This window comes from Apis florea, unplaced genomic scaffold (assembly GCF_048593485.1).
Source record: "Apis florea isolate Af1SG1 unplaced genomic scaffold, ASM4859348v1 contig_2492_pilon, whole genome shotgun sequence".
In the NCBI taxonomy this organism is placed as follows: Eukaryota; Metazoa; Arthropoda; class Insecta; order Hymenoptera; family Apidae; genus Apis; species Apis florea.
In genome coordinates this window covers 3,235,096-3,482,724 of record NW_028256593.1, presented here as the reverse complement: position 1 = coordinate 3,482,724, position 247,629 = coordinate 3,235,096, and the positions used below count along the sequence as shown (strand labels likewise).

Here is a 247,629-nt window from a genome sequence, read left to right as displayed (position 1 = left end):
AAGAAATACCTAGGCAAATACGTTCAACCTTCTACCATCTTCTAACATCCCTATAAGGTTGTTTATTCGTTCTCTGTCCTCGGTGTTCGACTTTCGGATTTGTCTTCAAATGAAGCCTTTCTCCATCGTTCTCAACTTCAACACACATAGATGTATTAGATAAAATGGCTAATGAACATCAGGAATATTAACATAACTAACGCATACTTATTTCCTGTTACTCGCATCATGAAATATTACACGAACTCCTAGCTTCATATTTTCCTGATCATGTGAGGCCGAATGTTTCGAAGTTCGTGAATAGATGAGAGTCGGTTTGCGAAACATCGGTTTCTATGTTGTTATATATGTCCACATATTCTTTTAGAAGTATTTTCTATTAGAGATTCATAACTTTACAATAGATCGTTTATACACATTTCTAATTCCATTAACATTGAAATTAGTAAAAAAAAGATTATTATTGATTAGAAAATTTAAATTATGAATTAAAAAAAAGAATTTGAATATCATTATTAGAATGAAAGTAAAGAAACAAATAGACAAACCAACAGCTCAGATATATTGCAACAACACGTACTTTAACCTACAATGTGGAACTTACATTATTAAGAATTAACAAGAAATACTTAATAATCAATAATTAAAATTTGCATATCAACAATATTAGCAATGTCTTTAACAATGTTTCAATTGCATCGCAAAGAATCTTTATCCGTTGATCTTTTCATCTTTTGATGTCTTATCATGACTTTATTATTACTTGATATTAAATGGTCTTCAATTATTTTATCACGACAATATGCAACAAAAAAATTTTTATAGAATTATTAATTTTCTTATGATAAAGTTTAACTATCATCATTTAACAATCTTCATGTTTCAAATTGAAAAAAGCTGGTAATCTAAAATTGTGTTTAATGAATATTTACTTTAATCATTAATCTGTCGTATTGGCGAATAGTGGCGGGAATTTTAAAAATGTTTCAGGTATGCTGGTGTCCGCGAGCACCTCGTTTTCGACCCTACAGCTTCCAGGACTGTAGAAGTAAAAAGATGTAAGTACTTGAGGAACATCTATCATGCTCCTTCTTCCTTTGCGTCCCTATTACGTTGGTCGTTTCTGTTTCTTTCAAAGCCACTGGAGCGGCAAATCCTTCCACCCTCCAGGAACTTAAGGGCGGACCCTTGAGTGAACCTCGCGACAGATCCGCGTATATGATGCATTCCTGATCCTTCTGGAATCGTCTTCAGAGACAAACTCGACTTCCGTTTCAGAGGAACATTTATTAACCATACATATACTTAAACATTCCAACCAAAAATTTATTCTTATTTATATATTTAAATTATTGGAACTTTCTGTTCAACGATCGTCCTTTTTACTTTAAATAAATTCTTTTAAAGATTTAGAATTAAAAAATTGTAAATTGAAATTAAGGCTAAATAAAATAAAAAATTTTATTATACAATATTAAAATAAATTTCATATCTCTTATTAATTTCTTTATTATTATAATCATCATAAAATCAGAACAATTACAGAATCATAACTACGAAATCTCTTTGAAAGGTAAAATGAAAAAAGCGGTTAATTAAGAATTACAATTATAAAATAAAAAAAAAAAAACAATGAAAATCAATATCTTCGAAGAGAAGAATGCTTGGACGAAATACATAAGATTTCACAAGGGATGAGATAACTCTACGCGCTTCCATGCTACCCTGGTCGAAGGTGTTTCGTATTACACGTGCCTGTAAGCTTGAAACACCCTGGACAACATCTAAAGCGTTCCATCAAGTTGTTTCGGGGAAATGCTCGTGAATGGAGTGGCTCGTTCATAATTTGATGGTATGCTCATGTAAAATTAGCATATTAATAAGAAAGACGGCGACAGCGGTCAGGATAGCAGGATGAAATCGCAGGAGGATCATCATCGAGACTCTTCTCCTTCCACTTCCGAGGATCCTTCGTTGCTCCTTTGTTACTCTGTGTCCCTGATGATCGAGTCTCCACATTTAGAACTCAATGAAGCGGATCTAATTGCGGTTATTACGATGACACTGCAATTTCATTGTCCGCAAAGCTTTCTAAGATTTATACGATTATTTTATTATATTCAAATACTTTAATCCAAATCGTTTCTTAAACTGTGGAGCTTTTACATTCAAACTTAAAATCTTTTTTTTGTGCGTTTTTTTTTTCTACAATTTTTACAAAAGATATCTTACTTTATTTTATAGTTTTATAAAAATCATACATCAGGATTTAAAATATATCGTTTAACGAATGTACCAAATAATTTGATTTAAATAACTATGCTATTATTAAATACATCTACTTTTAAATTTAAAGTTTATTCTTATATGATGTGATATAATATATTTTGACAGAGAATAAACTTTTTTATAGTAATGGAGTAATAAAATTTGTCGGTATGATTAATTATAACTGTGAAGAGGACAAGTTTGGACGTGTTTTAAAGAAAGTCAAATATCAACCTGTTTCCGGGGCAAAGCTCTAAAGCTACCATGGTCTCCTGTTAACAGAGATATCACTTTTCATTTTTTTCATATCTCATCACCGAGTTTTTGGTGGTTTGGGGTCAAAGAGCCAATTGAGCATCTCATTTCCTTTCATTCCGCATAAAAGCGTCAAATTGTCCGTTATAAATACGTTAAATATGAATTTATATAAATACATACACGTTGCTTACAAAACAATCGCATAACTTTAAAAAAAATTAATTGAGCTAATAATTAATTCGTTAAATTAATGTTAACTTCAATTTGTCTTTGAGACGATAAACAAATTACGAAGAAAATTGTATAAAGGAAATGATAAATGCTTTACAAGCAGAGACACTTCTCTCGCATCGAATGGTCTTCAAAAATGAGAAAATAAATAAGGTTAAAGGTCAGGTCAATCACCTGATTATCTGTATTTATATATACGTTCGATGGAAACGATTTCCTCCATTATATCTTACAATCCTGATACCAAACGTATCGTGATTTGCTCTTGATGCTGCCTTTTCTCCCTTTCTTTTCTCCGTTCATGTGACTTCAACAATGAAAACAGCCAATCACAATACTCGACACAATAACTGTGAAACATGGACTCCTGATTGTGGATGTATCGAGAACGATTCGACTTTCTCCTCAATTCTGATATCTCTAAATACGAGAATAGGCCAATAAAGATGTAACAAATCTCTTAACTTAATTTTCTACATCATAATATTATTTTTACAAAATTTATTTGTCATTTATATTTCTAAAAATTAATTAATAATTGAACTAATAATAACGATAATACTTGATAAGAATTTTTTAGAAATCTTTTAATAATATAAAAATTATATCGTGATACTGATTTGTAAATTACATCGTACGGTTACTGTATGTGCTACACGTTGTAACTAATTATTGTAACGAGTAAATCGATGGAAATTTCTGTTTCTGAGAGAGGACGGATAGTGCAGAAGCCATACGACGTGAACAGAAGCGTATTTGGTGCCATATTACATGCGCAGTGTAAACAACTCCGTTACATCGATGTAGCAGGGAAATAAAGGGATCGAGGAGGTTCCCTGGCGGGAAACTGACAAACCAGAGGCACATATTATTGCGAAGCAAAAACAGAAGAATCATAGATAGTTATATAAATCAAAATTAAAAAATATTAAATGTTAAATATAAAATTTTTCGTGTGAGTTCTATTTCATAATTTAATTTTACTTCAAACTAGATTATATAGAATATTTAGAGATAATTTTGATATCTCTGCCTTTATGAATATATGTGTATATATATATATTTATATATATATATACATATATATATTTATATATATACCTTTTCCTTATACATATTATAATCCATGATAATAAAGGAAAATTATATAAAAATATGAAGTAAAAATTGAAAGAAAGGTACTTATGATTATTATGAATGGAAGTTTATGAGTTTAAAGTGAAATCCAAAGAATTTGCATGAAATATAAGGAATATTGTGTTGTAGTTTGTGCATGAGGAATATTTAACGCAGATAGCAGAATTCATATCTTTCATATATTGCTAAATAGGAAAGTAGAATGTTCAAGAGGTTTGAGTTATGGCGTAGTCGTCATATTTTCATGGACTTCTCACCATGGCAACACCCTAGCAGCCATTGCGAGCCGCCAATTACAAGTATGTGGTATTGAAGTACCGTTATATGGAAAGCATTATTGGGCGTATCTGAAAAGAAAACATGTTAATAGATATCTGAGTAACACATACATTGCTTTCTTAGGACTGCTTCATTAATTTATTGATATTTAACTTGTCTGATGTTTATCCTTGTTTTATTTTGCAATTACTTACTTCATTTTACGATATTTTTACATCAATAGAAGGAATGAAATTATAAATGCATAAAATTTTGTATCAATGCTTTTAATAATTTTTAAAAATAATTTTTAAAATGAAATGAACATGTTAAAAAATTTGAGCAGATTGAAGAAATAACAGTCAATTTTAGCATTTATGTTGTAAATTTTACAACATTTACATAATTTAAAAAAAGAAAATTTATATAATTTAATAATATTTCTCTATTATCTTTTTCTTTTTTCTTTTAACATCTTTCAACAATCTTCTATTTATCTAAAAATCAAAATCATGTCTTAATACTTGTCATGCTTGCATAACTTTTAATTTAAAATGAGTCACAAATTCTAACATTTTATTTTTATATCATGCTTATATATTACCAGGGTGAAAATCCTTCAAAACATATATGATTCAAGAATCTTATATTCACCTTGCAACATCTGATGAGATCCTGTTCAAAATGCGTAGATGTGTCTCGTTGAAGAAAAAGCGTAAGAGAATGATGAAATATATGATGAAACACCGTTTCAGTTTTCCTACTAAAACAAATGAAAAATAAAGGAAGAGAATTTCAATTTTGATACTTCGTTTAAATTAAATTCTTTAAAAATTTTACTCAATTATGAAAGAAACAACGACTTATAAATCATTACAAAATCATTACAAAATCATTAAATCATACTTTATTTAAAAAAATAAATAGATACAAAAGAAATAAAAGATACAATGTACTTGTACCAACTATAATTGGAATCTTTCACTTCTTTTACTATCTTTACGCATTAGATGCACAATTACTAAAATTATTAAAAAAAAAAACAACACGAGTACAAATAAGAAAATCCAATACCAAACATCTTAATGCAAATATTAAAAATTGTCAAAATTTATTTTCGCTTTTAGAACGATTATTCCCAATTATAATTACAATCGATCAACTATCGTTAATCCCGATACCTCACCATACCTAAAACGTAAACCAGTCCATACCATTTACCCCATCTTACTCCTCCCTTCATCAATCTCTCCGCCCACCCCACCAGAACCCCTCGAACATGCGATTCATCCGCAGCCCAATACACGGCCAACGTTCATCGTACGAGAAACGTTCATTGTACGCTTGTAAAAACTCGTTTTCCCCACCACACACGTGACGCGCGAAGAAGAAGGACGGGTTGGTGGGGCGGGTTCCTTCGACCCTTGACGGCCCTTCCAGGACGTGTACAGGCTGGAGATGGAGAGGTTCCAAGGCCAAAACAGCTCCATCCACGTGCTGCGATCCTGCTGAAAATGCGTGGGCGCGGTCTCCCCGAGGGCTGGCCGAGGCCAGCGAAGGTCGCACCCTTTTTCGACTGGTGTATGCCTGGCCCTTTCGTCCAACCTCGTGCGGCCATCTGTCCCCTACCAGCACCGCGCGACCGTTGTCCTCCGACCTCTCCACCTTTCTTCCGAGCGATCCTGAAGGAACGGCTTGTCCCACTTGTAGGGGGCCCAGGGCGCAGGCGTCACCAGGCCACGTGGCGGCTGCTCACTTCCCATTTATATTCCGCTTCTTCTCTTGTTACCGGATAAATGGGGAGGTGGAGAGTATCAACCCCTTCCCATTGTACTCCATCCATCGTGGAAGTCGGCCTGCATCGATTCCTCGATCGAATGTGACGCAAAAAGTGACGCGCCTTTATTGCGATCGAGGCGTGTTTACGTGCTCTTTGCACGTGCGTATTGAGAAATGATTTGTATTCGTGTTTGTTCCTCAAATGAGATTATTAATCGAGATGTTTATAAAATTTTTGCACGAGTTCGATTGATAAATGAAATAAAAATAAAAATTCGTATTGTTATATTCGATGAATGTTTATTTTTAGATTATATTATTTTAAGGATTAATTGCATTTTTGAAAGGAAAATTGTTGGCGCATTTCGCTAAATAGAGCATGGTATCGGGTTACTGCTTTCATTCAATCGCAACGGTGTATCGATACACCCTCGCACGCTTCACGCATGCCCCTATCCTCTGCCTCATCGACGCACAGTGAGCTGAAAAGGCGAATGCCTCTGTTGCGCAATGCGGCATGCGCGATTCATTAGAACGTTCTCCACCTCTTTAGGCTTCGGAGCCTGTGTTTACGCATGCCACAGTGTCGATTTGCCGGCCTACCAGACCCGCCTGAAGGGTTGATTTAGATACAGTCTCAAAGCCAATCGCGAGACAATTGACAGGCTTTGTAGATTCACGCGACCACATTTTTCAATTAACTATATTTGTTTCTGCAAATTTAAAAAAAAAATGGAAAAGAAAATTTGAACGTAGAATTAGAATAAAAATCGAAGGATAGATAATATTTTTAAAAAACATTATGGAATGCGATTCTTAATTCAAAGGAATTTTTGAAACTTCACTTTGAAGATATTAAGAAAATAATTCACAATCGATAGAAATGTGTTGACTTTTTGTACTTAAATACAATAAATCATAGACTACAAAAAAAACTCTCAAACTTCCGCAACACACTGTGTAAAAATATATAAATAAAAGTTACTTTTATAATCTCCATAAGAAAATTTTTCTCCGTAAAGAAAAAAAGAAATTAAACACTATTATTCGAGCCCAAACTCAACTTTTTCCAAACCAAAGATAGCCAAACAAACGTTCCATCGCCCGCTAAATTACACAATTGATCGTGGTCTTTGATCCATCAACAACGTTTCACTCTCAAGTCGCAACTCGCCTACGAACACGTATACCCAACTCACCAACACGCATTAACCCGCTAAATGGCCGAAACACGACACCCAACAGCCACACAACACTCGACTAAAATCTCACATGTACACGTCCCCCCATCCACGGCCGTGGCCGGCGCCAAGGCCAAGTTCATCGGGTTCGAGCCGGCAGAAACGCGGGGTCGGTTCCTCGGCGTTTCTGTGTTCCTGTTCAAAGAGCGGGGGCGGCTCCCGCGGAGGGCAGGCCGTCAAACTCGCGGGGCGGAACCATGACATGAAGAGGCGGTGCGGAATCGCGACCTCGTGGCGACCAGCACTCGATACAAATTGTGCCGATCATCCACGGCGAGAGATCAGATTCCAGGTGGGCACGCTCACGGGCTGGGAAGGTTGCACAGAAGCTGGTTGCAGAGATGGATCGAGGCGTCGTGGCACGTGGAGACGCCGGTTACTCCTGGATGGGAAGGCAGCTCCAAGACGGAAACGCCCAGGCGTTAGGTGTATCTGCGTGGCGTCGCTGATGTACGCCCAGAAGACGGTGTGTAGGTGCACCTTCTTAACCCTAAACTCGGCCGGTTGCGGACGGGGTCTGGTGGGCTGTCTGAAACCGTGTTGCGAATGGATCGTGTTTTTACCACTTTCAAATTCCTTTCTCCCTCGTTTGTTGTTGTTGCGAATCGATTTTTTCCTTGATATTTCCATTGGTAATCCGTTGTGCTGCGATAGCCAATGTCCAATGAAATGCCAATATACGGAGCTCGTATATTTTTAGTAGTTTTTAATTGGATTTGACGTAATCATTGATCACAAGTGTTTTGTCATATTTTTACTTTCGTTCGTTCTATCTGTTTGTTTCGTATTTGCGTATCAATTTGTGTCAGTTTTGTCATTATATACTCGTAAATATTGGATTTAATTAGAGAAAGCGTAAAATGATTTCGTAACTGATTGCGGAAAGTCGGTTATTCGAGAGAATCACTTTCTCTGCTATACTGAAACGATTATTAACAGATCTATCGGTTATAAAATATATATTTTACGAATTAATTTATATTATTCAATTTATATCGTTTCCAAGTATCTTGATCTTGTTTTTTATTATTTTCGAATGAGTAGTTGTAATCAATCAGATAAATTATATGAAAAGATTTAATAAAAATTCTATTTACGTTATACTTTAGACTGTACATAATTTGTACATCGTTAAATATACAAATATACAAATATGATACGAACGAAGAGATTAGATGCTATATATGCATAAAATACACTGAATAAACATATTTATTAATCCAGAATGAAAACGTATTTTATCATATAGTGAAATTTAATTTGTTTACACATCCATTGATTTTATGAATTTATTATTATTATGTAAGTATTTGGTTACAAGTACTAAAAAATAATGCAGAAGAAATGAATAAAAGAAGAATTAAATTTTATTATACTACGTATTACAGATTATTAATAATGTTATAAACATAATGTGTTATCATAATTAGAATTTTCAGATAAGATAATAACATTCAATACTCTTGAAGTTTAAAAAATTCTATTCTTTTCCAAAAACAATTTTTAAAAGGCATTTTTCCCAATATTATTTTCATTTTTCCATAAAATAATTCTTCTTCGTAAATAGTTTGTACAAAACTATTGATAAAACAATTCACATACGTACATATATACCAAAGGAATTCAAAAAGATCACCATTTATCCATTCCAGATTCAATCCCACCCCTAACTCCAGATACAGAACGACACGATCCATTAATCCTCTGAACCGCCCCTTGATGGAGAGTGAACTGGCCTCGACCAGCCCCAGGGGTGTCGCACCCCAATTCGCCATCCCAACGATCTCCTCACCTTTCATCTTTCCCTGTTCCTCTTGTTTACTCTTGTATTGTCCAGAACCATCGTCGACCGCCACTTTACTCACTCATTAATCTTCATAAACATTCACCAACAAACCGTGAAAAATCCGCGTGACATGAATTTATGTTCCCCTAACACTTTTGTGTGTCATCCAATAATCAGCTGGCTCTTTCGTGGTATCCTGATAGCACTGGTTTACTGAAGCGATTTGTCTGGGGGAGGGGGGGAGACAAACCAACCACCTAAATCCCTTCACCATGTATTATTCGATTCTGGTTGTAGAACGTTTCAACCGAGAAACGGGAGATGGCGTGTAATAATGATGCAACGACATCGGCCGGTGTTACTTTGTAATGAGATGCGGTTATGGGATGTCATATTCATGAGAGGTATGTATGAATATTAATTACACCGCAGGTGACATTGCTCAGGCAGGCATCAGGATATAGGAGGTGTCCTGGATTGTAAGGAGGTTAAAAACCCTTTGAATCCAGGGTGGATCTACGAGGGTGGATGGAAGACTAGTTATTGGTCCTGAGGAATTCGTTTGAATAACGAGTATTATACTATTATATAGTTTTTAGAAGAATTCTTGAAATGTTCCAAATGGAATTGAAAGAACGAATTTTAAAGGCACGAATTTATTTTGAAAATAACATTTGTCAAGTTTTATAATATCTATTAAATTCTTACATTCTTTGAATCAATATTGAAAGAATAACGAATTTGTATTTTATAATGCGTTCATATTAATAAAAGTACAAAATGACATTTGTGATTTTCGTGTAGAATAAGAAAAATGATATGATATACTAGGATACATTTGTAAGAAAATATAAAGATTATATAACAATGTACTATTAAAAACAGACACCTAAAACGTAAAAATAACTTGGATGAAATTATCTTGTGATAAGCGATAAAAATTGCATTTTCTACATTTTCCAAAATAACTTTCCATACGATACAAATGTAGATTAAATAAACAAACCTATATCCCGATAAATCTCATCGCTAACCTAGCCTAGGCCTTCGATCCGCCAGTTTCCCGTGGGGTTCCTCGCGAGGATGTTATCCTGTGAAAAAAGCGTGGGTGGAATCCCGACGAGGTGAAACCCTTTCTCTCCAACGTCGGCAACCCGAATCCCTTCAAGCGTTCGTCACTTGATCACCCGCCATTAATTTTCCTCTCCCGTCCAATCCCCCGTTTTCCTAACCTCTCTATCCGTCGTTCTCCGTTCCGAATCGGCCGCGAAACCGACAGTTTCCGAACAACGTGACGAGCCACCAGAGCAACATAAATCCCTAAGGGCAATGTGTCACGTCCGATCTTTCCACGCGAGCACAACGGAAACACACCTTCTTTCACATCATACTCGCCTACTTCGAAAATGTGAATATATTTTATTCAACCCTTTCCCTCGGGCACTGGATTAAATTATTCCTATTCGCGGAGTTGTCCGTTCCATTCCAAGCAAACCGAGCGTGGAAACGAGGAAACGCGAACCACTCTGCATTTCCACTGCGTCGGCTAATCGACGAATCGCGTGCCACGCTTCCCAAAACGAGGCATCACGACGTGTCGTGACTAACTCGTGGCCGTTGCGTGGCCAGATCCCACGTTATACCACGGTAGAAAGCCACAAGGAATTTCGCACGACCACCAGCCTCCTTCTGCTAGCCTGGGATCAAGGGATCAAACCAATAGACTGCCGATAGCCCTTCAGATTATTAGAACGATCGGAACTCGACCCTTCCTCCATCTGGCTTGGCCTCCTACCGTTTTCGATTCTTACGACGATTTGGACGGTGGAGACCCCTGTGTGGAAATTGCTCGAACTCCTCGGTCCGGATTATTCCCTGTTCCTTAGTCGAGTTATGATGCCATCGATCTGATGCGTTAATGGACAGTTTTGACAAGCGATGATTACGGCTTGGCACGCCTGGTATAAGGGCAAGGAGCATTTCCATGAAGGAGAGAGGATTGGTACAGGTATACCACTCCTGTTTGGAAGTGGTTGGTGAATACGTGTATAGGAGAGTCGTAGTTACTCCCACTTTCAGACTCGAAGAGAGGGAACGCATAACGGATAATAATCCGGTATGACTGGATAAAGTGGAAATAACGGTGCGAGGCAAATATTCGAGATCTAAAATTTTATAAGAGTTCTTAAAAAGTTTCTTCACTTCGTTGAAGTCCAATGTACACATTAAAAAAGTTTTTAAGATGATCAAATAAATATTAGAACGCTTCTTGGTATGTTATGTCAGCCTTGCTACGATGTGTGATTCGAAGCACTTGAACAATTAATCTTTCCGTTTAGAATAGCATTTTTACATGAAGGCATTTACAATTAGAAATTAGATTGGAATCAAAGAAATTGACATTTTTCTTTGATGTCATTGAAACGCTGTAATATCCAATTTGGATTATGATTAAAACGTTTATTATTCTTTTAAAAAATTATAAATATATTGGTTTGATATAAATAAAGCAAAAATAAATCACTTGGTATACAGAAGTATTTTTATTTATTATTTTTAATTAAATTTAAACATATATATTATATTATACAATATTTATATGATTAATATAAAGTAATTCTTTATACATAATATCTATCAGAAATTAATTACGCTTCTTTATTTAGTTGTTTCTTATAATAATTTGCAATAATTTGCCACGCTTTTGGCGCCATGAATCCTTCTGGCGGATTTTCACCAGATTTTGCTAGATCTGAAATTATCAAATAATTTATTAACAAGTTCAAATACAATACTATAAAATATGATAATAATAGATATAGATAAAAATCTCACTTCGCATTTTAGTTCCTGATATAAAACTAAAATCTTGAGATCTTTCAGGCTGATAGAACGCCATTTTTCTTATTCTATTGTCATAAGCTGCTACTCTGAATGGAATTATTTCGAGATTCTGAAGACCTGGTGCGATCGACAGTACTCTGGAGCCGTGCGTTCCGTCGTATAGATTTCCTACATTTTGAATAAATTTATATAACGTCTCTGATTTAAAATACTTCTTTTAAAATATTACCATCCGGAGTTTTAGATTTGTCTGGATGTGGCAAACCCGCAGGATCACGGCCAACTATGTAAAAATTTGCGCCCGCCATCATTCTTGCTTTTGCGTGCCATTGCACCTATGCAATAATTAAACTATTGAAATATTAATAATTATAATTCGTTTATCGATTCTTTCTCCATTATCATATTTAATTACTGCACAAAGAAAAAATACTTTATAATATAAAAAGTAATGAATGTTGAAAACTGATTCTTTAAAATATCGTTATCCAAGTTATTTTAAATGTTTCAATTCTCTACAACAAATATTGATAATACCTCTGTGGGTCCAGCATAAAGCATTGGACTTGGAAAAATGGCGAGAACGGTGTCTTCGTGTAACACGCCTTCTTCGAGAACACTTTGGTGTTGATTTATTCTTACTGGTAGTGGTACGTCGTCCTCTTTTGTCCATCCTCCCAGAGGATGTAATAAAAGAACTGGTTTTTTGAAACCGCGCTCTTCAACGAGATATCTCCTTGTATCCTGTTGATGTTCATTTTAAATTATAATTACGCTTTCTAAATTTCACTTTAGTATTAATTTATAATAGCGACTCACTCACGAACCTGCATTAAAAGTGCATGGCCATTGTGTATCGGATTTCTCAACTGAAATGCGAAAACAGCGTCTGCGCCCAGCTCTCTGCACTTTTCCCTAATCTCGTTAGGGGTGAGTCTGAACTCGTCAAGGCCGTCGTTCCATCTAATCCTTTCCAAAACCTCCAATTCCCCTCCAACCAGCCAATCTCCTGATTCGTGGATCATTTTTACGTAAGGATGGCCTGGATCGTTTGTTCCGAATTCTCTGCAGCATCTGTGAATTTGTCAAAATTTTAAATTGTTACAAAAAAGAAAATGGAAAGAAACGCGTGTATCCATTTCCAAACCTTTCCTCCTTTCGATGCGCAAAGAATTCTGGTCTCCTCAAAATCGCTACAGCTCGGCCTTGGTATTTCAAAGCGAGTGCCGGTGCGTTGATGTATCTCTCTTTTTCACTCGTGTTAACAGGAAGTACAATGGGTACAGATTGATTAATACTGTCCCCATTTTCTTCGATGATCTTGAAATGTTGACACTGTTAAAAAAGAAGGGAATTTTACGTGCTATTTTCTATAACAATTTTAAACTTCTATCTCCGCGAAACTTTATTCTTTTGGATTCAATTAAAAACCGAGATAAACAAATCACCTGCAAATATTGATCCTCTCTCATAAAACCTCTAAGCGGGGTTGCCCATCCCTCGGCTAACACTTGGATCCATTGCAAATCGACATTAGTGATTTCAATGCCTTAAATCAGTCACAAATTTGTTGAAAGATTACGTGTGAAAAGGACTAGTTAAAATAAATTTCATGAAAATTCACGAGAGGAGAGAAAATTATTGGTAACATCCTATTTAATCCCCTCTGATTGAAAATTAAAAAAAAGAACGCACTAGGAAGACTCTCCGCCTCCCTCCTCGCCTCTCCTATCCTCTTCTCCTCCACAAATAATTCCTCGACTTTCTCTCGAGTCGGCGGAAGTACACCCTTCTTCCTCAGGAACTCGATCACCAGCCTCGTGGACGTTTCCAAATCGTGAATCTCCGTGTTCAGGACGAGATCCGCATGCTTGGGTACCTCGTAATCCTGCCCAATACCCGTGAAGCTTTTGATCATCCCTTTCCTCGCTTTCTCGTAAAGACCTTTCACGTCCCTCGCCTCGCAAGTCTGCATCGATGCTTGCACGAAGATCTCGAAGAATCTCAAGTTGAAGTCCTCGTGGATCCTCCTTGCCGATCTTCTGTCCGCCTCGAATGGCGAGACGAAGCTGCAGATAGTGATTATGCCGCAATCGGAAAATAATTTTGCCACTTCCGCCGCCCTTCGCACGTTTTCCTCCCGATCTTCCTTGGTGAAGCCGAGGTTCCGGTTTAACCCATGGCGGACGTTGTCGCCGTCGATGCTGTAGGCCGGTATACCCTGGCAGAATAAAATTTGTAAAAAGAAGGGATCAATGTGAGAACAATCTCGTTCGATTGTGTAACTTGTTTGAAAGTTGTCGGAAAATTTACTTGAGAGACGAGGTAATTTTCGAGTCGAAACGATATGGAAGTCTTTCCAGCACCGGACAATCCTGTCAGCCAAATGGTACACCCGCGAAATTCTTTGAATTTCCCGTACGTCTCACCTCGTCTCTCCCTCGACACGTGATGCATCTGTTGGATTACATTCGTCGCGAGTATCTGGAAATATTTGAACAAAATACGATACGAAATGAATCGTGAACCACGTTTAGAACAGTTGTTGGACACAATAGAAAATTGGAATTAAAAATTAATTGTGAACGATTTCTGAATAAATTTAAATAATTAAATATAAGACGACGAACCAGATGAAAATAAATTTTTTTACCTGATTACTTTTCCTCTGCGTATTTTGATTCTCCAACAAGGGCTTTGTGTATATCCCCATTATGCAATACTCAATTACCGATTGTCCAAGACTTTCGCGAATTTTTAATAACAAAATAAAATTATCTTTTAATTGTTCATTTTGTTCGACGACTTTTTTTTTTTCAATTCTCAATATCAAACGAGGGAGAAAGTAATCACTGTAACGATTTAAAATGCAGGCAACAGCATTGTTTGGAATTTTTTTCTTCGAGGGAGACACCGAGAAAGGAAGTGTTTAGACGCATAGGAAGTTCGGGATGGACTGTGCGAGGTTTAAGTTCCGTCAACAGAGAAAGTAAAAAGGAAAGTAAGCTCGGTTCAATAGTGGGAGGCGAAGAATTTCTCACGACACGATGCTTCGAATATCTGAAGAAACTGAGAATCGTTAAACGAAACGTCGTTAAAGTGAAACCTTATCATATCATATCTTTCTCGTATATATCTTTTTTGATGTATCTTTGCACAACACATTCGTGCGCTCGTGTTTTGAATAATAACTAAAACAAAGTTAAATATTTATTGTTAAACACTTTTCTGGTTCCCAATTCTTTTTCTCCTTCAATTTTCTGTATCATCAAATAATTTTATATTTTAATTTTAATGTTCAATATAAGAAAAAATATTGAATAATATATATATATTTAATCACAATTGTTATAGTAATTTAGAATGAATAATTGAAAATATTGTATGTCCTAACTACAGTCTCAATATTTAATTACAATGAATTTATTTTCTTAAACAAATATTATCGATTTATTCGCGATTTATGGTTATCATGATAAAGTTCAATCAACACTGATGTAGATACAATATCTAAATAACCATTGATAATAGTTTATTAGTTTAGTTTGGTGAGAAATAAAAAATATTTAGTAAATAATGAACATGCAATACGTGATTTTTCATTTATCTCAAATTAAAGATATCTATACAGAGGAATGACAAAAATAGATTACAATAATATTTTAGTTTAATTATCTTAACATTGATATATTATGGATGGAAAACCGTAAATAAATGTAATATAACAGTATATCTCGTGTTTCAAAAGTTATATATTACATATTTCATAATTTCAAGTTTCATAATGTACAGAAATAGATAGTTTAATTAATATAATTAATATGACTGTTTAATCCTTGTTCATTCTAATCTCACTCAATATAATTTACTTCAATCAATATAATTTAAATTTTGTAATATTAAATACGAGATTTATATTTCATCTATATTATTTTCTTAATTCATAACAAAGAGTAATTATATAAGAGGAGGTAATAATACGGAACCAAACATAATAATGTGATGAAATTATCATTAAATAACCATTAACTGATAATTTTTTTCCAATTTTTTATATCATCAACTAACAATTATGTAATATCATTAAAGATTTGTTAAAGAATCATTAACATATTGCAATTTTAAATTTAAATAAATTAACTTAAACATTAGATATTTAAATTAAATTACATTAAATTATTTAATTTATGTTAATCAACTAATTTGTTAGCCCAGCCATTACCTACATATATGCCAGTGTAAATTAAAAACTGAATTTACTATCATTCAAATTTCTTAACTTTTAATTCTTTACTTATAAAAAAATATGGGATATGCATATGTGTAAATTTTACAATGCAAATAAAATTTATCATCTCGTTCACGCGAAGAATATTGAAAAACGTTTAAGATGTAAAATACAACTATATTACTTTGCACAGGATTTCGTGACTTCTATTTCGATTTCTTTGCAGGTGAAAAAAGAAAAAGAGAATGCATAATGAAAGATAATCTGCGATCTAGTTTCACAATGGTGCAATGAATAGATTTTTGCAAAGTAGTATCAGAAAAAACTTGTCGAAAGTTGGCCATTGGTTGACCAGTTAAAACTAGAGAATATGTTACGATAATATCTTTTCGTAAAAATATTTTATTGAAAATAAAATTTTGCCTTCTTCGATATAATATATAATAATATTAAAAATTAATATTTGTAGTTTTAAAGAAATAATTTTACTATTAATAATTTTAATTTTCTATGATAAGTAAAAATTTTGTAAAAATTCCACATTGTTTTTGATTATTAAAATCGATAATTAAAAATCGAACTTAAATATATTCGTATATATTCAATTTTAAATCAAATTGAAAAATCAAATTATCTCACAACTGCCAATTAATTTAATGAAAAAAATGAAAATACTCACGTAATTAATGCCTGTATTGAAGTTCTCAACCTTATTCTCATGATTCATTCTTCTTCAACCACTATCAATTCTTTCTTCAAAGGATATTTATTATTATCTAAATATATCTAAACTCGATACAAAGTCAAATATCATTCAAAGTTAATGTTAAACAAAACACTGAAATTCTTTTATAAAAATCTCTTTAGAGATATCACGATTAAATGATAATGATCCACGTGGATGGATCTCTTCGAGGTACCACTGAGAGAATCTGGTGACACGTGTTCTTTCATATATGATCGGCAAGCGCCAAGGAGGCGTAGATCGTTTGCAGGAGGGGAGGAATCGCATACTCTCCCTCCCTCATTCTCTGTCCTTCTTGTTTTTTTCTTCTCTACTTCCTCTGCAAATACGACCTTGAACATAGGAAAAACTCAGAACATTGGAAAAACTCGAGGACAGCTAAATTTCTCGTTTCGTGATTCAGTTCAACCTTTCGAATTGTTTGTAACAAGTAGCAGAATGATCTTATGTATTTTCTTAGAGCTATGCTATAAGTTTGATTTTTTTTTTTTCTATTCAGAATACCGAGAAATATTGATATTTCATGATTTGTTATTGTAATTTGTATTGTAATTCAAGGCAAATTATAACAATTATAATTTTCTTTTGTGATTGTTTTTATAAATTGGTTTGTATATAGTTATTTATAATGTATGTCTTATATTTTATATTAGGGCGATTTTAAAGATTTTCTTTCTTCTTTTTTTATGAAAATGTACAATAGATGCATGGATACTATAGCAATATTAATATTCAACAAATTGTGTAATTATAATATATATAATTTTATAATATATTACGAATTGATATGTATTAGTAAATAAATATCTTAGTGTAGATAGTAGTATAGTATTTTTAGAAAAAATGGAAAAAAAGTAAGTTTTTTTTTTATATATTATATATTTCATAAAATTTTATAACATTTTAACATATTAATAGAAAAGAAATGATTGAATAAAAAAGAATTTATATTTATGGTTGTTGTCTTATTTTGTCTCTAATTAATTATTAAATTTTTAAAAGAATTTTGTTAGAAAAATTGTATTTGATTCATCGTATTTAAATGTACCCGCTTTTATATCATTAATATTTTGAATCTGTATTCAGATTGCGATAACTTCAAGTTAGTCGAGACAGTTTTCATCAAAAAAATAGAGTTGTTATGTATTTGTTGAATATAGAAAGACGTATTTTAAGCAAAAGAGTTCGAACTATTGTTGTTGTATCAATAAATTTAAATGCATAATGTCGACGAAATCCTCTGTCGATTTGCGAGCTGAACTTGCTGAATTAGTGAAACGAAAAGCAGAAATAGCTGTAAGTATCAAAAGAATTGTCAAATACACACTATACTTTTTCTTTTAAATTTATTTCTATCTTTTTACAAAATGTATTTATTTAAAACAAACGATATCATTGGATTTATTATGAAAAAGAATTTTATTTATCATTCAATATTCATCTTAAAAAATTTTCTGAAAACTACATTAGGTTATTTTAGGCGTTTAGAGGTTATGTGTGGTCCAATCTTTTGATTGTTCATTATTTTATAATTTTACAGGATACTCTTGCCAATTTAGAACGTCAAATCTATGCATTTGAAGGTAGTTATTTGGAAGATACACAACTATATGGTAATATAATACGTGGTTGGGACAGATATTTAGCCAGCAATAAAAATGCTAACAGTAAAGCAGATAAACGAAATAGGAAATTCAAAGAAGCTGAAAGGCTATTCTCAAAATCTTCTATCACCTCTATGGCTGTTAGTAATCAATATTTCATTTTATAAAATAAACAGAATTAAATTTATATTAAATTTCTAAGAATATTAATTTAAAATTATAACGTTTCAATAAAAATATACATTTGTATATATAAATTATTATAATTACTAGAATATAAATGTTATCTTTTATATATATAATTATTTTTTACTATTTTACATTTTTATAGATTATAGAGAGAAAAAATATAAATTGAATATTCAAAAATATTTTTAAAATGATATAATTTCAATAAATTAGAAATATTAAATTTTTACAGGCAGTTAGTGGACTTGTGGAAAACACCCAGGAAAAAAGTAAGGACCTCAATGGATATTCCTGAGATAGCTAATTCTTTAAAGAAAAAAAGAAAACAATTTATTTTTCATCCTATTATCCCTTCCAACTTTTCTTTTTATCCTTTCCTCGACAATAATTCTTTTTAATTTTTAAGTTATCCTTTAATGTATTTCTTTTTCTTTTTAATGTATCAATTAGATTGTTTTTAAAAAGAAAGTAAAAAAAGAGCATAATAAATGTGGATTGTTATGAAACACAATTGATTGAATTAAAAAAAAAAACTCGAAGGATATCTATTATTATTTCGAATTTTAATATAATTTCTTTTCTGTATTTAATTGTTATAAATAAATTTTAATTTATTTTTCAATCTATTTTGAAAATAGATAACTTTTCGCATAACATTCTTATATTTTTCATTGATTTTTTTCTTTCTGTTTTCTTCTGCATTCATCTTTTTTCTGTATTTAATGATAAATAAATTCAACATTTTATTCTCTTTTGAAATTCTATAAAAAGCTATTCTTTGATTTAACGATTCTATCTGCTATATTACTTTTCTCTACATATTTGTTATTAGAAAACTTGTGATTTGCTTTTAATGAACATACTGAAAGTGTACTACAATATTAGCTTACCATCTGTATCTAAATTTTAATAATAAATTTTAATTGTGTTTTTTATATTAATGTAGGTATAAAAAATATTTTATTTTATACTTTCAATCTAAAATAATTGTATTTAAAAACAAATACTTTCGGTAATATTTATTAAATCAATCAAAGTGTGGTAAAGTAACAATTATTCATATTTAAAATTACATTGCATTGTTCTATTTTAATTTCAAAAGAAAATTGCCTCGATAATACACTTTCATATATATGTATATTTGCTATATTTGCTTCTAGGTGATAGTTTCTTTCTATACGTCATAGAAAAATGTTGAAGAATACAAAAAAAAAAAAAATTTTGATCGATTAAACAGTTCGAAATTTTAATTTTTATTATTTGACACATCTGAATCGAATTATTTATCGGAAAATGAATACTTTTTCTATTATTGCTTTGATAATCGAGACTTTTTAATCGATCAAAGAAGGCCACATTTTTATTAAACGATAAGCGGTTAAGTAATTCTTGACCGATTAATCTCTCAACGAGTAATCGGTCAATTGATCGCATTGTAACCGTACAAATTGTCGATCGAGTAATCGACTGATCAATTCTTCGATCGATCGGTCAAGCTATTTCATATATTCACGTACCGATCGTAGGATCGCGGTTTTCCCATTCTAAAACTTGATTCCAGTTGACCGGTACAGTGAATCGGAGTCGCAGATCGGCAACAGCGGTAGCGAAGACAATTGCAGCCTTGTTAATTCTCACGGAACGACAGCCAATAGCGGTAGCAGCAACGGTAATAAGGAGCCAACAGGAAAAAATCACTCTGTAATTGGCCAGTACAGCCAGAACGGATCTATCGTCTCTTCCTCCGAAATCGCTGGACAATTTGCGAACGGGCATGCGAGCAACGGCAGTCTCGAGCATGTCTCTTTAAAGGAGAACACGGGGAAAGATTCGTCGAAAAATAAATCTGGGAATAGTGCGAAAAAGAACAGCAACAAGAGATCCAGAAATAGGTAGAATAGATCTGAAGTGGTATGATTGAAATAGTCCGTTCGAAGGACTATTGGAAATTTTTTTTTTTTTTTTTTTTCTTTTTTTCTTTCCTTCTTTTAACTCTTATTCGATTCTATAAAACATTGAATTTCTTCTTAGAAAAGTGAATGCTATAATCTTCATCATTAGCGATAAAAATGTTAGTTGTAGAATAAAATTTTAAGTGATAAAAGATTATTTTGCCATCCAAATAGTATTTCTATTTATGTTTAATCGATTTAAAACTGGTAAATATAGTATTGTACAAATATAAATTTCAGGTCTAGGAATAAGATGATAGAAGGATTGCGTTAGTTGAACAGTATATATATATATATATATATATATATATATATATATATATATATATATATATTAGATTTAAGAGATAAAAGTATCGGAATCTTTTTTATTTTTTGTAATTTTTTTCTTATGCGTAAAAAACATGAAATATGTTACCATTAGTTGAGATTAGTCAAATTTTATAATTGTTCTGTTTATTCGCTCTATTATTATTATTATTATTATTATTATAAGAGATAAAGCTATTTTTAATTTCAATTTAAATAGTACAATAGTTTAGATTTTTAAAAGATTTATGTTAAAAGTAGTTAGCATTCCATTATTTTTATTACATAAGAGATGTTTTATTTTATATTTAATGTATATAGAGAGACAGTACAGAGGTTGTAGTTGTAGAAAACATTAATTATTACGTAAGGAAATAGAATTAGGCAATTCTAAACTACTTTTTGTAATTACATTATTCTTAATTTCAAACTTCATATTGATTAGTTTATTTTTCTAATTAAATTCTTTTTATTAATACTTTTCTAATATAAGTTTATGTGTATTCTTCGTAAAAATGTTATTATTTACATTTGTAAAAATATTAAGAAAAAAATACTAAAAAAAAATTGAAAAATATTTTTTGTAACTATTGTATTTAAATAAAACATTGTTAGTAAAGAATTTAGAATTAATTGAATTATATAATAACATATAGTTAAGGAAAAGACGTAAAAAATATTTCAATTAAATAAATTAATTCTGAGAAAGAAACAAAGATTTGACATATTTTTAGAAAACAAAATTCTACACATGAAAAATAATAGTATGATGTATTTTTTTTTCACAATAAAATTGAAAAATTCTATACATTTGTAGTCGTTGTTTTAAAAATACAATCTTTATAGAATAGTTATATAAATTTTTTATCTCTAACGAGGATTGGGAATAATAGTCAGTGGTAAAAATGCTTTCAAATTACCATCTTGTTTCACCATATTTTTCGGAGGCTCGTTCCTGGTTACAACTGCGTTGAAACCGTTATGATCGTCAGCCGTGTACGTGACTGTCCGAATTGATCCATCCGCCTCGACCACGGAATATTCGCCCTTCACCGTGTCACCATCCCTTTCTTCCCATGCCGATTTTGAATCACCGGTGTATCCATCAAGAACACCATAGTTAAACGAGTATCTTGGATAGGCCTCCAGAAAAATTATTAAATTTTATTATTTTCACATTTTAATAAAAATTTATTATCATTAGATATGAATCAATGTAAGAAAAATTAAAAAGATAAAATATAAGATTTAAAAAGATAATGAATAAGAAATAGAAGAATATGGAGAAATCTATGATAGAGATCTTAATACGAAATAGACAATTGTATGTAAAATCAAAATATCTGATTTTGAGAGCGAATATTTAATATTTATATAAGATTTAATTTAATTATTTATATAAGATTTTAAGTAAAATCTTTAATGGAACGCGGGTAAAACTTTTTAAAAAGTTTCTTTTTTCAAAGTTACCATGTATTCTGCTTCTTTTTCGTTTTTCGTATCAGTCGCGACAACAGCGGAGGCCGTTTTAATAATTGGTGGAGCAATATACACCAACGACGACGTCTTCGGTAATAATCTGTACGAAATAGGAGAGGAAACTTTCACATAAGTCGGAAATACCGGCTCTACCTTGCCTCCAATTGATTTAAGAGCACAAGTCACAGGTACTGCAGCACCATTGGCAGCGATTGCATCGATTGGCGCACAAGGAAATCTTCTAAAGAAAAAATATTTGATTTGATAATCGTAGAAACTAGAGATAATGTAGATTTTTAATTAAGAATCTTCTTTCTTAAGTACAAATTGAATGAAAGAAGAATAAAATTTTGATGATTTATATAATCTTACTGTTGAAGAACACCAGCAATTATTAGCTTTAAGAAACAGCATAAAATCACGATCTGCAAAAAAGAAAAATATATTTATTTTCATCAGGTAAAAATCTCAAGAGATTTATTAATTGATATTCTTAAAAATATTAAGAAAAAAAAAAGTATTCCAATTCTGTTATAATTTGTATTACAATAATTTTTGATAATTATTTTACCAATTATTCTAGTAAATAAAAATCATAATGACCAAATTATATTTTAAAATGATATATTTTGACGACATATACTGTTTTATACGTACAATGTATTAAATTGAAAAGACATAAGATAACTTTATCATAAACTCTTTTTTTATACTTGAACTCGATTATTCCTAGAAATATACGTAAAGTTATAATGGAAATAATAAAAATTGAAAGACAAGTGCATATGTGTGAATCAACTTGTCGTTGCACAACCTGCAATGGCTACTGCACTCTTAAGGAGTGCCACTATATAAGTAAACTCTGAAACCAATATATGTGCGTAGGTAAGTACTTTATTCAGCGGTTCTCGAGCATTGTGCTTAAATAAAAAAAGAGAATCTAAATGTCCAACCTTCGCCACGATTAACACGCTCGATACTTGATAAATCTAAAGAAAGGTCTAAATGTTTTTTCCTTCGAAAGAAAAGATTATTATACTTCGAAAGAAATCGAGTGAACGTGGGAATCGATATTGTATATGTATACGTTTCTTGCTAATTGTGAACCGCTAGATTAAGCAATTGCACTTTCAACTAACAACCGGGGAAAAATACGAAATAAAAATTGTTGGATATATTTATAAAATTAATATTTTGGAAATGATTGCGAAAATAAAAATATTAGTTTGAATATAATTTATAATTGATTATTGAATATAATAATTGATATTACATAAAAATTATATTAATACTTTATAATTAAATTTTATAAGTTTTCATTATATTCTATATTTTTAACAAAATTTGATAATTTGTTGAATTTAGAAAATTTAATTTCAATTATAATGTTATAATATTATTTTATAACATAGATAATATAAATAATAAAGAAACATAAAAAATTCTAGAAATATATTTTCTTTTTTTATTTTGAATACATAATTTAATTGAATTTTTCAATAATATTTAAATTCCTTTTTTATATTTTTTCGTCTTACAAACCTTTTCAATAATTCTTTTAGAAAACTGTGACTGCATGTTTTAAAAACTATTGAAATCACAATTGATCAAAATTTGCACCAAAATATACACTATTTCAAAATCTTTTTTGAATTGCCATTTATTATTAAAAATTGTTTCCAATAAATTACATATTTTTTCAAAGAAAAAAATGTCTATTTCTTAGTTAATAAAATATTTAATTAATATATGCACAAAAATATTTACAAATATTTATGTATGTGATGCACTTATAAAGAAAACTTCAATAAAATTTGAGAAACATCTAACAAAACTTTCACGGCGGTCCTTCAGAGAATAGAACATCAGTATCCAGCTCATCTTTATATACAACTTATATAGGGTGATTATGAAAACTAAAACTAAAGTACTTAATGTAATTATTCGTAATATAAATATTTTATGTAAATGCATATAAATATATATAGATACGATATATAGTATACAAGTCAATATTCAATATATATTATACAATAATATTTATTTATTTTTTTAAATTTATTACTTCTTTTTAAATTTTATTTTTTACTCAATGATATAATAATAAAATTAATTTAATTACTTAATATACACAAGGCATATATATATATATATATATATATATATAAATTTATATTATTTTTATTTCTAATAAATAGAAAGAAAATTTGAATAATTCTAAGATAAAATAAATAAAGTAAAATTAAAAATTGATGTAATTTTTTCTTAAATATGATAATATTATTTTAACAAATCGAATATTATAGATATTATTATAAATATTATATCTATTAAAATTAATAGAAAATTATTCTTATCATATATATGATTAAATTTCAAGTATTTATTTCAAACACCCAATATATACGAGAACATTCACTTACAATTCTTGGATCTCTCTTAATACAACGAGGGATGCGCAATGTGCAACCGTGGGAACGTCATCACCTGTTGAAACTAATATACCGTAACTTTTAATCTCAAAACAATAAAATATTTATTCTTTATGATTAATTAAAATTTAATAAATTTAATTATTTTACATTGATTATTCAATGAGAACATTTTTAATATTTTTATTAAAATACTTACAGAAAAATAATATATAATGTATATAAAACATAATGTAATTTTTTAAGAAATATATATTTTTTTAAAAATAAATTTTTTATGATAAAGAAAATGTAAATGAAACTATAGATCAACTTAATTACATATTATCATTATATTCTTAATTACATATTATCATTATATTCTTTTGCCCCTTATTAAAAAAAATATTTAATAAAGATAAATTTATGAATCTAATTGTCTTTTCGCAATACATACTTGCTTTATTTTGTTTTGTTGGTATACCATTAATTTCGCGATTTAATATTTCCTAATTTACATTTCAAAATTGCTAGAAAATACAATGCTAATTATCATAATATCAGATGAGAAAATTAGATACCATAATATTCATTAATCACAGACTTCAAATTAATATATTTTTTATACTATTATTTTAAAATTCTTATTAATTTTACACAAATATGTAATAAAATTTAAAGAGAAAATATAAATATAATAATTTATATTATTTATTATAGCATTTAGTTTGATTAAAAAATATAATCTTTCTATTTTGAGTTCTAAATTTATATTAATAATATATTAATATATAGTACAACATATTATATTATAATTTGCTATAAAAAGGTGATAAGATTTAAGAGAATAAATTAAAAAAACAATGAAAGAATATAGAAAAAAATTTATTTATTATATATTTTATATTATATTATATTATATATTATATATTTTCTTTTGATAATTCTTCTACTTTTTTTAATGCAGCTTCAATATCTTCTTGTGTTACAGTACAGTTTAAACCATATTCTTTTTCATCTTTTAAAATACGTTCCAGTTTTTTAGCCTTCTCAGCATAAAATATTTTTTGTTGTTCTTTTAATTCTTTTTTAAATGCATCCAATTTTTCTTGAATAATAGCATCACAATAATTTTGTGTCAGCTTTCTTAATGCGTTTTTTCTTGACACTTTACCAGGAATTCTATAATCAATTAAAAACTAAATTATACATATAATATTATTATATACAAAATATAAAATATAAAAATATAATTTTTTAAATTTTATTAATTTTAAAAGTATTATAACATATGTTTACAAACATAATTATTATTAAGTCATATTTTTTTTCTTATATATTGCATTAATATTTTTAAAGATTTATAAAAAAATATATATATAAATACAATGAACTTTAACTAAAAGATTGTTATATAGTCTAGAAATAGTCTAGAAAAAAAAGATTTCATATAATAAAGATAGAAAAAAAACATACTCTGGTGGGGCACTATATGTGAGATTTAAACGTTCAAGAAGCCATTCAAAACGTTTATAATCCCATTTTCGCATCAACTTAAGATGTCTGTTTCTTTTATCAATTAATTCTTTTAGAAATACTTTTATCTTTTTATTTCTTGGATGGTCTTCCATATATTTTTGAAGATATTGGATTTCAGCAGTCATTGCAGCAACTAAAACAATTTATTTAAATTATATAATTATTATATAATAAAAATATATTACTAAATATAAATCTAATACTACTAAATATATATTAAATTTATTAAAAGAAAAAAATGTTATAATTTTTTATATAATAAAATATTTACAATAGTTATATCAAATTTTATCAAGTTTTTTATTTTTTTTTTTTTTATAAAATTAAAATGCATATAATCAAATTATATTTACTTTTGACTTCTGGAGAACCTCGATCACAAATATGTCTTTTTACAAGTTCTATTGTTTTCTCTCTTGATAAATTTCTGGTTTCTTTACGTGGTTGAAATTCCAAAGTAAATAATTTCTTTACAAGATCATTTACACTGCATATGATTAATTATATATAATTAAATATAATTAATTATTTAAAATTCTTTAAAGATTTATTTCATATAAAATATTTCAAAATTACTTTTTAATTTTCAGTAAGTTGTTGTATTGTATAACAATATTATTAATACGCGATAATTTATATTTATTACTTACTCTTCCAATTCTTTTGAATTTTCATAATAAAGTTTAATATCAGTTGGTTTTATAGATATATTTAATCCTAAATCACCACTTTTCCGAGGATCTGTAGATGGAATTTTAACTGGCCGTACCCATTTAATTTTATAATCATCAATAGTTGCCATTCCTCGGTTTAAATAACCTCCAAACTTATTCATTCTTATGCTTATTAATTTACAAGAATTTATTACTGAATTCATGTTAATTTATAAATTTAAATAGAATTATTAAAATTAAGTAAAAAAAGTTTTAATTAATACACAATTTCTTATTCTTATTGTTTAAATATTACAATTATAACATTTTGTACATCACCACATACATAGATTTAATATTTACATTTAAGAGACTTTGTATTTTATCGTTTACAGTACTGCTAAAAAGAACAGCGCCATCTCTTGATTGCTAAATAAAATAAATGTATATAAAGAGAGAAAATAATCAGAGAAGGATAGAGATAGAATAAAAATTATGGAATCAGCGCCATCTTCAGTGTGCCGCAAATGAAACTCAAGAAGAAAGGATAGAAGATAATAAAAGAAAGATAGAAAGCAAATAAGAATTGATTGATTACGCCATCTCTTAAGTATCATAGACACTTTTTTAAAGATAGAGTAAGAATTAATAAAGAGATATTTTTAATATTTAAGAGATGGCACTGTTAGTCAATTTTCATTCGCTTTCTATCCTTTTCCTATTATTTTCTATCCTTTCTTTTTAAGTTTTATTTGCGGCACACTGAAGATGGCGCTGATTCTATAATTTTTACTCTATCTCTATCCTTCTCTTACAATTTTCTCTTATCTATATTTGTTTTATCTAAAACTTTGTAAAGAGAGAGAGAGAGAAAGAGAAATAGATTCTATTCTTTACGACGATTCCATTCTTTTAATAAGAAATATAATTATTATTGATTTATAGTTACAATATATAGTTACAATATAGATTATAAATCCTTATTTTACATTATAATTTCTTAAAGTGACTTTAAAATAAAATAATTTATTATATAAATATGTCAAAATTTTATAAATTTTTTAAGAAAGGAAAATGCTCTGTGATTGGAATGGTACACGTTGGTGCTTTGCCTGGTATAAATCAGATTTAAAAATATATATTTAAAATATAAAAATGGAAAAAATGTATAGTGCATTTATATATATATATATATAAAATATATTATTATTAAATCATAATATATATTATATATAATATATATATAATTTAATATTATATATTTCAATGTAAAATTAATATTCTAAAAATTGAATGCAATAAACAGTAATAAATAAAATTGACATAGTAATTCTATCATTATTGCTTTTAAAGTGTCAATATAATGATTTATGCTATTTTTAATATAAAAAACAAAATATTATAACAAATAATATTTATTTTGATTAACTATATTTTTTTTAATGACCAATAATACATTTATGATTCAAAAAATATCTTTTTAATAATAAATTATTATTAATTTTATTTAATAATTTATTTAATAATTATTTTTTCATTTTATAAAATAGTGATATTAAAATAATATTTTTAGGCACCCCTGCATATAATGGTAATATTAATCAAATTATAAGTAATGCAATAAAGGAAACAATAATCTATAGAGATTGTAATATTGTAAGCTTATTTAAAAATTCATATTTTATTAATTTTATAAAACTTATAAATTTAATATTTAAATTTAAAGGATGGTATTTTAGTGGAAAATATGCATGATAATCCATATGTGAGATCTGAACATTTAACACCTGAAACGACAGCAATGATGACTAGAATCTGCACAGAAATTAAGCAAATATTACCTGAAAATATACCTTGTGGTATACAGGTATAAATTAAAAAATTTATTAAATTACGTAATGCATGAGAATTTGATATTTACAATTTACTAAGAAAAAAACAACAAAAAATAGATTTTAGCAGGATGTAATAAAGAAGCAATAGCTGTAGCAAAGGCAACTAATTTTCAATTTATCAGAGCGGAAGGATTTGTCTTTTCTCATATTGCAGATGAGGGATTTACAGATGCATGTGCTGGTTCTTTATTGAGATATAGAAAACAAATTGATGCTGATGATATTCTTATTTTTGCTGATATTAAAAAAAAACATAGGTGATTTGTTCAATATTTCAAGAAATAAATTTATTGAATGACATTTATTATTAGCTTAACATAAAAAATCATCAATATAATCAAAATATTTTAATTCTACAGTTCACATACAATCACTTCTGATGTAAGTTTATTAGAAACAGCAAAAGCAGCAAAATTTTTCTTGGCTGATGGTATAATCTTGACAGGAAATGCTACAGGTTATCCAGCAAATGTAACAGAACTTACAGGTATTTTTTATATTGATAAAATTATAATTTTTATATATTTTTGACAAAAAAAATTTACATTGTACATACAGAAATTAAACAAAATGTTGATATACCTGTTCTTATTGGTTCTGGTATTACAAAACAAAATATAAAAAATTATTTGTCCTCTAATGCAGTAATTGTTGGATCACATTTTAAAATTAATGGAACATGGGAAAATAAGGTAGATAAAGAAAAAGTAAATAATTTTATAAAAAAATTAACAGTTCTTCAAAATGAAAAATAATATTTATAATAGATATCTTATTTATTTTTTATTTTTATTATATTTTATTTTGATCTTATTTTTTATTGATATATTTATTATCAACTAATTATTATTTTTTATACTTATAAATAATTAATTTTTTTACTCCTTTTTAATAAATAAGTTTGTTATATGATAATTAATATAATTATGATAAATAATAATTAAAAATTCGAACGAAATAATAGAAAAAATTAATTATAAGTAAAGCGGATATACTCATAACAGGTTTGTAGAATTTATTTTACACGATATATAAATAAACCTTTAATGAAAAAATATAAGGCTTGAAATTAAATTTGTTATTATAAAATTATAATTTATATTACTCGAAACTTTTCATGTAAAAATTCAATTCGAATATAATAACTTCGTACAAATTGAAAACAAAAAGATTAAATAATAATTATAATGATTAATTGTTCAGAATAATAAATTTATTTAAAACAAAAACGAGAGTGAGATTCTATCTTCATCACACTACTATTAGGGTTTTATTTACATCACAGGTTTGTTCTGTCTATCTTTCTTTATCTAATACAAATTTAAATTATTTATAATTTAATAAATTAATTCCAACCAACATTTTTATATTATATATTTTATTAATTTTTGTTTTAATCTTTAATATCAATCTTTTAAATGTTTTATGAATATCCTTTATATATTTATTATCATATTATATAAATTGGTTCTGGTATGATTTTGCTTATGTTTTTATATCTTTCTATAGTGAGATTATTTTAACATTATGCAAATTCGTAGCAAATATTAAATAGTAATTTATGTATATAACTTGGTGCCAAATTCTTTGCATTAGTCATACTATAAAGAACATGGCAAAGGAAAATTCAATTCTCATGTTTCATATTTAATATTGATAAATATCCTATTTATATATAAACATGTACAAATATAAATAATTTATTTACATGAAATAATTTCTACATGTAATTTAAGATTTGGAATATTTTTAATGATTTCCATTATTTTTATTGCCAACGAAAGTTTCATAAGCTTCATAATTTGATTTCAAATTTTTTTTTACTTTATAAAAAATACTTTATATTTATTAAATTTTATGTATAAATGTTTGACTGTTAGTAATTTTTCCATGGAATTCAAATAAGTTCCCCTATTATATTTTTATCGTAATTTTATTTTCGTGCTTCCCTGCTTCTTAATTATCTCTCTTTATATATATATATATATATATTATATCTTATAACACCACATTAAAAATCCATTTTCTTTTCTTTCAAGATATCCTTATATTCAAATTACAAACACATTAATTAAAAATACATTTTGAAAATCAAATTATTTAAAATTTATATTTTTAAAATAAAAAATAAATTATTTAATTAGTAATTTTTGATTTATTTTTTGATTGCATAAAATTTTTCCAATTAAATTACTAATAATTTTTATTATCATTTCTCAAATTATTGAGAATTATTGAAATCAAATTATTGATAATTTATTTCAAATTTTGAAATTAAATTATATTTAAATAAAAATTAAGTTATATTTAAGTAAATAAATAAAAATATATTTCAAATTCCAAAAATCAAATTAACGATCAAAATTTTTTGAGAATTAAAAAATAAGTCACTCGATCACTAGATTTCGGTATTGACTTATTTTTCGAGAAGTATAAAGATTCCCGGAAATCAATGCCAAAAGTGGAGTATGCAATACTGGGTCGTAGAAAACAAAAAGTTTCTCATGTACGCTTGGTTACTGTCGTGCATTGACTCGTATCAATCCAACAGGGAAATGGAGGGATCCCCCAAATAGTATTGACAGGATTGACTCGCGCAGGCGTCCCAATGCTAGTTGGACCGCCACTATGCTACTGTTCAACAGTGGCATTCTAATCTCATCCATTCTATAATATTCATTTTTATTATTCGAATCTTCGAATATATTTTCGTTTAATTTTTTGTCTATTTCATTATACGTTTATCCATGTATCAGCATGTATAGTAAGTGATGCGCGCATTTTACTATAACCTCTTTTTAATCTCGTTTGTAAATAATGATAAGATTATATTTGAGCATTTACAAATACTGATCATCCAATAAATAAATGTTACAAAGTGCATTTAATTACCTCAAAATATTATAAATGTTATAAATATTATGTAAATAAAATATTTTATTTCTTCGATTATTTTTTTTTTAAATGAAATTATTTGAATAATTCATTTAATGATAAATTTTGTTTGATTATTTGATTGTTAATAAATTTGTTATTAACAAATATTAATTCCATATAATTTTTTAAATATTTTTGAAAATATCTATTATTTACAATGTTTAATTTGATTGTTTATATTAACGTTTAGATTTAGATATATTTTTTATATTCTTATAAAATTTTTATTGTTATTTTAATTATTATTTATCTTTTTTAGCTGTCATTTCTATTTTAAATAAACGCCCAACTTTGATACAATTATATTATCATATTTATATTTTAAATAAATGTTTTAATTAAGATTATATAAATATGTAAGCGACTTTTTTTTAAATTTATTACAATTTAAAAAAGCAAAATGCAAGAATTCATCTATTCAAAATGACGTTTCAACCATTGATTTTTTCTTCTACCAGGTTGGTTAACCTCACTTCATTTTGAGAAACACTGCTACATATGATGCCATCTTGCCACTATAGGCAGTGCGATGTCGCTACGGGCTAAGCGAAACTACTTTGTTCCGGTGGAACATAATGACGAGGGATGGAAAACGGATAGATTTTCAGGTAGAAATTCTTTGTCTGTTGTGCTGGAGATTTTCGATACCACGAAACGGAGGGTGGGTAGGAATTTTTGTGAAGAAATGGAAATTTTGTAGGCAGTGGGTAAAAAGGAAGTTTTCCAAGCATCCCAACGTTTACAACGACCAGCAGCTGTTCGCCCAGCTGAGCGTTCCCCCACCGATGATTTCTCCTCACCGCCGAATCAATGAGTTATAAGGCCCCTCGTCAAATTTTCAATCTCAACGAAGAGAACTCTTCTTATAAACGCGTTTATAAAAATACGTGCTACATATTAAATTACGAAACATAGTTGTTACGTCAATTGACGTTGCAAAAGCTATTCGCACGCGTCCGGGTGTGAATTCTGAAGTGACCAAAATGAAGGTCAGCGTAAAAATAAAAATTACTTAAAATACGTTTTGCGTTGTTTTTCGATTCCCGTAATTTAAAAACATTAACAGTATTTACTTATATTTCTGTGATTGAGTCTTATGACAATGTTTTTTGATATTTATTATTGCATAAGCATATTTCTCTATTAGGGACATAACAATGTCTATATTTTGTGTAATATAAATATAATAACAATTAAATCTAAATTATCACTATACTATGTATTTTATACGAATGCTTTGAACTACTAACACCAGTCACGGAGCTCTTCATTGATTTTCCACTTCCTGCATTTGAAGTGATTTCTTAGTTTCTTGTATTAATATTTTTTTCCTGATTAACTCATTTATATCTATTAAAAATTATTGCTCTTAATTTAGTGTGATAAATTAATCTACAAAGAAGAAAATTGACCAAGCATACAAACGATTATCTGTAAATAATAATAATTGTTTATAAACTTTATATAAATGATAAAAATGACAATAACTTTTTATCAAACATCAGATTATAGAATTTTTCAAGTCTGGATTTCTCAGATAACAGATTTGCAAGATAGTTGAGAGTGGGATCGATGCAGAAGAGGCACCAGAGATTCCGCACGATTCTACGGTCCTGATATCGCTTTAAAAGCCCTCCCCACTGCTAAAGCCGCCCCACCATTGGCCCGTACCTCGGCTCTCGCCCCTCAGCAACGGCTTGACTGCCCAGCCAGCCAGCCAGCCAGTCGAAATCAGCTGACGACTATTACTGCGGGCAGTTGCTACCACGGCTCCTCAAACGCAACACTGTTCAGGCGAGTGGATCCTTTTCTCTTCATACTACACTTCTTCTTCCTTCCTCTTTCTTTCTCTATACAACACAAACTTGTTTCTCTTTACGCGTATTACAACTGTATCTGTCCGGTGTCGTTGAGGGGTCAACGATACCCCATGGCATCTCGCGCAACCCGATATACGCGACAACAATCGTCATTTGTTATAGTCGAAGATAAAACATTGCTCGGACGCCGCTAAACTTCTCTTTACACGGCTTGTCTGTTCGTTCGTTTATTCGTTCCTTTTCGCTTGATCTCTACGTTTACGGTGTGTATACCGTGAGTGAGTGCAACGAAGGGGAGACGGTAACGAAGCAAGAAATAGAGTGAGAGAGATAGAGAGTGAGAGAGAGATAGAAAGAAATGAAGGAACATCGAGTGTGTAACGAAACGGGACGAAAAGAGGGATATTCGTTCGTAGGAGAAGGGACGATTCACTACTCTGCCAGAAGTACGAATGCGTGTGCGTGAGTGGTGCGACTAAGTGTCGTCTCGCTGTGTATATGTATGTGTGTAGGTTTTCCGTTTAATTACTTTATTATTATATCGAAAGGAAATTACTCGAATCTGCACTGTCCACTTATTTCTTATTACTCTCAAGGGAACGGGAAAAGCGAAAGAAAATGGAAATGAGAGAAAGAGAGAACAAGAGAGCCTGAATTCGAGATCAAGGTCGTTGTCACAGAGGTAGTTCGACGCGCGTCTCCTTTATGTATGTATGCACGTATATGTGCCTCTCAATGCAGGTATGCGTCTATGAGCGTGTATATACGGAAACTTCGCTTTTTCGGGGAATACTATACACGTAATCGGTCGGTGCCAAAGCGGTGGTGCGCGCTGTGACGTAGGGGATCAATTTTACCGACCGAGCAGCCACGAGCGCGTATAGAGGCGCGAGAGTTCGTGAAAGTGATTAGAAGAAGACAGAGAGCGGCCTTGTAACGCGGTCAGGATCGAAGTGCGAAGATGTAGAGCTGTGGTTTCGTGTGCGTCACGGCGATAGAGCACGAAAAGAGGAGGAAGGATGGGCGGCGAATGGGACTGAGAGACGCGGATATATTATGTACGTATAGTAGTCAGGAGAATTCGATCGAAACAATGCAGTGACAGCGAAATACACTTGGTAACCGACCGCTTGATCAACGCACGATTGTTAGGAAGTGCAAGGACAACCGAGACCAGTGGTTGTCACCGATGTCACATTCATCTCTTTTTTTCTTCCTCTTCTCTTCACTGTAAGAACTAATTCTCTAGATGACCAGTTCCTGAACTCAGATTGTGTAACGTTCGCGAACGCGTGATCCAAGTTAATGTCTCTATTTTCGTATCGATACGTCGTATCATCTCGCGAATTGAGACATGGACACGAAAAAACGACACCCAAACGGTTTCTTCCTTTCTGGCTTCTTCGATAGTTCTAGCGCGCGCAATACTTAATTCCTCGAACGAGTTTGTTTACTTGGATGGCTAGGAAGTTCTGACGAGTGAGACTGCTGGTTAGAGAGATATGAGGAGGAGGAACATCGCACTTATTCATTCTCTCGTTCTGCATTCAAGCTGTTTGTCACTTTCTGTTGGCTGTCTTTATTCTACGATCGTTGTTGTATTGGCGACATTATGACTAGCTCGGTAAGAATATCGCTTAATGGGAACGCCGTTTCGGTATCGAATTTTCGAGCTCTGATCTTGGTTATGAATGACGGATCAAGATAGATTCGCGGTTTACATTAATATTAGAGGTGGAAGATAGTTATGAGATTGATACTTAACGATAAATTATGCGTTTTCATAGATAAAATTTTATTTTTTTTATTTGATTTAAGTTTTAATTAAAATGAATCATATAATATTTTGGATCAGCAAGAAATTCAAAACTACTATCTTTGACATTCTAAGTTATAAGTTATGTAGTAGACATTATAAGTTATATAGTAGATGTTACAGCACTTGAATTACCAAACTATTTCCAAAATTAGAAACTTCGAGTAAACTGTGTATTTTACGTAATAGAAATCCTTGATATTGTTTAAATCGTTATTAAATTTCAACGATAGGTTATTTTAGTTCGCTGAAATGAAGTTCATGGTGAAGGCTTGGTCGAAAATTCTCAAAACGCTTCTATTTCAAGTTTCATGCCATTTTGAATTCCTTTCGACAATTCTTAATTTCTTTAATAAATTATAACAATATATATTCTTCTCTAATAAATACAGTTTTTCTGTTTTGATCAATCGGTCGCTCAGTATTATTAGAAAGCTCGCAAACTCTGTTAAAGATTTCATAATCGACATCGTCTCCATTGGTTTTACGCTTTAGAGGATTGTTTGTTGTTCAATCTCCTAATCCTCTTACTAAAGTCTTCTTATTGTCTTTATCCTGAACCTTTGTCGTGTGGAGATGATTCAGAATATGTACACTTCTTTTAAATCTCTTTTTCTAATTAAACAATTTACAGAATAATAATTTTCTCTCGGATAAAGTCTAATTTCTCAATCTGATCGAAAAACTGTTTGGTCTATCTCATATATTGGAATACAATATATACTTTTCTTCGTTCCAGCGTTATGTTATGTTGCTCGTTGGAACACATTGACCCTGTTTAATCGGCAATTTCATCGACAGATGCCAACAAGCTCGCTGGTTGTTATGCAAACTAAACGTGTTACATAATTTTTCGAGATAGAAACGGAAATGTGTTTTTTGGCGGACGCCGCCAGTATAATCGATCGAGTTCATTGAAAATTTCTTGGAAAGCGAGAGATGGATGGATTCGATGCAAGAGGCCATGATACAACGGTCTTCCGTTATTAGAGAAGGCCTTTGCGCGATGATGATCGAAAGGGGAAGCGGGAGAGGAAAGAGGAGTTTCCACGATGAGCCAGAATCGTAAATTATGACGATTGTCTGGGTACCGTTAGAGTTGAATCGGTGATTAGTAGGCTCCACTCCCTATCCAAGAGTTTAGGCGATAACCTGAAACGCTTATTAGCACGGTTAAACATACGTTTCGGCGAGTCATTGAATTATTATTGTTGGTTTCTTCAAGTGTTGCTCCTTAGGGCAAGTGTCACGAGTATTTTTTTTTATATGTTTTATACTTTTAAAAGTTGTGGAAAATCAAAGTATTTAAAAAGTGATAAAAACTTTAAACGAATCAAAAAATCGATAACTTGTATTATTTAAACTTGGATGGATTCAATTCATTGAAACTTTGCTCAAATTTTGATATTATTGATATTATCTTCTCATCAATTGCCATCGGAATTGAATTGGTAATTAGGTCAGTCTCAATAGAATTTAAGCTTTTGGTTCAATGAAAGACTTTAACCTATTATCTTCATTGACTTGTCTTTATTAAGGATTCATAGATCATCTCTAGATGAAGCTCTAAAACAGTTTTCTTTTTTTTCTAATTTAATTAGAGCTTGTTTATTTATCAATTAAAGAGCTCGAGGTAAAAATAGTTAAAGAAAGTGTAAAAAAAAAAAAAAAAAAAAAAGAAGTAATATAAATTTATTTGCTCAGAAATTAAAATTTAAACTGTGTAACTTTTTTAATCAATAAATTCTAAATGAAAAGAAAACAAAAACAATGTTCGAATTCATTGGCAAGAAGAGGCGCGAGTTTTTCGATTGCCTTAAAAATCGCATTTAATCGTTTCTTGAATCACCAGTTCCATAATGAGTCATTGCATTTTGCGCTGCAACTAAACTCTACGAGCAACGATAATACACGAGCCGCGTTTTTACTACGACTGTAACAATTTATAATTAGTGGAAATATTTATTGTCATGATCTAACAATGATTCGTATTATGTACTTATGAGAAAAAAAAAAAAACAATTATTTTAACGATAAGCGAGGAAGAAAAGAAAAATAATGTTATGCAATTCCTGACACGTTGTGCGTGACTTCATTTACATATAATTATATAATTATAAATAATATATAATTAATATAAAATTAATATATATTATATAATATATAATTGCATAATAAATATATAATTATAAAATAATATTTCTTTTTTTTTTTTTCTTTAACAGATAATATTTTTTTCTGCTAAATTCAAAATTTATCTTCAATGTCACTTTCCATCTTCGTATACACATATGCAAATCTATTTTTGCAAATTCATTTAATGCAAATTTCCTTTTCGCCAATTAACATACGCCACGTGTCCACGATTATATTAAATGGAGGAAAAAAGAAAAGAAGCTTTCGAGAAGCTTAATAAATAACGTTTCGTTTCTCCTCTTCTTTCGAGGCGATCTTCAATTTCGTTTGATTTTACCGATTTTTATCTCATCACGGTGATGTGGATTTATTGACACGATTCATCAAGCCAATTAGCAACTTCCTTACTGGTACCAAGATTTTCGTGCTTAAATTACACGCCATTCCAAGATCTTATCGTGTTACAAAACAAATCGTTCGCTGGTTCGATTCGACTCTGTTGAATTATTAACGAAAATGATTACGAACATTGTACAACATGTTGGACACGAGCACTTATATGCTCGTATGATGGCTCGTGGACGTGATATTCCTGGCACCAGGTTCCGACTCTGCTCAACGTGTGAGCAATCTTACGATATCAAGCCTGCGTGTCAGTTTATGATTCCAGACTGATTGCAAAAGCAGAATTTCTCGTTATGGAATGGAAGAATGATTTAATTTCGCTTGATTTCCCGTTGAAAAAAGAAAATTCTCGGTTATGCGGTTATTGGAAATTTGTTGTTGACGGGGCAGGATTAAGCTTAATTTTAAAGAAAGAAGTCTATTGTTGGAAATAAGATTAGGCGTGAAGAAAGAGTCTTTGTCGAAGAAGTATGTAAGAAAAGTTAACCGAGGAAAAGGGTTCTTTGTTCTACCAGCAAAAAGGTATTATTAATGTCAATAAATCCTTATTATCTTGGCTGAATATTCTGCTTGATCTAGAGTCGGAAAATGAGAAGAGAAAAACGAGAGGTAGATATTGACATTAAGAAAAAATGGAAAAGCAAAAGTTAAAATTTTGGATAGTTTGGGTGAAGTGAGTAACGCGAGTATCACAATTTTGGATATCTTGCTTCATCACGTAGAAACGAATGTATTGAACTTTGATTGAATGATAACAGCATGAGAAGGTTTGATCTTTGATCAAAATGTTAAAAGGCACGTTCACGATACACGTGACAATTAATCTTAAATGTAATTCCAGGAAAAAAAAATCTTTCTTCCCTGTTTCTACTTGGTATCTGCGATCTCGGTCTGTTTATAAAAGAGTTTCCTCTGTACAATACAATTCTATCAAATAAGGAAGTTTATTAAGTACGGGAAGAGAAATTCTTCTATTTTCTATTATTAGACTATTTTTCACTACTACGTCTCGTTAAAAAATCTTCAACTGTTACAGTAAGTTTAGATTATTATTTAAGATTATATATATATATATATAGTATATATAGTAGATTGACTTGTTTCGAATTAAATCTATTCATAGAAACTTGTTTGAAATGGGAAAAAGTAAAAAAAAAAAAAAAAAAAAAAGTAAACGGTTAATCAGGGATTAAAAATCAAAATTACAATAAATCTACGCGATGATAGATATTTTTGTTTTCTTTTTTTTTCAAAATAATTCATAATATTCAGTGTATATAGATAGTGCACAGTTGGATCGGTGTTGGTTGGAACGGTGTTTCGTCGCAATAATCACTGAGTTACAATTGTAGCGATGAAATCAGCGACTTTTCTGACGCAACGATAAGGCTCTACGGTAACCAGTGCGATTAGTCTGATTATGATTCACGAGAAACGCGAGCGGAGCGCTGGAGCTCGTTTGTTATTCGCACGATATCCAAGCAAAACAAGATAACGTGTATTTTACTCGAACGATTAATGAAAAAATAGCGGTAGGAAACAAAGAGGAAAATATAAATGAATAAGAATAACTAACGATGGAAATAATTATCGCGATACGTATCGTCATTCAGCTTCTCCCGATTAATTGTCAAGATACGTCCATTAAAATAGCTTTAGCTATATTTCCACCAACTATATTTATTAACCATCATTATGTAACTCAACTTTATACAAATTAACCGATCGCATGCGATCGAATTCGTAATTAATCAACTCGATTATCATTATGTACATACAATCTGTTCTGATTCCATATATATATATATATATTATTCTTATAATTAAGAATATTGCTGTTGTTAAATAATGTAACAGCAACAGCATCAATTTCACGATACAACAATAGTCATTGCACTAACTGTGTCAAACGTTTATAATACAACTCGACTAGACTGAAAATAACCACGAGCTCAAATCAATCGAAATTCCAAATTCGCCGAAAACGTACAATCGAGATCACCGTATCAATCGTATTTCCATACTTTTATCATATTTTTAAATCGATCGAGAACGATTCACGACAAGGTATGTTCCATTTTGCTGTTGTGCCATTATTATTAATTCAACACATTCGTATCGGCTTAATCGGCTTTAACGTTTCAATTACGAAACAACGGTTTCGTTAATTTGTTGCGATTTGTTAATAGCACAACGTTAAGAAAGAAGGGAGGAGGGGGGGGGGGAGGAGAGGAGGAGGGAAAAAAGGACGAGAAGCAACAAGGCGCTCGAGGCGACGTGATTCAAGGATCATTGCCGCGAATCGTTGCCCATTAACATAATTACGCGGGGAGACACTTAGCATAATGAAGACACAACGAGACTGACTAACAGCGGTTGTTATGTACACATAAAGTGCACGCGTGGAAGCGTGGCATAACCGATGATGCAGACACGTCGATGCACGCGTTTATATTTACTGCTCCGTGAAAAAAAGGAACTCGCCTCGTGTTGCTGTGCGATTCGCGTCCCCACGAGAACGAGAATTCGTCGCGAGTCACGGTCGAAATCGATCCGATTCCATCGGGTACGTGTGTGTGTGTGTGTTTGTGTGTGTATGTGCGTGTATCCGCATCGAGTATTTGGCGAGATTGGTATTGGAGAAGAGATCGAGTTTGATCCGTGTGCGAGCGGGGGAGAAGCATACGTTCAATAAATATTTCCTTTATGACAATCTTGTTGCAGCAGCGTATAATTTGAGAAAGCGCGGTTAGATGTTCGATGCACGAGGTGGCATCGAGATCGTTGATTGGGAAACGGAGGAATTATTTCGTTTCGCATGGTTGTTTAGGAATTTTAATGGGATTATTGACTGAAGAATCGAAGAATGAAAAGTGACGATTCGAAGGTTAATACTCCAAACGTAATTCTAACGTAATTCTAACGTAACAACTTGTTGGAAGTTGAATATTTTCTTCTTCTTCTTCTTCTTTCTTGGCTTACTGCTTTTTACGTAACACGGTGATTTTACAATTTCCAATGCGATACGTGTCTTCCTTGAACACTTTTCCCCTAGAATTACACAATTTTATCTTCTCTTAGAGTTAAAATAAAGTAGGTATATTTTATTTTTGTAGAAAAATAAGATGACTCTTAAACAAAATATTCGTGTCTTGGAAGTAAGCGTCCACTTCATTCTGACCAATTCCATCCTCTACTTATTCAACAGCAACTATTTAACAAAACTCTGCCCGATTTTATTTTCAATTTATTTTCTTCTCTTCCTATCTGTTCCTCTTTTCCTCCATCCCCTTCATACATTTCACATCGAAGTCCAGTCTATCGAACACGTTGCATCACAGTTCCGTTATCTGGTGAAATTAGCAAAACAGATGTTTAACCGCGATAATGAGCGAGCACAAGTTTACAGATCGCGTTTTCACTGGTCCATGAATCATTTGAGCGTGGCGAGTGGACACGAACGTAGTTTCCTCCACGGCTTTCGCGTGGAATGTTATCGAATCTTTTCGCGTTATCAGCGGATAAACATAATAATCGCGAGTATTTTAATTATTTCCTTCCGTTTCTTTTTTCTTTTTTCTTTTTTTTCGTTTCATTTAGTCAAAGTTACGTAGTTTGTACCGCAACCACGATCGGTCGGTCCAATCGTTTTCAAAGATCGTACACACGAGATCTGGACGCACAATAGAAAGAACAAAAGATATTTTTTTTTTTTTTTTTTTTTTTTCGTTACACGAGGTGACTAAACCGGATAGTAGCAAAGTTGTGTTCGGTTTTTGTGTACAGTCTTATCTGATGCTCTGTACACGTGGGTAATTATCGTTGGACTTTTGGTACGTTCAGTTGCACTTTGTCTAGTTGTCATTTGAGTGGACGAGCGGCAAATCGGTTTGCGCAATAAGACGATCTGCGTCGAGAGAAAAAGAGCCTAGCTGCACACCCTTTGCGAATGAAAAGGATTTTTTGTCGCGTTGTGTTGTGAGTAATAGATTTGCTAAATATTCAACATTTTATTTTTTTGAAAGATTTGGTATAAATTTCGTATAAATTTTTTTACAACTTTTTAACCACGCACGAAATTGGTTCTCCATTTCTCTTTGAACGTGTTTTTTTAAAAACTATCGGTTATTACAATTATCGGTTTATATGAAACGAAATTGTAAAAAAAAAAAATAATTAAGTTGTTTATAATTATTGTAATAGTTTTAGCTTACATTGTGCTTTACCTCAATTAATGTCACTTTAAATGCAAAAAAGCGAAGGCTACGAATAACACAAGCGTTTAACTTGTAATACCTAACGATTATGACAGAAAAAAATAGTTTGTTTGCGAACAGACGCTCTATTTATTCGATATTATGTGTCGATACTTTGTACCTTGGTAGTATATATAGAATACATTCAAATGCACAATACAGTGAGTGTTACATTTCCATTAAAAAAAGAAAAAAAACTATAGAGATATACTATTAGAGATAGTTGAGAATATAGGATAATAGGTCAAATGCAATTAAAATCGTATAATTTTAATCACTTTATGATATTTACTTTTGTGATATTTATTTTTTAAATCCGAGTCAAAAGAAAAAAAAAAAATTTGTCAATATACTTCATTTCCTATAAATTAAATCGCAAAATTGCCCTTCTAAAAATACTTCAAAAAATCGTTTCTCGTTAACGACACTTATAAAAATATTCAATCATATCGTCACAATCTAACGCTATCTTTTCACTTCTACTAAGCATCGTCTTACTAAAAAAAAATTACGAAAAAAACTTCCATTCGATCCAATATCAGTTGCTATCAGTTGCATCATATGCACCTCTAACAACTATTTCCATCAACATTTTTACCAAAAAAAAAAAAAAAAAAAAAAAAAACCCTCGTCAAAAATATTTTCTTCGTCGATTTTTTATTTATATAAAAAATATATATTCGATTAATCGATGCGACGTATCTTTCATCCTCTGTTCACATTTCCCATTAGAAGAAGTTAGAAAGTCGAATTTACGAAAAGTTTCTATCTAATCTATTCTGCGGAATCTATAGCGATTCTTTTGACGATTCTTTAGAAGGAGAAGGGAGTGGGGGAGGGAAGGGAGGGGGCGAACGACAATTCGCCAGCAGAGAGAACTACTGGCGAAACGAGTAAACAGTGTGCAACAGTGTTGACGCGAGCTACTCGATAAATAGCGAAACGCAGGCATCGGTGTCCCATTTGCGGGGAAGCGAACCGTTCTCACGCGCGTTTTTCCATTGCGCAACGGTCATAAAGGCAATTACAAGGCCTCTCGCGATACACGCTCAGGCACGATCGTCAGGAGGTATGCTATACGAAAAAAAGAAAAAAGAAAATACCTTTTAAACGCATAGCCACCGGAATCGACCGTGTTCAATTTACCGCGGTTGTCCACCACAGCCATTTTCTTACATAATACCACCGTTGATCATCCTTCGTGCCGTGCACGCGCAACGATAATTATAACATGGTGACCATGGGCCCGATAGCAGCGATTCATACTACTACGCACTTCGCACATCTATTGTAAAAAAACATATTTTTCTGCCGTATATTTTCTCTCGTACTTTGTTTTCCACGTTCACTTCGTCTCTCTCCCTCTCTCTCTTTCTCTCTAAGGATATGAATTTGACAGTTGTTTTTTATCAACGTGTATCGAATTGAGAATGAAAATTACAATACAGTTGGACAGTTCAATCAGCGTAGTGGAAAATTAGTGAGAAATAATTCTCGATGTAGGCGGTTCAAAGACAGTTTTTTTTCTTTCGGGTTTGTAACGTAAGGATGTCGGTTAAGCAGGTATACGGGAGTCTAAAAATATCTGGAATTTTTGGGTCGGTTTTTCCAAGATTTCCAGAACCCTAATCGTATTTCGGGATTAGTTTTGTTGACCGTGAAAGATCGAGCGGACGAAACTCGTCCCTTGAAAATCTTGGAAAAGATATTTATCTTCCCCCCCCCCCCTCGGAGGAAACGTTTTCGAAGGCCCGACCCGACCCAGAGGATGTATATATATAACCAAAATTTTCAGCTTCTCTAAAATATCGGCACGAGAGTGAAATTCTCTGAAAGATCGGTTGCGTTATTCGAGAATCGCGAAAAGTATACTCTCCTCTAGAAACCGTGTTAAACCGAAGCGACAACCTTGCAACGAATAAATGAATAATAAGTAAAATTTCATTCGTTATTCATAATTTCGAGTAAAGCCGTGAATAACACGGGTGGCACGCCATACGAGCCGCGTATAACATCCGCCTCATTTGCATCACTTAATGGCTTCTCGTCAATTTCTCGGAACGCATCTCCCATCCCCTCTAACACAGCTAACCGCTAAAACCACGAATTTCATCAAGCGTTATACGCCATTCAGATCTCCCCTTTATATAATCGTCCAAAAACGAAACAGGTTGGGAGCACGGACGCATGGAAAGACGTTTTCACCAAGAACGGCCGTATTCGTTCGGATTACAGGCGCTGAAGAGCAAGAAGGTCAGGATGCTGAGCAGCTTGGCAAACTACTTACTCGGAGGTAATATCTCCGGCGCGCAAGATTCACGGGAAAGGTCCAATAACGAAAGCCCGGAGTCCCTTCCAGTAATAGCGAGGCTCAGTCAGGTGGAGGTTGAGGGCGAAGACTGGATCCTCATTGACCGTGCTGGTACGTTTCAGACCTCGATGAATCGGCCTTTTTTTCCCCCCTAAAAGGACCATGTGTCCGGGAGAAATTCGAAAGGCCGAGGAATGTATATATATATATATATATATATAGTGTGTGTATATGCATAGAGGTACCCCATTTAGAGAACGACTGGCATCTCACGCCAGAGTGACGCCCGCTTTCTCTCCCCTTTGGGGTGTAAAACGAGACGCGTCTTTGGACCATGGGACGATGAATAACGCGATTACTCCTATGGCGAGGAATAACGAGAGCCTTTTTGCTCGATTGTTTTCTTTGGTGGGGTGGGAAATGTTTGGGGTGATGGATGTTTGCTAGGTACATTAGGTCTTGTATTTACGTTGGCGGGGGGGAGAGAATTGCATGGAAAACCGTTACGTATCGATACATCGTTATTTTCTCTTTTCAAATATTTCTATGACATTTCAAAGTACGCGATTGTTGCTTACGTCATATATATATATATATATATTATATATGACGTAAGCAACAATATATATATATATATGATATTTAGAGTGATGATACTTATTTCTTTTTTTGAGAATGATTAATAATACTGGTAACAAATCTTAAAAAAAAATTGTATTTTTGAAACGTGTTATTACGAAGCAATTTTCACCGATGTATTTCAAAAGTAATTGCGCGATAAGTTTCGTGTCGATAAGAAAGTTCCAATTCTTGTTTTTAAATAATGCTCGATCATCGATTACGTAAAGTAACGTAACAAAAGTGGTTATTATTATAAAAAAATTCTTATCACGTTTGATCGACTAAGATCGGGGTGGGGGGATACGTTCAATTTCACAGTTGAGGGCGCGACGGCGCTGGAGGAGTCGTGGTATGTAACGCCACCCGCATGTTTCACACGGGCGGGCCCCGTGAACGTAGAAACATCACCGCTAGAGGACCTGCTGATAGAGCATCCCAGTATGTCCGTGTACCGAGCCACAGCGTCTCCGGTCGCCCCCGAAACCCCACCGCCCACACCTGACGCGTCGGAAGACGTCGAGGAGGACGTTCTGCCCGACGTGGTCTCCAGCGCCCCGGACACGGCAGCACTAGCTTCGCCGGAACGTAGCCCGAGGAGAGGCGAGGACGAGCAACAAGCGACCCGTAGACCAGCCATCCACGATGGAAGACCCTCCGTTGACCGCGCCCGCACCGAGAAGAGGATAGCTCAGCTTCGGTCGGCTTCGCAGAAAGTGAGGAAACTTTTCACTTTGCTTCTTTCTTTATAGTATAGACTTTAATATAGACGATGATTTATTAACGAATTACAGTTAACTCTTTGGTCGAGAGACCAGAGACGCTATGATGAAATACGTGACTTTGTCTCCTCCTCTCAAGTCAGCTTGTTCTCTGAGTATCCGCGTGTAGTTAAAAATAGAACGGCGGTGATACTCAGAAACCAGGGGAAAAGTGTAGAAAATTGTGGAGCTAAAGAGTTTTAAGAGGCCGGGATGTGTATGTAGAGTATGATCAGAATGACTGTGCAGGTAAAAAAAAAAAAAGAATAGAGACGAGAGGAGAAGTTTTCAAAGGAATTATTGTGTATATATATATTTGTTATAGATCTATCGTCTAGGGAGGACGATCTTGATTGAATTGTAAATTGAAATTATGCGCAGGTTTTCGAGAAGAGGTCTACCCAAGCGTTGAAGAGAGGCCGTCTGGAGAGGAGTAACAAACTGAGGGAGGTGTTCAGTGTAAAAGGCAAGCGGCCACGCCGCCAGGACCGCTTGCGTATCCAGAACAGTGGCGCAAACAACAACCGGAAATGCTAGTCATTCGATCTCAGACCAAGGTGTACTCAGATACTTTCTTCCTAAAAAACGCGATTCTCTCGCGTTTAACTCATTTCAGGCGACGCGATTTAAGTGTTCATTAATTACTTTCAGCCTATATATTCGCATATACAATTATGCCTAATGTATAAACTGAACGACAAAAAAGACAAATTAGATAGCAAGAGGAAAGGTCAAGTCGATAAAAAAGAATAATGAATGAACGAAGCATACAAATATTAATTCAAAAAAAAAAAAAAAAAAAAAAAAAGAAGAAAGGAAAAGAAAAAAGAAAAGAACAAAAAATAAATCACGTGGAGAAACCATAGAGATCTGTTCTTACATGTGTCCTCTCTTATCGTGTTTTATATATGCTTTCTATATTGCTTCTTCGCATACAAAATTGCTCGAGAATTGTTTTTCTCAAGATATTATACGAAGAAAGCGAACAATAGAGTGAAACGAGAAGAAAAAAAAAACAATTGTTTCCTTACAACTTGATCATGTCGAACTTGATGTCTTGCTAATCGAGAACGAAACGTCGTCTGAGGAAAGAAAATGAGGGGCAAAAAAAAAAAAACATATATATGTATATATATATACATATATATATATATATATCTAAAAAGGAAGAAAGTATTTGAAACGTAGCCGATTGGTCCACGGTGAGAGTCTCGTTGTAGAATATCTCGTGTATAATGGCGCGTGTATGATACTCGGTTGGATCGTGTGTATACTTTTTAGCCTCTATTTAGTATGGGCAAATGTGTTTTTACTCGTATGTTTAACGTTTAGTTTCTATTTAAGTTGTTTACATACCCTGTCATTGATGCGCCTATGTAGCAGACAGGATTTATTAACGTATAATTTTTAGCGTAATAACCCATCCTTGATGATTCCCTTTCGTTTTCTCTTCCCTACGCGAACGAGCCGCCATTTTTTCTTTCACGGACCGGTCCACGTTCAATTTGCGGCGACAGTCGATTTTCGATGCTGATATGAAATGCCAGAAACACATACACTTTCGGGACCACGCTTTCTTTTTTTTTTTTTTTTTAGGTTATGATTAGTTCACGTTGGACACTTTCACGACCGTTAGACGATCCGTTTAAAAAAAAAAAGAAAGATAAAATTCCAACACGACGAGATGGACGAACCACTAGCGTTAATAGGTCACGTGCGAGCTCTCTGAGTGGCTCTGAAGACAGCTGATAGTCGTAGAACGTCCATTGGCAGCGTTACTGTACTCGTCTCACACGGTGTCCTTCCGTCTGAACTCGAATATCACCAAACCATTAAGCAATAAAACGCTACCAATCAGACACTGTTCGAAATGCCTATCGATGGACGTTCAACAATAACTGTATTTATTTAGCGGCACACATGGTATGGTACTATCAACTGAATAATATCGATTAAACTTATTAAACGTAACGTTTTAGATGACAAAACGATGACAAACGTGTCTTGTATGAACGAAGCGATTGAAAGCGAAAAAAACAACGGATAACAGTTCTTCTCCCCTCCTCGATCGTTTCGACGAAAATCGTTCAACTTATGTCGTGTAAGTGTATAAGATAAATCCACGAAGATGAACGAATCGATCGATCCGTGAAGAGAGAGAGAGAGAGAGAGATAGATAGAGGCAGAGCTGCAACTAAGATTCCAGCTGCAGAATCAATTTCCATATACATACATATATATACACACACACACACACACACACACACACACACACACACACACACACACATATATATATACATATATAGAGCTGATGCGCGTTATAGCGCATCAACGTTTCAAAGTATTCGCTTCTCGTGGATGAATGAAAAAGAAAAAAGAAAAATGAAAACAAAAAAAAAAAAAAAAGAAAAAAAAAGGAAAAAAAAAAAGAAAGAAAACATAGTGCAAGCTGCCCTGGCCAAATCGAGGCGGGGGAATTTTTCATTCACACACTCGATTGGTCGTCCACTCGAGCCTCAATTGTTGAAGATACTTGTACCTGGATGACTGATAATATAGAAAGAAATTTTTAATCGACAGTTTTCGAACTCCTCAGACTGCTCAGGGTAGACTGTTGACCTAGAAAAAAAGAAAAAAAGAAAAAAAAAAAAAAAAAAAAAAAAAAAAAGAAAGAAAAAAAAGAAGGAACAAAGAATATCCAATCTTTCCGTTTTCAACATGAAGCATGAAGCAGATTTAAAACGAGACAGAATAACAGTCTGCATCTTCGATGATCGGCTATATCACGAGTTGACGAGATTGAACCAGAGTTCACGTACAAGTGTCCTTAAGGCCGGATAGGTGGAGCAGCTCGAGAAGAGATTGGTGTCGCCCGAATTGGACACTATATATATATATATAAATTCAAAGCCGCGTCTTTGTGGACGTACAGTAAGCGTGTTCGTCAGGTATTGACGCGAAATTGTGCAATACCGATCCCTATCGTGATAATTAATTAACTCCACTCCCCTCAGATGATTTCTTCTATGAAGAAACCAAGGCGACACCAGCGTTCAACCCGCCAGCAATTCGTTTTGGATGAAGGAATAAATTCAGAAATCATTGCTAGCCACTCTAGGTCAGGATACCCACTGCCTGGAATAGGAATTTCTTTGAGAGCTGCTTCACCTAGGTCCCTGAAGCTGGATATCGTCCAACAAAACTAGTAGCAATAGAACTCGTCCAATCAAACTATTGGATGATAGTTGACAGACAGCTGTGATTCAAACTGAATTCGACTTCGGACGACCCTCTCCTCCGCAAGGAGAATAGCTAATCGTGTTTCAAGCAGGAAACTTTTCTCCTCTGTGGTCCTAAATTCGGGGAATTTTTTCTAAAAAAAGAAAAGACGAAAAAAAGAAGAAAAAAGAGAAAAGAAGACATTCAGAAAAAAGTTAAAAAAAGGAAAAAAAAAGAAAAAGAGAAAAAAAAATTTGGAAGGAATTTCGGTTATTCTTGATCCTTCCCTCCGAGATTCTCACCCTGTTAGCTAACTCTTGATAGTACTTAACGCATCCCAACGTGATCTGGAATAACCTAGGTTCCATCTTTCTCCAAGATCTTCGTTCAACCAACTTTTTGGCATTTCGAGGAAAACGAAATTGATCGCGAGGACCGCAAAGGAAGCAAACTCGTTGAAATCAGTCCGGTTTTAAATAATAGCGATTCTGTAAATAAAAATATAAAAGAAAAAAAACGAGTGTTGTAAATGATTAAAAGAAAGAAAAAAATGAAAAAAAAAAAAAAAAAGAGCTACGTTCCCGTCGGATTGCGTTGCGAAGCTGCATAAATAGTCCGAATACATTTATAGAGTTCGACAAAATGAGAGATTGTGAAGGCGTGTACTGGCTTAGAGACATTGTTTACAGATGTGTCCGTGTATAAAAATTTGTGAATCTTTTGTGAAAGCTATATATACATATATATAGCTCATAAGACATAGGATGAAAATGAATTTTTATTGGTGACCATGATGAGTGTAGAAAAAAATCACAATCGCGACCGATCACGTTAATCGTCGTATACATTATAACACTTTACAGATTTTTATGCGTATTCGTAACACATTTATATATACGGATAAACGTTCTGCGGACAATTTTTCTAAGTATGGATGTCTCTGCACACGTCTTGAGGGGTGTTCCTTGCTCTCGTAAAGCGCGGTTAATTCATATACACGTATTGTATAACGTCTACCTTTCTCTCGTAAGGAGCAGTGTTCATCCTGAACCTATTATTGCTGTGTAATAATTATATTAGAGAAGAAAAAAGAAAATGAAAAAAAAAAAAAAAAAAAAATAAAACAAAGAATATAAAGAAGGATAATACGAGGTAAATGATGATTAAATGATGTGACGAATCGAGTTGATACATTTGTGATCCGGACACCTTTTGTTGCGTATTTGTTTGAATCTTTCGTTAAGTAAAATGATTGACTTGTATTATTTGAATGTATGCTCGTACACCTTGACTCTATAACTGATGATTAATAAAATATTTTATGTCACTAATTTTGTTTAATCGGAATCATCATAATCTTCTTGTCTTATTATTATTTTTTAATCCTTATTTCATTTATTTATTACAATAATATAAGTTTTTCTGAAAAGAAAAAAATGCAAACAACATGTTATAATTTTTTTTCTTAAATGGATCAGACATATTTTATATACCAATGATAAGGACGCAAACAGGTATATTTGGCAGAAGTAAAAAGAAGTACCTATTTTTAGAAAAAAATTATCTCTTACTAACTATTCTTAGAATTTCATCGTAAGAGTACATATCTCTTTACAAAATAATAGCCTATTCTTCTCTCAAGATTACTCTAATTACTCTTTCTAATTCCCTAACATCTATCAACTTATCACTTCGTTTCTATTGTCGTAAAGAAAATTCATCCAGGATAAACTGAACAAAATTTCCAATAGAAGAGAAAATAATCTATCGTTTTATATTTGCAGAATTTTTCCAAAAAAAATTCATTAGCAAAGTCGAAAATTGGGATAAAAATGTTCTTCAATCGTCATCGATTCTTAATTGGTCAGGTAACCGCTTAGATCCTCGTCAGATCGTTTGAAATCGGCGATGTAACTGCAACTGTGCACGGAATGAGGTGTTTTATCTTTAGGGCTCAGAATCGAGCGCAGAGTCCCGTCGTAGTTCAGGTTCAAAGACATCTCTCTCCTGAGCTCTGTGCAACGACCGACCTCGTAATCCATGTCGATCTCTCTACCTTTTCGATTTTTCGTGAATAACAGTTCTAGGCTATAAATGACGCTGACCAGTTCCTCCTCCAACTGAGGATCGCAGGAAAAGGAGACCATACCTGGCTCGCAACCGGGAGCACCTATTGAATTCATGAATAAATTATATGTCGATGCCTCGTGTCTCGAATCGATAATATATACGTTTGAATTCGAATGAAATTTTATTCTTGATTTTTTTTTTCAATTAAAGGATAGCGAACAACGTGGAACTTTGTTTAAAACGGATTTGTCCAGATCTTTTTAATTTTTGCTGGTTTAAAAGCCTGGCTTTGCATAATTAATAATCGTAATAATTTTTGCTTTGAAAATAACCTTGAGTGTCCTGCACAGTCTCCCAGCGAACCAAAGCCTCTTGCAAAGGTTTATAAAGCTGTCTTCTGTTAGGACAACACCAGTTGGCCACTTTGGCGTCCAATTGTACTCTGTCTTCGGTGCCTAGCTGACTCCAACTTAGAAACAGCTGCTTCAGTCGCGGCACTATCATAGAATCCCATCATAAATACGTATCTATGGCCAGTTTACAGTCGTCAGTTATAGATATAAAATTAATACAATTAATAATCGATATTGGAATTATGAAAACCCATTTTGATGGAAACTCTTATTTACAGAACTCCATTTATGTTTTATATATATATATATCGATGGATATTCCAAAATATTTTAAATTTTTATGATTTATGAAATATCTAAAAATGGAAATTAAAATAAAAAAAGAAAAAGTTTTGTATTTGATTTTATGTATGTATAAATGGGGCATTGTAATTTTAAATTTGCCAATTTTTTCCTTTCTGGACGAAAGAACGAAAGAAAAAAAAAAAAAAGAATTTTGAAAGTTGAACAAACCTTCGGGTATCAGAACGAATATCGTGTCGCATATCTGCTCGAAGACAGACTCTTCCATCGATTCATCGGCGTCGTTCTCGTGGTTGATGGTGATCGTGGATTTAGATTGCATCGCGCATTTTCAACCCCGAGGGAATTCCTGTCATTTTGCCCACGATACGCGAGTGAAACGAGAAAAAACAAAATGTTGTCACATTCGTGAATAACTTCAAGGGAAAAAACTTGCTACGATTGTTACCTTTACGTATTATTAATACGTATGTACTTTTATTTGTTTAAGAAAGTAAATATAAAATAATTAAACTAATGTGATATTAATAACGATGTTAATATATATAGAAAAATTTAAACTTATACATATATTATTAGGATTATTTTATTATATATTATAATATCGTTTAAATATATGTTCGTAATCATATTTGATCGATTCTAGGAAAAATTAACACAAAAAAAAATTAATATACAAAAATATCGATCGAAGTTTTTATTTTATTTTATTAAATTTACGCTAACAAATTGAATTGGCGATGTGACAGAAATAAAAATATTTCACTCTATCTTCATCTCGCAATTTATTACTGAATTTTTTATAACACACAACAAATATTCAAACCTCGTGGTTCGTGTCCATGCTAAATTCAAAATATTTTCCATAAAATTTTAATTCAATTTAATTTAATTAATCCTATACTTTAAAAAACACTCTCTCATTGATAAAAAATTGTTAAACGAATATTAATTTCTAAATTAATGCTTCTTTTGTTGTTGGTACAAAATTTTTCAATACGAATAATTGTTTTGACTCGAATTAGTGAATTTGCAAAGTTTAAATAATTCTAAAATGGAGGAGAAGGAGTATCTTAATTCCGAGTTGCGTGGAATTCTGGAACAATTCGTGAGAATTCGTGACGTGCGTCTAATTTTTTCATCCTATTCTTTTTACTTTACCTTTAAATATTCATTATTTGAAACCTATATTTTTCTAACTTTCTTCCATCTTGCTAAAAATTAACAGGCATACGTCGCGATGGAAACTTACTGCGACGTGCAAGAAGAAGCATTGTCGACGGAGAAAGAACGTTGTGAGAAGTTGAAAGAGAATTTAGAGAAGCTTTCGAAAACTTATTTGCTCCTCGAAAAGAGATATAAGACCACTGTTGAGAAATTGCAGAACGAAGGGAACGATCTTCGTAAAATGATCGAGGAATTGAAAGAAGATTGTGACGATCTGCGTCTCATTAATGCAGAACGTACTGCAAACGATGAGCAAAGTATATAATAAATAAATCTTATAATCTTAAAACTTTGATTAATTGGATTATTATATAACGAATATATTTGTTTTCCGTGGTATTTAAAACGAATCGATAAGAAACATATCAAATTAATTTTGTTATTGAGTCAGAAATTTTTTATTCATATCGTTTTCTTTCTTATCGATCGATCAATTGAATGTTTAATTTTTATGATTTACAATCGTAAAAATACTTCGTTATTTTATCAATGTTTAAACAATATGTATATTTTTTTTTAAAAATTTATAATTAGGTGCGATACGAATAAAATTTTCTTTTTTAAAATTGTTTTTAGGAAATTCTTAAGTATATATTTTTTTAAATTAATTTTTTCTTAACATTGCATCGACATTATCGTTTATCGGTAATTATGTAATTGTGTATGAATTGATCACCAACTATTTATTAAGTGTCGTTAACCAATTATAATTTATTATTTCAACACATATATATTATTTTCAACACAGCGCGCGAATTGCAAGACGAAGTGGAATGTTTAAAAGTGCAGTTATTAATGCAAGAAGAGAAACATAATGAGGATATTGCATTACTCAAACAACAACACACGGATGAAATACAGAGATACAAAATGTTGCTGCAAAACGCGAAATTGGCCTCTACTTCCGTAAATAAATTTTTAAAATTATATAAAATGATTTAGAAAATTAGTAATTTTATTTAAAAAACAAATATATTTTCTTTTTTATTTTCGATTAGAATGAACCTAAAAAAAGAGGACGGCCCAAAAATTCGGGAAAAAATAAAAAAGATACCTCGTACTTTAGGTATACTATTTTAAATTTGTTATTTTCGATCAAATTTTTTGAAATTTTTATAATTTAAAAAATAATTATTATTTTAATTTTTCTATTAATTTCAAATATTTGATATTTAGTTGATTTTAAATAACAATATAAATTATAGATGGCCAGAATTGAACATAGAGAAAATTAATGATACGTGTACGGATTTCGAGAAGGCAACCGTAAATAAAAACATTGGAACAAAAAAAAGGAAATTGTTTCACGAAGACAAAGATGTCACGATGGATATTGTTCAAAGTATACACAATTTATCAGTTCAAAATACACAAGAAAACGGGATTAATACAAAATAATTATTGCGTACATTACAAATAATATAAAATATATTAATTTAATCTAAAGTTAAATTCATTTTCGTAATATTTCAGTAAATTAAACTAAGTATAATTTTTGGTTCGATTCTATGATTCTTAAACGATAGACATATTTATGTTACATAAATAAATCGAGATATATCTGATAAAAAAAAAAAAAAATGCTTATCTTTGACAACAAGAATAATCATTAATGATTATTTACTAATTTTTCGATTCAGCGAATTCCAGCTGTTCGTATAATCGATTTTTAAGTGTCCATACGTGTTCAGATCAAGATGAGGAGGTGGAATAATTTGTACCATGTATTTTTCTTGCTCCCTCAATGGATAAGGTTGTTGTAAACGATAATCTGGGATATCTGTGAAAATGACAATAAAATGTAGATATAATTGTTATTAAAAATTTAAATTAGGCCCAATTAAAAATTAGACCCACCTGATTCTATAGAATCCATTAGTGGAAAGCTAGAATCAACGCTCGCCGATCTTGAAAAATTGAAAAATCGCTCAACTTAAAAGAAACAAAAAAAAAAAAAAAAAAAAAAAAAAACTAATCAAATATTTTTTTGAAAATACCTATGGATCTCTCGTATAGGGGTCGATTTGCATCTGTGCCCGTATCGCCTGTGGTCTTCCATAAATTCGCCGTGTCTCACATCTAAAACAACACGGAAAAAATTATTGAGATCGAATATTTAGAAAAATTACATTAAGATATTCATCCTATGAATTATCAAGCTATCAATTATTTCGAAACAACGAACGATATCTCTTTCAATTATAATCGAAGAGAAAGTATTCAACAAAACTCCACACACCACGTTCTCTTAATAAAACTTTCTCGAAGCTTAAAAACATCGATCTTCCGGTTATAACTTATCTGGAGAAAGATCGATTACGATGGAAGAAAAATTCCATTTCGTTACGTGTTCGAACGAGAGAATTTATTTTCCACTTTAGATCCATCCATGGTCAAACATGTTTGACCAGGTTTCAATTCCCGACGTTCTATCGAGTAATCCATCTGATTAACAACCGATTATATGGAGGTCTTCGAGAACAAATCTTTTAATAGACTTAACTTTGATTCATTGACAAGAGAGGGATTCGACACCCACATACGCCTTTGTCTTTGCTTTTTTTTTTTTTTTAATGTGGTGGCAGGGTCGCGGGATTCGGAACAAGGACGTGGAAATCGTGATGACACATGGATTTTTATAAGAACACAATTTTTTTTAATTATTATTTTCTGAAACACGAAAAATTTCTCAAGAAAAGAGACCACGAAGTAATAAAGTAAATAAAAAAAAAAAAGAAAAAAAAATAATCCATAGTGAATATATTGTTCCATAAAATCGTAAATATATCAAAATATAATCTTTGAATTTTTTTTTCTTGATATTGCTGATAATTTTTCAAAGGATAACTCATTATCGTGTTTTTATTCAAATTTTTCATCCAAATTAAATTCGCGGCAATTAATTAAAAAAAGTAGAAAAAGATCAAGAAAATTAAGATCAAGGCAACAATTGTTTGATCATTTTCGCCTTACTTTAAATCAAGGATCAAAGATAATTTTTTCATCGACGATGATTATCATCATCATCATCTCGTTTCTTCAATCTCATTCATTTCCATCGTGAATGAAACTGTCATTTGTTGACGTTGTAAGAGAGAATCTATTCATTCGCAGGTGAAAGCAGAGGCGTTCGAAAGCCGCTAAAAAATGATAATCAAGCCAATGTTGCGCGAGGACGTTCGTGACTACTAGCGCCGCGTGTCACGATTTGCCATCGCGATAGGGATTTTCTAGGACATGATAGAAATCGTGGTCGAGTTATTGCGACGCATGATAAATGACGACGTTGTAATATTTGACCAAAAAGTTGATCAGAATTATTATTAAACGATTAAATATTTTTCTTTATTTCAATTTTGAGCCAAGTATCTAGAATTAAATATCTGTGTCGTCGCGTCTATTTTTCGTTAAGTAAGTAAGCTTTTATCGTTATTTCGAAATTTAATTACTCGATGAAAAATGATATTGTTGGATTTTATTCACTTTTTTTGATTATGTTTAGAGAAGAATCAAATCAATTATCGATTTATATAGAAATCTGAAACGTGATATAATTATGAATGTCATAATGAGTATATAGAGTTTCACGTGTAACGTAACATTGAAATAACACGAATAAAGTAATTAAAAAGCGATTACTATACGGATGATTAATTAGTTTTTAATTAATTTTCATATTTGCATTGATTGTATAATTCGTTAACGTAATTGTTGTTAGTACGGATCGATTATTTAATGTTTATGTTGCAAGATTTATTGGGAACAGATTGAGAAAGCGTAAGTTTTCTAGGTTATAGATGGAATCAAAGATTTTCTGTTCAAGGTCGTTTCTCTCTCCACTATTTAATCATGTGTAAAAGCATTGTAGTTGTATGTAAAGTGATTAGAAAAAAAGTGTAAGCAATTTAGGGATTATTTGTTTATTTTCAAATTTAATTGTTTTAATTGTTTTAAAAGAATTTAAAATATAAATATCGATATCTTTTCTATATTATAGAATCGAAAATAGAAAAATTCTAGCTTTTTTTTATATAGGCTAAAGAAACAAACATTGAAACAAACCTTGTTAAGGCACGAAAAATTATCTTTTATGTTTGTGTAAAAAATGATTTCTCGTTAAAAGATTGTTACATCTAAAGAACGATTGATAATATAATCTTCAAAATTGATAAGATAATTTCAAGCAATATTAATATTCAAATATGATATGAATTTTTTATTCGTAATCTTACGTATATTATTGGCAGATTAAAGTCTCAGTTTTTCAGTTTAATGCATTCAAAGAAAAATGTCGAACAAGTATGTAGATTTAATACGATAAAACATTTAATCGGAAAATTTACAATTCCCTTTTACCGCGTGTACACTTATAATCAATTCCCTTTCTACCAATCTCGTTTCAAGACACGCCCAACAAGTGTAACAACCAGTTATTCCAATAATAAATTACAAACGTTTCATTCAGAAAATGAGAATAAAAAAAAAAGATAATATAATAAATTAGTACGTAATAAGTTATAATAAAAGTTCTTTTTTTACTACACATATCATATGTTTTATTTAATTAATTAAACTTTTATGCCGATAACCAAATTATTCAATTTGTACGATATTCGATACATCATTTAATATCAATTAATTTTTTGTTAATAAAATTCTACACCTGAATTTGAAAATTTTATAAAGGAAACGAAACAAATTTCTAATTTTACTAGGGCTAAGAATTAAATAATCGAAAGAAAAAGAAACGGACGTGGATCGTTTAAAAGGAAAGAAACGGTTTTGCTCCGTGGCAACGATGTAACTTAACCATTAATGGAATTTCTGAACCGGACCCAAAACGGAAGTGCGTTCCTCGACTAAGCGCATCGCGGCACGTGCAGCGCACCGATGCAATGCATCAATTGCATAACCTTTTCGAATAACTCGTAACCGAGTCACTGCGTGGCGGAATATCAATTAACAGACAGAGATCGGCGAGAAGAAAACGCGTCCAACCACGACTTGTGGTTTCTGATCACGCGATACTTGGCTCGTAGCCAGATTATACCCCGAGTTACGTGTGTTCCTTACTTTTAATAATCGAGAAAGAAATTTACTACGCGCTACATACGAGTTCAAAATTACATTGAAGTTGCATTATCATAACTTACGATTATTATATCGAAGTTTCATATAGGAGATTTTAGTTTTAATTGTGTTGGTTTTATCGGATGATATTTATAGTGAACGTAGAATTTTAGGTTAGGACTAACTTGAATCAAGAGATTAATCAAGTGAAATTAATGGACTGATAAAGTTGTCAATTATAATTGCATTGAAATTCGATAGAAATTACAGTGTTTTAAGCTGACATGAATGTAGAATTTTAGGTTAGGAATTGTTGAATCGATAGATCAATCAAGCGAAATTAATGGACTGATAAAGTTTTCGATAATGATTGTAATTATAATCGTATAGAAATTACAATGTTTTAAGCTGGCATGAATGTAGAATTTTAGGTTAGGAGAAGTTGAATCGAGAGATTAATCAAGCGAAACTAATAGATTGATAAAATTATCGAAAATAATTGTAATTATAATCGTATCGAAGTTCGATAGGAATTTTAATTATATAGCAGTTTTAGGTTTGATATAATGTATAATGTGGAATTTTAGGTTAGGAGAACTTGAACTAATAGATTAATCAAGTGAAACTAATAGATTGATCGTCGATAATTTCCATTTTAATTGGAGAAGCGTAATAAGAGTGCAACAATTAAAATTGGGTCAGGAGAAATCTGAAGAAACGAACGATGAAATAGAAATCTTTTTCTTGGATTCGACTTGTGTTTGATATCAAATAAGCGAAAAAAGATTAAGTCTTAATGAATAAAAATATGAGATATCCTCACGAAGATCTTTTACTAGGAAAAATAAACACAATATCCGGAAAATGTTATGAACTGAATATTGACCGAGTGAAAGCAAGTGAAAACCAGCATCACGGTTTTCTGATCACGTATATCGGGTCAGTATAATTATAGACGTTATTATGGACCTAGAACTTCCGTTTTCAAGGTTCAGATCAAAGAATCTTGTGCACGGATTCGTTACATGAATAATTATTAATTTATATCCTGATTGAAAATATCAAAACGTTATGTGAATTAAAGAAGTAGAATGTAACAACACATTCTGAAATAAAACACAAAAGAATTTAAAATCAGTAGATCGTAGAAGTAATTTAATACGAAGTTTATCTTCGTGATACATCGATCTTTTAATTATATATATATTGTATAATTAGATCTTTGATATTCAACGATAGATAAATAATCACTACAGATAACTATCTAACGCAAAACCTATTACTGGAAGCAAACTATCTATCAGAGAAATTAAATTATCTATCAAACATTTTAAAATGAACTATTTATTGAAATAAATAACATTATAGAATCGCTTATCACAATGAATGTTACAAATAATATTATATATATAAATTATATAATAATAATGTATAATAATAATATTATATAATAATATATATTATATTATACATCTATTATACATAAAATTTAGTTATAATAGAATTAATCATTAAAAAAAACTTAACTAAAAATGATTGTAATAACGAAATGTTATTAAATAATTAAACACAGCTATTTAAGCACATAAAATTAATTTTATCCAAAAGAAATTATTTATCAAATAATTAATTATACAGCTGAATAAATAATCTATTAAAATGCCACGTCTATCGAACAACTAGCCAACAAAATAGGTAATTAATTTTTATTCTCAAAAAACAATTTCTGTTGTTTCTAATTTAGTGGAGAGACCTCGATTGGATGGGTGATGAGGACCGTCAGGGAAAAAGCAATTAATCTTACCGGAGAGAGGCGCGTAGACCGGATATGGGGCGACGTAATCCGGTACCTCGTCCTCGTAGATTGGCTGATGATAGTAGCAACTATTGTTCGTCGACCTAGCTGGTCCACAATACAACTCTTCCACGAAAGCAGGTGCGTCGTAGCCAGGTTCTCTCACCGACGGCGTATACCTGCAACGTTTGCCAGTTTTTCTTTCTTTTTCAAATTTATACCGAATTATCGTTTCTCAATCTTATGAATGCAGAGTTATACGCTTTTGATTAACAATGATAATCACATAAAAAAATCAAATAAATACAATTCGAAAAATAAATACAAGAAAAGATGCTCCACATTAACTCTCTTAACTTTCTTGATTTACATTACTTTCATTTTCAGAGAGTGATATACGTTCATCTAATTAACAACGATTGCTATATATTTTGATGAAAGAAAATAATCAAATGGAAAATCAAATTAAAAATACAAGAGCAAAAAAACTAAGAGGAAAAAATATATGGAAGAAAAAGTTATTATAAATTCATCGAGCGAACGAGTAAATAGCGCTACACTAGAAACTCTCTCGAGACACTTTGAGGTTATGTTTCGAGCATCGTACAAATTGTTCCATCTCTCTCTCTCTCTTTAGTGAAAAAGTCAACGATTCGTTTTCATTGGTCGTTGAAAATTCTATTACCAACGGACAAATTATTAAATTGAGAAATTTAAAACACGTTCGATATAGCAATTGGAATAGTTTCAAATATACGAAACGCTTTGTACAAACGCTCGTGTATCTCGTTACACGATATTTACCGAGTACTTGTACCAACTTAAACCAACAACATGATAATATTAAAAATGTCCATTTAAAGGCGAGTCACAGTGACCGTTTCCAGTAGCAATCTTCGTTCCAACCAGAAGAATTTTTCTTTTTTTTTTTTTTTTCACTAAATTAGCCGGTGATTCGAAACGAGTCGAGGGCCTTTCACCAGCTCAGATCCAAATGATCGATTTAAACGGCGTTACAGGGTTCAATGCACCACGTTGGATCGCTGATGCATGCCCATTACGATTAAAGGAAGTGTCTCTTTCCGGCAATTAAATTGCCTCGTAATTGTGTCTCGTGCTGTCTCCAACCTTTGGTTGTGCAATTTTTTTTTTTTTTCATTCTCTCCATACATGTCTTTTCTTCTTATTTCTCGAGAGAAAAAAAAAGCAAGTAATTCGATTTCGTCGAAATTTCAGTGAATGGTACGAAGCGATCGTTTATGGAAATTTTAACAAGATTTCTTTGTCTCTTTATATGGTTGTCGTTCTTGTAATACGCTAGAAATATTACCTAGATACCTAATACGGATGTTTTATCGATAAATTTTATTTTCTTCTCTTACGTTTCGATCTTTGCAAAGTTTGCAAAAATTATCATAAAGCAAGCAAGTAGTTTTACGTTGTTCAATGAAACGCTAAATTGTTATTTATCTTTAGTAGATTTAAAATTCGAGAAAGTTCAATCGTTTCTCCAATTCAGGTTATCATATTTTTTTACACATGTATATGTAATACACATATTAAAATATGTATCAGATTTGAGTTGGCAGGCATATTTAAGACACCGTATACAATACAAAAATTGTGAATCACGATTTGATAACAGATCGTATCGCTTATTTAATTATTTTATCTCTCTATTACGTTATTAATAATATCCATTTCCCCTCCTCCCATATTATTTGTTTCCACGTCAGTGTTTCACAAAATTGTTATTTCGAAAACCTTTTCGTTTCCTTTGCGAAGGTGTGCAAAGTTTAATAAGTTTTTACCGCGATGCTCAAGAACACGGTGCCCTACTTCGCACCCACAGATACGATCTTTCTCGAACTGATTGCAATGTATGAAAATTATATTGGGTTAAACAGACTGTGAATGAAAAAAAAGAAAAAGAAAAAAATATATTACGCCTATAAACGATGCAAGTTTATGTAATCGCAGAACGGAAAGAGGGACAGAGAGCGGATCGACGAGAACGTTTTAAAACTGGAAATTCGAGTATGCTTTGCGAAATCATTCGAGTATTTTTATTTCGTGGTAATTTAATAGTTCATCTAATTTGCATTGTTTTTTTTTTATTTTTAACGATAATCATGATCGTAAAAATAGAATTTTTATAGCTTCGTCAGAAATTAATCGTAGAGTTAAAAAAAATCTTTGAGAGAATGAAAAAATTGTTTATCTCAAACTACGATAGAAATTATTTATAAAGATTCCGTTCGAAATGAAAAATTCTTCATTTTTATGAATTTGTAAGATCGAAGGATTAATAGATTATGCAGATTTTAACATGTGAGTCACAGAAGTTTTGCGTTTGATTAATTCGAAGAACGAGAAATGCTCGTTATTTATGATCACAAGCGATCATAATCTTAAATACCAACAATTAATTTTACCACTTAATTAATGTGAATTTTATCCGATTCGATCTGCCAGTCTCGCCGCTTAATTAACATCTCTTAATTCCACGAAGTGAATTTGCAGTAATTTCTAGCAAACTAATAAATAATTCGAAGTAGAAAACTTGAAAATCAAAAATTACAATTACAACTCTTGTCTGCAAGTTTTTTTTTTTTCAATATCAATAGTTACAAAACTATTAAAAACTTTTAATCAAATTCTTCGCAATTATGAGGAAGTTAGCTATACGTCCTTAGGGGAGGTCCCTGTTATCACGTTACAGCCAATTTTATTACCAGAAACTCTCGTCCGATTATTACGAAGTTAAAACTATCAGGTTGGATCAAGCATTTTTGAAATCATTTACGAAGGCAGAACATCGATAATCCTCTTACAAAGAATTATCTAAATTCGCGTCGATTTATTTTCGAAAATTGTTCCAGAATTAGTTTCAACTTTGATCAATCGAAAGCCAACTTTCTTCTATTAATTCTTATCCAAATTAACCAAAGAGCTGGATAAAAAATTGCAATGCGAAGACAAGTTGAAAATTCGCTCACCAATATTCAGAGTGAGCACGTGCGTCTTGGGACAGCCGATAAGCTGATCGTCGATGACGGTGCCTAGGAGGAACCTGTTGCGCTATGCCAGCCACGCTGTGTCGACGCAGGTACGCGTAATTCTCGAGATCCCACGGATCCACGTAGTGTCTGCTCGCACTTCCGGAACTGCAACCGTCTCCCGAGCTGCCGATGGAAATGGAATGCTGGGAACCGACCGAGTCCCAGTATATCGACGATTCCGTTGGCATTTTCATTCCTTCGTCTTTCAAGGTAAAACTTTCTTCGCCGATTTTGAGAATCGTCGAAAACGAAAGATCTTGGTCTTGAATATTTCCCCTATGATTCGAATCACATTGAAATTATGCAAGAGTTTCCCTATCTCAAGACAAGTGTGTTATTAACAGTTGATAGTATTCTGGAGTAAGTAAAAAGATTTTTCCTCGATCGGAGGATTATTTTTAACGATATATCTTTCCACTTCCAGCAACGATGGTTCGATTAAAATCGAATAAAATGTTATAGCAAATGGTGTGCCAGGTCGTGCACTCGAAGAACTGAATCACAACGGGAATCACAATCTCGTTTCATCCGCAAGGCGAGACCGAGTTTATCCGTTTCCGGTCGATCGAGGAGGCGCATTGTGCGCGGCACGAGCACGATTTCGCTTCTGGATCCGCTCGAACGGCGAGGTTCACTGTTTTCTTCTCCTACTGCCCACCAGGTAGATCTCTTCGAAGACAAGTGAAACTGACGACTTTCACGCCTGCGCTACCCCACCTTCTTCTTAACCTGGTGCATCGTCTTATTACGCCTGTAATCGCCTGTATAATTGCGTCCCCGGATTATGAGTGATAGAGCAGAACTAAAATTTCTATCTTCGAAGGGATCGTTGACAAAGTTAAAAAGGGAAAAATCGAGGAGGGCCTCGATCCTCGAAGCGCGTTCAATCAGATGAAATAATTCTTTTTATCGAACGGAAGTAAAATAAAGCTTTTAGATGTATAACAGTTTCTCAAAGGATATTGTTAAGGTAAATCAAACTTGATCGATATGTTCGCTCCTAAAAAGTGTCTCCTAACGAAAGAACCATCGGGGCAACATTCTATCCTGCTGTTCTATTTCTTCAAACCTTCCATATACGCGACGAACAATTGCGCAATGAACTTTCATTGGAACGATTTTCAAGGAACGATCGTCGACCGGATTTCGGTTTAATTATATGAAACAGAGGTCTGCCAACCAAACCGGAGACCTGTTTGCTCGGCACCCGGGGCGAGTCAATTAAAATTGTGCGAGAAAAATGGCGTCGTTAGCGAACGAACCGACGTGACTGGCACGAAATTGCGTAATTATCGATCGTGGAATTGAGACGCGAGAGAACTTGCTCGAAGAAAATGACCGCGCTTTCGTCAAACTTGAGCTGAGAATCAAGCTATTCTATCTCTTAGCGGCTAATTATCCTTAAAAATGATTTAAAAAGTTGGATAACTTTGATCGAAACTTTATAATGGTAATACGATAAATTTGAATAATTTTTCTGCAATTCTCAGGCATTTAATGGAATTTTAATCGGGATATGACAACCGAACCAAACGCTTCGTTTTGAACATGTAAAAGGGCGATGAACGAAAAAGAAAGATGAAATTTGATCACTCGCTTAACCTCAATTAACTTGATTTGAGTTCGAGTTTTTCTCTTTGTCAAATGTAGAAAACGAGAGTGAGTGAAAAAAGAAGGAGAACTGAAAATCGAAACGAGTATATGAATAAAAGTTACGTACGTATAGAAGAAAAATCTCTTAATGAGGAAAAAAGTTATCGAACATTTATATTGTAAATCGTGTACATTGTGTGCACACCTTTTATTAAAATTTTAAATTAATTTGAAACGAGAAAAAACAATTGGGAAAATAAAGCAACTAACAGTAAAATCAGTATACAAAATATAATTAATTGGTACATTCAATACAATCAAAGGTTTAATTCAATCACAAGACAGCTGTAGAAATAATAACACTATGATCACAAATGAGCAGCAATGGATGCTGATTAAAAACTAATTAAAATTATGATGTCGGCAGCTAAAGGTTTTTCGATAATCACAAATAAACAGCCATTTTAGAAATACGCAGCTGATTTTTTTTTTTCGAGTTTTTCATTGATCAAATGATTTTCATTTATCGTTCATGAGAAAATTCCGATGTATTTACCTAGATTTATTTAATTTCTCCATCGAAATTACGGCTTGTCAAATTTCTAGGATTGTTTAAAATCTAACGATATTAACTGAGAATCAATATAAATAATAATAATTACAGTGATATATTAGAAATTAGCTTCTTCTTCTCTTGAAACATTCCTTTTTTCTACGAATAATTTATTAAGAAAAATAAAAAATTTTTCCTCGCTTTTGACAAATCCATTCGAGGATATTAAAATACTGGTCGTGATAACTTTTGCTTTCTATTGCTCGTGAATATTCACGATGTTCCGCGATCCGGTCTATCGAAAACTGAAACTGTTAGAAAGCCGGAATCATCCATCCTGTACTTTCTTCAATCTTGACGTCAAATGCATTCAATCGAATATGCCTGATTTTTCTATCTCTGTTTTCTCGATTGGCCATTATGTGTCTATTTCTACTATAAAAATCCACAAGTTAACAGGATCAAGACTGGCCAAAATACGTATTAGATATTTTGTTGTGAAGAGCGAGTCTTATATCTTAAATTCCACAAAAATAGTTCTATCATTTTGATGGATTAAATTCACTGGATAGGATGTTCAATTTGAGATCTGATGTTTATGAAAAATTTAAAAGATATAGATCACTCAAAATGATAGAATACATTATGGGATAATTAGTACATTATTATTCAAGATATTATTATATATTGCTAGAAATGAGATATATTAATAGTATTGAGTTGTTTAGAAAGTTCCTAGCATTTCTGATGATGATTGATACATAAAATTCCATTTTATATTTGACGAAATGAAAAAAAAAAAAAATAATTCGTAATAAAAAAAAGAAATCACAAATTTGCAACTATAATATTGAATGGAAACAAAATTCTCCCTAATTGAATTAAATTTCATTAATTAACTTCTTTTGTTCCTTCATTTTCTTCTACTAGTTATTATAAATATCAATTCTACAATACTATAAAAATGTATTAGAGTATATAATATCAAAATACTTTATATAATTTCATTTAATTATAATTAATTATTTCTAGTATGAAAAATTAAATAAAAGGTTAAAATCAGAGTTCAATATTACTACTTATAGGTTATAATTTCCCAGTCACGTCGGTTCGGTGGTTGGAAACTAATTTGGGAAACGACTGTGATATCCTTAGGGAATTGATCCTAAAAAAACCCATGATAAAATTCATATTTTTTTTTTTTTTTGTATTCAAATATATTAATACGCAATATTAATATCTTGGCCGTGCAAATGAAAAAAAAAATTCAAAATTTCGACATTTACGTTTTATTTGTGATGTATCGAACATTTTCTCCATCAACGATGATCGAGCCTTGGACACACAGGGCTTTTATTAGACACGTACACTGGGAAAATAGGATCAAAGGGTGTAGGGAATTGAGTTAAGTTTTAAGAAATAAATTAGAGAGCCTATCTCACTTGATACTGGAACATGAATTATCTCGTATTGACTTTCGGCAACGCAGTGGAGAGTTCTAACAGGGAATGGAAATTGGAAAACGCTTTCTCTTTTATTGTTCGATTCTGTCTCGCTCGAAGTAGTTAGCTTAAAAAAATATTGACTTTAGATTGGGTAGACATTAAGGATAGGGATTAAGTAGAAAATAGGGATTGGCTGGCTGTCGTCACGATAATCACAGTGTCTCCTGTTCCAATCGTACAACTATGCAGAAAGGAATAATATAATAGTATCGATTTTTTTTCTTACATAACTTGATAACCCTAATGTTATAATATTGTCTGTGAGAACAGTTGCATCTACTTTCGTCTCTCGATACTTATCTGGGCACGTACGTATCTCGAAAATTTGAACAATCGAAAAAGAAAAGAGATATTTCAATATTCGTTCTCAAATATCTTTCTCGGAAAATATTAATTTATAAATTGAAAGTAACGATGACGAACATTCTCGCAGATATCTACCACACCATTTTTATTCGGAAAAAAAAAAAAAAAAAATGTCTCTATACTTTCGATAGACTTACTTACTTCATCGAAAATTTTACACAGGGTTTAGGATCAAAGGGAGTTTTTTTTTTTTTTTATCAAAATCCTTTCTGCGAAGAACGCGACACTATGATCGTGAAAATTAGGCGAAAGCACACATTCCAATTACACTCGAACGCCTTTTGAACTAAATCCTGGCCACGCATTGGCCGGAATTAAAACGAAGAAAGGGAAATAGAATGAAGAAAGAAATTTTAAATTTAACTCAGTCGCTATGAAACGCCTATGTACACTCCTGATAATATATACGATTACGATCTAATCTCTATCTTTAAAAAGGAAAACGGAGAAAAGGAAAATTCTCTCTCTCACACTCTCTCTCTCTCTCTCTCTCTCTATTTCTATCTTTGAACAATACCGCCTAGAGCCTTTAGTAACGCATATCACAGTTACAAAAATTCAACGTTTCTCGCTACTTGGCAATCTTTCTCCCCGCCCGTCCCCCTCCCCCTCATGTGTCTGCAGTATCAAATCGTTTTTATACACATTTACACGTACATCTATCGGACCCCAATGCTTTCGTCAGCCACGATTGCATCGCTTTTACTCGACAGCCATGTGTAGCCTTCTTAGCCGTGGGACATTTAAGGCTAGAGCTATGCCAGATCTGAGACAGTTTTTTTTTTCTTTTTCTTTTTCTTTTTCTTGCTTCTACAGGCAGTTGAGCTGGCTTTTGAGTGCCGGCGATATCATTGGAATTGACAGAACGTTGCACATGCACGAAATCGTGCCTCTTGGAAATTCTCTAAGTGCTTCTCTTTTTAACCAGTTGGAACTCTTTACATCGACAATTGGCCCCTGTTAGGAAATAATTGCTTCTTTTTCTTTTATCGTTTCTATCTAATTGAAATTACTAGGAAAAATATGAATTGGCTTTGAATTTTTCTCAATTCGAATTTTTATGACGGATCTTTCTTTCGATTCTTGCTTACGTTAATGTATTTTATAGATAGAAGACTACGATTGGATGGCCCATAGTATGGTTAGTGCGGTTAAACCAATCCATCGATGACACATATTATATCGATTTCCATTCCTTTCTACTCTTCCCAAAGAATTTAATCATAAAAAAAAAAAAAAGATAGACGTTTACAACCACTTTCACGGGCTTACTGTCATAAATATGCATGAAAAAGTAACTCTGGAAGAGTTCTCGGTTTTGCGCGGAATTCAAATAGTTTAAACGGAACACGTACGGTTTTTCGACGAGTCGTTTCACTTCCGCTCACGTAGATCTAATTACAGATAACCGATTGTCGACAGCAAGAGTTTCAAAGATTTTTAATTGACATGGTCGAATATATCAATCGTTCGATTTTTATGGTCGCTTCATTCATATATGGCGAATATATGAAATAGAAAAAGATTAATTTCTTTTTGTTATATTACAACGATAGAAAGATTTTCTTTTTTTATAAATAAATATAATAAATAAATATGAATAAAAATCTTTTTATCAAACAATGATGATAATTTAAAATTAATAAATAATTTTAAGTAAAATAAAAATTTAAAATTTTTGGGAAAAAATTACTGTATCTGTATTGAAAAAAAAAAAAAAATGAAAGAATTTTTTGCATGATATAAGAATACACCATATATGATGAATATACACCAATATAAATCAAATATTCACTGAATCTTTAAACGAGCAATTTTTCTTAAAAAGGGCTGAATATTTATCAAGATGAAAAACTTAATAAAAGAATTGATTTTTTTCTTTTTCAAGGATGATTGCTCGTTTAAAGAGTTAGTCTTACATTTTCATATTAGTACAAATTAATTGATATGAATCCTTTTTTTTTTTTTTTTTTCTAATAAGAAGCACGTATTCGATATTTGTAATATATATAACAATGAATTATTATCTCAAAAATCTCTTTCCACCCCATCCTTTCATCCATTTGTATAAATCTTACCGCGACAATCTCACAATTATAGGCTGGCCCAAGAGGAATATTTATTTTCTACAAATTTGAGACTCGCTACGTTAGCTCGCGAAATATCTTTACTTTTACGTACTTTTTCCTCGTCAATTTCTGGAATGCAATCTCCTCTGTTATTATAAAATTACGAAAGAAATTAAAAAAAAAAAAAGAAAAAAAGAAAAAAAAGAAAAAAAAAGGATAAATTCTCCTTTCTTCTTTTTTGGAACTTTGTAACCTTTCATGAGGGCCTAAAAAAGTGTTTAAATATACGTAAGATATCTTTTGAAGAGACACTTATTTAATTATGCTCGCAGCTCGTAGCCTCGTTTACGCGTTGTATGGCGATCGTTCATAAATATACATATATCTAATACATACATCACTACGGTTATTTTACAATATCTTCAGCAACAGCGCGCTGCTTTTCACATCTGCCTTCATTTGACCTGGTCTAACAAAAGGGAAGCTGCTAAATCTACATTGTATTCAGTCTGCTTCAAAGCACCCTCGCACTGTTGTCGGTCTGCCAAGCCCAGCCTGAAATTACAACAGCCAATTGCATCATTGTTTAATCATTTATGCCTTCTTGCATAATGAAACTAGCAATATTTTTCGAAATATTTTTTTTTTTTTTTTTTTTCATTTAACCCGGCTTTAATACAATACAATACAATGAAAATATTTTCTAGCTTCGAGTTTCTATATTAGTCGTGAAATCTGTTATGAAATCTTTCGAATAAGATTTACTAATGTTTATGTTTTGTATTGTCTATAAAAATTCTGCTCGAAGCAATTTCTCGAATTCTACGATCAGAACAGAGAAATCGAAAGTATCATAAGTATATATACATACGCGAAGAATTTTTGCGGCAAGTCGATAATTAGTTAAAAAGTGAAAGGAATATTAAACAGTACTTTCGCGTCGACAAACAAAAATTGACAAATAAAAATTCGAGCCTTTCTTTCCCAAACGATTTGTCTCGATGATCATTTTGAATGTTCATTAATTTCTTTTCTTCGAAATTATTTACTACTATATAATTTTATAGACTTTGACTTATAATATATTCAATCAAAATACTTCAATTAATGATATAAAAATATAATTTGCCCGCGTTTCAAAATATTTAGTCTACATTTTACTTTCATCTTAAGCTATATAAATAGTTGGCCACAAATTGCGTATAATTCAATGTTTAGCTTCGGACGAATATAGCTAACCTAGGTCTACGAGAATAATAAAAAATTGAAAAAAATAAAAAAATTTGTAATTCCAAAGACAAAAGAATTCCGTTATCATTGTCAACTCATAAAAACTTATAAAAAATTTCACTATCATTTCGATTGTGCAAGAGGATCCTGATGAAAAAACCTTACCTGACCAAGGACTCGATCTTGGCCTGCCTGTCTTTCAAGATCTGCTTTGCAGCTTGATGAGTGTCCCAGCCAGTAGCCTGCAGTGCAATGAGTATTTCCTGATGTGATGCGTCACTCGTCTCTCTCTGCACCTTCATCACTTTGTTCGCTCGAAATTCGTCGTTAAGGGACATGACCAGTTGTTGAGAGGCTGTAGTTAATGGAGGGCTAACTCCAGAGGGATACGCAGATGTGGAGGGGGCTAATTGAGTATTAACAACCGTCTCGGTCATCTGAGGAGGCAGACCTCTCGTCGAGGATTGTTGCAGCGTCATGGCGCCCTCTTGAGGCGGATTTGTGTGCGTGATTTGCAGCAAATTGGGATTGTTCACCAGATTGCTGGCTAAATTGGACTTCATCGCAGCTTGGCCCTGTCCTAACTCATTCGAAACCGATTTCATAGGGCTCCATGTAGTTGGAGGAGGAGGAGGATTGTACATTGGCGGCTGCTTTAGGTGAGGACTAAAATCGCAGGGATGACCCTGGCTCGATATATTTCTCGCCGGTTGTCCAGATCGAATCTGAAGATTAGCTGCAGCCCCGTCCAAAAAGTGGGTATGACTTAGATTGCTGGCCGAATCAGAGACAGTCGAGGTACCGGCCGCGTAGTAATTCCTTAAAATGTTTTGCTGCACTGTCTTGTTGTACAACGTGTTGAACTCGTTTTGAGACAATTGATCAAGGTTCGGTACTGTTTGTTTCAATTCCGCGTACACTTGCTCCGAGAACATCACGTTAGGAGGTTTTGAGACGATGTTGCTGGAGTACGTTTGCTGAAGATCGTTTTGAATCTGTGTTATTCCATGAACGTTACCAGTAGTAGGCAAGGAAAGGTTTTGGGCGTTCATAGTCTGGTTGGAAATCGACAGCGAGTTCTGTGCATGATTCAAGTTCTGTTTGAACACGTTACTGGGTGCGATTTGTAAAAGATTCAAGTTCGTTTGCGTACCGTGTTGCGATGCCTGAGTCTGCTGCCAGATTTGACCTACCATCTGCTCGGTGGTCGTTTCTAAGACACGTTCAGTGCGAGCAGGTTGTTGAATATTTGTACTCTTGGACGGCCAGGAGTTTTGAACCTTACTGGGCAGATTGCTGCTTCTGTAATCCAACTGAGGAGACTTGCGTTTGATGGTTTGAGGTGGAGGCTTTAACGCTGGGATCGTGTTATCTTGTAATTTGTTAATGGACGAGTAGGAATCGGAATCCGGATTTTGTTGATCTCTCGCAATCATGTTTTTACTCGCTTCTTTCTCGCCCAAATGCTTCTCCAGCTCTGCTAGAAAAGCAGGATCTAATTTTTTAGGCGAGATATTTTGAGAGTTTATAGTTAGCTCGCTCAGACTTTGGGCCAAATCATGATTCGATTTTGGCTTCGGTGGACTCTCATTGGGGGCGACAGGTGGGGGAGGAGGCGCGTCAGAAGTTTGCAAATTTCGACTAGAGACATTTACGTACGTCTGTGTGTCATTTTGCAGATCCTCTGGCCAATTAGCTATAGGTGGACTAGGTTTATCAATCTCACTGTAATGGTTTTGACTGTACGTATTACTTTCCTCTGTGTCCACATTCACGTTCAGATTAATACTATCGTTTCGATTCTCTTTGCTCAAGTTTATAGAATAATGATTCACGTCTGATCCGGATTCTGAAGTGAAATAATTTGTACTGTTCTGGCTACCACCAGCATCTTGGTTTTGTACATTTCCATAACTTTGCGTCTTGAAATATCGACTGCTCACATCTGAGGGAACATGACTGTAATATCTCGAATGCGGTAATTTCAAAAATACTGAAGATGTGTCGAACGGGTCTGAGTATGCTGGATCGATGTTCCCAGGGAAATTAGCGTAAGTTCGAGGATCTTCGTCCTGCCAATTTGTCTGGGCCTGTTGTTCTATGTCATCGATAGGTTCGTCGAGAATATTAACCACTCGTCGACAGGCAGTATCCGATTGTACTTCGTTTGTGTTCACAATTTCTTCTGGTGACAGGTCAATTAAACTGCCTTCTTGATTGCCGCTTGGAACAGAGGCGTTTGTCGTTTTAACAGGACTAGCACCGATGTCATTTTGAAATTTCGTGTAATTGAATTGCTTCCGTGATCGTGGTGTACCGCAATATTTATCCTTTAAAAGATTATCTGGAGGTACAGTAACCCCAACAATATCAGGTGGTTCCATGGGATTTCGAAGATAAACATCGTCTATGAAAGTAGGACTGCCCCAACTTTTTCCAAAAGGTGCACCATGCCCCGTATGAATAAAAGAATTCTCCAATGGTTTACTAATGTCTTCTGGCTGTTTACGTCTCATGGGGTCGACATAACAGCGAGGGAAAAGTCCGATTTGAAAGGTTCGTTGGTTTTGACCTTTCCACCAATAATTCTCTGGTTGACCATCTAAAATAATTATTTGATCACCTTGTTTTATGGTCATTTTACCAGGATCAGATACTGCGAAAGAACTGATCGCTTTCATTACAGTTGGGACCATCGACGTAAGGGATACTCGTAGAGAAGCGAAAGTTGGTCTTTCCGAAGGATCACAAGCCCAACACCTTAACATTAGTTGATACATCTCTGGTGGTGTTGCTTCTGGCTCGTGTAATCTTTCACCTTCTTTGTCGATTTTTCGAAGAATCTCTGATCCTTTTAAACCGACCCATGGCTCCTCCCCGAACGTAAGCATTTCCCATAACGTAACACCAAACATCCACACATCAGATGCATGAGTGAATTTTCGTCTTTTCAAAGATTCCGGAGCACACCAAGGAAATGGCACCTTTTTGTGTTCTGACATCACATAACAATCTTCTTGTTGGGGTAATGCCCGCATTAGGCCAAAATCACCGATTTTCACTTTGTCTATTGAACTCAGAAGAACGTTTCTACAAGCTAGATCACGATGTAGGAAACGCTTTGCTTCCAAATAAGCCATACCAGTGGCTACTTGCAAAGCATAATCGCACAATGTTAATACTGAAATTTGACCACACTGTTTTCGCAAATAATCTAACAGAGCTCCAAGAGAGGCAAGTTCTGTCACCATCATCATTGGTTGTGATAATACTACACCATATAATCTATAAAAAAAAAAAAAAGATATATATATATTAATTTATTTAATTAAAATTGACTACTTGACTTTTATCTATTACTCTTTAATATATGTACCTAATGAGATTTTGATGATCCAATGTATGCATTACTTGAACTTCAGACACAAAATTCTCTATAACACTTGGTTGAGCATCTGCTTTCAAAACTTTCACAGCAACTGGTAATTTTCTACCAGAAGGAGAAGTCCATTCTCCACGCCTCACTATACCAAAACTACCATCACCCAATTGATCGGATAATGTTACATCTTTGTCTTGAATGAGACAGGTTAGCACCGAGGAACTTTCAACTGGTTGTGAAGATTTTTTATTGCTTTTCGTACTACTTCCAGGCTTGATCTTGGTTATCAAGTTTTTCTTCCATTGGGTGGTTCTCTTTTTCTTAACTGCTTCTAATAATCTTCTAATTCCTGGCTTTCCTAAACCTATCTTTTCAAGATCTTCCGGTTGTACATAATCAAAATGATGTAATCGAGTGATTTGTAAATCATCCCGTATTCTAGTGAAAAACTGTGAAAGTTGAACATCGTGCAGCAGTTCCTGCAACCATTCTGTACCCTCATCATCTGCCATGTTCAGTTATTCTAATATCCTGAAAGAAAAAAATGAATTATTTAAATTATATTGATGAAATAATAAAATGAAAATTTATTAATATATATAGAAAGTAAATAAAATTAAAATAAAAGTATATAATTACCACACAATATGAAAAGGTAGAAAAAAGGAAAAGTATGAAATAATAATTTATTTATTTAAATATTATAAAAGTATGAGGATATATATATAATGGCAATAAAACAACAATAAAATCAATAATGCTAAATTCATTTATTTTTATTCATATACAGTATTAATAGAGATCATGCAGTATATAAAAACAATTAGTATCAGAGAATTATGTAGGTGTATAGAATGATATAAATACAGTATTTATCTTTTATTCTTATCTCCCCTTAAACAGGAAATGAGATAATGCTTTGCTGTAAGAAGAAGAGTTGTCGGCACATGTCATGTTATATATTGTAAGCACAAAAAAAACCATTTATAATGTTGGGCTTTGATGCAAAATAAGACGCAAAAGCAAATTTCAGTCATGCACATTTTGTCTATCTGTCTTGATTATTTTTAAAAATATTTTTAATTTAATCGAGAATCAGACAAAACATGTTACTTAAAATAAAAATCAGAGCTTTCTTTCACAATAATTTACCAAATAATAATATTAGTAAATTATCAGATGACAATTTGTAAATCAAAGACTTTGATTATATAAATCACTTTTATAATTTAAAATTTTTTTTCTTATGCAAAACCTTTAAAATTATTAATTTCATTAATATTAGTTTAATATTACAAAAAGAAACTAAGAGGAAAAACAAATAAAAATAAAAAAAATAAATAATAAATCCGTTTATAAAAGAAATAAGCTATAACTATATAGTTGAACAAAAAAAAAAATTACGCGTGACATTGATTATCCTGATATATATTTTCCCTTCACCAAATATTGTACTTTCAACACAAAAAAAGAAAAAAAGAAAAAGGAACAGATCATATCCTCAGGGGATAAAAGCATTGATTACCTTTCGATGGAAGAAAACTGTCGAGAGCAGTTACGTTTCCATTCCATCAGCGCGCATGTTCGTCGCAACACAAATCTGTTTACAGTCACTCGGTGCATGTACAATACGGGGAAATCCTATATGAAATTAGACGGCGGCGAAATTTGAGCGGAATCATCGCCACTTGAGTAGCCTCGGCATTTTTCTTTCTCTTTGTCTCTTTCTATACTTCTATCTCTCTCTCTCTCTCTCTCTTGTTTCTTTCTCCCTCTCCCTTTTTTTCTCTTTTTGTTGTTGCACTGCGAATAAACGCACAAGATGCACACAGTTTGGAGGAAGGCGGTCAGAAAGCGACGACTAATCCACGACAACGTACACTTCGTCGGAATTCTAATTGCACGACGTGCAAGAGACTTTCACCGTATGAATTTCTCACGCAACGCATTGTTATGCATCCGATTGTTCGCAGGACGATTTAACCTAAAATGCGCGCGCGATTTTTTCAATTTCGAACCGCGCTAGTTCTCAAATAGAGGCGCTGAGATGCGTGTTGATGCACATTACGAGTCGTCTCCGTTGCATTTTCGTTTTTAACTTTTATAAAATTTAAATACACGTACAAACGACAAGAAACCTAACCACTCGGCAAAACACAGTACCGCCTACTGCCACGGACCATGCACGGATGCAACTGGATACTTGTCAACGAGATGGCGCCATTCTACACCACTACATTTTACATGCAAAAATCGATCAATTGCAAATCGAACGATTAATATTTTATTTAAAACAAAACTTTTAAAATATATTTTATAAAAATAAATAAAATGACAAAGATATATTTAAAAATGATTATAAAAATTTTTATGATTATATTTTGTATTATTGCAAGAAATAGGAAAAATTACTAGATAGGGCCGAATGTTTCCCTAGGGAAGACAAAGGGAGCGGGAATGTTTAAATCCTTATTTTTGTTTTGTAAAGTTATTTGATCATTTAGAAAAAAGATAAAAAATATTTATATTTTACAGTAAAAAAAATTTTTGGATAATAATTTCTTTGTAAAAATAAATAAAATATAAAAGTTTTGAAAGAAAAAGATACAAATGAAATTTTAATCCCTTTGAGAAATTAATTTTATAATATAGATATAAAATTATTAAGATATTTTATGAAATAAAAGTACAAAAATGTAATTTTAATAATTATTATGAATACATAATAGAAAGATAATTAACATAATCAACAATTTTAATCAAAATACTTATAGCAAATGTTTCGTAATATATATATTGTGCATAATATCATGATATGTGTAAATGATTAAATCAATCAATATATATCTTTATTTTTACTTACTTTATTCTTACCTTGATTAATATTGATAATTTGAGAACAACATTTTGCTATTGCTTTAATATCAAGAACGACGCTAACTGACATTAAATATTTTATCACACTATAATATTAACCTATTTTATTTTTTTCAAGAATTAGTTAAAAAAGTATATGTCAATGAAGATAAAATTATCTGTTTACTTATCTATTTAAAAAGTAGCGAAATAAGCATAAACAAAATATAAAATATGTACTATCAATAGTGATGTAGCACAAATACACAAATAAATATATTAAGATTTAAAATAAATTTCGACTTTTCAAATAAAAATATAAAAAATCAAAATTTATATATAATGCAATACAAAATCTTTATCAATCAATATATGCAATAAGAATAGAAAAGAAAAGATTCTTACATTTCGAATAGGAATTATTCGAATTAAATCGAATAAAATTATTTGAATAAAAATATATGTTAATAAAGTGCATTTTGATACAACGAATGCACACAAAAATGTATTCAGAGGATGATTGATCACACCTTATCCTAAAATATGGCAACGATACTAATTACCAAGTTGATAATTATTATGTTATAATTATTACATTATGTTATTGTGTCACCCACATCGGTCGTGTGCCGTGCAGAAATAACTCTCTCGCATTTTAACATCGTTTCATGCATTATTATGAATTCGTGGCGCGTCTCGAGGTTGCGTCACTCCTGTTCAATAATTCAAAAACAGGTTGCAAATCCGTTCCACCATTTAAGAAACGTCTCGACAATGTTGCTTTTTCGTTGCATGCAAGATGAAATCTTGCATACATTTTTCTTCGTCGACCTAACCTTATTCTGACCACTGTAATATGGAAACTTTTATTACGACGATTATTATATTATTTAGATTAATTTTACTTTTATCAACAACGAATGAAATTTAATAATAATCTTAATAAGAAAAAATTATCGATCGATGATATTTAAAATCTATAGATTGATTCGATATTGTATCAAAGATTATTTCAATATCGAATTGATAAGATTAGCATATGTAAAAAAAATAGATTTGAATTTCTTTCTTTTTCTTTTTTTTTTTTACTTATTTATTTATTTATTTATTTACGTAAGGATAGAATAATAACGATAAATTTAAAAAATTCTTGAGTAAATATTTTTTTTTCTTCGAAAAAAATGAATTCTTTAAATAAAATCGAGCACAAAGTTATTAGGGTTAATAGTTGGAAAATTATTGGGCATGTGACTTCTCAAGATTACGATAATGACGTGAATTCACAATGACAGCGCATGCTTGATATCGACTTGTAGCAGCAACAGTTTCGTAAAACGCAGTCACAGCCGCAGTAGCGACAGCAATAGAGAATCACGATAAACAGAGAGGGAAACAGAAAACACTGGTAAAAATCTCACGAAGATTCTTTAAACGATTTTTCGATTTTCCCCTCACAATTAAATATTATACAAATTACAATTTTCAATTTTTCCATTTTTTAATGTCTCAAATTAAACAATCATTTATTATTAATTCGTTCATTTCTTCTTTATATTCTTAATCATGAATCTTTATAAATACTATAATTGCATTCTTCTATTCTTACATTCTTATTATCTCAATTATTCTTTTAAATTAAACTAATAAATTATTTTAAATCCACTTTTTTCTATTTGCAATTTTAAATTTCCCAATTCAAAATGTTTTTTTAAGAGAATTTAAGAAAAATTAAATTTTCAAAACAGATTATCGATTTAATTCAAAAAAATTGTTGCAAAGCAAATTAACACTTTTCACTTATGGCGTAGATTTAAAATAATGCCACGTTATTCAGACCAAACGTCGTAAAGTTCCACGCCCTCGTTAGCACACACATTCTAAACGATTTAATTAAGACCGCTCGAGGAATGGAGGCATTCGTGAAAAAGGAGCAAAATTCCACTCATTTTTAATTATCCTGAAAATATTCCTGGGCTTGTAACATTACGTATTAGAAACGTTCAAAAAAACATGGGACACGTCCGTGGAAAAAAAAAGGAAAAAGAATAATAAAAAGAAGCGCCATCGGCGTTCGCACGATGGGCGCAGTCGCGCCGAAATTCTATCGCCAGTCCAGCATTGACCGTCGTCCGTGTTCGCATTTTTTCTGGTTTTCCGCTCGAGAAAACAGCCTTGGAACGATAAATACATCTACAAGAAACGAACAAACGACGTAGAAAAATTTTAAATAAGTCGATAAAAGAGAAATATCTGATATACTCGGAATCTTTTCTCTCTCTCTCTCTCTCTCTCTCTCTCTCTCTCTCTCTCCGTTTTCTCCTACGTTCGTCCAAACGGAAATTTTATTTTATCAATTTCAATTCATCGATTTTAAAATAAACAGATAGGAATTAATAAAACTCGTAAGATTGTATTTTTTTCTTCATAGAAGGAAGTCAATTTGATTTGTTTCTTTCTTTCTTTTTTTTTTTTTGAAAAGTAATAATTTTGTATTATTTCGATGATGGATATTTGAATGGTCGTAAACTAAAATTGTTTACCTTAGTGTTTCGTGGTTATGTTAAAGTGATAGTGGTCCGTTTGGACAACGCATTGAATTAGAGACGCCGCTTGTTGCATTCGTGATATCGTAAACAATTGGAGATGCTCAAGTGGGTGGCACTCTGCACGCCACCCTTCCGTTCTGCGGCATGAATTCCGTGATGGAGGAATTTTGGAACGCTTCCAGGAGGTAGCTATTTGATTGTTTAGAAGTAGAATTGTCGTCGTCTTCGATTATTTTAATTTATCAATCTTTTTCTATCGTATCATTTTTAAATTTTGTGGATTCAGAATTTTGACGAATTACGATAGAAAAATTTCGAAAACTTTTTATTTTATATCAAGATTTAAGCAACACAATATTATAACAAGAAATTGTCCTCTACGACCGTGCAATTTACTCGAAATAAAGTTACAGTGGATCAGAATACAATTATAATTTCGTCGACTTTAATTATTAAAAAAAAATATCGATTTTGATTGAAAATGATTTCTCCATCGGCTCGTTTACTCACTTGACTGCTTACCTCTATCGTCCAACTCCCACTTTCGGAAAGTGCACCGCAAATATTCATCAATAAACGCGGCAAACTTGATCAACCGCTTGTTGCATGCATCTCGAGTGGGCTTAAATGCAGTTTGATGCTCCATGCTATAGCTCTTCCTTTTTTAAATAGCGCAACATTAAGGATATTATAAACAATTTTTAATAATCTGACAATATTTGTACTATTCTGATACGACAAAGAAACGCAATTTATTCTTAAATTGTACTTTTACGAAGAAGGAATCTTATTTATATTCGCTGAATACAACACTTTTTATTATTATTATTTTTAATAATAGAATTGATTTCACAATTTTTATCTTCCAAATTTTTTTTTTTTTTCCAATATCATTCTTATGGAAATCGATACTTTAAAACGAGTGAATAAAAAAAAAAGCGATATTACATAATATAATACGTTTAATTTCCGATATTCCAAAATTTTTATTCCTATCCAGACTTTATCTTCGCGATATTTTTTTCAATATCCCTGCGAGAAATGGTCTCGAAGGGGAATAAATAAATAAAAAAAAAAAAAAAAAAAAAACAAAAAAAGAAATCAAACGAAAGATTCGAGAGATTTGATAATAAGCTGTTAAAACCCGAGCTATTAAAATAACCATACACCGTATCACATGAATTGATATAAACTAGATTTATTAATAGAAAAACGGAGACATCGATCGATGCTAAGCCCGTACGTGCGGTTCATCTTCGTTTTACAACCAGCTTCAAATCAATCGCATTAAATCAATTAAACTGGCCAATTGAATTAAAAACAATCAAAATTTGTGTATAATCACTGTTGTCGTAAAAATCGTCGCACGTAAGTATCGATAAAAATTAAGAAAAAAAAAAAAAAAAAAGAAAAGAAAAATATTAGATATTAAAAATTTGCCAATTGACCAAGACTCGAACACTCGTTCGTGCAGATTTAACTGTATATTTTCAGTGTTCGGTGTCTGGAGAAAGAAATCTACAAGGAATAAAAAAGAAAGAAGAATTCGAAAAGGCGAAAATGGCTCGGACAATGGGGCGGGAAGGGGGATGGAACGTCGAGGAGGGTGAATTTGTGCAGTGAGCGAACGACCATGTCGATGTACGCACCCCTCTGATCAACGAACTGTGTCACCCCCGGGTAAAACGGTTGAAGATGCTCGAGGAACATTAACACGTCACGTCCCGTACGTGCACGCGTTACATTTTGAATTATCGAATGGAGAAGTCGCCAGAATTGGTGGAATAATAATAAATTGCAAATTTCAGATTTTCATCACATTTTCTATCAGCTGCATATTGGAAACTCACTTTTTCCTAACGTGTTGCCATTTAAAATCCCATTCTTCGAACTCCTCCTCTTAAGAATTGAATATTTCTCTTGGTAATTGATAAGATCGTTGAGAAAATTCAATTCTCGAGGGATGTAATTTTTTACAAGGGCGATATAAAAACACGGGTATAATATTTTGCTAATAAAACTAACTGAACGAATAAACAACAAAACGAGAAAAAAACTGATAAAAGATCTGATGAAGATAAATTTCTCATTCGAGAAAGCTTGAAATTAATTAATGCTTCGATAAAAGAATTACCAATTGAAATTAAAAAAACACACGTGATAAATAAACGCGGGAAATGATAAAAGATCGTGCAAATTTCAGAGAAAAAGCGATGATCTGTTCAAAACCCCCACCCCGGTGGCCTGACTCGAATTGTAAACAAAATCGGGGGTTGAGGGTGAGGAAGAGGGCGAGTGGAGGGGGCAGGGAGAACGGAGGTGGTAGGTGTCGGTGGTATACTCGCCAGTAGCACGGCGGTCACAGATCCTTTCGGAACAGAGAAAAGCTGGCCGACCTCTTCATCTTTCAAAACCTCCGCGTCTCTTCGTAACGACGATGGATCGGCGCACGATCCTCCATTCCTTCTTCGCGAATCTATGAAATCGATGAAGTGAAGATCGATTTCGTCGTTTCTCCGCAATTTTTTTTTTTTTCTTTTTGTTTCCAATCGACGTAACGAAGAAGAAAAATCGTATCGAATTAAAATCGTGGATGAAAAATTCTCGATCGAGTGACTGTTGTCCTTTTCGAACGTGTTGAATAAGAAAATCGGGAAAGAAAGAAAGCGGGGGGGAAAAAAAGAAGGAAAAAGAAAGAAAGATTCTTCGGAAGGGTTTCAAGGTGTTTATCGAGGATCGATGGTCGATTGGCTGCTGTGGATCGAGTGCAGCCGCGATGCCAGCATTGCATCGGTCGTTGACACAGTTCCCCGCTTGAAATTCGGCCCAGTGTCTAGCTGCTCCAGTTGATCCAGGGATTTTGAATATCACGGGTTGGGAAAGGATGAAGGCTGAAAGCAACAACGGATACTTGAAGACGAGCGTAATCGTGGAGCAGAACGAGATATCGCTTGGTTCCGGTCAGGAGACACCTGCCACCAGTCCTCTCCAGGTGAGGGATCTCGTTACACTCTTAGCCTCCAATTATGTTAATCTCACTTTGTTATTTATTATTCGTTTCGTGTTTACTCTTATTTTTCTAAATTTTGTTTTAAGTCATTTATGCACTTTTTGCGAAGATCGCGTTACGATGAATGTCGAAGAGAAAGAGTTCAAATTCAATTTCAAATTAAACTATTCACTCGATTCAAAAATAAGAATTATCTCTCAAACTTCTTTCATATATTTTATATACGAATCCTAAAAAGAAAGAAAAATAATGTGACGGTTTACTTAAAAAAAAAAAAAAAAAGATGTTACACGACGTCATATGTAGAAGATACACTATTTCGTAACTGGTGGTTGTAAGACACTCGAAACTCCGTTGTGACGACAGGTGACTTATGGCCCCCGTGGAAGCACAACGACCACGGTCCTTCAGCATCCTGGAAACAGGCGGAAGTCGCTAGGAATAACGCGGGCGACGTCAATCAGACGAAGAGGGCCGGCCAACAGGCAGCAATTGCTCGGTGTGCTCGCCGTCACTCTCCTCGCCACTTGCCTTTTTATTCTTCTGCTGTTGGCGTTGAACACGAGCCGCGAATGCGTGCAAGAGCCCCGTAAGTTGAATTAACCCTAAATGATACGATTAGTTCCGATGGGTCTGGGTCTTAATTAAACGACCGACAGTGGATAGCGAGCGTGATACCGCGTCCACTCCAACTTGATTCGAGCATTGGAGTGGGGGCCTAGGTGTCGAAGAATAGCGATACGAGGAACTATTGAGTTGATCCGAAGATTGACGCGGAATTAGAGTGAGTTAGGGTTTGGCCGAGCGCGACAGAGAGCGCGCTAGGGTAGTTGCGGGCGCAGAGCGCGCTAGTGTCGAGTCGTGCGGACACAGTCGGGGAGTAGAATGGTTTTACAAGCCGTTGAATCGTAGATTCGAAGATTGATCTGGAATTGAAATGACTTAGTTTTATGTTGGGGTAAATTGGAGGATATTGAAGTTTCAGCCTTTTCGGTGAATTTTTTTTGGGATCAAATTTTAATCGAAATGATGATTCTTGAAATCGAAGTTAAGTAATTGATATTGCCTAAGATGGATAAAAAGTGGGTTTTTTCTTTTTTTGATTAAATATGATAATAAGGGGTATCGATATATATATTAATCTCTCTCAGTTTTCTGTTTCTATATTTAGATAAACTTAATATTTAATAGTAGTTAAATCAGAGATAAATTTAAATGTTAAGATTTGTGTTGATTTAAAGTTTGATCTTTTATCTTTTGATATGGAAATCAAATATGGTAATGTATGTAGATTCATATGTTAAGATATATTAATATATTCCAGAAAAATTAAATTAGGTTCTCGTTGAAAAGCGAGAATTCCGTATTCCCGAGATTTTTATAATGAAATTATTCAATGAAGAGTTAGTGGTAACCGTTTTTCAATATACTGTAAAACTTGATGCATTGTGCGGAAGAGAAGAAAATTTTTAAAAACTTTTATTGGGAAGTTCGTCCATCTTTCTCGCGGAGAAGTCTTTCTAATTTTGCCTGCGGAAACTTTCTTTAAAAGATTTTAATTACAACTTTACGGAATACTTTTAAAGAAACGCGTTGCAGGAAAGAACGCGTTTCAATATGAAATTACTCGAAAAAATATTTGTATCTTTTATAAAGAAGTAAAACTTTATCTCGATCGCAAAAGTTTACTTTTCAGCAAATTAAGTTTACATTTAAATTTGAAACTATTTAACTCTTTAAAATGAACGTAATATTTGCTTGTAAAAAAAAAAAAAAAAATTATGTCGCATAACACATTTTTATTCGTATTTTTTGTTTCGTCATTTTCTTAGCTTAAAATGTTGTTTAATATTTCATATCAAATACATCTGTAAAAATTTCTCGATGAAAATTTCGATATAAGATATAATCAAAGTACTTACTTACGGAGAAAAAGAAAATTACGAAAAAAAGAAAGAAAGAAAGAAAAAAAAAATAGCAAACCGCTTTGAAACTTCGTGTCAGAAACGGGCATCAATCAGCCGAATTGAATCGAGTCGAGGCTATCAAGTTCTGCTCGAAAAGGCCGGTGTTACCTCATTGCTTGTGGCAAAAGAATTAATCATTTTTGTGATATCGGTCGAAGAAAGGAGAAATCTTTGTCTGATGAAATAATTTCGTTTGATAAATAAATTATTATGAATATGCGGATCTCCTCGTGATATTATAAATATGATAAAAATAATTGTATTATTCTATAATTTTTTCATTTCGATGTGATGATTAAAAATCTTTGAAATAATAATAATAAGATATAATGCAAATCATATGTGAGATTTAAGATATTTTTCGAAAAATGATCGATTTGATTTCGTGGAATGATTCTATAATGAATTATTCATTATTGGTTAAGTGAAAAGTCCACGTGGAACACCTTTCGTAACGATAAAAATACGAGCGAGATCATTCTTTTTATTTTCGCATCGCGTGCTGGAAACAGAAACAATAAAGCCATGTTTATCGAACTGGAAAATTGCTTTATTTTATTGTGGTTCGATGTTGCTTCACGGATCTGTGTTAATGACGCAGAAAATTGCTATCTCCTTTTACAATAAACCGTATAAATGTTATACGATTCTGAACGTATTATTCACACTGAACGATCTTCACGTTTTTCGCGTGAAATTTAATTACCATTTAAAAAATGCTTAAGAATCACGGCACGGTTAAAATAGTTGTGTTTTTTTCTTCGTTTCCAGGTCCAAACGTTTGCATGACAGAGGAATGCATCAGAACAGGTAAATTCCAACGTTCGTGTAATAAAATAAATAATGCCTTCTTGCGATCCCTAAGTTGAGAACCACTACACTAGATCCCATTATCCAAGTAACATTCCCTAGTATATTCAAACTATTCAATTTTCAAAATTTTACAAAACACCAATCATATAAATCACAAAAAGTATTCTTCACAAAATTATCCAAATAAAACTTCTCCTAATTCTTTCATAAAATTATTCGATCTCAAAAATGTCCAAAAAGTCCGCCTTTCAAAATTTCACAAAATCCCGATCGATACAAATCGATACGCAAGAAAACCGTTGCAATTTCTTTCACAAAATCGGCAAGAAATCCGCGACGTAAACGCCAATACGTCACGTCTTCTCTCCTAACCTCAATATTTGTCAACGTAATGGCGTAAAACGCCACACGCACATCGAGAGGCAAATATTTCGAAACGAAAAGGGAAGAGAAAAATCGGCGCTCGATGAAATATCGCTCGGCCGATATAGTCGAGCCAAATGGAATTAGATCAGCGAGAACTGATTGGTGGAATTGCGTTGTCCAGCGTGAAACGCGTGCCGCTTCGCACACGTCTGCAAATCGGATTAATCTGCCCCTCTCTCCCCCTCCGGTGTGGAATTGCCTGTTGACCGGCCCGCCATTCGATTTTCATTTGTCACGAAATTCGACCTTCTGACGATACGTGGTCGCCGTTTAATTGCACCGGAAACGCGGCCAATCCCGGAGACCCGTACACGCGGCCCAATCCCCGATTATTTATCCATCCGCAGTGGACGACGTGGACGAGTTGAATTTTTGATCGTCCGTCGTGATTTTCCGGATTTGTCAACGATATCCGAGCGATTGGATTATTATTCAGACGATTCGTTCGTTTTGAACTTGATTATCATCGTGCCTGAATCTGAAATTTTATTTCGATTTAATTTTCATCCTTGCGTCGTATTTGGATGAGGGGAGGAGGGAAGCGGAGAGAGGAGAATTTAAACGAATTCGACTCGTGATCGAATATTATTTGGGAAATGGGGCGTGACTTTTTTTTTTTTTTTTATCTTGAAAAATATTGTATACACCTGCACATGACGATAATCATGTACGTGGTTTTGATAATTTTAACAATATTTAATTAATTAAAATAAAGAGATTTGATTTTGTAGAAAATTTCTAAAAACTTAGAAATTTTTATATATGAATTTGTAATGAATTCGCAAGAAGTTAGACTATACTTTCATTGAGTTACGCACGAATCGCAATATTTTTATACGATAAAAATTGAATTACGATTTGTAGAATGTAAAATGAATGGAGGGTTGAATAACCGAAGAAGTAAGTCGATCCTTCTCCGACAATTAAAATTTCAAATAACACGGGGGTAGTTGAGGTTTCATAATAGGTGTAATTAAATCCCTTTTTTTTTTAATGTTTCATAATTACCATGTCTCTCTAACCGCGGATTGGACGAGGGAACGAAGGGAAAAAATGCAGAAAAGGAAAAAATGGTGCTCGACCTGAATTTAAAATGGCTGAAAAATAACAGCCACTCCGCCGAACACCAGTACTCGAGGAATCTGAGATTGACTTGTTTATTAAATATAATTAGGAAAACGTTTCCTGGCGTGGTTTCCTCTAATTTCGACGTAAACGTTAATTATCATATATGTTGTTTGAATGAAAAAAAAAAAAATGCACATTTTTTTTTATCAAGAAATTGGTAATAAAATGGAATGTAAAATAATAAATTAACATCGAATAATTTTATAATCTCTATTTTGTAGATTTTGATATTTTTTTTTCAATCCAATAATATTCCTTATATATTTTACTCGAGCTCGAGAGAAATTTCACATTTCAAATATCTCTATTATTACTTCGAATATACTATATTTAAAAATAAAGTTAAATCGTATCGTTAATAAAGCGAAACTTTCAGACTCTATTTTCCTTTTTTTTTTTTTTTTTCTTAATAATTATTTTAATAGATAGATGGATAAACTCGATCAAAGTTTGATATCTAGTATGAGATTATCCAAGGATGGTTATTACTCGTTACAAATAGTTTATCGGAGGTGTAATCAATGTTGAGATCACTGCTGCCCTCGTTAAAGCTCTCTCGCTCGATTGGACGACGAAGATACAAAACCCTATCTCGTAAAATTATCCGGTTCGATTAAACGATTCGGATTTACCCCCTTTTAACTTTGTTTTAAAATTGTATTCAAATGTCGAAACAATTCTATTACTTAGAAATTAATTCAATTACTAAATGTTCTAAACTAAAAAGGAAAAAAACTCTGATCGAAAATAATTAAATTTATAAACCATGTCTTCAGAATTATTCGTGTGACTATAATTCTCAAATTTTGTTTCATTACATTACGTTGTACTATTGTACTATCTAAATAAAAATTAATATTTTGCATAGAAATTTAAAATCGTGAAAAATAATGTTTAGTGTGAAACATATGTGAATTACTGTCCCGTTCTAAATGCATAAACGATATAGGTCATAAATCGTGGCACCAACCTGTTGACAGAAAATGAGATTGCGCAGAACAATCTTACAACAGGGTTGATTAGAGTTGATATTATACATCCACGTTCATATTGAATCATCGTCAGATGTATATTTTTCCTTCCTTTTCTTCCTTTTTTCCCCATATTTTCATCTTATTACTTCAGGCGTTCCTCCTCTATTGCCGCCGGTGAAATTCAATTTCCTGCCGATGACAGGATAATTTTATATTCTTGCGTTAAAGGTACTGAGGCCGATATCGGCTTCAGAATTTAATGTCAGCCAATTTGATGTTTGTCAATGTGACCTTAGATGAATGCGTATGAACAATAATTTTTCCCTTGTTCCTCGGGAAAAATTTCACAAAAAGGAAATGGAACGTTTGCCATGAAACCATGGAAATGTTTTATCTTTTACATCATTACCCGATTTTGATTTAAATTTTTGATATTATAAAAAAAAACCGAATGTATAAATTCTTACCTCTTTAATATTCTATTATAATAATCTTCACAAAGTAATTATAACTCGTCGTGTAATTACATCATTATCTTCTATCACTTATAATCACTTATAGTAATATTATATATAATATAATTATACTTGATTAATAGAAAAGATTATAGTTATCCTATAATCACTTATACTCACTGTAATAATAGTAAATAACAGTAATTATAAAATTACATTAAAACCAAATAGCTAGTGGTTTTACGTTTTGATTATGTATTACAATCATTGTTAGTCATGTTATAATATTACCTTCAATTGTTTTCCTCGTATACACACGTATGCTCTTTCATATATAAAATATGCAATAATAATGTCACTTGCACTATAAATATTTGAATCTTCAATACTTGCAATTCTTTTTTTCAGCCGCCAGTTTACTCTCGGCGATGGATCGGACAGCAGCGCCATGCGTGAATTTCTTCCAGTACGCGTGTGGCACGTGGAACCGTCGTCACGTGATCCCAGAGGATCGAAGTTCGATCAGCACGTTCGAAGTGTTGGCCAATCAGTTACAAGTGATTCTGAAACGCATCCTGGAGGAACCGCCGAACAACGAAGACAACAACGCCACCTTGAAAGCGAAGATGTTCTACAATTCTTGCATGGACATCCGTGGGTACAACGAAAATTCTTTTCGAACTTGCATCTTCTCGAAAAATCTTATCACGTGTCATTTTTGATTTCGGCTGAGACAAAAAAAAAAAAAAAAAAAAAGAAAAGAAGGAAAAATGAAGTTTTGAGGTTAAAAAGTGTTCTCTGTTTATTTGTTTTTACAGCTCGTATAAGGGAGATAGGAGATGTACCATTGAGAAAGACATTGGAGTTTCTTGGCGGTTGGCCAGTAGTGGTTGGCCCATCATGGAAGCCACCTCCATATTCCGTCGAGGTTTTGCTAGGTCGATTAAGAGGACAGTACAACGAGGGAGTGTTGTTGGAACAATGGGTCGGTCCAGATGACAAGAACTCCTCAGCCAATATCCTCCAGGTGCGCCGGCAAAGTAAGGCCCCTTGGTCTACAACTGCACAATATAATTGGATTGGATTTCAATGTTACGTTCTTGAAAATTGAAAAGAATATAATAGGATTTTTGTCAGTCATGTGAAAGACTTTTGTCAAAAATTTTCTTATCATATGTAAAAATATAAAAGATGATCAGATGAAACGACGATTCCCAGATATTATGAGTTTACATTAAAAGTAATTTTCAATAGTGTCCAGTTTTGGGTATCACTCAACTATTACGAATTGTTGGTTGGAACTTGGAATTCTACTGTAATAATCTAAATACTAGTATGAAAATTTCAATTGCATTTCCAATTTAAGATAATATCATTTGTTCAATCCACGAGTGAACGAAAAAGAAAAAAAAAAAAAATGACCATTCAACTATTTTCGTCAGCTGGATCAGATGCAAGTAGCGTTGCCAAGTAGAGACTATTATTTGAAGAAGAGCAGCGAGTCTCAACTACACGCGTATCATCGTTACATGACAAACGTTGCTGTGTTGATGGGTGCTAATAGACAGACAGCTGTCGAGGAATTCAATCGCGTGATCAATTTGGAGAAACAATTGGCAAATGTACGGCTATGAAATATTTAATTTAATCGAAACTAATAATAATTTTCAGGAGATATAAAATTCATCGAGCAATGATGAATTAATGAAAAATTTCAGGTGTCGATACCAGAGGATGACAGACACGATACGTCCGCTATTTATCGGAAGTTGACATTGCGCGAATTGCAGCGTGAAATTCCACAGTTGAAGTGGCACGAGTATCTTCAAGAATTCATCAACTCTCCTATAACGGAAGAAGAGCCCATTGTTGCGTATGCCATGCCATATTTCATGCAGATGGGCCGTATCGTAAAAAGAACGGACCGCAGGTAATGGAAAAATACGTTCTCGACTTTTGGAGTCTATGATATTTTACAATTTTTTAATCTTTCAGAAGAAGAGTAACAATTTCCTGAGTATATATCATTTTTACAGAACGTTGCATAATTATATATTGTGGAGATTGGTCATGTCCATAATGCCTCACATGATAGACGAATATCAGCAAAAGAGAGTCGAATTTCGGAAGATACTATTGGGTATACTAAGTGAGAGGGATAGATGGTCTCAATGCGTTGAATGGACGAACAAAAAGCTTGGTATGGCAGTGGGTGCACTTTTCATTCGTGACAACTTCAATCATGAAAGCAAGGTGACTTTTATTCATCATTGATTCATTCTTCATATATAAGTATAATTGAATAAAGAGAAATAAATTGATAAATAGGTTTAAAATTGAACGATAATTTATGAATAAAAAATGGGCAATTTAATTTGTGAAAAGGAAAATTTATGGAAACTTACTTGCTGGTTTTTGATAATTCTGGAGGACACGATTTGTTTTTCAGGAGACGGCACTCGAGATGATTCGTACGATACGAGAGGCGTTTAACGAGTTGCTGGCCGAAAATCATTGGATGGATAATGAAACTAGAGCCGTGGCCAAGAACAAAGCTAACTCAATGAACGAAAGAATTGGATATCCTGAGTTTTTAAAAGATCCTGTTGAACTTTCCAAGGAATACGTAATGGTACTTAATAATGTCACAAAAGAAAAAAAAATTCAAATAATAGTTTCAATAATAATAATTTTCACTTTTTTTTGTTTTTCATTAACAGTTGAATATTACCGAGAATCATTTCCTTGAGAACGTGCTAGCTGTGTTGAGATACGACGCTTATCACAATTTGGAGAAGCTGCGAAAACCGGTTGATAAGGATAAATGGTCAACAGAACCAGCTGTGGTGAATGCCTTCTACAATCCCAATAAAAATGACATTGGTAAATTTAATCTTGTGTTCAAATTGAATTGAATTTTAATTTCCTATATTAATATTTTTACTTTATTTTAGTTTTTCCAGCTGGAATCCTTCAGCCACTCTTCTATTCCCAGCACTTTCCAAAGTCGTTGAACTATGGTGGAATAGGTGTGGTGATTGGCCATGAGATTACTCACGGTTTTGATGACAAAGGACGTCAGTTTGATAAGGATGGAAACATGATGCAATGGTGGAACAATGCCACTGTAAAAGCTTTTAGGGAAAGGGCTCAATGTATCGTGGATCAATACTCAAGGTACAAATTGCAAGAGGTTGATTTGTACATCAATGGAAAGATGACTCAAGGAGAGAATATTGCTGATAACGGAGGACTCAAACAATCATTTCGGGTAATATTATGTATTTAATGTTTGCAATGAACGATCATCAATCTTACCTTGAGATATATTGTCAATTACGGAAATCGTTATTGTTTAGGCATATAAGAAATGGGTGTCGATACATGGCGAAGAACCATTACTTCCTGGTGTAAATCTCACTCATGATCAGCTATTCTTTTTAAACTACGCTCAAATATGGTGTGGATCCATGAGACCAGAAGATGCATTGACAAAAATACGAAGTAGCGTTCATTCACCAGGCCCAATAAGAGTTCTGGGTCCTTTATCCAATAGCGAAGACTTTGCCAGGGCCTATGATTGTCCTCCAGGCTCACCAATGAATCCAATTCAAAAGTGTAATGTTTGGTGAGTTCATTTAATTTGTAAGATACTTAACTGTTTAGATTAAACAATCAAACATCTAAATCTAAAATGTTTTAATAATATTTATCGATCATTCTTTTGTAATGATTGCAGGTAATGCAGAATTCTTTGAAAGAAAAAGAATAAACAAAAAAATATTTGGATACTTGTGATGGTATTTAATGCCACAGTTATATTTCGTGCCATAAGATTTTAATCATCTTATCTAGTGACCACGATGAAAAACCATGAAAGATCAGTATTATTTTATCGTGGTTTACTTTGTGGTATGAATATTCTATACATCGTTCAACATATTAACTGAATCTTAAACAAAAGATGATCAGAATCTGTAGATTTATGATCTTGTCGATGAATGCATTTTATAGAATGATTTAAATTCAATCTAATATTCAATATTAAAAATTCAATATTAATATTTCATTAATCAAAGTCGTATCTATGTTTCAAGTGAATTATTTTCTTCACTACTTCCGATGATTCGACTTGCTGATCGATGTATATTGAAGGGAGGATTTTATTTCACAGTGTATACATGCGTGTGTATGAAAAAGTGCGCCTGCTAAATAAAAATCATGGAGAAGAAAAGTTGACCACAGTGTCAGCCTAAAATTCCATGGATAAAAGCTACATAAAAGATGTATATAAAAGATATGTTTTAATCATGTATGTAATCCTAATTCTGTGTGATTCATCTCGTCGTAGACGAGTCTAAAATAAATTTTTCGATCAAATGAAAGAAAAAAAAAAATAAAAAAAAGTATCATATTTATTACTTCTTCCTATTTTCCTCCCTATTATTTCTTTATAATTATTAATAATTGTAGAATTACTAATCATAGTTGATCAATTAATATTTTTAGTAGATTGAATTTTGTAAAAAGCATATATCAAGTATAGATTCTTGATCAAGTTATTATAAACGTACCTTAAAATCGAATATAGTATAGCAGTAGAGTATACAAAATCTACTTTAGACAGATATATAATCCATTCATGCTCCATAGATAGATGTAAGTACAAAAGAAATGTGAAATCACCTCAAAATATTTTTGGAAGAAATTTGTTATCATCTCTAAATCGTTTAAACTAAAGATTTAATCATTTAAATCATTTAAATTTATTGTTTTATTTATTAATATATTTTATATTGAAAATCTTTTAGAAAAGAATAGAATGAATATAACAGAGATTACTTATTAATGCGATTCACAAAAATGAAAGGAATTTATTAAGAATCGAGTATTTGTTGAAAGATTTATTCTATATTGGAACATATCATCCATACATAGCACGGTCAATACCGATCTCGCTTTGTTTCGTGTAAAAAAGGTGGAAATAAAAATAATATACAACAGACAGAGGGCTCTCCCTCTTTCTCTTTCTCTCACTTCTGATCTAATTGTGACACTACTCTCAATATCATTTATCTTCTACTTCCCTTATAACAATTTACAAGAATTCACAAATCGAAATTAGAGATCTGTACATTCTTGTATAATTTAATTTAAAAAAAAAAATTATTTGTCATAACACATGTTGTTAAACGTCTATATATATTTATATATATATATATATAATATATAACAATAAAATCAATATTTATAATAAATCGGTATCGATACCGAGTAAATAATAGATAACAATTAAAATACAAATCTATATTTTACAAGAGGAAATAAATTATATCTATATCTCATAAACTTCGAATTTCATTCGAATGTATATATATATTTAAAAATTATGATAATCGGAAGAGAAATAAATTAATGTACAAAATGCTAAAGAATTTCTCGAATATTTTATGGGGATTATGCCAATCCTTAGCGTGTTCAGTGAGAGAAAGTAAAGAAGAGAAAGAACATCAGTCGACTCGACCAAGTCATCCAATTAATCGCGAATAACAATATGGCTACCAGCGATCTCTCGGTTTATGTACATGCAGCGGGTAAATTTATTTTTTCTTCTTCAACTTTTTTCTTCGTAAAACGATTGTACTAGGAGGAGTTCTGTAAATGTTCATCTATTTTACACATTCATTTGCAAGTGTTCGTGCTTCGTTTGAAAAAAGTGAACAATTTTTCAAATCGTTTCGCAATTCTCGAGCAATATCATTTTTGGATTAAAAGAAACCTATTTGGACGCATTAATTTATTCGTCGTGTTGGTTTGCTGAAAATTTCCTATACTTTTTTTTAATAATTATCACTTTCATCAGACATTTTTCACTGAAATTTAAAATTTCCGATGAAATTACCATTCAAATTTTGCACCTGTCTCTAACTTCATGAATCATATGTGATCTGCATAATTGATACAATTAATACACGTGTAATTAATGTAAAACGATTCATTACTTGTTTAATATCCATATATGATTCATGAAAAATTCTTCGTTTTCTTTTTCAATGATATTTTTTTATTTTTTTTGAACAACTCACTGGCAGAATAATGGATTAAAAAATTAATCTAAAACCAATCAAAACGAATCTGTTTCGGATGGAAAACGAAATTTCCAATTTGCTTCTCACCGAAGTTTTTATTTTCTTTTCTACTATTATTTTTTTTCTCTTTCAAAAAAATAGTGATTTCTTTACAATATTTCTCTCTCTCTCTCTCTCTCTCTCGCTCGCTCGCTTTCTCTCGCTTTCTTTCTCTCCCTCTCTTTCTCTCTCCATTAATCTACACCCTGATGCCCATGCATAATCGATTTATAGTAAATTTTTATTGCGTCCACAAGGTCGGATACGTATTTGCAATTATTTTCTTTTTATTCTTCATTTTTTTCTTTTTCTCTCTTTATTCCAGAAAAATATATATGTTTATACATGTATGTATGTATTTATGCATGTATGTATGTATGTATGTATGTATGTATGTATGCATGTATATATGCAATATGTATATTTATATACATAACAGTGCCACGAGATGGAAACCGTCAACAATGGACAACATTTTCTGTTTCTTTCTTTTCTTTTCTTTTTTTTTTTTTTTTTTATATATCAGACTTTGCGAAATAAGTACCGAAGTAAATCTGTCGTCCTGTTTCGTGTCACATTTTCGATTCTGTCATTTCGCGGAAATGTACAGGTAATAAAATATATTTATGATAAAACCCTTGAAATTGCCAGCAATTTTATTTCTTCTTTTCTTTCTCTTATATTTTTTTTTTTTCTCTTCATGTTTAATATACTCTTAAACACTACGGATGTGTGACTCTAATATGATTAAATCAAGATGGCGGAAGGAGCCATGTTTTTCGATTCTAACCTCTAACAGAAACATCAGAAAAATAATTATTAACCTTTTGAAATTAATCGTATTATTTTTTTCTTTTCATTAAATTAATTTTTTTGAAAGTTTTCTGCCTGTGAGCTGTTCGTAACAAATATTCTCGATCTTTATTTTATACAGAAAATTTTCATTTCTTTTCTTCGAACGAAACAATTTGTAAATTAATTTATTCATCTTTTCTTCTATGTTAATGTTTAACCATCGTATCACTGTGACATCAAGAAGCAAATTAAATCGAGGAAATGATACATACATGGATGAGAGTTAAACGTGAAGAATACAGGGTGATGCGAATATCTCCATACGACATGTGACAATGACGATGTTTTTTTTTTTTTTGCATGGAGGCTTGTGTTGAACATTATATATTGAACATCCCAGTGTAGATTCGTATATGGAGAATTTGGCATCAGCCTATAGAAAATTGAAACGTGAACAGATCTCCTCCATAGCTCGGCCAGCAACAATGAAACGAAAAAACAAGGGAGTGTGGATAGTACAATGTACAAAGCTAATTTACAAAGGTGTCGTTCGGTTACCCTCTGTATTTCACGGCTCGTCTCGCGCTTCTTCGTCTCTGTTTCTTTTATATGTACACAATGCACTCTTTTTGAACTCTATGGCTTCTGTGGTTTCTCTATCTCTCTCCCTCTCACTCGCACACCACGCATTCTGTGTTTTCTTTTTTTTTCTTTTCTGTCTTCTTATTTCTACATAATTAACGCTTTTTTTTTTCTTTTATATATATCGCCATTCGCCACTTTAAATCCCGCCAATCGTCAGAGAAATCATCGATTACGAATTGTTGCCCCTCGTACCACCATTTTGTAACGCTCCTCCCTCCCTTTCACTCCTTGCCGATGAAAAGGCTTGCAATACTGTGTAAGAAAAATAAATAGCTTCCTCTCTTTTCTACCTCTTTGTTATTAGAATAAACTTTGAACATTTCTTGGATTTTTTTTTCAGGAAAATAAATATTTCAACGATTCCATAGATATTTCTTGTTGGTATCGTTTCTTTCTTGTTTGTTTGTGTTCCTTTATTTATTTATTTATTTATTTATTTATTTATTATTATTATTTTTTTTTTTTTTTTTTTTAGGTTAGAATTTAACTTGTGGAAACCATGCAACGCCCTCTTTGCAACGCCATCTATTCTCCATTGTTGTACTCAACACGGGGGACACACTGAAAGAACCCCTTTTCCAGAATGGTTTTGCAAAATTACCAAAAGGAGAGTTTTTTGAACTGAAAATTTTTACAAAAAGCAATTTTCGAATTCCACTTTTTTTTTAATGGAAATCTCAAATTTTTTTTGTCGGAGAATTTTTACTTTTCTCATCTCGCATCTCACAGTATTGCATGTCAACAAAGCGCAATGAAATTCGTAAAATGAACAAGCCACAAAAACAATTTTCATTTTGTTAAAAAATCGGTATGTAATCGAACTTTATGCTCGAAGATCAAGCTTGCAGTGTATTTTCATTAAAAATTGCAAAAAAACTTTTCTCTTTCACGTATAACGTGATTCACTTGTACGTTTTTAATCCCTCCTATCATATGGAATTCGAGAACGTCCCAAAAATATCGAACTATAGCTTACATAATAGTTAAATGCATACATCTTTGCATAAACTGTTTCTCGTCGTTCGTTTTGAGACATTTCGTGCTCGGAATAAAATTGAGATCTATGAAGATCTTCAACGCAACAAATTTTTCGTAAGAATTCTTTCTATTCGAAATTTTTGATAAATGCAAAAATTCTGCCGGTTTTCTTTTACCTTAAAGAATCAATATGGCGATAGATATTAATATTTTGTACTCAAACAACATTCAACAATTTTTTTTTTTCAGAAACGTGCTCTCTCTATTTTCGTTCAAATTTTTATTGTAAATTTTTTAAACTCATGCAATTATAATTTTTTTATAAGTTTTATTATTGTTCTTATTTATCTTGAAAGAATTGTTGAATAAAGACCGACAGAATTTTTGCACTTACCTAACAGCTTTATTCGCGCAGCATAACTTAGCAGCCTTGAGTTTCCAATGGTTTTCAGCCATTCTTTCTCGGTTCATTGCTTATATGGAGCACTTTTGATATTCACTATTGCTTAAGAGGTGGAAGTTAATTTTTAAATTAACTTCGCGATATTCACTTCATGCCTTTACATATATTAATAAATTTTTTAATTTTAAATCGGAAAATTAAATTATCCACGAAGGATTTGAATAATACTTCGTGACAGTTTCAAAGAATTTCCAGAAAAATTAAAATTGCACAATAATCTTAAAAAAAAAAAAATAAATAAATAAAAGAAATAAAAGCACCATAAAAAATTAACGCAATATAAAATTAATTAAATTTCGTAAATAAATTTTGAATAAATTTTCGAATTATTAAATATGCTTTGATATTTGGGATACCAACTAACCTGAAAAAGAAGTCAGCCCCGTGGAACATAAACTGGCAAGAACAGTCTTCGTCCTTTCTTCAATATATTTCTCGCATTGTTTCTTCGCAAAAAATACACATCGATTTAAAAGACAGATACATTATCTCGTATAACTTTTCTCGTCCAGTTTTGTTGTTGTCGCTTAATCTTGCAACTATGCATTCGGGTTCATTTTTCTTATCATCTCTCACTCGCTCTCATTCTCTCGCTATTCACTTAACTATCTCATATGTCTTCATTTTCATCGTGCAACACTGTATTATTTATATGTTTAAAGACTTCATCGACATCATTATCATTATCATTATCATCATCATCATCATCATTATCATCATCATCATCATCATCATCATCATCATCATCATTAGCAATCGTTAAAATTATTGTACATTATTTAATTAGTAATCGTTAGAATATAATATTGTTGATGTACATGTGGCTCCACCAAATTCATTGCGGAGAACGCGTAAATTACTAGACACGCGTGAATATAAGAGAATCCCACTTAGTCGAGAATACCCGAATTCGTTTCTTTTTTTTTCTTTTTCTTTTTAAAATTCACTCTTCTTTCGAAGAATTTTTTTATTTCACTTAATTTTTCTCGATGATTTTTTTTTTTAAATGATTTATTATTTTTAATTTTTTTCCCTTAGAATTTCAGATATATTTGGGCATAAAATATTTCAGGTATTCGAAAAAGGCTTCCTCGAGCCACAGTCGATGTAGCTTCATTTACTTTTACAACTTTGAATTACCAATTCGGGGATTTTCAACCGAAAAACGATGAAATTACAAAATAATTTCGATCCTAAATTCTTACGAATTCTTTCGAATTTTATATAAATTCGAAATTTCTCAAATTTTTTATACTCTCCATTATAAACATTTACAAAGAAAGGATTTTGTAATTCCATCGTAATTGCTCGTAATATTCTTAGCAAGTTTAATCCTAATGTTGTTTATATCTGATTTGCAATTTTCAAGATCAAATCGACTGAGACAATTTTCGCGCGTGCCTATCGAATATCTATGTCATGTAACTTCTATTAAACGCACACGGGCGTAATAAGTCGAACTGCATCGCCGCATTGCCAATCCGCAAGAAAATCTCTTTGCACTTGCGCGACGAAATTTTTTTTTTTCCATCATTTTTCAGTTTCTTTTTTTTTTATTTTCTATTTGTCTCTCTCCCATATATTCTAAGCGGAGTGCACACCGAGTCCTTCTTCCTTTCTTTCCTTTTCATACAGATTCAGTCTCTCTCTCTTACACACACGCACATACACGCACCTACACTCATTCATGCACAGTTCGAACAGAACCACTAATTGTTGTACATACAAAGTATCGCTTGCCATCATCATTTAAATTCGCGCGCGCGCGTTTATGTTGTATACACACGTGTGAAATTAGTGTTGGGAATCGTAACGCGACCTCTCCTCTTTTCAATTCCTTTTCTTTTTTCTTCCTTTTTTTTCTTCTTCTTTTTTTTTTTTTTTTTCAATTACGAAGGAACAAATTCGTAACTCGATAAAAATTTGACTACTAAAATTTATAATAAAGGAGGTGTACTGTACTTTACACAATACACGAGTATCGTCAATTTTGCAACACCGTTCTCGAATTTCTACGAGTGACGCGAAAAAATTGCAACTACGCGAAAAATTTTGCGATAAAAGTTCTGCACGAACAGACTGTGTCGACCTCGAAAAATTTTCAAAGACACTCGTCTAAATGCGTATCTCTTTATTTATATATAAACTTTCTTCTTTTTGGTTCAAGTGTCTCTTTTAAAAAAATTCCTACAGCCAAAAACACGAAAATTTTGATGGAGGTCGACGATTCCAAGCGTTTGAAAGTTCGCGCGCAAATCGTTTGGCGGGAACGTTTCAAATGTCACAAAAATGAGGAACAACGCCGCGAGAAAATTTTTTCCTTTAACAAATTCATCCCTAAAAAGAATTTCGAAATAGAATCGAATTCAACAAATCTAACCTACTAGAATCACAAATGTTATTGCAGATGTTATCTCTGCAAATTCGATCATTAATTTAATTTTTTTTCTATCAACTTCGATTCATCGATAAATATCCGATGTCCATCGTTGTCGAAACGAGTCTCAAGGATCATTCATCACTGACTTTTCACGATCACGAACCGTGATAACGTCTTAAATTAACTTTCTTAAAAAACAACTTTCCAATCACAAAGCCGATTTGATTCCCATCACTGTACACAAAATACCACGTAAATGTGTGTGTATGTTCGTGTCTATGTATATGTATGTATGTATGTATGTAAGCATGTTTGTGTGTATCAGTGTGCAACCTAGCGAATATATAATATACTGTATATATATAAAACGTTCCAAATAGAAATAATATTTTACCAATTATCAATCGAATGCGGAGCAAAAAAACTCCCATCAAATTTGTTTCTCGATTTTTTCGTTATTATACGATTTTTTTTTTATCGTTTTCTACTAAAACGTACAACAATAATTTTTTTTTTTTTTTTTTTTCAGTCTAATACATTCCAAAGCACCAATATCGTTATAGTTCTCCAATCCAATATGGCCGCACAACCGAGTATCCACGAGCCACGGTCTTTCTTTTTTTTTCCCCTCTCCTTTCCTCGGAGAGAAATTTCTCGCATTTTTTTTTTTTTTTTTCGTTCGATGCACGCGCTTACATCTACTAAAAAAAAGAAAAAAAAAAAAAAAAAAAAGAAAAAACGAATAGTCAAAATTCGTTCTTTTTCCTCCGATTTAAATTTTTTCTCATCTCGCATCGAATCCTTGGTTTAACAATAATTTCGTTACGATTAATGTATGTATAGTAATTATCGTTACATAATTGCTAGATTAGAAGATACGAGACACGCTTGAAATTTTTTTCGTATGTTCTTTTTCTTATCGAACAAGCGCACGCTTTTGAACATCATGTTGATGCACGATCGATCGAGTTTCAAGCGGTATAGTTGTATAGTTGTGCTTCGTTTAAGATTAACATTCTCTCTTTCTCTTTCTCTCTCTCTCTCTCTCTCTCTCTCTCTCTCTCTCTCTTACGACTAGTAAAACGTTAGTACGACGTACTTTCGAGTCAAGAGACGAATTTACGAATTAAGAAACGCACGTGCTCGTAGTTTCTTCGTTAAAGCTAGTATAGTTGTCAGTAAAATTTAATATAGTTGATAGTGGCAGCATACACTTGCTTCGACACACTTGTCGTCACATCCATATCGTGTCGACAATGAAATATTTTATATTTGATAAAGGCTGATAATAATCGCCTGTCGTTAGTATAGTTCTTAACTATAGTTAATCGTCGTCGATATCGATTACGCAGTTCGAAATCAAGATTCAACCGATGGACAACACATCCTTCGACGATAAAAATATCACATTAATGCACCAGCATATAACAGTACATTGAGTATAGTTGATGGAAATGCCCGAACTACGGGGAGACGACTATAGTTGAATCTATATAACGCGTTTAATAGTCGACCATGCAAAAATTTCTTGTCGAATCGAATTATATGCGCGCAACTATGCTACATTTTCAATTTACAGGTAACTATAGTGTAATGATCAACTATAGTTACATTTCTCTCAATGAATCATCATATAAACGTTACTTCAATCAAAAAATGGCTAGCTTCAGCCTAATATTAAACTTTAAACAACTCCAAATCCTAACTATTGTCGATTAGGGAACAACTATAAATTAGATCGACCATACTTAATTTTAAGTTTAATTTTTCGTTTATGAACAGCATTTATATTCTTCTCGCAAAACACGTTTTCACTCGAACCTAAATAATGAGTCGAGACAACCATATACGATTCAACAACTATACCCTTTCTCGATTGATCGCACGTTGTGTCGTTTTTGTATACGCGTTCTTCCTGCGAGAATGTTGCGCGCGTATGTGTGTGTGTGTGTGTGTGTGTGTGTGTGTGTATGCCCGCGTGCATTTTCATTAATGCAAGTACAAATGTTAGTGTTAAGTGTTAGTAATAATAATAATAGCGGTAACAGGAGCAATAATAGTAATAAATAGTAGTAATAGTAGTAGCAGTAGTAGTAGTAATAGTAGTAGTAGTAGTAATAGTAGTAGTAGTAGTAGTAGTAGTAGTAGTAGTAGTAGTAGTAGTAGTAGTAGTAGTAGTAGTAGTAGTAGTAGTAGTAGTAGTAGTAGTAATAGTAGTAATAATAGTAGTAATAGTAGTAGTAGTAAGTCGACCGGGTGCACATCCGACGAGGGCAGGTCCTACAGTGACAAATAACGACGGTATTGTTTCTTTAAAATTCTGGGACAATTTGTACAATTTATCTTTCACTTCTGCGATCCTTTTTTCCACCATTTTTTTTTTTTTTTACCTTCGTTACATTATCCTTCAGATCCTTATTCGTATGCCTAGCAGCGATAATAGTTCTAATATCTCACTATTATTTATTTTCTTTTTTTTTGTTTTTCTTCTTCTTCTTTTTTTTTTTTTATATAGTAAATTATAGCAAATCAACTGTTACTATTTTGCCGACAGTTGATAAGTGTGATCAAAAATTTTTGTACGTTTGGGTGTTAGTATTGGCAGCCCCGAAAATTTTGTTAGTCGATTGTTAAGATGATTTACTAGTGTTTTCACAAATTGTATTACAATAAAATCAATGCGTTTATATATTTTTGTTATTTACAAATTATTTGCAACAACCGTAAAATAATTTCCATTATCGTTCGAAACTACTGTACAATACTCACTTATTGCAGTTTTATCACCACATCAATTTTTTATTTACTTCTAGAATTTCGAAAATCATCGACGAAATTTTGAAAACGAATTTTATATACATGGTAAAAAAAAAAAAAAAATATCGAATAATATCAAATAAATATTTTCCTAGAGACTAGAGAAATACTACTTTCACTAATTAATTTTTAAAAAATTGAGCAGTATTCTCACGCATCATTAAAATCCCAAATTTTGACTTATTGTTGATGTAAAGATAATAAGAAGAGGACTAATTTCACGAAAAAAAATTTACTTCGATCGATGATAAAAATTTCGAAACAATTCTACAATTTTTCAACAAAATTTATTTATTTATTTTTTACTTTTTTCATGATATTGGTCTCAAAGAGATTAGTCAACGAAGAGATTCAGAAAGGATGAAAAATATAAGGCAAGAATTTCGATTAAAATTCTCAGGGCTCCTTACTCTCTCTCTCTCTCTCTCTCTCTCTCTCTCTCTCTCTCTCTCTCCATTCTCTCTTTCTCTCTTCCTCTCGTTACAAGTAACAAGTATGTACAATATTAAATTGTATATATTCCGCGGGTGAGAAAAAGAAGCGAGAACGAAAATTCATCAGTGTATTTATAAACCCAGAAAATAATGCATCAAACTACCATAACAAAGTATAATCATTTAACTTTATTTATAATAATCTTCAGCTTATAAGCTTCCTCCGTTTCTTCTTCATTTTTCATCGTTTTCTACAGCTTCCAATAAATTAAACGACTCCCTTTCCTTCTCTCTCTCTCTCTCTCTTTCACTCGTTTTCTACCTCGCAATTAATAACAAGAACCTTCCTCACTATAGTACTCTTTCACTCTTGCTCCTTCATTTTCTCTCTCTCTCTCTCTCTCTCTCTTTTCATTCACACTCTTTCTCTCCCTCTCTCTCGCAGGGCTGAACGTTGCCTCGAATAAAAAAATACCGTATCTCAACCGTCTGTCAGCTAATTACGAACGCGAACCGTATTGAATCATCTTCCATCTCGCTTCAACGTGTCAAAATTCAAGTTACGTTCACGGTGACTGACTACCTTCGGCTAAATACCGATATTTAGCGGTATTTACGATAGAAGGAGAGACACAAGGCTCTGCCAACACTTGACTTCATTTTGTACTAACTTATTTACTTAAGTTAATCTAAAGTTTACAGGTTCCCAAGATCAATTTTAAGCATCAACCATTATTTTTCTTTCTTCTGTATTGACAACACAGATGGATTTCATTATAGAGATATTATCATAGAGATTTGGATAAATTTTAAAATTTTATAAATCTTACATTCATCTTTTTTTACAAGTTTTCTCAGATTCTATGTATAGAATTTTCTTAACATTCTCTTCTTATCTTATCTTTTAATATACACGTGAAAATTAAAAGACAATGGGAAAATCCTTTTGTACAGTATTAATATCAATTATATAACAAAGCTTCGAAAAACCGAATGTTTTTAATGTTATTTAAAATATTTTAATCACCTTTTGCAAGATGATTATCCTTTTAAGAAAGGATATTCATAAGAAAATGATGTATTCAAAATTCACTCTAGCATCATCATTTCTTGTTCCAACTCTTATAGTCAGTCGTCACCGTGCTCACGATCCAGAATCCGGAATATTTTTACACATACACATGAATCTACGCACGTATACGTGTAGGCGAAAAGAAACATCTAGGAGAAACGGGACAGATCAGGATGCCCGGGCGGACAAACAGACAAGAGAGATTGCGGCACGATGCGCATACATATGGTATGTAATCAGCGTGTGTGTATGAGTGTGATCACCAGTGTGTGGCATGTAGTACGTGTGTATATATATGTGCGCGCGCGCATACGTGCTTATGCTTGCGTATGGAGTGTAAATGGTGGTTCGTCACATTTAAAAGGAGTATTATAGTTTGTCCCTTAAAAAACACAGAAACTCGAGTCTACGCTTGGCAGTATCATGAACAATTCGCACGCTCGAGTATCGTCAGAGAACTCGAGCGAACGCACGTATTTTATATATATAGATGTAATGTATGTAACGTATATATGTATATACATATATACATATATATTCTTTTGCATTTTTTTTTCTTTATCTCATTTTTGTTATATCGCTTATAATATCTCTAGATGTCGCCAGATAACACGCGTGATGGTAGTAGTAGTAGTAGTAGTAGTAGTAGTAGTAGTAGTAGTAGTAATAGTAGTGTATCTCCCTCTGCTCTTTATATTCCTCTCTTCCTCTTTTTTTTTTCCTTCCCTCTCCGATTGTTTTATAATTACATTTTTAATCGCCTGTTTGCAGCAGCATTCGAGAAAAACGACGACTACGACACATTTAAACAATGAGAAATCGACGTCAACGGTTAACGCCCTTGGCAGTGATCGTAGAATTGCATGTAGTTTTTCTTCCGTTCGAATGTATTTATGTCTATGTGTATTTATGTAGCGTGTTATGTGTATGCGCGTATGTGACGTATGCATGCTCGTGTGTACGTGTGCGTGCGTGTGTCTTCCTCGCGCATTCGTCGTCGCCCTTCCACTCGTACTCTCTTGCATTCCTTCTCTTTCTCTCTCTCTCTCTCTTTCTCTCTTCGTTCTTTTCACTCTTTCTTTTCATCTCCTCAGCTCACACTACACACGGAGTAACGTGTGACCGGTTTATGATTCGTCGAAGGATGCGGTTCACCTTGATTCCCGCTGGATCTTTCAACGTCAAACTTGTTCGAGAGAAAACGTCGCCTCGAGGGGCCAAGAATTCTGCATATCTCCACGACGACATCTGTCGCCAATTGCGCGAAACGCGTTTAGACGTTGCATCGGAAATCATGGCGAGGATCCACGCGTGTCCTTTTGTGTATAATGGGAAAAATCTCTCCTTGATTCAAGGGCGGTTCTAAACGCTATGAAACAAAAAAATGTCGATGACGACCTGCCGTCGACGGTCCGTGACAATTTTTTTTTTTTTTTTTTTTTTTTTTTTTTTTTTTTTTTTTTTTTTTGCGTTCCAAAATACAGACATCATGATTCTTTTGAAAATTTTCCGCCACGTCGTTCTCCCATATACACAGACTAGCTTTCCCCTTTTTATTGCACGATTTTTCTCTTTTGATATGGAAGCAGAAAAAACAAAAAAAAAAAGAAACTACTCCACCTTCGTTTGAACGTTCAAGCTCTGAAATTTAAAACTGGATCAATCTCGTGTATCCATTCTCGTGTAACTATCTACAGGGGTACTTTGTTCGCTTTCCTCGTTGAAAGCAATCAAGTTCCCCAAAAGGAGTCAAAGTCTCTTGTGTGTCAGTCAAGTAAGGTCAACTATATAGTCTAATCTATTAAAGACAAATTATACAGTTAGTAACAGTTTATACTTCGGGCAAACTTCAATAAAGTGGCAACGATTCATAACGTAATATAATATAATATAATATAATTCTAACAATTGAAAAAGCTCATAGTGAGAAACATATAAAACATACGAGAGCTTGATCCATCCAGAAACAAAAGTGAATGTTTGAATGATTGAACTTTAGTCTCTATATACGAAAGAACAACTTTACAAAGTGTTATCCTTCAACAATTTAATCGTGGATATCTTTGTAAGACAACCACTTATAGCGAATCAAAGGGAAGTAGACGATTTTACATGTTATTCTCGCGTGTAGTACGCTTAAACGTTAACATTTTTTTAAGGACTCTAGAGCCCGAACGAATATTTTTTGTTTTTATATTTTAATGATCGTTGATCCGCCTATCATTAACGACGTTCAACGACAAATACTACAGATATATGCAATAGGCAATGTCGTTGCGATGCGTGTTGCGCTTAAGAAAAATTTTCCTTCTATTTCCCAACTATCCTTTTATCATTCCTCATCTTTCCTGTAGCAAAAAACGACGATGTCCGAAAGCACTCGTTCTTAGTAGCTGCATGAGTGTGTTTTGTAGTACAACAAAGTATATAGATGTCTGCAAAATATAGACGTGTGCAAAAATGTATCCGGCGTGCTGGTGTCATTGTACAGGTCCTCTTCATCTTCGTTCGTTGATGCGCTTACTTTTCTTTTCGTCGATCATCCTTTCACTTCCACCTAATTTTTTTCCATGGATTAGACCGTGATCCAACTGTTTAAAACTCTACTTTCATCTATCTTTACATCGATCGATCCGTTTCAATTTCGTCTAAAATAAACAAGATTCCAGCAAGATGCCTCGTTGAGACGGTGGTTTTCGAGCTCGGTAGCGGGTATCGTGTTACCAATATTGGAGTGGATTAATTCAAAATGCAAGCGACAATCACGTTGGTGGCGATGATGGTGATGATCTGGTTGTATTACACTTAAGATTTCTACTCGAAGCTTCGTCCGTCCGAAATCTCGTGCCATCACAACGCACATCTCTTCCTTCTTCTGCGGTGTGGCAGTGTCCGCCTTGCGGCATTTTGCATAATTTATAGATCTTTCCTTGTCTTTGTAGAATTTTTATGGGACGTAGCGCGACTGTCCCTGTCCCCCGAAACGTGTCGATCCGAGGCGTATCGAAGGCGTCGTAAAATAGTGGACGTAATGATTGGATATAATGATTATTCATTGGATCACGTGCATTGTTGCCGATTTTCGAATATCAAACGATTTGTTGGAATTGTTCTTTAAACCGCCCCAAATAGACACGATCGGAGTAAAATGTTACTTAGATCACTAGTAACTTAATGCGTGGATATTTTTTTTTTTTTTTGTTTTCGTCTTCTTCAATATACGATAGGTATAACTGTACAATAGTAAAACACAGCACGTCTATAGGATCTTACTATTTTGTTCTAGGCAAATTACTAGTAACTCGTTCTTTTGTCCATTTTCATTCCGTCTGATATTCATTCGTTACTACGTTATATCCCTTGTTTCATCTCGTTTCATTCTCATTTCATGATTAATTTTTCATTTTGTTTCACGTCGTTAAAATAAATACAGTACCGCCTTAATTAATTCCAACATTTCCACATTGTATTTTCTTTTTTTTTTTTTTTTTTTTTTTTTTCCCTCCTTTTTTTCCCCTCAGAAAAACTCCGCCTCGCGTTATAATCGCACAAGAATTTTACGTTTTTTTCTTTTTTTTTCTTTTTTCCTTTTTTTTAATTTGCTCGTTTAACTTACTATGGAATACAACTGCATATGATCAGTTAATAGCATAGAGTTACAGTGTTACAACATTAAGAATCTTAGTGTACAGTGTGGCTCACGTATATGTGTATTGCACAGGTATGTCTCTGAATCTTTCCTCAATCTTTTCCCCAATTCTCCTGTGGCTAAAGTCTCTCTCTTGTTATGTCTTTGGGTGTGCATGCGCGCGTGTACGTGGTGTGTGTATATACGTGTACATACGTGTGTCTGTCATTCTCGGTTCGTGTTTGAGAGTCGGCTGAAAATCGATCGCAGAACTGCACTGATCTGTCTGCTGATCGGAATATTCTCAACGCCAGTTTTCCATCTTTCGCTTCTTCTCTCAACAATTGAGTGTGTTGTTTCCTTTTTTTTTTTTTCTTTTATGCTAGCATTGCATGTCCAAAGTATCGATCAAATCGAAAATATCATCAACTTTTCGAAACCCGCTTCTAATCTCTCGTCTTCTCAGCTGATCTGGCGCGACTCTGTTCTTGCCTCTTCGTAAAGAGATTTTTTTTTTTTTTTCAATTTCCTCAACAATTTCCTCATCAACTTGCCATAAAATTCATTCCCCGTTCTATCTCTTCTTCGTTCGGTATTCTTTTTCCTCCACTCATTCCCGTCCTCATGCATCCACGACTTTTTCTCTCCTTCTCTCTTGCTCTCTCTCTCTCTCTCTCTCTCTCTCTCTCTCTCTCACCGTCTAAACGCAAATTTAATATTTTCATACACTCACTCCCTCTCTTTCGCCCTATTCTCTCTCTTTCTATCTCTCTCTCTTACTCACTCACTCACTCTCTCTCTCTCTCTCTCCCCCTCGTTCTCTCACTCTGGCATAGATTTACAATATTTTGCTCGATTTTGTTGATTTTTTCATCTTTTTTTTTTTATTAAAAAATTAAAACGGACGGTTAAATTGGTTTCGTTTGTTGGTGAGCCGATGTCCGCTGCTGAAGGCACAAGGCTTTGCACTTGAACTCGGTCACCTAGCCTAGCTTCACTGACTTACTACGACCTACTACCAACTAGCCTCGCTTACTTTTACTTTACTTAACATTGTCCTACATTGTCCTACCACGCTTTTGTTCTCTCTTTCCCTCTCCCTCTCCCTTTCTATTCCCATCGCGCAACCCCTTTTCATTGCCATTTCGCGAAAAAGAAAACTCGGACGCGCGCAAATGCCAAGCCTCGTCTTCGACATCTTACTCGTCGCGGGAAAACCGTTCTCTCTTCCCGAATCATTCATTCGCTTCGTCATCTTCACGATCAACCGGCGCATCCCTTAAACCCATCTCTTTAATTACGTCTTTCCTTCGTATAAACAATTGTACATGCTAGCAATATATTATTATGCTATGTGTTGCGATATAGACTCTATGGTATCATTATGTATAATCGTATCGTTTGTTATTTTTTTTTTTTTTAATCCTCATCATCATCATCATCATCATCATCAATAATCATTTTTTTTTTTGTTTTTTTTTCTTTGTTTACTTCGCACTCGATTCGGCCAGGCCAGATCGCTGCTCAACAGCCGGCCTTTCCTTCCTTCCTTCCTTCCTTCCTTCCTTCCTTTCTTCCTTCCTTCCTTTTCTATCCCTGCTTTTTAGCTTTTTTTCACATTAGAAGAGTGCGATTATTGATCCTGTCGGTTCTATATCATCGGTTATAATCATATAACACGATTATCGTAATAACATTTCCAGTCACAACTCGGCCGAAAATTGCACACACGCATACAACAATTTATTACACAGGCACTCCCTCCCTCGCATTCGTAACTCCTCAACTCGTCAACCAACTTCTCTATTCCAAAAGTTGCATTCATACCAACAACGCTTTGTTGCTCCTTTACAACGCGCCCGCTCCTTTTGTATAGCGCCGCTACCTTCGAAACACGTACACGTTATACATTTACATATCGATTCCGGGGGTAGCCAGGTAGAGAATATAGTAATAACATAACTGGTAGGTAGCTCCTTATTACAGTCTCTGTACTGTCTCTACGTATCACAGCCTGGGTGCCTCGCCACTGCCTCTTTCTCACAACTGTCCCTCCTCACGTCGCTGCTAACACGATGTAAACACGTGTCATCGTATCCTCCGCGTCTAAGCTCCCAACTAGCACTGCCGAAAGCTGCTGCAGCCTCCCCCCCCCCCCCCACCTCCCCCACGTTTCACAGCTTTACGAGGCCGGTGCAGAGCCAGAGAGAAGAAGGTGAGAAGCGAATTCTGATCGACGGGCCGATGATGCCTAGACTAGACGACACCTGTCTACTACTAGGTCTCGGTGGTAGGCAGTGGCATGGTGGTGCACTAGTACAGGAGGAGGAGGAGGTTCCTCTCCACGTCCGCCGCGTTTCACGCCTGCCGATGACGCTGCACTCCTCTGTCAGCCTCAACGTCCTGGACGCGGCGCGGACTCGCGATGAAACAACACTATTTGCCGACGGGGATCGGCCACGGGGGAACTAGGGTGTCACGTCCCAGATCTCGGCGAGGAAAACTGGCAGCTTTTTGTTCTTGAACTTCAGACTGAAGCACATCTCGCTGTTCTGGTTGCCGAGGGTCCGCAGCTCGGTCAACACGGACAGCAGCCTCGCGAACACCGTGCCCGGATTCGGTCTGCGCCTGTTGTCCACGTATGCCCTCAACGCCTCCAGATAGATCTCCTGAATCTTCTCGACCTTCCACCCTTCGAGCAGGTTCGGCCTCTCTGCAAGAAAACAGGGGAATCTTTTCTTTGTGGGCCGGGCTCTGGGGATCGGCTTCGATCAATGTTAGCTGGTCGGTTGTTAGGATGAGCGGGCTAATGATTTCTTTTCAACGAGTAACGAACGATTTCGCGCGATCTTTGTTGAACGATTCCTTCGAACGGAATTATCGGTGGCGACGAATCGATGAACGTGCTCTGCTCGATACGAATCAGACGGATCGAAACAGTAGTAGTCTCCTACGTACCTGAGAATATGACGATGGCCGTCAACAACGCGTACTCGGCGTTGTTCACCTTCATGGCGTACATCTGCCGGCAGAAATGTAGCAAATCCTCGATCGTCTCGCCCATACCCGCCACGGTGTAGCTGTCCTTGGTATAAGGCTGGTTATTGGCGAATATTATGCTGTCCGTCTGCACGTCGTACTTCCTCGCCATTCGGAGCATCATCACCTCGCTCGAGCAGGCCTTGAGCAGAGCGATCTGATCCTCCCGCATCAGCTCGTCGAAGCCGGGCAATCTCTTCGAGAACTCGACGATCAACTGAACCGTCAGGATCGTGATCTCGGTGATGTGCCTGAACTTGTAATCGCTTATATCCTCTCCCTCCGAGGGCTGATTCTGAATCGTTGCGAATCAATTACACGACAATCATCAACAACAGCAATAAACAATGACAAACGTCTAATCTTACCGTGATCCTCTTGAGATCCTCCTCACTGGGTTGCTCGTACTCGTTCTGGAAGTACACGAGCCTGTGTATCAATTCCTCCTGCTCGGGGCTGATCGGTTTCACGTAGCCGTAAGGGCTGACCGGCGTCAAGATCCCGCTGCTCCCCGACGTGGACAACGACTCGGCCTCGGCTGGCTCGATCTTCACGCCCATCTGGTCGCTCCGTATCCCGCTCCCCGGCGAACCGTTCATCGTTGTACTGTTCGGCTTGTCCTTCTCCTGCAACCCAGGACCGTCCCCTCTCCCTTTCTAAACCGATTCTCGACTCGATCGAGGGGAAAGAAGGGGGGGAGGAAAGGAAAGGAATATACCTTTTGCGCCTTCTTCTCCTTGCGCTTCACGGCGCACTGGTACTCGGGCACCACGCATTCGGGCCTCATCCCAACGGTCAAACACTTCTTCAGCCTGCACTCCTGACACTTGCGCCTCATGTACATGTCGATCTCGCAATTGTTCCCGTATTTACACTGGTAGACCGCGTTCTTCGTGATGCTCCGTCGAAAGAAGCCCTTGCAACCCTCGCAGGTCAGTGCGTTGTAGTGGTAGCCGGAGGCACGATCGCCGCACACCAGGCACAACTCCTCCTGCTGCCTCGGGGTCGGCCCCTTCTTCTTCCTGGCGTCGCACCCGTCGCTGCCTCCGCCGCCTCCGCCGCCTCCTCCTCCACCACCGCCACCTCCTCCTCCTCCTCCTCCTCCGCCTCCGCTGCTCCCATACCCGTTCAAAGAGCCAGGCTGCGACAACTCGTCCCTACCTGCCGGGCAGATGGGTGAAAATTTTCGAATCAGAAGTTTCGATCCACGATCGTTTCGAATGCGTGGGGTGGGTGGTGATGATGGATCATTGTTCGCTGTTGTTCTTATCATTATTATTATCGTCGTTGCGAAAATTCTGGTTTTGCTGGTTTTACGTCGTGTTTTTTCTTTTTTTTTTTTTTCTCCTCCCCCCTCGTTTTGTGCACGTGTTGCGCATTCGTTTTTTTTTTTTTTTTTTAGGTAGATACCTAAAAATATTGGATATCTAAAGGGTAATACGATTCATTCCCCCCGTCGTCCTAAATTCCATCGGTAACCCGATCCTCCCCTGCGTTCCATAAATAGGTGACATCTTTTAAACGTTCCAGTAAACTTTATATATATATATACATACGTTGTTTCTCGATTTTCGAGGATATTCGATCTATCCAGAGAAACGGATAAAATACGAAAAATAAATTTTTCTAATCCAAGTTATTCCGTTCTCGAGACTAACTAAGCATTTCCCTCAAATCGACTCAGTGTGGCTCGGTTCCAGTAACCTACGTGGCGACATCGTCTCTATTACCCCCTTTATCCGTGGAACTCGTCGAATGGAACGCCGCGCTGTGGAAGTCACGGTCGGTGAAAGTACGCTCGTATCCTCCACCGACCAGCCGGAATCGGCCGCGTGGTTTCGTGGCCGAACGGAAATTCTACTCGCGGCCGATCTCGGCGGGTGTCCTTATTCTTGAAAATGTTCGAGCAAACGCGCAATTGTTTCTGCCTCTCTGATCAAAAAGAAAAAAGAAATCTAGAGAAAATCTATGATTGTGTGTACGTGTGTTCGGGAGGTAATTAAAATTGGAACATTTAATCTTGAAAGAGGATAGTTAAAAGTATCTACATGCTGTGAAATGAAATTTTTAATTTCAAAATTAGCGAGAAATCGGATATTTTAGACTCGAGTTAGAAATGTGTTGGTTGCTAAATATAACGGTTCCAAGATCTGATACCGTTGATGCTTGACTGATCAAAAATCTAGAGAGAAGATCTACGATTCTAAATATACGCGTATGGGAGGTGAAGCGGGGGAAATTAAGAATATTGGAATATTTAATTTTGATTAGAAAGAGAAAAGAAGAAACAAGGATGATATTCTTGGGGGGGGGGGGAAACCTCATTAAAGAAATTTTTAATTATTTCAAATTGTATTAATGTTGGTCACCGAATGTAATAACTGTTCCAAGTATCGATGATACAAATTTCTGATATCATAATTCACGAAAATAACGTATTCGAGTGATGCTTATATACTTGCCATTCGCAAAGCGTTATAATTGTAAATTCCATTTAAATACGATCACTTTTTGAAGTCATGAAGTTTTCTCATCGCTTGACGCTTCGGCAAAGAGGACGATTTGAATTTCTCTCGAGAAAAGCAAACGTGTGTCGTGTGTGTGTGTATATATATATATATATCTCTCTCTTTCTCGGCAATTCCGCGAAGAAGAATGCGAGGACGGATTCCTCGGATCACCCGGAAGTACTGATCACCGTGAAAATATCCGCCTGGAACAGTGAGACAGTGACCAGGCTAGATGGTCACTCGGTTATTACCCCTTCCTTCTTCTGCAGACTTCAGTTTTGCAATCGTTTCTCCTTTTTCTATTTCTCTTGCTTTCTTCGACACTTTCGTTTATTCTTGTAAATTTTTTTCCCTTCGTTACTCAACTTTCTTGACCTCGATAACCGAGATCTTTTGAAAGAAAAATGCTCGAAGAGAAAAAGTAAGATCGTAATAATAAATTAATTCTATTTTTCTTATTTTCCAAGCGTCACACTTTCGCCCAGATTTTTATCTCTCCAAGTTTTTGGTTTTTGGAACGGTTTAAAAATAAATCGTTCGTTATCAATCGAGAGAGAGAGAGAAATCTTATCTTTCGCATTTCGAAACAACGCTTTGCTAATATTTTTTAGTAAGCATGATTGGATAAAAATTAAAAATCAAACAAACGATCGATCATCTTCCAATTTGTTATTAACATTTTCTACGTCTTGGTTTCTTTGTGGAACAAGAAAATATTTTTCTGGTAACAAATTGCTTGAAATCTTCGTCACAGGTTCGAAGAAGCAAGTTCTTGGAAACGATCTCCCCGACGAAGGAGATTCTCTGCTGCATCGGAGAAACCGAAGGCTAATAAATTATTGGCACCGACCTGACACTGCCACAAAATTGATGCCTACGCCGGTTTGTGTACATATTAGCAAGTGGTACATAACGATTCTATGTAGAGCGCGCAGGCCATCATTTCAAATGCCCCAAACAGGTTTGCTTGCTACTTAACATTGGCTCGCTCTTCGTATTCATTCGCTAGTTTCTGACGCGGAATAATATCATCGAAATATATATAATTCAATTATTATTTTTTAGTGAAATTAACAATCGATTTATCGATAACACAAATTGTATGTTTCTTTGAATTTGAATAATCGTTTCGTTATTTATATTCTTGAATTATTTGATTTTAAAAATTTGGATTAATTTTTTTAAATTATCCAATAATTAAAAAGAAAAGGAAAAATTGCAATTTAAACGTATGATCGAAAGGAATCGAAATTCAAAAGATATTCGTTCTGTACGAATAATCCGCAAGAGTCTTTAGAGCCTATCTTGCCGCTGACCTTGACACTGACTTCTTTTCACCAAGCCTGTGTATTTATAGAGTGCAAGATGGAGAATCATAGTGCGAGGGGCTCGAAGAAAGAGTCTGGAATCTCTCTGGTGTGACTAAACAGTTTGAATTCATGCACGATGTGGCAATGACTTTTTACCCGAATGTAACAAAACGCTTCGATCTTTATTTAAAGTTTCCCCCGCCTGTTAAAATTCGTAAACTTCGACAAATAAGATTCCCATTTGTAATGGTTAAAATCTTATTTAGAACCTGAATGAAAATTTGATCGAATTCTATCTCGAAAAACTTATTGAACAATGCCAACGCGTTCTACATTCCCTTCCTCGAATTCCTAAAACAGAATTTCGAGCCCACTGCCGAGCATACCGCACGAGTTCGATCATACGTGCAATACGGCGCAGTGAACTCATCCGAGTGAAGTTTATTTTAAACCCCGAAATTTCAACTCTTCTCTAAAACTTGTCACGCGAACCGACGAGTGTGCAAAATTTCAGTTGCGATAACTCGACTCGACTCGAACATCTTGCGAATATCCAAAACTATAAAATCCGATCGAACAATGATTAAAAAAGTATACTCGAAAAAGAAGGAAGAGCGAACAATAATAAAACTCGATTCAAAAATTGCAACTTTTGTATTATTGCCCATAAAAAGGAGAGAAGAGAAGAGAGAGAGAAAAAACTTCTTCTCTCGGTCATCGGGAAGCATATGAGAAGTGGAGGCAAAAGTAGCAAACGCAAGTAGGAAACTCGATCGCGGAGTGTCGGTTTCTCCAGAATCTGTGGCCGTACAATCTAGCAAGTGTAGAGGAGGCTACAACCGCTATATACGACTCTACACGCCGCCGCCGTTCGCCTTCTATACTCTACACGCAGCAAAGTTTCCGTGCTGGTTAGTAGCTCTCTCACGGCGGAGCAGTGAGCGGCCTTGACTCTGGCTGGATGCCTGACTGTGTGTAGCCGCGCAGGTACCCTCTTCCACACGTTCCTCTTAGCACGCGTCCTTCTCGATCCTGCTGGCCCGCCTGCCTCTAACAGACAGCGAGTCTTCGCCCCTCTCTCTCTCTCTTTCTCTCCGTCGCGCAACTGGCTCCCTCCCTCTTCCGCCCCGCTCCCTCCAACACATCCTCCTCCTCCTCCTTCTCCTCTTTCCCTCTCGTCTCCTTTTGCGTCTCTACCGATCCGTGCTGTCGCTCTTGCCAACAGAGGAAAGCTAAAACGGGCCAGTGAGCACTGCTTCTTGCGGCCGAGCCTCTCTATTCCACTCTCCTTCGTCTGTGGAGGGGGAAGGAGGAGTAGGAGAACGACGTCCTGGGATAGAGTTCCTTCTTGTTGACTGGCAGAGCCGAGAGTTATGCTATTCTTTGCGGTTTTTGGCGGTTTCTTCATTCACGCCCCAGCGTTGCACACTTGCTTTTCAACTCTTGCGTTCAAGTTCGATCAGATCGTTCTTCTTCTTCTTCTTTTTTTTTGTTTCAGGTTTCATGCGATCGATTTTCGAAATTTACGAATCGATAATCGAGAAATAACTCGATTAACTTTTTAAACGAAGTTCTTTTCTTGGAGAGAGTTCGCGTGATTAGGGCCTCGAGTTTAAATTCGAGTAGATCGTCTTTTTTTTTTTACGAATTTTTCGGAGAAAGTTACGGGAAATGTGATACAATTTTGTGTAATTGGAAAAAAAGAGAGAGAGAGAGAAAAAACGTTTCACAATTTGGAGAGATCGGAGAAGAGACTATTTTTCGTTGAACACGTAAGCGCGCGTACGGGAAGAGCAACAGGATCGAGGACGAAGTGACTACGACGCTGGGACAAGATGGACGACTAGCGGCACATCGCTCTAACGCCGCTGACTATCATTCAGGTCTCCACGCGCGTTATTCCAGGCCTTCTAATTCATTCTCGTCACATTTCTCGTGGACAACTGCTGCGTATCGTTTCAATTGGCATTAAAATTCGTCGCACGCGCGCTCACGATTTCAGCGTTCGTCTATCACGGCTACCACGGCTAAATAATATTTAGACAGAATTATGGAATTTGCGTGCAACGATCTTTCCACCTTAACGGCCGTTTAACTCCTCCTCTCGTCTTCCCCTGATTTTTCTCTCGTTTTCTTTCCAACCCTCGAAAGAATCGCTGTATATATCGAACAAATGTTGCAAAATCGGCGACCTTGCCCTACCCTTGCCAGTCCCTTTAAACGGCGGCACCCATCGGTGTTTCCATTCTGCACGATATACAACACGCGTAACTAATGGATGTCATATCCGGTCACGGTATCACGATCCGATAAGATCTGGGAACAAAAGGAAAGACGTGGCCAACACGCGACGCGGCCATCTTCGCAATTAGAAGATAAACATGGGTGCAGTTGCATGCAAAGAAAAAAAAAAGAAAAAAAGAAAGGAAAAATTCCATTCCCATTCTGTTACAATCTTTAATAAAAAAGAAAAAAATCTCGTTCCGTAAATCTTAGCAAGTCTGTCGAAAAAAATTAAAGATGAATTTAAAAAGATGGAGGAGGATCTATGGTTTGTTCGTAAAGGTTGGGGGAAAAAAAAGAGGAGGCAAACGTGGCCTCTCGAAAACGCGCGCAGGAAATCCATGAATCATCGACCACGAATTTATTTTCGTTGGGACGAAAATCCTACGCAACCGTGGACGACTTTGAAGGCCTCGAAAAACTCATTTCGTATTCCCGGTGGGACGCATGTTGAAACTTCACCAGCCGGCTCTTTAATTCCACCTCGCCGCCTTTCCAGATTCCACTCGAAAATTATTGTTGTGTATCTCTGCCCGCCGACGACACTGATTTCCACTTTCGACATTTTTACTTTTCCACTCGCGTTTAGTTGGAAATTAAAAATCCAACTCACAGCTCTTCGTTATTCTCTCCGCGCCGTTTCAACTAACGCGATTTAAAAACCAGAAAGAAAGCGTACCGTTTCATCTCGTGAAAAAAAGGAAGAGAAAAATCGAGTCGATTATTATCTCTCGAGAAAAATATCGATTATTGCATACAGAGAAAGCAGAGCAGGTGGGGAGCAACCGGTGTCAAGTCAAAGAAAGATTCCCAATACGAGCTACGGTGTAAACGACTTGGCAAGTTAATGGAACAAAATGATTTCCAGCGTTTCGTTGCTGCCAGGGGTTCAGCTGAGCGTGACACTGCTGGCTCTGGCCATGATAGAATTTTATCCTTGAACTAGAGTGGCGACCGAGCCACTCTTCCTCGCGAGGAATATTGCGCGAGCAGTGACCATCCTTCGTCAACGTGTTCGTTGGGAGGAAGAAAAGAAGAAGAGAAAATAAAACGAATGGTCCAAAACAAAATGATTTTTCCGGTGTGTTTCAAAAATATGTTTGCAAAATGTGTTTCGGTCGTGGATCTTTCCGATTTTTCTTATCGCGTCCCACCAAGGACAAAATGGCGAACGAACGATGCAAAGCCGCGCTATCGAGGCTCGTTACTCGTCCGCGACTCGAGTACCCCACGAGCTTTTTACGATCCATTCTGATTTACAGGTTCCTGTCACAGATCGTGGACAGTCTGTTACGCGAAAGTCGCCACGCGGACATACCGGATACGGTACTTTTACCGGAGGGAATACCACCTTCGTGCCGGCACAGAGAAAACGTGCATACCGTCTCAGGGTCTCCCAACCTCTTTCAGACAACACGCCTGATCGGTCATATTTTTCTTTATCAATTCGACACGGAAGCAGTGTTAATAATAAACGATTCTAAAAAAAAAAAAAAAAATTACGTTCGAACGAAGTGGCTCGAAAATTTGTCCCGGTTCACATCGAGTTGAATAAACTGTATGAAACGCGACGTGAAAGTAATAAATGTGGCAGGAACGTACGATTGATCACTCTCGCGCGAAACTTGGTAAAGTTGGTTAAGTTTTGGCCCGTGGCCAACGTGACTCATTTCCAGGTGAAACCGAAAATTCATCCCCCCCCACCGAAGATAATTACGACGATCGAAAAATTCGACTCGATTTCCCGATCGATTTCCAATTACCTCGGTGACTAACGTTTCCAACTGTTTTCAATCGGGTTGGAAATAGACGTGTTGACGCGTCTAGAAGACACGTGGTGGCCGGTTGGATGCAATCGCTCGCACGGTCAGAAGTTCGTTTCTGCGACTCGAGCAGGCGGCAACAAGTTTGCAACGGAACGATTTAGAAAATTGTATCTCTGATACATTTTTATCTACGTTATATTATAATGATTTTCTCGAGCAATAAAAAAATTTGGAAGGAATCGCGTCAGCAGCGTACCACTGTAACTAGGACAGTTAGACAGAGCGTTGTAGGTGAAAAGGTGTGAACGGGATAGGATTTGCATGCGAGACGGTATCGAGAGACACCACCGTTGTGTTAGCACACAATGTTTGAGACAATATACACGCTTTCGATTGGCGCAGAATGGCATTCGCACGGTCTGAATATAGACCGGTGTATTTTAACCCTAGCTACTCTAATTACTCCCCGCTTGATGGCCGGCCAATTCCGACTTATTTTCACCGTCATTTTCTCGCAAGTACCTTTAACGTCACCTTTTCTCCTCCCCCTCAACTCCGCTCCACTTATCAACATCGTATTAATCAGATCCTCTCATCGCCCGCCAATGCGAACGCGAGCTTTTCTTCCTCCATTTTTCAGACACCCGGTATATAATGATATTGAATTCGGACAGAGGATTCTGAGAAAGGAAGGTTCGATCCTGTTCAACAAACAACTCTAGAGAATTAGACCCAACATTTTATTTTTCGAGGGAGAATTTCCGAGGCGAGAGGTTGAGAACCGCTGTTTCACGGGTTGATATCGTTTCCCGTGTACTACGTGGCTCGTTACCATTCCTTACACGATTCACCGATACACGCGCGCGCGATACACACACCATTCGACGACACGACCACCGACGACCCACTTCCACCGTCTGCCCGCTCGTTTCGTCGGTTTAATTCTGAAGTAGTTTTCCCGCGTCGAAGGAAAAGTTGCTACGGATCTCGAGAGAACCGCTTCTTCTGAAACTTTATACCTCGAACGATCTTCTGGCTCCTGATTCTTCCACCACTTTCTGAAGCGGAGAAGCGTTAGAAAGGACGATAATGAATCGATGTCCGATATCGAGACGAGAAATCTGAAAGATTCGCCATACAGTGGTAGATTCGTTCGTTTGTCCTTGTGACGAATTAAAAAACGCTTTCAAATCGAATCGATTTCTCTCTCAAAAAAAAAAAAAAAAAAAATCAAAGCGTTAAACCCGTTTCTGGGATGACGAAAAGTCTTAGAAATTTAAATGAGAACTTGTCCCATTACGCCACGAGTTTCGTGTTCGTTTCGAGCGAGATACACACGTGGATACCTAATAAGCTAGGAGACCTCGATTTAGAAGGAGGAAAAGAAAGAAAGGGAGAGAGAGAGAGAGAGAGAAAGAAAGAACTCGATCACCTTATAAAGCACAACCTGATACATTGGGATTATCGTCCGTTCCTTCCACGCGATCGACGAGTCTCTTCTTTCTCGAGTGAGAGTGACCTACTGACCTCTTCCTGCCTTTTTCCCTCTCCTCGTCTTAATTTGGCCCTTCCCCCTCCTGCAACCTTTTATTATACGTCCCGAGAAGCATATCCTCGTGGAGGAATACACGTGGTGGGACTCGATGACCAAATTTTTTTCTTTTCTTTTTTTGATACAAATTAAAGAGTTAAAGATTATTTTTTCGCGAAATATAACAAGATCTAAATATCGATCTAATTTATTATTTGGAAAGTTGTTGACGAGGAATCAATCTAAGGATCATCGATTTAAAAATCTGAATAAATGATCGAGATGAGAAACGAATTGAAGATTCGAATTGAAACAATTGTATTTTTACAAGATTTGGAATTGTCTCGTTTCCTACCAGCGATTTACCGACGTGACAGAAACAGCAAAAAAGACGCGAATCAAATCTAAGCATTTATGCCGTGTGTCGGTAATTTGTGCAGAAACGAATTAACGAATCCTTCTAGCAATTGTGCATCTTCAAAAGGTGCAATTTACATGTAATTAGCATCGTTCAAATCTTCTTTTAATATCGCTTGTTGTTAGTCATTTTCATTTTCGAAAAATACACGGATAAGAAGAGGATCGGGAACGATCGTATAAAAGGTTCGAGGAAAAAAACGGAAAGAAACAAAAACAAGAAAAAGAGAGAGAGAGAGAGAGAGAGAGAAAACGTCTCAAATTTGCATATGAAAATTTAATTTTTTTTTACCGTATTTATCATCTTTCCCGAACGTAAATAAAAGAAATAAAACGACTACGTATATAAAGTGACGATTTACATAGTTATTTGAATAAAAATTTATTTCGTGGAGAATGCTTATACGATTAATATAATCGGATGATTAATACGGAAAAAAGTTGCGGAATCCACGAGGATTCCGTTTCCAAGATTTTAATATTTCTCTATTTAAATTTAAATAGATAATGAATAAAAGATCAAAAACACTTAGGTGTTGTAAATTAACGAGTGTCATCAAATTTTTCTTTCCTTTTTTTTTTTTGTTTTTTTCATCGGTAACTTAATAACAAACAAAATCGTGCAACGTGATTTCGTTCGCGTTTAATCAATCACGACTTTTTTGCCAACGATATTTTCGTGGGGGAAAAAAAAAAAAAAAAAAAAATATTGTCACGGTTCATTCCCCCCGAGCGTCGCAGACGTGCGAATTGGACGAGCAAAGCTTGAGAAATTAATGAGAGTGTCGGGCAGAAATCAGCGTCGAAAAACGTGCAAAAATTTTTGCGGCCGCGTCCTTTCACATTCCGTGTCGCGCAAATACGGCTACCTCTCTGGAACTTTCCTAATTACTTGCAAACAATTGCGCGTAATGATTGCAAATTACGAAACAGATCCTCCAACTTTGGCATTTATTCTTTACTATCTTTTATCTTTTCTCTCTCTTTTACATTTACGCCTAACGAAATGATGACCGAAGGCAAATAGGAATATTCCATTCTGTTAAAATTGCTAAAATTAGTATTTTACAACCGAAATACGGAAATTAAAATAAAACGGGAGATATTTTTATCTCGTGTTTTTACTCGCCACTTTTTTTAAAAAAAAAAAAAAATTGGATAACAACACGAAATGTCAGGGAATAAAGTTTTCTTCCGAAAAGGTCAGAATGTTCGAAATCGGGATATACGATAAGATATTTTCTCAAACATCTGCCGGGTCGCGTCGTTGAAGATCTATCGTTAAGATTTAAATTTACAACGCCGATTCAATTATTATATCCGTGATAATTAAATTCTATTCATTAAAAAAGCGATAAATAAAGGTACCGATAGAAAACGATTCTATCGATTATATCGTGTATCCTTCGACCAAACATATGTGACCTATCCGAAAAAACTACCCATACAATTACTTGAAACGGTTATAATTCTGTTTATATAATTCCAAACATCAATCGAAAACACGAAAATTCAATTCGCAACCGATCGATTTTCCCTAACGAACAATTTCTAATAAAACCGAATCTCCCCTTTTTACGTTTTCCAACTTATTATTGTTGTCAAAATTATAACCATTCGAAATAAACGTAATATTAACGTACGAATACTTTATTTTTCCCCCTCCTCCAGATATACCGTATGACCATAAGATTCCTAAATACGAGTCGAGAACGAACAAAACAATAATGGGAAAAAAAAAAAAAAAAAAAAAGTAGAGAAAAGAAACAAAATTCCTTCGACCTCTATCGAGTCTCCTTCGAGAGAACGGTTACGTATATTACGAGGCACGATTTGGAACGAGTTTCGAATCGTTTCTTCTTTTTTTTTTTTTTTTTCTTCTCTTCGTGCCCGGCCAGTTTCTCGGTACACAACACGGACACACACAACGCGTCTAACGGTCCGCCCGCCATCACCGAATATTTACGAATCCCCTACGAATCTAGCACGCCTTCGAAGGAGGCGATCGGTATTATCCCCGTTCTCGCGTGGAATTCGATGACCCATTTCGATGATCGGGAGGCATCACGTGCACTCCCGAACTCTGGCATCTCGATCACGGGGCGGCGTCGAGAAACGATCCACCACGTGCGCTCGATTGCATTCGCGCAACTGAATGTGTAGGGATGGGAGGAGGAATGGCCCCTTCGAGGGGGAGGGGGAAACCGATCATCGTCGATTAAACGAGAGAACAGATCCGTTCGATTCGTTTATTCGCAGATAAAAATTGCGACTGGACGAATTATTTTCGATTGAAAATAATCTGCGAACACACGTATTCACTGTATTTCACTGAATTTAGGCTGGCTAGTTTGATTTAAATTGAAAAAGAAATTTAATCATCGAAATAAATCGAGCTATATTGCACAGCGTTTGACGTATGTTATTTGTGGATTAAAGGGGGGGAAAAATTCCCTAGAATTTCCGAGAATAGAAGGTCGGTAGAACGATAATAAATAATTCCCTAGAACTTGTAATAATAGAACACCGATACACGGCAAGGAATTTTTTTTTTTTTTTATAAAGTTTTTCTGCGTGAGATCTTATATAAGGACGAGAGAGAGAGAAAAAAAAATGTTACAAGATAAGAAGAATAACCTGTTTGCCGTGAATCATTCGCAGGAGGAAAAACCGAAAGACCGTGACCTAGTTTCCGGGTCATCGGTACCGCGACTGCAAACGAAAACACAATGGTCCCACCGCGAGCAGAGCACTGACATATACGTGACACAACGTGTTATTTAAAGCTGATATATACATACCAGCGGTAGAGACACACACGTCGCACGATGCAATAAACCCGTGAGGAGAGCATGAGAATGAAAATAATGAGACGAAACATCGAGAAGGAAGGGAAGGTGTTCTCGAAAAACTCTCGTTTATTCGAGAAATTTATCGAAACACGGGATTTCATCATTGAAGAACCATCGATCATGATTATTCGAATTGGAAAGATTGCAGATTGGTTTAGAATTTCCACGTTTGAAATCGAGTCGGATGAGAATTTTATTCAAAGAAATTTATCCTGCTGACGTTAGGATTAATTAAATTGATTAAATAAGAAGAATTTACGGATTATACTTTGAAGTCTGATTGATTTTAAAAATAAAAAAAAAAAAAAATCAGCAAACTATTAATCATTAATTTAATTTAGATGTTTCAAAATTATCTTAAAAAACTTAATTAAAAAATTAATTCGAATAAATATAAATTAACTTGACTTAATTAGAGGATGTTGACTCACTGTGATAAAATAGAGAGAGCTATTATATTTTTGAACCGTGCAGAAACGACGAAGTTACGTATAAAATGCGTCATCGTGTACGTCACGTCTTGGATGCAATGATCTATGATAATTAAATTACGTAGTTACAGAGATCGATAATTAAGCATTCCAGGAAATAATTTTAATACGTTTCGTGCAATTTTAATTTAATCTTATAACAAAATGAAAATTGTAAAATTAAAAATTGAATCTTTTTAATTTATAAAAGGGCAAATCTTAATTCAGATTACCAAAAAATTATAAATGAAACTATAGAAATATATTTATATATATAGAAAAATTCATTGCCATGGACAAAACTATAAAATAACTATATTATTTGAGAGTTTCTCGTAATGTAAAAAAAATTTGATCATTCAATCGCGAAGTAGACAATCGTTCAACGAAACGCAAGTTTCAGGAAGTTTGTGGACTGCAACAAGTCGATAACGGGGGAAAAAGATAAAACGTGCTGAAATGAAAAATTAAAAAAGAAGCGAACAAATAAAAAAATATTGATAGAGAAATGGAAAAAAAAAAAAATAAAAAAAAATAAAAAATACACCACAAAGATGGTGGAATTGTGCAATCGGCGCCAGGTATGGTGCAACATGGCGCAATCGATGACGAATGCTGTTACGGGGTCCTATGAGGACGTTGTTTCTCGCTTTTGATCCGGTTCGATCGGCCTCGACACGATTTCCCGCTAGAGAAAAAGAAAACCAGGTAAAAATAGGCACGCCTGGTATTTCGAGAGAGAAAAAAAGAAAAAGAAAACAACAACACCAGTTTCGTCGCTTTCTAACGAAACACCGAGCTAACGTGTGTAGGTCGATCACCTTTAAAGGACGTTTATTGGCTGGCAGAGGCGGTCAACTCTTCGACTTTCGATCCCTCGAGCACATTTTACTTCAACTGTTTTAAGTTTTTCAAGAAATAGAATTATAGAAAAAAATTTTTATAATTGAGTTATAATTTATTTTAAACGTAATTTGAAATTAAATTGAAATTAAAAGCAAAAAATGATTATAATATGAAAAGATTATGTGAATAAATAAAAATTATCGAAGTAGAGATAAAAGTTGGAAAAATTGCAGTGAATTAAAATTCATTTTTTTTTTCTTTTCTATTCGACTTCATACACAGAAACAAGAGATAATATTACTAATTATAAAAGGCGTAAATTAATATTTGCGGGTTCACTAAATAAAACCTTTTTTTTCCCCTTTTCTAGCCAATTAAAAGTTTTCTAAATGAAAAACTGTCTCCATTTAAATTCGTCGGATTTTCTCTTAGATAAAAAAAAAAAAACCGCTTTAAAAATATCGCCAGAAAAAATAATATCCGTCAAAATTTTTATAAAAGATTCATTTCGTAATTTAAAAATCTAAATAGCAAGGAAAGAAAAATCATATAGTTTTTGTTTAAAAGGATGACGTTGGCAAAAGTGATAGGCGACAATTCAAGTGCAAGTATCAACGATTCGCTTACGTAACGCGATAAATGGTACACGATGGAGAGAAAAGTCACCAATACACAAACCTTCGATGGGGGTGGTGAATGGTGAGGCAGGATCGGTGACCGTTGGCAACACTGTAGTGGTAGTTGTGGCGGTGATGGTAGCCCGATAATGATCCCCGTTCGTTTGTAGACCCCGATGAAGGTCTAAATCCCACAGCTGGAGTTCTTCGCTCTTCACAACCGCGCTCTCCGGCGTGGAGGGTTGAAAATTCGGCGGTGGCGATAACACGCCGCTGCTTGAAACTTCTGGGCTCGACTCCTGCAGACTTCCGGTGTGCCTGTTACCCCATCGTCGCTTAATCCCTGCGACAGGCACACGAGGCACCGTCTGCAGCATCTCGTCAGCCTGCTCCACCTTCAGGACCACCGTTTGCTGTTCCTTCGACTCCACCGTCTCAATTTTCCTCGTCACTTCCGTTGGGGAAAAAATCTCGGCCACTGTGCCGTGTCGCACGCACAGCGGCTTTATTATTCACGTATGGCTACGTGGTCTCGTTTAACGTCTCGATTATTTCCTCAGATTTTTCCTTTCGCGAGACGGCGTGCAATACACTCTGTTTACACGAGGTACGAAACTACTACGCTAGTCGTTGACCTCGATAATTCGTTCGTCGACCGAAATTGCGGCAAGGAATACGAGGTCAGGGCAGCGCGAGAGAATCGATTCACTGTCAAGAGTCCATGGTCCCCGAGCTCTCACGCATCGTCCGTCTCGCTTGGCCGCGCTGCTTTTCCTCGTGTCCCTCTTCCTCTACGCAACAGCACGCTGCACGAACACATATATCGTCAGAGGCCGTTTCTATGTGTGTACGTATATGCGCGATAAACGCCTGTGTACGTGTGAACGTAGACAGGGAGCTCGTGACGGGAGACTACGATCGTCTTCGTTTCGCCTCGGTTGCTCTCGTTTCTCTTTCTCTCTCCCCTGCTCTCGGCTCCTCTAATGGCGGCCAAGCAGCCACGGAGTGTCGGTCATCGAAGAAACGGGGTCACGATCGCGCAAAAGGGAACGCAGTAGACGCGGGCGGTAGGGAGAGAGGGAAGGAGAGAGAGAGAGAGAGAGAGAGAGAGAGAAAGAGATGACGTACAGGCAGCCAGTGAGCAAGCCTGTTTATCTTTCTCTATCACAGGCACGCCGCGTTGTTCGAGAACGTCAACCAGCCGAATAGCCGTGGTAGAAATGCATGATTTTCACTGGCGAAATTCTCCGTATCTGAGGCTGCGCACGATCGACGAGAACGGACAGTCGGTACTCCGTGTATCGAGGTCACCAGCAGAACGTGTGTACGTTCGTTCGAGCGAGTCTCTTTCTTGTTCGTTCCACTTTTCCGTCACGCTGATATGCGCCACTCTTTCTCTCTTTCCTTCTTCTCGTTTTCCTCCACGCTGCTCCGTCTTCACCAACCTTCTCTCTCACTCCTTTTCTACGACCGAGTTTCTCGTCGTATCCTTTTCTCTTTCTACTTTCTCGTTTTCTCTTTGGTGCGACCACGCACACACATACACTTATCTCCACACCACCTTTACGTACGACAATTTCGTATCTTTTTCTCTTTTTTTTTTTCTCTCTCTGGAATGACGAACCGCAGAAGAAGATCAGAAGAAGTACGAATACATCTTTCTGACTTTACTCGAGCTTTGCATACCGCGCAGTGCTCATCCACGATATGCACGTGTGCATTGACGACAATCGTGCGGGAGCTCGATTGTGCGACGCATAAACAAAACACGACGATGTAGCAACGCGTTACGTCACACTTGGGGGCATACACACACACGCGTGCACACAAATTTTATACGACTCTGCCGGCAATACTCCGATAATGCAATCAACACAGATGCACACAAACACACACTCGCACACACGTGAATGCTAGCTGTTCCTCTTTATTCTTCGGTTTATCCTTTTTTTTCTTTATTTCGTAGATGCCAGGCTGCGTGTTAATAACATGTACACATGAACGCAACACTAAACGATGTTACCAAGTCTACGGTCCGCCACTGACTGAAGGCGTACGGCCTGGCCGTGCAGGCACGAGGGTGCCCGCCAGGCTCCGACGTACCTCGGCCGCCAACCGACCAATCAGCGCCCGACTTCTCGCTACTTTCACTGTCGCGCGTACCCTGCACTATAAGGTGCCCCATACCTGCGCTGCGCAAACGCAGTATTTTCTGCGCTACGGCCTCGATGTTTTCCACCTACTACGTTAATTTTCCCTTCTTTACGGGGATACATCTGCAGCATCATTTTACTCTACTACGTTACTGTTACGTTTTCTACAGTATGGTTACGATTTCTCGTGATATAGTTTGGTTTCATATGCTATCGTTTACGGTATCGAGAAGCTCGTTTATCATCGATAAAATTTTATTTCACAATGTAAAAAAAAAATGAAGTTCTTTTATTATAGGTACGTTATTATGGGTCGTTATAGGTACGTTTAATAAAATATTTTAACGCGATAAAATTGACTTTTATGGATTAATCAAAATCGATTCATTTTAATCAAATTTTAAAATTACTGAGATCATCTATATATATATATATATATATATATATATATATATATATGTGTGTGCACAAAATACGTAAAAATATAAAAAAGTGTTCATTATTGACGAAACAAATCTTTATATAGATCAGTTATCTTCATAAAAATATAAATTGCAAACATTTGCAAATAGCGAACAAACATCCGCAAGTTGCTTAATAATTTTAACACTTTCAAAAAACCACATTAATTTATTGATTTCTCACAGGAAGGTAACAAATATTAATTTTACTCGTTATTTTATCTTCAATCCTCCTATTTTAATAAAATTTATATACTCTTACTTGCGTAAGTGTATATTTATATATCAGTTTTAAGGTTATTATGTTTTATGCATTTTTTTCCTTTTCATTTTTTTGACGAGATTGAAATCGTTGAACAAAATTACGAGATACATTGTACAGTTTTTCCCAAGACGTATAAAATGAATCTAACGTCTTAACGAGTTTTTAATGTCTCCCATGAGAGTAACATATTATAGCAGATAGTAACTTCAATTCGTTGCTCGTTCTCGTGAAAACATGATAATTATTCCTAGTTTTTCGAAATATTTTTTGCTTTTTACATGGATAAGTTCTATCCTATACTAGTTAAATGGAAAATGTAATCATGATCAAGAATTACTTTTCTAAAAAGTAGTTCTATCCTTTGAAGTTGAGATTCTGACCTTTATAATCCAAGGAAACAGATTTCTTTACGGTTAAAGAATTTCTTCAATCTTTACGACCTCGTTTTTTTTTTTTCGAAGCGATTTTAATTTCTATATTTGGGAAAAATAAATAATTTCTCTTCGTCGTACGAATAATATTTCTGACAAAATAAAAAGGAATGTCTCGAAAAACATATTCGATTTTCAATTATACAATTTTCTATAAAATATTCCATTCAAAGTCGATTGATTTTTCAATAATAACGCACACATTTCTTCTTCTATTTTCCGTCAAATCTCATAAATTTCTCGCTATTTCTCGCAGTTCCAATATCCCATACGTATATCCGTTCCCATTACCTTCGCGAAATGTGTCAAGGATCTCGAAATCTTTGAATAAAAAAAAAAAAAAAAAAAAAAAAGAAAGGAAGGATCGATCAATCCTTAAGAAAAAAATAGTGCAAAATATTTTTCATTTATCTCGCCAAATTATCATCGCCAATTGTTAGTCATCGTCGTGACCTTTGACGTGGCTTTTGTTGTTTGCATTTTTATCGCGAACTTGCCTTGTAAGACGGAACGATAAAAAAAAAAAGAAAAAAAAAGAAAAAAAAAAGAGAAAAAAGAAGAAGAGGAAGAGGGAAGGATGCGCATGCACACAGCACGATAATCCGGATGAATACAATAATTCAGAGACTGAAGCGATGGAACGCCGCTTATTGAATTGGAAAATCGGTTCAAGATCCTCGAAAATCGATACCAGACCAACCAGACAAGAGTTCCTTTTAATTGGCCACAATTTCTGCTGCGCTCGTTTCATTCTAATCGAACTCGTTGTGCGTTCCTGGAACTCGATTGGACACGCCATTGAAAGACTTTAATGAAACATACAAGATTGGTCTATGCATCAGCTTTATATAAGCGGTCAATTTTGTAATATTACCTCGATAAAAAGTTATCCATTAATCAATTTTGGATATTTACTTGTAATCAAATCCTTCTTTCTTTTTCTTTTTCTTTTTTTTTTTTTTTTTTTTTATACAAAAGATTTCCTTCAAAATCATCCGGTTCTCCCCGAGTTTACTTTACAACGAGTTCAAACTAGGCGTCGGTACTCTATGAAATTGATTATTTAAAAGAACCACGTTAACTTCAGGGTTAAGCAAAGAATCGATTTCCCGGAAGACTCCGACTTGTAATACTTCGCAACATTCTATTTTTCCATTATGGCTATCGAAAACAAACTTGGCAAACTGCGCCCCCTGTATTCTTCGCGAGACACAACACTTCGAAATCAAGTAATCTTCGAATCTCCTCTTCGCTCGAAACGAAAAGAAAAAAAAAAAAAAAATAGCAATTCGATGATCGTAACCGATTCGCTCGTATTGTTATTACAATCTTGCGTTTCGTTCATCGACGCGAACCAAATCGAATAATTAACCAAATAATAATCCCAATCCTCTTCTTTTCGAGAGCAAAGATCTCTAGAATATTAAAAAAGAAAAAAAAATCTAGATACCGGATTCGTGTTGAATGTCACGGCTACAAAAACGGCTGCCACGAACAATGCGAGTTGTGTATTGAACTTGGCCTGGCCTGCCCCTGCAACACACGCCAGCTAGAGCCCAAGTCCCCAACTCGCGGAATGGGCGCGCTCGATGGAGGGGCGCCCTTTTTCCAACCAACGTGGTGGGGGGATTGCTACCCTGGCCGTGACGTCATCCACCTGTTACATCCTGAATAAATACACACCGGCGCATGCGCCCGTGCACCTACACACCTGGACCGTGTGCAAACACGCGTACACGAGCGTACGAACGCTCGGATGTCTGTGTTATATGGTATACCACCGATAGAGTCGCCGCCACGGGAAACACGGTGAATGTCGCGGATCAGTGATGCGCAACCTGTGACGACGACCCACGACCTCCGTTTTTTCAATCGAGCCTGCTCCGCTTCGCGATTCAGGATCAGCTGTCGTTGAATAAGTATGCCCACGGATTTTCACGGCCTGACCGAATTTTCCTCCTTTTTTTTTTTTTTGTGTTATGTAGCCAGCGAAACAATTAATTCGACGAATAACGATTGATCATCACATGAGAAATGTGAAAATTCGACGATAGATTAAATTCTATACTTTGGACTCTTATATCGGTATATTGTTATCGTTAATTAATAAAGGGATCCGTAAGTTTATAGTTTATTTTTCGTAAAATTATTGGTCGAGACGAGAAATGTGAAAATTCGACGAAGCACGATACTGTTAGATTCTGTACTTTGGACTCTTATATTGGTATATTGTTATCGATTCGTTAATCATAGAGGGATCCATAAGTTTACAAATATATTTTTTCTTAAAATTATTGGTCGAGAGATCGAGAGAAAGTTTGTGAGCCACTGTTCCAGTTTCGGGGGATGGACGAAGGATTGTGCACGTGTATTCGTGGGTGTCGCTTCATCCAGCCAGGGCTGTCGGGGGTGGGTCACGGCCAAGAGAAACGGGGACAACCCCCGGCGCGGCCTGGAAGCGTGGCTGAATTTCTAAACCGTGCTCCGGTCAAAAAACGGCGTGGTCAGTTGTACAGGCCCCCTAAGGATTTCTGTCTTCTGAATTAGGGAAAGAGAGACAAGGGTTCAACGGCAGGGAAAGAGAGATGAAGAAGTTCCTTCTGCAAATAGAGATTTCTATGGAAGAATAGTTTTCCCTTCTCCCTTTGTTGCACGAGATCTAACTCGACTAGCACCTCTTTCAGGTGCACAAAAATCTAGGAAAAGAGTTTAAGGGAATAAATTTAAATTTTTCAAAAAACGAAAAGAGAGAATATTTCTTGGTCTGTTGTTACTCGATGCTCAAATGTCGAAGAAATAACTAGTAAGTTAATTAGTAGAAAAGGTGTAACCCTAATTAATATCGTTATTAAAATAAGATTTATCACAGCCAATCGATGAATGCAAATTCCTTTTTCCCCCCTACTCCTCTTTTGTTGCACCTGTTTGAGGCACAAATTTTAAAAAAGAGTTTCGAATAAATTGGTTGTTTCAATTTTTCTCAGTGTATCGAAAAGATAGAATACTTCTTCAACCTGTTGTTACTCGATGCTCAAGAGACGAAGGAATAACGTAATTAACGGTTAATTAGTAGAAAAGGTGTAACTCTAATTAATATGGGGATCGTTAAATTAAAACAAGAAAATTTATCACACGAAACGCAGCCAGTCGGTGAATGCAAATCGGCGAGACGATGAGAGTGTTGCACGGGGTATTTGTACCTCAAGGAACGGAAGAAGCCGAAGTGAATGCCTATTATAGGTAGTACGCGATGCGTGACTAATAGCTGTAGCCGTAAAAAAGAATCATGCGAGATGCTAGGAATTCATTCAAAGAAGTCGAACGCATTTTGCGCCGTGATAGCGGTTTAATAACAGGCCAATCCAAGGCCGATACGGCTCCGCCACGTTGAAACGATTTCTCATTGCGTTTCAACCTCAAATGCCGATTTGTATTTCTATTCAATATCGTTATGTTCCAAATAGTTTGCTCCAATCGAATCAAATCGTTTCCTTGCCGGCAAATTACCTTTAATTCGCGATTAGACTCTGTTATCGTTGGAACCAATATTGATTCAATAGAAAAAAATATCGATCGTTTCGCACAAGGAATTCTTACGAAAAAATACTCATGAAATTCCTTCCTTTGGTTCGGATACAATTTTCGAGATACACACACACACACACATATATATATAATATATATGTATATTTACAACGAAAGAAAAGATTTTCGAAGGAAGAAAAAAAATTGTCGAAGTTGTTTTCGAATATCGAGTTACGTAAATAATTAAAGTTGCATCGTTAACATTAAGAGTTCGATCGAGAAATTCGATCCGATACGACGCGTGTCGCGTTTCGTTTGTGCAGAAGCGATATATAAAAAAAAAAAAAAAAAAAAAAAACAGAGCAAGTTCTTCTCGACGAGGAAAGGTAAAAATCGATGGCACAGAGCCGGCACCGTGACGATGCCTCGGCTCGTAAACAGAGGCACGAGGTCACCGTGATTAAGGCTCATTCGTGAACTACGCTAAACGATCGGACGAGGCCGCACAAGCGTTACAGTGGCTGTGCTCTTCGTCGCTCACCGCGCAACCAGAGATCTTTGACCAGCGCTGCGTACCACCGACCTCTGGTCTCGGGTTTCTGGGCCACACGAGTTCCACACGTCTCGAGCGGAGAACATAAATTTTTGTCCAAACAGAGCGTTCGTCTCGCGAACTCTTTTTGAACTCGTTAAAATTAAACTCGAATCGAATGTTCGTTGAAAATGACAACGAAATGTAAAATTTCACATTTGCGCGAGTGTATCATAATCATACACGTATATCATCATTCCTTCTTGAATATACAATCTTAAGTAAAGTTTAAAATATAAAACTAAGTTAAAAATAGACACTCGGATAGACCAAAGGATCGATTCTCTCGAACCTACTTTTCAGACTTTGTTTGAAGATTCGAAACGAAACTTCTCTCATTCCCTGTCTTAACATTTGTAAGTAATGATTTTCTCTCTCTCTCTCTCTCTTTTTCTCAGACATACATACATACATACACAGAATAATTTCAATAAAAAATACAAGGTATTTCTAACGAATAGAAGCCATTTCGATAAGATAAGAATCGATAACTTGTCGTTTTTTTTTTTTTTTGACCAGTTGAAGACTGAAATCTTTTCAATTCTTACCATCTAGACATTTTTTTTTTTTCGAAATCGTTTCGATCGAAAAATCGAAATTATTTTCTTACAAATCGACAAATTATTAATAAATAAAAACTCGTGCGCAGAATGCAATTGGACGAAAAAAACGTTCTCTTTCACTCTTCTTGCCCCTCCCCTCCCGTTATCAGTCCCTCTCAGCGCGTCTATTTCAATACGACCCAAGTTCGAGCGATAAGAAGAAGAGAGATAAGGAAATGCGCCCATAATGCTTTTAAGAGAGAGAGAGAGAAAAAAAGAAAACTTCTTCTAATGAGATCCAAAAATACTGCACGCAACGCAACACAACCGCAGTATCGTTAATCACAAATAAACCGATAATATTTTCCACGGCGAAAAGAGACGATGACAGAATCCGCGAGAATCGGCATCAGTCGAGCAGAACTTAAAGCCTTGATGATCGCGATCGTTAGTCACCGATATAATATATACCGCTAATAACGAGACCTCCAAGCGTATATTCGTGCACGTGTCGCAAAGAAAGGAAAAAAAAAAAAAAAAAAAGAAACGCGCTGCTCTTGACACTCGGTCACCTTTTCCAACGTTGTTCAGATCCAACTCCGCTCGAGTTTTCATTTCCCTTCAACTGTTCAAAAACGTTGAGAGAACGCCGCTTCATTTTCAACTTCCTTCATAATCATCGATCGACATCGATTATTATCATTCAATGATCGATTTGCATCGACAGATATCCAACCGTTTTGACCGTTTTCAATGGTTTCGCGGTAATAGCCAGTCTCTTTTATTCAAACGTGATTTTTTTCTTGCGTTCGAGCTCGTTTAATAGCGCCACTCCAGATGTTATCTTCAAGGAGACGGAGGAGGAAATCTGACTGTGGAAAATCGATTTGAAATTCAAGAGAGGCTTGCCTCTCTTTCGAACCGTAACGAGACGGTTGCTCTGCTAATAGGCCGTTTAAGAGCCATCTTCGTTATCTCTTGCACGCGTCTCTGCCTCTACGAGATCCATCCCGATCGTGCGGCTTACGAGAGTGGCCCATTTTTCTTCGATTGTTTCATGCGTTATACTTTTATTCCTGACGAAAGAAACGTCGAAACATGATTGGACGAATATTCTCACGAATATTTATCTCACACGATATTTCGTCGATCGAATTCAACGATCCTCGAATCTTCTTCCTCGGGCCAATGTTCGATTTCTCGAAGGATGCGTGGCGAGAGAAAGGGAGTGCGTGCAGGTTTCAGAGCCCTGAACTTGAACCTGAGCCGGGCTCTCGGTTTCTAGGTTGATCTGGGTCAGGTGTGTGCCTCGCCACGGGCCTTCGAATCGAGGTTAGGGCTGGATCCCGCCCTGACCGACCCCGGTCTACCTGTGAACCTCCGACAAATCGCACGGATGACCTCCAAGCGAGTGGCGCGCACGCGCCACTTGGCGATTCTGGAAACGGGACAGCTGCCGTTCCGTTTCCTTCTCCCCTCGCACCCTACCCTAACCCCGTGTATCGACCTTGGCCCGTCTTCAGGTGGCTCGCCAGCCTGCAAGAACGAGCGTGCTATTTTCTCGATTTAAGGGGACACTCTCTTTTCTTCCCCTTCCCCCCTCCCCCCCTCCCCCGCCCAAAAAAAGAAGCGTATCGACGGGATAATAAAAGCGTGTTTCTTTTCGATCCTCTTTGAATTTTTGGAATTTCTTCTAAAGATTTCAGAAATTAATTTGGATAAATTAATCGGAGATGTTGAGATTCCTTTCGATCTTTATATCCTTTGGTGTCGTTGAATTTTTGTGAAAACAATCGGAGATTCGTGAGGCTCGATGACTGGTAAAAATACCGGTCGAGTGAGTAATTTTGTGGAAGAACGACAGGTCTGGGAAAGAGGAGCGGGTATAATAAACGCGAGTCGATCGGTTGTGCACATGCACCGAACGTCCTTGAACAATCGCCGACCGCTCCTCTTCTTGCACACGCGACTCGCCGCAATATTTCAACTTCTTTGTGAATAATTTCCTTTCCATGCTCGCTCGCCGCTTTAAATCCTCGCCTCTCCTCTATATATTGTTATATAAGAGAAGCAATTCCGAGAAAACGAATCTGTTTTCCTATAATCTCGCTTCTTTCTCCATAGCCTTTCACCGATAAATTTCATTTCTCAAACAGAATCTCAAATTGTAAGCTTTCCTTAAACGAGGATCTCGCCTCGTGTTTCGACATTTGTCGATTTTATTAATTATTGTGGACGTGTATTCAAGATCCTTTTTAGATTTTATTTGCTTCGTGTCGTTTCAGCGTTACCCATTTCAACGGAGATAAATTTGTTTCTAAAAATTGTCACGTATTCGCTGTATGTATCTTTTTCTCGAAGGGAGAAGAACTAAAAATTAACGTTCAGCTCTCTTAAGATTAAATTTCCTTTTTTGGAGAATATTATTTTCGAAATATCGGGGAAGAAAATTTAGGAAGACGAATCGAAAGGAACGTTGAAATGCAAACATTTTACTTTTCATGATATTTGGACTTCGTTTCAATCTGTCGCGTGAAATGTACAAAATTCTGTTGTATCGCAACTTGATCGTAGCTTTTCAAACCTCCTCTTTCTACGTGCGAAAAATTTTTTCTTTTTCGCTCGACAATCTTCTCCAACCCATTATTACATAACGTCACGGCAAATTAACGTCGTGAAACACATTTAAACGGATAACCAAGACGTTGCAACGTCAACTCGATGTTAATGCCATTTTTACGTAACAAAAGCAGAGTTAAAACTCGTGCAACAGATGAAAATTATTTTTTCCCCTTTACATCTCTTCGCACACGTCTCCCTTCGTCGAATTTATTTCCTTCTATCGAAAATTCATCCCATTCGACCCAATTATATCTCAATTATTTCTCCCTATTTCTCTATCTCAAAACGAATATTTCGAATCGAAAATATATAAAAATCACGTTTTTTCAAAAAATATCTTTCATCTATCCACCCCAATCATTTAATCCCGATTAATCCTTTAAATCGATCCAACCAATCTCGCTTTTTTAACCAACAAGTCGAAACAATTCTATTTTTTCCTTCTTTTTTTTTTTTTTTTTTTTTTTTTCCAAGCGACACTTGGCTGCCACGTGAAACAGTTCTGTCTCCATTATTTCCCACAATCTGCGCTTCTAATCGCCACAGTTGTCGGTGTCTCTGATGTTACCCACCGACGTGGAGGAAACCGGACATGATTAGACAGAGCCGTCGGTTGAAGCTTGGTTGAGCAGCGCGAGGTCTCCGCCACGCATCAGAGAGCCTCTCCTCCCCCCTCCCTCCCCACCGCTTTTCTTTCATTCACCACCGCTCAGTCGCACCCAGTTTTCCGTTTCTTTCCGTTCCACCAATTTTTTCCTTTCCCCTTACTCACTATATAATCGCGAATCAAAAATTTGTCCACTTCGAATTAACGAAACCAGCGAGAAACCAGAATTTTCAGAATGGAAGATCGAGGGAGGAAAAAAAGAAAATGGATGAAAATCGTGCGTCCAGATTTTTATCACTCACCCAGTTTGCGACGTTATTGCGACGTCGAGAATTGATGAGATACTCGGACAGTCCAAAAGGGTACTCACCTGGAACAAAGAGAAACGAAATTAATTATGATATATATATATATATATATATCTTAAATGAAAAGTTTCATGAATTGAAAATTTCGTTCCACACTCGGGGCATTCGATTTCGTAGCGTAGCGTAGTTAATTAAGCAACCGAGAGATTCGAGAGACGTGCGTCAATATCACGTTGGATTCGCGTTAAGAACGCGTGAAAATTTATTTTCCACGAGGCCGTTCCAAGAGGCACCGTCATTCCGGCCACCTGTTGTTCCTCAACTTCGTGCCCATCCTAATTGCTAATTCGTGAAACTTCGGCTTCGCTTATCTCGACGAGATCGCGCGTAAACAGTGCGGTCGACGTTTTTTCTACAGTTTCACAGTTTATGAGTTTAAAACGCCTTTACGATGATGTCGTTTATTATACGTGTATATGTGTGTGTGTGTGTCTGTGTGTGCGCGCGCGTCGTACAACGAATAAATATAATATGAAATGATAAAATAAACTCCAAGTTCTAAAACTCGGATGTTTATTATACCTTTGAAAATAATTCTGCAAACTGTTGAGAAAATTATTTCACGGTTAACGAAGCGACCGTAATGTAACGTGTGTAATATTCACGAATCGTAAAATAAAAGAAAAAAAAAAAAAAAAAAAGAAAAGAAAAGAAAAAAAGAACAAAAAATACAAGTGTGTCCAGTTGAAATAAGATATTCAAGAGGAGTTGGTCGAGAGATCGAACAGAGGATCGGTTCGGCGCGAATTGCACGTGTGAATCGAGGCGGACGATTCGTGGATAAAGGAGGAACGAAACTTCTCACGGGCACGGCTCGCGAAAAATGCAAATAACCGCGGCGTTGATCCTTTTGTGAGCCGTCTCTCTCTCTCTCTCTCTGTGTGTGAGGTGTCTGTCGGCCGAGGTTTCGTCGTCCAAATTACCATAACAAAATGTTCTGATTGCTTGCAACTCGAAGGCGAGACTCGAAGAGATCTCGACAAAACGTGCTTGCTCCTCGCGTTTTGCACGGAAGGAAAGCTTCCACAGCTGCGTACACGCGAACAGGTACGCAAGATTCGATGAATCGAAGGGAGAGAAAAGGAAATAATCGATCGAGCAAAAGTTTGCGGTTTCGTTTGTACAAAGAATCGAAGAATAAGATTTTTTTTTTTTTCGATAAATAATGGATAAATATTTGCAGATCTCGAGGATTTTTATTCGATCTTTGTTTTTCAATGTTGACAAATCGATCGGGTATTGGAACGAATTATTCGATCGTTTTGTTAATTGAGAAAGAGAAGAGATTTTTTTTTTTTGTGCGATTAATTTTTTTTAAAGTTATTTATCCATGGAAAAAGAAACACAATGTATCGTATATTTCTCTCTCTCTCTCTCTCTCTCTTTCGTTACTTTTCATTAAGAATCGCGTGATTTTTTTTCTTTTACATTCTAGATACGAAAGATACGAAATCCATCAATTAGTTCAAGCAACGAATTTTCATTCACACGAGTTTTCTACTCTTAGACAAGGGAATCCAGTTTATCCAGCTTGTATGTACATATAAGAGGCGCAGTCTTTAATTGTCTGTCACGGAAGGTTAATTGGTAATTTCTCTCACGCTTACGAACCGTCTCACGCGGATTTTTGCTTTGTCAGTCATCCCCCTTCTGCAAGAAAAAAACCTCTTTTTCGACGTGACCAGAAAATTAGAGAGGTTGGTTCCCTCTCTCTTTCTCTCTGCAAGAGGGAACCAAAATTCGACGAGGGAACCGAATTTGAATGAGAATTTTGAAGCAGACAAAGGTAGGTTTTATTTCTCTGCTTTTTCAAATATCTTCTTTCAAATTTCTTTAGAAATTTAACGAAAATTTATTAATTCAAACAAGTTCAAGGAAAATAAATTTTAATACTCTATTAATTATAAATGAGAATTTTTTTCTTTTCCACAGAAAAAATTTTCATTCTTATAGAATACGTTTTCACAGGTAAAAGATAAGACCCAAGAGGCCGGCGTATACCTGAGAAAAGATGGACAGCCGTGACATTCCACGAGAGATTAGATTAGCTTGCACCCTTCCCTCACAATATCAAAAGTGCAAGCGATTCTACGAAGAAAAAAGCTGAATCGAAATAACCAAGGACCTATACAACTACAAAGCCCGACTGTTCCTCATCAAAGGATTCCTTCTTGCGAAAATTCTTCGCTGTTTCTTCGCCTTCGCGAAAATAAATTCACCGCGAATTTTAACGATAAAAATGAAGAAACAGAAACTTGAAAACACACTTTAAAACTCAAACGCTTTTATTAAAAAAAAAAAAAAAAAAAAAACCCTCCCATTAAATACAAACTCAACCACCATCATCGTCCTTCATCATCGTTGCGCATAGAATATGATACTACCTGCATACTCTCTGAGCCCTTTGAAAAACGCCCCCTTTAATTCCCTTTCAATAAAAGATTTCTAGATCGAGAGTAAACGACCCTCTCCCCTATGCCGTTCCAGTCAAAAGTCACGAACAGCGAAAAGAAAATCCGCCAGGACAATCAATATATATATACATATATCGTAGAGACATCTAGAAATTTCATCGAAATCTAGAAATCTAAAAACCTGGCCCGGATCGGCCCTTTGAAAGGGAAAAACCGCGGCGAAATCGAAGAAAGGGAATCCGCGGAAAGGTAACGGTAACGGCGAGCCGGTGGAAAGCCGGTTTGACATCGACCAGTTTCAACTTCGATGTAGCGGAGGGGAAAGCCTCCAAGGGAAAACTATATTCCTACGAATTTACTTATCCGTTCTTACCCTTTGCACACGCTGTTAACACATATCGACTATCTTTGCAAACAGAGCTGCACACGATATGTGTACATGTATATATCGATTCGAAGGAATCATCGAATGATCGAATGGTGGTAATACGTTTGGCTTAAACTCTGTTCGAGAGCGTGGGATTATCGAGCAAGCAAGGGAAGGAGGAGGGAGGAAGAGGGTGGGTTATTGAAGTATTGATCTTTGGAGATTGGGAAATTGCTATCCACGGATGCACACAAGCCGAAAATCAGGAAGCGATTTCTCTAGGCAGAAGCAAGTCTCCTTGTGGAACAAGGGTTATTGGATTCGATCGTTTTATTTTCCGTATATATATATATATATATATATAAAATCTGTTCGCGTTGTCGGTCGATTACGATCGTTTATTTTTAATTGAAAATCCATTACGTTACGTGTCCTTTTTCTTTTTTTTAATTCATTAACACAATTTTCGTGTTCAAGAAGAAAATCGATTCTCCCTCTTTCTGTTCAGAGATAGAGAGAGAAAGAGAAAAGCGATAAAATTTGACGTTTGCCCGGGCTGTTCGAACGAGATGGCTAGGTGTCGAGCACGTGTACGGAGCGGAGAATCCGCGCGACCTGCATTCCGCGTTTAGCATTCCTTCCTTGACATCTCGTCGCTCCTCCTCATCCCCCTCGTTTCTCACGGAGAACGCTCAAGGACGGGAGTGGGCGCGGAAGGCACACCCGAGCATGCTAATACACGGCCCTGATCACCGATCCACGCGATGACGTTGCTCGTTAAGCCGCTTCTAACGGGTGTCCGAAGAAAAATAAAACACCGATCAATAACCGAGCGGAGCAATGTAACGTAATGCAACGTTGCACGACAGTATTTCGCGCATATAGGGTCAATGAAATGTCAATGGGATCGCGCACGGGCGATGCGTTTTCTAAGCTGTTTATACCGGGTGTCCAGAAAAATAAAACGAATCCAATAACCGAATGGAGTAATGTAACATAATGAATTGTACGAATATTTCGCGTATATAGGGTCAACGAAATGTCAATGGGATCGTGCACGGGCGATGCGTTTTCTAAGCTGCTTATACCGGGTGTCCAGAAAAATAAACGAATAGAACCGTATGGAGTAATGTAATGGATTGTATATACGAATATTTCGCGTATATAGGGTCAATGAAATGTCAATGGGATCGCGCACGGGCGATGCGTCTTCTAAGCTGCTTATACCGGGTGTCCAGAAAAATAACCGAATAGAGTATGTAATGTAATGGATTGTATATACGAATATTTCGCGTATATAGGGTCAATGAAATGTCAATGGGATCGCGCATGGGCGATGCGTCTTCTAAGCTGTTTATACCGGGTGTTTAGAAAAATAAAATGAATTCAATAACCGAATGGAGTATGTAACGTAATGAATTGTATATACGAATATTTCGTGTATATAGGGTCAATGAAATGTCAATGGGATCGCGCACGAACGATGCGTGTTCTAAGCTGCTTATACCGGGTGTCCAGAAAAATAATCGAATGGAGTATGTAATGTAATGGGTTGTATGTACGAATATTTCAGATATATAGGGTCAATGAAATGTCAATGGGATCGCGCATGGACGATACATCTTCTAAGCTGTTTCTACCGGGTGTCTAGAAAAATAAAATGAATTCAATAACCGAATGGAGTAATGTAACGTAATGAATTGTACGAATATTTCGCGTATATAGGGTCAATGAAATGTCAATGGGATCGCGCACGAACGATGCGTGTTCTGAGCTGCTTATACCGGGTGTCCAGAAAAATAATCGAATGGAGTATGTAATGTAATGGGTTGTATGTACGAATATTTCAGATATATAGGGTCAATGAAATGTCAATGGGATCGCGCATGGACGATACATCTTCTAAGCTGTTTCTACCGGGTGTCTAGAAAAATAAAACGAATTCAATAACCGAATGGAGTAATGTAACGTAATGGATTGTAGGAGTATTTCGGATATATAGGGTCAACGGAATGTCAATGGGATCGCGCACGAACAATGCGTATTCTAAGCTGTTTCTACCGGATGTCCAGAAAAATAAAACGGATTCAATGACCGAGTGGACTATGTAATGCAATGTTGTACGAGTATTTCGCATATATAAGGTCAATAAAATGTTAATGGGATCGTGGACGAACGATCTTCTAAGGTGCATTTATCGGGTGTCCAGAAAAATAAAACGGATTCAATAATTGAATGGAGTATATAATGTTATACGAGTATTTTGGATCGAGATAGTCTTTCTCTTTTAGACACCCGTTAGACTAAAGTGCCAATGAGATGGCGCACGAACGATCTTGCGTCTTTTCGAGAGAAAAATATTATTTTTTCTTCGTTTCAGACGATCTTGAATTTGGAAAAAAAATAGCAAAGACTTTAAAATTCTAAGTGATACAATCTTGTCGAGTATTATTTGCAACTTAATGGCAATTGTACGAAAGAATATCCTCTGAAATATTCTCCTAATGAAACAATCCTACAAGATATATATATATATATACACATTAATAATTACAGTTCGCCGTTGTAATTTGTATTTAAATTGTCCAGATTATCACCCACGATCATAATGCCCTTTTTCGGATCAGAATTACACGCGGAGCACGTGTTTGGACTTTGCTAATTGTACGAAACCAAGTTCATTAGGCGGCGTTAATTAGAAAAATCGTGGAGGACAATGGGCGTAGAATGAATTGTGCACCGTCGCCTCGAAGGTCAAATGTGGGCGTGCAAGATGACGATGCCACAAGTGCATGGGATGACGAATTTATCCCATCCTGCTGCATGCAGCAACGCTTCGGCTCGTGCAATTTTCTAGTTACGTAGGCCTCCAAAAATACGTGCCTCTTACTCGTTATCTCGATAGAATTAATCTTCTTTCGTGAAATATTCCTTAACCCTTCTCGCTACCACCATGTTAATATTTACAATAATAATAATAATAATAATAATAATAATAATAATAATAATAAATAAAGAATAAATTTACAATCTAACTCTATAGAAAAAAATAGAAAAATTTATTCTGACACGAGATATCAATTTTGATCATACTGAATTGCTGAAAGGATTAAAGATTCTCCCAATACTTTTTTTAGTATCTTCTTAACTTGAGAAAAATAAGAAAAATCTTTCGATATACATGTATATATATATAGCTCGCAAAAATAACCAACTTATTTTCATCGCAAAGAAGAGATCTTTCAATTAGAGCTCCCTCCCCTCTTTAGTTGATACTAAAAAACATCTAAAAACATTTGCCAAAGAGCTCGGCCGAGTGAATTATTTTTCATGGATTTTTAGCGAATGCGCAAGGACATCGCATTGTCGTGATAATCGACGCGAAAATATTCAAGGCTCGTGGAACGCACGCAGTTCGACGTCACACTGTATTGGCCATTTTTCCATCCCATTTTTACCGCGCTTAATAACAACTTTAACCGCGGGATATTTTCAGCCAACTCCTCTCTCCAGATTATTATATCACGTCCGATAAATAAAAAATCATCGTCACAATCGGACGGTGCTTGGCGCAAAAAACAACAACAACGCGATTCTCATCGCTTTCCAACGAAATCGCCATATCAATCGCCATAACAATCAATTAAGAATTGTTTAAATAACAGCCGTTGCCAATAATTCTTGTTTCCTGGAGAAGAAGATCCTTTCTCTCTCTCTCTCCCTCTCCCTCTCTCTCTCTCTGCTTCTCATCTATAAACCACGATTTCTCTTCTAACGAAACCGCTCGATGGCAATTTCGAAGGTTTCTCGTTAATCGTTTCCTTATGAGCCTCGTTTTATTTCGGTTTGCAATCGCCAAGATTATTATTACACGAAGATTTCCACTCGAATTTGGGCTCGCTTCGTTTCATTTTTGCAAAATTACGATAAACGTTTGATCAGATGCAAGAAGATATTCGTAATCCTTGCATTTCCTCGCGCGCCAAAGATCAGGGTTAATTTACGAACGGAGGAAACAAAGGGAGGAACGAACTGCGCAACGAACGAAAGAATGGCGGTCACACAGTGATCAGATGGGTCATAGTCAGTCTTGGATCTAACGTTTCAAAGGAAATGAATCGAAGAATCCTGTCTCGATAAACACGCTTATTGGAAAGTTCAAGAATAAATCGTGAGGTAAAGTTCTATTTATATTTTTATTATACGAGCCCGAACAATTCGTTGTATATTAACATGTGAAATGAAATTTTCTTTCGATTCAATTCCATTAAATCGAATCGAATTCGCTTCGAACGGGAGTTGGAAATGAATTAATGGCTGGAACATACATACATACATGCAAAAGCGCAAAAGCGAAGACAGGGGATAAGAGAAAGGGGAGAAGAAGCTGGGAAGCATTAGAAGCATCACTGACCCAACACGTCACGCGTAAAGGCCAGCCGTGACGCGTGGAGATCGCGCGCAGATTAGGTCAAGGTTGCATACTTTACAACAGTTCGCAGTTTCCAGCGCGAGGGAAATAGGGAAATGGGGCAACGGTGACGAAAGCAACACGTTAATACCGACCGTGACGACAGCGAAAGGACATCGCGTCTGTCGCCGCTTTTGCAGCGCCTCTAACGACGCCTCCGCCAAACTTCTCGGACCCTGAAACTTTATAACCTCTTTACAACCGTCCGACATCTCACGTACACCGTCGTTTCATCGTGGCCGTTTAATCCGGCTTCAACTTTCCAAGATGTTCGAGCGCAACTAATTATTATTCGCAAAATAATTCATTTGTTGATAATTCAGAGATCTCCCAGGAATTTCTAATTAAAGAATTCGAAGTTCGTGTTGTTCCTGGTTGAATGGTTTATAATTATGGAACAACATAGGATAGGTTTTGGGAAAGGTTGGGTTAACGAGAAACTTGTCCACGAGGGAATAATGGCGGTGCAAGGGCTGATATCAATCGAGTCCAATACACTGTGTCTCAACCGGTCACGTGTAAAGGCCACTCGTGACGTGTGTCGGTAATCCCCAGACACGCGTCGTCTTCTTTCTAAAGGTTGTACATTTTACACCGTGTGAATTAATGCGCGCGTCGAACGAAAAAAAAAAAAAAGAAAAGAAACGACATGGAAACTACGTCACCTCTGGGGTGCACCTGTGACGAAAGTAAGGTAACGAAATGCCACGAGGAGGCCGAATAACCTACGATTCTATGGATTAACCTTTTACCTTCGATAAAAACAATTTGTATTTACGACTTTTATAAATTATTCACAACAATGCTTTATTATTGTTCGCAAGGGTATTTCATTAGCACAAGTTAACGATTTTCATAAGTTGTTGTTCAATTCGATTACGAGAGCGTCAGAAGGCAATGGAAGGAAATTCCTGACTGGAAGTTTCGCGTTAGAGCGAGCCAAGTCGAGTCGAGAAACAGGGCTGCTCGTCGATAAAGTCCGCGGTTCTCAACTCGAAGTCGGATGCCTTCGAATCGAATGCTCGAGGGAGAAGCGGACCGGGCGGGCGGCTGGATAACCGCAGGCGTGGCGGGAAGCTGAAAGGCGCGGAAATATGTCGATATCTGGTTATGACCCAGTTAACCCGGGAAAGTGGCGCGACGCCCAGACACACGGAGAACCCAGATCCATGGCGACTTCAAGAAGCTGGTAGGTCAAGAACCTTGCGAATCTTACTACGTCGTTTATCGATAAATTTGATTAAATAACTCGATCATTCTTACTTTCATGTTTCGATATTTACGATCATTTTCCATATATATATTTAATCTTTATTTTTCCCTCTCCTTCTTAAAATACAATTTTGAATTACATTCCTTCGAATTTTGAATCCCTAAATTCATCTCTATTCTTAACTTCTTTTGAATTTCGAGAAAAAGGATCGAATCATTTTGAATTTGAAAATGACATTTAATCGGCCTGCGATTAGTCAGATCGATTTCATCATTGATCGAAGAATTTGACGAATGAAATTTTATGGAACGTAACCCAATAATTGTGGACACTGTACGCAATTAAATCGAGATTCACGACCCTGACCCGACGTACACTCGGCATCCTCGTATCCTCGGGGAAAGCATTTCCACGCGATGCCCAGAATACAAGCTATCCACGTGACACACTAGACGCGAGCGCGCCGCTTTTTTTTCCAGTTGAAAGCGCGGCAATTTATTGCTTTTCGTCGAAACAAAAGACTTTTTACCTTTCGTTTTCACGGCGAACGACTTCGAACGAAAAACGAAATGAAATACAATTTTTACAGCCGCATAATGGCTCCGTGCAAAAACTATGCCTGCGGAAAGAATTAACTAGTATTCTATTTTTTTTTTTTTTTTACTTTAAAATTGAAAAACTTAACACAAAAATATAATAACCGATTAAACTTAAATTTTCTTTTAAATAACATTTCGTAGAGAGAATGGAATGAAAAAAATGAAACGAGCTTCTCCTTGATTGGAAAAAAAGAACAACTCGTTTCTCGGACAACATATATACCTACATATGGTTAAACAGTGTATCCGGATGCAAAGTATATACTTATTCCAGATTACAAATTAATATTTGCACGAGGTTATTACGTTACGAGAGGAAAACGATACAACAAGATAATCTCGATTCGATCAAGCCGATTCTAGAAATTATTATTAAATAAACGACCTCCCGCCAGATGTCTCTGCCAATCGAAACGTGTCAAAAATTCTTTCACACTCGACGCGAATGATAATTTCCTTTCTCTTGTCTCCCGTCGTTTTTGCAAATTAACAGAGGAAAAACGACGAGGACGAAGCTCGAAGCTACGGTGTTGAAAAAGGAAACAGTGTGGTGCGGAGCAACTGCACACGATGTGCATGCGCCGTATATAACTATAAGAGGATAGACCGTTCTGCTTGGCAACTCGAGAGGAGAGGAGAGGAGAGGAGAGGCCCGACCAAGCCAGTTAGACCGGCGGAAAAGGAGGAACGAGGTTGCAGATAGAAGAGAAGGTTGAGGTCTGAGTTCGAGGCCAGCTTCCTCACTTTCCCACACTCGCGGCTGCGTTACACGGTTTGCGTAATGCGCTGCAGCAGGCTCACCTACATTCCTCGTTTGGCGAGGTGTACGATAGGCAACGATTGCGCTCCATGGAAATTAACGAACCCGATACACGCTTCCGATCTTTCCACTTCTTCTGTTTTTTTTTTTTTTTTTTATCGTGTTCCCATATCTAAATTAAATTCTCGGTGAAAAACTCGTTTCACTTGCCACAGGTTTTTGCCTGCAATGGAAATTTCCTTCCACGATTATTGTACGTATTGGCCTCGACCGTTAAACAGACTATTTGACCGAATGATTCGACGAAAGGTCGAGAAATCAATTATTCCTCGAAAAAGTCGCTACTTTAAAAGCCGCTTTAAAATCCACTTTTTTTTTTTTTTTTCCGTCTAGTATTTTTATCCCACAGGTTGGTAAATATACGAAGGATCGTGAGTGAAGAAAATCACGTATGGAAAAAAATAAGAGAGAGAGACCTTCTTCCCCGTGTACAAAGTCGCGCGTACAGAAATAAACATTGCGCGCGCCATTTTGCGCCATTGTGCGCGCGGGCGCGTGAGAAAACGGCCAGGCTGAATTCAGCGGATTCCAAAGATTCGCACGATAACTGTCGTTAGCCCCGTGATACCCGCAGCGAAGAGAGAATCGGCTCCGACTATTTTCTTGGCAGAGCGGAGAGCGCATTCCTACGTGCTCGTGTGAAAATCCGCCGTTTCTCTCTCTCTCTCTCTCTCTCTTTGCACGATCGTTCCGCTTGCAACCGAGAAAAACGAGATCGAATCGTCTGAAGTCGGCGGATTCTAAGGGTAATCACACCTGAAAACGTGTTTCTGCGATGATATAAAACGAGCCCCCCCTCCCCTCTCTTTCTCTCTCTCGTAAGATAACACGCTCCTCGGATTTCTGCCTCTAAGCTAAAATGTCTATTTCTATTTTTTCCCCTTTTTTCTTCTTCTTCTTCTTCTTGTGAAACTAGAATAGGTAGATAGATAGATAGAAAATGTCTGTCAGATATGAATTTTTTTTTGAAAAAAAATTTTTCCTCGAATCGATTGGAAGGATGATCGGATCCTTTTCCTCTAATTCTCTCTATTGTTCGATAGAATGATTATTAGACCGGTGTTGAATAATCCGTTCCATGGTAATGGAAGCTCGTGTTGTATCGTCGCGTAATGAGTCATCGGGTATATTATATAAACGTCAGAATTGTGTCCGCGAATCTTTGGACGAATCCTGTTGGCCAACGGTCAATGTCAGGAAGTGTCGGTGTTCGAGTGAAGAGAACAACGCCGAGGACAATGCTCCACTTCAAGGATATCTACTCTCTTCAACTCACCGAGACGGAGGAACAAAGAGAGAAATAATTTCTGACGGTTTCTGGTCGAAATAGAATACAGTAAAGGAGTCGAATTTTTTTCCTCGCTCCCTCCTTTACGATACAAATGGATATAAAATTGCGCGCAACTCGTGGTATAACAATCATCTCTTGGAATTAGATCACTTTTTCAAGGTCAACGTCACGTACACTTCCATCCATCAGAAAAAAAAAAAAATATACGTAACGGATATACGCCCCGCGTAACGTTACTATATCTAGTGGAAAAAATGAAAAATTTAGATTCTTCTAGTAATTTTCTCTCCATTGCATTCAAATCGAGAGAATGATAATTTCTGATCTTCTCTGATGGAGGGAGAGAGAGAGAGAGAGAGAGAGAGAGAGAGAGAGAGAGAGAGAGAGAGAGAGAGAGAGAGAGAGAGATAAAAGTAGACAGTCAAGCAGAGAAACAATGTAACAATGTTACGCGTTAATTCTTCGTTTTTCTGCACGAATACGTAATTGTAAACTCTCAGGGATGATGTTCTTGGTGTAAGGCAAAGAAAAACACAATAAGATGCTCCTGTACCGCGGTTAAGAGCCACTATTTGCCGTTACACACAGCTATTTGTACGCGACAGAAAACTGTTTCGCGAGAATGGGTCTCGAGACTACTTTAAACCATTTTCCTTTCATAACTGATGTGGTGTCTTCTACGTGGTGAGTGCCATTCAAGTTAGCTTCAACCGTCTCCGAGAATTACTACCATCGTTCAAAAAACGCTAAACTCTCGTTCTAACTTTCAACTTTTGAAGTTTCGTGCTGGAGTGTATCCAGTGTATCGCGTAGTTAAGATTTTTGTTCGTTCGAATTTTTTAGAACGAGTCCAACGGTCGAAGCGAGCCAAGAGAGCACGAACAAAGCATCGTGTATAGTGTCGTCCGCGAACAACGGCGCATCGACACCAGCGCAGGCGTGTTCGAGGAGGCGTGTTCTGTTGTGACCGTGGATTTCGCAGAGAAGCGAATTCGCGATGGTGAATGTCAGATGACGAGTAGCGATCACGTAGCTAGAGGAAAAAAAGGAGACGGAAGTGCTCAAGGACCACGGTGATCGTCGAGCAGTTCCCGCATCGTCGATCATGATGGGAGTGCTCGGTCTCGACAACAGTGTATTCAAGCCAGCCAAGCGACTGTAAATCGATTTCGTAACCCGCTTTTCGAATTTCCTTCTTTCCTACCACTTTCGTAACGATACTGTACAGCGATTTCATAACTTGGCTCATTGTCGAAACTGCGGGTTTGTAGCAAGCGTTTCTCCATCCGACCGACTATTTCACTAGGTGCCCAGCTAAGGCCACTACCAATAATCATTTCATTTTCTACGAGTTATAATAGAACGCAATGGGCTCATATTCGTTTCTTTTCTTTTTTTTTTTTTTTAACCACGCAACAAATGGTTACACCAAATACGATGCCAAAATATAAAAGGAAAACTTGTTGCCGATTCAATATATTTATTATCAGCTGATTATATTTTTACACATATAATATTATGCAATATGCATGTTCATAAGGTTTGTTAATCACAGTGATTGCAGAAGAATGGAATTCCTTCATTAGCATACTGATTTATTTGTCATCGGTGCATTCTTTAGCCACACTTCCTCGTTTCGTTATTCTTTGTTTAATAAATGTGAGTATTTATTTACGTGTTAATTTATGACGGAATTTGTTAGAACGGAATATTCGTATTTTAAAATGTTTTTCTCTTCTATACATTTTTAAATAATGAGACGTTAAATATTGACAATCATAAATCTAATACATTCTTTCCGAAATCTGGTTATTTTTCTTTTGATATAAATATTTTTTCGTTTTAGAAAAGAAAAAAAAGAAAAAAAATTCGAAAAATCGCCGTTTATTCGATCGAAATTGATTATAAATTCTTCCATTTCCATTATAGAAATAGTGGAAAATCATGATTACTCGATGGAAAATATTTTTTGTCGACTAAAGGTTGGCATTAACATACTTTCCAAGTTTTATGTCAGTCGAGAGGAAAAGTACGCCTTTTATAGATTCTCAGACAATGCGTTGATCGGTTCTTTCATTTCCTTTCTTCGATTTCCATCACGGAAAAGTAAAATTGTTTCTGTTAACTTTATATTTTTGTTACATTCCTTTGAGTTATGATGTATGTTTGTTTTCTCGACTTGCTTGAAATACTTTTTTTCAGAAATCCTAATTTTAGTCCATTTTCTAATTGTGAAACTAACTATTGGTAAAATTAATTAAAATGTTAAAGTTAAATTATTAATTAAAAAAATGATTAGATACTATTTAAAATTTACTATTTAACTATTTTACTATTTAAAATTTATTACTTAAAAATTTTATTTTAATCAAATGAATAATATATATTTATATTTAATATAGTACAGCTTTAATTATTTAATATGTATCTTAATAATCTTATTCTATATTTAATTAAATTTTAACTTATAATACAAAAAAAAATTGTTCTATTATTCTAATTAAAATAGAAATGTAAAAATTATTGTTTACTAGTTATATATATTTCTCAATGAAACATTTTATCAATCAAATTTTATATTTCATTTTTATATTAGCAATTTCTTGTAATTTTATATCAATTTTAAAATTTATCAAATTTCCTAATATATTTTTAATATAATATCATTTTATTCTCAGTTTTTTATCTTCTCAATATATTCAGTGAATATTTGGTAGAATAAGTGTACCAATGTGCATATATTTCAACCGTACACTATATTAGATTACTATTTACTGTTTACACAGTACTATGTATCACTTAAAGCTATTATCTTCATAATAGCAGACTACGTTATCAAAATATTGGAATATTAAATAACAGTGTCATGTTAGATATTGAAATAAGCATTATAACGATAAGAATATTAGACAACGTCAACATTAACAGCAATGGCATAAAAAACTATCTATCTAACATTAATATTATATTGTTTAAAAGTTTATATATGTTTGTAGTATATCTAATATTGATCATAATTTAAGTATATTTGATATTACAATTCACAATAAAATAACAGAATAATAAATATTAATTATTTAATTGTGAATGTTATATATTATGTTCATTATGTTTCGTTACAATGACTAATATTGCTTACTATATTTAATCTGAATTAAATGTCAATTTAATAATCTATTTTAGACAAATTATTATATGTATTATATGTATTATATGTAAAATTATACTATAATTTATATAACTATATGTATACAACAATTATATTAAATGCATATATAATCATACATGTCATTTTTAACCTAATCAATTGCCTAATACAAAATTAAATAATAAATTAAATATAAAATAAAGTCAAAAAATTATAACTGAGCATACATATATTTCAAATTTTTTACTATGCACCATTAAGATTTTCCAAGAAAAGTAATAAAAAAAAAAAACGTTTTCACTTATCTTTAGATATATAGAGATTAGATACATACAATTTTACTTGTTTAAAAATCGATTTTCTATAGCTTGGCAACTATACACTTATAAATTGCCGCTGAATCCGCGAAAGGGGACTAACACGGACAGTAAAAACTGGTCGAACGAGTGCGCCAAGTAAACGTCATTCCTTCCTAGCGTTCTCGTGTCCTCGTAAACCGAGGACGCCTCTTCCCGGTTTTAACCGTCTAACGTTCCATCTTTTTAACGTTAGAAATTGAAATCGAATTGAATTCCGTTTAGAAAGCGCTAGTTTAATAAATGAAAGTAAATTTTACAAAAAAAATATAATACGCCATCGTTCGATTAACGTTTTTAAAACGTTTCAAATCTAAATTTATAATTGTGAAATAATTATAAAGAATAATTAAAAAAACAAAAAAAAAATAATAATAATTAATCAAAGTAATTTATAATACGATAATAAACTAAAATTATTTTTTCAATCGTTTCTTTGTTCATTATTTGTTATATCAACTTGTTAAAATAATAGTGCTTTTGTAACTATGTGTAATATAGCGCACGTTAATTTGCATAGGTTAGAAAATTTCATATCAGAGGCATGGATATATCGAGGTTAATGATCTTCGCTAAATACTGTATGCAAATTAATTACACGAATATCCTACCTCGTTTCGTTGTAGAATATTGTTGACAGATGATTAATGAACACTCGCAACAGGCTGTCGTTAATTGTTCAAGACTTTTTCGCACTTTTTGCAGAATATAAGCCACCAGTCGATTTTTCAACGACCGCCAAATGAAACTGTGGCGCCATCTATCGATCAAATTGGGAATACGAGTGATTCTGCCTGGTCTGGTAGATGGCGTCACACGGTCAACTTTGTTGAAGCGCGATTTTATAAAACTTTATCAATAATTTTTCTCTTCGATCAAAATCGTTCGTAAATAACTGGATACGATAAACGAAATACGTACTAAAAAATACGTCATGCCTGTTCAATACAATTACGATCTTTAAGAAAATAACGCGCTTCTTACTATTTTTTTAAGTTTAAAAAAATAATCCTTACACGTACCTATTATTAAAGAAACGAAAAGAGAATTATTTGCATCGAAAGTGGCGTAAAAAAAAAAAAAAAAGAAACAAAAAATATAATAATCCCAGAAGCCGTCGCCAATTAAATAACAGAAAAATTCTCTCCAATCAAATATTTATTCCCATCATAAATAAAATCCATCTTTCCTTCGCTCAATTTTCTTTTCTTCCAGTTTCTCATTCCTATACATTCTCTTCTCTTCTTTTCACTCGATTGATATTAAAAAAAAAAAAAAAAAGAAAAAGAAAAAAAAATGGAGGAAAAAACTTGTTAACTCGAAGAAACATCGTATACGTGGACGAGATCGAAATTACAGCCTGATGAAAATTGCAAACTACATACGGACGGTTTGTAATCGGTTACCTGGGCACAGAGTTGCGAGCACGAGGTACCCTTATCTGACCGTGATAACACGGATCACGATAAGGTAAAGTAAAGTACGTCCTGGCGCCCGCACCTCGAACCAGCCCGATATCATGCGACCTAAATTCGCAAACCTCGAGTTGGTCATCGACTTCCACTGTCCAACGAACACCTGTTTCCACTATTGTTCGTGAATCGGATACAATAAATTTGAACGTATCAATAAATAATCAGAAATAATAGTAGGAAGAAAACTGAAGTAAAATCAATCTGGTTTTTTTTTTTTTTTAAGACACGTAGGCCATTGGAAATTTATCCGCATGTTAATTTCGATACGATTAAAATTCAGATGAATTGTTTCTTGGACGATACGAGTTTGCAATCAGCTATTATCGCATTTCCGGAAACAGAGGACTTTGTTTTCGCGAAATTGTGTAAAGAAATAAATCGATGTGGCGAAAATACACCGAAATATACGTGAGATCGTTTAATTTTCTAGAAATCGATCGATAATTACGCCAATTTGAGAAATTTATTATTATGCTTCAAAATCTTGAGAAATTTCTCAAAATTCTTTTAATTCTCTCGATTGAAAAATTCGAAGAAAATCTAATGGTGGAAACAAATAATTTATAACTTTGTAAAAATAACGAGGAAATAAAAATTCTATTTTTTTTTTTTTTTTTTAAAGAAAACTGAATTTTAATCTAATTTCAAATTTCGGATAACAAATTATTTCGATTCGTGCTTATGATAAATTTTAATTTATTGAGAGTACAATTTTTGATTTTCTTTTTTTTTTTTTAAACTTACGATCGAGATAAAAATCATCGTTGTCGCGATTATCTCGTGAAATTTTCCATTTAATTTTTAACCGGCCGGTTTATTTATCAATCGAGCAAGATAAATAAAAAAAATCGCGCGCATTAAACGGTGAATCATCGTGAAAATTCGAAACAGAGCTCGATTGGACACAGGCTGATGTGGGTCAGGCATGGCCCGAACAGATGATATGCCGATAGCGTTTCTGATAAGCGAAGCGACTGACTGATTACGCACCGACGACCTACATCAACGCCACATACACGTCTTTTTGCTTTTTTTCAACGATAACTTCGCTTTTTTTGCAAATCCCCCGTATTTTTCTCAACCACTAGAGATAACAAGACTATATATATATGTACGATTCTCACTTTTCTCTTCTTTGATAAATTCGACCATTATTTGTATCATTAATATAATTAAACGGGTTTAAAAAAAAAAAGAAAAAAAAAGAAAACGTTAGAAGTTTATGAAAAGTAGACAAATATTATTTTAAGATGAGAATAAGACAGAGGATTATTTTGGAAAAATTACATTTTCTAGAAATTGAAATTCCTCTTGAAACAATTTCTAATTAGTTTGCCTATTCTACTGTAAAAAAAAGAAGAGCAAATAACAGCAGCAATGTTATCCATCCATTAAAATCTTCCTTTCTAGAATTTCCTAAGAATAATTCAGATTAATTCAAACCCGAAAATACGATTCCTCCTCGCGAAATTTCTATTTCAAATCTTCTCGATATATCTTTTCCTCTTAAAACGGAAATCTTCTTCTTCTTTTTAGATAGAAAAGAAAGAAAAAAGAGCGAAACGAAAGGAGAAAAGAGGTGCACATCGTGGCGTGTAATACATACAGATTCGAGGTTACGTAAGAGAGCCGCAAGAAGAATAAAAATACACGGATGGAAAGGTGGAGGAGGAGGAGGAGGCGAGGAGAGAAAGCGGAGGGCGCTGTGTTTGCCGTAGCGTAGAGAGAAGAGTCGCCTCCTCCGGCTGTCTCGCTGATAAACGGCTGATAAGTGAACCGCTGGTAAATATAGAACGTCCCGATGCTCTCTGCTCGGCCACGTATCGACGAGATGTCTGCGCGCCGGTGTGCGGATATGTCAACGATACGTGGTGGCTCTCTCCTACGTGCCATCCATCAACCGATTCAAATTACGCTCCGTTTAACCGATTCAATCTATCGATTTATCCGAAACGAAGATTTCGTGTTCCTCGGCGTATAAATTTTTAAAATCAATCCTTTTCGACTCGTTGAAGAACGAAATGTTCATTAATTTAAATAGTAACGATTAATCGATTAATTTTCTTGGATCAAAGAAAAATGGTAAATTTTGTCATTACTCGTTAAGCAATTTTTCAATATATAAATTGTTAAAATTAATCTTCAAGTTTTTCGACTCGTTGAAGAACGAAATGTTCATTAATTTAAATAGTAACGATTAATCGATTAATTTTCTTGGATCAAAGAAAAATGGTAAATTTTGTCATTACTCGTTAAGCAATTTTCCAATATATAAATTGTTAAAATTAATCTTCAAGTTTTTCGACTCGTTGAAGAACGAAATGTTCATTAATTTAAATAGTAACGATTAATCGATTAATTTTCTTGGATCAAAGAAAAATGGTAAATTTTGTCATTACTCGTTAAGCAATTTTCCAATATATAAATTGTTAAAATTAATCTTCAAGTTTTTCGACTCGTTGAAGAACGAAATGTTCATTAATTTAAATAGTAACGATTAATCGATTAATTTTCTTGGATCAAAGAAAAATGGTAAATTTTGTCATTACTCGTTAAGCAATTTTCCAATATATAAATTGTTAAAATTAATCTTCAAGTTTTTCGACTCGTTGAAGAACGAAATGTTCATTAATTTAAATAGTAACGATTAATCGATTAATTTTCTTGGATCAAAGAAAAATGGTAAATTTTGTCATTACTCGTTAAGCAATTTTCCAATATATAAATTGTTAAAATTAATCTTCAAGTTTTTCGACTCGTTGAAGGACGAAATGTTCATTAATTTAAATAGTAACGATTAATCGATTAATTTTCTTGGATCAAAGAAAAATGGTAAATTTTGTCATTACTCGTTAAGCAATTTTTCAATATATAAATTGTTAAAATTAATCTTCAAGTTTTTCGACTCGTTGAAGGACGAAATGTTCATTAATTTAAATAGTAACGATTAATCGATTAATTTTCTTGGATCAAAGAAAAATGGTAAATTTTGTCATTACTCGTTAAGCAATTTTCCAATATATAAATTGTTAAAATTAATCTTCAAGTTTTTCGACTCGTTGAAGGACGAAATGTTCATTAATTTAGATAGCAACGATCGATTAATTTTCTTGGATCAAAGAAATCAAGATAGATAAATTCAGAGGGTAAATTTTGTCATTCTTCTTCGTTAAGTATAATGACGATTATATTATTTTGCAATTGGACAATTCTCGTTGTCGGGCAAGTAAGTTGGTATGGATGGAAATATGATTTCTACGTAAATAGATAAGAGATGGAAGCGTAAAGGCGGAGGTTGAATATTATATACTTGTGTATACTTCCATTTGCGTGGTCCCTGGCTTTCGCGAACAGCGTGACTTCCGGTTCTCTAAACCGGAGGCGGATACGAACCGGAAACACCGACGGAAGGTCGCCGGAAGTGTCGGCGAAGGACATTGTGCAACTGCTCTCAAGATTGCGATTTTTATCCAACCGGGCTGGAGGAAAAAGAGAAAAGTCGCACTCTCCTTTTTTCTCGGTCGGTAACCTAACAGCGTACATGAAAACGAATCCACTACCATTTACTTCGTTAAAAGCTGCGATCCAATATAAAAAAAAAAAAACTCAAAGCTCACATAAAATTCTTCCCGTCTCGATTTTTCGAAGCGACGAAGTTAAAAACAGGAACAGGATCCGCGAAAGATTTCCTACTACGCGGAGGAACGTTCAACTCGAGTGAAACAACGCGGGCAGCGTTGCCACGCGTACCCTGCGAATTATTTCCAACTTAAAACCCCATCACCCGGTCGAGAAGAAGACCCGCGAAACGGTCTTGAGGAACCCATCAAAGGTTCCGAGCAAAAAGAAGAGAGAGAAACGATCTAACCTAAGCAAGGGGCGTCATAAAGAAGATCGGCCATACAAGAGAGATAAACAACGCGAAATAACCGGATACCAGACCTTTCCGCGCAAAAAACGGCTCACGGTTCACCGATGGAAAATTAAATGGCTGGCCGCGCGTGTACGTGTGCGCGCGCACGTGTGCGTGTCGACGGTGCGCGAGACGGAATAACAATTATATGGGCCAGTACAACCGAGCGCGTGGGAGGAACCGTGGCAGTCCGACATATTGTCATTAACCTCGTCCCATCAGCGCTGTTTCACGCTCACGGAGCCGAGCGCGTGCACACGCGAACAGGGACCGGAGCAGCAGGCGCGAGTGCATTTACGTAACTGTTGCGCTAAACTGTCGTGTCGTATGAATCGATATCACGCGACCGTCACCGTTGATCAACGCCTCTCAGGTATCGAAGGCTTGCGAGACCTCGAGGCGAAAACTAAGTCTCGAGGAGAAGAGAGTTTGGATATTATTTTAATATACGGGAACGAATGGTAACGATCATCCTTCCCCAGTTAATTTCGGATCGTTTATGAAGGAAATATTTTTTTTCTTTAATTGGATATATGTAACGATAGGAGTGAAAGAAGAACTGATTATTTTATACAGAGAGAATTATTATATTAAACGGCTTGGCCATGGTCAACGATCGTCTCTCCGAATTATTGTAATTTATGACTAGCCGTTCGTTCGATCGATCAACAACGTAGATACAAATATCTGTCGCGATGGGATATCGTCAACGTCGATTCCTGAATTAACAGTAAACTCAAGGTATCAAGGATCGTAATCCTTTTATCGCTTTACACCACATAGAATGGCATTTATTAATTGGCTATAGATTATAGATACCCAAATACCTCGAGCCAATTAGCGAGAGAATCTGGAATATCCGCTCGGATTAAAACACGTATATACGTATATCCCATAATACTAATTAAGCCTTAGAGGCAGCGTGGCCGTTAAAACGAATGACTATTGCGCAGAAGAAGCGAAATGACGAAGTCGGTTCCAAGAACAGATGGAGGGAGGGGGATGGGGACAGAAGGAGGAGAAGTCACGAAAGTGAATCGCGTTCAGTTCAACGCGGAGGCACCCGTCTCGCTTTACTTTCTCGACCGTCTTTTACATCATCGTTTCGTAACTTCGCTTTTGCCCGCATGGCGCGACGATCTCCAAAAAAGAAAAAGAAAGAGAAACGACCGAGCAGAACTCTCCCCTCTCCCCCTTGAAACAAGAAAAAGAAAAGAGCGAAAGGCAGCATCGATTTCCCCGAGTCGTCGATCCCCGACATCTCCAAAGAACGCGCAAGCTCTAAATAACGCGCAGTATATACACGTTGCTCTATCTGGTAGTATTAACCTCGCCTGCACCTCGTGCGTGCGTGTGTACGCGCGCGTGTGTGTGTGCACGGCCGTCATACACACAGCGCGGCATACACGTGCTGCCGCCCGTTTCCATCTCTACATATATATATATATATGTATATACGTATACAGCACAGCGGAGATCGAGATCTGTGCGTGTCGCTCACGCGAACCGTGTGCACCGTGCCGCAACACGCACACCACGTTCGTGCATCGCCACTCAAGGCCGTATCTGCATCCTGCTGTAATTCACACACAGCGCTACCCGCTATTAGCCGCGCTGGAAAATCCAACCGTGGGTTCTCAGACGCGTTTCGAGACCGTGGAAAAGAGGAAAAATAATAAAAGAGGTGGCGAAAGAGAGTCTCTTTTTTTTTTTTCTTTTTCTTCTTTTAAGAATCGCGTACCGTTGCCTTACATTTGGCCGTGGATTCGAAGGGAAATCGTTCCAATCGTTTCGCAATCGTCTTTTGTCGTCATCCATCGTCGAAGGATATGTATATATGTATTGCGAAAAAAATAGTTTGGGAGAAGTTTTGCGCGCTATATACTTATCTGTCCATTGTTTAAACGGCGAACGATGCGGGTTCGATCCAATACCAATACCAGCGCGAAATACCCATATCGCGGCGAATACACACGGCTCAGAAGAGTTCCGATAATGGCCACTGTGTTTCATAATCAATGTCACAGCCCACATAGACGCGTTTAAATAGAACTGGTCATAGATAATGCTAATAGATACCGGCGCGTTGAAAATTAGTACGGAATACCATTAAAGCTCTGTTCTCTCGAGTCAAGTTCACACGCTTCACGGCCCGTTTCACGGCGTAGAATTAAATATCCCTAGAAAATTATTTTCCCCGAAAAAAGAGACTTCGTGTTGAACTGGTTCTTGCATTTTTTTTTTTCTTTCTTTTTTCCTTTTACGCGAGAATTTCATTCGTTCAAGGATCTTGATGGAAGATCCTTGTTAGACTTTTATATTGTCGCGATTAATCTAGGGACTTTTTTCTTTCTTTCTTTCTCTCTATCTTCACGTATCTTAAATTACACCCTGATAAATCCCTTTTTTAATAAAAATACGATTCTTATTCTGGAAATAGAATAGAAAAAAAAATATGTATAGGAAGAGAGAGAGAGAGAAAAAAAGTCCCTAGACTATCCCTTATCTAAGGAAACCTTTTTATAATTCATTCACTCTCGTATCTCTTATCTCACAATTTATAAATCCTTTCGCGAAGGATTATAAAAGGATGGGAATTACACTCTTTATCGTAGTGAAAAAGTACGATTCAATGGGATATTTCGAAAAGAAAGAAAGAAAGAGAAGGAGCAAAACGAGAAAAAAAAAAACAAAAAAAAACAAAAAAACGGAAGTTTTAAGTGGAAAGTCGAGTTCCACCGATAACGGCCGATTATCAGAGGCATAATTTATCAATGAAATGAGCTGGCGTGCGGCTAATTAACGAAGAACGAAAGCAAAAGGATGAATCAGTTCGGCGAGGCGAGCATCTCGCCGCGAAAAAAAAAAAAAAAAAAAAAAAAAAAATTCAAGCGTTTCTCGCGACCGACCAGGAAAAGTTTATTACGGTGGCGATAAATCGATAATTTGGATTAATAAAACCTAGGAGGCTAGGGGGCACACGTAACCCTAGCCAGGAGAAACAAAGGAGAAAAAGTTTCGCCCTGCACAAGGGGCAAATTAGCGCATATCGCTGGGCAGGGAAATGTAACATTCGTCTCTATTTTTATCTCGCTTCGAGACACAATGCCACTCTCGTTACCCGCTGGGGATCAGCTGGTTTCCTCCTGTTAAAAACTATATTTATCTCATCGTTTCGTCTCGTTCGGAACAAAATGTCTGGAAATTGTAATCGTGTATATGGACGTGAAATTTAATCGTGATTTTTACATCGAGAAATCGGTCTCGATTTTAGAGAAAATTTTAGAGATTCAATCAACTCGACTTTGTCTCGAAAAATATTTAAATCGAAAGAGAGAGAGAACTGTTTCGAACTGTATCTTTGTCGCGGTTTATCGGGAGTATCATTATTGAAAATGATCTTCATCAACGTTAATAATAACATCCCTTTGCGCCCCATCCTATTTATCTGATCGAGAGAGATTCTTCGTTCGCTCAGTCGAATCTTCCTGACAAATTCCCCGCGTCTATCAATCTCTTTGTTCCCTTTCCTTAATATCTTTTTAATCAAACACCCTCGCCCATTATCCTCGAATTACGATTCGTAACATTTAACGCTTAAACTTATACATTGTATCGTCACGAAATTGATCACGAAACAATTAAAAAATAATTTCTCATAAAACGACTTTTACCACGAATCGAATCCTATCGATCGTCGTTTTCTCTAAACTTGATGGAAAGCAAACAAATTTGAAAAAAAGGAAAAAAAATTTGCTCGACAAACCCCTACGTCCCTCCCCCTCCCCCTTCAGTCAAGAGCACGAAGCGGGCCCGAGCGGCCAACAACGCGGACACAACGCGAGAACGGTGCAGTATGGCAGTAGTGCGAGCAATCACTTGAATTGACGGAAGTGGACGCGAGAGACACAACGGTCGCGGCGCGAGGAGGAGCGAGGGGGAAGGCTGCGTGAGAGAAGAACGTGGCCGGTGACGTCACGTCCGGCCGCTCATCCAAGTTTCACTCTCTTTTTCTCGCAGGAAGAAACGCGAACGACGCGCGGTGAATTCCTCATCGTACCTCCCCCCCCCACGCGCCTCCTCGCCAGGATATTTACACGCGCGTGCGCGTACGCGATTTCTTTTCATTCTTCTCACTTTCGAAGGTCGGTCTCTCTCTCTCTCTCTCTCTCTCTCGTACACAACAAGCACAAAGGACACGCGACGATCGTTCCACTTACCTATCTTACTGTTGGGACTGTAAGGATCGTAGCTGCTGGTGCTCATAGGACTGGCGTACCCGTTGTTGCTGTTGTTCGGCTGTTGCTGCTGGTGGGCGAGGGGGCTTGAGTGGGCGAGGGGCGGCTGCTGCTGCGACTCGGTTGCCGCGAGCTGTTGCTGGGGATTCGCGTAGACCACGTGCTGGGCCTGCAACGTGGCGGGCGGGGAGCCGGGGCTGTTCGCCGCCAGCCAGTCGTCGGATCTCGCGCCGCCCTTGGCGGCGGCGGCCGCCGCCGCGATCCCGGGGAAAAGGGCGCCGGTCGCGGCGGCCACCGATCCGGGGACCGCCGCCGCCGCCGTCGACGTCCCGGCCAGGTGTTCGGGCGTCTCGGCCTTGACCAGCGTCAAGGACGCGGCCCCGGCCACCACAGAGGCGATCGTCCCACCGACACCCACCACCCCCCCGGCGCTCGAGCCCCCCCCGTTAGTCGTGTCCATGCTGGAGTCGCTGGTGTCCATGCCGGACGTGGCCTGGTCCTGGCCTGCGGCTAACCTGGAAGTGGCTGCCAACACGACACCCCCCGTGCCGACCACCCCTGACGCCTCATCGTAACGCACCGCTACGCTCCCGCTGCTCACTGCTAAGCTGGCCACCGTGACGACCGGGTGCTCCCTCTTCCTCGCCCCCCTTCCAGATCTCGACTCCCCCCGAATCGGCACGCTGCTTCAACACCCAGGGGGGAGGGGAGGGGAGATGAGGCGACGATGACGTTTCTCGAAGGAGGGGTTGGGCTAGCGAGAAGAAGAATCTTTTCTCAGAGGGCGCTGGCTCTTCTCATCGATCGTCGATTATTGGTGTTGTTGCTGCTGTTGTTGTTGTTGTTATTATGCATGCGATTATGCTTGGTAGGTGTCGCTCGGGAGCGCGGCACTCCTATCGGCGGAACTCGGTGAATTCGGGTGGGCTCGGGTCGAGGGACTTCCTCTACCGCATCTTGAAGTGCGCCTCGAACCGCGGTCCCGGGTGCATACCGACCGAGTCGCTGTCTCGAGGTATCTGGAACGAAAGCACGATTAACGGTTAATTGTTGGAATTTCTTTTAACCGATTCTATTATAAGAAGTGTGTGTGTGTGTTTTTTTTTTCTTTTAAGCGATCTTCTTAACGATAAACGATTGTTACGAGTGTTTTCGAGCGGGAGAAGAAGAAAGGCGAGATGCGTTGGACAAGGACAGCGGTTGGCAACGGAGTCACGTGGAAATTGAGTAATCGAGAAAGAAGAGTGTTACGACAACGCACAAGTTGCGTCCCGGTCGCTCGAAACAATGCAATCGTTAAATTGATAAGATGCTCGTTTTTCTCCTTTTTTTCCCCCTCTCTTTTTATCGAGTAGTATGGAGAGTGAAAGTTGTCGTTCGATTACGTTCGTAAAAACAACGAGCAAAACAAAGTTGGCGCGATTCGATTGTTAAAAAGACACGGAAAATTCCTAAATCTGAATCGAAGAGAAAAAGAAAAAAGAAGCAGTTACCTTTCTCTTTAAATATCCATCCTTGGCAACGCCTATTTAAAATAACACCGTCCGTCTTAAAACAACATCTCCACAACGATCACAAATCACAACCACTTCTTCTCCACCACCGTAACAACATTCCAAAAATAATTTTTTCTAACAAAAATTATACGATATTCCATTCTGTGTACAACTTCACCGAAACTAGAGCGACGAGACGGAGAAAGAAAGAGAGAAAGAGAGAGAGGAAAAAATAATTGGTCGTAGAAGCGACAACTTTCGAAGATCGATATTTCGAATCTCAACGAGTCGTGCGGACCGCTCGCTCGGATCGCCGCGCCATCTGCCTCGACGAACGAGCCTCGAAACGAGACTAAAACGCGGCGGGAATCCCGGATAGCCCGTGAAATCCGGCCGAGCGACGGGGAAGAAACGTTGGCGAACAGGCGTGGAACGCGCGATACGAGTCGTATGGTGCGACGTAGTTGTCCAAACCGTCCCCTCCATGGCGCCCCATAGGCCTTGAAATGGTGACCAATCGCGGGACAACGCGAGAAGGCACTGGGTCCGCGCGACTTTCTACGCGCCGCTGCCCTCCACGCTGGCCCCGAAACGACGATCGGGAATTTCGTTTACCACCCTCCTCCTCTATTGTTTACCGTTTCTCCCTTCCCCCTCGAGAATGTATTTTAATTCTATTTTACATTTCTCTTTCCATTCTATTACATATCTTGCAAATTGTTTGCAAATCATCTCTATTGAATTTAGTTCTTATTGGAGGAATTTATGTATCTTTGTAGAACAGACGAATCGAATTAATTTTATAAGGAATTAATTTTTCGTAAGAATGAAGGCGGAAGATTGATTTTATATAATTGTCAAGGATTAATAGATCGTGGTTTCAGTGTATATACCGATTCGGTATCCGAAAACAACGATTTATTAATAACCGTTGTCATCTGGAACACGCACGGCCGACTTCTGACAATAGCAGTCCTGACGGGCCGTGTGTCATCGGCAGAACAACCGAGTTTCCACTGCGCGTTGTACGACTAATCGATTATTAAGCACGGCGCATCGGCCAAATCCTAATATCCTATAATGTATTTGGATCGACGGATTCTGGTCGAAAGATTGATCGACGAGATCGTGGAAAAAGAAAGGAAATTTCCAAACTTGAAAAGAGAAAGGAAACGAAAAATTCCATTCGAGAGAATTCCAACGAAATGAAAATTAAAATTTGAAAATGTCTCTGTGATCGTTCGAAAGAAAAAGAAAAAGAAAAAAAAAAACGCTTCTTCTATCTTATTTCCAAAAACGAGTTCCTTTCAAATCCGGTTATCTCTAATTTCCAAGCTCTGGGAAGGCTGCACACGTAGTATGCAAATTAGATCGAACTCCATGACCAGATTCCCTCCTTCTCCCCTGGATAACATCGGGGGAACGGGGCTAGAAAGTTCCGAAAGTGCGTCAAGAGGGGATGAAAAAGGCGAGTAGTAGTTGTACAGTGCTAGTGGAATATCGATCGTCTACGCCCCTTCCCTCTTGGCGCCCAACTCACGAGAATTCTGGGTAAGGAGGAGGGGAAGGGGAGGGGGGACAGGGCAGCCTAACCTTCGACACTAACCCTGACCCACCCCACTATAGTCCCGCCCGCCAATTCCTGCCTTCCTTTCGCGACGCTCTTCCGCCTTTCTCTATCTCTCCATCTATTCGATTTCCCGATATGCCTTTGCACTTTCCTTTCGCTCGTAGAAATATCGTAGAATGTTTTTGGAAATTTTTCTAACAAAATTCTCGTTTCGAAGAAAAAATTATTGTATTTTTTAATTTTTTTTTTTTTTTTTTTTTTTTCTCTTTGGAATTATCTCTCGAAATTAGGTTAAACGAAACAAAAGCTCGCCTCTCGAAGAATCTTATTTCTCGACATTCGAAGATAGATTAAATGTAAACGTAATTCGCGCGCTTTAATCTGGTAAAAAGATTTAAATGTTCGAGCAATCCCATTTCACTCTTCCTACTTCTCTCAACTTGGATCGAAAGCATTTCTTTCTCGAATTTCTGGAATCCCCGCCTGAAAGCTTCCCCCGCTTCCCACCAGGCGGCGCAGCCGTCTCTTGCTCTTCGAAAGTAGTCGTCTAACCTCGGCCGTCAACTTTCTTTCTCGAACTGAAAACCAAGGCTGGTATTCAATTTCCAATAATTGCGGCTGTAAAGAGGCCCTTTTTCTCGGCGAGCCTCTTCCGTTTTCATCGTGAAAGCCGGGCGAGAAACGGCATCGCCACAGCCGCTCGTATCGAAACACGTTCGGATATTATTACGGATATTGAATTCATGTCGGGGTTGGACGTGCGCGTCGAATCGTAAATTGAACGGCGCGGCGCGGCGTGGCGCGGCAGTCGGAGCGCGCCTGCAGGATGGCAACCGGCCACCACGTTACGCCACGCGAAATTATATATCAACAGGTAGCCCCTCCCCATTTTTCTCGCATTAACGCTGTCGAATCGAGCGAAATCCTAGTCCTGATTCATCTTCGAGTGGATTATTCACAATGTAATCAGCTATCAAAATAATTGAACGTATTCTGGAAAAATTATACGTTTTTTTCAATTGACAAGGAAATGATAACGAAAACGAACAATTATTAACGAAAAATACGTGTATAATTGTTTGTTTGTTTATTTCTTCTTTTCTTTTAAAGAATTTATGAGAGAATGCTCGACAGAAACACAACGTGTAATTTGGATCGACTACCACTTAATCTTTTAATTCAGAATGATCTAATCACTCGTTCTAAGATGAAATTAAACAACTTTTGTTTTGCACAAAATATTACATTATTACGTGTGTCTGTAAATAAAAAAAAAGGAAGAAAGAAAAAGAGAAAAGGCGTGAAGTATCGAATAGAGGAGAAGGGGAGAAAGTAAGGGAAAAAAGTAAAAGTAAAAGAAAAAGCGAGGAAACTGAAGGAAAAATAACGTTAGGAACGCAAACAGGACATCTAGGTCAATGCCTGGCCTAGCTCTAGGATGCGAATCCCAGCTGCGACCTCCGAGCAATAAATCCCTCCACCCTGCAACTCCACCTCCAATCGAGCCATGAACTCTCCACGAGCCACTGGAGGATGCAGGAGGTCGCATCCTTGTTAACTCGACCAACTTTGATGAAAATACAAGATACCGATACAAGATTTTGAAGACTTCTTTCAACTAAAAATAACAATCGAAGAAATGACAGGACGAGTCACGAATTTCTTCGATAAATAGGCACACAATTTCTAAAAATCCTTTGTCGAAGAAAGCAAAAAGTTTAAATCACGTTCTGGCCGTTAAAATGCCAACGCCAAGGCAATTTTAAAATTCGAAATTCTCCGAAGCCCCCTCAGGCTATTGCTTCCGCGGTTCTACTTCATCGCAAGGAGAAAGAGAGAGAAAAAAAGGGTTCATGGAAGGCGGCCACCAGCCCAGGGCTAGAATCTGCAGCAGAACGAGCACTTGGGGGAGGTTTTATGCTGCGAATAAGTACGCAGGACCCGGCGAGGATAGAGAAAGCGGAGAGAGAGAGAGAGAGGACATCTAGGTCAATGCCTGTCCTCGCTCCAGGGTTCGTATCCCGGCTACAACCTCCGATCAACACCACCCACTCAGCCAGCAACCGCCCCCCTGCGTCGAGATTCTGTCGAACCATCTCCACTGCCGCACATCCGTATCCTCGAATAGACGCCATAGTCGAATCTCTACGGGGTGGGGCGGAAAAATTGCATCGAGGAGAAGGATGGAATGGTCCCTTGAAAATGTGAAAATGACGCAGTTTCTGTTCCTCGAAGAGGAAAAAACTTTGTCAAAAGCCACTCGAAAACACGATTCATCGACTCTCGAGATAAATTCGACGATCTCTTCGATATTTTTTTTTTATATATCTTTGCGTCGAGGAAAAAACTTTGCCAAAAGGCATTCACGGTTCTCAAAAAATTCGCTCGAAAACACGATTCATCGATCTCGAGATAAAAGATGTTGGTGGCACGTCGAAAGAGAATTCGAAATTTATTTGCTACCGCGCGTCGTGTCTTTCACCCCACCCGGTATAAAGGCGTCTAGGCCTCTCCCTCTCGCCGGCCAGTGTCTCACTCTCTCCTGGTAACTAGGCCATCAGATCGATCCTGCACCGCTGCAACTATTGCCACCACCACGCCAGTCAGTTCGTCGTCTCAAGTTTGTCTGGCTTGGTCTGGGTTAGGTCTGGGTTAGATCCACTTCGAGGCCACTCCAGACCTCGGATTCTGGCCGCGGAGGAATCGAGAAGGAGAGTCTGCTGCCTGACAAACTGCACGTTTCTTTTCGTTACAAATTTTGACCATAAATCGACTCTCGATTTTTGTGTCACCCGTTATAACGATGCTGGTCCAAGCGAAAGTTTGGAACGAACGATGATTATTTTGGAAAAGTTGGTCTCAACTTATAAATCGAGTTTGTACAATTGTGAAACGTGTCGATTTGAAAAAAATTATTTTGCAAATGTGACGAAACACTTTCGTTCGAATTTTATCGAGAGAAGATTAGAAAGGATTCGAGAGGGAGAAGCAATCGATCATGCTTAGCCAGGCCGATCGATTTTTCCTACGTTCGTGAAGATCTTATCATTGACCTCGATCCCGAAACGGCAAAAGATACCCAAGTCTTTTCGTCCACATTAACTGTTGCACAATCATTATACCAATTAAACGTTTGAAAGAGAGTTCTGTTTATCTTAAGGTCACGAGTTATGCGATTTTAAACTCTTGCTCGTCGTTTTTAATTAAGCGTCGATATCGAGGAATTGGCTTCTGTTTGATCAAACTTGAGCGAGCTACTTAACCTCTTGAATTGACTCTCAATAGCTCAACCTAGAGATCTTATATCCTTTCAAGTTTCTTAATTTCGTAAAATTTCAGGTTTTTTTATTAATTTTCAGTGATCTCGAAAACGATCACTGATCCAACTTGGCCTCAACTTCTCTCTACCTTCCTAACATCGAGAAACAAGTTTTCCCAGACAACTTGCATGCACCTCTGAACGATCGATAACGATCGACATTGATCGAAAGGCCTGATGTTTGCACAATCCAGTCCGAACGTGTTCGCTGTCTGCTGACCCGCAAGTAGGTCGCGACAGCCTCCATTTGAAAGTTCATGGTCCACACTACGAAGGAAACACAATGGACCTTTCCTACCTTTGACCTTTGCCGATCATCATCTCCAAATTCGCCGATATTCCTTTCCTTTCGTGAATTAATAATTACAGGAAAAGAACAATTCTCTTCTTCTTTTTTTTTAGCTTATCTTTAAAAAAAAAAATTACAAAGTTTTATTACAATTGGCGCGATTAGCCGAACTCGTTTCGCTCTTCTCTCAGAAAATTTGTCCAACCGACTCGTCTTCGAATAAAATTGTCGCGATTTCGAGGCGCAAGATTCAAAGATCTTGATTCTCCGGCAGGGAAGTCGCGGAAAGGAAGGGAAGTGTTTAAGCAGAAACTGCTGAGCCACTCCACAGTGCATCAGAGAAGGCTCGCAACACGCTCTGCTGACTCGGGGATCTTTACTTTGTCTCTGGGCGAGTCTCTCGAGCAAAGTCAGCCAAAGTAACACGGTTTCTATTCAGACTTGGAGGGCCTCGATCGATGTCCCTTGAATGGGACAAGCCTGAATGTTTCCAAGCAGCTGCGCCTAATCGTCACCCATTTTTATTATTTTATCACTTTCCTCCATTTTCTTCTTCGATTAATCCTATGAATCCATTACAAAGAAAAAAAAGGAAGAAGAAACTGACAGAAATCTCAAGGTGACGAATACAGCTTGTCGATGCATCGTTTCACCTTTTTTTTGAAAAGGAAAAATTAAAGAAAAATTTAACGCAGGGAAGAGGGATTATTATTCCCAATCGTACTTCGATCGAAAAAATAAATAAATTTCACGAAATTTATTTACGCTCTTCGAATCGACCATTGTCGTGAACAAGTTGGTTAAGCAGAAGTAATCTCCATGGATTTTTGCGTGGGCGAATTTTCCATTGAAAATCGAGGAGAGCCGGGAACGTGGTTCGCTCGACGAGGAAGAGGGAGGAAGGCGGCCGAGGGATCGATTTCTCGCTTATTCCGCGGCTGCACCAGGGGTGCATGCGCGTTGCAAGTAGGGCAGAAGAGACGCTGACAACGACGCCATCGTCGAACGCCATCCGTCGCAATGAAAACGCAAGTGGGAGCCCGCCAGTGGAAATGGACGCGATTCGAATCGAAACACGAGTCGAGGAATTTTTCTTATGTTGTTTAAATTTGCATTGCTTCCTTTTCAATCCACGATTCCTCCTTTATTTTCTCGAATTTAATAGCATTCGGTAATGTATGGGGGATGGAATTATCATTATCGAGTTATCAGAGGTAAATTTCGATCACCCGGTACATTTGCGAAAGGCAGAGTAAGACAGCATTCGAATCCTTGGCGAACAGAGTTAAATTCTGGATAGGAACTGCAAGAGGAAACAAGACAAACTGAGAGAGAGAGAGAGAGAGGGGGGGAAAAAAAAGATCATTAAGACGAAAAACAGATTGAAAGGAAAACCGGTAGGGGACAAAAGATTCTAGCAAAGAACGAAGATCAAAGGCGAATTACCGGGACAGAGTCAGCCGAAAGAGGAAGAAGGGGAGAAAAAAAAAAAAGGAGAGTGGAGAGAAAAGCTCGAGAACAAGTCAATGGAACATAAAAACCGAAGTATAACACGTGTCACGACGATGAACAAAGGAGGAAGAAAAGAAATGTCTCAAAAAAGAAAACAAAAATAAAAAAAAAAAAAACGAAAGAAAGAATTGCAAAGAAAAGAAGAAAAAAATAGAACGTTCAGGCACATGAACGCTCTTTGAGGAAATTCTAGGTTAGGATAAAAAAAAAATCAACAAAAATAACATTACGTTATTTATACACACATTTTATTAAAAAGAATATCTATTTTTCCATTCCTCCTTTAATTCTTATGAATAGAAAAATGTTGTTTTCACCGAGGAGGGAGAAGAAAAAAATATTGGCAGGGAAACGGAGTTGAAAAAGGAAAGAAGGATGCGCAGAAACGAGGGGGGAAGGGAGGGAGCGATGGAAGAAGGCATGGATCCGACAAAAAACGTCGGCAGAGGCTCCTCGCGAGCGAAGCGTGGAGACAACGGGAAGCGGAAGGAAGGACGGAGATAAGCGGCCACTCTCTCTCTCTCTCTCTCTCTCTGTCAATGCACAACACACATGTCGATCTAGTTCATAGAACAAGGCTGAATGCCAAGTCATACGAACGCGTGTCACGATGAGGAGGCGAGGAAGAGAGGAACGTCGCTACGAGGATATTAAAACGAATATTCGATCCTTGAATTACTGTCTTTTTTTTTTTTTTTTTGTTTTATTATTCAGAGAAAAGGAATAATTTGTTCGATATTTAAATCGTATCGGTTATCATCGAATCGCGATCGATTGCTCTCTCGGGTTAAATAATGACGAGTGTGTAAGAAAGTTAATTTGGCGGGAAATTTGAATCGGATTACATCGAATATCCGCGAGGAGTTTTCATTCTTCTACGAGCCACGACTCGATCGGGTTACGCGTTAATAATAGCGCCTTTGATATTAAAATAACTCGGTGACGCGACATCATTGGTCCATTCGTAGATCACGGTCAAGGACACTCGTTACCATCTCGCGGCAATTCTTTTTGATTCCGTTTAACGACAGAACTCTTTCTCCAAGTCTCTCCGATAAAATCGTTAGACGATCAGGTTATGTACACGACGATTGTGTTATATTTTGTGAAACCAATTTTTATTTTCTTAATAACTTGCCTTTGCTTTTATTATTAATCGTTCAAGCTCAAAGTTAGTTAGCTCGAAATTCATCGAATCAACACATCAATTATTGGATCAATCGGTATCCGTTTAAGAATATGGAATATAAATTGTTCGAAATTGAAATTTTTTTTAAGAGAAACGAGTCGATGGCGAAGAACGAGCTTACTCCCTTACGTATTCTTATCACGTTCAATTGATAACACGTATCACGCAATGCCTCTTGACCGATATTATAAAGTTCCTCGATCCGAGAAATTCTTGAACTTGAGGGAAGGCCTTGAACCGGCCTTTCAAAAATTGTGACGTGAATGAAATTTCACGAGATTGAAACGACGCGGATAAAACGCGATGAATTCGAGAATGGATTTTTGGTTTACCGAACCGTATCGAATTTCTCGACTAATGGGAACACGAGGGAGATTGCCAGTTTCGTTACACCGAGTCGAGAAATGCAACTGAGTCTCCACACCTCGAAATAGCGCGTGCATCATCTAGCTTCCAACGCGGCCACGAAATACTTCCCAAATTCGTGATTCCCGCAAAATTATTAGAAACTGGAGACAGATATCCAACTTATAAATATATCTTAGCCCGATTATAAACTGGAAAATAACCGGATGAATTGCAGTTTCCATTCCGCACAGACACGATTTTGTAATAAGCAAATTTCGCAGGAGTAAAATTGAATTCGAAATTATAGCCAAAAATTTCAACCTTGAAACCAGAAACAATACTCCCGTATTATTTTATATTTGAATTATAATACGATTGTCAATTCCAATTCTTTAAATACACTTTTCACAAAAGGATTTCATTCTAACCTCAATTGAGATTTTTCGTATTAAAACTATCTCTATTAAAATTATGGCAACTTTCTTTCGCAATTTTTCCTTCTTTTTCGAACGAGTTAAATATGATCGTTATGCAAATATCATCGAACGATATATGGTATCCTAACCTATACACACTCGTCCAAATGAAACGGAAAGTTCCAGTAACGTTGAACCAAAGTATGTTTAACGATCGAAAAAGCGATTATATTTCCTTAGATTCGTACAATTCTGGATGGAAATCCAGAATATTGAAATATTGAGAATTAATTTACGAGAGACAAACGCATCGAACGCGTGCACTCGCGGAATTGGTTACACGATCGAAAATAGCACGTGTTCCGAAAACATTTATAGAATGGGGCTCTTCCTCGATGCTCTTTTCAATCATCGGCTCGAATCATTCTGCAAATGCGTTACAAAAGAAAAAACAGATATATCGAATTTATCAATTTAGCTTTCCTCTAATATTACTTTATCAGAATAATACCTTCATTTTTTGATCTCCATATCCTCCATATATACGTATATATGTATAATAATTGTTGCATGCCGAACGATTGTGAATCATAGCCGAGTGTAAGATTCGTTGTTTGTTAAAAAATCATCGAGAAACGAAATTATGATTTCCCTTCGTTTTTTTTTTTTTTTTTTTTTTTTGTTACCAGATGATCCAGAGGTTTGTGGTCGAGGCCCGTGACAGGGCGGCCAATATTACGAATGCAACTTTCCCATCTGTTTTTAAGATTTTACGAGGAACTATAAACTTCGTCGACCATACTCTGGCAGAATTATTAGGCTCGTTAGAGCAAAGCCGCATTAAAGAAGCGAATTTGCGACCGGTCGGTCGCAATTTATCGATTTCACGGGAGCTTACGGTAAAACGAGTCTTGGCCTCCGCTCTGTCTGGGAACCGGTCAAAAATAATCAATTTCGATGGAACAGTTGCAGCATAGCCTTTCGCCTTTCATTTTTACGATGATCGATTCGTTAAACATCCATTCAAAAGATTCTATTTTAACCTCTCTTGGCTTGATATCGCGTGTTACACGACTCCGCGCAACCAAAAGTTCCCTAGAACAGCCTAGTTCCAAAGCATTGCCTACCTATACTCATGGTATAACCTTGCTTTCAGAGAATAACGCTCCCTGGTATAATACTTTTCAACTAAATCACCGCAATCGTTATGCGGTATCGGAGAGGTTAATAATTATACTCTAGAAAAATTTCCCAAGGTAGTTGAAAATTGATTAAAATATCGTGTGCGAAAAATTCGTCGAATTAACAAGCGTATCGAGTTATTCTGTAACAAAGAAAAAATTTTCTTCTACGGGAGGCGCTAATTTGAATATAATAGTTCCATCAAAGAACGCAGGACGCATTTCTTAGAGAACAGCGCCTCTCTGTATAACTAACAACTTTGTTTCGAAAGAAGAAAAAAATTTCTGAAACAATCCTAACCCTAAAATTTTATTCCATGAACGGAGAAAATCCTCGAGACGGGAAATCAAGAAAAGGTAGACACGTTTCAAGGTGGAAAAGATAATCGAGTCTCGAGAAAGTTGGAACGAACGAACTTGGGAAACCGAGTAGTCGAGGAGAATTGATTCATTGACAGAATGGAACAAAAGCTCGAGCACGGTTTGTTTGATCGGCTACGAAAATTGTGTCGAAACGGCGCGACGAGGTCAAGAACCATGGATACGTTCGCTAGGACCTCCCGCGGCGAACGAATCCTCCTCCTCCTCCTCCTCGCCGCTTATACCCCCTTTGACCTGCTCCTCCAACGTTTCGTTCATTCTCTTCTTTTTTACGCGGTCGCACATGGCCGGGCACAACCGGCCGTTTGTGTACACTTTCGAGCACGTTGCTTCGCCTCGATATTTTTGTCTCGAAGAAATCGGCGGACGAAGAACGACATCGCGAAATAATCCGTCAATAATTCGTTCTTTTTTTTTTTTTTTTTCGAAAAAGTGATTTCAGTGGAAATGATAAATTTCATGGAAAAGTTGTGGGGTAATTTTGGATCGTTTCTCCATATTCAGAGACTTTTGTAAAATTTCTAAATGTGAAATTCCCTAGTATATTTGTACATTTTATAACGTTTCCGATTCTGAAAATTGTTTTCATCGTCGTATCTGTCATTTTCAAGTGTTTAGGTTCTAGGATACGTTGCTTTAGCACGAAATTTCTTAATTTCTGGACTGCATCCTAGTAATTTGTGTTTATAAAGTTTCCTCTTATCGGTCCTTTATGTATTTCTCTAAAATTTTCTTAAAGAATCTTGAACCAATCATTGATTAATCGTTCTCTCCATTCTCCTGTGTGTGAACACAGATTTAATTAAAAAAATAAAAATTTTCCTCGAGAGCGTTTCTCGAGGATTCAATCGTCTCGTATTTTTTGAGAATTCGATAGACTAGGAATCACCAGCTCCGGCACAGGTTAATCGAAAAGCGTACAACTTGCTTACTACGTTAACAGGGTTTGTTAGAAACGAAATTAAGGCGGCTAAATGATCGATTAAAGGCGGCAACGCGTCAAAGGTCTCGTTTCATCGCGGCTAATTGCGTTCCCCTTGAAGATTGTCTGAGACAGGATCCTCGACAAAGAACGGGCAGAAATAACGATTCAGGAAGCCAACCAGTCAAACAGAGAGAGAGAGAGAGAGAGAGAGAGAGAGAGGAGAGAGAACAAAGAGAAAGTTCGGGAGAACCCGGTGAATCCTCGTGATTCGCAAAACAAGAAGAAGAAAAAGAAGAAAGGAAGAAAGAAACGCGGAACCACTACATTATACCGCCAACTGGTTACTTCGATCATTCTAAGTAATTAAGAATGAGGGAAGAGAAGAGTCTCTACTCTAAAACTGCAACGAAAACGAGCAGAGTCTCGAGGGGGATCCCGATAAAAATCTCTTCGTTCCTGGATCGTTTTGGTAATTAAGACAAAGAGAAAAAGAGAGAGAGGGGGGAAGAGGGGAAAAAAAACTCCATGCAAATGGAGTTTCGATGTCCCGGAATATAAAATATCTAGCTTAATCTTTTAATCCAACTTTACAGCCAGTTCCTTTCTTTCTTTTTTTTTTCCCCTCAGGCAGAGATATCCTCTTTTCATACACTTATATACGTTAAAGTGTACAAGACGCATTTCTAATAACTTAAACCGGAGAAATCTTGTCCGGGGACAATTTAGATGAAGAGGCCGTGACGAAGAGGAAAGCTAAAGGTGTAGGGAAATGTTTGAAACGGTGCAGCGTTACGAAACGAGCCCGGAATAAACCAGCGGAATAAATCGTGGGAAAAAAAAGAGAAGAAGAGGAAGAAGAAGAGGAGAAGCAGGAGGAAGAAGAAGAAGAAGAGGAGAAAGAAGAAGAAGGGGACGGCCAGAGTAAGTTGGCGTGGGCGGGTATAATCTTGCAAAGTTTACTCGCGCATCTACGACACACAGGCAGGTTTATTGTGCCGGCGACAAACGCCGCGGAGTACATCAAACGCGCGCATTACACGCGCTTGTTTACGCCATGTTTGGACGGCGACCTCGTGTCTTCGACGCGCAACTTTTCCCTCTCCAACCGTTCCCTTTTCTCAAATCTTCTCCCTCCTCTCACTTTCCCACCATCTCTCTTTCCTCTTCCTATTTATTAGAAACACACACACACACACACACACACACACACACACACACACACACACACACACACACACACACACACACACACACACACACACACACACACACAGAGAGAGAGAGAGAGGGAGAGGGAGAGAGAGAGAGAGGGAAGGGGAGGGGAGGGAGGGAGAATCTTTTTAGAACGAAATTCCAAACCTAATCGATAATCGATAATCAATGCTATCCTAACCTATCTCGCCTAACGCCTCGTCAATCGATTCGAACGATTCGAAACTCGGCTCGCCGCGTTGCATTAATTCCTAAAGACAATCCCTTCGTCGTTTCGAAGGATCTCGATAATTAAGAGCGAAAGAGAGAAGAAAAAGGGAAGAGGGGAGGGGAAGAAGTAGGATCGGCGTAAAGTCACATCGGGATAAGAAAGGGAGAGGAGGAGGAGGGGAGAGGAGGGGAAGGGATACGGAAAGAGGCGAGATCCTTTCGCGATGCAAACAGAGGCGCGCCACGCTTTTGATCCCGTAGGAATGTCGTCGGCCGTGAGAGAAACGAGAGCCCAGCCGTTCGGGCTGAGATAAGAAAAATCAGCCGACGACGACGACGACGACGAGGGAAGATCTACGCTCGTGGCCCTTCCTAGTAGCGGTGAAAGTGGTGGTGAGGAGGAAGAGGAGGAGGAGGAGTCTTCGTAATCGGCCTTGAACCCGACCAGGATCGGTGATCTCAGCCGTGAATGTAGATTCTGATAAAGGATGTGGGCGTTCGTAAAGTAAAGAAAAAAAAAAGAGAGGGACGAGGCGTCACGCTGCCAGAGCGTTCTGGGAATCCTGAACTCGTATCCTGCTCGAATCGCGCCGCCAGCGCCCTCTGCGTTGCCAATGCGATCCGTGCGAATCTAAAGGAATTTGTTCGAAAGCTGTAAGAGAGTTTTTTTAACCGTGAAAAGTGGGGAAATTGGAGGGAGAAGTTATATTTACTTCGCGCCAAACTGATAATAGAAGTTCTGTTTAAAAGGCAAGTTTATCAATAAGTTTGTATACTTTGTTCGTTTAAAGCATGCCTCTTCCCTTTCGTTTCTAATTCTAACCTCTCTCTGGGTATATCGTTCTTCGAGGTTTACGGAAAATCGATCGAATGTTTTCGTTTTTCGACAATGATCGTGTGTTTACCGTGAAAATGAATACTTACTATACGATGAAGAACTATTCGTGGACGTTATGTGCGACTCACCTGCAACAGAAAAGAAAAAGGAAAAGTAGAAAATCACTTTGCTCGTCAATGATTTATCGACATCTATTAATGAAAAAAAAGAACAAGCAAGAAATTGGCTACGAAAACTTTGATTAACGACTAATGGTGATTTATAAAATGGCAGTGGTGTTCCGATTTTCGTGTTATCAGCGCATCCCAACCGACTCGATGTTTTCTTTCCTCTCTCTCTCTCTCTCTCTCTCTCTCTCTCTCTCTCTCTCTCTCTCTCTCTCTCTCTCTCTCTCTCTCTAGGCCATCTGTGACGCGTTTCTCCTTGATTCACACCGATGTCGTTTAACAATGCACTCTCGTTGGCTCGGATATAACCTCGCCATTGTCCCCCTAGACAGTTTCAGGCACGCAAGAGCGAGAGCGAGAGAGAGAGAGAAGTGAGAGGGAAGAGGAGGCTGCCACGATATCCCGATGAAATACAGAATGTCTGCCTTAACTTCACGCGAGCATAATGCGGACATTCAGACATATCGTGGAACAACAAGCGCGAATAATAAACCCTCGGTTGTCTGACTTTTTGCAATACCGTTTTTTTTTCACGATCATCGATATCTCTCTTGGAACTTTTAAGGTTAAGTTACTTTAATCGGCAAGTTCAGATTCCTCCACGTGAAAACAACGAATTTTGAGTTTGGTGGAAGAGGTTTTGATGGAAATGCTTGTTGCACAAACCGGTTGCAACAAGTGGTTACGTGGTCAATAAGGTTAATGGGCAAGATGGGTTTGAGGTTAGGTTGTTCGAGTTTAGTGCATAAGTGGTCGTGTGTATTCCGTATCCTTGTTCAAATTAATTTAATGCCTATGATATAAAGGAAATATATATCTTTTCTCGCGATATATATTTTTTTTAAACACGATTAATCGATTGAAACGAATTTTTATCGTACCGTTGCACTCGACAGATAAACGAACAAAGCTCGAAATATAATAAACAGCTACGAATCATTCTCGAGTTTCCTCGAAGAATCCATAAAACTCGCCTCGAAATCATCGTCGACTGGTAGCTCAAAATACAATGATCACCGGAACAAATTGACCAATTCTGTTCGGTAAACAGTGCATAATTCAGATCTGTCAGGGGTCGCGCACACGTGTTTCGTGTGAAACAATGAGACGCGTGCCAAATTTCTCTACTAATTTCATTTTCATGCGAGAAATCAAGTTGCAAAAAGAAAAAAAAAAAAGAGGGATTGTAAATTTCGAGAAAGGCAAAGTTCTTCATCATCGACTGTACAATTATTCATTTATTTAATCGGGCAAATATCAAATCGGATCGAGAGAATATCGATCGTAATATTTAGACAAAATTTAGATGGACTTCCTGGATAGATTCTTCTCTTCTCCGATTCAAGAATTAATGAAACGCTTAATTATTAAACCGAAACGTCGAGCCGATAAAATATTCAAAACTTAGATTGTTCCAATATAGATTAACGAAATCGTAGAGCATTCAACCATGGATTATTCAAATCGTACGTACATTTCCAATCACGTCTGGTCAAATATTCAACTGTGATATAACTTAATAAATTATCTCTTCAATCGAATCACACAGATGAACGAAGATAAAATACACATATAATACAATTTAAATAAAGTAAATATGAATATTCGATCATCTTCTAATATTCGATTTATAATTACATTTAAACGTAGCTAACCAAGATGTTCTTCCAATTAATTATAACCTGAAATTAGTAAAAAAAAAAAAAAAAAAAATATCGTAGAGATTATAAATTTCAGAGAGGGATTCGAATTATTCGCCGAGTAAAGATGCTAATTTTACCAACGTGAAGAGCGAAAATGGGGAGGATCTTTTAATCGAAAGGGGCAATAAAGGGCCGAGAGGCCGATAATCCACGCACATCCACACAGAACTCTCGAGCGAGTGCATTTCTCCTGGCTATTATTCCCAGCAAGCTCGGCCTTGCACTATCTTTGCCAACTCTGGCCAATCCTATTTATAGGGGAAGCTTTGAAAGTCGACGTCCAGGTCACGCCGGACCCTGAACGCCAAAATACACACGCACGGCCGGTGTGTGTATTGGACCAGTGTCTTCGCCCTCTTCGGGGCGATCCGCAACTATCAATCGGTCGGTGACGTAACACGCCAACGATGAATGTGTGGATCTCGAATACCCTTCCTTTTCTCGTGAAAAGAAACTTCTACAATAAATTATCGATATCTATCGATAAAAAATAACTAATATATAGATTGTGAGGTAAATTTTAAATTCGTTGTACGTAATTTAATAATAATTCAAAAGAAAATTAAATAAAATTCGTGATCTAACGACTCTTAGATAAAAATGGATAGATAATCAATGAAAATTTATATATAAGATAATATTAGATCGATATAATTACATTTTGTAATAATTTTAAATTCGTTATATATATGATTTAATAATAATTCAAAAGAAAATTAAATAAGAAAATTCGTGATCGGATCAATCGAAATACTCTTTTGGATAAAAATAAAAATGATTGGTAAAAATCGAAGATAACTTTCCTTCCTTCTTCGAAATTATCCCCGTTAAACAGAGACTCGACTTCTGCAAATCAGAATTTTTCGCCTTCATTCTTCTCCAGACGAAATCGACGATGCATATGATATTCCATTTTATGTGTTACGCGACGTGGTGTCGATCGATTTCGACGACCGTTGGGAGAAAACCGTTGGCCTCGAAGGCTGCCTCGCTTATTCTCGTCTTTATCATCGAGACGCGTAACATTTCACCGTTTCTGGCACGGTACAGAATCGCACCAGGCTCCAGTCCAGTCGTGGATGCGACGTGCAATGATCCCTCGGCCGCGTTGGCACGGTACTCTCCTGCTCGCATCAGTCGTTAACCAACGATTATTGCGACACGCGACATCCTCCTCGTGCACACGTGTGCGCACGCAACACACGAGGGATCGTGTATCCATCCTCCACCTGTGCTCAATTTGGCAACGTTTCGTCTCGTTTCTCGAACGTTAACGTTTGCTATAGTTAAAGATCGCAGCGTCCTTTTTCACGATAGATGATGCCAAAACGACTGGGATCCCTCTGGCGGTCGTTTTAAATCGTGTATATATGATTTTTCTCATCCGTGCTCTCGATAAGATTTTTTTTTTTTTAAATTAATCGAAGATATTTATGAAAGAAATATTAAGTGGAATAATATCCTCGATTAAAAATAATAAATTAATAAACGATCGTTTCAAGGATATCGATACTTTTTTGAGATTATCTGTCTAAAGGGAATTTATTTAGGAAGTTGCAGCTCGCAGACCCTCCAGAATACTTTAGCCAAGATGGCGCCGTATTTCACAGGCAATCAAGGCAACACGTTATTTTCGCATTGTCCGCCCGCAATTACGTCGATCGATAAATCATTCGTTGGGCTCCCTTCATAAATCAACCAACTGTCTCGAGACTGATCTTTACCCTCTCTCTTCTTCCCTCCTCTTCTTCCTCTTTCTCTCTATCTATCTCTCTCGTAACACACGCACTTTTGAGTTTGTTATTTCGAGTGGATCGTTTCCATGGAGCTTTCACTTTCATTACCATTTTTATTACCCTCGACGCGGATAATAAAATCATTTTCCCTTCCCAACAAATTTTTCCCTCGAGTTTTACTCGAAAATTGTCGTTGTAACCGTGCAAGTTATCGAGTTAATCAACGCCTAAATAAAACGATTTCGATCGATAGAAATCCTGGTCCAGATGGGGATGAGATTACTCGAAATTCAACATGGAACGAGAAGTATATTAGAAAAAAAAAAAAAAAATAGATTGCACGTAATGATGTAATTCATAATTCGTTTTAACGAACATTAAACGAAATTTAAAAATTCCTGTGAAAGGGACTTACAAATTTTTTTAGTCGCAATTATATAGAATTTCAATTCCAAAAAGTTGAACAGAAATTCAAAAAAAAAAGAGTATAAACATTTTTAATGAAAAAAAAAAAAAATAACACTGAAAATTAATCCGTTCGATTCGAAAAAGATTTGAATCTCCTCAAGTAACAAAAACTTGAAGAGGAGAGACACTTATTTGCGAAACCTGTAAAAGCGAGCAACCTGGCCACGGGAGGAAAATGTCAGCCTGGTTGACGTAACCAGAGGTAAGGAACCATGTAATTACCGGGTAGGTGTCCGTGCAAGGAACGAGCGTGTTCGAGAATTTACGCCTGGCAAATCGCGGACGGCTGCCTTGGCCCGCATTCGACGTCCTCGAACGCACGTTCGATGCTTATCGACGCGTCGCGTCGCCACTGTCGCCACCGTGTCAATTAGAATATGGTTAAGCTTGGTCACGTGAGATCTCTTGCCTCGTGGCATTGGTGTACGGGATGGGATGGCTTTAAACGGAGGAATAATATCGTTCGAACGAATAAATGTCGCTCGTGCGAAGAAACTTTTGCACGCGAACGAGAATAAAAAAGAAAGAGCAAAAGACGAGTCGATCGATTTTATGTTTTTAACCCGATCAGTCTTAATTAGAGGAATTAATTTTGAGATTTATATCGTGGATAGATTGTGTTGTTACGAGCGAAGGATGTAAGGAAGGTGGAGGGGGAAAAGAAAAGAAAAGGAGGGAGATAGAGGGAACGGTGGAGCTGAAACACGAGACTCGAAATGCATCGTGACCTTTGAGGAGCTGGATTACGGCGAACATTCTGGAGAACGTGGTCACGAACTTGGACGGCAAGTATCGATCGAGCCAGCACGCGATGCACTTTTTCCTCTGGATCGCAATTCCTCGAAGAATAAGCACGTGGATCGTGAAACCGGAGACCCACTTTGTATCTTATTCTTAATTTTTCGCTTTGTTTCTTTCTCGATAGATATTTAAATCGGAATTTCGCTTGGATAATAATAATAATTTTTCACTCGAATTGAAATTTTTCATAAGGCACGAAATTCTACGTGCCGACCAATTAAAAATTCTTGCAAATTTCAACTTTTGTTTCGACAACTGAATCGAGACAGGCTCGTAGGGTCGCAAGATTTAAATCATCCAACGGTTAAAATTCATTTCCATCTACAGAAAAAAAAGAGAGAAAGAGAGAAGATAAATAAGAATGAAATGGTCCATTATCGCGATTCCACCATTTTTGTTCATCGCGCGCAGAAATTACAATTGCAGAGAAGGCTCGCAATTAACCGAGGGAGGATTTCGGGGGCGAGGATTTCATCCCTGCGAGGAAGTTGGCGACGCTGCCGAGCGGAAGTGGTTGAAAAAAATGCTCTCGAAGGTGGGCTTGTTAGCCGGGCCGATCGATAACGCGGTCTCGTTGTTGCCTCGATCCACCACTCGCGCTTTCGCGTGGCGAAAGAGAAAGAGGAGCGGTTTTTCCGCGTAACACGCCGCCAAATTCCAACGGTCGAAAAGATCGATCGATCGAATATCGATCGAGATGAAACCGATAAAACCGCGAATTTCATTTTGAATTCTACACAGTTTGATGAATTTGATGAATATTTTTCTCTTTTTTTTTTTTTTTTTTTAATTTACGACCGAAATATTGTGATATTAGATTGATCATTGGTAGAAGGCATTTCGAATTTGAATAACTTTTCATTCTGTGAACAGTTGTTGATGGATATTTTGATGAATACAAAAAACGAAATAGTAACGATTCTATTCATAATTCATATATGAATATTTTTTTGAGAATCAAGATAATGATTAAATTTTCATATTATGATTCGATGAATTTGATGAATATATATTTTTCAATTGATCATTGAAACTATTGTAAACTATTTCAGATTGATTGGATTAGAAGGCATTTCGAATTTGAATAATTTTTCATTCTTAACAGTCGTCGATGAATATACTTAAAATTTTATTCATAATTCATAAATGAATATTTTTTTTCGACAATTACAAATCTTACATTACAATTTTATGAATTCGATGAATATATATTTTTCAATTGATCATCGAAACGATTGATTAGATCAGAAGGTATTTCGAATTTGAATAATTTTTCATCCCGAACAATTGATGGATATTTTACATGGAAATGAAATAGCAATAATTTCACTCATAGCCCAATGAATATTTTAAAAAAACGACGACGTTTTGTAAAACGAGGAAACGAAAGGAGCAATATTATTATTACACTTTCGATTTATTATAATACCTTTCTCGTATCCAATTTTTAATTAATTGCGATCCAAAATATTTAGTTTTATTACGAATGTACAATTTATTATTTTTATCGATGTTGCAATACATTCCTGCCAACATTGTATAAACAATTGAATTGTCGAAAAGAAAGAAACTTATCGCATTAATAATATCGCAGTACCAGCGTCATGGTAACTAAATGGTACGAAATTCAGGCAGACCTTCGTAAGTAATCGATAACCCTGACCGATCGTATCGCGCCCACACCGCCTAACATTGATGCAATAATTGTACCGCAAAATGAATTATAAGCGTCATCAAATGTATCGATTATTATTATACAATTATTACACACTGTGCCCACACTGTTTCATCGATTCTTCTTCAAACTCTGATATTTTCCTAGTAAAAAAAAAAAAGGAAAAAGAAAAATACGAAGGAAACTGTTAAAACGACTAAAATCGTTTCTAAAAATATTTGTTAAATTTTCCTTCGTTCCATTTTAAAACGAATAAATGCATTTTTTAACGGATCCGTTGAAGATACTCGCAGTTGTATAATCAAATATTATGTGATAAACTGAATTTACGACGGGCGGAACGGAAGAAGTTTCTTAATTTAAACCAGTAGATTCAGACGTTTCAGACTAGCAAAAAACGATTGGATACGAAACGTAATAATCGATCTCCTTCTAGAAATATATGTATATATCACAAATTCATATCCATTCCTTAACCCTTTGCCCTCGAACCAACGATCTTTTAGTTGAGTTAAAATGGTTTCACGCGCGAATTAGAACGCATGAAACTTTTTCATCTTAATATTCTACGTAGAATAGAACACCAAGGAAAGAAAATTCGTTGAATATCAACCCTTTCGCTACTATATGCCGATGTACGAGTATCTTTCTCTGGGAACGTATCGATATTTCGTTTTTATTATCGATTTTTTTTTTTTTCAATAAACAAAGCAACGATTTTTCTCGAGCACATTTTTGGGGAAAAGTCGCGAAAGGGTTAAAGTGTATATCGTTGTTTTGCTTTACCAAGATCCATCCTCGGCTTGTCAATCTTACAGCAACGTTCTCTCTCACATTCACTGTCTGCCATTCTTATTTTTTGATCTTCTTACACTACATCTCTATCACTTTATATTCCTTCTCTCTCTACTGTCAATTTCTTAACAAATCTTAATCAACAACGCTTACAAAACTTTGAAAATGATCATGATTTGAGATAAAAAAAAAAAAAAAATCCAACCTTCATAAGATTATACGTAAAAGGAAGAATCTATACTTTAAAAGGATCAAACGTAAATAAATATCGTCCTTGCTCGAGTTATCCATCCGTCTAAATCGTAATTCCAGTCGAAAGGGGAGATGAGACTAGAATTAGAGCTCGTTCCAGCATTGCGCACGAAGAAGAAACAGAGTGGAGGAGATCGTAAAGAACGAAGACGAAGATATCGGCGATTTCGAAGGAAAAAAGGGAAGGAAAGAAAGATATTGGAGCGACGAAGGAAGAAGGAGGCACGGAGATTCTGCGGTAGATTCCTTGGGTACAGAGAGTACAACTCATGATGGCTGTTACAGCGCACCGGTAACAGCTTCACGGTGTTCAATAGCATAATTGCGGCGAGGTATCGCGTATTAGCATAATATTCTATGTGAGGCGTAGCTAAGCGAGTGCAGAATCTCAATAGAAAATTATTCCAACGACGGGGGATCGGAAAAAATCGAAATGTTTTAACTTTAGCTTCGTTTCAGCCTGACGATTTTGAAATTTCTCTTAAAATTGATCTCGAGCAGGGAAAATATTCATTTTTAGGAATTTTTGGAAGATTTGTGGCAGTCTACGTGAATTTTTGTGTCGTTTTGAAATTTGTTAGCTGTCAAGGAAATTTTGGAAGAGGCGATGTTGAAAAGAAAATGATAAAGGAAAAAAAATAAATGTTAATTAATACGGTTTGATAAAGATTAGAATCAAAATGAAAAGGCAGTAGTAGTAACGCCAAGATTTTGTAATAACATATAAAAAGTTAAAAATTTCATTGTAATTTGTCGTAAGTCGGAGAGAAACCGGTTTGTAATGGACATTTAAGAAAATGGAATTCCGAGATGATTGATCAGATTCGCACGCCCTAATGGGTCAGCAGGAACACAGAGAACGTGTTCGAAGAAACGATGGAAAGACGGGAGAGCATAATTGCTATAACCGCTCATAATTCTTGGCTCTAATCGATAATATCGGCACGGCCTAAACTACTTAATATAATTTAACTTTACAATAGACGTTACGAATAGAAGTTTCTTCTGTGTTCTTACGGAAATTCTATTCAGAACATTGGTGAAAAATGAAAAATATTCGATGGAAAGTCAGGTTTCGATTGATTAAAAAAAAAAAAAAAAAAAGAAAGAAAGAAATTGCTTCCTAAAATAAATAAATAAATAAATAAACAAAGAAAAATTGTTCCAAAGGATTAACACCTTATAATATTTCATCGCTAATTGGCAGAGATATTCTCTTCAAAGAAAAAAAAAAGAAAAAGAATAAATCTCTAAAATATCCGGCTACGAAAAAAAAAAAAAAAAAAGATAGTTCCAAAAGATCGATATCCATATTTTATCACTTTATATCCCATATTTTCTTTTGAGGGGAGGGGATCAAAAGCGTGCAAAGTGATGATATTTCACCCCGAATTTTTTTTGCACTTAAATTTCGCTGTTAAAGAACGATAAGAAAAAAAAATTCCTTCTTTTCTTCTTGCAAAAAAAAAAAAAAAAAAAAATATAATCGTTGGAAAGATAAGAGCGAGAGAGGGATTCTATTGGCTCCGTCCATGCGAGGAACCGATCACAACCGAGTTTACAATCGTTTCGATCGGCCCATCCATGGATCGCGAATAAGAATCGCGTGTACCTGTGGCTGAAACCCTACGCCTCTCCGTTCGAGAATTAACGATTAGGAAACGAGCGCGACGGGGTGTCGCGGAAATTCGAAATGCACGCTCGAAAGGAAGAGGAGGCGATTGTGTTTCAAGGATCGCTGTAACGTTGCAATAAAGCCGAGAGGACGGGACAAGATAGCCGGCGAAAGGTGGGAGTGGCAAGGGTCGTGTAAAAGCCAAGGTAAAACGGAGTTAAATTAATCTTGAGCCCACACTATCCAAGTGCGAGCGTGCACGCGAGCGACGAGACTTTTTTCCCCCGCGCCAGAATCCCGATCCGAATTTTTGTGCAATTTCGGCGGCGTCTTCCGGTCTAGGGAATTTTCTATTTTCTGTTTAAGTTGGTACAAGGTCGATAAGGACGAATATTCTTGGTGTAAACCAAACTTTTTTCCCCCGCGCCAGAATCCGAATTTTTGTGCAATTTCGGCGACGTCTTCCGGTCTAGGGAATTTTCTATTTTCTGTTTAAGTTGGTACAAGGTCGATAAGGACGAACGAATTCTTGGTGTAAAACGATATATCAATTAATTGGCAATAATTGATCCCTAAAAAACTATTCATCGTAGAATCTTTTAAAAACAAAAAATTCACTACTTTACTTTAAAAGAATCTTTGATGTCTTGTAGCGTCTTTATTAGAGGATTAAAGAAATTCTAACTTCGTAGATGAAAGACTATGCCCATATATCTAGGGAATTTTCTTGGTGTAAAGTGGAGCGATAAAAAACATACGAATAAATCTAAAGTTACGAAAGTTTCTAGCGTAAAGCGATAACGAAAACGAGTCTAAAAAGTTGTGATTAAAGTTAAATAAACAAATAAACGATTAAAACAATTAACCCTTTTCGGGGACAGCGATATATGCACACGTTTTTTTTTTTTTTAAATTAATCGAAACTTATTAAAACTATTCATCTTTGATGCCTTTGATGCCTTACAGTATCCCTATAAAAGATTAAAGAAATTCTAAACTCTCTTTATAGATGAAAGACCAGTGTTCATATCTAGGGAATTTTCTTGGTGTATAAAGTGGATCGATAAGAAATACACGAAGAGAGAGTTTCTAACGTGAACGGAACGGGTCATTTGAAAAGATGATCAAAGAATTGCGTAGAATTAATACGAATCCTCTAACTCTAAATAAAGTATAGCAGACAAACTAATCGTGGATCGAAAATATTCGAATCGAGACGAGAACGGGACGAAAACAAATAAATAGAAATATATATATATATACGAAGTGATCGTAATAACGATGAATAACGAGGGGGATAGAACAAATGGATACAAAAGATTAAGAAGAGTCGGAGAGAGAAATCGCGGTGGCAGAAATAGAGGTGGAAAGCGGCGCTATTATTTGCCGGCGAAGGATGGCGCTGACGGTTAGCGGCAGGGGCGGTAGAGGCGCATTTTGAATAATAGAGACCGCGGGTCTATTTATGCTCTGAAATCAATAGGCCAGCGTCTATATCGTCGCAGCTAGAACACCACGGCACGCCGTGGATCGTTCAGTGTCGTTCCTTCGTTGTTCGCATGCATTCACTCCACTTATAAACGCGTCTCATTGTGCCACGGTAGGCGCTTCTCTATCGTGGATCATAAATGGGGAACTAGCTGCTGCTGTTCTGCAGACCTCTTTTTCCTCTCCCTCTCTCTCTCTCCATCCATCCCCTCTCCTTCCCTCTTTTCACGACCAACACTGCGGAATCGAGAAACAATATAGCTTCTTAGAGATCTCTCAACGTTCGGGGACATATTGTTGCTCCTTCTGTCTCTTCCAACTTGAATCGGGATAAGGAGCCTCGTTCTTCGGATTTAATTTGAATATCTCTCGGAAAATTTTGGAAATTCCGATAAAACAACTTTTCTCGAGTTTGATGATCTTGAAACGGAGCAGAGTTCTTGAACAGAGTTCAGCAGGAAGGAAGGGGAGGAACTCGAAGTAATTGTAACAAAAATTCCGATTAGAATAGTAAGAAAGTGTAGAATTTGGGAAATAGTTTTCTTGGTCGTTTAAAATCGGGAATATTTAATTGTAAAAAAAAAAAGGTGTAAAGCTTGAAAGCCATATAGAATTTTTGAAGAGAATTACGTACGAAAACGAAGGATTCTTTCAACATATCGAAGCGTTTTCGTATCGATAATGATATAATTGAGGGGCAACCTGGTCGATAAACGTTAGTTTAACAAATATCATTCAATCTAGGCTTCTCGTTACGGCTCGGTCATTTTTTAATTAACGAGAACTTACTCGGCAATAAACGAGACGAGCGTGGAGCGAAAAGTAACCGGTTCGGGAACCACGAAAGAACCAAGAATCCGCGAGCGAAGCCTCGAAAGGGAGAAGGACGAAGAGATGTGGGATATACATTTGTTCCTTTCACTGTCGCGATCCAATTAAGATTCTGACCGTCAATGTCGTTCCAACGCGATGTATTAAATTTTCTTCTTTTGCCTTTTTTTTTGAGAGAGAGAGTATCGAAATTTTGAATAATTTTTCGAAAAATAATAATAATTATGGACTTTCGTTTTTAAAGAATTAAGGTCACTTGGATTGAATTATTCTTCTTAATTCTTAATAATTGATAACCAATTTTTCGCCGAATCTAAACGATCGTACAAGTATCAATTATCGAAATTTTGAATCTTGAATAATTTTTCGAAAAATAATAATAATCATGGACCTTTGAATTTCCTTTTTTAAGGAATTAACTTTAGGTTGAATTATTCTTCTTAATTATTAATAATTGATAATCAATTTTTCTGAACGATCTTCGAATTTTGAAGAAAAAATCCCGAATTAATCATAAGTTGGCCAGATTCCCAAATTTTTGACAGAAAATTCCAAAATCCCGTGAATTCTTCTCTCATCAATCTACAATGCTACTTAATACTTTTTTTAAGTATCTACTAAATTCTAATGATTTATAAAAATTTTAAGATTTTAAGATTTTAAATTTAAACTTTTAATCTTGAAAATTAAAAATTATTTTTAAATCTTAAATTATAAAACGATTAATATCAACCGATATCGTAAAAATAATTTGTTAAAAACCCTATATATTATTTCATGATCAGGAATATTGATCAGGATCATCGATAAAATTGATTATTCGTATTAGAATTAAGTTCTCCACGATCACGAATTAATCGAATTTACAATTTAACCAGACATTTTTTATAATTTTCAATAATTTCTTTTTATATCTACATTTTTTAATTTGGAAATTGACTAATTACAAAACTAATTAATTAATATCAACTAATATCGTAAAATCAAGAATATTAGAATCGAATGTAAGATTGATCCCAAGGATCAAGAATTAATAATCAAATTTATAATACAATTGTAACCAGACAGATGCAATTTTAACAATTCTTTTTTTTTTTTTTTACAATTATACGTACATTTTTTTCAATTGAAGAATTTTTTTCCATTAACATCTCCAGAATCTACATCTTTCCCACGAATAAGTAAATATCAGATTTTTATATTACTACCTCCACCACCATCATCATCATCATTATTATTATTATTATTATTAAGAAATTAATTTTATCCTCAAGAACGGAACGATGAACCATTCGTGCTCTATCATCATTCTATCATCGCCATCGATTTTAGAATTTTCGATATCTCTTGCAAAAATGTAACCCAAACTTAACCCATCCGATTCCATTTCCATTTATTCGATCCTCTCCTTGACCTCGACGGAGGCAATCCTGCGAGGAATGGAACGAGAGCCGTGGACCACGGATTCAAAGGTGCGTTGTACACGTGCGTGTGAGAAGAATACCGGATATGGGCTAGACTAGAGCCAGACGGGCCGGAATGGAAATCAATACAGTCTCAACACTCGTCGGCTTCTCCCACCCCCTCGCTCTCCTTTTTTTTTTTTTTTTTTTTTTTTCCGTTGTTTCTCTCCTCACTTTCTTTATCATTTCTCCGGCTCGTCGTCTTTCTTTCTTTCCTTCCTTTGTGATGATGATGGCGGTGGTGATGGCGTTATTGGCCGCCAGAGTTACAGTTCTCCGCGAATTACACGCCCGTGGATCGCACAATGGACCCCGTCCAAGATCTCACCTCATCCCTCGCCTCGTCGTATCCCTCCACTGTCTTCTTCAGGAGATCGTGCTTGGAGAGCTTTTAAATTTTTTTTAAAAGTTGGGGAAGGGAGTTTTTTTTTAATGGAACAGGGTCGATTCACTGGATTCTTCTGCTACTCTTACTTCTTCTACGATTATTAATTCTTAATAATTCAATCTAAGCTTAAATTCCTTAATTTGAAAACTAAGGTCCATAATTATTATTATTTTTCGAACGAGCAAAAATTATTCAAGATTCAAAATTTCGATAATTGATACTTCGATCGTTTGGATCGTTCAGATTCAATTGGTTGTCAATTATTAAGAATTAAGAAGAATAATTCAATTTACGTAAGCTTGTAATTGCTTGAATACGAGGGTGAAAATAATTATTATTATTTTTCGAAAGATTCAAAATTTCTATACTCGCAAAAAGAAAAGGCCGAAGGAAGAAAATTTAATAGATCCACATCGCGTGGAACGACATTGACGGTCGGAATCTTAATTGGATCGCGAAAAGATTCTTGATCGAACGAAAGATAAAGGAGGGGATGCTCTTGGATTATTTGAAAAATGTTGTAAAGAAGAGAAGAGAAGAAAAGAAAAAAAGATATCGAAGCTTTGCTCTGAGGTTTAAGTTTTAAAGCGGGATGAAAAAAATCGGAATACGAAAGAATGAATCATTGGCCGATGAATCGACCAGTTATGCAAAGGTGAAGAAAGGGGAGAATTGTGGCAGTCGTTGTTGAACCGAGACGGGAAGGATGAAGCGATTCAAAGGTTTCTGTTGTTAAAACGAGATAACCAAGACCAAACATGGTCTTGCCAGTGATTTCAGATGGAGACCGATTCGCGATCCTTTTACGGCCTGCTTACTCTCGGCCTTTCTTGTCCGAGCCTTGTTCAAGTCTCGTGCGCCCCATCCACCGGCCGGCTGTATACCCCAAATTCTTTCATTCCTTCGTGTCAACACACCAGCTCCAACGAGTAATAAAAGCGAGCAACGAAAACATTTAAGCGAGAAAGAGAAACAAATTCTATTCCTTTAATACGAGACGTGACGCGAACGAGGCGAGAGATTAGAGAATTTCTGCAAGGATAATCCGTCTCTTGGTTTAGAGCCAAGAAGTGATAAGAATCTGAAAAGAAAATCTTTATCCCTTCGATACGCGAGGTGAAAGATCGAAAGATTTCGAGCGCGAAGTATATAAAAAAGCGAGCTCGTGTACGAGTGAAAGATCGAAAGATTACGATAAAAGAGTTTTTTAAGAAAAAATTTCATAAAAGATTTCTATTAGAGTAATAACTAATTTAAAAAAAAAAAAAAAAAAAAAGGCAATTCCTATTCGTCTCTGCGCTATCAAGTCTCACATATCTTATCCAAATATGCAAACGAGATGAGAGATCGAAAGATCTCTGCAAGATTTCGGGTGAACGATAAAAATACCTTAAAAAAAAGCAACCTTTATCCCTCTTCGATGCAACCCAAACGTCACTTAATATCCATATATGCAAACGAAGTGAAAGATCGAGAGACCAAGATCGCTAAAAGAATTTTCTAAAAAAATTTCATAAAAGATTTCTATTACTAATTTACTATACCCCAAATATCGTACACTTTGCATCCACGCACGCAAAATTTCTGAAAAGACTGTCTGAAAAAAAATTTAAACAGACGATTTCTACTTCCACATTATCAAGATCCAATATATGTTATCCAAATATACAAACGAGATCGAATGATTTCGAGTGGAGGATAAAAACTTCCATGTACGTACTCAAATATACGTACACTTTACATCCATATACGCAAGATCACTAAAAAATTTTAATAAAAGATCTCCATTAAAGTAATAACCAACACCTAATTTAAAGAAAAAAAAAAAAAAAGCAACTCCTATCCTATCTGCACTATCGAGCCTCCCCCACACCTTATCCAAATACGCAAACCGAGATGAAAGAAGAGGAGAGAAGAGCGAAGTGACGCACACGCGGGCTCTTCCGTGGCAAGAATTCGGGCGAGGAGAAGGTTTACCGAAGAAGGGAGGGGCGGCCGGCACGCGGTTGAGAGGCACGGTGAACCAGATATTCGAATGGCATCGACGGCTCTCTCTCTCTCTCTCTCTCTCTCGTTCCGTGGAAGGCAGGGCGGCAGGAGTGGGTGCGGGGACGGCGGGCGGGAAAGGGACAGTCTCGAGAGGCAACTGGGTATACGAGGTAGTGGGTATAGAGCGGAGATATCCAGGTCACAAAACAAGTGTCGCAACCGGCCACGCTGGCACGCTCCTGGCGAGAGGGATATATACGTCTCCGCGTGGCAATTTCGACTGGTGCCACGGCGCGTAACCTGTGACGGGCGTGAACCGAACGCTATCGATTGGCCGCGTACCACTCGACGTGCCTCCTCTCCCTAGTAAATTTCGCCTAGTGAATTAATTGAAACGTCACGAAACGCTCGCTCTTTTTCACTGTTTCGGATCGATCTTACATCCGAATTATATCATATATATATATTTATCCGTCGAAATGGTTCGGGATTAACGTCTTCTCGTTTGATTTCTTATGATCTTACGATCTTTCTGTTGCAAGGAATATTGGTTATATATGGAAATAGGTTAGGTTATAATTGGATGAGCAATATTCTGAAAGTGTCTAACAATTTCTTTCTTCTTTTTCGCTCTTCGGTTTTATCGTATTTTTGTCCTACGTATCGTTTGAAAAAGAAAGAAAAATTGAAAGATACTTTCGAGAAGAGGATTAAATATCTGAAATATTCAAATATAATCGTTGGCTCGTATAGCAGAGGGAACGATTGACCGAGGAGTTGGCGCGAAATCACGAACGGGCTTCGTGGGACGTGGAAGAGGTAATCGAAGCACGTGTGAGCGGACGATGCCGAGAATTTCAACGAACCCCTGATAACTGTAAAGCAAACGATTTTTTTTTTCTTTTTTTTTCCCGTCTCTATTGTTCGTCCATCGATTCTTGTCGCGATCTTCGATCGCGTCGCTTCTTGAATTAGATCTTTAAAATCACGGAAATAAGTCTAGCGACATTCTGAATAATAACTTCGATAAATACACGCACGCGCGTGTGTGTATGCGTGTCAATATGCACTTTGGAATTATTTCTAACCCATTGTTTGCTGTTCCCGTTCAAATGTCAATTTTTTTTATCCTCTTTTCCGTTTAAAAATATCATTCCTTATCCACTCGAATAATTATCATAATTTAACTCGCAATTCTTATTTCAATCGAGTTCAAGATCGAAGATCTCGAAGAAAATTATCGTGTTTTAGCAGTAAGGAAAAAAATTCACCAGTGTTTTTTAACGAAGATCGCGATTCATCCATGATGAATTTCAAACTGTATAAATGAAGCTATATTTTGCCATATTATTATTCGGCTTAAATTTTAAGTTGATTACCCCATCTTTTTGTACGATAAAATTCAATTCGAAAGCAATTCTACGGATGCCTGCACTTTTCCAAGATTTGATGGATGTTGGCGAGAAAACTGTGAAAAGACGACCGAGTAAGTCGATGATGAAGTTTGTCACGATGTGGAATAGAGATTGTGACTTCTGGTAAGCGGAATGCTGACTACACCTAACAAGGTTCATTAACATTAACTATGAATATTAGCACATTGACTGCCTGGAACGATACATTGGAATATGCATGCACATGTATTACACAGGATGTCTCACGCGACTAATAAGTCAACTCGACTAGATTTAAAACGAGTAGGGAAAAAAAAAAAAAAAAAAAAATACAATAATGAGGCAAATGAATGGTTTCGAAAAATGCATCACGTGATGTTTACGTCTATACGTTCTATTAATAGAATACTAATTAGCAGATAGGTATTTTTAATTTTTCGTGAAGGAAGAAGAAAAAAATAATATGGAAATATTTGATTAATCAAATCTCGATCTCGTCGATCGTCATTCATGAAATTGTGGCGTAATAACAATTTCATAATCACAATTTTAATTTTATACAAACTTCTCGTTTATAATCCAATCTGATTTTCATCTGTATGATTCCACATGCGAATGGATCAATTAAAATAATTAATTCCGATGTTATCGTTCATCGGTAACCTCGATGATACAACCTCGGGTTTGTATGAATCGCGGCATGGAGGGAAAGAGAGGGATGGGTGGGTGGGGGGGGGGGGGGGGGAAATTCATGATTATTAACGAGGAAAAATGAACGAGAAAAATTATACCAAACAAAAACTAACCAGACAAAACCGTTTACACGACATAAAGGAATAACCGTTATCCGCGACATAAAACTATTAACGCAAAGATTATAAGCAACCAGTATTCAATTTTTTATCCAAAACAAAACATTTCACAGGTGAACAAACACCGCTGACAATCGCAATAATAAATCGGTAACTACGACACGATTCATCGTTCCATTCCTCTTCCACATCGTCGAAAATTGCTCGCGTGCGAGCAAACGAAATTCGAGATCGAAGAAATTTAAAAAGCAAGATAACGTTCATCCGCCACGAGAGAAACCATTTGAAAATGATACACACCGATCGTGTATATACGACGAGTGAAAAAATTAAAATCCGAAACGGAGGACGAAGCTCGAAAGAAATTTAAAAAGAAGACAGGAAGAAGGAGAGAAGGCGCAACACATCGAGGCTAGGCGACTAGACTGTCCAACGCTTCTTAGAAAGCTCTTAAAATGCGAATAGCGTGGCCGTGAACGGCAGAACGATACTCGCGAAGACGAGCAGGCACGGGAAATTCGTCACGTAAACGGCGGACAATGACTCCCTGCTACCTGTGAGCCAAACGACTCGCTAAGGTACCCGTTAGTTGCTCACCATGAAAAACCAACGAATCACCTACCGCAGCGCGAATCGTGTACCCGCGCATGCCCGTGCATCGATACCTAAATCGCTACGGGTTTTTACGCAACAACGAGCCCGAACGCCACGATGATTTGTCGATCGATGGAAATTGCTTAGAGGGTTAACGCTGGCTCGCGTGGTCTATTTTCGCTCGAATGGAAGAATAACTAAATTTCTAACTCCCGCGTTTTATATTAAATCTTTTAACGATCATCCATATCTGTACGTGGATCGCGCGTCCATTTCTTAACACGTATACGAGTGAACTCGTTCCAACTTGTGCCAACTTGTTCTGTTAGTATTATATTTTCTTCTTCTATATTTGTTAGTAATATAGAGAACATCTCTACGGAAAAGTATTCTTTCGGAGGCGTGACGTTCTCATACCTGATGCATGGGGATCATACCATGTAATATCCTACTACGTATCCCCATAGCAATTGCCCAGGAACCGTAACAACGTCTCTCTGTGGGTTAGACAAAGTCACAAAGTCGCGAGCGTATAATTCGTGATAACGTGTCTGGATAGATTAAAACGTAGATCAAAACCATCGATTAAAACCATCTCGTGCAACAACTCCGTCTGTACAGGTTAGATCGGTTACCATTTTTGTCAACGAAGCGCCGTATTACGAACGGCCACGGTCGTCGGAATCGATGGGTCGAGGAGGATCGAGGAGGGCGGGGCGTGCTCGTCGTACGTGAATTTCATAGGACGAAGGCCCGTCGAATAATATCGTTCCGCGCGCGAGTGAAAGTGAACGGGGCTCGGTAAAGAGGGCGAATGTCGAGCAACGAAAACGTAAAAAGAAAAAAAAAAAAGAAAGAAAGAAAGAAAGAATTCCTTAGGATAATTTAACGAAGCGAGGGGGGCGCGAGAGGAGATCGACGCGGCAGATAGGGGACCGCGAGAAGGTATATCGGGCCCACCTTTCACTTCGACGAGGCCCCGACTTTTTCGTCCACCCGTAGCCGCTAATTATCGCGCGAGAACGAAGAAGATTCCCGCGGCTAGATAGCGCGTGGTAAAAGTAACCGCTTTCCGGATATCGAGTACGCGTTAACGAAGAGAGACGAGCTGCTTTTTCGAGAAAGCATCCGCCACCGATATCGGATCTCTCCTCTCTCTCTCTCTCTCTCTCTCTCTCTCTCTCACGCAAAACCGTGAGAACAATTTTCACAACGCGTGTCGATCGATCGTGAACAAAACGCGCGTGTTTCCTTCTTCTTCTCTCGACAGCGTGTCCGGGCAATGTGTTTCTCATGGAGGGGGAAGGTAACATGATCCTCGTTTCAGACTATGCTAAGGATCTCGTTTGTGTACAAAAGTGTATCGTGACTAACTGGGCTGGATGGAAAGCTCCAGGCTTCGTTTTCGAACGATTTCAGTTTTCGCGTCGAGTGAAAAATTCAATCGTGGAGAAGGATAAACTTGCGACTCACCTTGATCGTGTGTGTCAGAACAGGCCCCGCAATCGCTTGGATAAGTTAATTAATCGCAAAGTGGAAGTATTCTAACCGTAGCGCGTTTCTAGAATTATATATAAGCGTTCACACTCTGTTGTACGATCCTCTTCTCTCTCTCTCTCTCTCTTCTTTCCTTTCTTCTTAACAGCTATCGTTCATTACTTTTTATTTTATTTTTATTATTTTTACTGTTGTTGTTGTTGTTATTCTCTTTGTCCTTAGCTTGTTGTTGCCTGATCTGTTGTTGGCTCTCTTCTCTATTACTTTTATATCGGTGTGTGTGTGTGTGTGTTGTTATTATATATTTATTTGTTTATATAATATATATATATATATCATATAAATATTATTCTTATAAATATATCTGTGTCTGCAGGTACTTCGCTGTCCTGGTTCGTATTAATCGATTATAAAGGGCTCGAAGGGGGAGAGGTATCGTTATTTCGTTCAACGAGAATTCCTGATAAGATCTATCTCTTGACGCGGCGGCGGACCAAATCTTGGAAAACGAAATCTTCCCTCTCGTTGTCCTTCAACGTTTTTCAACGTTCTTTCGTACAACAACGACTTCGTTCGTTCGTTCGTTCGTTCGTTCGTTTGTTCGATCTCGAATCGAGGAGATTATCCTTCCGACCAACCGCGGCTCTCTCTCTTGCATACGCTCACGTCCGTATACATACGGCCACGGGGACCTTTTATGCGTGTATATGTGTGTATGCACAACGTGTATATGTATGTAAAAGGGGTGTGACTTTCCAAACACAAAGTGACGATTAAAACGTTAAAACTCTCTTCTCTTCCTTTCCTCTTCTATTTAAAATTTTCTCCCACGCTCTCTCTCTCTCTCTGATTCTTTTTATCTCTGTATAGATATATATATATATAATATTTATATTTATATATATATATAACGTTGCTATTGTTATTAATATTATTGTTTTGTATTATTATTATTATTATTATTATTACTATTATTATTATTATTATTATTATTATTATTATTATTATTATTATTTTGTATTATTATTTGTAGTCGCGTTCTTCGGAGGGGCCTAGGCACTATTACGCTGCGAAAAAGAGGTTTTAAGTTTGAAGGTACTTGTACGCACGAGGTATATGTTCTCAAGGTAGAAGTTATTATTATAATTATTATAATTATTATTATTATTATTATTATTATTATTATTATTAATATTGTTAATTTTTTTTTCCCAATCTAGGAGCGATACAGCGATAACAGCGCTGCAAGGAGAAGAATGGCTTGTCTTGTGTGTGCTCGTCCGACCAAACTCTGGCCAAAGGGAAGGGATTGCTAACTTCTCAAGGTTCTCCCGCTTTTTCCAACCCCTTCCCACTCGTTCGATCTCTCTCTCCCTCCACCGTTGCCAGTTTATATTCCGTCTCGAAACCACGTGTGTGTTCGTTCTCTCTCTCTCTCTCCACCCTTCGTCTTCCTTCGTCTTCGTCCCGCCGTTCCTCCTCCTTCGTTTTCGTCTTCTTCCTCTTCTCCTTCTTTTTTCGCTTTTTCCTCCTCGTTTTCTTCCGAATGGTGAGCCTTTTCGCTTGACAATCGACGGCGGCGCCCTCTACGCCGCGGTACGCACTCTCACGGAAGGTCAGAAGTCGTTATCACCTCCTCGAGTTTTCCCACTTGCTAGCCACATCGCCCTGGGCCCTGCACCCGCCCTCCTCCACCGGCTGCTCAACCACCACCACCACCACCATCTGGAACAAAGAAGAAAGAACGGGAGTCATTTTAGGGACGTTATCGTTCTCGGATTGTTGCACGTTAGTGGATTTAGGTTAGGTTATGTACGACACGCTCACTTTCTGTAACGTTTCAAGGATCGATCTATCTTTCGTATTATAAATTATACGTGGAAAACATTTTCCATTGTGACGATGAAGTTTCGATTTAAGAGTAAAGTGAATTCGATTTCGAGGTTAAGTCCCTCCATCGATGTAGCGTACTTGGTCGTTTTAACGTAACTGATTCGAATGGAATTATAGTACATTTTCGATCATCGAGCAATTTGAACGAGAGTGGAGGCTGCTTATGAAGAAAACGCATAGATTTCTACTATGTAATTTCGACAGAATCGTGACAGAAACGTGGACTTTGAAGTTTCTTGAAGGAAAAGAAGAAAAAGTGCAAAGGAACGTAATATCTCTCGAAACGGGTGTTCGCCAGAGGATCGCGAAGAACGTTGCTCTTAAAATGCATGCGCATTTCTCTTAGAAGCCGGAAAATTAATTTTCACGGAATACGCGGGCAAAGTGGAACGCGTCTGTAAACGATCCTGACAAATCCGTCGCGAATTTGATTAATTTAATACGATTTGATCACCTGTTGAAACGTTTTTGTAAGATAAAAGAATATCGTGGAAAAAAAAAAGAAAGAAACAGCTTTGACAGCTCCTATGTGAAATTTAAATTTAAACGTTCGAGTCATCAAGAATATTCATTCACGTGTAAAGAAAAATTCAATTATCGTGATCACCGATCGTTCGACGTCGATCCTTTAATAACATTTTTCAAAGTGAAAATATACGTGAAAAAAAAAAAAAAAAATTGAATGCTTCTTTTTTTCCTCGCCGTTCAATGGATCCGTATCATTAATTAAACGTCTGCTTGATAATCACGATATAAAAAAAAAAAATCAAGCGGTTAAATTTTGGTTCTTATTCTCGCCCCCTGTAACACGTTCCAATAATCACCATAATATATAATTTGCGCGTACGACCTGTTATTACACAAGAATAAATTGGTTTTCGGTAAATTTAAGCGAGTTAATCCCCTAATTATATCTCTTCCCGTCATTCTTGCAAAGGGATAAAAAGAAAAGATCTTCATCCTCTCCTCCCCGAGAAAGGAAGGGAAAAAATTCACCCGGACTGGGAAAATCGTCGACGTCGATCTCGGGGGTAATAATAATAACAATAACAATAATCGTGTTCGAGGGCAGCAGTGTAGTTAGAAGCGTCCAGCGTCCGCCAGCCAGCCCATAAATAGAAGGGTAAATACCCTATAAATCAGCGGTTGTGGCCTCGATCGAGCGGGCAAAAGGGAAAAGCGGGGCTCGGTTTTCGTGCTCGACGGCCCTGAACGCGTCAGAGGAAAGCGGGTATAGACGGGGGCACGGCGTGCAACCGAGGGTTTCACGGTATTTTTAATTTCACCCTCTGCGATGGTCGTGCGAGGCGCTCGTGCGCGCGCATCTCCTCCACGGCCGCCGTCGTAACACCGCGTTGTTTGTGCGTGGCTACTTCACCGCGGCGGGGAAGGAGGTGGGACAAAGAAGAGAGGCCGACGCATCGACCTCTTACGCATGCGAACACACCGTGCGGAGAGACAGACAATGCACCTCTTCCCTCGACCTACGTCAATGCGAGATTAAACTGGCACAGTGGCGACCCCTGCGCCTCTTCGATCTCTGTGCCCAAACTCGGGGACTCTGTTGAATACTCGTGCATAGTCGGGGACTACGTAATCCGCTTATTTTAACATCCAGCAATTATAATTGATATATTAGGAGGAAGGGGGATACGTTCTGGGATCAAAGATTTGGACAGGTCCGATTCATAGGTTGGTGAGATAAGAAATTATTCGTTTATTTTTAAATTAGGGATACTTGGATACTTGTATAGATTATTTCAAAACGTTACAGTTAGATATATAAGATTTGGATAAAAAGTTGGATCCAGATGTAAAATTATAGAAACGAAGATTGGATATTACATTGGAGAAGATTTGGATAGAAGGTTGGATCCATATGTTTTGGAATTAAAGATTTGGACAGATCCAATTCATGGTCTGGTAAGATAAGAAATTATTCGTTTATTTTTAAATAACCGCATAAAAGTTAGGAATACTTGGATACTACTGTATGGATTATTTCAAAACGTTACAATAGATACATAAGATTTGGATAAAAGGTCTAAAATTATAAAGTTATAGAAACGAAGAGTGAATACCACATTGGATAAGATTTGGATAGAAAATTGGACCCAAGTCCAAAATTATAAAAACGAAGACTCGATATTGTATTGGATAAGATTTGGATAAGGTTGGATCTAAGTTTGAAATTATAGAAACGAAGACTCGATACTATATTGGATAAGATTTGGATAAAAGATGGATCCAGGTCCAAAATTATAGAAACGAAGACTGGATACTACATTGGATAAAATTTGGATAAAAGATGGATCCAGGTCCAAAATTATAGAAACAAAAATTGTATACTTTGGATAAGATTTGGATAGAAGGTTGGATCCAGGTCCAAAATTATAGAAACGAAGACTGGATACTTTGGATAAGATTTGGATTGATAGAAGATTGGATCCAGGTCCAAAATTATAGAAACGAAGACTGGATATTACATTGGATAAGATTTGGATAAGGTTGGATCTAAGTTTGAAATTATAGAAACAAAGATACTGGATACTTTTGATAAGATTTGGATAGAAGGTTGGATCCAGGTCTAAAATTATAGAAACGAAGACTGGATACTTTGGATAAGATTTGGATTGATAGAAGATTGGATCCAGGTCCAAAATTATAGAAACGAAGACTGGATATTACATTGGATAAGATTTGGATAAGGTTGGATCTAAGTTTGAAATTATAGAAACAAAGATACTGGATACTTTCGATAAGATTTGGATAGAAGGTTGGATCCAGGTCCAAAATTATAGAAACAAAGACTGGATATTACATTGGATTTATTATTTTAAAAGTATCTACAAAGATATTATGGGGAATTTTAGAGAAGCGCACTCTTGAACTTAACCTTTGCATTTATATGTCACCATCCTACATTTTATTATTATACGTATATTTACAATAAATATATTTATAATATAATTACATTCTAGAGACTTTTGCTACTTGATTGCTATTTCCTAAATATAAATACTAGTGCAAAGAATTAAATTTTCGAGAAGAGTCGCGAGAGTTTCTCGGACGGTTAGCCGAAGGAAAAGTTACACAGGAATACGTTTCGCCAGAAATTCGCCTATTTCGACCTACGAGTGCTTCTTCCTCAACCCTCCCGCGCATTCCAGATCGAATCTCGACGAATCTACGGCGGAGGATGAATCTTGGGGATAAGCGACCTTTTTAAAATTATTGCGAAAGATAGATCGCGGAGATCTCGACTATAAAAGCGAGCGACGGACAGCCGAATATCGACGATGGCAATCCACACACAATGGCCGGATAAATTACGAAACGTTTATCAAAGATCGCGAGATGAGATCTAGAATTTTAAAAGAAAAAAAAAAAAAAAATAGAAGAACGTTCGACGAGTCGTTTTTCTTCGCCATTATCTCTCTTCAAAAGAGAATCCTTTTCAATCCTTTTCTTTCTTTAAAAAAAGAACAGCTTTATATTACTGCATCATGAAACGCTCGAATGTTTTCTTTTTTAAGAAACCGTATGCAAAGTATCCTGTTGCATCGAATTGTTATTTTTGCATACGTAAAAAAAAAAAAAAAAAAAAAAAAAAAGACAATCGGAGAACCCCGCATTTTCGTTGCCAACGTTAAATAAATTCCGTAATATCGCGTTTCAAAAAAAAAAAAAAAAACATAAAAGTTAAATGATACATTCTTATTCGCTATATATATAAAGATCAAATTTCTGATAAAAAATATCTTATCTTTCCGACAAATAAAAAAAATGTCGATGACCGTTCGCAATAGAGTTGCTTCGTATTTTATACTCGCTATTATACTCGCGAGTGAATCGTGCAACTTAAAAAAAAAAAAAAAATGTCGATGATCCTTCATAAACAGATTACTTCTATTATTTTATCCACTTCGCTCGAAAAAGATACACCGATACTCCAATCCCAATCCCACACTCGCGAAGAAGAGAAAGAAAATCGAGTCGAGAATTTTATGTTCAAGCGAAAATAATCCCTAAACCTCGTTCCCTCCTTCACGCACGCCGTGCGGCGGCGTATCATGGAATTAAGACGCGTTCCCAAAGCGATCCCGTTTGCACGGTACTCGACGCGATTGCATCGTGCGCGCACGATGTGGACACCGTATGCAAATGAAAACGAAAATGGAAGGCGTCTACGCACTTCCGGACAGATGTTAAGGCTCACGCGCATTGTCCTCCCCTTCCCCCTTCCCTATTACTCTCCTTCCTGCTTTCTTGCCCTCCCTACTCCCCCGATCTCTCACTCCTCCTTCCTCCTCTCCCTCCTCGTCCATTGTCCTTCGACCGCCCAGCCAAGCAAAGGAGAGAAGAGACCCGGCAATTGCCTCGATAATGTTACTCGAGCCTGGCCAATGTCACACTTGCACACATCCAATGGAACGCAATTTTCTCGCACGAAAGGAACCGTAGGCAGGCAACGACCCGGCCACGAAATTTATCATTTCAACGTAACAAATGGGATATTCGACGTGGAACGTGGCTATTTGCCATTAAACCGGTCGACTTGCACGATCAACCGAACTTCGCAAATGTTCAAACGCGACAATGTTAATATTTTGTGGCAACATTTGTCGACGCGCAGCTGTGGATGAAGAAGGAAGAAAGCGATAGGGAATGCGTTACAGAAGAGAATAATTCATTGTATCCGCACAAGTGTATACAATGTGTATACCAGGTTCGATCCTGACCAGTTGGGTAGATATTTTTATTACGCCAATTGACTCGCCATGACGTCACTCGAGCCAGTCGAGTTCACCAAAGTGGTGAACGATGGGTGTCGGCGAATAGTAGCGAAATTTTTTTTTTTGTAAACGAGCGTCACTCGACGAGGATGTTGATCTCGAGATCCCGTTGAAAATTGGTTTCATAGAAGGAAATAATGTTGTTCGATCGATAGAGGGGAATTCGAAAATTTCGGATACTCTCGTATCGAGTTGGACTCTCGAAAGTATCTCGTGACACACGAGTATCGAGTTTGCCAAAATTTCGAGAATCTAAATCGTATTTTCGTAACGAGATTTTATTGAATGGTTGTTCGAGGTTGTTTAAGCAAATATTCGTAAATATCGAATCTGAAATTTCCTTTTAAATTTTCTTTAAAAATAATTACTGTAAACCATTAATAACGAAAAAAAAGTTCTTTATGTTAGATAAAATGATGTTGTGTTGTCAGTGACAACACACTGATTTTAGACGATGCCCATATCAAAACAACGATTCTCTTCTTCAAAAAGAGGAAGGAAAAAGTCAAAAGTGGATTCGAAGAGGAATGGGAGAAGTAAAAATGGCGTTTATACAATGTTGCCAGATGTGAGAGAAGCAGGATCGAGTCTTGTTGCTTTTCGGGCACATAGCCGCGAATAGCCAAGAAGTTGTAGAACGAAGAAGAAGAGGCAAGAAGTAACTCTGGGGAAACGCAACACCTCTATTTCGCAACATTGATAGCACAACGTTTTCAGTGACAAACGAAACAGACCTCGTCTCCTGTTGTGATATCCAAGCCGGGTCTCTGATACACTCGGGTTAGCCGACGCGTAAAAAACACAATGAGCACAGCCACAACAAGGCGTACATTCACGCATACGAGCGTCAAAGGACACTCTGACACCAGTGTGGATGCGCTGTTGTGCCTGAACCAGACAAGGTCATTCATAAGTAGCTCAAGTTCAACTAATAGTATTGTATTACGATACCTGCAACCCTCTTCCTCCTTTCTTCTCTCTCGATCGAGCCCGCGCAAGCCTTCTCTCTTCCGCTCCAATCGCTTCCTTCGTTCGCATGAACGAACAATGCCTGTTGATCACCGGTTTAATTAATTTGCCCCACAATCGCTGCCATCTTCCTACCAGATTCTCGACACCATCGTAATTTTATCGAATCCTGTACGTTATACCCACTCGGCTCATTGTTGCAACAAGTGTTAAATTTTTGCACGGCATATAGAGAAGTGTATAGTATAGTACGTATAGTATATTCGCGATATTTACAGCATATAACATATATTTGTGGAACGTTAAATTTTTAGAATGCATACAGTCATATCGATGGGCAAAATTTAATCAAGTCAAAGTTACGAATAAAGTTTATTTTAATAAGTAATTACTCGAAATAACTTTACTCGAAATTTTTAACGGGTAACTTTAGTCATTTTTAGTAACTTTTCATTTTTTAACATCGAATACTGTAATAACATTTGCAACATGTGGAATATAGCGTATGTGTATATTTGTGGAACGTTAAATTTTTAGAATAATGTAGTTTATATATATATAATCAGTGATGGGCAAAATTTAATAGTCAAACTTACGAATAAAGTTTATTTTAATAAGTAATTGTTTCAAATAATTTTATTCGAAATTTTTAACGGGTAATTTTAGTCATTTAACTTTTCATTTTTAATGCCCAATTCTACAATAATATATTTGCAATATGTGGAATGGTGATGGGCAAAATTTAATAGTCAAAGTTACGAATAAAGTTTATTTTAATAAGTAATTACTTGAAATAACTTTACTCGAAATTTTTAACTTTAGTAACTTTTCACTTTTAATGCAATAGTATCTGCAATAGTACATTTGCAACATGTGGAATGGTGTATCAGTGATGGGCAAAATTTAATAGTCAAAGTTACGAATAAAGTTTATTTTAATAAGTAATTACTTGAAATAACTTTACTCGAAATTTTTAACTTTAGTAACTTTTCACTTTTAATGCAATAGTATCTGCAATAGTACATTTGCAACATGTGGAATATATTTGTTAAATTTTTAGAATAATGTAGTATACATATAATCAGTAATAAAGTTACTTCCATAATTTATTGTTCAAAACATAATAATAATTGTAACGGATAATATATCTAAGAATAAATGTTATTCATTTTAACAAAGTAATTACTTAAACTAACTTTATTCGAAATTTTCAACTTTTTCAATGCTCAACTTTGTGCTAGCTTTGGAGAATCAATTTTAGAATTTAAACACAATGTATACAAAAATTTCAATGGATCAAGTAAACGTCTATCTTTGTCCTATTATACTTTGTCTCTGTCTTCTTTCATCGTATATTTGCAATAGTGCACAAGATATAGCGTATACAGAATATTTGTGAAGTGCAGAGAGTCAATTTTATAGTTTAACAGATCAAATATACAAAATATAGAAAAATCCATCTTCGTCACCTCTAAAAAAAAAAAATCTTAATCTTACACAATTCTAAATATCATTTCATCTTTCGATAATAAATAAAAATATTCTCGAGGTAATTTTTCCAATTAATTCAAATTCAAAATTTCCTTGACATTATTACTTTCCGTCAGACCAGAGAGCAGAGACTGTCTTATCGGACTATTCCCTTATCCATTTTCACGGTATGAATCAACGGTACGATTCTCAGACCCCGATAGAAGCCTCGATAAGTTACGTAAGACTTGTCCACGTTTCCACGCGTAGAGTAGAATCCCTCCTCTGACTAATCGATCTAATCGATCTCTTTTCTTTTTTTTCTACCGCCTGTTGTTGCAATCTTGCTGCACGCACGACACTCAAAGGCGCAGAGTTTTATCTTTAAAGCTTATCTATCTTGAATCTATCTTGTACCGCCGACTCTGGCTCGGCCATTCACGACCGACATGTTGCACGACCGAGGATCGAACATATTTCGACATCGATACAATTATTAAACGAGGCGTGTACGTTGCTCGTCCGTTTGTTTTCACTTTCTTTTCAAGAAAAAAAAAAAAAAAAAAAAAACTAAACGTTGCAGAAATTCTCGAATGTCACGATTGCGCAGGAAGGTGAAAAACAAGAAAACGAACGATTGTACGATGAGAAACGATTCTCTTGGACGTTGAAGATAAGAGAGAGGGGGAAAAAGAAAAAGAAAATAATAATTCACAGAATCCCAAGCAAAAGTGAATCTCTTGCTCGAGAAAGATGACTTAGAAAGTCATCTCTTTAAACTCTCTTCAAATTTTCACTCGCTGTTACTTCAAATCTTCAAATTTTATATCGAGAATTTCCAAAACAGAAAAAGTTTAAAATTTGATCCTTCTATTGCCAAGATAAATAAATATTTCCTATCTAAAATAAAGTATATGTATATATATATATATATATATATATATATATATATCTGTTACTAAAATTACAAAGTTAGATAATTCACTGCTAGCATGGAAAAAAAATTTATATTCTCGGGATACGATACGACACGGTGAAGTGGAAGAACGTGTAAGTTCGACGATTCCTTCTTCGTGCGAGCGCGCCATTTTTTATTGGCCGTGGAAAAAGAAAAAAAACTGGTGAAATAAGATAAGCGACACAAGGCAGCAACCGGTCCGCTTGTGTACCTCGGCTGCACACCCGTACACATACGATTAACGGCCGGATCGATAATGTATTCCGCTCGAAAATAAACTGACCTATACCAATACCCGATGTTACCACTTCCGCCGAGTGACCCCTCGTCTCCCGATAAATATTTACGCGACTTCGAAGCCGAGGAGAGCCGACCGTCGACCGATCTCGCGAATCTGTGGTGGAAATTCTACCGATTGGAAAAAAAAAAAAAAAAAAAAAAGAAAAAGAAAAAGAAAAAAAGGAAAGAAAGAAGGGAAAATAACGCGCAGTACGGTTTCATGGCACTGATGAACTATGAGGTTACGTCGAGTGTTGTACGTGTTACGTGCCGCGTCGTTATTTGCAAGAGTTTGCAAGAGTTTTTTAGAATTGTGCGATTTTACTTATTGGAATTTTTTATATTACTGGGATGTAAAATTTTGTTTTTGACGAGGAAATTTTTAGCGGAATGTTTTAGCGGTTTCGGTTAAAAATAGTCGCTTACGAGATGTTTTCGCTTGTTCTCGAAGAGGGAGAGAGGGGGAGAGAGAATTTTCTGGCTCTCGAATTTTTTTATTTTTTTTTTTTTTTTTTTTTTTGAGACTTCGAGGAAAAGATTAGCGAGTGAGAGTGGAGGCAGCGGTGGAAACGATCGAGTTCGAGATGAGTCAGTCAATGTGTAGGTCATAATGTTAAAAAAAAAGGAGGGAGAAGGGGGGGGGCAGGGATAAGAATGGTGATTCAGTTCAATTGCATGCACAGCGCAACGCAATCATTGCAACGTATCGTTGGGAAAAGTGTATTACGTTCGATGTGTTTTTAACTCTTGCATTGTCCCTAATATCATAGATTTGAACCTGTGATGAACCGTTTCGATTCATCTTCGCGTGAAAATAATCGAAAAAAATTCGTTCCACGTGTACAGAGGTGGTGCGCGTGTATATATATATATATATATACACACCACGAGTTCTCGAGTCGAAAGAAACCGCAGAAAGAACGTAATCCAATAACGCTTCAAACCGGGTCCGAAGAGCCCGATGATCCCCAATAGGGTGGCAAGAACAAAGGAATTCGAAGGATACTCACCGCAAACGCTGATGGCCACGTCACGTTCGAGACCACGAGACTACTTATCTAGAATGCACCGAAAAAAAAAAACTGCATCGACTGCACCCAAGTGTTAAGGACACCGGCGGTGGACTCGGTTTATCGTGCGAACGTGACTTTCTCGACATTTTCCACTACGCTCGTAATACTACACAATGTCGGCGATATCACCATATTAGGATCAATAACGCATCTCTTTTTTAGAAATTTAGGGAGGAATTAACACGGACGGTTGTCCTAGGGAATTTTTCTACCCTAACCCATCGATCGTCGAGACTTCGGTTAATTCCTCGACGTCTCGAAGTTTCTAGATCTTTTTTAGAAATTTAGAAAGAAATTAACATGGATGGTTATTCTAGGGAATTTTTCTACCCTAACCCATCGATCGTCGAGACTTTGGTTAATTTCTCGAAGTTTCTAGATCTCTTTTAGAAATTTAGAAAAAAATTAACATGGGTGGTTATTCTAGGGAATTTTTCTACCTTAATCCATCGATCGTCGAGACTTCGGTTAATTCCTCGACGTCTCGAAGTTTCTAGATCTTTTTTAGAAATTTAGAAAGAAATTAACATGGGTGGTTATTCTAGGGAATTTTTCTACCCTAACTCATCGATCGTCGAGACTTTGGTTAATTTCTCGACGTCTCGAAGTTTCTAGATCTTTTTTAGAAATTCAGAAAGAAATTAACATGGATGGTTATCCTAGGGAATTTTTCTCTCCTAACCTAAAATATATACCATCGATAATCGAGACTTTCGATTAATTCATCGACAAGGTTGAGCATTGATCAAAAAAGTAATTTGATTAAAAATTCCGAATAAAGTTTAAGTTTAAGTTTAAAATGCTCGAATAACATTTATTCGTAGTTACAATAGTCGATCGTAGCTTTTCGTACAACCTCGTATTATCTTTTGAACAATAAATAACTTATCGAAGTTATAGCTGTTAAATCTTCAATTCAAACCTTTCCCATTTCTCGGCAGAAACTCGACTCGAATAGATTTAATCGCGTAATTTTTCGTTCAAAGTCAAATTATCAACGATAAATTACATCTCTGTCAAAATTTCTCTCCCTCTCTATTAAAAAAAATTATCGATCGAGAATCGATCGTTCGGAAGCGCTCGAAGCGCCTCGAAACGAAACGAAACGAAACGAAACGATGGGGACACGCGCCACACGAAATTCGAGCGGGTCGAGAGCCGCAAATTGCGCCAGCAGCAGCAGTTTCGTCCCCGGTGTATACCGATACACCGGTCGAGTCGCGTGCGCGCTCTCCTCTCTCATTGCACACCGTGCACTTGCCGCACCGTTCACGCAACGACCTGGCCTCCGGTTATCCGTGTGCCTTCCTTTCTGCCGTCCACGCTAACAGCCGTTTCAGTCTGCCCGCAATTGCATTATACGCGCGCGTTATGCAACGCGCAGAGGGCTCACGCCCCCTCTCTCTCATCCCCCTGACTGCAAGCCTTTTCAGAAGCTCTTCGGGCATGCACGTTGCGTTTTCAAGCCGATAGAGCGATACATTCGGACATTCGCTTTTGTAATTTCGAATAAACCAGTTTAGGATGAAAAGTGAACGAAGACTGTGACATTATATACTTGTATATACCGTTATTTTATCGTATTGATTGATTCTTATCTCCCACGTTTTTTCTTTCTTTCTTCTGTAAAATAATTTTTTCAGGATCATTCTAGTGGTTTTATTCGGTGTAAGATAGTTGTCTCGAGTTACAAATTCTTGAAACGATTAAAATCTCAATTTTCGATACAAATTTTGGCAAAATTCTTATTTAAAAAAGATTTTTTATCTTTTCCAAAGGAATTTTTTTCACACGTCTATGGAAGTAAAAATTATCACCGATAAGGATTCTAGGGAATTTGGAATAAGTAAAGATAAGATGCAATCAGAAAAATGATTTTTCAATGTGATATCTCAGCGAGAGAAAGCAAAGAGGTTTCAAATTGATCAATGACCGACTTTTTGTCAATCACTTTGGAATCACTTGTTATTCGTAGCTCGCTCATGCACTTTGAACTGTGTGATTGCAATTGTTGAACTGAAAAGTAAAAACTGTCCCTAGAGTTAATGGCGAGCTTCAAAGCTCGAAACGGTCACGTGATCGTCATTTTGGCGCGAGAAAAGAAGAAGAAAAAAAAGAAGTGGAACCAAACAAGTACAGGGTAAATCGAACGAGAAACCTCACGTTTCGAAACTCGAGACGAAAAATAACAGACAGGAGGCGAAGTTTGAGTTGGCTATCGTCAGTGGTGATCGTTAAATCACTAGATTCCCTATACAAGAGCTTAAAACTCGAGTTTACTGTTCCATTTAACCAACGTGGAACAGCCAACCGTGGATTATTAATGCGGCTTTCGCGTGAGATAAGCAAACCTAACCTTTACACTCGTGACTCGACTCGGCTCGCGCTGGCGAACATCTAGTCCAGCCACTGTTTTCAATATTGATTTATTCCAACCACGACGCTCGATACGAACTTGAACAGATTTCTACGATCAAGGATGCGCTCGATCCGATTATTCCTCGAATTCCAAGGAAACAAGTATTCCATTATTTTTCCAATTACATTGGCACGATGTTGAACGTCGAAAACACGTTGCAAGTAGAATAGGACGTTGGTGAACGGACGAGCGATCAAAGGTTCAAAGCGTGTTTTTCGCTTCGAAAAGAGGAAAAAAAATTACTAAAAATTCGAAAACGTCTCCTTTTCAAAAATTCTTCAACGAATTTTGCGATATTATTCGCTTCTTCGATCGACGTTATGATTTATCGTGGCGAATTTAACTACACGTAACAGGTGTTTTCGAAAGTGGTTTGAAGAAAGTGGCGATGTGCCGCACGTTTTATAGCGATATCTCGATGAACGAAACCACTCCCATAGCTATTAAGGATTCACCAAACGTCCCGGGAACAAAAATGCATCCTCAGCTATTGTCCTCCTCGGTTCGTCTTTGCTTCGTGCTAGCGATGCACATTCCGGCTCCCGCCTTCGGCGAACCGCCATTTTGCCTGGCCGAAAACTCGCCCACTTTCGTTCCACTTAATTAAAATTAAGCGAATAATAAATAATCAAAGTGGACCAACACCCTCTTTAATTACTTCCTTTTCGATCTAATCTACTCAACTAGTATCTGATAGACAAATATTATTTCGCGTGGCGATATTCGAGTGAATTTTACGAAAGTAAAATTGTAAAATCACTATCGATAATATGTGTAATTGTAACCAGTTTTCCTTGTCCTGAATTCCTTTTTTTAAACGTTGTTAATATATATAATAATAGAAAAAAAAAAAAAAAAAAGAAAAAGAAAGAAAGGAAAGTAAATCGAGAGAATGCTTGAGGATAGCATTTTCTAAAATTGTCGAGGCTTTGAATTCTGTGTGCTTTCCTTGAAACTGTCCCTGCGAAAAGCACTTGAACCCCGGTTGCTGAAAGCGTGCTCATTCCCCCATTCATTCCCCACCTTGCTCATCATTTGCGAGTTCTTTCGAGGCGAGCTCTTTCATCTTACGTGCATCGTTCCCTTTCCAACGCTCCGCCGACACTTTCGCAATTTCGTATTATTTCGTTCTCGTAGGTTGAACAACTTCGTTTAATCCTATTCGAACAATAATTTTTTTTTTTTTTTTTTCTTCAACAATCACGATGAACTCGATTTTTCCCTTTCCTCGCGAGTGAGAATCGTATGTTTCGATCCAAGTATTAATATCGAGAAACGATCGTTGTGACAATAATCGATTACTCGGTGAAAAAAGAGCCGTGGAAGAAATAAAGGGAAGCGTAAGAGGTTGAGAACCACTGAGGGAAAGACTACACGAGTCTATCGTCCTCAAGAACTCTCGGTATGAGCGAGCAATGTTTTCAGCTCGGTCACTAGTGCCAAGGGAAAGCGCCCACAATGCAATCGAGGAACGTACCACCTCCGACAAAAACATGGGCTCGTGTCTACACTTGAGCAGAGAGGTACTCGAACTATTCGCGGGGATTACAAATCCGAACAAACTCGACTCAAACCTGTTCACGTCGCGAAAATCCAATTTAACCAGCCCAATCCCGCGAAATCGTCTCTCGTTCCTATCCTATCATGAAAAAAAAAAACAAACAGCCTTAACCACAAAATTTTCCAACTCCTTCGTCGTGCTAAAAAAAAAAAAAAAAAAAATGTGAAAAGATCCCTCCTAGAATAATCTTTATCGATAAATTCACTAATAAACTAACTTCATTCCAAAAATATCTCGTCCACCAAAACAAACCCACCACATGATCGAACATCTCCCACGAAACATCGCATGCAAACTCGTCCAATAATCCCCTTTACGCCAAACGTAGAGAACGTAAAATTGCTAATCGGCCAATTCGAAGCCATCGCTGGTCGAGTTTGGCCTATACCCGCGCACTCGGTCACTCGCACTGTCCGCACGCACACACGCACGATACACTCGTGTGCACGCGTACAAAGGTTGGGGAGGAGGGGGTAGGGAGGAGGAGGCCAGCTTGGTTGTATATGTGGGCTAAAAATGATACGCTGGCTAAGGTGACGTCATGCGAAGTTAGCCCCGTCTGCCGACGATTGCACTGGCTTGCAGTTTCGCAGTTGTTACGCTGTGGCAACGATGTGGCTGGCTGGCTGGCTGGCTGGCGTCAAAGTCACCGCGCGTACTATCGTCGTTTTCGCGCTTCTTTATGCGAGCCGCGCGCCATCGGATCCGGTTCTTTGGCTATGCTCCCGGGGATCGATCACCGAGAAAGAGAGAGAGAGAGAGAGAGACAGGTTCAGAGAGAGGCTCGAATCGATCAGGATATATAGGTTCTCGGGTGATGAGGATTCGACTGGACGTCTCGAGCAAGGTCGAATTCTTTAGCGTCGATTTATGAGCAGCTTTTTTCTTCTTCTTCTTTTTTTGCACTTGTGCACACGTTAGTTACTAGGTGAGGAGGAAACGTGAGCATTCTCGTGAAGTAGTTTCTCTTTTCGAATTGTAATGGAGTTTGTTACGGTTGTCGTGCGTAGTTTAGAGGTTAGGGTTTGGATTACAAGAATGTCGGGGAAGAATTCGTTCGGATGAAATTTTTTTTTTTTTATAAATGATGAAACGTGACTCGTTTTGCACACGTTCTACACGAACAGACACAGACAGAGGTTAGTTCGAAAAGTTTTCATGAAAACTCATATAATCGAGTATATTATAAATAATAAATAATACGAGATCGATTTACAAGTTGACGGTCTCGGTAAATCTAATCTGAAACCGGTTGAGATAAATATCTGTGCATCGGAAAAATCGATATCGTTTCTTGCACCCGTTCTTGCTCACGCCGAGCAGAAGAAACGAGCAGAAAGATAATTTCAAAGTGTGTGCTCGATCGGTGTGCATTATTATCGATCGAGTTAGCTTAAAAATGATCCGAGATATATATATATGCAGTTATGCAGCTGGTTGAAAGGGGTACATTATTCATTTGATCTCTCCGGTAGCCTTGACGCGTCTCGTAGTCAGCTGATGCGGTGCCATCAACAGATATTCAGCGGTGGCACTGGGACAGAGTTTATATTCTTCCACAACCGGATCCACCGATACGAATACGTGTCAAGTGGGGGGGGAAGTTTCGAGAATAAACGTCTTCCAACGCGTGAAAATTAATATCTCTTCCCCTCTCGAATCGGTCTGTCAATCTTTTTTTTTTTTTTTTTTTAATTCTTTTTTAATTCGCATACCAGACTTTCGTCCGAAGAAGAAACGATCCGCCTTGCTCCTTCTCGCCAATTCATTCGTTTCGGAGAGCACCAATCGAGCGTCAATCAATCAGGAATGGCACCTCGAGCGAGATACCTTGTTGGCTAAACGCTTATTGACCTTAATCATCGATGGAGTTAATGTAACAATGGATATTGCATCGAATTAATTATTTTGTTTCGATTATATACGTTTTTCAGATGGAATATATATATATATATATATAATGACATTGGATACATTTTGATAAAAAACTAATAGAAACTGTCGTAAAAAAAGGAAAAAAAATTTTACCCAAAATCAATTCATTCAAGAAAATTAATAAATTTTCTTAAACGTATCTGCTGATAAATCTAGCAGAGTCTTTACGACCTGTTCTTTCAAGATAAGATTACAGAGCACAAATAATATCTTCGAGCATACCTGTACGATACAGACGCAAGAGGTCAGTGTACAGTGAAATAACCTAAATCTTCGATCTCTCGCCTAGAAATTCATACGATCCAATCCTTTCGAAAAATTAAGAGAAAAAAAAAAAAAAAGAAAGAAAGAAAGAAAGAATAATAGAACGAATTGTGATTAAATTTCGCATTTTGCAAAAAAAAAAAAAAAAAATCAAGAAATTACACGTTACAATAAGAACGTTCTTATGAATAAAATTTTGTCAGAATAATAAGCGAACAACTATGTGTAATTTTCCACAATATCGTGGAGGCATCGTGCCGATAAGGAGTAATTTGATCGTAACACTGCATTTACCTCGAGTTAACTTTCCGTGCGTGGAGAGCCACGAAAGCGATCAAAACAATAAAAGCCTTTCTCGAGATCCGATATGAAAACTTAATAATTCGGTACAATCGACTTTCTTTTATTGCAATCCAATGTCCAACTCTCGTCGATGCTTAATCGAATTCGATGCTCTCGACGAATTTTTTCATCTCGGATTAATTCGATGAGATATCTCCTTGTTGAATAATACAAAAAAGAAATTAGTTTAACGAATATAATTTTCAATGTTCGAAAAGATTTTTCAGTTCGATCGTTAATTATGAGATTATTGAATTAAGAAGAAAAATGTTTAAACGTCGATTCGTTAATTTTTAGATCTTTTTGTTATATTTTTGTTTTTTTAAAAACATTTGATACAATCTCAACTTTTCGACGAGCAGGTTTTTACACGAAGGCGGTGTAAATACAATCGTATAACTTTATCAGGCAATTTGTAACGCGACATCGACGAGGTCAACGAAATGTGTTTTCAGAACAGAATTGCACGAATTGCAACTTATCGTGAACATTATCTTGGTAATTGCATTACGATGTTTGAAGACCTTGCGAAAAGTGTATCGCTAAGAAATTCTCCACGAGTCGGTGATTATATCCCATAAATTCGTGTCGAGCGATTCATGCTATTTCTCGGGATCAGAATTCTATTTCGAACGTCTATTTTACTCAAAACTATATATTTTTGAGACAAAAACAAAAGAGAAACGTCACGAAAAGCTTGAATTCAATCCGTATCCTTTATCCTTAAGTATTAACTTTCTTTTCAAAAATGTCATAAACCAAATTTTCATTTCAAAGTTCTAAAATATTCATCTCTGAAATCTGTAATGAAACGAAATATTTAAAATTTTCTTCGATATAAATAAAAACTCGTTTCGTAAAAATTTAACAATGAAATTTTCGGACAATATATGGATAGTATATGGACGAGCGGTTGATCAAACTTGCTAACCTCGAATTCATAATCTCAAGATCGTCGAGAAAATGCTCGTCTAACAATTTGTGAAAATAAAATCGTTACCGAAGAGAGCAATATTTTCAGTTGCCAATGGCAGGAAATGGCCGATAAACCGTGGAAGATGAAAAAGGTCTGGCAACCTGTCGTCGAGTGTCGCGTCTGTTAATCAGAGGGACGGACGTTTACCGAGAAACGTACGGTCAAAACACTCGCGAAATTGGGACGCGTGCCTATTTTTCGAGCGTGACGCAATCAGTATGCGCCGCGGTGCATCTCGAGCCTGCCTCATGTTTTCAGGCCGATCAGTTGCCGCACGCAGTGAGCCGAGCCGGGTCAAGCCACTGAACATTTAATTTTATCGTGTCGCCACACGGTTCTTTCTCTCCGATAAAACGCCAAGCCTCGTAAAACAATCCATGACGATGGCCACACAAGAGAGGAAAAACGATGAATCCATTTCTGCACGTTTCTTCGAGGAATAATGACAGACTCGGTCGTGAGAAATGCATGCCCGATCATCGAGACGCGAGAATCGATTACATTTGTGTTGTATCGAATTAAAAAACGCTTTGAAACTTTTCAAAATTTTCTCACTCGTCGACAATTATCGACCGGATAAGATATTTCGACCTATACTAAAAATTCCTTAAAACGTTAAATGGACGCGGGGAAATTTTAAGCGCGTTTCATGCTCCAATAAGACGTGCGTCGTTTTTTAAAAGGATCGCCGCCAAGCGAGACGTAATCCCTACGAAGATCTAGCTCGCAAATGCCTCGATGGCCTGGTTAAAAATGCATTTCGCCCGAGAAGGGTTTCCCGGCGAAGGAAGGGGGATAACCTATGCACGGATTCAGCCAATAAGGGGTCGGTAACATAGGGAGCCGAAAGACTTCGGTCGATCATGCAGGATGAATCACGTGAACGAGCTCGAAATCGAAGCGTTATCGATCCCCATCCACCGAGCGGGAGAGTGAAAAGGAGGAAAGGAAAAATAAAGAAAGTCTTGCTGTGTTAGATAACACAGGGGTCACCGGTTCATCGTTGCGTTTCCGACAACGCATCCCTGGTTTCCTTGGAATAAACTCGCGTATCGTGATTACGCTCGCATATTTCTGGAGATGGGTCGTTGCTTCTGTTATTTAAGTGGCGATTGCCGGTACGTATACTGGTGCGCGATGCGGTTTAGGCGCGCAGACGCAAGCGCATGCGCGTTACGTGACCGAAGAATCATTTCGTCGAATATCTGATATACTCGATTGTACGTTTTTTCTTCTGCCCCCTCCTCCTTTCCGTTTTTTTATATTGAAAGCAAATATTGCCGATTAAATATTTTCTTTGTGTCCTCGAACGTGCGAGACGGGAATAAGCCTGATAATTCGAGCGAACGTGGATGAATAAGAACGGTTGTTTTCGAATTGATGGAGATTATTGTGGCTCGAGATTTATCGAGGAACAAAGTTTGGGAAAATAAACAGATATACATTTCATATGTATATTTCGTACGTTTTTTTTTTTATCATTTTGAGAATAATTGATTCTCAAAAGATCTAACAAAAATTTGTATATCAACAGGAGAGGAGAAAATTTGAAAATTCTAAAAATTTATACGCATTGGGAACGAAATTTCTAACGATATATATATATATATAAAAGAAACTTTTTGTAATTTTTCTGATTGTAAAAAATAATTCTAACGTTTCAGATAATGCAGACTATGATAGATAGGCTGGATTGTAAAAGGGAATCACAAAAGATTATTCCAATTGCATTTGAATTTACAATTTCGTATTTCGTGAGACCGCATCGAGTTAGACTTGGCCTAGTTACCACTTGGACAAACATCGTTCTCTAAACTTTGAATTACCGCTTTCCTCTGATTCCTCCAGCCCGCAATTTTTCACGAAAAGAAGTTAAAAAGTTCCTTTCCTCGCCGCCACTAAATCTCCGTCAGTCGTTATACATATACAGAATGTCTCTGCAAATCGTTGTATTAAGCAATATGTTATATTAACCAGACGGTGATTCAAACATCGATCAATTTATACAATTACATTCGTATTCGAAATATCTTTAAAATTTGATCTACTCAAAAATACAAATATTTTCGACTCTATTATTTAGAACCGTGGAATCATCATTTTCTGGTCACCCTATGTGAATGTACGTCGGTTTTATTGTTAGGCTTGTTATAAGTAACACGACCTTGGACGTTTAACACGTGAAGTAAATTTCACTTCACGAGAGTGGTTAAAGACCTCTTGAGATGACCGTCGAACGAGAAACAAAGTTTTTTAGCTCCCTCAACACCTTGGCCTCGCTCGAGTCTCTATTATATTCGATATAAAAAAATTTTGGAATACACGATCGGCCAGACGAGACCAGCGAATAAAAAAAACTTTGAAAAGAATATTTATGTTCGAGCTTATTTATATAAAAATTAATACGAAAAAAAAATTCGTATGCCGGCAAATTTATTTCTTTATTCATCAACAGAGAGAGAAATTATTTAATAATTTGTTAAAGATTTATATGTATACATTTATTAATTTTTTATTATTAGATGCAAACTTGGCGTTTAACTTGCGTCAATCCGAACTTGTGTGCATGATTTTTAAAATTCAAATTAATATTTAAATTTATGTATGTATTTAAAAGAATTAGATACAACAAAATCTTTGCCTCATTTGCATCGAGTTAAAGGTTTCAAATATATATTTGAACGCTCGTTCGCAGAAAGAAAGTATACAAAAAGGAGTTTTATATTCGAAAGAAGAAAACGAAGATTCATTTATCCCTTTAAATGATCGGATGTAAGAAAGTTCAGATTTAGATAAGAAAGAATAAAAAATAAAGAATCCCATTTAAAAACTGTATTTGCTTTTATCCTGTGTATTCATTCACGTTATATTCTTTAACAAATCTAAAAATACACACAGAAGCATAAAAAACTCAAATTTGCAGAAAAGAAACTTTTATAAAAATCCCGTGTGCATACGTTTACAATTCTATTCACCATTACATTACATACATTCATGATACGTATATTGTTCACAAAACGTCGATCGAATTAACCAGACTACTCAATTCAAATTCAAGTAACTTTAAATACAAGCAACACAACTAATTCTAAGTAAGACAGAAATACTTTTGAAAGCTATGTAACAAAAGCTGTCACTTTAAATTTCAAGATTAATTAGAAAATTACCAATTGCAAGCACGCGAGAATAATTTTTTCAGAGATCAATTAATGTGAACAAATGTGGAAGGGAAATAAAAATATTACACAAGAAGAGTGTATATTCGTAAAAGAATTACACTTTTGACAATTTAACAACCATCGACGTCGACCAAGAGAGCTAGGAAGGGAAAAAAGAGAAGAGTCATTCGGCCTAATTGCAACTTTCGATAGGCTGGCCCCAAATTCCAGAGAAATGAAAAAAAATTTCCAAGCAGAGGAACGTGCGTAGAAATCGAAACGTCAAAGGCTGTTGTTCGAGTGGAGATGGTTACGTAACCGTGCACACTGGTGTGCAAGCGCGTTGCCCATAAGTGTGGAGGGAAGAAGAAAACTCGTCGCCCATGGCGGTATAAAACACGTTGCCTCGTGTGTTTATCGCTCTCGTCCCATTCTCGTGACGCGACACGAAACTGGAGGCCGTGTGGATGCGCACCGTGATAATGCACGGCTGTTATCACAGCCTTCCTCCAGTGGCCGTGCTGCCTTATCGGTCGCTATCGATACAACCATCGGATAAAACCACCGGCTCCGCGAAACACTTCAACTCACGTTCCAAGGAAATATACTTGGTGTAACGTTGGAAAAGAAGGAAGAGAGAAAGAAAAGGAGAGGCGAGACTCGAGATTGCTCAAGACGAGCAGCAGAGAGAGTGTCGCGCCGCAGAAGTATAGTGCAATCTTTTCTTCGAATTTTTTTTTTTTTTTTTGCTAGATTGATCAATCAATAACGCGCGAGTTTGTAAACATTTTTTTTTTTTTCAGATCGATGCAATCGTGCGATTAGAGCTGTGTGGTGTGATCGATGGAGGCATGGTTGATATATCAGATGTTGTTCCAACGAATTTTTTTTTTTCTCTTTTGTTTTTATATTGTTAATTATAACGGTCCTTGAATCCTTGGAATATTGTCACTTTCGACGTCTCTATTTTATTTTTTACAAGATTTAAAAAAAAATAAGAAAGAGGATGATATGATAAGGGTGAATTGAGAATTATTCGAACTCCATTTCTTTATCAGAAATCAAGTGTAATATTTTAAAAAACGTGAGAGTGAATAAATTACAATTACAAGTATTGAAGAATTTCCCAGCCTCCAAACTTTCTGCTTATTATATTTCAAATATCGGGTGTGAAGTTCCCGAGCAAAAAAGCGACAAAAAGCAAAAGGAATAATTTGTGATCGAAATGTTATTTTATCGTGCCAGGCTAAATTCATCGAGACATCTACCTCGAAAAAATTTACCTCTTATTCTTAACCTGCCTCAATTAAATAAATCGAAAAGAAGAGAAGAAAAAAGTGGAGGGGAGGGGAAGAAAAGGAAACAGCTTGATTTAAAAACATCGATCGATTTATGCCGATGGTGCGATTCTAAAATTCATCGGGCAAGCGTCAACTACCGTTTCCAATCCCGAGAGATCGTTTCAATCAGTAACGATATCTGTAGATTTAAATTTCGAAGCGATGGCGGCCGGCGGTCGTTAAATTTGAATTTGTAAATAGGAACGGACTCGTTGCGTTGAGGAACACGGCTGGAGGAAGATACGTGTCGCATGATACGTATAATACCGATCATCCGTTCATTTTTCTTTTCCGTTTTCTCGAGAGAAAGAGAAAAATCGTTGCCTTCAATTAATCAAGATTTAACGAAGAAACGAAAGAAGAAATGTTTTCGATCGGAAACATTTCACGATAGATATATGGCTGGATATTTTTCTCCGTTGAATATTTCGAGTTTGAAAATATTGCACGATATTTATAAGATAAATTATTTACACGAATTTAATTATCACACTTATAATATTAAATAAAATAACAAAGCGAGAAATTTAAGAATTCTAAACTCCGATACTACTCTTTTTATTCTTTAAAAGCTTTCAGGCAAATATTTGTTAAAAATGAGAAAGAAATGAAGAAAAGAAATTGCGACTCTAACAACATGTATTCTGTAAATATTTATGAATATCTATTTATAATATCTATATCTCAAATATATGTATATTTTTGATACAATTATTCACAATAATTATTGCATATGCAAATAGCGCATGAGCTACAAACCGCGATACCATGAACATGAATAAAGTCAAAAGCGCGCAAAAAAAAAAAAAAGAAAAATTTTTTTTTTCCTACACTTTATAACTTGTGCTTTACTTCATAGAAGCGCGAACGAAAAAACTGACCGAAAAAAGAAAGAAAGAAAGAAAAAAGCGCGGCAAGATGACAGTAGAATGATCCGACGTGTCACAGCCCCAGAGAGGCGAGACGTCAGAATTCCATCTTCGAGAGAATTTACCATAGAGCATGATAAGCGTAGTTGTAGTTCAACAGACCCATGCACACATTCGTTGCCGATAGGGCGGTATTATTTTTAGATCGCATTCTATTTTCGTGGAGGTGGGCTCGCGATACATTCGGCCGATATTTATCGCGGGTATACGCGCCTCTCGCTATTTACGGGAAGAATCGAAAGTGAATTGGAATCCGACTCTCGACTCTTGCGAATCGTTCACCTTCGTTTCATTCACTGGCACGAATGACATGTATCGACGATACAATGTGTGTAACGCGATAAATGTACACGATGAAAAAATATGTACGTTTTCACAATTTACCGCACGAAAGAGAAAATTTTGAGAAGATAATTTTGTGTAGAAAATGCTACGATATTTTAATTATTGATAGGTTAATTATTGGATGCGAGAAATTTGATTGGTTTCATTCAAAATTGGAAATTCGTGTCTAATGCGAAGAATCCTAAGAACGTAGATGATCATCATTAAGTTTCGTATTCCGAATTTCTTTTTTGATTTTATTACCCTATGAAAAAGCTAATTCTGTAAATATAATATGTAATATAATGTTCGAGGAATAAAATAAATGGAAGTTTGAGTGGTTGTGAACTATAATTTTTTTTTAATACGACACCCACTTCAAATGAATTCAAATGTGCTATTAAATATTCTTCTTCGTGTCAAGAGATCATTAACAAGCATGAATAACAGAAGAAGAAGAAGAAGAGAAAAAAATGTTCAAGCAGTGAAATATTTACTTGAACGTCGAATATATAAAATGCAATTGAAGGATTAAAGAAAAAAAAATATTTATATAGCGTGGATAAAAATTAAATAACATTGATCTATTTTATTAATTTTAACTTTTAATAATAATCAATGTACAATAAAAAAAAAAGGACTAACAAATATCCATTAAGAATTTTATTAAAAAGATATTAGGTTTCCCGATTGACTGCATATCGAATATATAATAAAAAGATAAATATCACATGTGGAGAATTAATGAAAGAACGTATCCCCGTAGCGAAGGGAGGAAAGCAAAGTTTATCCCGGCGCATAAATTGAACGTGACGAGGGAGAGAGCGCGGCGTAGGAGCGCGCGCGCGCGCACACGCACCAACACATCGTCGACCCACTCCCGGTCCCCGATCTGACCTCGCGCGCACATTCGTTCACGAACCTACCTCACTTTGCCCCGCGACAGACGTAAACAAAACCGTGGAGTGCCCCATAAAGAGCGATAGATACGCGACGAAGATTATATACGTATGTATAACACTCGGCCTCGAGAAACAAACGAGAATAAGACGACAACCGACGACTTAAAAAAGAGAAACATAACAAATATCTATTCTACGTATATATTAAACAGAGTACTCACATAACGACGTGTACACGATGAACCGGCAGTGGTCAGCGAGCGGCACGGTCTCCTGTCGGAACACAGGCGGCAGGGCCAAATAGAGAAACACTTGCACTGCGTTATTATAATATAACACGTGTACCACACGTCACTGGTTTCCGATCAGATCTCCCGTGAACCGGCCAACCAAGTCTGTTATATACGATATATACACCACGAATCGAACGACTCACGACGAATCCTAGAAGAGCACCGGTTTACAACGGCCGGCCTCGCCTCGCCTCGCGAAACCACGACCAACCGTCCGCGTCGTTTTCGGTCTGCCCTATTGGATATATTCCCTTTGAACACACCACCACCGTCGTCGATTCCCCGTCGTTTCTCCCAACGTCGTGCACTTTTCTATCCGTTTTACTTCTTCATCGACGACAGTCACTCGTGTGCTCGTTGGTCGTGTATCGGTGAAAGGGGAGCGACGTTAGTCTCGCGTGTGCACACGATGTTCCTACTACGGCTGCTTGTTCTCTCTCTCTTTCTCTCTCTCTTTCTCTCCGTTTCTGTCTCTCCACTCCTAGTCGATTATATGTTATTCTCCCTTTCGACGGTTGCTCCAGACACAACGAGACACACGGGCACGGGGAATCGATGAACGAAGAAGATATATACACCGGGGCTGACGTTCCCGCTGCCGTGCCGCGAACGGCCAAACAAAACAGACCAGAAGACGTTTTAGAGCTATTACGCACGTTACAAACTCCGCTCACCGCTGAGAGTGCAAGCGCGCGACTGCGGCGCCCGACGCCGCTTATGCGCCGGCCGACTGCTTCCTGACTCGGCCACCGTCCTCGACAGTGGCGCCACGGTCGAGCCACTGCCCTATCACTGGTCGCGCACCGAAATTCGCTGCCTCGAGTCATGCAACGCGTCGCCGCGCGCGCTCTCCAATCTTTCTTTTCCACGAGTCGCTTTTCGCAATCTTTCGCTGCCGAGAGAGCCATTGATGATAAGTGCAGAGCTGCGTATTACGTGGGTTTAAGCGAACGATCACCTACGACGGGAGATAACGTTTTTTTTTTTTTTAGCTTAGCGAATCGGAGAGTGGGGTTTTGGCAATCGATTATTGGTAGATGAGTTAATGGACGATTAAGTGAAGACGATAGGTGAGACAATTAAGGATTAGATCGAGATCGTTTGGCTACTATTTATTTATTTATTTTTTTTTTTTTTTACCGGTGATTTATTATTATCGATATAATCTTAAAGAATCATCACGCTTTGCGAGTGGTATCGTTTCTCTTTTTTCTTCTAACGATATTTAAAATACAGAAGAATAAATAATAGGGACAAAATTTTTGTTGTTTTATTTCTTTTTAAAATGTACGACATTGCCAACTATTTGCAGAGGGACGACAGAGTCCACCACTCGCGTGTACCGGCTTTTGTATCGAGTTTCATAGTTAGGTTGAAAAGTGTTGACAACGCTTCTGGCTGAATAGAAAAACATTCGTGAGGCAAAAGCGACGATAAGGTTTCAGAAATTGTGCGACACACGGACGAGTTCATTGCTTTGTTGGTCAATAGCCATTGCATTTCACCGTCAAAACAACAAGAGCCTTTATTAATTTATAGCGAGTGACTCAATGGTCCGAATAAAGCTGCTGAATATCATCGCGAACGCAACTAGTTTTATTGTACGCGTTTTCTAAAGTCGTGCCAGTTCTCCTTCCCACATCTGCCAATCGAAAAAGTATCCACCTATTGTGCGAACTCCATACGGATCTCACCCATTCTTCCTAATTAATTAAAACCAATCATCCACGAGCACGAATAACTCGTCCGTTTTAAAATTACTTAAAATATTCGATCATATTTTGAGATCTGCGAGTAATCATCCAGTCCTCCTCTAAAATAGAGGAGTCTCGGTTTCAGGCTCCAGGTGCCACAGACCGTTCTACGTGCATCGAGCACGTTGGCCACGTGACCAACGTGAGCCACCTTGAAAATTGGGCTAGTGGAACAGTCGGGCCGGTGGCGTAATAAAAACCATTGCGCGATTCCTTCCATTTTAACCAACCACCCGTGCACAACATCACCGCATGGGCGCGCACGCATGCAGATCATTCGACTCGTATCCCTTTGAAATTTCGCGATTGCCATGCCCTCGGACGGCCAGCCAGGCCGTTGGACGAAGGAACGCGTCAGCGTCTGACGAGGAGGAGACACGGGGAGGAGGGAGGCGGGGAGGAGAAGCTGCGCGGAGGTTGCCTGCATTCTCTTTGCCGGCAATCTGTGGTAGGAGGCATGTAGGACGAACGGATGGAGAACACCAGCGCCGATGTTCAACCACGCTGGAAGAGGAGTCGAGTCGTGCGTGCGTGCGAGTGAGCGAGCGAGCCAGGAGGAGAGGAAGACAGGAATAGTGGGGAGAGTGAGTGAGAAAGAGAGAGAGAGAGAGAGAGAGAGCGCGATGCAGAAAGAATGGCAAACCGGCGTTCGTAGAGGGAGAGAAGGAGAGGTTCGAAGGATGGTTGGACGAAGGAGGATGGGGCGATCGTCGGTGGCTAGGAACGGAGCGAGAAAGAAGGGAGGAGAGGGGAGACGGCAGCGAGACTGGCGAGTCTTGGACAGGCAAAAAACAAAAGTGCATCGCGGCAAGATGGCCGTCGACTGAACGACTCTCAAGGTTACGCGCTAGCATAGGGGAGAACGGAGACACCGAATCGGCCGCTTATGGTATATGTGTGCCAGCCTGAACCGCCTTTCCGAAACTTCGTCCCGGGGCCCGTTATTTATTTCGGGAATACGAGGAGAGTGCACAAGTAGGGAAGAAGAGATCGTTAAGCTGAAAAATTCGAATCTAAAAAAAGGAAGTTTTTTGCTTCCTATGAAAATTGTATATATAGTGAATCGCAGATATCCCGATCTGTCCTCAGAAGAGTGGAGAGTACGAAAAATCGTTGAAGGGAATTTTTTTTAGTAAAAAATTGGTCTCGTCGTTAAGAAGATTAAATATAATATACGGTGAAACAAGTGAAAGAAGTAAATATTTCGCGTTTATCGTTTAAAATTAATAAGCAAACGCGTCTCGAAAGGTGAATAAATTGGCCAGTTTATCCTACATCGAATGCAAAACGATACAAATTTCTGCATTCCCATCTCGAAAGCATGTTGGGACACGATATCGGATAGTATGTTCACCAGAGACGGAATAATGGGCAGGCAAAAAGGGAAGAAAGAAACCCGTTCGCCGGTGCATCGGTTGAAAGCTTCCACGGCCGCTTCTTACAGAGCTATTTTCGCCTAGCTGCCGGGTAAATTTAGTACGGCAGACCAGTTTCTCAGCCATAGTACGACAGATCCGGTCGATTTCTTCTTTTTAAACGAGGCGATGAGACACGTCAGGATGGCCGAGCGGTCTAAGGCGCTGCGTTCAGGTCGCAGTCCACTCTGTGGGCGTGGGTTCGAATCCCACTTCTGACAAAACTCCTTTTTTTTTTTTCTATCGCCACCCTAAAATCGTCCTAACGACCGTGACGAACACCACTCGTTATCCGCTCGTCCGTCGCCAATTATCGCCACCCATAAAAATGTAGATCTCAGGATGTGTTTGGTTTCTCTTCAGCCGAACATTCCTTCGTTAATGAAACAGTTTTATCAATTAATCATCTCAAAGAAATTCTCCGCTTAACCTCTTTAAATTCGTAGTTCGAAAAATGCTCGAAAGAGGGCGCTCGAAACGAACGAACACTTCCCCCTCCCCACCCTATCTCGAATAAAACGTGCCTGCATTCGATCACGACAAGCGCAAAATTCGATCCCGTCCAGCTATCAACCGTACTTTCATGTGCTCGTCAATTAATCGAGTTACGTAACAGGCACGGTGGAAACGGCACCAATCGCCGCCGCTTGATTTCACGGAAATCCTAACTGTAATCGTTTCAACGAGACGACCTATCGTTGTGGCGCCAGCGGAGCCGTTGAATTATTCCCAGGCCGTGTGCGCTGCAACCCTCTAACGTAACACGTCTCTCTCTCTCTCTCTCTCTCTCTCTCTCTCTCTCTCTCTCTCTCTCCCCTCGCTCGTAAATTCGCCTGGTTCGACGTGACGATTTCACGAGGCGAGGCAAGTGCACCGATTCTAACCGCGGCCAGTTCCGTGGCGCATTCCACAAGCGGCCATTTCTCAAGCGGACTGTACAACTTCTCTCCTGCGGAGAGTTGGAGAGTCGGCAGGATGAGGAGGCGGAGGAAGAGCAGCAGCCGTGTTGGTAACCTTGGTGGAGAATAGGGGGTAACGTAAGGCAAGGGGATAGGCGAAACAAGCACGGCGTGTGTGCGTGTTGCGGAATAGAGAGGTGCGAGCAAACGAGACGGAGGACGGGTTTTATGCAACGCATACTCTCTCTTTCCTCCGTGAACAATAACCTTACGGCGTGACGCGCGCGCGCAAGTGCGCACGGTGTCACGACTGTGCAGGTCTATGTTTCCCGTCACGCAGGTCGACACAGTTTCCTCGACAGGCCCTAGCCTTTCTTGCAGTACAAACTCTTATCCTGTATAGTATAAACAATGATTGCAAACGTGAAAAGTATTTAAGAAAAACGTAGCGTAAAATTGGATCATGCGTATTTATACGTTTTATGTAAGCATACCGTTTCCAAAAATGTTAATGACAAAAAATATAGCACTCACGATTGAGAGTAAACAAACAGGTATACAACTGTTTTGTCTATCTATCTAATTTATAAAAAAGGTATTAAAAAAAAATATATCGTAAAATCATAGGTATTTGTTATGTTTCGTAAGTTTTCAAAAAATGTTAATGACAAAAAATATTGTACTGTTTTTCGATGATATTTGTATACAGCACTCACGATTGAGAGTAAACAAACGAGTAAACAACTGTTTTGTCTATCTAATTTATAGAAAAGTATTAAAAAAAATATATCACAAAATCATAGGTATTTGATGTGCTTCGTAAATTTTCGAAAATGTTAATGACAAAAGATATTGCGTCGATTTCCTGCATTGGATCTATTGAAAATAATCAATAATCAGGCTTGTACCGTTTTTCAACACATCTTTATACACAGCACCACTGAGAGTATAAACAAATAGGTATACAACTGTTTTCGTCTATCTACTAATTTATTTATTATACGCGTATATTTGTTGCTCACCAGAGCGACTCTAAGTCTGTTCGGGAAACAACACTCCCAACATCGCGTCCCATTCCGTATGATTCGTAATCTAGCTTGGCCGAGTGCCATTAGGACGTCGATCGAATAACGAATGCAGCGACCAAGACCTATTTTTAATTTTGCCTCTCTTCGCGAAACGAAAGAATGGAAGATCATCGTTCTTTTATAGACCTTTTTCGTCTCTCTCTCTCTCTCTCTCTCTCTCTCTCTCTCTCTCTCTCTCTCTTTTCAATCAACAAACTGTTAAATCTCTCAAAAATTGCGCGTCGATATTATTTCATTCGCACGATCTTTTCCCTCGGATCGTACATCTCTCGAACGTATTACATTACACAGAGATTATTAAACTCTGACTGGATACTTTCTCGTATGCCCTCCCCCCCCCCCCTAAAACACGTCTCCCCTTTTTAACGTAAAACGAAACGATGGAAACAAATAAGAAAAACGAAAAGACGTATTCCGTTTTCCTCGATCAGGCCACGACTTTCTCGTGGCAAGCTTAGGCAGTTAGAATTGCAGTTTCCGGTGCAGGAGGAGGCAACGTTGTATTCGCATTGAGCGTCGCTGCGTCTCAAGGCCGGACCGTCCGAGAACTAAGGACGACGTTAAATCCCCTCCGTCCCCGGACATCCTCTCCGATCCCCACACGCTCGTCCTCGCTCGTATGCATCTCCGTGCTCGCCTCCATGATCCCTCCTTATCCTCTCCTTCTTCTCTCTTTCTCCCATACCTCCCTCCTCCTTTTAACTCTTCGCTCGCCTTCCACGCTCTCCGCTCCCGTCTCCCCTCCTTCTCGCGCGAATCTTCCTCTCTCTTTCCTGCTTCGTGGCCAACGCAACCGCGGTTCTAAACGAAAACTGCTCCACTGCGCTCCTCTACCGTGAATTGCAAAACTGGATGCTGCTTTTTCCCGCTGTTACCGAAGGGAAACCATTTGCCCCGTTTATCCATCGTATATTTCCAATGTTTTTTTTTTTTTTTTTCATTTTTTTTAAATGGACGACAAAAGTTTCGATCATTTTTAAGTCGTGTGCACGATTGATAAGAGGGATCCCAAAAGGAATTCGGAATTTATATATCTTTTTTAACGCGAATTTCTAAGCGGTGGAAACATTTGTATCGTGGAGATGGTGCAATTACATCGATTGTTATATACGATTATAGCGAGCTAAGTTTAGGCCGGCATTCCTAGTCTTTTTTTTTCGAGTTTGGCACAGGTGTAAGTTAATTAAGATAAAATCGCGTGACTTGCGTGATCGGGAGCTAAGCACTCGGCCGCAGGGTGTGAAGTCTTTGTATGTTGCCTCCCCTCGGGGGATCGAATAGCCCATCTAATTACGTAATAACTGTAAACTGCGTTACACGTTTATTGGGGAGTATCTTAAAAATATTTCTCTTCGCGTGTGAATAAGTGTTCGAGGGACGGAATATATGAATATATAAATAAACGCGTAAACAAGCGGGCGAAAAATGAAATAAACCGAAATAACGAGATCACGTTTCTGGGTCGGATGAATTATTACTATTTACGCGAGGAATAATTTTTATTCGATCATCTGGACGACGTTCCTTTTTTTTTTTTTTTTTGAAAAAAAGAAAAGGAACGCATCGCTCGATATCTGTAACAGACGTTTCTTTTGCTTTTGTTTCACGGAATGCGCACCATTTTCGCGCGGCGCGGCGTGACTGAGTCATCCTTCCGCGTGTAGGAAGCAAGAGCATCACTTCGTTAGGATTCCTTACATGTCACTGGGTTACTATACTCGCATTCCGCGCATAGAACGGAAGTCTTTAGTATGAAGAAAGAAACTGCTTCAGAATCTCGAGCGTCGTTCATCACGTTGCAAGCCCCGACCCCTGGTGAAGGGCTTTGCCCATTACGAATTAATTTTCTCCTTCTTTCGACCTTGCACCAACTCTCTGTGCGCCACAACAACAGCGAGATAAAATCAAAAAAAATTGTCGCGTTATTTGTCTAATTGCTAGCTATAGTATACGAGTTACTATAGTTAGTTTAACTAACTGGTTAAATAACGAACGATTATTCTCCACGAAAATTCGAGAAAATTCGAAACGATGCAGTTATATTTATATGGAGTGTTAAAAATGTTTAAACAAAGTAGGTTGTAAGTAATCTCTCTGGCGCCAAATTTAAATTCTAATTCGAGAAAATTCGAAACGATGTAACAGTTATATTTATATGGAATGTTTAAACAAAGTAGATTGTAAGTAATCTATTTTCTAATTCGAGAAAATTCGAAACGATGTAGCAGTTATATTTATATGGAGTGTTAAAAATGTTTAAACAAAGCAAGTAATGTCTCTGGCGCCAAATTTGAATTCTAATTCGAGAAAATTCGAAACGATGTAACAGTTATATTTATATGGAATGTTTAAACAAAGTAGATTGTAAGTAATCTAATATAAATGGCGCCAAATTTAAATTCTAATTCGAGAAAATTCGAAACGATGTAACAGTTATATTTATATGGAATGTTTAAACAAAGTAGATTGTAAGTAATCTATTTTCTAATTCGAGAAAATTCGAAACGATGTAGCAGTTATATTTATATGGAGCGTTAAAAATGTTTAAACAAAGCAAGTAATCTCCCTGGCGCCAAATTTGAATTCTAATTCGAGAAAATTCGAAAGGATAGCAGTTATATTTATATGGAATGCTTAAACGAAGTAAGTTGTAAGTAATCTAGTATAAATGGCGCCAAATTTAAATTCTAATTCGAGAAAATTCGAGAAACGATGTAGCAGTTATATTTATATGGAGTGTTAAAAATGTTTAAACAAAGCAAGTAATCTCTCTGGCGCCAAATTTGAATTCTAATTCGAGAAAATTCGAAACGATGTAACAGTTATATTTGTATGGAATGTTTAAACAAAGTAGATTGTAAGTAATCTATTTTTTAATTCGAGAAAATTCGAAACGATGTAGCAGTTATATTTATATGAAGCGTTAAAAATGTTTAAACAAAGTAAGTAATCTCCCTGGCGCCAAATTTAAATTCTAATGCGCAAGGATAATATCACGTTATCGAGTTACGTCGCGATCGTCTTATGCAATAGGGGCACCGCGTTCCACCGCTTCCTGGAAGAGGTGCAGAAGCGAATAAGGATAATTGGAAGGGAAACAACCGGTAGATTAACTTTGCCAAGGTCAAGTTTCGTTTTTTTTCGCGAAACAGGTGCATAGCAGGCCACGTGTATCCAAGGTCGCGTAATAGGCCAACTTTAAACCCTTAGGGATCAAACTAGATATCCTTTTTCGGAGCATCTGTGCTCTCGACAACACACCTTGCTCCCTTTTCTAATCCACGTCGTTTCTTATTCATCCTTTGTGCCTCATAATCGTGTAAAAAAAAAAAAAAACAGCAAAGAAAATATTTGTAACTGTAAAATTTATTCGCGGAAAGAGAGAATCCGTAACGAATTGTCTCTCGAGAAAATTTGAAAGTGAGAAGCGTGTTTTTCGAATTACTCGAATTATTAATTGTTCCTCGCTCGCAATCGTTTCGCTCGAGAGGAGACGCTTTCTTGTCACGAGTTGATAGACTACACGTGTACCGTGGCGAATCGGATCTCTGAACAGTTCTTCACTTAAAAGGTTAACTGCCTCGATCACGAGGAATCGTGTGCGTAGAAACGAGAAAAATCAGTGGCACGTGGCGAGCCACGCTTTTCGAATGTTTTCGTTACGCATACGTTGCGAAATATGTGTCGTTGCTTAAAATGGAATGTCGATGACATATGTGAACTTCACGAAGAAATCCATGGAAGAAAAAAAAAAAAATAAATAAATAAAAATCAAGAATGCTACTATATCCCTCCAGTGTAATATTTTTCACGACTCGTCATATCGCCGAAGAAAAGCGACGACAACTCGAATCGTTAATAATTATATTATCATTAATATCGCAATAATAAACTTCTTACTCTATTTTCATATTCGATACACTCTCTGAAATCGTAACTTTCGAGTCGAGATACACTGTTCTCAGCAAATGGAATTAAGCATCAATTAATCATCACGATATAAATTGAACACAATTTGCAAAATCTTCCACGTGGTCTCGATCTTCAACAAACGAAAATTACTTGCACGTATGTCTTCGATATCGTAGGATTGACGCCAATGGGCAGAAGACTTGAGAAAGTTCGCAAAAGAGGGGGAGAGAGAGAGAGAGAGAGGCGATTTTGTTTTAATTTTTCAAGCGACATCGCGAGCGGCCGTCGCGTACCGGGACGAATTGAAAACAAGAAATAGACGAACAAACTGGCAGACTGTTTGGCGAGGACGCTGGCATTTACATAATTTTCCCATTCTTCGAGAGTGAGGAACGGTAATGCCACCAGAGAAATTGCGCTGTTAAGGAAAGAAAGTGAAATTTATGGGACGTTTGCGAACACCTCGAACCTGCTTCTACGCTTAACTCGTTGCACGATTCGCGGATTTTTATTGTAGGAATTTACAGCTATTCTCACTTGTCCCATGTTGTTTCGTGGAAATAAAATTATACCCACGATTATATACCTTCCTTTAATTGTGAAATTAATACACCGTAAAAGCATACTCGCATTCGAGAGAAAGGGGGAATCAAGAGAATTAATCGTTTCTGACGCGTGAGAACCGATTCTGCGTAAAAATAAAACTGAATAAATAATGTCTAACCGATTTTTCCTTCGTTTCCAAAGTTCCGTTTCCGGTGAAAATTGAGCTGGAAAATTCGTGGAAACTGCCACAGTTTTTCATGGACAAAAGAAACAATTGCTCGTGTATTAAAAATATTATTTTTATTCTCTTCTTTGTTTCATAATATTTTTATAATCACAAAACGATACTAAACAATCTCTCACGAGATTAATTTACAAAATCGAGATTTGATCAAGGGAAGAACCCACAAATTTTTAAATTCAATTTTCCACGAGAAAAAAATATCGTGCCATCTTTTCGACTCGATTTCATGCAATTAACAAAATTTCCAAAACATATATATATATATATATTTTAACGAATCTTTAAACCACAAAATCGAATTATCCAAAAAGAAGAGAAAAGAGGATCTCCGTTAAATAAGAATCTCGAAGCCCATAAGGTGAGCCTATTTACGCAACAGGGTCGAGGAGACCGCAACGGTGTATTTTTCACGATAGGCCACCGTGTCGCGTTTCGCCTCTTTTTCCCCGATTTTTCGACGCGTGTGCACCGCGAGCCTTTATATGTATAATTTCGGTCAGGAAAGGAGCGACGTTACGAGAAAGAGACATCGAGAAGGATACGAGAGATGGGCAAGACACGGGGACAACAAAACACGAGCGAAAAAAGAGGGGAACAAGTCGAGATAGCGGGGATAGAGAAGAGGAGAAGGCAGAGTAGGAGGAGGAGGTGGGAGAGAAGGAGGGAGAGAGCGAAAGAAGAGCGGAGGGGAAGGAGACAATATGTGAAACTGCAGTCCAAGGCCAAGCGATCGTGACTGGTTTAATGGCATTCGAGTCCCAACCTCGAGTGCAATTATATTACACTCGGAGAATGTGCATCCACCTTTGGTGCTCTGACACATTATACACGCTCGTGTGTGCGCGCGCGCGTCCCCTTCTCCCCTCCCCGGTTTCTAGCCCTCCCCCCATTCGGGTTTACCCACCTCTGTCAGCGATACGAGTTTAGGAGCGTGAGTTATTCGAGGCGAATTTGCACGGTTCAGATTAGGGTAAACGTGATCGTGTTGCCTCCTCACTGAAAGTCAACCGTGACCACAACATAACAACTGTTTTCTGGGAATTTTCTTTTTTTTTTTTTTTTTTTTGGGAGGAGGGAAGATTTCGTCACGTTTCGAGGATCTTTCAATTCTGGATTCTTGATTTAAGGTAGATGGTAAGATTCTTCTGTTGATGTTGAAGTTTATATAGGTTTCGTACAGGTTGTTCGATAATGTTAAATATTTTAGGAGGAGGATCTTCGTTTGGTTGTTTTCTTCGAGTTGTTAGAAATATAGGTTAGATGTGTTTCTTGGATTTCTTATATTGTAAATTTAAATTAGATAAATTTGTTTGGTGTTTTCTTGAAGTTAGTATAAATTAAATTATTCGTTTCGTATTTTCTTATTGATACATATAATGTGAATTAAATATTATTCTTTGTTATTTTTGTTAACGATTAATTTAGACAAAGGAGAAATATTGGAAACAGTTGATCCTATTACGAGTGAATCCATGTTATTAAAATTGATCGGATTTTTCGAAATATATTTTGTTCCGTTCCTTTATTAAGAAAAGAAAAAATCGTCAAATCAATTTGTAAAACGCGAATTGAATTTTTTTAATCCGTGTTGGCTTTCAAATTTCCATTGTAACATCGTCGAAACTGATTTAAACAAACGAGTAGAAAAAAAGGAATATACAAAATTGGCACGTACGCCAATTAATATAATGGATCGATTCAATCATCGTTGTTTCTATAAACTACTGTATTTCGGAATAAAAGGAAAGACAGAGATAAGTTGTAGCTGCACAATAGATAAAGAAAGAGATAAAATTAATTCTTTCAACAGCTAGCTTTCTGAAAAGCAATGTTCTTCAGAAAATTTCTATCGATGGATAGAAACGTTAATTTTTTTCACAGATAAGAAGCGTAAGAAACTTCAATAGAATCGTCTATCTTTTTTTAGAGATTAGAAAAGTACATATAATCGATACGTTCCTCGTGCACAATCGAAACAATTTAATAGTCGTATTTTTTTAGAATAAATTTATTATTTAAAATTTATTATTTCAAATAAAAGATAATAAATAAATAAAAAAAGAGGGAATTTCTAATAAGATAATATCAATTTATCAACGAATTATTAGGAATATTAAATTGCAACAGTGGAATAAAATAAGCACACCTGAGAGTATAATATTTTACGTTATTAATGAATTTGTAAAACTCATCAATTCTATTTATCTATCCCAAAGCGTATTAGCGTTTCACATTCTAATTTAACCAATTAAAACTAATTAATAATTAAAGCTTAAAGCTTAAATTTTCCTTGTCGAATCTTTGACGTAATCTATCGCACTGTAACAATAATTTTTAAATTCATTTCTATCGATCGAATCAATCTTAAAACAATTTATAAAAAATTCTTTAAATTCTAATCCTCCGAAACAACAATTCAAAAATATAATAGCAAAGATATTTTTTTAAACGTTAACACAAAAATGAAATAAAACTGAAAAGAATAAAAAAGCATTTAAAAAATTAAATCGAACTGTATACATATGTATACTATAGCAATAGAGTCCAAAGGATTCAAAGAGTTGAAAGACGGTCCTGAGAACGGTCGAAATTTGCGAAAAGGAACCTGTTTCGATGTGTACGCACGTACGTGTACACGTTATACACTGGCTGGAACAGCAGCAAGCTGCTTAGAATTCTACGCCACAACGATACGTTATTCCGGTTTCTCTTTTGCCAAACTGCACGCGAACTGGCGGCAGTCTCTGCAAGCCTTCCCATTGGCGGGAACATGGCGCAATCAGCGAGCTGCGATCTGCTCGGCCTTCTCCTTTTTTTTATTTCGCGGATTAAAAAGGATTTAAATGTATCATTTGCATTGCAAAGAGTTCCGTCGTCCTATCTCTGAGACCGAGACTAGCCCATTCTCTTCTCATCCTTCTTCATCTCGCAATGGAAAAGTGAGGCTCGAGTAGAGAAAAAGATTTCAGGTTATAAACATTATACAGGGATATTTTCACGCGATCGAGAGGACGCATAATATTTACGATATCGTTTCAAAATGTCGTGTCCACTTTTGCCAAACTCGATACATATTTGCAAATCTTTACATCCATCATCGAAATTAGAGGAGTCCCGACATTGTGGACATTGATCACATTGTCATCGAGTCATTAATCACCAGGATAAGTAAAATTTGATACAAAATTCGGAACGCGCGATCATTAATCAGTAACGTAAATATTCGTAACGTACGCGCCCACGTAGAGAGAAATTTTGAAACGAATTCCGAGGAATACGTTTAATAAATACCGCGAATGTATTCACCTTCGCGTGATACTTTCCTCGAATTCATCGATTTCGATCGCACCTCTCGCTTCCCCCACTGATACCTTTATTTATTACACACGATCGACACAGCACACGTTTACATCAATCATGATCCTTCGACGTAACTAATGCTTTGCCCCAACGCGTAATAACGAGTAGGAAACATAAACATAAGAGGTTGGGTTCCATGATCTATGGGATTCCCCCCCATCCCCCCCCTTTTCCCAAGAGATAGCTCGACGTGCCAACGTACGAGTAGTACGTAGCTAACATTCTCGGTAGGAGATTGAAAGAAGGCGACTGTTGAGCAGCAGTTCTCCACTCCACGTGATTCTCTCTTCTGAATTAATCGGCGTTAAGGTTAAGGTGGCCGGTTGGTGCACGCAGGGAGCGGTTTCACACAGCGGCGCCGAGCGTCGATTCGTGCGTGCGTGTACATGGAATCGCGCGTTCCAAACCCGCTGCTAGAATACCCCGCTGGTATTGATCAAGGAGCGGCGAGCGTTGCGTGTTCTTGAACCCTGCCGCTCTTGCTCCCACTTTACGATACAGCACCGCGAGGCAAAGCACCGTGCTGCTCCTCGGCCATTACCTGCACTACTCTATGCCGGTTGGTGCGCTACTACGGTGCGCACTACAGCGAGCCTGTTTATACGTTGTGTGTACATCGTTTGGAATAGGAGGAACGAGGGGGACGAGAACGAAACGCGTTCGTGACAACGTCGCTACTTTTCTCTTCCAGGGGTAGAGGATTATGTAGAGGATGTGGAACGGTTCGTTTTATTATATATAGTATATAGTAGGAATTATCGGTGGAATTAGGAAGAATTGCCTTTCTCGAATTTTACCGGAGAGAGTTTGACTCTATTGTTGTTATTGTATCGCGTGAGAAAAAAGAAGGGATCGGGTGAGCGAAAATTGAACTATAGTGATTACGTATGTATTCGTGTGTAGGGATCAATCGTGGAGGGATTACATTATACACGCGAAATTTTTCGACGAGTGTAGCATATTTTGAAACATATTTACTCTTGAATATGCAGCATTCGATATTTAGCAAGATTATCATTAACATGATTCATAATCTAAGCTTGATATTTAGCGTATATACATGGAAATTGGATAATTATAATCGCGTTTATCAACGGGTATATTAAGAGCGTTAAATCTGTATCTATATCGAATGTGTGTGTCGAGTGAACGAGAGAGTCCATTCGGGCAAAATGTTATTTATCCGTGCCGTAACGAACATCTGTAGGTGGGCACGTTGAAAGCATTTACAAGCGAACGATCATGCGTGACCTTGTTGAGACATTGCACCGACGTAAACAGAGGCTGCGAGCGTGATCGTGGGCGTGTTTTATAAATCCCCTCTATTGGTACGGCCCGGGATCTCGTTAAATCGTCGCAACGTGACCCGATTGCGGCCAACGAGCGCAAACAATCGAAATTCCCTATTTAAAAAATATTAAATCTCGAACAACTCTTCGCAGAATCAAAGAGTTTTCTCCTCGAAATTGAGAAGGCAATTAAAAATAAAATAATCGAATCTGAGATCTTTTTTAGTTTACTAGGGAATTTTCTTCACTTGTTGGCAATGCAATTAAATATAACCAAATGGCCGAATCTAGATGCTAGAAAGTTTTCTTTACAATATTGCCAACCCGTTCGATTAAACATTCTCGAATATTATTCTAGTGATTTTTTTTTTTTTACTAGGAACACGAATCACGAATCGATACGAGTACGGGCAGGATGTGTTGAAAATTGTTCCACGCCTTCGTGAAATTTCCAATTCCTCCACCGTTTCGGAATTCCTTTGGAAAATAAAAAACGCCCCACTGCCAATTATTCCATTACCCGGGATAAACCGATGATTACACAGCGCGCGAATCATCGTTTTTCCACCGCGATCGAGTCCCTTTTACGAGGTTAACAATAGAAATTCAATCTCCTAGAAAATAACGCTATTTCGTAATAACAGACTGCACGTTGAAAAATAAAACGAAGTGGTTGTTGAATCACGGTGTAATTAGGGCCACGTTCTCGCGGGTAAAGAAAGAAAGAAAAAATGTGGAATAGATCCTGTCGACGCACACTCTCCACGCGTCTCTCTCTCTCTCTCTCTCTCTCTCCCTCTCTCCTGATAATTTCCAGTCAAAATGCTACAACAGCACGCGGAAAGAATTTTTTCTCCCGCGACAACGTAGCAATTTCGCTCGATGATCGTACGAGGGGCAACGTACCGGTTGATCAAAGGTCAACTTGGGCAATCGATGATGCGGGTACTCGCCGGTTGGCTCTTTTTCCCTTTTTATGGGGTTTGGCCACCATTTGCTCGGTGACTTGGGACTCGGTGAACGAGGAGAAGAAATTTTCATCCCGAACTCGGACGAGACTTTGCTTTTTCTCTTTTTGGATCTTCATCCGCGGCGTTTACGATTTGTTTACGAGACTCGAAACGCGAAACGAGTTACGATATTTCGAAAGAGCACGTGTACCGGCGAATTCCTTTCATCTTATCTAAATCAAACGGCGATCCTAAAATTGAAAATCGTGTCAGAAGCACGCGGGGGAGGGAGGGATAAAGTTGGATTGGAATTTGGCGGGATCATTGAATGGTATCGACCAAGCTATTCCAAACGGGAGTCGTGGTCAGAGTATAACGTCCTCGTGCTAAAAACGACGCAATGTCACCGCGCGCGAAAATACACGCCAGGTGATGCACGCCATTCGCGGAAATCGGTCGTACTAAAAATACCCGCGAAACGAAAGTCAAGTATACAGCAGCTGTTCGGGCCACAATCGTCCCGTAGTATTTACCCAAACTTTCCTCAAACCGTCGACAAAGAATTTTTCCCCCGGTATTCGAGGAATTCGATTCAACTTCCCTATATATATATACTTTAAGAAAATTTATGGATTTTAGAGAATTAAAAGTAAAGAAAAATTCTAGAAGTCTAATATTTCGTTTCATCTCGATCAATCTCGTAGACAATTTTTTTTAGAAAAAGTGCCAAGTACCAATTCAACTTTCCTATTTTAAGAAATTTTATGGATTTTAGAGAATTAAAGGTAAAGAAAAATTCTGTTTAACGGTCTCAATAATAAATGCCCATCTCAATCGATCTCGTAGACAATTTTTTTTAAAAAAAGTGCCAAGTGTCAATTATATGTATATATATATATGTTTATACTTTAAGAAATTTTATGAATTTCAAAGAATTCTGTCTAACCATCTCAATAATAAATATTCCGTTTCGTCTCGATCGATAACAACGATTCTTGACAAGAATTCGTAATAAAATTCTCTCGTAGAGAAATTTTTTTTAGAAAAAGAATTGCCACTCGAAAATTTCTAATCTCTGTCGAATATCTTCGAAGACATTTATTCCAATTCTCCCCCAATTCTTTCGAATGTTCTACAAACGTGCCATCCAACGAAACGAGATAGATTGAACACCTGATTTTAATAATCGCCGAGAAGAATGCGAAGAACGAAGAGCGTACGAGTTGTACTAAGAAAGTAGAGCGGTGAATAAAAGGGAAAGTCGGGGAAGAAAGTCACGGGTGAGTTCGTCGTGATGATTACCACCGAGTGAACTTCTTGGAGAGGAAATTGCTCGAGAGCGACTGCAAAACACCACCGCCTGTGTAAAAAGGAGAACGAAGCGAATGGGGAGAGGAGGGAGAAAGGAAACGGTCGAGGAAGAGGTTTCCAAAGGCGGAGGAAACGCAATGGAGAAAAAAGAGGTTGGGAATGCAAAAAGTAGCCATTAACGTGGAGAGACAAGCGACCAGAGATATATATATATATTATACGTATCAAAGATGATTGGGGAAGAAAGAAGAAGAAGACGTTAAGGATTGTCTCATCGAGGAGTTTATATAGCCGAGGATGATGAAATTGCGTGCCCTTAACGATACATTTTTGCAGAATTTTTTACAGGATTGTATGGGGAGTTTGCTAATTGTAGAGTAATCTATTGTACGAGTTGATAACTTCATCCTGGGAAGCGTGTTTTCTTCCACCGTGCTCGTAAATATGCAAATGTCGTTCATTATCCGTCATAAATATTTAGAGGAAGCAAAATTTGAAGTTGAAACTATATTTCAATCTCTTTATTTTAATTTGGACACTTGTGTCGATCGTTATCATTCTGATTTTGCTCGATAATAAACAAAATTATCGGTTTTCTGTTTCGATTGAAAAGTTCCTCTTTTTTGGGGGGAGGAATAAAATTTTGTTCGTAAAAAAAAATCGGTCGATGGAGAAGGCTATTTTTCAAGATGATATTTTCCAAGAAAAAAACTTGGATCTTGGACTCGACGTGACTCTCAATTCATTCTTGCCTTTATTTCTTATCCTCTTATTAATCCAGCATTTTTTCGAAAAACTGTCGATGAAAAATTAAACATCTTACAGATGATTGCTATCTTATGGACGACTCGAAGCTATGGATCGATAATTTTGGTATCGATTATATTGAAATTAAATATGGATTAAAACGATTTTTTAAACATGTATCAATAATATCATAACATGTTTATGATATTGAATCGATTATTTTGCTATTTCATCTGTTGTTCGTATAGGATTAATAATTACAACTATAACTTTTTTAAAATTAAGATCGTTAGAAAGTATTATTCAACGATAAATAAATAACGTATAATTAATTTCACATAGATAAAAATTATTTTTAGAAAATTAACAATAATAAATAACGAAACGTATCAAAATATCAAAGTCCCTTTCCAGAACGTTGAATTCACTTTCGTACGAATCTTTTCTTCTGGAATTAACAAGGAGGAACGGAACTCGAGAAGAGCGCCACCTAGAGAAATAGAGACCGTTGCAAGCGATCTGCCTCGAGCGCGAATCTAGGAGGAGAGCAAGGACGCCCGACTATTGATGTCACACACGTATCGAGTCGTCGCCACGCTTCGATTGCACGTCCAACTCGCGCGCAAACATCATCACCGCTATCTGCTTTCGAAAACGATCATTGTACCGGACGATGTCGCCTCACGATGACGCGAGATCTTTACCAGCCTCGTCCCGAAATTTTAAAATATGTTTTTCAATCAAAGAACGAAGTCCTTCGTGTCAGAAGGCCTCTTATACAATTTTCTGCGCATCGTGTATTTTATACCGACAGACGTAGATGTATGAGATTTCGAAAATTTACCCGATATCGAAATTGGATATACTCGAAAGTATACAGTTTTTAACAAGATTTTAAGAATTTTAAGAATTTATATCTCAAAATCAGTCGTTTGTGAGCGATAGGATTCGATAGAGGGACGGAAAAATCCAATAATTATCTCGAGTGACGCGTAACTATTTCGAGAAGCTGAATCGTTTGTTTCGGGACAGCAGAAGCATTCTCGAATACAAGCATGGACAGGAAACGAGATACTTTACCGAGAACTCGTCTCGAATCGACCTGACATTTTACCTATACTCTCACGTATTCACGTATCTGTAGTTTATTTTCTTTTGTCAGGATGCACGGGAATTGATTATTATCCATCATGTTAAAAAGAGACTCGTTAATTCTGATTTTAATAAAAGTGTGCATTTTTCATTGAACATATCTTTAAATATCATTATTTAGTATGCTATACATATATATATATATATATTTTCTTGCTTCGACTTTAAATCAATGTCAACAAAAGCACAAGCGACCATAGGCCTTCAATAATAAACCCTCATCGAGGCAAGCAAGGATATGTACGCAAGCAAGGAAGAGCGCGAGCCATAGATTACATTGGAATGGGCAACAAGCGCCAACAACTACCATAACACCGGTATTTTTCAAAACGTCATCGCTACCATGCCGATACATCATCGTGCAGCATCATTTAACAGGTTCTCGTGATTAGTGACGCGGGAGAAAACGAGCTTGGAGAAATGCGATGCATGGGCGCGCGCCGGTGCACGAGGATTTCCCCTTTTCGAGGTTGGTATTTGGGGGATGTCAGGGCTCGAACCAGGGTAGGCACACCCGTTTCTATGACAACAGACGCGCAAAAACTCCATTGATACCAGGAGATGTACGGACAGGAACGAGCCAAGTTTCCTTCCACCGTTTATGCACACACGATCTCTCTTTCTCTCTCTTTCTCTCTCTTTCGCCGTGAAACATCCTTCGTTTCGAGATAGAGAAGCTCGAGCTGCTCCTGGATCGTTGGAGGCGCGGCCCAGTTGGAGGTGTACGATTTGGAAAATCCGGGCGACAGGATAATCGGAAATGATGATAGTCCTTTAGAGAGAATACGTGAAGGGATCAGATCTCTACGATCTGTGGTTTATTTTCTTTCGCCAGGATATACTGCACGAAAATTGCTAGACGAAACAATTCTGATTTTTCATTGAAATATCTTTAAAATAAAGTCTTCGAGTGAATTGATTATTACTTAGTACAAAAAAATTCATCTAACTAAACAATTTTAATTTTAACAAAAGTGCGCATTTTTCATCGAAGTATCTTTAAGATGAATTATCAAATAGAATTATATCGAACAGTGAATAATTTCTCATAATCCAATATATCATAAATCGTGTAATTAAAAAAAAAAAAAAAAAAAGGGAAACATTTTTTCTCGACGAGAAAAAGCTTGCAAACACGTTGGGAAAACGCGTTCCTCTCGAGCCCTATCCCGCTATCAATCGCTCGTCAAATATCCACACCCGGCAAATCCAGGATTCTCATCGATTAACCGGACAACAAATCCTCGCGACAACGTTCGATCGTTCGATCGACAACCATTGTGCAACAGCGGAGGGAGGATTATTTGCATCGACAATATACTTCGGCAAACAGGGAAACGACGTAACAGGGTTCTGTTTTCCAGAAGCCGGAACGAGCTCGGATAACTGGCCTCGTGTATATTAAGGTGGGAAGGAAGATCGAGCGAAACCGAGTTCGAAACGACAAACGGTGGAACGAGCTGCTTGTTGTGCGATTGGAAAAAATTACGTCGTAAAAACGAGTCGGACGATGATGCGAGTTCTGGTCGCTCGCTGCCATGTGTGTGTGTGTGTGATACACGGATAATTAGGAGGACGACACGCGCATACACAGTTCGGGGAAGCGCGAATAGTATCCGAGCTATCGAGTTTCATCGCGCGCCTCGCACCGCCGCGCCCATCGCCGTTCGCGCCAAGGATAAACACACGGGCGATGAAACCGAGAGCGTGACCGAGAGAAGAACGGTTGGATCTTTAAATTGCTTCCTCCCCTCTCCTTCCCCCCACCCCACCCATCGAGAACGTTAATTGGGTGAAGTGCACTCGGCCGGCTTCGCGCCGGAGTGTTTTTCAACGCTTGTGAAATTGAATTGTGGGCGAAAGGTAAGCACGTCACTCGTACTTTGCGATGAACGTGGGCCAGAATGAATTTCTCGCTTACAACTTTTTTTTATTTATCACGATGATTCGATCATTTCGTTTCTCGATTCGGAAATTTAACCCGGGTTTTAAATCTACTTTATTTAGAGATAAATAATAAACTTGAAAAAGAATTTGAGAGTTGTAAAAAAAAAAAAATAAAGAACGATCGATCTTTTCCCTCCCTTAGTAGCAGCCATCCATAATTACGATTTCGCTTCGAATATCCTCCTAAATCCCTTAATGACTCTACGTAAACCACCCTCCCCGAGCTGCGGCAGAGAATCTGCCCTTTCTCGAGTCGCAAAAGGTTTCGCAAAATCATTATTCCGGCGGAACATCGATCGAGAGAGAGAAGACGAATAAAATACCGTAGGCCAAGTACCGTAAGAAGGGGACTACTACCATTGGCAGGTGTAGGCGTAGCGGGGAGCGGAGGGGTGTGGGGATGGCGCGGGCCGGGGTCGGGGTTGTTGAGCCCGGCCGATGTTCGAAACCATCGTCGAGGCATCCCACGCGTCGGACCTCCCGCGAGGTTCTCAACCTTGTTTACATAAATCATCGGAAAGAGGTCTGGTTCCTCGGGCGGGCGGTGCGCTTCGTCCTTCGACCGATCCAACGACCCCGCCTCGAGAATAAACCCGGCCGCGAGAATAAAAGCGCGCCGACCGAGCGAAGAAGGACGCGCGCAAGGCTGGCCCCGCGACCAAGTTCAACTAACGGGGCTACGGTGAAGGGTGCATGTCGCGTCGTGGTGCTCCCGTCCTTTCTTCACACTATCCACCGATCGATGTTCGTTGTTTACGAGAGAGAGAGAGAGAGAAAATAAAAAAAAACGAATCGCGTCGCTGGTTCGAATGGTTTTAAGATAGGTGGTTGGATTTGTTTACAGTGGTGGGGAAAATTTTATAGTCGAAGTTACGAATAAAATTAGTTCGACGAGTTATTTGTCCAATAATAATTGCAAACAATTATCAACGCCCAATCCTGAGTATAATACATTCGCGATATAGTGGAGTATATTTGTGGAGGGGTTAAATTTTTGCACGATAGTATAGAATGTAGTATACATAGTATAGTCAGTGATGGGGAAAATTTAATGGTCGAATAAATTTACTTCCATGAGTTATAAATTTAATAATATAATATAATTTAATAGTATATAAATTTAATAAATTTTTGAACGACATAGTATAACATAATATACATTAAGTCAGTGATGGAAAAAATTTAATAATTGAAGTTACGAAGTTAGAGTTACTTTAATAATTTATTGTTCGAAACGTAATAATAATTGGAAATAATGGTAAATTAGAGAAATAATATCTACGAATAAATTACGCCCAATTCGGCATATAATATATTCGCGATACGTAGAGTAACAGCGTATATAGTATATTTGTGGAACGTTAAATTTTTGAACGACAGTATAACATAATATACATTAAGTCAGCGATGGGAAAAATTTAATAATTGAAGTTACGAAGTTAGAGTTACTTTAATAATTTATTGTTCGAAACGTAATAATAATTGCAAATAAATGTTATTCGTTTTGACAAAGTAATTATATAGGATAACTTTATTCGAAATTTTTTAACTAGTCACTTTTTCAACGGTTAATGCCCAACTCTGTTTACGAGCGCTGTTCTCAGTAGTTTGTCAAAGTGTGTCACACACTGACACAGCGATCATATTTCGCAAGTTGTTCGCTTAAACGAATAACGATACAAACTCAAAGGGATTAAGTTGAGATGTAGCTCGATGCAATGTCGATAAATTATAGATGTTCCATTTGGTCTATATTTGCACAAAGCTCCCTTAAATTATCCACAAATTAAGACGAAAAAAAATTGATGTTCAACATTATTTCTTCAACCAAATCAAGGTGCTATTGAATATGAAAAAAAAGAAAGAAATCGCTGTGAATCGAAGCAAGGGCGATAAGATCGCAATGAAATATTGCTCGCGATGCAAAGTGTCTCGGCTATGCGAGACGTGCCGTTCGACGCAAAAAAAAAAAAAAAAAAAAAGAAGAAAAGAAAAAAACAACGAGAAGGAAAAGGCGTGGAGCGACAAAGAGGCGGGGCGAGGAGAGGAGGAACGAGGCTGCCGGGGAAGTTGGTGGAACGATAAAGAGCGACTAGAGACGCTGCTATCGCGCTGGAACGTTTTCGCAAACAGTCCTCGAACGCGTTCTGCGCAAGCGGGACACAAATAACACGAATAATTCGCGTGAAAGACGCGGCCCGCCCTAAAAATACGCGTCACTGCTCGCGTCGATGCGTTATTTCCACGAGAATATTTCTCGTCCGGCAACGATCTCGATCTCACCCAAGAACACGATCGAATCGATAATTCAATTCCTGATTCTAAGATTCGATACATAAAGTACAGTAGAACGGTGTATATACTATTTTCATTCTTTCCGTTCAGGTTCAAATAACTGGAATAACTTCGATCATCCGACTCATTTTTCATTTCACAGTACGTACAATAACCTGTTCTACGTGTTTATACATAGGAAGTTCGTTCGTAAGAAGCAGTTGATGATACAAACTTATCAATCGAGGAAAATTTCCAATAATAATAGAAGCACGAACACGCAACGAATCCGCAAGTAATCGAGATCCGTTCCGAATAAAATTACTCTAAGATAATACTCTCGTTAAGAGCTACTTCGTAATAGCTATTACAATCGCTCTTCACCTATAATCTCAATTATTCGCGATTTTATTATTATTAACCGTTTCGAACGATGTAAATTGCAACTTTGCTCGACTCGCATTAAATTTCCCCGTCATTTTCATCGTCAACCGAATCGAAACGAAACGAATCCAGCTCGCTTCTTTTCTGAAAACAAGGTGAGAAGCGCGAAGGAAAACTCGGTTGAGGGGAGGGGAGGGGGAGGTGTTGCGGGCGATAAGGAAGAGCCGCCAAACTCAATGGCGGGGTGGGGGGAATCGGGCGGGTAGAGGGCGCTTTGGAAGAGAGCGGGAGGGCGCGGTCTCGCGCGGAGGGAAATCGTGGAGCGCGCGGAGAGAAGGAAGGGGCGTCTGCGTCTGCGACCTTGGTTGGGGTCGCTCCAAGGTCGCCCCACAGTGCCGCCCTCCCCTCCCTGCCGAGACGAGGCTCTCTGCTCTCTTCCCTTCTCGTCACCCGATCGGCGGCGGCGGGCCTCCGCTTGAAACGGGACCGCAACTGCGTACGCACCGCCTCGCTCCCTCTTCCTCTCTCTCTCTCTTTCTCCGCGTGTTGTGTTCGCGCGCGCGTGTGTGCGTGGTGTCGCGAGATCAATGCCAGGGTCAATGTCATGGTTGCCACGGAGCTGCTACACCTTGGTGCTGGGTCGCCGGGTTTCGGCCAACCCCCACCCTATCCCGGTCAATGAGCCCGGATCATGAGCGATGACCTGGACAACTTTCGTGGTTCTCGATATATTAAACTGCTGCTCCTTCATGCCTGGATCCTTTTAATTCGTCTTTGGTTTCGTCAACGATTGCGTTCCTCGATTTCGATTCCGTTTCCTCGGAGGGAGGTGAGGATGATTTGAGGAAAGTTTTTGAGGGGAAATGTGTGTGTGTGTGTGTGTGTGTTACGAGAAAGTGGTTACGCAAGGATGGAGAGATAAATTAGGTTTGGAAAGGAACGAAGCCCCTGCGAGGATGTTGGACGCCGGGCTCTTTTCGAGATTTGTCGTTGAAAATCGTTTCACGGGCGAAACGGTTTTGGTTGTTGTTGCCAACAACGTTATTTTTGGAAGGAGAGAGCAGTTCGGGGACGAAGTTTCCGATAATTCAAAGAACAACGAACCCGCGTTCAGCCAGTGCGGGTTTCTTAATTGTTGCTCGGTTAAGAAAGAAGAGTCGGAAAGGTAGGTTTGGTAAATAAGTAAACAGGATTAAATCCACGTGTACGAAGCCATCGACCTGTCGTCGCCTTCTTTTCCAACGATCTTGGAACGCTCCGTCTCGATCTTATCTTCACCTTGCGCGCTATGCTTCGCCCACGAATCTTATCAATCCGATGGAATCAAGTGTTGTATATATTCAAACCATTTGGCGAAATCTATTTTTGTCCACGAAAAATTGTTGTTTGAAACATGGTTTCGTCGAACCACGTGCCAATTTTAACAAATCTAATTAGTCGACTAGATAATCGTTTAATCGATGAAATCTGGCTCGAGATTAAGGAAACAACGTTAGGACAACAGGAGAAGTACTGGCGTGTCGAAATTGTTAATTAACCGAGTTTCGAGCCACGAAACGAACGTGGAACGGAATCGTGGAGTGAACGGTCTGATAAATTCGCAGAGCCGTGACATTGACACCTTATCAAAGGCGGCTGCTCTTATCTGAACTGGTCGATAACACGCGGCGAAGAGCGAACGTTCTCGTAAAACCTCGAACAACCGAGGAGACCCGTCATCCTATTAAAACGACCGTAATTCAATTTCTAATAAAATCCGTGGTGGAAAACGCGAAACGATCGTTTGGAATTAATTTTTTTTATAAACACTTTTTTCCATCGTGTTTTTGAAAAATATTTTCAAAACGATTAGACGTTTGTATTTCTCAATATTTATTTCCAGAGAAACATTAAACGCGAAATCTAAAATACGAAAATATGAAAATGAAAATATGTTAATTGGTTTTTTGAAACGCAACGCTTTCAAATTAGTTGCACAGCATTTTTCAAACCGTCTTAATTAATTCGAAATTATGTGCAAATAGTTCGTTCAATCCTCTCGTTTTTTCGAAAATTATCAATCATAAAGCGTAATAAATATTTATGCGATCTATAGATATAAATACAAAGTTATTACAGCAATTCGAAATAATCGATGATTCTCTTTAATCACATTAATTTATTCGAGAAATAATTTTTTCGAAAAGAAATTTTGAAATTTTTCAAATTTACGAAAACGAGACGGCTTAATTCCGCCTGACGTCATCTCTTGCTGCTATGTCGAGTGATCGTTCCTAAACAAGCCACAAGTAAAGTGTGTATATATATATATACGGTTCACGGCTTATTGAACAATTCAGAACGACCGCGAAGACCGTGCAACGGCCATCTGACGTAAATGTATTTACGTCGGCTTTTCGAGAGATACGAAAGCATTTAAAAATACACGATCGATCACGGTTCGTGACCTTTCCCTAATATCTTATCTCCCGTTTCGCCACTGTCAATGCCAGGTATGAAAATAGAGAACGATATAAAAATTCGCTTGTGAAATTTTCTTCCCCCTCTAAAAACTTTCCAAGCGACATCTTAAGCGATGAAAAATAAATGAATAAATAAATAAAATAAATTTAACTAAACCAAAAGAAATTTCAATCAACTGTATCCACTGTAATAAACTGGTATCAATAAAATATTAGAATACATAAATAAAATTGCGTAAGTTTCAGAAAATATATATGCAAAAATGAGAAATAGCGACAATTTGGCGAAACGTTAAAAATTAACTATTGATTGAATCGCCACATAAAGGAAAGGATGGAGGCTCGTGGTGTGCTGACCTTTCCAGCAAGAATAGCATTAGGACGAAAAGTTTGGGGGAGGAGGGGCTCTTCCCATTAGGAGGGAAGCGCGCGCAGATCGAAGAGGGCAAGTGAGTCGCTAAATAGGCGCCACGATCGTCCTTCAACTCTCTCTCCGAAGCAGCGAATGAACGGGTTCACGGTTCATCCCCTTCTAGCCTGCCCATGTGTCGGTTCCTGTGCATGCCCTCCTCCCCTCCCTCCTCTGCCTTTCTCGGCCACCGTGTATTATGATCTTGTACAGGAGGCAGACGGCCTACAGACTCGACGATCGATACAGCTTTCCCCGCTCGCTTCTCTGGGGAATCTCTTCTCTTTCCCCCAGAGCTCGCGCCGCTAGCGCTCGGTCCCCCACCACCGCTCCATCTCCCTCTCCGCCAATCGGCGTA

At 36.7% G+C, this 247,629-nt stretch overlaps 12 protein-coding genes, 2 long non-coding RNA genes and 1 other non-coding gene across 33 annotated transcripts; 7 read left to right on the top strand and 8 right to left on the bottom strand.

The window, feature by feature from the left end:
• Positions 1-11,478: 11,478 nt before the first annotated feature.
• LOC100871379 (bifunctional 3'-phosphoadenosine 5'-phosphosulfate synthase) lies at positions 11,479-20,182 on the bottom strand. 2 transcript variants are annotated; one of them, XM_012486047.2, is made up of 11 exons: positions 20,086-20,182; positions 16,710-17,107; positions 14,116-14,286; positions 13,498-14,023; positions 13,251-13,351; positions 12,950-13,137; positions 12,630-12,876; positions 12,340-12,546; positions 12,032-12,137; positions 11,794-11,970; positions 11,479-11,710 (listed from the first exon to the last, which is right to left on the bottom strand). In XM_012486047.2, exons 2-11 carry the CDS (start codon positions 16,755-16,757, stop codon positions 11,607-11,609), a joined length of 1,875 nt encoding a protein of 624 aa, XP_012341501.2. In that variant the 5' UTR covers positions 16,758-17,107; positions 20,086-20,182; the 3' UTR covers positions 11,479-11,606. The 2 variants fall into 2 exon arrangements, with proteins under 2 accessions (XP_012341501.2, XP_003693344.2); XM_003693296.4 differs by lacking the exons at positions 16,710-17,107; positions 20,086-20,182 and adding an exon at positions 14,456-14,764.
• Positions 17,837-21,451, top strand: Eaf6 (chromatin modification-related protein EAF6/MEAF6). Its single transcript, XM_003693297.4, has 4 exons — positions 17,837-18,071; positions 18,316-18,519; positions 18,801-18,837; positions 20,130-21,451. The coding sequence occupies exons 1-4, from the start codon at positions 18,000-18,002 to the stop codon at positions 20,462-20,464; spliced, it is 648 nt and encodes a 215-aa protein (XP_003693345.1). The 5' UTR covers positions 17,837-17,999; the 3' UTR covers positions 20,465-21,451.
• Positions 21,452-21,575: 124 nt separating this feature from the next.
• Positions 21,576-24,210, bottom strand: LOC100871734 (uncharacterized). Its single transcript, XM_003693299.3, has 4 exons — positions 23,851-24,210; positions 22,681-22,733; positions 22,300-22,549; positions 21,576-21,972 (listed from the first exon to the last, which is right to left on the bottom strand). The coding sequence occupies exons 1-4, from the start codon at positions 23,884-23,886 to the stop codon at positions 21,700-21,702; spliced, it is 612 nt and encodes a 203-aa protein (XP_003693347.1). The 5' UTR covers positions 23,887-24,210; the 3' UTR covers positions 21,576-21,699.
• A 1,378-nt stretch (positions 24,211-25,588) lies between these two features.
• On the bottom strand, positions 25,589-27,455 carry bonsai (28S ribosomal protein S15, mitochondrial). Its single transcript, XM_003693298.4, has 4 exons — positions 26,909-27,455; positions 26,612-26,745; positions 26,196-26,391; positions 25,589-25,901 (listed from the first exon to the last, which is right to left on the bottom strand). Exons 1-4 carry the CDS (start codon positions 27,133-27,135, stop codon positions 25,643-25,645), a joined length of 816 nt encoding a protein of 271 aa, XP_003693346.3. The 5' UTR covers positions 27,136-27,455; the 3' UTR covers positions 25,589-25,642.
• Positions 27,456-27,684: 229 nt separating this feature from the next.
• On the top strand, positions 27,685-30,035 carry LOC100865908 (uncharacterized protein F13E9.13, mitochondrial). Its single transcript, XM_012486014.3, has 6 exons — positions 27,685-28,026; positions 28,485-28,567; positions 28,638-28,778; positions 28,864-29,063; positions 29,166-29,293; positions 29,365-30,035. The coding sequence occupies exons 1-6, from the start codon at positions 27,951-27,953 to the stop codon at positions 29,559-29,561; spliced, it is 825 nt and encodes a 274-aa protein (XP_012341468.1). The 5' UTR covers positions 27,685-27,950; the 3' UTR covers positions 29,562-30,035.
• A 1,383-nt stretch (positions 30,036-31,418) lies between these two features.
• TP53INP (Tumor protein p53 inducible nuclear protein) lies at positions 31,419-50,419 on the top strand. 7 transcript variants are annotated; one of them, XM_086906230.1, is made up of 7 exons: positions 31,419-31,570; positions 32,202-32,351; positions 32,444-32,732; positions 33,281-33,537; positions 44,412-44,598; positions 45,427-45,821; positions 46,248-50,419. In XM_086906230.1, exons 5-7 carry the CDS (start codon positions 44,436-44,438, stop codon positions 46,401-46,403), a joined length of 714 nt encoding a protein of 237 aa, XP_086762356.1. In that variant the 5' UTR covers positions 31,419-31,570; positions 32,202-32,351; positions 32,444-32,732; positions 33,281-33,537; positions 44,412-44,435; the 3' UTR covers positions 46,404-50,419. The 7 variants fall into 7 exon arrangements, with proteins under 7 accessions (XP_086762356.1, XP_086762351.1, XP_086762352.1 ...); XM_086906225.1 differs by lacking the exons at positions 31,419-31,570; positions 32,202-32,351; positions 32,444-32,732 and adding an exon at positions 45,900-46,115 and having other exon boundaries at positions 33,413-33,537; positions 44,347-44,598; positions 46,248-46,384; XM_086906224.1 differs by lacking the exons at positions 31,419-31,570; positions 32,202-32,351; positions 32,444-32,732; positions 33,281-33,537 and adding exons at positions 34,441-34,621; positions 45,900-46,115 and having other exon boundaries at positions 44,347-44,598; positions 46,248-46,384.
• On the bottom strand, positions 32,485-33,352 carry LOC147657940 (uncharacterized). Its single transcript, XR_015291614.1, has 2 exons — positions 33,232-33,352; positions 32,485-33,135 (listed from the first exon to the last, which is right to left on the bottom strand). It is a non-coding gene; the product is annotated as an uncharacterized LOC147657940 (long non-coding RNA).
• Positions 47,440-52,245, bottom strand: LOC100866149 (uncharacterized). Of its 2 annotated transcripts, none has more exons than XM_031916276.2 (3): positions 52,025-52,245; positions 51,491-51,655; positions 47,440-51,258 (listed from the first exon to the last, which is right to left on the bottom strand). In XM_031916276.2, the coding sequence occupies exons 1-3, from the start codon at positions 52,134-52,136 to the stop codon at positions 50,945-50,947; spliced, it is 591 nt and encodes a 196-aa protein (XP_031772136.1). In that variant the 5' UTR covers positions 52,137-52,245; the 3' UTR covers positions 47,440-50,944. The 2 variants fall into 2 exon arrangements, with proteins under 2 accessions (XP_031772136.1, XP_012341470.1); XM_012486016.3 differs by having other exon boundaries at positions 51,491-51,685; positions 52,025-52,209.
• Positions 52,246-52,841: 596 nt separating this feature from the next.
• LOC100866262 (uncharacterized) lies at positions 52,842-54,439 on the top strand. Its single transcript, XM_086906223.1, has 5 exons — positions 52,842-52,937; positions 53,043-53,298; positions 53,790-53,947; positions 54,040-54,107; positions 54,247-54,439. Exons 1-5 carry the CDS (start codon positions 52,869-52,871, stop codon positions 54,437-54,439), a joined length of 744 nt encoding a protein of 247 aa, XP_086762349.1. The 5' UTR covers positions 52,842-52,868.
• On the bottom strand, positions 54,373-63,987 carry LOC116414302 (uncharacterized). Of its 2 annotated transcripts, XM_031916289.2 has the most exons (5): positions 62,906-63,987; positions 59,916-60,085; positions 55,039-55,120; positions 54,899-54,948; positions 54,373-54,821 (listed from the first exon to the last, which is right to left on the bottom strand). In XM_031916289.2, the coding sequence occupies exons 1-5, from the start codon at positions 63,160-63,162 to the stop codon at positions 54,658-54,660; spliced, it is 723 nt and encodes a 240-aa protein (XP_031772149.1). In that variant the 5' UTR covers positions 63,163-63,987; the 3' UTR covers positions 54,373-54,657. The 2 variants fall into 2 exon arrangements, with proteins under 2 accessions (XP_031772149.1, XP_086762348.1); XM_086906222.1 differs by lacking the exon at positions 54,899-54,948 and having other exon boundaries at positions 62,906-63,657.
• Positions 58,070-60,253, top strand: LOC147657939 (uncharacterized). Its single transcript, XR_015291613.1, has 3 exons — positions 58,070-58,284; positions 58,699-59,050; positions 59,856-60,253. It is a non-coding gene; the product is annotated as an uncharacterized LOC147657939 (long non-coding RNA).
• Ack (activated Cdc42 kinase) lies at positions 59,947-75,867 on the bottom strand. Of its 2 annotated transcripts, XR_015291611.1 has the most exons (5): positions 75,192-75,867; positions 73,661-74,197; positions 70,450-73,569; positions 69,451-69,609; positions 59,947-60,085 (listed from the first exon to the last, which is right to left on the bottom strand). XR_015291611.1 is itself a non-coding variant. In XM_031916288.2 (4 exons), the coding sequence occupies exons 2-4, from the start codon at positions 74,176-74,178 to the stop codon at positions 69,510-69,512; spliced, it is 3,738 nt and encodes a 1,245-aa protein (XP_031772148.2). In that variant the 5' UTR covers positions 74,179-74,197; positions 75,192-75,867; the 3' UTR covers positions 69,351-69,509. The 2 variants fall into 2 exon arrangements, 1 of the variants encoding a protein (XP_031772148.2); XM_031916288.2 differs by lacking the exon at positions 59,947-60,085 and having other exon boundaries at positions 69,351-69,609.
• A 1,969-nt stretch (positions 75,868-77,836) lies between these two features.
• LOC100871933 (neprilysin-1) lies at positions 77,837-92,248 on the top strand. 8 transcript variants are annotated; one of them, XM_086906214.1, is made up of 15 exons: positions 77,861-77,927; positions 80,277-80,436; positions 80,563-82,060; positions 82,445-82,667; positions 84,817-84,855; positions 88,250-88,495; positions 88,660-88,868; positions 89,284-89,463; positions 89,560-89,771; positions 89,878-90,094; positions 90,291-90,473; positions 90,562-90,724; positions 90,796-91,112; positions 91,201-91,469; positions 91,581-92,248. In XM_086906214.1, the coding sequence occupies exons 3-15, from the start codon at positions 81,953-81,955 to the stop codon at positions 91,582-91,584; spliced, it is 2,370 nt and encodes a 789-aa protein (XP_086762340.1). In that variant the 5' UTR covers positions 77,861-77,927; positions 80,277-80,436; positions 80,563-81,952; the 3' UTR covers positions 91,585-92,248. The 8 variants fall into 8 exon arrangements, with proteins under 8 accessions (XP_086762342.1, XP_086762340.1, XP_086762346.1 ...); XM_086906217.1 differs by lacking the exon at positions 77,861-77,927 and having other exon boundaries at positions 80,157-80,436; positions 80,563-80,794; positions 81,272-82,060; XM_086906215.1 differs by lacking the exon at positions 77,861-77,927 and having other exon boundaries at positions 80,157-80,436; positions 80,563-80,794; positions 80,877-82,060.
• Positions 92,249-92,730: 482 nt separating this feature from the next.
• Positions 92,731-221,845, bottom strand: Ecr (ecdysone receptor). Of its 2 annotated transcripts, XM_086906221.1 has the most exons (7): positions 221,057-221,845; positions 195,224-196,972; positions 160,676-161,712; positions 110,939-111,381; positions 110,589-110,846; positions 110,140-110,515; positions 92,731-109,894 (listed from the first exon to the last, which is right to left on the bottom strand). In XM_086906221.1, exons 3-7 carry the CDS (start codon positions 161,172-161,174, stop codon positions 109,650-109,652), a joined length of 1,821 nt encoding a protein of 606 aa, XP_086762347.1. In that variant the 5' UTR covers positions 161,175-161,712; positions 195,224-196,972; positions 221,057-221,845; the 3' UTR covers positions 92,731-109,649. The 2 variants fall into 2 exon arrangements, with proteins under 2 accessions (XP_086762347.1, XP_003693349.1); XM_003693301.4 differs by lacking the exons at positions 160,676-161,712; positions 195,224-196,972; positions 221,057-221,845 and adding an exon at positions 124,884-127,255.
• Positions 221,846-224,435: 2,590 nt separating this feature from the next.
• On the top strand, positions 224,436-224,518 carry TRNAL-CAG (transfer RNA leucine (anticodon CAG)). The gene has a single exon. It is a non-coding gene; the product is annotated as a tRNA-Leu (tRNA).
• The last annotated feature ends 23,111 nt before the right edge of the window (positions 224,519-247,629 follow it).

Coding starts and splice junctions, on each gene's coding strand:
- LOC100871379 (XM_003693296.4), bottom strand. CDS start 14,515: ATGGGGATATACACAAAGCCCTTGTTGGAGAATCAAAATACGCAGAGG. Junction 14,287..14,455: donor CGCAGAGGAAAAGTAATCAG/GTAAAAAAATTT, acceptor AAATATTTCCAG/ATACTCGCGACGAATGTAAT. Junction 14,024..14,115: donor AAAATTACCTCGTCTCTCAA/GTAAATTTTCCG, acceptor TTATTCTGCCAG/GGTATACCGGCCTACAGCAT.
- Eaf6 (XM_003693297.4), top strand. CDS start 18,000: ATGTCGACGAAATCCTCTGTCGATTTGCGAGCTGAACTTGCTGAATTA. Junction 18,072..18,315: donor AACGAAAAGCAGAAATAGCT/GTAAGTATCAAA, acceptor ATAATTTTACAG/GATACTCTTGCCAATTTAGA. Junction 18,838..20,129: donor GGAAAACACCCAGGAAAAAA/GTAAGGACCTCA, acceptor ACTTGATTCCAG/TTGACCGGTACAGTGAATCG.
- LOC100871734 (XM_003693299.3), bottom strand. CDS start 23,886: ATGCAGTCACAGTTTTCTAAAAGAATTATTGAAAAG. Junction 22,734..23,850: donor CTAAAAGAATTATTGAAAAG/GTTTGTAAGACG, acceptor TCTTTTTTGCAG/ATCGTGATTTTATGCTGTTT. Junction 21,973..22,299: donor AAAAAGAAGCAGAATACATG/GTAACTTTGAAA, acceptor ATTTTTCTGGAG/GCCTATCCAAGATACTCGTT.
- bonsai (XM_003693298.4), bottom strand. CDS start 27,135: ATGAATTCAGTAATAAATTCTTGTAAATTAATAAGCATAAGAATGAAT. Junction 26,746..26,908: donor AATTCAAAAGAATTGGAAGA/GTAAGTAATAAA, acceptor AATCATATGCAG/TGTAAATGATCTTGTAAAGA. Junction 26,392..26,611: donor AGGTTCTCCAGAAGTCAAAA/GTAAATATAATT, acceptor AAATTGTTTTAG/TTGCTGCAATGACTGCTGAA.
- LOC100865908 (XM_012486014.3), top strand. CDS start 27,951: ATGTCAAAATTTTATAAATTTTTTAAGAAAGGAAAATGCTCTGTGATT. Junction 29,064..29,165: donor GATATTAAAAAAAAACATAG/GTGATTTGTTCA, acceptor TTAATTCTACAG/TTCACATACAATCACTTCTG. Junction 29,294..29,364: donor AAATGTAACAGAACTTACAG/GTATTTTTTATA, acceptor TTGTACATACAG/AAATTAAACAAAATGTTGAT.
- TP53INP (XM_086906224.1), top strand. CDS start 34,594: ATGGGACTGAGAGACGCGGATATATTAT. Junction 44,599..45,426: donor GATCCTCATTGACCGTGCTG/GTACGTTTCAGA, acceptor TCAATTTCACAG/TTGAGGGCGCGACGGCGCTG. Junction 45,822..45,899: donor TTCGGTCGGCTTCGCAGAAA/GTGAGGAAACTT, acceptor AACGAATTACAG/TTAACTCTTTGGTCGAGAGA.
- LOC100866149 (XM_031916276.2), bottom strand. CDS start 52,136: ATGCAATCTAAATCCACGATCACCATCAACCACGAGAACGACGCCGAT. Junction 51,656..52,024: donor ATTCGTTCTGATACCCGAAG/GTTTGTTCAACT, acceptor ATTCTATGATAG/TGCCGCGACTGAAGCAGCTG. Junction 51,259..51,490: donor GACTGTGCAGGACACTCAAG/GTTATTTTCAAA, acceptor TGAATTCAATAG/GTGCTCCCGGTTGCGAGCCA.
- LOC100866262 (XM_086906223.1), top strand. CDS start 52,869: ATGGAGGAGAAGGAGTATCTTAATTCCGAGTTGCGTGGAATTCTGGAA. Junction 52,938..53,042: donor AATTCGTGAGAATTCGTGAC/GTGCGTCTAATT, acceptor AAAAATTAACAG/GCATACGTCGCGATGGAAAC. Junction 54,108..54,246: donor AAAGATACCTCGTACTTTAG/GTATACTATTTT, acceptor TATAAATTATAG/ATGGCCAGAATTGAACATAG.
- LOC116414302 (XM_031916289.2), bottom strand. CDS start 63,162: ATGAAAATGCCAACGGAATCGTCGATATACTGGGACTCGGTCGGTTCC. Junction 54,949..55,038: donor CCTATACGAGAGATCCATAG/GTATTTTCAAAA, acceptor CAATTTTTCAAG/ATCGGCGAGCGTTGATTCTA. Junction 54,822..54,898: donor AATGGATTCTATAGAATCAG/GTGGGTCTAATT, acceptor TCATTTTCACAG/ATATCCCAGATTATCGTTTA.
- Ack (XM_031916288.2), bottom strand. CDS start 74,178: ATGGCAGATGATGAGGGTACAGAATGGTTGCAGGAACTGCTGCACGAT. Junction 73,570..73,660: donor GATCATCAAAATCTCATTAG/GTACATATATTA, acceptor TTTTTTTTATAG/ATTATATGGTGTAGTATTAT. Junction 69,610..70,449: donor AAGATCGAGTCCTTGGTCAG/GTAAGGTTTTTT, acceptor TTGTAATTTCAG/GCTGGGCTTGGCAGACCGAC.
- LOC100871933 (XM_086906220.1), top strand. CDS start 81,953: ATGAAGGCTGAAAGCAACAACGGATACTTGAAGACGAGCGTAATCGTG. Junction 90,474..90,561: donor TTTCCAAGGAATACGTAATG/GTACTTAATAAT, acceptor TTTCATTAACAG/TTGAATATTACCGAGAATCA. Junction 90,725..90,795: donor TCCCAATAAAAATGACATTG/GTAAATTTAATC, acceptor ACTTTATTTTAG/TTTTTCCAGCTGGAATCCTT.
- Ecr (XM_086906221.1), bottom strand. CDS start 161,174: ATGGACACCAGCGACTCCAGCATGGACACGACTAACGGGGGGGGCTCG. Junction 110,847..110,938: donor AGGAGAAGAAGGCGCAAAAG/GTATATTCCTTT, acceptor CCTGGGTTGCAG/GAGAAGGACAAGCCGAACAG. Junction 110,516..110,588: donor AGGATCTCAAGAGGATCACG/GTAAGATTAGAC, acceptor GCAACGATTCAG/AATCAGCCCTCGGAGGGAGA.